The 212802-nt window shown below is 39.1% G+C and overlaps 1 protein-coding gene across 21 annotated transcripts; it reads right to left on the bottom strand.

Moving 5' to 3' along the window:
- Positions 1–9060: 9060 nt before the first annotated feature.
- nrxn1a (neurexin 1a) lies at positions 9061–194647 on the bottom strand. Of its 21 annotated transcripts, XM_057826697.1 has the most exons (28): positions 194618–194647; positions 194131–194272; positions 189464–190557; positions 158551–158568; positions 155349–155378; positions 154675–154686; positions 104373–104674; positions 99383–99406; positions 94676–94837; positions 87528–87599; positions 87113–87337; positions 86892–87039; positions 84858–84988; positions 84503–84755; positions 72104–72307; positions 70622–70648; positions 52516–52638; positions 52059–52440; positions 51798–51988; positions 50163–50336; positions 49963–49989; positions 45566–45685; positions 41199–41380; positions 40957–41128; positions 37069–37158; positions 36146–36468; positions 12980–13058; positions 9061–10818 (listed from the first exon to the last, which is right to left on the bottom strand). In XM_057826697.1, exons 3-28 carry the CDS (start codon positions 190194–190196, stop codon positions 10517–10519), a joined length of 4506 nt encoding a protein of 1501 aa, XP_057682680.1. In that variant the 5' UTR covers positions 190197–190557; positions 194131–194272; positions 194618–194647; the 3' UTR covers positions 9061–10516. The 21 variants fall into 21 exon arrangements, with proteins under 21 accessions (XP_057682680.1, XP_057682679.1, XP_057682693.1 ...); XM_057826696.1 differs by lacking the exons at positions 194131–194272; positions 194618–194647 and adding an exon at positions 191039–191288; XM_057826710.1 differs by lacking the exons at positions 37069–37158; positions 194131–194272; positions 194618–194647 and adding an exon at positions 191039–191289.
- Between the last annotated feature and the right edge of the window lie 18155 nt (positions 194648–212802).

A 212802-nucleotide genomic window follows, 5' to 3' on the forward strand; every position in this document is an offset into this window, starting at 1 on the left:
GCATGCATCACGTGGAAGAACTGGAGAAGTCGCGTTATGGCACCGATTGACAAGCGGGTATGTAGCTGTGCCTTGACTTATGAGTGTGATCTGACTTAAGAGTTTTTTACACTGCTGAGCTGTTGATTTTGCTTGAAATTTGAGCTTCACTTGTCTGTACTTTGCCATTTTTTAAATCCTTCAAATTTAGTTTTTGTGTTACTCACAAATGTCTTTACGTACAAACTTTCCAGGTTACGGCAAGCCTCAACGGGAAAAATATTGTCTCTTATTACGAAAGACATTTCAGGATATGAAAGGCAAAAATAAAGTATAGGCTGCTACTGGCAGAGTTTACTGAACGTAACATACTCATATTAGCAAATTGATTACAGGGTTGTCACAAACGATTTCTTTCACATTCAACTAATTGAATTATGTATGAATCGTGTCTTATTCATCGATTGGGCTTCGCATTTTAGCTGAAAAAACAACTGCACTTAGGAGAGTCAGCCAGCCACATGCTTAAAAATATCGTATTTTGATTAATCACGACGCTAAAGCAATCTGATTTCATGAATAAAAACCTCTCAAAAAAGTAAAAAAATACAAACAAAAGAGTTCACGCTGTAAACTTTCAAAGCAAACTGGAATTCAGTTAAAGTGCCTGCGACACAACAAAGCATGTTTATTTCATATTACACGCAGTATTTTATGCTCCTGAATGAAACGGACCGCTTGGATGTGTGTGGAAGCAATCGATATATAAATTCAATTTTTGAAACCCGTGCCATGAAAATGAGCTACTTCCGGCTCGATTCTTGGGTTGAGGAAGAAGGCGAGTGTGACATCAGCTGAGTAACCATCTCACAATACAGCCACTACTATAGCATGCAGAAGGATTGCGGATTCAGCTGTTTTTGCGGATTAATTCGTTTATTTTTTTGCGTCACGCCATCCCAATGTGCTGCAGGCTTTTGTTGCTACACCAGGGAGAGTGGTGTGAGGCTTTTTAAAAAAATCTTTTTTTTGTTTTTATTTCCTTGTTCACCGTGATGGACAAAAGAAGTCCAACAACTGAGGAACTATTGGACGGCCAAGGAAGTGAGTAAGCTTAATGTTTTATATTATATCAAATACTGGAATTATGGCAAACGTTTTAGTAAGGAGGTGGATTTCATTTTGTGGGTGACAATACTCCCTTTCCACCGAGAAGGACACACGGCCGAAGACCGGTGGCTTGTCGCACACCATGGTCGCTGGCCGATAAAGGCGTGCCTGCCTAGTCTCCGGTTCTCGATTGTGTAGACTTCTACCCCCCTTTGTCCTCTTCGCGTGCCCGCCCTCACAGCGCATGCCCCCCGCTCCGACCTCGGCCGGTTTGTCCACCGAGAATGCGCTATTTTCGGCATTCATTCCCCTCTGTCCCTGGCGACGAGCAGTGCCTGCCTGCTGGGGCCACAGCAGCAGAACGAGCCGTAACTTGCTCGCCGCCGGAGCTGGCCGATCGGTGAAGACAATCGCACCCGCCATCGTGTGTGACATATGTCGGGGTAGTTTTGTGTGATTTTTCTAGAGATGTCCCGATCAATCGGGTCCGATCACTCATTTTCAAAGTATCGGAATCGGCAAAAAAATATCGGCCATGCCTTGTTTTAATATATATATATATATATATATATTTTTTTTTAAAATTAAATCGTTTTGTAATTGTATTTAACGTTACAGACATAATATGTTTCACTCTTCAAGTCTTCAGATTAGGCTTAAGGTAGGGTTATCAAATTTATCCTAATAACAGCGGTAATTAATTTTTTAAAAAATGTATCACGTTAAAATATTTAACGCAATTAATGCATGCGCTGCACGACCCACTCACGCATTGTCGTGTTCAACCTGTAATGGCGCCGTTTTACCTATACAGAGAGATAAAAGGCAACGAAAATGAATAGAGTGAATTTTGGCAGCCTTTGGAGCCTTTTTTTAATTGGCTAAAACCTTACAATCCCTCTCCCTATGATTAGAAATATCATGAGAAGCAATGTGGGGAAGCAAGGTAGCAATTGATCTTTATCTTAACACCTTGTGTTATTTGCCAAAGCAGAGAAGATATATCAATTGGTAGCACTACGCACAGTAACGGTTCCACTTCCCATCATGCATTTGGGCAAGACTACAGTATCATTTACTGAAAGCTCAACAAATACACTAGATGGCAATATTTAGTCACAATATACAAAGTCACAAGTCTTTCTATCCGTGGATCCCTCTCACAGAAAGAATGTTAATAATGTAAATGCCATCTTGAGGATTTATTGTCATAATAAACAAATACAGTACTTGTGTACTGTATGTTGAATGTATATATTCGTCCGAATTTTATTCATTTTTTTCTTAATACATTGCCAAAATGTATATGATCGGGAAAAATTATCGGGAATGATTGGAATTGAATCAGGAGCAAAAAAAAAAGCAATCGGGAAATATCGGGATCGGCAGATACTCAAACTAAAATGATCGGGATCGGATCGGGAGCAAAAAAATGATCGGAAAAACTCTAGATTTTTCATTGTCGAAAGAGCAGCTCGATTCAGGTTAGCATGTCGCCTAGCTCTCACACCTCCTGTTTTGTTTACGCTCTTTCCTCAGTCTCCGAAGCCGGGACAGGGAAATGACAATAGCTGGACTAACTCTAGTGGCATAAAATACCGTACGGGAGGTTTAAAACGTCGGTAGTTTTGACCATTATGCGTTAATTTAGCCCTGTCGTACTGAAAAAAATGCATTTTTAATATTTCATATTCTATTTAGCACAAGACTTATTTGTCATGACCATGTATTTTTTTTTAGCAATTGGGGAAAAATACTTAAAGAGATCAAAACAATTTTGCAGCTCTGTCGCATTTTCCTCATTCTGAATCTTCCCGCTCAATGGGCTGAACTCTAAATCAACTGAAATCGTTACTCTGCCGATGTCATCACCCAGCTTGAGGCGCTAGAGCGGTATAATAACAGGCGTAGCTAAACGGCAGATCAAAAGACTCATTTCTCGTCATCTCTGCTTTGCCAAATTGTTGTATATAATGGAATTGTCTCAAAATATGATTTTCATTCACATAATAATGCTATTTAAGATTTTTTTATGGTGTCACAGGCGTGCCTGTGACACGAAAAAGCATGTTTATTTCATAATACACGCGGTATTTTATGCTCCTGAATGATATGGACCGCTTGGATGTGTGTGGAAGCGATCGCTATATTTTAGTTTTTTGAATCCCGCGCCATGAAAATGAGTGACTTCCGGCTTCGGTCTTGCATTGAGGAGGAGGGCCCTGTGACGTGTACAGGTGAAGGTGTCCTCTTTACTAAACAGCCGTACTGTTGTGTATGAGGACTAAGGATTCAGCTAATTTTGCGGATTAATACATTTATTTTTCGCATCACGCCAGCCAAACGGCTGCAGAAAAATCTTGCTTTATGAGGGAGCGGCATGTGCGCCCTTTTGGAGTTTCAAAAGGTTCCCATTCACTGGGATATTGGCCAAAACAAGCCCTACTACTGTGGGACCATTGGACCTAAGAGGAAGTGAGTAAACATCTTGTATTGTATTATGTCAAATACGAATACAGCGATTACAAAGTAAACACTACAAACTTTCTTTAAATAAAGGACTACTGACGTTTGATCATTGATGGGCATATAAAAAGCTCTCCTCATGCACATTAGCTGCACGTTAGCTGCACAACAACTGCAGCCGCACTCCTCCGGGGAATGAACTGTAAATTGCTCTCCGCCTGGCGATTTGCCGATCCGCGAAGACAATCGACAACCCAGTCGTCATGTCAAATAATCCGGGCTAGTTATGTGCGATTTTCCACTTCGAAGACTTTGAAACATCACTCGGTTCGGGTTAGCATGTCGGCTAGCTGTCACGCCTCTTGGTTTGTTTACATTCTCCGAAGCCGGGGAAGGGAAATGACATATGTCCGATTTAGGTGTCATAAAATATCGTTCGGGAGGTGCGACAGTAAAGGTGAAGTGGACAGTTTTGATCCTTATGGAGTAATTTTGCCATGTCGTCCTGAATAAGTGCATTTTTATTATTTCATATTCCATTTAGCACAAGACTGAATAATTCCCCCTCAATGGGCTGAGTAGTAAAACCGATGAGCCCAGTCTCCCGCTGACGTCATCCACCTGTTGGGGACGCTAGAGCCCTATCATGGTAGGCGTGGCTAACCGGCAGATTAAAAGACTATAATTTGTCGTCATCTGCGCTTTGCTAAATTGTTGTATATAGTCAAATCGTCTCAAAATATGACTCTAATTCACATAATAATTCTATTTAAGACTTTTTTTTTCTCCTGTCGTATGCTCTTTAAGTAAAACCAAAAAAATGTTAACGATGTTTACAATATTAGCTTGATAAAATTAGTTAGGAAAACCCAAAATAAGTTAATTCAGTCTAATTAACTCATTGGCTGCCATTGACGTCCCATCTATTTGAAGTGGGAGGGTGGCAGCGAATGAACTTTCGTTCATTCGCTGCCACCCTCCCACTTCAAATAGATGGGACGTCAACTAGCGATAAAAATTGAAATTCACAGCAGAAGGATGATAACCACTAAACTAATAAGCCAAGGCACTGCCACATATCTCATCCAGGAATGGGGCCTAAAAAAAACCAAATGGCGTCAACCCAAGTTTTCTCCACTCTCTCCGTGGAGGCCATTTTGTCTCTTCAGCGTTTCCGATCTAAGATGGCGTCGTCGTCGGCGTTTCCGCCGTTGTGCGGTACAAATCCAGAATTTCACGTGCAATGACAAACAACTCCCCAAAGAGTCAATCCTTCCTCCAAAAGTGCAGGTCCTCGTATGTTAAGCCTGTAGGTAGCATGGTAAAAGTCTCCCGCACTTTGTTCCCGTCCAAAAAAACAAAACGCCCGACGGCGTTTTCGGCCGCACCCTGATTTCCCGTCCTGTCGCTCGTGTGCTTCTTCCTTCTCTTTGTCGCCGGGAAGATTCTTTAAGGGCTCGGATCATCTTGTTGCTTTTGATTTTTTTTTTTTGGTGCTACACACACGTTTTCTGCAAGTATGTGCTTCACGTCCTTAAAGGGAAAAAATGTCAGTCGTCGACTTGATGTTTGGAGGAGAGTGTTGCTAAAGTAACCCACAGAGAACAGAAAATTGTCAAATCAATTTGTTTTTCCTGCTAGAAAGTGTACATATTTAATTTTTATAACAATATTATTGGGATTGATTTATAGGCGAAACAGCTTGTTTTTGCCAGGGGCGGATCTAGAAAAATATAGATGGGGTGGCGAGAAGGGGGCGGGCGAGTTTTGATTTTACCAAACGTGATGATGTAATACATAATCGATTCTTTGGTCAATTATACGGCCTTCGATCAATTTAATACAAAATCATGAGGACTGTTAGAAATCCGTTCTGATGTGTAAGACAATTTTGTTGTTTTATCAATAAAAAAATATATTAGTGCTGCGACGGTTAATCGATTAACTCGAGTAATTCGATTAGAAAAATGATTAGACTTAACCCTTTAATGCCTGCAATATGAAGCAATTGTCAGAGAATCACAAAATTTGAAAAATAAGGTCTTTTCAAATTTGTAAAAAAGAAAAAAAAATATGTGTAATAAGCGCTAATATCTATAACCCTTGCTAAATCCTGTTTTTTTTTCTCATGGAACATGCAGATGCATGAGTTGACTTGCATCCATTATTTTTTTTTTTTTTTGAGGAAAGATTCTGAAGGTTCTGAATTAGTCTCAAAATCATGAAATTCTAAGTGTATCAAATGTGATACATTTGGCAAGAAAGGGTTAAATTTTGCTGCTTTGAGTATTCGTTTAATTAAAGTGGCGTGTTTGCATTTAGTTTTATTGATTTGGGTGGATACACTGCCCTCTAGTGGCAACAGGAAATATAACTTATTGCACGTGGCTTAATCCAGCTGCTCCCCGTTAAGACCAATTTAAGCGTTATGAAAATTTTTGTTTGAGCTAATGCTTTTTTTAAAAAAAATCAATGTTTTTAACCATTTTGTGACTGCAACATTTCAGCCATTTAACAACAGCATACTGAAATGTGTGTTTCCAACGATTCGAGTGGATCGTTGTTTAAATAAATGTATCCATTACAGACATTGAAATGTCAGTTTTTAAGACTACTTAAGACTAGTGCCTGCAACGATTAACCGATTAACTCGAGTAATTCGATTAGAAAAATGATTACTTAAATTTTGCTGCTTCGAGTATTCGTTTAATTAAAGTACCGTTGTCATGGTTTGTTTTGAAAGTGTTTGCATTTAGTTTTATAGATTTGGGTGGATACACTGTCTTCTAGTGGCAACAGGAAATATGATATAACTTATTAGACGTGGCTTAATCCAGCTGCTCCCTGTTAAGACCAACATAAACTAAGTTTTTGTTTGAGCTAATGCTTTTTAAATGTATTTGTAATTTAGTTTGTTTATTTAGCAGTTTTTTGTGGTAATATGTGTTCAAACGATTTGTTTAAATTGATTTGTTTTCGACAATTTTGTTACTGCAACATTTCAGCCATTTAACAACAGTACATTGAAATGATAACGATGCTGATTCATGTTTTGTGTTTCCAACTATTCGAGTGGATCGTTGTTTAAACAATAAATGTATCCATTACAGACATTGAAATTTCAGTTTTTAAGACTACTTAAGACTAGTGCTGCAACGATTCATCGCTTGAGTAATTCGATTAGAAAAAAACTTTCGACTTAAAATTTTCTGCTTCGAGTATTCGTTTAATTAAAGGGGCATTGTCATGGTTTGTTTTGAAAGTGTTTGCATTCAGTTTTATAGATTTGGGTGGATAGACGGTCCTTTAGTGGCAACAGTGAATATAATTTATTTGACGTGGCTTAATCCAGCTGCTCCCAGTTAAAACCAACATAAGCCAAGTTTTTGTTCGAGCTAATGCTTTTTTTTAAATGCATTTGTAATTTAGTTTACTGGTATATTTAGCCACTTTTTTGTGGTAATATGTGTTTAATTGATTTGTTAAGAGCATTGTAAAAAAAAAAAAAAAGTCGATATTTTTGACCATTTTATTACTGCAACATTTCAGCCATTTAACAACAGCATATTGAAATGATAACAATGATTCATGTTTTGTTTTTCCAACGATTCGATTGGATCGTTGTTCAAATAAATGTATCCATTACAGACATTAAAATTTCAGTGTTCTGCAACGATTAACCGATTAACTCGAGTAATTCGTTTAGAAAAAAAGAATTGACTTGAATGTTGCTGCTTTGAGTATTCGTTTAATTAAAGGGGCGTTGTCATGGTTTGTTTTGAAAGTGTTTGCATTTAGTTTTAGTGATTTGGGTGGATACACTGTCCTCTAGCAACAGTGAATATAATTCATTTCACATGGCTTAATCCAGCTGCTACCTGTTAAGACCAACATAAGATAAGTTTTTGTTTGAGCTAATGCTTTTTTTAAGGTATATTTAGCTGTTTTTTGTAGTCAAGTGTGTTTAAACGATTTGCTAAGAGCATTTAAAAAAAAAAAAAAAAAAAGTTAGCATTTTATAGCATTTAAGCTAGCGGACTTTTGCTATGTAAATTAGCGAATTGTTCTTTTGTTGTCCTTAAATCCTCATTTATTAATTTTTTTTAATACCGTTTGAGGCTCAGCTATTTGAATTTTTTTATGTTCCTTATCCGATTACTCTATTATTCAATCTAACTAGCTCATCGGTTAATCAACTACTAAAACAATCGATAGTTTCAGCCCTACAATATATACTTAACAAAACGGCAGATCGACATTAAGGATGGCTCGATCACATAATTTTGCAACTGAGTAAGAGCCACCCGATACCTATTTAAAAAAATTTTTTTTCAACTTGAACAGAAGTGAACAAAACATGTTACAGTAGTGTACTGTTTACAATGCTTCTTCCGCTTTTTGAGTGTTGCAGAGTATAAAATGTACAGGTACTCCCAGGGTTACGAACGCGTTGTAACGCTGGCGACGTAACCCGAATTTCCGCATAAGTTGAAATTAACCTATTAAAACCATCCAAAAAGTCCAGTAGTCTTGTATTTTAATTGTGGAGGATACACTGCCCTCTGGTGGCAGTGTTGGGTCTGGCTGGACTGTTGTTAAATAATGCTTCCATACAGGAGCACTCCGACGTCTCACATGGATAAAGGAAAGCTGCGCTCTGGTGTGGCGCACATAAGGCTGTAAGTTGCTCCAGCTAATATGTTTGTATATGCATTTTTAATTAAGTTTAGAGCTACAGTTTGTGGAGTTACGTGTGAGCGATTTGCGATGAGAACTGTAAATATGTTAGCATTCGTAGCATTTAAGCTAGCGAACTTTTGTGAGGAAATTTAGCCTAATTTAATGTACAAAATTTACATATTGATCAGACTAGATGGACGTTTCAACACCAATTGCTTCATGTCGAGTGTTTTATTGTTAAAATGTGTGTCGTTTTGAATAGACGTGTACTTATGTGTGTTACAGCTTTACAAATAGTCAAAAGTGAAGTAAAAAGCTTCAAAAAGCACAATTGCTCTGTTTGCTGTATATCATGTTAATAAAGTAAAAAATGAGTTACTGTGAGGTACAATTAGATACTGGAGAAAAAAATGGCGGACAAGACTCCTGCTTCATAAAGTCGAGTACTTCGTAAACCAGGGACTACCTGTATATATTTTTGTTTCTTTTTTGTAATGCCATTGGTATTTCTGAATTATTTTGCGGTCCTTTTCACCCAATTCCGATCCTCTGAAAAATGTCCCGATTTCCGATCATGTGATTGGATCGGGGACATCCCTAATCGAAATTATAATCACTTTGCATTTTGATCGAATTACAGTCAATTGTGTTTAACAGATATATTGAGCCGCAACAATTATTTGTTACACGCCTAGTGTCAACATATGGCAGATGTGTAGACATACTGAATCAGAGTTTGCTAAGAAATCGTATGTAGACACGAGAAAAAGGCACAAGTGACATTTACAAACTGATATTAACTGAGGAGAAACAATTTTTTCCCCCCAATATTATAATAAGGATCATCACTGACACCACTACTTATATCATGGAAGTAAGTGTAAAATTTGGTAGCAAGCCTGTGTTACAGGGTGGCAGTTGCCACCCTGGTGGGTCCGCCCCTGGCTTTTGGGAAACCAACCCATGTTTTACAGCTGATTACCAAAGAACAGAAATGGGTAGTATTATAATTAGAGTTGTCCGATAATTACTTTTTAACCGGTATCACGATGCTGTTCAAACCAAAAATCTGATACCGATAGCGATATATACGGTCGAGGACTTAACATATTATTGATCATTGTATTGTGATGGCCCACTGGATGCTTTAATAATGATCAATGTAACAACTTCAAGGTTTTGCAAACATGTGGAAAATAAGAGGACAACTTTAACTGAAGTTATAGAAAAAGTGCCAAAATAATGATTCATATAAATAAAATAAATTGAAATTAGCCAAAATGTCTATAATTAAATAAAATGTATTTCAAAGAGCACTAGAGGGCGACCAGTGTATTATAAATACAGGTAGTGAATCAAAGGACATGGCAATGCAATGATAATTACCAAAATGCATTTTGCTGGGCTTTTGCACAGATTTTTAATTAAAATTATGTGTTTTATTACTTTTCTACGTGGCTATTTCTTTCTGGTGATTCATTCATATAATTCATTTTTAATTCATTATTGTTCATTTTATTTGTGCACCAGGAGTGATGAGGGTCTTTCCCACAATTAACAAATCCCAAGCCTCTTAATTTGGAGACACCTACAGGTCACAATAACCATATCTGTGCTAAACTGAGACCAGCCCATGTACAAAAGCTGCAGGCTTGTACATTAACTTCTAACCCTGATTACTTACTGGTGCAAAGTTTTTTTCAATATTGGCTGATATTATCAGACAACTATTCATAATTTTACTCCCTGGTGATAGTGGAGAGTCTATTAGTAAATAATTTTAGAACATATTATTTAGGCTCTTGAAAAATCTATTAAAAATGCTTCAAAATGACTGGCAACTCATTAACAACCTTAATGAGGAAAACTGCTAAACTGCTGCTCAAATCAGCAACTGTAATGAAAACAAAAACGTGCATAATTTGTAAATTTAGTCGTAGAAAGTAGACGACTGACATTTTGAATGGACGAATCCCCGACTTGTCACTCTCGCTGCGCTTATGCTTCCGTCTGGATCCTCTGGAATGGTTTGTCTTGTTTCAGAAAAGGAGCCTGCTCTGTCCTGAGGCTCATTTTGGACATGTCCCTCCAAAGCAGTTTATGTGTAGGTATGTTTGTGCTTGAGTGTGTGTGTGTGTGTGCTATTGAGTCAACATGTCCGTGCGTGTTGTGTTGCTGTTGTTGTCGGGGAGAATATACCTATTTATGTACACTGAGCCTTTAAAAGTTTGTTTGGAATATATATATATATGGTATATATATATATATATATATCTAAAGGTTAGACGTAATACTCCTTGTCCTTGTTCTTCTTGTTCTTGGAGATCTTGGTAATGCCGAGCGGCTTGTCCTTGGCGCTGCCGTTGGGCTGCGTGGCCGAGTTGCTGATGTAGTTGCGGCTCTCGTCCACGTGGTACGAGCCTTCGTCGCGGTTGCGGTACTTGTACATGGCGTAGAGCAGGATGAGGATGCACAGGGCCGCCGCCGCCACTATGCCCACCACCATGCCCGTGGTGCTGCTGCTCTCACGCACGACCTCCGACGGACCGGGGAACACCTTCACTTCGGGTAGCGGGGGACGTGCTACGGAAAGGAAAAGATATCTTTAATAAATGTTATTTGGCAATTCTGCAGCACGGTTAAATCTTTGGCTAACATACACGCGATAGATGGAGAATTGCTTTAAATATGAGTTTACATTGACTACACAAGCGGTTTGAGAGCGAGAACCGAAAGTGGTATTTGCAAATACCATGTGGCATTTTTTTTGCCATTTGGCAAAATGGATTTTGCAATGTGGCCTTTTTTTTTTTTGCTGCGTGGCTTTTTTTTTTTTTTTTTGCCATGTAAGGATTTTATCCCCCAAAAAATGCCACATGTAAAAAAAAAAAATGCTACATGGCAAAAAAAACATTGCAAAATCCATTTTGCCACATGGCAAAAAATGGCACATAGCAAAATCCATTTTGCCACATGGCAAAAAAAGGCCACATGGCAAAAAACATGCCACATGGCAAAATCCATTTTGCCACATGTCAAAAAAATATCACGTGGCAAAAAAATGCCATATGGCAAAATGGATTTTGCCAAATGGTAAAAAAAATGTCACGTGGCAAAAAAATGCCATATGCGGGAAAAAAAAGCCACATGGCAAAAAAATGCCACATGGCAAAATCCATTTTGCCACATGGCAAAAAATGCCACATCGCAAAATCAATTTTGCCACATGGCCAAAAAAAAAAAAAAAAGCCACATGGCAAAATCCATTTTGCCACTTGGCAAAAAATGCCCCATGGCAAAAAAAAAAAAAAAAACGCAAAAAAAAAGCCACATGGCAAAATCCATTTGCCACATGGCAAAAAAATGCCACATAGCAAAATCCATTTTGCCAAATGGCAAAAAAAGCCACGTGGCAAAAAAATGCCATATGGGGGAAAAAAACAAGCCACATGGCAAAAAAATGCCACATGGCAAAATCCATTTTGCCACATGGCAAAAAATGCCACATCGCAAAATCAATTTTGCCACAAGGCAAAAAAAAAAAAAAAAAAAAAAAGGCCACGTGGCAAAACAAAAATGCCACATGGCAAAATCTATTTTGCAAAATGGCAAAAAAAAAGCCATATGCGGGAAAAAAAAAAGCCACATGGCAAAAAAATGCCACATGGCAAAATCCATTTTGCCACATGGCAAAAAATGCCACATGGCAAAATCCATTTTGCCACTTGGCAAAAAATGCCCCATGGCAAAAAAAAAAACCGCAAAAAAAAAGCCACATGGCAAAATCCATTTTGCCACATGGCAAAAAAATGCCACATCGCAAAATCCATTTTGCCACATGGCAAAAAATGCCACATAGCAAAATCCATTTTGCCAAATGGCAAAAAAAAAAAAAAAAAGGCCACGTGGCAAAACAAAAATGCCACATGGCAAAATCTATTTTGCAAAATGGCAAAAAAATGTCACATGGCAAAATCCATTTTGCCACATGGCAAAAAAATGCCACATAGCAAAATCCATTTTGCCAAATGGCAAAAAAAGCCACGTGCAAAAAAATGCCACATGGCAAAATCTATTTTAGCACGTGGCAAAATCCATTTTGCCACATGGCAAATTGGCTGCCGTTGGCTGCCACTGACGGCCATAGACGTTCAATCCGTTTGAAGTGGGAGGGATGGCAGCGAATCATTCGCTGCCATCCCTCCCACTTCAAACGGATTGGACGTCTACTAGTGATAAACTCATTCCAATTCACAGCAGAACCTTATTTTTCTGTTTATTAGTCGTTTGTAGAATAACATAGAATGATTTCCTGACCATTGATTGATTGATATTGTATGACCATTCTATTTTGACTAGTAGGGGTCGTTTAATCGCTGCCAGCGCCTTCCCAGTCCAAATGGATTGGGCGTCTAGCTCCATCAATTGCACTGAAACATGATGATTCAAATGGATTTAAAAATCTATCGCTGTCAATGGCAGACAAAAACACGTGCCAGCGCATAGAGCGTGATCTGCGAATTCTCTCGGGCTGAAAATGACAGGAGAGAAAAGAGGAGAAAGGAAAGAAAAGCATAAATGAGGAGGACGAACGAGAGGAAGCGAGGCGAGTGGGCGTTCGAGGCGTTAGGTAACGCTTACAGGCGCAAACCATGAAAAGTAGCCTGTGAATAATTCATTGTAGCGACAGAAAAGAAGGAAAAAGACTGAGGGACGCGTGCCAAATAGCTTAAATGGGTCTCACCTGAGCTGGGATCGCACGGGTCGATGTCTTCGTCGTCGCTCGGACACTCCGCCGACGCCACCAGGATGTCGTCCGCCGACTGTTGAGAAAAGGTTAGCGTTAGTGGGGATGTTTTTTTTTTTTTTTTTAACGGACGCTCGCTGTGACTGCACAGGAAGTCATTACCGGCTCCTGTTGAGACCCTCGGGGGAGTGGGGAGGGGCACGTGCGCATGCATGTTTTTGCCCTCATCATCATATTCCAAATGCTAATGACACTCGTTATTCAAAACTGCTGAACTGTGAGAGATGAACTGAAAAATGTTGAATTACAGCATTTATCTATTGATGTTAGTGACATAATACTGACAAGCAGGAGTATTTAATCTTTGACAGTAGCTTGTTTTTAGGTTCATACAGGTTTGAACTACAGGTGTAAATGATTCAAGGGCTTTTCAAGGATTTAATACGATATTATGTACACATTTAACAGTTACATTTCACTCAAACATTAAATAGAAATTGATGTTTCTGACCATTTTGTTACCGCAACATCTCAGCCATTTAACAACAGCATATTGAAAAAATGATAACGATGTTGATCCATGTTTTTGTGTTTCCAATGATTTGATTGTATCGTTGCTTAAACAATAAATGTATCCATTACAGACATTGACATTTCAGTTTTTATGATTACTTATGACTAGTGCTCCAACGATTACCGTAATTTCCTGAATATAACGCGCACTTTTTCCCCCCCAAAATCAACTTGTAAAATCATGGTGCGCATTATAAACGGGTACATGGATGGAGACAGAAATATATATATTACATATATATATATATATATATGAAACGATTTTTTTTTAATTGACACGGCCACGTTGTGTTGAAGAAACGTATGCGGCGACCCCTTGCCGACCATTACGGTACGTGACGTCATCATTTTGTTTCGGTAATACTTCACTCTAATCGGCCGAATGATTTCGTCTGTGTTAAATTCTGCTCTTTTCACTCTTCGCAAAGCACAGAATTTAGTTTCTTGAACTCATTTGAGTCAACGTTTATTGCAGCTCCGCAAGTCGGACCATAACAAACGTAAGCACAGACTTCCTGTGTCCGTCAACTATATCTGTCCCTCGGGAAACTCAAACCCAAATAACAATAGTTCCTATTGTTACTGTCGTGTCGACAGCGATGAGCTCTCACGGATTTCTGAATTATTTTCTCACTTTCATTTTACCGTATCAATCCATGGAAGAAACATTTACTCATCATGATGAAACGAGCAAGTTATACAGCAGCCTTTAAAAGAAAAGTCACATCTGTTTTGTTTTCTCCTAGATTCTGGTAAGTTGGAGAAGTTGTCAAATCATATTATTACCATAAATATTGTCAGTTTATGGTAATGTTTTGAACTACCAATGTGCTATGCTTGTGGAGTTTTTCACCAGCCAGTAAAATGACATTTCTGTATCTGTACACGAGCTCTGTTTTCTTGTATTCTTCCATTTATTGGTGCTAAAATTAGGGTGCGCGTTATAAACGGGTACAATAATTTCCCCTAGATTTTACAAGTAAATTTGGGGTGCGCATTATACACGGGTGTGCCTTATATTCGGGAAATTACGGTAATTGATTAACTCGAGTAATTCAATTATAATAAAAGCTTCGAATCAAATTTTGACGTTGTAATATTTTGTTTTGAAAGTGTTTGCATTTAGTTTTATTGATTTGGGTGGTTTAATAAAATTTGTAAAAATTTTAATCAAAAAATAAACTTGTAGCCCGGCATTGTTGATGTCAATAATTACTTACTCAATGCTCATAGGTGCTGAAACCTATAAAAGCAGTCGCACCCAAGCGCCAGCAGAGGGCGGCAAAACTCCATGAAACACAATTAACATGTGGGCATTTCACTTTACTGTCATTTAAATCAGTTTGAGCGGCCCATGTGCGTTAATTGCGTCAAATATTTTAACGTGATTAATTAAAAAATTAATTACCGCCCGTTAACGCGATAATTTTGACAGCCCTAATTTTACATTTTTCTTTTTAAACTTGAACAAAAGTGAACTAAACATGTTACAGTACTTTACGGTTTACAGTACTTCTTGTGCTGCGGAATGTAAAATGTACAAGTAGGTTACGAACGAGCTCCGTTCCTACGCTGACGACATAACCCAAATATTTTGTTTAATGGAGGAGGATACACTGCCCTCTGGTGGCTGCGTTTGGTCTGCCTGGACTGTCATTCAATAATGCTTCCATACAGGACCACTCAGACGTCTCACACGGATAAAGGATAGCAGCGCTCTGGTTTGGCCCACATAAGGCTGTAAGTTTTTTCAGCTAATATATGTTAGTGTATGCAGTTATAATTAAGTTTACAGCTACAGTTTGTGGAGTTACGTGTGAGCGATTTCCTATGAGAATTGTAAGCACGTTAGCATCCGTAGCATTTAAGATGGCAAACTTTTAGTTAGGCAAATTAGGCTAATTTAATCTCCTAAATTGACATACTGATCAGACTAGATGGACGTCTGAACACCAATCGTTTTGTGTCGAGTGTTTTATTGTTAAAATGAGTGTCGTTTTGAACAGATGTGTACATATGTGTGTCACAGCTTTACAAATTGTCAAAAGTGAAGGACGTAAAAAGCTTCAAAAAGCACAATTGCTTTGTTTGCTTTCTGTCAAGCTGAACAACTTCACATTTGAATGAAGTAGTGTAATTGTAAATACTTTAGCATCCGTAGCATTTAAGATAGCAAACTTTTGTGAGGAAAATTCGGCTAATTCAATCTACTAAATATTCATACTGATCAGACTAGATGGACGCGTGAACACTAATCGTTTTGTGTCATGTTTTATTGTTAAAATGCGTGTTGTTTTGAACAGACGTGAACACGTGTGTTACAGCTTTACAAATTGTCAAAAGTGAAGTAAAAAGCTTCAAAAAGCACAATTTCTTTGCTATCTGTCAAGCTGAATGACTTCACGTTTAGTGAAGTAGTGTAATTTTAAATACGTTAGACTTCGTAGCATTTGAACTAGCGGACTTTTGTGAGGAAAATTAGGCTAATTTAATCTACTAAATTTACATACTGATCAGACTAGATGGGCGTTTGAACACCAATCGTTTTGTGTCGAGTGTTTTATTGTTAAAATGCGTGTTGTTTTGAACAGACATGTACATACTGTATGTGTGTTACAGCTTTACAAATTGTCAAAAGTGAAGTTAAAAAGCTTCAAAAAGCACAATTTCTGTGTTTGCTCTCTGTCAAGCTGAACAACTTCACATTTAGTGAAGTAGTAATTGTAAATATGTTAGCATTCCTAGCATCTAAGGTAGCGGACTTTTGTGAGGAAAATTAGGCTAATTTAATCTACTAGATGGACGTTTGACATGTGTGTTACAGCTTTACAAATTGTCAAAAGTGAAGTAAAAAGCTTCACAAAGCACAATTTCTTTGCTATCTGTCAAGCTGAACGACTTCACGTTTAGTGAAGTGTAATAATAAATACGTTAGCATTCGTAGCATTTAAACTAGCGGACTTTTGTGAGGAAAATTAGGCTAATTTAATCTACTAAATTTACATACTGATCAGACTTAATGGACGTTTAAACAATCTTTTTGTGTCGAGTGTTTTATTGTTAAAATGCGTGTTGTTTTGAACAGACGTGTACATACTGTATGTGTGTTACAGCTTTACAAATTGTCAAAAGTGAAGTAAAAAGCTTCAAAAAGCACAATTTCTTTGTTTGCTGTCTGTCAAGCTGAACAACCACGTTTAATGAAGTAGTGTAATTGTAAATACGTTAGCATTCGTAGCATTTAAGATAGTGGACTTTTGTGAGGAAAATTAGGCTAATTCAATCTACTAAATATACATACTGATCAGACTAGATGGACGCATGAACACTAATCGTTTTGTGTCATGTTTTATTGTTAAAATGCATGTTGTTTTGAACAGACGTGTACATATGTGTGTTACAGCTTTACAAATTGTCAAAAGTGAAGTAAAAAGCTTCAAAAAGCACAATTTCTTTGTTTGCTGTCTGTCAAGCTGAACAACTTCACGTTTAGTGAAGTTGTTAGCTACGAATGTTAAATACGTTAGCATTCGTAGCATTTAAGCTAGCGGACTTTTGTGAGGAAAATTAGGCTAATTGAATCTGCTAGATGGACGTTTGACACGTGTGTTACAGCTTTACAAATTGTCAAAAGTGAAGGAAGTAAAAAGCTTCAAAATGCACAATTGCTTTGTTTGCTGTCTGTCAAGCTGAACAACTTCACGTTTAGTGAGGACGGAACACGTAATATTGATAAAGTAAAGAAAAACTAAGATACTTTGAGGTACAATAATGTATACTGTTTGTGCGACTAAAAAAAAAAACAAAACAAAACAAAAAAAAAAAACGACTGGCGGATTAGATCCCGGCGTCGTAAAATCGAAATCGCTAAAGTTGAGTATGTCGTAACCTGGACACTACCTGTATTTAACACCGTTAAAACTTTTATGACGCCACACAAACCTCGTTTGAAGTAACTAGCTGCTATTTCACAAGTGAACGTATCTGAGGTGGGAGTTAAAACTCATTGGCTGCTTCCAGACAAAATGGATCGGACGTCTATCACCGTCAACGGCGCTGACACATAATCATTCACCGCCACAACCGTGTTCCACTTTTATCAACCGCCGCCTCGAACCCGCATCGATCCGACCGTCCCCGCCTGCTCCAGTTGCCATGGCGACGCCAACTCCAGTCTGCTGGAAAACATGATGCTCCCATAAAATTAAATGACGGCGGGTGTGGTAGCGTTGCGTTCAATGAGCGTTGAGGGGACGCGGCGCTGAAAAAAACAAGAGTCGCGAGCGTGAGAAATGCGTGCGCTCGTGTCAGCGCTAAATTAAAATTGGATTGTGATGCATTGCAGTAGATGTCGGCCGGGATAAAAAGCGGAAGAGGGGAGTGAGTGGCACGGATGAACAATAGAGGGGCCGCTTTCATCCCGATGCTTTTCTCATTTTTCAAAATCAGCCTTGAAAAACAAGCGCGCAACATTGATTTTGTTTACCGCGCTGCTAAATTGCCTTTAATAACCTTTTTAACGATCAATTTTCTTCCAAACCAAGCTGACATTTTAGGAAAAGGCTTTTTGAAATGAATGTCTGCATGTTTAAACCTTTAATGTGGATGTTTTTGATTTGAGCAGCTTGAACTTTTGACATAACTGAATCAAAATGATTCATCAACAGCATTTAGATGAGAGGTTAGACTTTTCTTTCATTGGGGGAAAAAATGTTTCTGCCTTATTCTGTTCTTTAGTAACTGGCAGTGTAACATGTTGCTATATTTATGCAAATCAGCTATTTTAGATGGAGAAAATGAGAGGCTTTCTGTGCAAAAATTATAACTGACACCTCAAACCCATTCCTATTTTCATTAATGACAAAAGTACTTACTGCCCCATATGTTTTCAATGTTTCGGTAAACATTTAAAACATTTTAAATACTGTTTTACGAACTAATAAATAAATATTAGATGAACTATTTTCAATACGTATATAAATTTGTTTAGCAGTGTTTAATAGTAGCTTAAAAGTCTTTACTTGCTTTCATGTTGGCAATTATTTTACAACATGTTGAGAACTCACCCCTTCAGACCTGAGCATGCTGCTGAAGGACATGACACGTTCGCGTCTCTAAATAAGTAAATACACTGAATTTAGTTGCTCTTGCCACTTCTGGGAGATGACTGGATAAAACTTTACCCACTGAAATCAAATCACGAGGTTTAGCATGCCCTCTTTGCTATTTTTGGCTCTTTGAAAATGGCTCAAAAAGGCAAACGTAAGTGCTCCTTTCTCATTAAAAACAATGTAACCATAAACTTCAAAATGATATTGATGGGACACGGTTTGTAAAATATATAACACACAAAGAGCTTTTTTTGTTGAAAATTCTTGTGAATAAATGCTTAAATCCCTGAATTCTTTATAGATATGGAGGTAAAACAGTTTCGATTCTTTGTTAAAAGAGCAAAGAACCAGGCGGTTAGCATTTATTTTACGTAAATATGTCGAATGTGCTGCTTGTCTTTAAGCCACTGTAGCGCCGCCGTATCATCACAAAGAGCTTTTTCTGTTGAAAATGACTGTGAATAAATGCTTAAATCCTGAATTCTTTTTAGATATTGATGTAAAACAGTCTCGATTACTGGTTAAAAGCAAAAAAAAAAAAAAAACAAAAACGTGCAGTTAGAATTTCACGTAAATATGTCGAAGTACGATGCTAGTCTGTTGGTCAATGCGGCGGTTGCCATATGTAAACAAAGCTTTTCCGGTGAAAATTCTTGTGAATAAATGCTTAAATCCCTGAATACTTTATAGATATGGACGTAAAACAGTCTGAATTCAATCAGTCTCAATTGGTTAAAAGCACAAAAAAACGTGCACTTAGCATTTATTTTATGTAAATATGTCGAAATACAATGCTAGTCTGTTAGTCAATGTGATGGAGCTTTACAACAAAAAGCTTTTTACGTTGAAAATTCTTGTGAATAAATTCTTAAATCCCCGAATTCTTTATGGATATGAACGTGAAACAGTCTCAATTCTTTGTTAAAAGCAAAAAAAAAATAAAAAAATAAATAAAGGCAGTTAGCATGTATTTTAAGTAAATATGTCGAAGAATGATGCTAGTCTGTTAGACAATGTGACGGCAGCCTTCCAACAAGGAGCTTTTTACGTTGAAAATTCTTAGGAAAAAAAACGTAAAATATAATAATTACCTTGAATCCTCGAACAAATCACTCCTGAGACAATCCTTACTGTTTGTATGCGTTACAGCTTTCGTACTTTTTCAACCTAAATCCGGCGTTGGATCGCTGCATATGTCGCTGCGACCGGGGTTAATGTTACGCCTACTGTTTACCAAAAAATGACACAATCTCTACAATTTTAAATAAAACAAAAATAGACATCTTTTTCTATTTGGAACATCTACTAATGCATGCTTTAAATATCTGCATTGGAAATTTAATGGCGAAATGTTTTAATTTTATGCAATTTTATACTTTGCAAAGTTACGTTTCTGCAATTCAGACGCAAGTACAACTGCGCCTTCGTCCATCACATGTAGTATTTAAGTCATCAATCTAGTACATATTTGTATTAAAAATTCTCATTCAAACAATCCTATAACCAACAAGTATTCTTACATATTCTATGCAAACTAGTTCCTAACCTCAAAACCTCTTGTACTATTAACCCTTTATTGGGCAAGTGACCATTTTTGGTGATGATAATGGTTTTTAACTACAGAAATATGAGCGTCACATTTTGGTCATGTATATGTAGGGCTCAGTTATAATTACATTATTTTTTATTATTAATCATTTCATTTCTTTTATACTCCTTATAAGTGTGTTCTATTAATAACATTATGAATGAACAGATATATACTCTCATTACCCCTTCAGACCTGCATTTTTTTTTTTTTTTTGCCCAGCAAAAAAAATAAAAAAAAAATAAAAATCTTCGCTGATTTCGATTCTACTCAAATATCAGAACAAAGTGCAATTTTTTGGGCGGGAATATTTCATGCTTTTATTGGTTGTTTTTACATTGTTCATAGACGTCATAATATATTGACAGGACGCAGGGCCGATTAATAGGGGGCAATCTCCGTCAAAGCTGACCGAGTGGAAACACAGACAAAGCGCTTTTTACTTTGAAAATTCTTGTGAATAAATGTGTAAATCCCTAAATTCTTGATAGATATGGACGTAAAACAGTCTCGTTTATTTGTTTGAAGAGCAAAGAACTGGGCAGTTAGCATTTATTTTACGTAAATATATCAAATGTGCTGCTTGTCTTTAAGTGAATAAATGCATAAATATCTGAATTCTTTATATTGATGTAAAACAGTCTCGATTCTAGGTTAAAAGCAAAAAGCCCAAAAAAAACCCCACAGGCAGTTAGCATTAATTTTACGTAAATATGTTGAATGTGCTGCTAGTCTTTAAGTGCCGCTTTATTACCACAAAGAGCTTTTTACTTTGAAAATTCTTGTGAACAAATGCTTAAATCCCTGAAATGTTTATAGATATGGACGTAAAACTCTCTATATTTGGTTAAAAGCAAAAACCGGGCAGTTAGCATTTACTTTACGTAAATATTGCGAATTACGACGCCAATGACGTAGTGGTTAATTTCTCCCATTGATTTTTTTCATAACATTTCAAAATGCATGCATGGTACGAAAAATATTATAATTACCTTGAATCGTCGAACAAATCCCTCCTGAGACAATCCTTCCTGTTTTTATGCGGTACAGCTTTCGTACTTTTTCAACCTAAATTTGTTGTTGGATCGCTTCATGTGTTTGAGAAGAACTAAGACCGACTTCAACCAACTGAAGCGGAGTGTGGGACGGCCCTATACGTGAAGGTGTGGCGCAGTGTCTGGGGAATGTGTCCCGTCAATATCATTATGAAGTCTATGGTAGCATTTTGTCTCAGCTGTTTTTAAAGAGCCAAAAATAGCAAAGAGAGCGTAGTAAACCTCATGATTTGATTTCGATGAGTAGAGTTTCGTCCAATCCTCTCCCAGAAGTGGCAATAACAACTAAATTCAGTGTATTTATTGATTTAGAGACGCAAACGCGTTATGTCCTTCAGCAGCATGCTCAGAACCCCCAATAACACTTAAACGTTGATTAATTTTTTTCATAGTATTATAGTATTTATCTCATTGCTTACTATTGACAACAAAAGTTTTCCAATTTACTTAAAAGGGGACGGCTGGCTGTAAATTCTCAAGTTTCCGTGCCATTGACGGTGATGGATGTCCAATCCGTTTTGGAAAGGCTGACAGCAATCATTTACTACTAGTCTCCGAGCCAAAATGGATTGGACGTTTTGCACCGTCAATAGCAGTTAAATGAGTGCCATAAACAAAACAATTTAAAACATCAAAAAAATAATACTGCGCGCACCACCATTTTCCACAATCCGCGTCTCCGCCCTCTGAGCATCCTTACTTAAGATTTTTATTTATTAGTTTTTTTTAAAGCAACTTTGTGCCGCGGTCTGGCCTGGAAGAAATACTTTTTCCCCTTGGTTGCTTTTTCCAATCACTTCTGCCCACTGAGTGTGAAAAAGTGGACAACTCGGGCTTCTTCCGAACAGCTGATCACAGCCCAATCGGCAACCGTTTCTATCTAAAATCCAAACATTCTGAAGCAAAGTAAGACATCAACCTCCACGACAAGCCAAGTCAACAAACATCCAGGCTTCAAATTGGAAGTAAATCGCTACCTGAGCGGCTGAACAGTGCCAGCGACCGTCCAATCCTCCCTGACCAAGTTCACACATGATCTCTCCACTTTTTTTTCCTTCTTCCCCCCAGGAGATTGGTCACCACGAAAAATCACGCTGCCGTTTCCATCGCTCCCGTACACGGGCGGCAGGAGGATTAAGAGAAAAGGAGCGCCACTGACGACGGGAGGAGAGCAAAGAAACAAGCTCTACTACTGCAGATGGTGAGATAGAAACACCCAGCCAATCGCGGGGCTCTCTGACACTGAGCGGGAGGGGGAGAGGCAAGAGGAGGGTGATGGATGCTAAGGAAAAAAAAACAACATGGAAAGTGAAAAGTAAGCAAGGCTGTGAAGTAGCTTCAGAAGATGGTGGTGAATTCGAAAAAATGTTAACTCGTTGGCTGCCGTTGACAGCGATGAGCAATATTGCCAGACCTCCGTGAAGTTGGCTCCCCATCAGCAAATTTATATGAAAATAATGTCAATCGTTTGTGCAGTAAAAAGTTTGTTTGTGCTGCTATCATTTTTGAGATGTTTACAATTCATCTATAGGTCGATCTGAGGTCAGCACGCCCCCATTTTGATTATAAATAGCTAAAAATGGTGTCAAACATTTATCTTTTTTAAGATGTTAATTTTATTTCATTTTTTTAACCTTAACCTGTCCTGTACAGCTGCTTGACACAGAGAAGGGGAATATGAATGTCCTATTGATCTGAACAGTTTCAATGGAATTGAACGCCTACACTAACTATGAATATAGTAGCGCTATCGTTAGCAATTGTATTTCCAGTTAAACCATGTAGGCGGCTTGATGACCGAGAAGAAAAAGGAGAGAGGGTAGAGTCAGAAAGAGATGTGGAGTGAAGTGTACAAGAATTGGAAATGTGAGGTGTAGAAGCCAGTATATTGTGTAATTTCTTGTAAGTGTGGATATGTTGACGTCCTATTCTATACTGCCTGATCGCTAGTCGTGGCACTGATAGTTTCTCTCATCATACGTGTGTGATTGTCCTGCAGACAAGTAGAAAGCTGTGCAGGGGCTGCCCCAGCCAGTCGGGGGGGGGGGTGAGCCGGCTCAGCCTGTCCCCCCTCACGTAGTTGTCCCCCCGAGACCTAGGGTGGTCCCCCGGATCATCCGCGACCCCATTAAATGGCCTTCAGGGAAGGGATGAGGGGACGCGCCCTCTCCACTGCAACCCCCCAACGCAACCGACACGGCGCACCATGGAACCCCCACGGTCCACTAGACGCAGGGCAGGACAGTAGAGGTGGGAATCTTTGGGCACCTAACGATTCGATTACGATTCAGAAGCTACGATTCGATTATAAATCGATTATTGATGACAACCCCCCGCTATTGGCTGCTTTTAATGTTTTGTACATTAGTTACAAAAACTGTAAAAAAATTAAAATTTAAAAAAAGCCTCGCAGGCTTAAATAAATAAATAAACATTCCATTTATTTAATGTTGTGAATCAACCGTTAAAGTTGTTAAAATTGCTCCAGTTATTCCATAATTTCCCTTTTGTCTACTTTCGACATGTGAAAGCTTTAAACTATTTTAAAGATAGACTCAAGTCAATATTTTACCGATTTAGGAGTATTTTAGATTAAAAGAATTAGGTTCGCTTGGAAGGTTCGCTACAACAGCCTTGCAGGGAAGTCTACTGCTTTAAGATGGCGGCCGTTTACTAACGCCCGCATCTAGCTTTTTGTACAGATGCTGCTAACGCCACCGAGTCTATTTTGCATCTAGTCCTATATAAATATGATATCTACCGTACCATTATGTGGACGAACTTTGTAGCAGCTGTCTGCAGGAGTCAGGTATGTTGTTGTGTTTTTATCTCGCGGCATGAGTTGAGCTAGAGCCGTGAGTTGAGCATTGGCATTACCCGAGGGGCCGGGTAATGACATGCATGATGTTTAGCTACTCTCGCTCCGTTCCTCATTGCGTCCCGAAGACCGCGCGGCGCCCTGAGTGTGTTTTACTTCCGCTTTACTTGACTATTTCACTAATCGGAATTTGGATGTTTGTGAATTGTTCTCGAATCTTCCACGGCCGAATCGCGAATAATTTAAGAATTGGAAATTTCACACACCCTGTCCTGTAGAGGTTATTGAGAGTTGGATAAGGAAAAGCTGCGAGTGACGTAATCGCTCGAAATATCTGAATCTCTATAAAACGAGAGCAGAATTTTTTTTACAGCACAAACGAAGCATAAACGATTTACACCATTTTTAGCAATTCTTAATAAAATGAGGGGCTGGTTGACCTTAGATTGACCAACTATGAAAGAATTGTAAATATCGAAAAAAAAAATGATAGCAGCACAAACAAGCAAGCACAAACGTAGAACAAACAATTGACATCTTCTGACATAAATTTGAATCTGATGTAGGACCAACGTCACAAAGGTTATTACCGGTGTATTTGTGCATAGGTTGTGATAAAAAGGGGCACAATATGACGTTTATCTTCTAATATATTGTAGAAATATATTTATTTTCTTATCAATATATCTACTTTATTGGTATCTCGACATAGGATCGCTTCGACACACGATCTTTTCGGCATCCGGCGTAAAATTTGACTCGCCATTTGTTTCAACATCTGACGACATGCTGGAAATACGACTGTTTATGACAGCGCGGCAGCTTGTTTTCCCGCAAGACTGACGCAAGGCGGATTTTCCTGTGCGATAAATCAACTTGGGTTCCAAGAAGGTTAGTGCAGGTGGTGAAAAAAGGAAAAAGGTGACGCTTACCATTGATATGAAGATGGAAATGATAGAAAGACGAGAGTGTCTTGTGCGCGTCCCTGAACTGACTCTACAATGAGACCATAGAATGTCTACGATCTCGACGGTCCTCCTCCGACCTCCATTCGCCAGTCTTTATAAGTTAAGTTGACAATTATTATTGTGGTAACATCGCCAAAGAAGCTTCGTCAGGTTTTTAATCATTTATTTCAGAACTTGTGCAACACAACACGCCTACTGTCTGCCGCATTTGATGCTAACAACAGAACATTAAAAGAGAAAGTAAAATCTCTACCGCACTGATCTCACTGTCACGTCAGCCACACGTTGCATTTAGGTACAGCACGCAAAACACGTCCGCCACATTATAACCCAATTCGTCACATTATTACAGGAATTATTATTATTACGATTTTTAATTGTAATTTATTTGGTTATTGCCATTTTTAATAGTACCAGCAATATTTTTCAAGGATTTAGTGTAGGATTTCGGGTTGTGGAACAAATTATTGGAATTATAGTGTATTCTTATGGGAAAATCCTCCTCGATGTACCACCATTTCGACTTACAAACCAGATCCTGTAACGAATTAACTTTGTATGTAGAGGTATCACTGTAGTTGGCAACCTTTATTTATTTATTTATTTATTTTTTGAGTATTTAAAAAAAAAAAAAGACAAAAAAAAAGACAATTAAAAAAAAAATTTTTTTTTAAGCAAACTTCGCCTAGACTAGACCAAATTAGTCTTGAGTTTTCGTCAACAAAAACTAGACGAAGACAAACACATTTTGAAATGACTAAAACGGGGTTCACTAAATCCGGACCTTGGTGCCACTTTTCCTGTCGTGTTTTCCACGTCTCTCTCCCCTAACACACCTGAATCAAATGATTATGTCATCAGCAACCTCTCCAGAAGCCTGATAATGATCCTGATCATTCTGATTCAGGTGTGTTGGAGGAGGGAGACATGGAAAACACGACAGGAAAAGTGGCACCGAGGTCCGGATTTAGTGAACCCTGGACTAAAACATCACTAAGACTAATAAGTATCATAGTCCAAAAGACAAAGACGAAAATTAAAAAAGGGCTGTCAAATTTACATCATTTTTAATGCCTCGAACATTTAGCTTACCGCTTTTTAAGGCCTGAATTTTTACAAAATCCATCTAATGATTTTTAATGCTTTTTAATGACGCGCGTAAACCCAGATTCTTAATCCAGCTCTGATTAGGCCACGCCCCTTAAAGAAATACCATAATTTTCGGACTATAAGCCGCTACTTTTTTACCTCATTTTGAATCATGTGGCTCATAGTCCAGTGCGGCTTATTTGTTAATTTATTTGGGGAATAGGTAACACTTTGACAGTGGCATCATAAGAGCCATAAGACCATCATAATTATGACATGACACTATCACGGGCATTAATGAATACTTATGACAGTTGTCATTACGTGTCACCCGGCAAATTATGTCACGAATGCCATTTATGTCCAGCTCTGATCTTTTAAATCCATTCAAAAGTGAGATGATTTGCCAGATGAAACAACTGGAACAGTAACTGAAGAAATAAGCAGCACAGAACATGAGTTTTGATTGTTATTTACATCTGTAGCGCTGCAATGCATGCTAGGAGGCATGTTGGGCGACAACAGTGTTGACAGTAGGTGGCAGCAGAGGTTGACTGTCTCCCCCAAGGGAGCAGTGATGGCCAAAAAAAGCTTTTTGAAGCATGGTGGTTCATTTGGTCTTATGAGAGTCTTATGATGCCGCTGTAAAATAAAGTGTTACCGGTTAATATCTTTGGGTGTAAATATCCCATAATACAGTGAGGACAGCTGCTGCTTATACTCCGGTGCAGCTTATCTATGAAAAAAATGTTGTTTTTATGTCAAATTTGGTGGGTGGCGGCTTATCGTCAGGTGCGCCTTATAGCCTAAAAATTACGGTACATTAATTCACAGAGTATGTACTGTGGTAGTCAGTAAAATTATTAAAATTTGTCTTGAAAACACCTACTGATGGCGCTAGGCGTCCAATCCATTGTCATTGACAGTCAATGAGTTATCATAATTAGACATCCTACTGTATGCAAATCCGTAGCAATTCTTGGCCCGGGCTAACGTGCGACTGAGCCTCGAGCATCAACACCCCAACGAGCGCCTCCTCCTCTCCCCATGCATTATTAATCCCTTTCTCATCATTCCAGAATTAAAAAAATGTCTAAACGCTCTCACGTCCAATTTTTTTTACATGCAGATGGCTCTCGCCGTGATGCAAGGGCGGCGCAATTGTACTCGCTCCACCTGTGCTCGGTCGCTTAGCAACAAGCGGCGAGAGCTGTCGACAAACGCGAGAGTTTTCGGAGCGAAGTCGCCGCAGTACGGGGAGCATCTGACCCAGTTCTCATGGCGCCTCTCCACCCCACCGAGCCTTCCCGTATTTCACGGCGATGTCGGCGGGGAAAGTCGGGTTCAAAACACGGGGACTGACGGGTGATGGCGCCGTCCATTATTGATGCCCGAGGCCGAGCTCGCGGCACTCATCGTTCTATTATTTATAGGTTAAAAAAAAAAAAAACGAGCGGTGGGTGCACACAGGAGTGGATCCGCCAGAGAGGGGGAAGAGAATGAGCGAGATAGCAGCAGGTAACGAGGCTCACTATCGCCATGGCAACTTGCGAAAAAATTCACTCAGTGCAGCAGTTGGACGGATTCGACAAAGCCGCGGCGCTCGCTGACATGAAAACACTTTGACAGCGGCGGCTGATGCACATTCATGAAGATATTAATATGGCTTGGTCATAAATGCGTGATATCAGGTGGCTGTTTTGAATGCATCTATTCATGAACAGCAAAAGACAACTAAAATGGTATTTGCGGGAGACAGGGATCTCAAAAAAAAAAAAAAAAAAAAAAAAAAAAAAAAAACTTTTCCACAGGTTCATTATGCCCCTCCCGCCAAAAAAATACAAAATAAAACAAAAACATGCAAGTCCTGAACTGCAAATATTTGTGGGTTTACTATACTTTTCTAGACCAACTGGAGTTTAGCGACCTACCTTGCAAAGGTGGGTAGTAACTAGGGGTGTGCCATCTTAGGCACCCCACGATTCGATTACGGTTCAGGGTGCTACGATCAGATTATTGAACGATGATCGCGGTATTGACGCTAATCGCGGTTATCACAATTATCATGATAATCGATGCATCGTGCATTACTACTTAATGTAGTAGCTAGGTTGTTCCGATCATGTTTTTTTGCTCCCGATCCGATCCCGATCGTTTTAGTTTGAGTATCTGCCGATCCTGATATTTCCCGATCCGATTGCTTTTTTCCCACCTCCCGATTCAATTTCGATCATTCCCGATAATTTTTCCCGATCATATACATTTTGGCAATGCATTAAGAAAAAAATGAATAAAACTCGGATGAATATATACATTCAACATACAGTACATAAGTACTGTATTTGTTCATTATGACAATAAATCCTAAAGATGGCATTTACATTATTAACATTCCTTCTGTGAGAGGGATCCACGGATAAAAGACTTGTGACTTTGTATATTGTGACTAAATATTGTCATCTAGTGTATTTTTTGAGCTTTCAGTAAATGATACTGCAGCCATTCAACCCAAATGCATGATGGGAAGTGGAACCATGACTGTGCGTAGTGCTACCAACTGATATATCTTCACCTCAATATAACTCAAAATATAGCCATTAGGGTTGTTCTGATCATGTTTTTTTGCTCCCGATCCGATCCTGATTGTTTTAGTTTGAGTATCTGCCGGTCCTGATATTTCCCAATCCGATTGCTTTTTTTTTGCTCCCGATTCAATTCCAATCATTCCCGATAATTTTTCCCGATCATATACAGTACATTTTGGCAATGCATTAAGAAAAAAATGAATAAAACTCGGACGAATATATGCATTCAACATACAGTACAAAAGTACTGTATTTGTTTATTATGACAATAAATCCTCAAGATGGCATTTAGATTATTAACATTCTTTCTGTGAGAGGGATCAACGGATAGAAAGACTTGTAATTCTTGAGAAATGTGACTTTGTATATTGTGACTAAATATTGCCATCTAGTGTATTTGTTGAGCTTTCAGTAAATGATACTGAAGGCCATGCCCAAATGCATGATGGGAAGTGGAACCATGACTGTGCATAGTGCTACCAATTGATATATCTTCTCTGCGTTGGGAAATAACATAAGGTGTTAAGAAAAAGATCAATTGCTACCTTGCTTCCCCACATTGCTTCCCATGATATTTCAATTCGTACGGAGAGGGATTGTAAGGCTTTAGCCAATTAACAAAAGGCTCCAAAGGCTGCCAAAATTCACTTTACTTATTTTACCCTGCCTTTTATCTCTCTATATAGGTAAAACGGCGCCATTACAGATTGAGTGCGACAATGCGTGAGTGGGTCGTGCAGCGCATGCATTAATTGCGTTAAATATTTTAACGTGATACATTTTTTTAAAAAAATTACCGCTGTTATAGGGATAACATTTAGTTTAGGCTTAAGGTAGGGTTATCAAATTTATCCCAATAACGGCGGTAATAAGTGTTTTTTTTTTTAAATGTATCACGTTAAAAAATTTAACACAATTAATGCATGCGTTGCACGACCCACTCATGCATTATCGCGCTCAATCTGTAATGGCGCCATTTTACCTATAAAGAGAAATAAAAGGCAGCATAAAATAAGTAGAGTGAATTTTGGCAGCCTTTGGATGCTTATTTTAATTAGCTGAAGCTTTACAGTCCCTCTCCCTACAGTTAGAAATATCATGGGAAGCAATGTGGGGCAGCATGGACGCATTTGATCTTTTCTTATCACCTTATTTATTTCCCATCGCAGAGAAGATATATGAATTGCTAGCACTACGCACAGTCATGGTTCCACTTCCCATCATGGTTCCACTTTCCATCATGCATTGGGGCATGGTTGCAGTATCATTTACCGAAAGCTCAACAAATACACTAGATGGCAATATTTAGTCACAGCATACAAAGTCACAAGTTTTTCTATCGGTGGATCCCTCTCACACAAAGAATGCTAATAATGTAAATGCCATCTTGAGGATTTATTGTCATAATAAACAAATACAGTACTTATGTACTGTATGTTGAATGTATATATTCGTCCGAGTTTTATTCATTTTTTTTCTTAATGCATTGCCAAAATGTATATGATCGGGAAAAATTATCGGGAATGATTGGAATTGAATCGGGAGCAAAAAAAAAAAAAAGCAATCGGATCGGGAAATATCGGGATCGGCAGATACTCAAACTAAAACGATCGGGATCGGATCGGGAGCAAAAAAACATGATCGGAACAACCCTACTAATTAGGATTAGGGTTAGCGCTCAACGCTATTAACATGTCAAAAACAACATCAATAAAGGCTAAACGGTACAAGAGGTCGTGTACTCACCTCTTTTAGATGCACACGGGTCTCAGCAACACACTCAACACACATTTTTCAATTGAAATGCCTTAAAACTACTGCTGGACATCAAAAAGACAAGGAGCACCGAACTATCTCTCTTCCCCTCTTGCTCCAAAAAAGTAACTTGCTCACAAAAGCGAGACCACCGGGTCGTGCTTCTGTTCCTTTCTAATACACAATTTTTTTTCCCAGTCTTTTAAAAAGGAGTAAATCTCTTTCTCAGTAAGCGGCAGCATCCATCAAAACATGCGCGCGCCCGTTAACGGTGCCCGGCGGCAGACGCGTCTTGAATTTCGTTAGTTACGAGCGGCTGCCATAAAGTTATGAGGGAAAAACATCGTTTTTGAACCTTTATGAATCGTAATCGAATTGTCACGTGTCGAATCATGATGCATGTAATAATCGATTTTTTGGAACTTCTCTTGTAGTAACGCGTTACATTTGATTCGTTACATTTACTCGAGTAACTTTTTGAGGAAAATGTACTTCTAAGAGTAGATTTACTAAGCCATACTGTACACCTGAGTAGACTTGTGGAGAAGAATCACGACTCTTACTCCACTACTTTGGGTTACACTAGTCGTTAGATTTTCACTCTTTATTCTACATATTAGATTTTCCTTTTTTTTTTTTCTCCCAGCGATACCAACAGTACAGTGTATCACAAAAGTGAGTACACCCCTCGCATTTCTGCAGATATTTAACTTATTTGCTCCCAAAAACGTATGAATACGTTTCATTTTTTTTTTTTTTTTGTAATACAAGAGGCATCTCGAAGTTCTGTTGCACCTAAACTGCAATGCACAATGCTCAAAACTCATTTTAAAGCAATAAAACTGGCCACTGGAGGGCAGTAGCGCATTTTGTAAGAACTCATCTCGGGCAAAAAAAGGAAGTGAAGAAAAATAGTCAGGAAACGGAAGTTGGAGGTATCTTGTGAAGAATTTGAGAAAAATGTGGAGAACGATCGGAAAAAAAGGCAAACGACACTGGAGGAGTGTTTTGAAAAGAAAACGAAACCATCGTCAAAGGAGGATTTAAAAAAAAAATCTATATTTATGAGACAGACGGTGACTGCCACAACAGCGTCAGGTTCCCCACGCGTTCTGCGGAGCTCACATTGCGTTACTCCTCAGCCCAAGGTTGAAACCAACGATACAGATGATGAAAAAAGTGAGACCGATCTTGATTCGATTTTGTGATACACTGTAGCTCTACCAGTTTCACCAATGAGACGTTGCAACAATAATCACATGGTTCCATTCTACCAATCAGATTCAAGCTTGCCGTGCTATGATCACGCCGGCTTGTTCAATCACGTGGAATCTTTTCAGCACCGTAAAAAATGAAGTATTTTACATAGAGCGCTGCCCTCAACATGACTCAAAAGCGCGGATTTTAACCTCTCTCCCAGTTTTTATTTGGCGCTGTTTGAACACAGAAAACCAGAGATATGATCCTTTTAATTTTATAATAGGAACTATGGAGCAACTATTTATCATTCAACTATTCAAACTAGGAACTATTTACTCCACTTGAGGGCACTCATGCTTTTTGGATGAATGATGCTTCAGTTCTGCAGATTTTTTTCTCTCTCGCCGGAATTCAGGGATTTCTTTGATTTAATGCGGTTATGTAATAGGTTATAATACAGTATAACAATAACAGTTCATCTAGATCAGGGGTCCCCAACTTTTTTTGCACCACGGACCGGTATTATTTGGGTCTTTTTTTCACGGACCGGTATTCTGAAAAATTTTGCAACCCATCAAAAATTGCAATGATGCAGTTCTGCGCATGCACGTAACGGTAAACATGGCCGCAAAATGCGCAAATACAGCGATTTCAAAGTAAACACTACAAACTTAACATAAATAATATTAAAATATTAACTTACGTTTGATCATGGAAGGACCTGTAGAAAAGTTCTCCTCAGATACATCCTACCATGTTAGCTGCACACAACAACTGCACACCACTATCTCACCATTAACGACTTTGCCTTGTCGTTAAGCATTAATTAAGAAGCCCACTTCACAAAGATACGATGTTGGAAATTGTAGCACGGTTTTCAATGCTCTCGTAGTGATGTCAGGATATTCCGAGTGACTTTAATCCAGAACCTCGGTAGAGTTGTTGTCTCAAACGTACGTTTAAGGTCGTCGTCATTTGCGATCTCTACAAGCTGATCCCCCTGTTGCACAGACATGCTCGAATCACCCGGTTTATTCACAAACGGGTCACGAACCCACTCCTTCGCAGTTCGTGGGTCTTCGAGGTTGTTCTCGTCAAGTGTCCTTTTCGCCGTAAAAAATATCTCCAAAGACGCCTGTTTTTCAGTCATCTTCGCTCGTGTGGGGGGGCTAATTATTTCCGGGAACAAATGTGCTGCGCCCGCGGCCTAGTAAGACGTTATTATCGAGGACAAGCGCACATAGATATATTATGTACACAAAACAAGATATACTGCTAGCAGTCCAATCAATGGATTTCTATGACAACATTCTTATCTACCCTGTAGTATTATATCTAGAGTAGACAGGGATATTGGTGTGTTAAGCAGGGGCACAGGGTTAATTCGGCCAGAATGCGCTCGTTAATAAATTATTATTTCTGTGCGGCCCGGTACCGATCCGTGGCCCGGCAGATGGGGACCCCTGATCAAGATAACTTTGTGCTGGGAAAAAAAATTCAATCGTTTAAAAAAAATAATAAAATAAAAAAACAAACGTTATAAGCAGTTACTTACAATGTTACTCATAACGAGTATTCTTATAACCAAATACTTTTTTACTTGTACTTGAGTACATTTTTTGGATGACTACTTTTACTCTTACTTGAGTAATATTATTCTGAAGTAACGCTACTCTGACTTGAGTAAAATGCTTGCCTACTCTACCCACCTCTGCTACCTTGGTCCTAATTTTGCAATCAAGAGATATGAACAAGGGCCTATTAGATTTGGTCTCAACAGTGGTAGGGATGATTTAACAGCATAACCTGCATATACACTTTTTGCTGGAGAAGGGACATTAATGAGACCAGAAAGATTATTGAACGGGGGTCAGGGCTACATTTCTCACGGATATAAACCTAATTAATTCATAGGCTAAAAGATGAATGCAAAATAAACCTATGTCGACTTATACCAACTTTCATGTTATTGGTTCAGCTGATTAACCTTTATTTGTGCAAGTCCCTTGATTAAAAAACTGGTAGCTATGCAAGAATGGGGACACTGGAGCACCCCTAGACTCAAACTATTGTAATGTAAAAGTGATGTGGAAAAAATTGAGAATTTTTTTTTTTTAAAAATCTGACATATCCAAGGACCAATCTACATCTGAGGCAGAGACTACCTGAAAACTCGAACCAAAGTACTCTCATGAAATTTTGATGTGTGATTATATTTCACAGATTTTCATGTCAGTTCATGTTCATGTCCATGTCAGTGTCCCCCTGAAGTGGACCCAATCTTGTATAGCTCCCCGTTTTTGTTGTTTTTTTTTTAATAAAGGAACTTGTACTGTGAAGCCACCATGTTACATTACCGTAATGCACATAATAATGCAAACAATGATGAAAAATAACCCTGTTTAACACCCCTCTACACAGCGCAACTGTGGTCAAATTATACCAAAGCAAGCCTTCAGAGACGACAAGTGGCATACAAGGACTCTCTGAGAATCTTGTTAAAAAGGCCCAGATGGAGCAGTGCTTCAGATATGTTTGAAGCAGCTCGGATGAATACCCTCCAGTCTGTTTTAAGGATACTGATGTTTTATTAGTCATTTGAATGGTTCTAAAAATGTGATTGTGTTGGGCCTGACTAACATTTTGCACAGTTTTACACGCTACCTGTCACGGTTTTGAAAGCACTGGTATATGAGACCCAGTGTTGTTTACTGTAGTCCACTTGTTATTATTTTTTAATCTCTTGCTTGTCCTGTGTTGTTGTGATTTGGACATTGAGTCTGTTAATAAATCAAACTATCTATAAAATGAGCAACGGCGAGCTTGACTTCATTGTTCCTTTTGGAGAATGGGCTGACCGCAGTAGTTTTGCAGGTTCACAGTTTAGTGTTATGCTAACTCTGATGCAGGGCGGACTTTCAGTCGCAAAATTAGTGGTGTTTTCCCCACTTCCACTACATTGATGTCTTTTTACTAGTAGTGTCAAACGATTAACATTTTTAATTGAGTTAATCACAGTTAAAAAATTAATTAATCGTAATTAATCGCAATTCAAACCATCTCTAAAATATGCCATATTTTTCTGTAAATTGTTGGAATGGAAAGATAAGACAAGACGGATATATACATTCAACCTACTGTACATAAGTACTGTATTTGTTTATTATAACAATAAATCCACAAGATTAACATTTTTAAAAGATAGAAATACTTGTAATTCTTAAAGGATGAATGTGAGTTTGAAAATTGTGACTAAATATTGCCATGTAGAATATTTGTTGAGCTTTCAGTAAATGATTCTGTAGCGACTTAACTGTTCTGCCCAAATATATGGGAAGTGGTCCAACCATGACTGTGTGTAGTGGCTGCAAGTGCTTTATTTTCTCTGCGTTGGGTTCAATACAGGGTGTTAAGAAAAAGATCAACTGTTGTCATTCTTCCCCACGTTGCTTCCCACAATACTTATAGTTGTTGTGGGAAAGATGTTAGAGCTTTTGCCAATTATAAGCAAAGTCCGAATGAATGCTTGTATCTACTCCATTCACTTGACGCTGCCTCTTAACTCTGTATAAAAGTAAAACGGCACCATTGTAGGCTGTTTGCGGCAATGCGTGAGTGGGTCGTGCCGCGCATGCGTCAATTGCGTTAAATATTTTAACGTGATTAATTAAAAAATTAATTACCGCCCGTTAACGTGATAAATTTGACAGCCCTACTTTTTACATTACTTACAGTGGCTGCTGCTGGCTGAAAAAAAACTTAAAATATCCCTCCTCTTCGAAGGGGACGGCATGTTGTTGACATGAATCTGTCGGGGCTGTGTGAGTCTGCGTGTGTGGCAGGGAGGGTTCAAGTCATCAGCCAATCAAATGGCCGTTTAAAGGGGAAAATATGGACTGGCACATTCAATGTAAGTCTGAACATAATATAATTGATTTCATTTTATATATTTTTTTTCAGTGGAACACACCATTTGAAAATTAGTGGTTTAAACCTGCTCTTTACAATTTTTTTCAATTCTCAAGAAAAAAAGAAATTAAAAATAGTTTTTGTGGTCCCGTCCTCAAATAGTAAAATAAATAAAATAACCCAAAACCTGGTATTTATAGTGGCAGTATTTTTTACTCACTGCAATAATGACGATTGTCAGTGTCATATTTGTGGATTTTTGTTATTCGTAGTCAGTTCATTGTATAATACTAACTTGAAAATATTAATTTTGTCCTGCTCATCAAAAACTAGAAGTATTAAAACGTTTTGAAATATTCATGATCAGAATTTGCATAATATTTTTGATTTGGAGGAAAGTACTGTGGTGGGTACAGTGGTGGGCCAGTGCCCCAGCGCCCTCTAGGGGCCACCGGTGCATTCCCTGCTGTCGAAGGCAAATATTTGAGGCAAATAAATTCCGAAAACCCGACCTGCTGGGTGGCGCCCTGCTTCCTGTTGCTGGCGGTGGTGGTAGTGACGTCCCCGGCGGCGGGCGCCGAGTCAGAGCGGTTGCCACCGCCGGCGGCCGCAGCGCTGGACTGCGGCGTGATGGAAGAGGAGGGCATGTCGCCCACTAGCCGGGCGCTGCCCTCCACGCGGATGTGCGGGTGGCCCTCGGCCGCCATGTTGAGGATGCGCAGCCCGTTGTAGTACAGGCCCGACAGCTGTCCCTGGAACATGCCGGCGCGGCGTTCATTCCCGCCGCCGCCCACGCGCACGGTGGTCTGGCTGTTGAAGATGGTCAGCTGGCGACCTAGCCAAACGCAGACGCGCACAGACACACAAAACAAGCGGACACACGCAAAGGCACAGTCACAACCCGCAGAAAAACAGCCGGTGCGTTACACAATCCGCCGCCCGCCCGAGTCGTGAGTGAGAAGATGGCAAAGATGAAGCGGGCCAGAGGAAGAGGAGGAGATGGAGGAGGAAGATGGTTGTCATGGCGAACGGACGGACGGCCCTGAGAAGCATGCACGACATTGTCAAGTGTTGTTAAAGGGACTAGAGTTTACACGAATACACTAAAAGCTGCGTAGTCTTAACATTTTGTCTTTTACATGACACAATACTCACATGGCAAGAAAAACATTTATTCACCTTGCTTGCTAAAAGCACATTTTATCAGTTTTATCAGCATTTAAATCTCTCCTTCGTCCCTTTAACCTGATATTATCTGATACACACAGGCACTACAGTTATTACACAAGTATTACACACTACAGCTGCCCAACTTTTAAAGACTTAATTATGGATTTAGAGTTTTAGAATGTTAGTTGATGGTGCACAAGATAATATATGTCAATATGTAGAGAGAATTTTAAAGCTTTTAAGGAATTTTAATCAGGGTTTTTACCTTTGTCGAGTAGCCAATCGTCAACTACTCGACCGAGCCGATAGGGGATTCGCTGTCTGGCGATGGCCAGGCGCTCGTTATCAATGTTGCCTTTAATTTAGAGATGAGAACACAGTAGTAAAAGGTGGCACAGGAGCTGGATACAAAAACAAGAGCAATGAAAAGAAAGTAACGGTCCGCTCACGATTTGCACAGGGTTCAAAGGGGGAGGGGGCGGAGCTTAGGCGTCAAATATACACCCAGGGGAAGCGAGCCTACAGTGGGTCGGCAGCCATAATGGATGGAGATCGCATCACTTTTAACTCGTTCGCGAGAGGAAGTGAAAGTTTCCGAGGTGAGAGTTTATTCATATTTTATCGATGGTGATAGAAGTCCAGTCAATTTGAACTGAGAGGCCTGGGAGCGATCATTTGCTGCAAATAGATTGGACATCAGCCAATGTCAACCAAGGAGTTCATGGTTAAGTAAATGTCAGATGTTTGTACTGCTTGACTATAAGTAGCGCTACAAAGTACTCACAATGTGTCATCGGCACAGATGTAACACTGTTACTGTGATGCTAAATATTGAAAATTGAGATAACATATTGCACCGAAATTATATAATAGCTTCATTGTATGGATTTTCTGCATTGACTTCGATGATCAGTTTTAATATTTCACAATTTCTATACAAGTTTTCTTCAGTAGTAGTGATTAGTTTGAGGCTACTGAGTTGAATTAGAAAAATGTTCTAGGACAGTGGTGTCAAACCTAAGGCCCAGGGGCCAGTTCTGGCCTGTCACATTATTTTGCGGCCCTAAAAATCAAAGGTTTCTTACCGAAACACCAAATTTGCAAATTGTCAATTTAAAAACACATTTTTTTCCCGCTACTAATACCTCTAAGAAGAAAAATAAATACAGTGGTAGCTACATAGGAAGTTAATTCGTTCGCCGACCTTGTTTGTAAGTCGAAATGGTCGTATGTCAAGCGGGATTTTCCCATAAGAATACATTATAATTCCATTAATTTGTTCCACAGCCCAAAAACCTACATTAAATCCTTAATAAATACTGCTAGTACTATTACAAATGGCAATTACACGTAGCAAAACAAATAAATTATAAATACAAATCGGAATAACAATACAGTATCAAAAATTATAATTCATGTAATGAATTGGGCTCTAATGTGGCGACTGTGTTTGCGTGGTGTACCTGAACGCATCGTGTGGCTGACTTGACAGAGTGAGATAGAACTTTTTACTTTCACTTTGTTTCCAGTAAAGTCATTTGCTACAGCAAAACAGTTAAATGATTAATTAACTCATTCACTGCCAGTTCCTAGATTACACATTTTTCATCTTGTTTATAATAGCATCAAATAAGGACATGTCAAATACACAAATACAACTGAAATAACTAGGGTTGTTCTGATCATGTTTTTTTTGCTCCCGATCTGATCACGATCGTTTTAGTTTGAGTATCTGCCGATCCCGATATTTCCCGATCCGATTGCTTTTTTTTTTGCTCCCGATTCAATTCCAGTCATTCCCGATAATTTTTCCCGATCATATACATTTTGGCAATGCATTAAGAAAAAAATGAATAAAACTCGGACGAATATATACATTCAACATACAGTACATAAGTACTGTTTTTGTTTATTATGACAATAAATCCTCAAGATGGCATTTACATTATTAACATTCTTTCTGTGAGAGGGATCCACGGATAGAAAGACTTGTGACTTTGTATATCGTGACTAAATATTGCCATCTAGTGTATTTGTTGAGCTTTCAGTAAATGATACTGCAGCCATTCAACCCAAATGCATGATGGGAAGTGGAACCATGACTGTGCTTAGTGCTACCAATTGATACATCTTCTCTGCGTTGGGAAATAACAAGGTGTTAAAAAAATGATCAATTGCTACCTTGCTTCCCCACATTGCTTCCCATGATATTTCAATTCGTACGGAGAGGGATTGTAAGGCTTTAGCCTAATAAAAAAAAGGCTCCAAAAGCTGCCAAAATTCACTCTACTCATTTTACGCTGCCTTTTATCTCTCTATATCGGTAAAACGGCGCCATTACAGATTAAGCGCGACAATGCGTGAGTGGGTCGTGCAACGCATGCATTAGTTGCGTTAAATATTTAACCTGATACATTTAAAAAAAAAAAAATTACCGCTGTTATAGGGATAAATTTGATAACCCTACCTTAAGCCTAAACTAAAGACTCTGGATGAGTGTAACATATGTCATTAACGTTAAATACAATTAGAAAACGATTTAATAAAAAAAAAAAAAAAAAAAAAAAATTAAAAAAAGGCATGGCCGATATTTTTTTGCCGATTCCGATACTTTGAAAATGACGTGATCGGACCCGATCGATCGGCATCACATCTCTAGAAAGTCATGCTCTGGTGTTTATTTTGCTTCTTCAGGTACAGGGAATCTGTGGAATCGCGTGCAAGGTATTCAATTCACTACCAGGAGCTCTTAGATGCAAATGTCATGCAGTCAGTGACAAAGCTGAGGCTTGGGAGAAGTTGGATATTTCAACAGGAAAATGATCCTAAGCATACCTCAACATCTACCACATCTTGGTTGCAAAAGGGCTGGAAGATTCTGGAGTGGCCATCGCAATCACCAGACTTAAATCCTATTGAAAATTTCAGGTGGAACTTGAAGGTAGTTGCAGCACACAAGCCCAAAAATGTTTTTGAACTGGAGGCCTTTGCCTATGAGGGACGGGCAAAGATACCTGTGAATCGTTGCAAAAAAATTGTGTCAAGCTATGCTTCACGTCTAAAGGATGTTATTGTCGCAAAAGGATGTTGTACTAAGTACTGAAGTTATACATACCTAAGAGGTTGAGTAATTTTGTCAATGAAGTAATCACAGAAAGGCCATAAATTGGAATATTCCCCAAAATATTTTTGTTATTTCAGTTGTATTTGTCTATTTGACATGTCATTATTTAATATGAGATGAAAAATAAATGTCAACTTGCAAAACTACATATCTACTGTGGGGGATAAACAATTTTTGAACACAACTGTAACCCTGCCAAACACAGCTAAGTACAGTACAATAATCTCATTGGCAGTTTTACGTGATTCTTTGTCCTACCACAAGAGGGAGCCAATATGTCACCTTGCAAATAACCGTTATTAATTTGTGCATTTATTTATTTATTTATTTTTTTAAACAGAGCTGCCCTGCCACATCCAACATGGCGCCGACCCTTGCTGTTCGATCCAGCACTGGAGGCGTTGCCCGTGCGTATTTGACGCCCGCGTTTACGGAATATGTCGCAGCGTCGTCTGCGGAGTTACCAATGGAGCGGCGGAGGAGTTTCCGGTGAGCGGACTCTTACTCTCTGTTCATTGGTTTTAATCTAAAGAAACATTTCAGGGGTTAACATCTGCAAGAGCACAGGGAAATAACGTTAGAGCTGCCACATTGCTGGCTTTGGTGGTTACATTGTTACATGTACAGGACACACACCTCACAACAACTAGCATTTAGCAGTTTTTTTTTTTTTTTTTTTTTTTTTTAAGACGACTAGCTTAAGATTTAACACTTTAAATAGAATGAAAAAAGAACAAAAAGCTAGAAGAAAACAAAGCACATTTTGTCCTTATTTTTTCTCACTAGTTAAACAATAGGACATGATTTTAAACTATGTTTTAAAAGTGTCTCCAAAAAATGCACCAACTGTTATTATTTTCTTTTAACGGTGGTGAGAAAAAATTAGAGATGACCTTTTAACACTATTTAACAGGCCTAGGGATCAAGCATCAACAGTGACAGTTTTATGGTTTAAAAAGTTTCAAACACAAAAAAAAAAAGAGGCAGATACGGGAGGTGAGGATTTTGCTGCACCGGGCCGGCGCCTACCTGAGGGGTAGCGTTCGATGACGGGCAGGTCGTCCAGCTGCAGCGTGGCGTTGCCGCCGCTGCGCGTGAATCGCACGATGTGGTACTTCCCGTCGTTGACGAACTTGGAGCTCTCCTCGATGTTGATGTCGTCCGTGCCCACGTTGAACACTACGCGGATGTTGCCCTTGTCCTGGATAGAAGCCACAATTCGGTCACGGAAAAGAGACGAGATTTGGTGGCGGAGGACGGGCGCTGCGTACTATCTGCAGCTGGAGGTAATCGCCCAAGCCGGACGCGCTGTCTACGCGGAGCAGGACGGCGTGCTTCTGCTGCGTGCTGAAGCCCAGCGCCAGACGGTCGGCGCGGGTGCTGGGACGTTCGTTGGGGGGCCACGTGTAGATCACCACGCCGCCGTCGCGCCCGAAGATGTACGTGGTGCCGGCTGGTAGCGATGAAAACGAAAAAATAGATTCGGATGTTAGTCAATGTTTGACAAACAGCGCCCTGTAGTTTTGCAGAGATGTTTATTTTGAATTCACATTGTGTTATTGATTATAATTACGGATGTCCCGATCACATATTTTTGCATCCGAATCACCTGATTTGAAGAATTTGCTAATACAGAGTCCCGATCCAATACCGATATACAGTATACATATTATATATTTTAATATGAACAAAAACTTCCAAACATGTTACAGTACTATACTTTTTACAGTGCTTCCACTTACGCTTTTTATGGGAGTGTTGTGGAGTATAAAACGTACCGTAATTTTTGGACAATAAGGCGCACCTGACTAGAAGGTGCCACCCACCAAATTTGACACGAAAACTGCATTTGTCCATTGATAAGCCGCACTGGACTATAAGCCGCAGCTGACCTGTCTCAAGAAGCTTCATTGGCCATCACTGCTCCCTTGGAGGAGACAGTCAACCTCTGCTTCCACCTGCTGTCAACACTGCTGTCGTCCAACATGCCTCCTAGCATGCATTGCAGTGCTACAGATGTAAATTACAATCAAAATTCATGTTCTGTGCTAATTATTTCCTCAGTTACTGTTCTAGTTGTTTCATTAATTGCTAGTTATGGTATTTGGTAACACTTTATTGGACAGTAGCGTCATAAGACTGTCATAAGACCATCATAACTATTAAATTACACTGCCGTGAGCATTAATGAATGCTTATGACAGATGTCATTTTGTGTCATCTGGCAAATTATCTCACTCTTGAATGGATGTAAAAGAACAGAGCTGGACATAAATGATTTTAGTGACATAATTTGCCGGATGACACTAAATGACAACCGTCATAAGCATTCATTAATGCCCGTGATAGTCTCATGTGATAATTATGACAGTCTTATGATGCCGCTGTCAAATAAAGTGTTACCTATTAATCAAAATAAATCAACAAATAAGTCAGACTGGACTATAAGCCACAGGATTCAAAATGAGGGAAAAAAAGTAGCGGCTTATAGACCCTACCCACGTGACGTCACAACTCCACTCTCCTGAATGGTACCGCCCACTTGTCCGTCAAAACATAGTGTTAACCTGTTACGGCTACGTACATTTCTCCTATTTACGGCGTGTTTTTCTGCTCCTTAACATTAATAATCAAAATGGTGAAGGCGTGTGTGGCTGTTGGTTGCACTAACAGAGAAGATGGAAGGAGAGACTTGAAGTTTTACCGTATTCCGAGGGATCCAAAGAGGAGAGCAAAATGGACGGCTGCAATTCGACGTGAAAACTGGGCACCAAAAAATCACCACAGACTATGTAGTAGTCATTTTATATCCGGTAAGATGCATTTAAGATATACTTAGAGGGTTTTGGGCTGACAAATAACCACAATTAAGATCATTGCGAGGCTAATCGCCGACAACATACGACGTAGTACGACATAGTTTCAAATTCAAGATATTTGTGACTTCTCTTTCTTCCACCATCGTTATTTTTTGAATAATATTTAGCTGGTACCAAGTGAAAGAAACTGGCCTCGTCTACGGGGCTGACAAATAACCACAATTAAGATCATTGCGAGGCTAATCGCCGACAACATACGACGTAGTACGACATAGTTTCAAATTCAAGATGTTTGTGACTTCCCTTTCTTCCACCATCGTTATTTTTTGAATAATATTTAGCTGGTACCAAGTGAAAGAAACTGGCCTCGTCTACGGGGCTGACAAATAACCACAATTAAGATCATTGCTAGGCTAATCGCCGACAACATACACGTATGTATGTAGTGAGAGTGCTATCGCTAAACCATATAAACATTAAAAGCCTTAACTCCATTGACAAACGACATGAAATACATTAGACTTGACAGTGGATGTTAGCAATAACAAAAGATTTTGAATTGAAAATTTCGTAACTCACCTTTCCAAGCACAAGATAGATTCCTGCCGAATTTTCGTGGACTAGGACATGTTTCACCCAACCAGCAACGAAGTATTTATAAGCCTCCAAGCTCTTAAAGTGCTTTTCAAATTTTCGTGAGAATAGGCTGATTTTGTGTGGACAAGATAATTGTAAATATCAGCGTAGCAGATGTCAGGCAGACAGGGCGAAGACGGGTCGAAAAACATCGATTTGGGCATCAAATATGGATCTGGCGACTGTATAGAACGAAGCTTTTCCACATAACGCCTTTTATGCAACACATCCAGTGAGTTTACGGCATCAGAAAGCACCGGGTCTTCCATGAAATGCATTTTAAATTCCTCGATCAATTGAAACCAATGCTAATACAGAGACAAAATGACAGACAAGTGGGCGGAACCATACAGCGAGCACGTGGTTTTATGACGTCGGTGGGTAGGGTCTATAGTTCGAAAATTACGGTATAAATTTTTTAAATTGTATTTCTGGATAATTTTGTTACTTTTTAGCCCTAAAAAAGTAAACAATATAAATTAGGCCTGAATAATATTGGAAAATATTAAGATTGTGATATATATTGCCAAGGCTCACAATTACTTTCTGCATTGGTTGCACTGGTGCGCCTCACTTTTTAAAGGTGCACAAGCACAAAATGTAGGCGCGCACACACACATTTTCATTGCATCACCTTTAACGCTGTACTTTTAATCACTTTCCATAACATTCATATTTCCTTCATTCATGTTCTGAACCGCTTATCCTCACGAGGGTCGTGGGGTTGCTGGAGCTCATCACAGTTAACTCCAGCCAGAAGGTGGGCACACCCTGAACAGGTTGCCAGCCAGTCGCAGGGCACATACTAGTATAGTACGGACAATTTGGAGTGTTAAATCAGCATACAATGCACATACTTTTTGAGATGTGGCGGGAACCTGGAGAAAACCCACGCTTATTTTTAAACAAGAATAAAGTAGAAAAATGCTTTCCTTAAATACTTTATTGACCGAGTCCACTCAAATTCACTCACGCTGCAGAGAACATCCTCTCGACGACAAAGACCGACTAAACTATGATTAACACAGTTGTGCCTTTGATCGTAGAGCTATCGAGCCTATCTCTCGCCAGATCAAATCTACAAACCTGTCAATCATCGTTTACTTTAAGTACCAAACGCCAGCTGCACTGTTGAGCAAGAAAAGCAGCAAGAGGGAGGGTGAGAGGCTGTACGAGTATGAAGCAGAAAAACGGATTTTTAAAATTAAAAACACGATCCTTTTCACCCGATTCCGATCCTCTGAAAAATGGCGTGATAGGCCCGATTTCCGTTCACGTGATCGGATGGGGCTATTCCTAAATTAAGATAATTCAATCAGTGATTTAATAAAATTGGAGAATTTCTCATTACACTTGTCAAAACTAAATTTATTATCCAAGTTTGTTAGCTGATTTATGATCATTTTAATGTGCTGAATCTAAAAATCACATTGGCTTTGCTCAATTAGGTCAACTTTCTGAACGGCACTAATGTACTTAGCTCGATTAATGTCTATTATTGGGTTTACAAAATTGCTCTTTTGTAATATATAATCAATGTATACTTTTAGAAAATGACTTTTCTTTTCCAAAACCTGCTTTGAAAGAGAAACATTAATGAAAATCAACTGATGATGTCATCAAAATGTAATCGATTCAGTCAGAAAATCGATTTTATAAAATCAAATTGGTGTAAAAATCTGATCTGATTTAGAAACCCTTCTGATTTTTGGATTCAGCGGTACAAAGTGTCCATAATTCAGTTGAAAATGCACAGACAACTTTCGAAACAATATTTTTTTTGTAGACCAGTGCTATTAATAACAATTGATGCAATTGTATTTTTTTTTTTTAATTCAAAAAGTAAATGCAAATTTTTCATTTAATCTTTAAAAAAAATAATTTAAAGGTACCAGTCAATGTTTATTTTCATATTACTAATTACAATAAATGCAATTGTAATTGTCAATCATTTTTGGGATATTGGATATTGTTCATTTTATGAATATTTTTCTATGGTTTACAAAAACTGCGTACTAAATTGAAGATACCGGTCAGTTTTATTTCACAATATTAACTCATTGCCTACCATTGACAATGATAGACTGGCTATGAGTCTAGCGCTGTCAATGGCAGCTAATTACCAGATACTTAACAATTGACCAGAATTTTGTGAATCATGCAGGAATCGTGTTGTCGCTCACCATCGTTGCAGAGCGGTCCCGCGTACGACGTCATGCTACAGTCGCAGGTGAAGCCCTCCCACTGCTGCAGGCACACGCCCTGATTGGAGCACGAGTCCTCTTGACAAGTGGTGCTGGGACCTGCGGCCGACATTGCACACATGTCATTTCATCATCATCATCCACACTACACATGTGGTACATACAGTCAGGTCAGTTATTGCAGTAGTAGTTAATGATGATGTGAATTGGCATCAAAACGATGTGAACCAAAGTGGATGTGTCAAGTCAAGGGCGTACTCACACTAGGCCATTTCAACGTTCACCAAGTTATGAATAAACTCTCACCTCAGAGACATTCACTGAAACGTGATCATTCGCTGAAGCCTCCCGGTTAAAATAGATTAAAAAAGGCAAGGGTGGTAATAAAAAAATTAGGGCTGCAGCTATCGATTATTTTAGTAGTCAATTAATCGATGAACTAGTTAGTTCGAATAATTGAGTAATCGGATAAGGAACATGAAAAATTAAAATAACCGAGCCTCAAACGGTATAAAAAAATAAATAAATGAGGATCTATGTACAACAAAAGAAAAACTGGGCTAACTTACATAGCAAAAGTCTCCTAGCTTAAGTACTATAAAATGCAATTTTTTTTTATAATGCTCTTAACAAATGATTCACAAATATTCCCACAAAAAAACGGCTAAATATACCTGTAAACTGAATAACGAATGCATTAAAAAACATCTACTCAAACAAAAACTTAGCTAACGTTGGTCTAAACAGGGAGCAGTTGGATTCAGCCATGTAAAATGAGGCGGACCAGAAGGCAGTCTATCCACCAAAATCAATAAAACGAAATACAAACACTTTCAAAATAAACCATGAAAACGCCACTTACTTACAAATACTCAAAGCAACAAAATTTAATTCGAATATATCGAATACTCGAGTTAATCGATTAATCATTGCAGCACAAAAAAATGTGTTTTATAAGTAGGGATAAAGTGCAATTTTGGTATTTTTGTAAAAATTATGAAGTTCATGGACACAAGTTATACTTTTGCGGGCTACACAAAATGATGCCACGGGCCAGATCTGGCCCCCGGGCTCCAGTTTGATAGCCATGTACGTCTAGGCTGACTGTTGGTACTCTAGTCAAGTTTTATGAAAACTGCAAAATATTAAAATCCATACAGAAAACCCAAATAATGACGATATGTAATAATTACTGTGCAGTATGAAATCGCCATTTTCAATATTTAGCATAACAGTGATGCTAATACATACAATTTCAGCTGTAAAACCAGTAACATTATGAATACTTTTGAATGTGACTTATAGTCTATTTACTACTATTCTATCCTTTAAAAACAGCTTAATAATATTAAACCCTTATCTTATTGGCTGCCATCAATGGCAACATATAGCCAATCTCTGTGAGAGCTCATTTTTCAGCGCCATTGTCGACAATAGACGTCCAATCCATTTGAATTGACCGATTGTTTCGATGCTAACCTCAGTTCAGTCAATAAGTTATAAATAAACTCTCACCTCAGAAACTTTCTCGCCCAGCGAAACATGAAAAATCACTGCCAGCCTTTCCCAGTCAAAATCACAGTGAGAGAGGAACTTTGAAGTTTCTGAGGTGAGAGTTTGTTCATGAATGGGGCAGGCCTAGTGTGGGACAGTACCCCCCATAAAGTCTAAAATGGAAAGCATGCAGGTGGTGAAGTCCGGATGAGCACAGCAGGAGGAGTTAAACATAAGAGTTATGTTTAAAGGCCCTTGGCGGCGGTCCGGCTCGCCGTTCTCTTCCTGCTTCATGCCGGCGGCCACAGCTCGCTCCAATGACTGGGAGCAGGGGGCGGGGTTTAGAAGACGGCATGCTGCTTTTGGAGCTGTGCCCGACTGAGTGGCGGTGGTGCGGACGTCACAAGAGGACAGGTCGCCCGGGACCCTTTTGTCGACTCTGGATCGCCAGGATCCGCACAAGACGGCACATCACTGGGAAGTTGGGGCGCGAGCAGACGTACATCCAAGGGCGGGCAAAATGCTGAGCGGCGTTAAAAAAAATATACATATATTTTCATGGAATAATGCATTCTCATTTTAAATATTTTTAAAATTATTTTGAATCAAAACAAGTGCTTTACTTATTGTTGCCATCAAGTGTCTGAAAGTAAAGAAAAAATCAAATAAAACAATTAAACACAAGTAACGTTAAATGTACAGGGGTAAAAGTAGGTTCACACCTGATTTGAAAAGCTACTTTATTAATGGCAAATAGTTAAGTACAAAAAAAGTTCAGGGAAGCATGAGAGATGGAGAAAAAAAGGAATGCAAAATGAAAAGGACGGAAGGGGTTGAAATGAAGGAATGACTGATACACGAAAAAAAGCGGGTCTGAAGAAAGAGAAATTGGTTTAAGTATAGGAATAAATGGAATGTATTAAAAAACTGTTCCAATAGAAAGCAAAGAAAATGGAAAAAAGGAAAATGATAACAAATCAAGATAAAGTCCCTGGGTTACTAAAAGAGTTCCATTCCTAAGGTTGCGACATAACCCGAATTTCAGCGTTAGTCGGAATTAACCCTTTAAGTACTCCTAGATACCCCGTAAATCTAAAAATAACTATCAAAAAACATGCTAAAAAGAAGAAGAAAAAAAAAATATATATATATATATATATCTGTATATGTGTGTTGTAAGACGTTGTAAGCTGTAGTGTGTACATGCGCTCTTACTTATGTGCGGAAGTACTACCTGCTCTATAGAGGTGTGCAAAACAGAATTTTCAGGCTGCAACACACCTCAACGGGAATTTTTTTTTTTTTCACATTATGCACAACTCTCATTTTATGTTTATTGTGCAATAATCTAATTTTAACATGTTTTGATGCATTATCATGCTTTATAAAAGATTTTTGTCTGAATTTTGGTGGGGTTGAAGCGGATTAGGGAATTTACATGGTAAATACGTCTGTACTCATGGAATTCTGGCTTTAAAAGACCACTTCCAGACTGCTATAACGTCTTAAGATTATTAAAAAAAAAAAAAAAAAATCAAATCCTTTTCTCTATCTTATTTTGAGTGTTAACGACAAATTAACAGATTAATGCACCATATTATACCATTTACTTTAAGTAAATATTACTACCGTATTGGCCCGAATATAAGACGGTGTTTGCATTCAAATAACAATGAAAAAGAGGGGGTCGTCTTGTATTCGCGGTCTAGATGTTATACACATTCACGACGCTAGATGGCGCCAGATATCATTGAAGCGATGTTCTGTCATGAGAGATCTCAGCTACTCTCGTTTAACCAGTTTGCATTATTTTATTTCAATGTTTTTCCTTATTCAGATTTGTTTCACAACTACAGTTACAGTTAGACTTCACTTTGATGGTTAATGCATTTATTGCAATTTTGTTGTTTTATCACAATAGATTGGTTTATTTACATTTCAAAAACCAAAAGCCATTCATTTATGACTGTGACTGCACTTGAGTTTACATATTTAAATGTTTAGAAATGAGGCAAAATAACTTGTTTTTTTTCCCCCTCAAATATATTGTTACAATCATTTGATTCTGATGTACTGCAATTATTTTCGGTATAAAAATTAATTAGGTGTTCAAAAAGTCTTTTTTCAAACTTGAGTCTTGAAAAAGAGGGGGGTCATCTTATAATCAGGGCTGTCTTATATTCGAGCCAATACGGTATTTGTTCTTATTAAGCCCATACATCAAAAAGTTGGTCATTTTTCACCTAAATCAAGAATACCTAGCTTTCAAATAATGTTTTGAAAAATATCTATTCTGGGATTCAGAACATTTCGGACAAACAAGCTTTTTTTTTTTCCTTAAAATTTTTTTTAAACTAATTTTAAATCTGAGTAGAGTTTACTTGAAGTACTGGCAGATCATTTCACTTATTTCTAGTAGATTTACACTGAAAACCAGGGATTTTAACTAGTTTGAAGGAAGTGCGTTTTTGCAGGGCAGAACCAATTAACTTTGTAAGTAGAGGTACCACTGCATACAAGAAAAAAGAAACTAAATGATTAAAAAAAAAAAAAAAATTAACAGAGGAATAGAAGAAAGGTAGGATGACCAAACAAAAGTGACAAAGCTTTGTAAGGAATGACTAATGTAAGAATGTACGAAAGAAAAACTAAAATTTTGATGAAATGAAAAGTTTTGCATACCTACTTTTTGTCCGCCTGTATTCCCTATTGCAACATTTTTACTGACAATAAATCAACAAACAAGTAATTGACTGTAATGATCTTAAAAAATGAATATGCGCGCGTAGGGTAGGGAAGCAGGTAGTCCCCGTATATGTCCCGCGGGCCTTGGGTTGCCCGCCCCTGGTATGTAGAGCGCACACACAAAGCCTCAAATATACCTTGCAAGTCAGCTTTCATCAATGTAACTTTTGTGGGCCAAAATGAAACAAAAAGCAAATCAAGTTAGATGGTTAGTCAATGATGCCTGAGAAGTGCAGAAAGATGACGCCACGATCCGTTAGTGGGTTAAATCGAACCGAATGGAGAAAGCAAAAGGCGAGATGGGAGAGCCGATGGGCCGGCGTCGGCGCGGCCTCACCTTCGCATCCGCGCTCCACCTGTCCGACGGTGGCCAGCGCGTCGGCCAGCAGGTCCGGCAGCCGGCCGTTCAGGTCCACCGTGGCCAGGCAGCCCTGGAAGCCCTCGCGCGAATGCACCAGCTTGGGGAGCTCGCGGTACATCTCCTTGGACACGCCCCCGATGTACAGGTCACCTGAGGGAGGGAGCGAGATTACTTTTCCAAACGAGTATTCTTGAACAAACTCTCACCTTGGAAACTTTCACTTTATGTTTAACTCTGGTTGACAATCCATTTCAACCAGGAGGGGCCGGCAGCACCCTCCCAGTATTTAGTAGCTACATGAATCATAAACACTAAGCAAACTGAAAAAAAAAAACATGCCAAGGTAAACTTGACTTTTTTTTTTTTTTTTTTTTCCAACTGAATTACAGATATTTGCTGCTAAATGCAATACCGCAGCTGGCAGGCTAGTGGCGCCATTTTCCCATTAATGATCAAAATAAAGGTAAGATGTTTTTTATTTGAATTAAATGTCAGTTAATCAGAACTTAAAAGCATCAGTTTTTTTTCATTTTCTTACAATCTATAATTTTTATTTTCTCAACTTTTAAGGTATTGCGATGATTTCCCCAATTTGAATCAGAACCCATCAAAGAAAAATAGCATTTTAAAATGGTTTGCTTTTAGTGCAATTGCTCACATCCATAATAATTTACGTTTTTTTGTTTGTTTAAAAATACAGTGGCCTCCCACAAATTTAATTTTTTAAATAAATATTTGATTAAATCTTTCTTTTCCAAAGTCATTTTCAATATTTTAGATTATTTTTTCTAATCACAATTGCATTGTTTTGTAAAAAATACTTTTTTTCTTTTTTTAATTATACTTTAGGAAAAAAAGAGAAAAAACATGTCTTATATGTACACTGAATCTCTTTTTTAATACTGTTAAAGAAACACTAGGTAACTTTTCAACCTTTATAAAATATTTTCCTCACATTTGTGAAAATATGGCGACTGACAACTAGTTGAATGACACCTCTTTTATATCTTGAAGGGGTCTGTATCGCTCTCACCGGCACTAATTAACTTTGAGGAGGGTGGCAGGAACCCTGCCACACACACAAAAAAAAAAAAACTACAAATGTGTTGACTGCTTTACGGCATACGTCACTCCCTCCTTCCCCTATTCATTATGAAGACAGATGTCGATAGGAATTCTGCAAAGATGGCAGAGCAACAAAAGAGACAAAAAGCTTTTTCTGATGAGGAAAAAAAATGCAGGCTACCAGGATATAAAGAATAAACATTGGCCTGGGTTTCACTCGCTGGCGTGACACCACCCCTAACCGAACTCAGCGCTGACGAGTTCGGGTGGGGTAAAGGGTTAGTCACACAAAGCCAAATGGGTCATATGGGTCACCCCCTCCCCCCCAAAAAAGTAAAAAGAACAGTTGTATGGCAGCTGTCCCCATTACCGTCTCCCAAGCCAAGTTTTTAGCTCGTCATCGAGCTAAAAACTTGAAATATTTTCATTGTAGTCATTGTTTACGAAAACAAAACTGCCTCAAAGCAGCTTTGGATTTTCGTTATTCACATTTGGGCATTGTTTCACGCTGTTTTTGTTGTCATTGCTGAAAGGCAGTGTAGTTACCCTTCAAGTCGAGGTTCTTGGCGCCCATGGTGGTCTGTGTGGTGACTTTGGTGTCGATCTTGACCGTGTGGAGGTTGTTGGTGTCTCTGGAGATGTGCACGTTGTGCCAGTGGTTGTCGTTCAGAGGGCTGTTGGAGTTGCCCTTGATCAGGTGGGCGCCGTTGCCCAGGTCGGAAATGTAGTGAAGGTACCTGGAAGTGGAAAAGGAATACATGGAAATGTGGACAAAGACTATTCGGGAAGGGCGGACGGGAAGCTCACCCTTTGACCAGCTCCACAACGATAAAGTCGTTGCCGTCGCCGCGGTTGAAGAGCACGAGCCCGTCGGGCGAGGTGGTCTTGAACTGCATGAACAGGTGCATGGAGTAGTAGGCCTGCAGCGTGGGCAGCGTTACGAAGCTGGATCGCGAGCGGAAGGTGACCGGATCGGCCACAATGCTTTTGTAGCCGATGACGGCGTTGAGCTCGCAGTAGTCGATGTCGCCGTTCTTGCACAGGTCGATGTAGGGCATGCCGTTGAGCGCCAGGCCCTGCAGGTGCCCGATGAAGTTGGACGGAACGGCCGGCATGAAGCGTTTCTCCGTCACGATGCCAGTTTCTACATTGTGGAACTCCAGCTGGGTGTGGTCTCCCGCCATTTGACCTGAGGGGGGTCCACAACGTGTGAGTCCGGCTCATGAAAAGGGTCTTTGCGGCGGCGGAAGGACAGGGCGCTTACCTTCAACGGGCTGCAGATCGTCCACGGTGAGCTTGAGGCCCTTGCCGCGCCGTACCACCCGCACCGTGTGCCATTCATTATCATTGAGACCCGAGCCCGCAAAGATGGTCTCGGGGCCTTTACCTACACATGGCCCACAGCACCGTTACACATATGCGCATGAGGGGGCGCCGAAGAGACAAGATGCAAGAGAGGAAGAGAGATATAGAAGAAGAGGCTGACAGGAAGTTTGGGTTGATGGAGATGGAATTTTTCCGCTCAAAAAGAAAAAGAAAAGTTTAAAAAGTCCTCAATGAAAAATCAATGACGACAGAAATGAAAGAATACTTGCCAATTTTTCCTTGAAAAATAATTTTTAAAAACATAAAGAGAATATTGACAACTTTTCTTTTTACAAATTAAAATAATAATAATTTAAAAAATACCATTTAGTAATTTTCTCTATTTTGGGGGGAAAAATAAGGATATTTACCTTATAATCAAAAAAAAAATAAATATATATATATATATATATTTTTTTTTAAGTATTTCCCCCACTGCCTGCCATTAACGATGACAGACATCCAATAAATTTTAACTCTGAGGCTTTGCTCCCAAACATGCCAGTCAAAATGGATTGGACGTCGAGTGCTGTCAGTGGCAGCCAATGAGTTCGAAAAGTGCTCAACAAAGGGTTAAGAAACAATTTTTATCTCAATCTCATTGTCTAAACGAATAGTCGATTATCAAAATAGTTGACGATCCATTTGCTAGTTGACACTTGACATCATTTGCAGTCATTCGCTCTTAAATCCTTCTTTCGGTGCAGTACTGCAGCATACCACATAGTGGCGCTGATGTCACACGTCTTGTTAATGAGCGGTCATGAAATTCAGACTTCTATAGTATGTATTGACTATAACCGATTATAAATTCGGTGTTATATTCTTCTTTCATTTTATTTTTGTAAACATTCTGATTATTTTCCAGGCGATCATGATAAACTTGTAAATATATTGTAACTTAACAAAACGAAAGTTGCTCTAAAAAAGGAAATTGTTTTAATTTTATGAGGGTAAAAGACTAAAGGTGAAATAATATTAACATGCAAAATTACATACATTTGGTGATTTTTCCATTTTTGAATGTTCTAAATGAGCTTTAAAATTTGTTCAGAATTTTTTTTTCAACCAAAACTTATTGTGAAGTTGTGATTTACCAAGATTTTTAAAAAATATATATTTTACAAGAATGCTTTTATTAATTAAAAAATACAGAATAAATAATGAGGCATTTATAAATAAATTCATCCATTTTTGGGGGGAAATTATTATTTTTTAAATATATATTATTTATTGTTTAAATTGATTTCTTATATGAACTTTTATTTCCACTTATGACCTTTTCATTTTACTTTGGGATTTTATAATCTTTAGCTGTATTTTTCAATGTAATTTTCAATGTTTTACTACCATACATTTCGGACTATAAGCCGCTACTTTTCCCCTTCATTTTGAATCCTGCTGTGTATAGGCCAGGGCTTATTTATTGATTTATTTGGGTGAATAGGTAAGACTTTATTTGGCAGCGGCATCATAAGACTGTCATAATTATGGCACGACATGTGCATTTCATGTGCATTAATGAATTCTTCTGACAGATGTCATTAAGTGTCATCTGGTAAATTTTGTCACTACATTTATGTCCACCTCGGATCTTTGACATCCATTCAAAAGTGGGATAATTTTCCGGATGATACTAAATGACATATGTCATAGGCATTCATTAATACTCATGACAGTGTCATGTCATTATTATGACGGTCTTATGACAGTCTCATGACGCCGCTGTCAAATTTGCCTGTTAATATCTTTTGGTATAAGGACAGTTGCAGGTTATAGTCCAGTGTGGCTATCTATGAACAAATCCCGTTTTCGTGTCCAATTTGGTGGGTGGCGGTTTATAGTCAGGTGCGCCTTACAGTTCGAAAATTACGGCATACCGTATTGGCCCAAATATAAGACAGCCCTGATTATAAGACGACCCCCTCTTTTTCAAGACTCAAGTTTGGAAAAATACTTTTTGAGCACCAAATTAATTTTTATACAGAAAATAATTACAGTACATCTGAAACAAATTATAATATATTTGAGAGAAAAAGCATGTTATTTTGCCTCATTCTAATCTTAATATCTGAACATTTAAATATGTAAACTAAAGTACAATCACATTCGTAAATGAATGGCTTCTGGTTTTTGAAATGTAAATAAACCAATCTATTGTGATAAAACAACAAAATTGCAATAACTGCATTAGTGCTGCAACGATTAATCGAGTAACTCGAGTGTTCGATTAGAAAAAAATATTCGGATTAGATTTTGCTGCTTCGAATGGTAGATTTTGAAAGTGTTTGCTTTTAGTTTTACTGATTTGGGTGGATACACTGCCCTCTAGTCTGCCTCGTTTCACATGGCTGAATCCAGCTGCTCCCTGTTAAGACCCACATAAGCTTGTTGTTTGAGCTTATATATTTTTAATGCAGTTATAATTTAGTTTGTAAGTATATCTAGCCATTTTTTTGTGGTAAAATGTGTCTGAACCATTTGTTAAGAGCGTTCTAAAAAAAGCATTTTATAGCATTTAAGCTAGCAGAATTTTTCTATTTAAGTCAGCTGAAAAAATATTCAAATTAAGTTTTGTTGCTTCGAGTATTCCTTTAATTAAAGTGGTGTTGTAATGATTTATTTGGAAAGTGTTTGAAAAATGTTGGGTCTAAACTTACTATTGTACTAAGAAAATAATAAAGGACCTGAGGGAGGGCGGAGAGAGAATCAGAACCGAGACAGAGATAAGGTTTTACGCTGACGGCCGTCAGGAGGAAGGTTGATGCGGAGCGAGTGGCTCACAACAAGCTTCTCCAACCTCCCCCTGAGGAGCGCAGCCTTTTATTGAAAAGTGGGAGAGCATTCATTGCACATGTGTAAGTTTCGTTTTATCGAGAAATAGCTGTTATTGTATCATTTACTGAGAACAGAAACTAGAATGAAACATTATGGTGACGTTTACTGAAAACAGAAACTTTACTCTTTTCATTGCGTAAGCACTAAAGCACAAGCGAATAGACTGTTACATGAGAAAACAATCATAACACCTAGTTTTAAACACACATAATTGCATGAATTATTGTAAATACTGTTATTGTAAATACTGTTATTGTGCAAAAGCATTAAAGCACATCTTACATTTGCATTTAGTTTTATTGATTAGGGTGGATACACTGCCCTATGGTCTGCCTCTTTTCATATGGCTGAACCCAACTGCTCCATGTTAAGGCCAACGTAAGCTAAGTTTTTGTTAGCGCTAATGTTTATTAATGCATTCATAATTTAGTTCATAAGTATATTTAGCCGTTTTTTTGTGGGAACATGTGTCTGAACCATTTGTTTAGAGCATTTAAAAAAACAAAAAAACTTTAGCATTTTATAGCATTTAAACTAACAGACTTTTTCTATGTAAGTTAGCCAATTGTTCTTTTGTTGTACATAGATTTTTTTTTTTTGAAAAAATTGATACCGTTTGAGGCTCAGCTCAGGTATCATAATTTTTCATGTTCCTTATCCGATTACTCGATTATTCAAACTAACTAGTCTATTGATTAATCGACTACTAAAATATTCGATAGCTGCAGCCCTAAACTGCATTAACCATCAGTGAGGTCTAACTGTAACTGTAGTCTTGAAACACATCTGAATAAGGAAAAACATTGCAATAAAATAATGCAAACTGGTTAAACTTGAGAGTAGCGGAGATCTGTCATGACAGAACATCGCTTCAATGATATCTGGCGCCATCTAGCGTCGTGAATGGGTATTAAGTCTAGACCGTGAATATAAGACGACCCCCACTTTTACAGTCTTATTTCAATGCAAAAAACACCGTCTTATATACGGGCAAATACGGTATATATTTTAAAAATTAATACTATATGTACTTCAATGCTTCAGTCAATAATATTGGAGAACAAGGGCGACATTTTGAATGTGGGAAAAACAAAGAAACATTTGAACAAGTGTGAGCACAACCTTGCCGTTTCGGAGCACATTTTGCACTGCAAAGTTCAAAACTGCGCATTTCCCTCTAATTAGCAGTATTTGCAGTACTGCAACAAGGCTCAAGGTGGCACTAGACACACGTACGCACATGCACCGCATGTACGGACATGCACACGCGCGCGCACGCACACCTCCACCCACGCCATCTCCCAATTTCCCATCGTCCGCTGCGCATTTGACAGCCGCGAGCGGCGGCGTCCCCGCCTGCCAAAGCTTGACGGCGGCGCGCGCCCACATCGACTACCCCCCTTCCCCTGCCAGCCTTGCTGGTTGATGCTGACCTATCGGCGCTAATGACAGGCGAAGCGGGCGGGAAGTAAACTGACCCAATCCCATTTGCTTGCGGAAAATGTCAAGAATCACCCAAACCAAAATTGTCACGCACAAGCTTAATAAGAGCAATGCGCTGAGAACACCAACACACTTTTAAAACATGGGTGTCCAAATCATAGTTACAGTTTCCTTTGGAGGGCCATTATGTCAGGCAAATATTTTACTCATTGGCTGCCAGTGACTGCACTAGATGTCCAATCCGTTTTTGAAAAACGTACAGTCACCCCTCCCAGTCAAAAATGGATCGAACATTATTGGTTTAACTAGTAGGTTGCCATTGTTGTTGACGTCGCAGGGCGGTGACGTCACTGTGTTAAGTTGCTGGGCTTCCAAAGTATGACTCTAGCGACATAAACATGTCATCTGTTCAGCCCTTTCAATTTGAACCCGAGAGGAAAATCAATGAGCATGACAGCACTGTCAATATTTCACAAAACGAGCAGCAAAAGCAAAAGCAAAATGAACAGGAAAGACGGGATGAGATGAGACGAGAGCAGTACAAAACCGGTGTTCTGCCAAAATGTGCTACACCGGCGAAACGTCTACAAGAAGTGAATTTGACACGCAAAGTACTACTGTGCGCTTTCAGCTTGTTTTGTTTAGTTGCATACAGACAGATCATATTAAAGATGCCTTAAGAAAATACTTAAACATAGTAATATCAAATGAGGGTGGTTTAAATACGCTACGTGACTAAAGTGGTCAACAGATCAACAATCTGCTTTAAAGCTACCATCAGAAAACAATGCTTAAAATTGTGAGCAGGAAACACATGGAAAAAGTATTTTGAGGCAATGAAAAGGCAACAAAAGACTCAATAAAAACACAAATACTAAATACTCGCCGCTTTTAACCGATGTGCATATGTCTTGGACGTCTCGCCATGTAAAATTGCAGAACACCGGTTGTGTTCGTCTAGTGACAAACTACATCATCACCCCGAGCGTCCATTGTGCGCATAAAACATGGCGCCCTCCGTAGGTCAAAACATGTACTAAATATTCTATTTTTAAATCAATGGCAATATTGTATGATTATCTAATAACTAGAGATGTCCCGATCGATCGGCATCCGATCACGTCATTTTCAAAGAATCGGAATCGGCAAAAAAATATCGGACGTGCCTTTTTTAATATATATATATATATATATATATATATATATATATATATATATTTTTTTTTTTAAAAAATTAAATCGTTTTGTAATTGTATTTAACGTTACAGACATAATATGTTACACTCATCCAGAGTCTTTAGTTTAGGCTTAAGGTAGGGTTATCAAACTTATCCCGTTAATGGCAGATTAAAAAAAAAATGTATCACGTTAAAATATTTAACGCAATTAACGCATGCGCTGCACGACCCACTCACGTATTGTCGCATTCAATCTGTAATGGCACCGTTTTACCTATATATAGAGCTAAAAGGCAGCGTAAAATGAGTAGAGTGAATTTTGGCAGCCTTTGGAGACTTTTTTTAATTGGCTAAAGCCTTACAATCCCTCTCCCTACGATTAGAAATATCGTGGGAAGCAATGTGGGGAAGAAAGGTAGTAATTGATCTTTTTCTTTTCTCTTAACACCCTATGTTATTTCTCAACGCAGAGAAGATATATCAATTGGTACCACTACGCACAGTCATGGTTGCACTTCCCATCATGCATTTGGGCAGAACAGTTACATGGCTACAGTATCATTTACTGAAAGCTCAACAAATACACTAGATGGCAATATTTAGTCACAATATACAAAGTCCGTGGATCCCTCTCACAGAAAGAATAATGTAAATGCCATCTTGAGGATTTATTGTCATAATAAACAAATACAGTACTTATGTACTGTATGTTCAATGTATATATTCGTCTGAGTTTTATTCATTTTTTTTCATAATGCATTGCCAAAATGTATATGATCGGGAAAAATTATCGGGAATGATTGGAATGAGGCAAAAAAACAATCAGATCGAATCGGCAGATACTCAAACTAAAACGATCGGGAGCAAAAAAACATGATCGGAACAACCCTACTAATAACATATTTGAGTAAAAGAGAACAATTGTGGCTTATAAGAGCCTACAAGTTTTTAAGACCGAGGTTCCTTTTAACATTAACAGCCAGTCCTCCAACTTGAATTGGAAATCTGACATTGTCAATGAGTTAACACCTTTCAGGGAAAGTGGTCACTACACGTCTGGAAATCTATTCAAAAGTTATCATGAGCTGAACTCATTCACTGTTAGCCCAGGTCAGAGAGTATGTGTTATGGTAGTTAGTAAATGAAAGAAGATGATATAAAACACCTATTGATGGCAAAACACATCCAATCCAGATAAAATGGATTGGACATCTATTGCCGCCAGTGACAGGCAAAGAGTCAGGTGATGTGATGTCAAATGAGATTTATAAAACAAAACAGAAATTAAATGCAATTGATGTCTTCATACAAAGATGAGACTGGTTTAATTTCATTTTATTTTAGTTTAATTCTGCAAGTGTTGATGTCATGAGCAACTGAATAAATTCAGCAAACCACACGAACGTCTGACATCGTCATTTCGTAGATTAGCTCACTGTCTGGCTAGGATTTAGCTCCAACATCTTGGCAAGGACAGCACAATGACGTCTAATAGTTTTTGGATATATATATATTTTTTTAATTTAGAGGGTCTTTAGAGGTACTTAAAGTGTTAATTCCAACTGACGCAGAAATCCAGGTTACATTGCCAGCACAGAAACGGAACTTGTTCGTAAACCGGGGAATACCTGGAACATGTAAATATTATTACTTGGGGTACCATGCAAACGAGCTCTGTATTAACACCCATCTCAGTGTAATCTGTGACAGGAGGGCACTGAATTGAAGCATATTATTGCAACGTACATTTGAAGGTCCAACCAAAATATGTGAATGCACCATCAGCTCATCACAGCTCGTTAATGTTAAGCGAGCCGGCCGGTTCCATATTTGAAATCACGAGTTGGCGGAGAGCCAGATGCGCTCATCAAAAGAGCGCGATATGACTCGCGAGACATAGGTTCCCGACTCCTGATTTAAAATTTTGTGTTGGTTACCTCCTAGAGTGTCCCTGTGATTGCCCATTGATTTCACCTGTTGTGACTGCTCCTAGTGTATCCTCCAACTTGCATCCTCCTGTGTCGCTCACCTGTTTCACGTTGTTTCGTTACCCCTTGTCTGTGTGTGTATATAAGCTCCCAGTTTCTAGTCACTCCTTGTTGCGTCATTGTCGGTCTATCCCAGTGTCGATATCTACTTCTGAAGCCCTTGTGTTCCTGCATTTCCCGTTTAAGCGAGTTTTGATGCCTTTTATTTGATCCCCTGGCCTTTTGTTGATACTTTGTGCTTTTGTCAATTATTATTAAACCAATTTTGAGTTCACTGCTACCCGGCTTTGCCTCCTTGCCTTGCCTTGGTTTTGTTTCCGTTTTTGGGCCCACACTGCCCTCGTTCCCTGACAATATATCCTGCTCTTTGCTGTGTGCTTAATTTGTTTAATGCCAAAATACTGCACGCACTGTGAAAATGAGAGCACCACTGCCACTCACTGAGTGGATGTGCAATTACTAAGTCACATGCGCCCCACATTGCGAAGCACTGGGTTAGCCCCAAAAATATTGTCAAACAAAAACACACACAAAATATTGTCCCGTGGGCCACAATTAACCCCCGTGCCGCAGGTTTGTGACCCCTGTTCTATATGTATGTAATAAAAATATTTTTCGTGCATTAAAGGGTTAATGAAATATTTTTCTTCAATTCAATTTCATTAAAATAATATGTTGACCATATTAGAGCTGAAACGATTCCTCGAATAATTCGAGTAACTCGATTTTAAAAATTCATCTAGGAATTTTCTCCGCCTCGAGGAAACTTTTGCCAGCTTTAACAAGACGCTTTGCACGGACTACTTTTAATTCGCCACAACGCGCTGATGTCACGTGCGTACAAGAAGAAGACTGAGGCGGCGGATATATTTGATTTCAACCGTGCATGAACATAGAGGTAACGACGGAGCCGCCGACAAAAGCGAAGAGAAAGGCACCAAGAAAAAGCAGAAAATGTCAAAAGTGTGGGAGCATTTCAAGCTGGAGACAAGGTGAACACTGTTGCATGTATTCACTGTAAGACAGCGCTTGCATAACACTACAGCACGTCTTCAAAACTCAGGACAAGGTAAAATTAAGTTAACGTAGCGCTAATAGCGTATTGGCCCGATTATAAGACGACCCACTTTTTCAAGACTCAAGTTTGAAAAAAAGACTTTTTGAACACCAAATGAATTTTTATACAGAAAATAATTACAGTACATCTGAAACAAATGATTATAACATTATATTTGAGAGAAAAAGCATGTTATTTTGCATCATTCAAATCTTAATATCTGAACATTTAAATATGTAAACTAACGTGCAATCACATTCGTAAATGAATGGCTTCTGGTTTTTGAAATGTAAATAAACCAATCTATTGTGTTAAAACTACAAAATTGCAATAACTGCATTAACCATCTTCACCAAGTGAAGTCTAACTAACTGTAGTCTTGAAACAAATCTGAATATCTGAATAAGGAAAAACATTGCAATAAAATAATGCAAACTGGTTAAACTTGAGAGTAGCTGAGATCTGTCATGACAGAACATCGCTTCAATGATATCTGGCGCCATCTAGCATCGTGAATGGGGAGAGTAGCTGAGATCTGTCATAAGAGAACATCGCTTCAATGATATCTGGCGTCATCTAGCGTCGTGAATGACCGCGAATATAAGACGAGCCCCTCTTTTTCAATCTTATTTCAATGCAATGCAATCTTATTTCAATGCAGAAAACACCGTCTTATATTCGGGCAAATACGGTAAATGCTTTGGGAGTATTAAGTTGCAAGACAATGCAGCAAAAATGCTATTTTCCTGAAACTAAAGGATTTTTCAAGAGCTGCAATTGTATGTGCAGGCTGACACCGAAGACTGCATCTCCCTCACCTCATTTTTTTCCGCAAAGGAAAAAAAAAAGGAAAGACGTACGCGCGTGCCTGCGCCCGCATACGGTGGGTCAGTCGGTATTGAGTGTCTGCCTTGCTCCCGTCTCGTCCCGCCGTACAGCGAGCGCAGTGATCCGTGCTAACAGGATGAGATGCTCATGCCTGCAGCACAGCTGAGTCTCCTCTAGGGAATGCAACGCACAACGCTACACAACACACTCGCCACCTGCGTACGTGTGTGTGTGTGTGTGTTACTTGACATTTTCATGCAGGCAAATGGGTTGGGGTCAGTTGGCGTCTTGGCCGCCGCCCTAATTTTAGGTCAAGGTTAACTAAATATGTCATTCATTTGGGAGGAAAGATTCTTGGAGCATAGCACAAGAAATAAGTTCTCATGTGTAAAATTTTGTCATTTTGTTCAGAAATATTTGGATATTTAAAAAATGTTTGGATTTTCATGATTAATGTACCTCATTTTATAATTAACCAGAAGTGTTTTAAATCCAATCTGGAATAACAAGAATGCGTGAAAATGTGAAACCCCTCAGCAAGTGTTGCGTTTAAGCGCATGCCGTGATTTTGCCGTCGGAGTGTATGCCGTGTTCTTGCCTTTGATTTGACTGCTGAGTGGGCTATTTGCCTGGCGCCCCCTCGCTGTTAAATACATTTTTCAGCCCGGTTGAATGTCAGATGTATAATTTATTGTGTGCATATAGTGCCAAAAGTGGCAGAAACGGACAGTTGAGGGGGGAAAAAAATCAGCAGGCATTCCAAAAGGGCAAAAATAGCTTATGTTTAAAAAAAAAAGTTTCATATATATCACATCCTATTTTTTCTATATATTTGGATTTGTTTCCATGTAAGATGACTTGTTTTCATAAAAAATGTCTTCATCGTAATAGTTCATAAAGGTTTTATGCTCACAAATATTGTATTTTCACCTCACTTTTATTCTCATAATTTGCTGACTTAAATCAGAGAAAACTTATTAATAACATTATTCTTGAGAAAACTTGTTGATATTATTCTTGTAAAAGTACAATTTTAGTCTTAAAATATTTTTTCATTTCAATTTTTTTCCACTAAGAGTTTTTTTTTTACAATGATTTTTATCCCAATTTTAAAATATTACTTTAGTATTAAATATTTTTTAAAAATATATTAAATTAAATTTATTTTTAATTATTATTAATATTTTATCCCATTATTTAGACATATGTTTTGATAGATAATTCACAAATAAATAAAATGTGAAAAAATTTTTTCTTTTTTAATGTATATTGATTTTATTTCTATTTAATATTTTCGAAAGCCATTTTTCAGAAAAAAAGTTTTCGTGGTGACATTTATTTTTTATTTTACATGATAAAAGTCTAAAAGAAGTTTAAAGCCTTAAATATTTTACGATATCCTACCATTTTTTCCATTATCATTCATTATTATTTTCATTATCTATAATTGTTTTATTTCTACTATCTATTTTCTAATGTTTTAAAAATTTTCTCATGATTTTTTCCCAATTTTACATGAAAAGTTGTGAATTGTAAAATATCAAAACAACATTTTTTTTCCCCACCTAAAAATTAACTTTAGGTTTTAAATTTGTTCGACATCAAATGCAGTTTAACAGTCCGGCCATAGACTTCAATAATTATATTGACGGGACAGATTCCCCAGACACTGCGGCACGCCTTTTCGTAAGGGGCAGTCCAACACCCCGCTTCAGTAAGTCGAAGTCGGTCTTAGTTCTTCTCAAACACATGCAGCCACCCAGCGTCGGATTTAGGTTGAAAAAGTATGAAGGCTGCACCTCATAAAAACAGGAAGGATTGTCTCAGGAGTGATTTGTTCGAGGATTCAAGGTATTTATTGAAACGTTGTGAAAAAAATCAATGGGAGAAATTAACTGCTACAGCATTTGCGTTATACTTCACACTATTTACGTAAAATAAACGCTAACTGCCCGTTTTTTTTCTTTTAACCAAGAATTGAGACTGTTTTACGTCCATATCCATAAAGAATTCAGGGATTTAAGCATTTATTCACAAGAACTTTCAACATAAAAAGCTTTTTGTGGTGATAAGGCGGTGCCACAGTGGCTTAATGCCTATCAGCACATTTGACATATTTACGTAAAATAAATGCTAACTGCCCGTTTTTTGTGTTTTTTTGCTCTTAACCAAGAATCGAGACTGTTTTACATCCATATCTATAAAGAATTCAGGGATTGAAGTATTTATTTACAATAAATTTAATGTAAATAGCTCTTTGTGGTGATAAGGCGTTGCCACAGTGGCTTAAAGCCTAGCAGCACATTCGACATACAGTAGTTACGTAAAATAAATGCTAACTGCCCGTTCTTTTGCTTTTAACCAAGAATCGAGACTATTTTACGTCCATATCTATAAAGTATAAAGAATTCAGGGATTTAAGCATTTATTCACAAGAATTTCAACGTAAAAAGCTCTATGTGGTGGTAAGGCGGCGCCACAGTGGCTTAAAGACTAGCAGCACATTCGATGTATTTACGTAAAATAAATGCTAACTGCCAGTTTCTTTTTAACCACGAATCAAGACTGTTTTATGTCCAGAAATAAAGGATTCAGGGATTTAAGCATTTATTCACAAGAATTTCAACGTAAAAACTCTTTGAGGTGATATGGCGGCGCCACAGTGGCTTAAAGACTAGCAGCACATTCGACGCATTTACGTAAAATACATGCTAACTGCCCGTTTTGGTTTTTTTTGTGTTTTTTTTTGCTTTTAACTCATTTGCTCCCCAAAACTTATAAATACGTTCTATTTTTAATTGTTTCAGTGTCCCTAAATATGTCGTTTACGTTTTTTAAAAAAAAATTTTTAATATTTAATTTTTTACAAAAGACATCCCTAGGTTCTGATTCAATTTAGCTCCAAAGCACAAAACTGAAAATCCATTTTAAAGCAATAAAACTGGCAACTGGAGGGCAGTAGGGCATTTGGTAAGACCCGCAACCCGATTCAATGGCAACGAACGGCCGGTCTGCACGGCCGGGGCACCGGCGGAAGACGACTGAATTGAGAACAACCTAGAGGACGCCAGGGATGCGCTGGCCGACCGAGCAGAACGACCAGGACCACCAGTGCAGCGGATGATGCCGTTGAGTCCGTGCTGCTCGCCGACCCCACAGAGACTCAAAAAAATCCATCTTTATGAGACAAGCGGCGATGAGGGAAAAGTTCACCCGGCTGTCGCGGCCAAAAGAGCGTCATCTCTCAGTTAGTTATGTGTGAATAAATTGTTACTTTCCTATTAAAAGCTCTATTTGTCTTGTTGTTTATGTTATTTTGTAAAACGAAAACATTATTCAGATATTGGGATGTAACTAAAGCAAAAAATACCTGTGTTAAAGTCAAAGTTATGTTTGAAATGTATGCTTTCACAAAAAGTTCAATTTCTCTGTTTTTCATCAGAATTTGGAAAATTGCTCAAACTAAGCTATTTTCTAATGCTGATTTCTAAAGAATGGAAAAAGATATGAACTTAATTTTTTTTCCTGCTGAAAGAAAAGAGTCTAATCTTTCTTTTGGTGGGTTCCATGTTTATATAGCAATAGAACAAAATTTTCTGTGGGCCTTGCAAAATCAGTCAAATCCAGTAAAATGGCCCGGAGCGAAGGGCCTTGCTCCGATGAAAATGGCTGGGAGTGAATGAGTTAACCAAGAATCGAGACTGTTTTACGTCCATATCTATGAAGAAGCTCTTTGTGTTTCCACTCGGTCAGCTTTGACGGAGATAGGCCCGCTATGAATCGGTTGCGTGCCCCGTCAATACATTATGAAGTCTATGATCCGTCATTGTCTCGATTCAGTATATGTTAGCGATGGACACAGTACTACTTTAGCTGCCATTGACGGCGATAGACGTCCGATCTATTTGAACTTAGAACGCTCTTTCGATTGCCTATTGCGGTCAACGCTAATTCATCGAACGCTAACTATTCAAAGATCGGACGCGTAGATACAGTATCTTTCTGTGGGCGTTTCTACGGCAACGGTCCACTTCCTAGCCCCCCCTCGCCGTCACGGAGCATTCGTCTCCCGCTTGGTCTCTCTCGCTTTCTTTCTCGTGACAGACAGAAACGCCGCGCCAGGGAATTCAATTTCAGCTGGGATTCGACTGCGCTCGCGGCAGCATGACGGGAAAGACACACACGCGCGTGCACACACACATAAACAGAGTATGTAACCGTTCCCAAGCATCCCTCATGTGCCGGCAAACAAATAAAAGGCCCCCGGGGCGTGAGGCTGCGGCAGATATTTTTAATTAACTCAACATGCCGTGCTAGCGCGTTAGCTCGTAAGCGCGCATTTCATTCCACCAGTGCTATAATGGCCGATGCACATGTGGATTAAGAGGATCATAGGGGAGGAAAATTGGGGGAAGGTCTGTTTGTTTAACTCAATTGCTGCCATTGACGGCAATAGACGTCCAATTTATTTGAACTGGAAAGGCTAGCAGCGAAGGAACCTATGCCAGGCTGTTATGATTTGCGAAAATTCATAAAGAAGTTCACCTGAAAAAAGCTGACGGTAAAATCGGACCTGTGTAATGTGTAATGAGTAAAGATCCATCCTGTTTTTTTCCATCATGAAAATCTGATTTTAACTATTTTTAGCAGAATTTAATTGCAGTTTTATGACATTATGCCTTTTAGTCATAAAATTACAGAGGGGGAAACCCCCCCACCAAAAACAGGATTTTTTTTGGGTGGATGTAAATAACTGAATTAAAAAAAAAAAAGCGAAAAAAATCTTCCAAAAATGAGGAATTAAGGCTACACGACAAGTAAAATTATTACTTCTTTTTCTTTTAAAAATTGTTAGAAGTGTTAAACTGTAATTCAAGTTTTTTTCTCCATAAAAAATCTATTTTAATCATTTAAGGGTTCAAAGATCCGATTCGTAGCTTCAAAATTTTTTTTTTTAAAGTCATTATTTAAAAACATGCCAAACGATTGGGGTTTAAGTCAGGGGATTTCATCATTAACCATCATTCATTCAATAATCATTAATCAATATTAGAGTTGTTGATAATATTGGCTGAGAAAAGCGTTTTAAGTAAGGCTGCAGCTATCGATTATTTGAGTAGTCGATTAATCGATGAACTAGTTAGTTCGAATAATCGAGTAATTGGATAAGGAACATGAAGAATTAAATTACCTGTGATGAGCCTCAAACTGCATAAAAAAAAAAAAAAAAAGAGGATCTATGTACAACAAAAGAACAATTGGCTAACTTACATAGCAAAAGTCCGCTAGCTTAAATGCTATAAAATGCTAACTTTTTTTTTAACAAATAGTCCAGACTCATATTCCCGCAAAAAATGGTTAAATATACCTATAAACTAAATCACGAATGAATCAAAAAACATTAGCCCAAACAAAAACTTAGCTTATGTTGGTCTTAACAGGGAGCTGTTAGATTCAGCCATGTCAAATGAGGCAGACCAGAGGGCAGTGTATCCACCATAATACCCAAATACAACGTAAATACTTTCAAAATAAACCATTACAACGTCACTTTAATTAAACGAATACTCGAAGCAACAAAATTTAATTTGAATATTTTTTTCTAATCGAATACTCAAGTTAATCGATTAATCGTTGCAGCACTAATTTTAATATTATATCGGATAATATCGACATTGGTTTTTCATGATCTGTTTTGGCCCAGTAGTCAAATGGCAGAGCTGTCATGTCCACTTATTACCTGCCTGTGTTTCTGGTGTTTTAACCTCCCTGCTGGCGGTAGGTGTAATTAATTTTGAATCGTTCCAGCCCTTTCTGCTGATGTCATCATTTGTAGACGTGAGCTCATCGTGAATAGAGAGGGTTAAATGGACGAGCTATTGTCTGCACCCAGTGCATCAAATAGTAGTTCTTGCCAGCTCACCGCATTGTTTGTGCCTTATACAAGCATGGCTTGTAAGCTACGTATATTCTTCCTTTGTTTTATATTCATGAGTGTTGTGTATTATATTGGAGATGTGCATATTTCGTTTTGTTTGCATTTGTGGTAAATTGTAATTATATTATTTCATTGCTTGCAAGCTGTACTACCAGTTGCTGTTCAAATTGACACATGGTGTATACTTGGCTTTATTTGTGACTTTATTTCATGTAATATTGACACAATGTTTTGTTGTTTTTAGTTTTACAAAAAACTACCACTACAGGTAGTCCCCGGGTTACGAACGAGTTCCGTTCGTATGCTGGCGATGTAACCCGAATTTCCGCGCAAGTCGGAATTAACCCTTTAAGTACCCCTGAATCTCAAAATAACTATCCAAAAAGTCCAAAAGTATTGTATCTTGTTTAATGATTGAGTATACACTGCCCTCTGGTGCCAGCGTTGGGTCTGGCTAGACTGTCGCCATGTATGACTGAGGAGCAGACTCAGTCGTCCGACATGGATAAAGGATAGCTGCGCTTTGGTTTGGCCCACATCAGGCGGTAAGTGGTTTCAGCTACTATAGGTTTGTGTATGCATTTGTGATTAAGTCTAGAGCTACAGTTTGTGGAGTTACATGTGAGCAATTTGCTATGAGAATTGTAAATGCGTAAGCATTCGTAGCATTTAAGCTAGCGGCAAATTAGGCTAATTTAACCTACTGAATTTACATATTGAACAGACTAGATGGACGTTTGGATTGTTTTGTCAAGTGTTTTATTGTTTAAAATGCGTGTCGTTTTGAACAGACGTGTACACATGTATATTACAGCTTTACAAATTGTCAAAAGTGAAGGAAGTAAAAAACTTCAAAAAGCACAATTGCCTTGTTTGCTGTCTGTAAAGCTGAACAACTCCACGTTTAGTGAAGACAGAATGCGTCAGATTAATAAAGTAAAGTAAATAAATAAGATACTGTGAGGTACAATAAGGTACTGTTTATGCGACTAAAAATAAAAATAAATTAAAAAAAAAAAAAAAGACTGGAGACAAAATGGCGGAAGAGACTCTTGTTAAGAGAAAGATGACCACAGTCAAGCCAAATGAACTTTACTCCATTGTCTGACTTCTCTTTAGAGCCTGATTTATTCGCTATCTGTCCATGTGTGTACCCCCACACACATTGAGGACAGAATAATTGCCTTAATGGCAATTCGCACTTGCATTTGATCCAGAAAACTGATGTTTGCCATATTTTGATTTCAACAGTAAATATAGTGGTTCCATATAGGTATTTTCCATAATTTAAGTTGTTCTCTTATTTTTCACAGAATGTTTATTTTATTTGGAAAACATTGGTGTTACATTGTTAAAGCATCCACTGGGGCATCACAATACAAATTAGCCATAATATGTGAATTCCACGACTGTATATATCGGTATGGGATTTTTGGAGTAGGACAATATCAGGATATCAGGATATATTAAAAAGTCATTATTGGACAAGTTTACTTTTTTTCCTTTTAAAGAAATTATTGTTAGAAGCGTTAGGCTGTAATTTGTTTATTCTATATATTTATATATATATTTATATATATATATATATATATATACACATATATATATATTTGTTTTTTAATCATTTAAGGGTTCAAAGATGGGACGCCTATCTATATCTTTTGTTTTTCACAATCATTATTTTTAAAACAAAAATGTCCAATGATGGGGTTTAGGGTCTGGGGATTTCACCATTAATCAATTTCTTTTTGTACTTATTCATTACCGTGATCAAAATTTTCAAAATGTATTATTTATACACACACAAACACATATATTGTTAATCTTGGATTATTATTTTTAGTCATGTATTTTATATAATATTATTACCAGGGCTGCAGCTATCCATTGTGTTAGTAGTCGATTATTTGATGAACTAGTTAGTTCGAATAAATGAGTAATCGGATCAGATACATAAAAAATTAAAATACCTGAGCTGAGCCTCAAACGGTATAAAATAAATAAATGAATGAAGATCTAAGTACAGCAAAAGAACAATTCGCTAACTTACATTGCAAAAGTCCGCAAGCTAAAATGTTATAAAATGCTAACGTTTCATTTTTTTCCTTACAGGGCTCTTAACAAATGGTTCAAACCGATATTCCCACAAAAAAACTATAAACTAAATTACGAATGCATTAAAAACCATTACCTCAAACAAAAACTTATGTTGGTCTTAACAGGGAGCAGCTGGATTCAGCCATGTGAAATGAGTAATGCCATATTCACCGTTGCCACTAGAGGGCAGTGTATCCACCTAAATTAATAAAACTAAATGCAAACTCTTTCAAAACAAACCATTACAACCCCACTTTCATTAAACGAATACTCAAAGCAGCAAAATTTAATTTTTTTTCCTAATCGAATTACTCGAGTTAATCGTAATTGTTGCAGCACTAATTGTTACTCATTTATTATCTTTTTGTCGCCCAGTAGTTCTAAATCTAAGAAATTACAACCAAATATGTTAAAATTCAAAGTCACTCTCACAGATTCAAACTCTCATCAACTGCCAACTACTCAAGATTTTGAAAATAAGTACAAAAAAAAAACTAGGGGTTGACGGAAAAAACCTTGTTACACACCTGCTTACACACACAGAAACAAGTGTGGAATCACAGATTGTGATCAGATGAGTGAAAAGACAATAGAAGGATGAAAAAGAGGAAGGTGAGGTGAATTGGAGTCTGACTTACTGGCGGTACAGTTTATCCTGATACAGTCTGGAGGGAAAGCAGAGCAGAGGGTTAATGCCGCACACGGGCGCCCGGCCTCCACGTCCTGGGGACGCGCACGTCGACACACCCCCGAGACCTCCAGGCGGCGGCCCAACCAGACGCGCTGTTTCGCGCCACCGTTGGCGCCGCCCGGCCCGGAGTCCGAATTGACTAATTCATGATTAGATTTTTTTGATACTCGATGTGTCGCGTGGCGTCAACCGCAGAAAAGACGTGGCTGCAAACAACCAAAGACCTGCACAAATGGGTTATCTCATTCTGTGGCATTGACGGTGAGGGATGTCCTATCCATTTGGAGTGGGAAATCTGACAGTGATCAATTACTGTTTATATTATGGAAATAAGGGAATATTTAATGCATTTTTTTTCGTTGGGCATTTTTTTTAATTACTCCTTTTTCTTTAATTTTTTATTGTAATTGTAAAAAAAAAAAAAAAAAAGATTTTATAGTATTTTTACAAAATCAATTAAAAAAATAGTATTAAAAAGTATTTTACGTACTTTTGGGAAATCTGGCCGTGATTAATTACTATTTATATTATGGAAATAAAGAAAATTTAATGTATTTTTTCTTTTCGTGTACTTTTTTTTCTTTAAATTTTTTTTTGTAATTGTAAAAAAAATATTTTTTCTTGATTTCATTGTATTTTTACAAAACTTTAAAACTATTAACTTTAAAATACTTTTGTCGGCTTTTTAAATATAGTATAATTTTTACAAAGAATTAAATCAACTTAAAAAAATAGTATTAAAAGTAATATTTAGATACTTTTGGGAAATCTGGCAGTGATCAATTACTGTTTATATAATGGAAATAAGGGAAAACTTAACGTATTTTTTCTTTTTCGTGTAAAAAATTTTTTTTCTTGATTTTATTGTATTTTTACAAAACTTTAAAACTATTAACTTTAAAATACTTTTGTCGGCTTTTTAAATATAGGTAAAATGTAATAAAATTAACATTTCTAAAATGAATAAGAGAACACTGATTTTTTTTCCTTTTATTAAAAAAAATTATTAAAATAAAGAGAAGATAATTTTTTCCATTAAAATTTTTCCAAAGATTATATTTAGGTCTTTTTCGTTTTTCTTAAATTTAATAAAAATTAATAAAAAAGAAAAACAATAATGAGAATATTGACAGTTTTTTGTTTTCAAAAGATTTTTTTAAAAATGAAGAATTTGATCATTCGTTGCCAGCCGTAGTCAAAATGGATTGGACATCTATCTCTGTCAATGGCAATTGTCAAACTTGTTTTGTTGGGTGGGTGAACAGGTCTACTGGCAGTGAGCAGAGAGTGCAGCTTGAAGCTCGACCCTCTGTTCAACGTCATACAAAAAAAAAAACAGCTCAAATTGACATGATTACCTTGAAAGGGCATACAAAAATGGGCGACATGCTTCTAAGGAAGGGAAAAACGAGCGCGTGCGTGACAGTACCGAGGTTGACTGTGAGGCGCACGCGTCCGCCGTCCAGCTCCAGGCGCAGCGTGTCGGCCGAGTTGCGGGACGTGGTAGCCATGAGGACGCCGTACGCCCGCTGGGAGCGGAAGCGTAGCGACACGTCCTCCGCCTCCGTGTGCATGGCCATGGGCAGCTGCACCTTCATGAACTTGCTGCCGTCGTACGACAGGATGGTCGCATCTGAAGAGAGAAAAACAGCCAGTCAGAGGGCGTTCGACAATATTTATAAAGAAAACTAACATAGCTCAAGGTTTCTTTTTTGTTTTGTAGATGTTCTTAATATTTTTTTTCGGGTTTTCCCTCATCTATGGAATAGGGTAGGGGGTTTAGATCAGGGGATGCCACAATTAATCCTAATTTAAATTTATATATACCTCTAGATACAAATTTAATTTGTTCCAGGACCTGGTTTTTAAGTCGAAATGAGTGTATGTTGAGTGGGATTTTCCCATAAGAATACATTTTAATTCGTTCCACAGCCCAAAAGCCTATGCTAAATCCTTTATACAGTAAATACGACAGGTACAATTACAAATAGCAATTACACACAGAGAAAAATTAATTATGATTACAAATCGTAATATTAATACCGTATTGGGCCGAATAGAAGACTGTGTTTTTTGCATTGAAATAACACTGAAAAAGAGGGGGTTGTCTTATATTCGCGGTCTGGATATTATACCCATTCACGACGTTAGATGGCGCCAGATATCATTGAAGCGATGTTCTGTCATGACAGATCTCAGCTACTCTCCCCATTCACGACCAGTGTTGGGCACGTTACTTTAAAAAAGTAATTAGTTATAGTTACTCACTACTTCTTCCAAAAAAGAAGTACAGTATTTACTTTCTCTGATCATTTTCTGTTGTTGTTGGTGTCAGCTACAGTGGAATGTAGCTGTGTTGTGTTGCACAAGTTCTGAAATCTATACAGTAATCCTTTGCTACTGTGCGCTTCACACTTCGCGCCCTCAGTCCATCGCAGATTTGTTTTCAATTAAAAAAAAAAAAAAAAAAAAAATACAGATAAGCTGTCCTAAGCCGATAGCGTAGTCTCACTCTCACTCCCTCCCCCTGCCTGCTCTTTGTTCGTCAGCCAGTGCACTGGAGTTGCTTATTAAAGTTGACTCTGTTGACAAATGTTTGGGTTTGATCTTGCCGGAGCCACGTACTTCAAAGCGCTGCATGTGTCAATCATCATTTCACCTGTTAAACAGTTGCTGTGGCAACTCACTGTGTGTAAGTGGACTGATTCAAGCATTTAATAAAGCCAAGCATTTTTCTACAACAGTACTTTATGCTTAAAAATAATTCGGTGGTACAATAAAATGTTAAAAACTTATCATGATTACGGTATTACATTTGAAGTGCTTAAAAACCAGTTATCAAAATATAAATTTATAAATGTATTATTTTTATTATTATTATACTTGGGGAAAAAAGTGAAAAAACATGTCTTGTAGGTATCTCTTTCCAATGCAAAATCTGAATAAATACATTGAACACAAAAAAAAAAAAAAAAAAAAAAAAAAAATGGGTGTGGGGGGGTGTGGGGGGGTCGCTAAATTTTTTTTTTTTTTTTTAACTGAAGAAAAATCCGCAATGGACTGAGGTCGCGAAGTTTGAAGCGCGGAATAGCAAGGTATTTTCATGATTTCAAAAAAATTAAAAAATACTCATTTATTTGTTATTTTATTTTGAAATTAACATGATATTTTCCCAATTTTTGCCAACGAAGCCCTTTGGGATCTTTTCAAAATCAAGGGCTTTAGAAATAAACTTGACTTGATAGTCAAGATCAGATCCTGTCTTGAGATTTGGGCCTTGTTCAGACTGGCAGTCCAAATCTAATTTTTAGCACATCCAGAGTGAAACTGGATTACTCTTTTGTAGTCTGAACAGTAACAAAGCACTGAAATCTGATTTTTACGAAATGGATTGGAACCACATACAGGAGGTAGTCTTATATCCAATATGGATAAGATGCTTCTCAAGCCCCTTTCACAAACATATCCCGGTATATTCCTGTGTAAGATGACGCAGAATTTACTCGCGTCATTGCTTTCACATATGTAGAGATATCCCGGGAATGACGGGGGTAGGACACTTTCACAGGTTTGTCCCGTGTTGCCCACTGGCGCTCTCTGTGCGGGGAGGGCTGCTGGCGCGATTTTATAACCCGGACATTACGTCATTTTTGGTCGGCATCGGCTGGCACAATGTTGGTCAAATCGTGTTTTTTTAGAGCCGTTTGTGGGAGCGTCGCCGACGTCGTAACTGCAGTATATTCGACTTCAAGCTCATCAAGACTGTATTTAGGCCCAGGCGATCCAAGAGAAGTGTGCCGAGCTATTAACATGCTGGGCGCCATTCGACACCTCTGCCGGCCTTGTTTTGAAATCCCCTACGTTGTGCTGGTATTTGAGTGTATTTGTTTTGTTGCCTTATCTGCTCTCGGCCAACCGTTTATGTTAGTAATATCGATCCCTGTTTACTTACTGTTACCGACCCATTGTGTAATTCCCCCTTTTCCGCGATCGCATGTATTTTTGTTTGTATTTAATAAACCCTTGAACGCGTCCCTCCATTGTTTTCTGCTTTGACGTACAACCTTGTTTCCGCAGTTGCGGACCCTAACATTGGCAACAAAATAAACCACAAAGATCGACGATGGACTCTCTTCCTCGGTTCTACGATCCAGTAGCAATTCAATTTCGTTATGTTTTCAGTTTAGTTTAGCTATTTCCAGCTTGCTATGTTGATAATTGCAAAGTTTGTTTACCGCTTTTCGTCTTACTGCGAAGAAAGAGGAAGTGACGATTGGCCCGCCATGATATTTACATCATCACCCATCGTGCTGTGACCCAGGAATTTAACGACGACTTTCACATACGCCTCATCACGGGACTTTCCCGGGCATTATACCAAGACGCAACCCGTGAAATGTTCGCGTAATGTCCGTGTCAGTCGACCCGGGAAATTGCTTTCACATACAAGGGCTGCCCGTTTAAATCTCAGGTTTTTCATGGTGTTTTGGCGGGAGTGAATGGGGCTTCAGTCTGAATTCCCCCAGCAACCTGTCATGTGTACCGAAAATGTCGCCCAGTTTGAACAGACCCAAATCTCATTTGGACAAAGCCAAAAAAAATCAGATTTGAGGAGGTATCCGATTGGAAGGGTTGGAATATGGTTGCAGTCTGAAGGCATCCTTTGTATCTCATTACATGACATTTTAAAGGCCTCGCAATAGCACATGATCTTATATTTAAAATGACATTGCAGTTGGATCACAGATTTGAACTGACTTTACTTCATTTCCTGAATTTGATGGTTCAATTATATGTTTTGGAACTCAATAAACAGGCAGTTACAGTACATGTGGGCTGACATTGAAACATTTGTCGTCAGAAGCTGAATAAGTCTCCTTACCAAGCTTAATTTGAAGATCTGAGCGCCTTTAAACAATTGTGTGTTCCTGATCAAGCGGCAGTTCCATAAACAGCCTGCCACGTTTGAACAGATAATTAGCCACAAATAATTTAGACTTGGTAAAGATACATGACGCTCATTTCCCAAGGTTACCTTTGATTACATGAATGCTATCACACAACATATTTACCGCTTCTTTTCCACTAAAAACGAGAGGATACGCCCGTTAGCGTTTCTCGATAATACGGAAAACGCTGTCGCAACAGATAGCGCTTTTTAATCGACGTTGCTAAAAATAGCCCCGGCGATCGGGTTGCATCGGAACCGGCTCAGGTGACGGCTCGTTTGCATATCCATCATGTTTTCACTCGGGCTACCTGCTGGGCAGCCGCTAAACTGTTTACCTCCGAGGACGGCGTTCTTTATTGGACAATTACGCGCTCTCTGTTTCTTTCTCGCGCTCTCTCGCCAATCCTACTTTGCTTTCCACCCCCTTCGCTCTTCCTGTTTCCGCGGGAGACGGCGGGAGCCAAGGCAAAAACAACAGAACAGGAAGAGAGGGAGGCTCATGCATACTGATGAGGGGGGAGCCAGTGTGTGTCACAAGAAGTGAGGGAATTTATGTGTGAACAGAGAAGGGTTTAGTTAAGTGAGGGAGGGAGGCGGAAGCTGTTGGTTAAAATGCAAATGAAGCCTCATTAACGGCCACGAGGAGAAGAAAACGCTCCAACGGCGTGAAAATACAGAGCTGCAAAATGGCGGCTTGTTAAAAGGCAATTAACTCACTGGCCGACATTGACGGCGCTAGACGTGCGATACTTTTTGACCGGGAGGGGCGAATGAACGTTTTTTTTTGCTTTATAAAGACTTATTCAACAAATAAATTGGACTTAAAACTGTTGCTGCACTGATACTGATACTAGTATCGGTACCGATATGGTACTAAAAATGACCTAATGTATTTTTCGAACTATAAGTCGCAGTTTTTTTTCATAGTTTGGCTGCGGGTGCGACTTATACTTACCTTATACTTAACACTTTATTATATAATTTCACATGTTATTTTGGTGTTTTGGAGTGACACTGATGGTTTGATAAACTTGTTAGCATGTTCTTTACGCTATAGTTATCTGAATAACACTTAATAGCTATGTTACATTAACATACCAGCCACGTTCGCATTTTGTTGTTCATGCGTCATGTAACCAGTGTTGTTAATCTTACTTTGAAAAAAGTAATTAATTACAGTTACAAATTACTTCTCCCAAATAGTAATTGTGTTGGTAACTAAGTTACCTGAATGTAAGAGTAATCAGTTACTTGGCAAAGTAACTGGTGATAATTTTCACGTTTTGTTTTTTTTTTCCCCCCAAAAAACAAAACAAAAACAAAAAACAGGTGACATTATGTGAAGTTTAAAAGGTTTTTGGGACAATTGGCCCTAGCCCAGTTATTTACTCTAATTCCCTAATTTACCCTTTTTTCCTGAATCAACCGTTAAAAGTTGTTAAAATTGCTCCCATTATTGCATTAGTTCCCTTCTGTCTACTTTTGACACGTGTAAGTTTTAAAACTGTTTCAAGATAGATTCAAGTCAAGATTTTGCCGATTTGGGAGTATTTGAGATAAAAAGTTCTTAGGTTCTCTACAACAGAGCCTTCCTATGAAGTCTACTGCTTTAAGATGGCGGCTGTTTACTAACGCAGCTAGTTCCTACACTGTAAATGTTGCCAACGCCGCCGTGTCTGTCATTTCGCATCTAGTTCTATATACAGTGCCCTCCATAATTATTGGCACCCCTGAAAAAGATGTGTTTTTTTATAGGGCTTTCAAAATTATCGCGTTAACGGGCGTTATTTATTTTTTAAATTAATCACGTTAAAATATTTGACGCAATTAACGCAGATGCCCCGCTGAGACAGATTTAAATGACAGTACAGTGAAACGCTCACTTGTTGTGTTTTATGGAGTTTTGCCGCCCTCTGCTGGCGCTTGGGTGCGACTGATTTTATAGGCTTCAGCACCCATGAGCATTGTGTAAGTAATTACTGACTTCAACAATGGCGGGCTACTAGTTTATTTTTTGATTGAAAATTTTACAAATTTTATTAAAACGAAAGCATTAAGAGGGGTTTTAATATAAAATTTCTATAACTTGTACCAACATTTTTCTTTTAAGAACTACAAGTCTTTCTATCCATGTATCGCTTTAACAGAATGTTAATAATGTTAATGCCATCTTGTTGATTTATTGTTATAATAAACAAATACAGTCCTTATGTACCATATGTTGAATGTATATATCCATCTTGTGTCTTATCTTTCCATTCCAACAATAATTTATAGAAAAATATGGCATATTTTGTAGATGGTTTGAATTGCGATTAATTGCGATTAATTACGATTAATTAATTTTTAAGCTGTAATTAACTCGATTAAAAATTTTAATCGTTTGACAGCCCTAGTTTTTTAGCTTCTAATAATTATTTTTTTAATTCAAATAATATGGGACCTTAATGGAAAAAAAGAAAAATCCAACCTTCAATACAAGTGCATTCATTCAGTGGGGAAAAAAATCCCACATAAAGAAAAAATTATTTGACATCAAATAATGTGTGTCACAATTATTAGCACCCCTGGTGTTAATACTTTGTACAACCCCCTTTTGTCAACAAAACAAGGTCTGAGGACTGAGATGGCCATGGGGGGAGGTTGATTTTGTGTCTGATGAACCATTTCTGTGTAGATTTGGCCATATGTTTAGGGTCATTGTCTTGCTGAAAGACCAAGTGACAACGCATCTTCAGCTTTCGGGCAGAAGGCAACAGATTTTGATTTAAAATGTCCTGGTATTTCAAAGCATTCATGATGCCATGCACCCTAACAAGGTTCCCAGGGCCTTTGGAAGCGAAACAGCATCACTGACCCACTCCCATACTTCACAGTGGGTATGAGGTGCTTTTCAGCATGCGCATCTTTCGTGGCACGCCAGACCCACTTAGAGTGTTTGTTGCCAAAAAGCTCAATCTTGGTCTCACACAAAAATACACACGGTCCCAGGCTTCAATTTTCTGTATAAAAATAATTTGGTGTTCAAAAAGTCTTTTTTCAAACTTGAGTCTTGAAAAAAAGGGGGTCGTCTTATAATCAGGGCCGTCTTATATTCGGGCCAATACGGTATTTCAGTCTTGCTGACATGGCTGAGTCGGAGCAAACTGACGCAAACAAGTAAGGCTTATGTCCGTGTGTGCAAATGTTCTATTAATCCATATAAACTTTGAATATAAGACTAAACAGTGATTATTAATGTCTGTTATTTGTGTCCTCTTTTTGGAAATCAAAATATGATCACCCTGGAATGAACTACAGCTAGCAGGTGTAGTTGTTTGTTTTGCTGCTTCTGCGCATTCGGGTCAGTTTGCTCAGCGCGTGTCGGACTTCGAATTACTGCGCATGCTTAATATTTGAACAAGCTCAATGGAGAAAAGTAGTCTGAACGGGCACGCCCAAAAAACGATATGACAAAAAGTCGGAATTGTTCATTAAGACCTGCAGTATGAACCTAGCAGAAGATAACCTCAATTACGCCTGGTGTAAAATGTGCCACAACATCACAATGACAATCTTTCTTTGACAAAAAAATATGTCTCTTCTTTGGAGAATAAACATCGACGGTTGTTGTGTTGGGTTACGAAGAGAGGAGGCGGAACAAAGAGCGGCAGAGGACGACGACGAGGGAGGGAGGGAGGAAAAAAAAAACACGGGAGGAAGAAACCGCAGGTAGAAGGCGTGAACACAGCCAATCACTCCCTCCATCTGCTCGGCCATCTGCGCTTCCTTTAATCCAGCGACGCTGCAGTTAGTGACCCCTCAACGCGCGCGCACTTCGGAGTCCCGCGACACCCGAGCGACACAATCAACGCCGCTTCTTCTTCTTGTCCGACTCGCTATCAGTCCCGCCGCCGCTGTTCCCTCTCTGAATTCATAGCTCGGTATCTCCGGCCGAGCCTGTCGAGATTCTCCGGCGTCGTCTCGTCACCTGCTGTCACGCCGCGTCGGTTCCGAGCCAGCGCTTCCATCGATTCCCCCGCTCCGGTTTCCTAACCTCTGCCGCGGCCCCTTCTCTCCGCTCCGTTCCGCACCTATGCGCCGCCGAATAGAAATAAGGCTGCAAAGGGCGGCCATTTTGTCATCAATCTTTACGAGGGTGAGTTTTCTTTAAAGCCCACCCGGAGCGCCGTTGTTAAAAGAACATCGTCAACGTTTGGTTCACACTAAAATGATGATAGAAATTGATGGAGAACCACTGTCTGCCAACTAGGGCCGCAACGATTAATTTCCAACTAATTAATTATCAAATGAATAACGATTTTGATAGTCCATTAATCGTATAGAGACGTCGGTGACCAATTTTGTCCTAAGTAGCAAACCTTGTCTTCTTTTTCCTATTTGATTTTTTGATTTTTTCATAAAAATACAGAAGGATCTAAACAGAACCGTTTTCATTTTTGAGTAAATATATGTATAGTTTTTCTTTTATAGGAACGAATTAATTCTTGTAGGTTGTCAGATTATGAAGTACGCTTAAGACTAGTCTTGGTTAGAGACAAATTCTGACGGTCTTGGTCTGGTCGAGGATTCGAGTCCTAAAACACAGTCTTGGTCTCGTTTCAGTCTTGATCTTGAGTCTTGACAACCAACAGTCTTGTTTTGGCTTGATCTTAATGATTCATACTTCCTACAGTAAATCAATGAATTAATTCTTGTAGGTTGTCAGATTATGAAGTATGCTCAAGATTAGTCTTGGTTAGAGACAAATTCTGAAGGTCTTGGTCTGGTCGAGGACTCGATTCCTAAAACACAGTCTTGGTCTCGTTTCAGTCTTGATCTTGAGTCTTGACAACCAAAAGTCTTGTTTTGGCTCGATCTTATTGATTACTACTTGGTTGTCAGTTTCAGGGAAGTGTTGTACACTCAAGATCATTGTTGGTTCATGAAAAAATGTAAAGGTTTTGATCTAGTGAAGGACTCGATTTTTAAAAGACTGTGTTGGTCATGGTCCAAGTCTTGGTCTTGTTTCGGTCATGGTTTTGAGTCTTGACAACCAAAAGTCTTGTTTTGGCTTGACCTTAATGATTTCTACTTCCTATGTTGGTTGTCACTTTCAGAGAAGTGTTCTACACTCAAGATCAGTCTTGGTTCATGAAAAAATCGTAAAGGTGTTGGTCTAGTCAAAGACTCGTTTTTTAAAAGACTCCGTCTTGGTCATTGTCCAAGTCTTGGTCTCGTTTCAGTCTTGATCTTGAGTCTTGACAACCAAAAGTCTTGCTTTGGCTTGATATTAATGATTCCTAAGTTGGTTGTCACTTTCAGAGAAGTGTTCTATCCTCAAGATCAGTCTTGGTTCATGAAAAAATGTAAAGGTGTTGGTGTTATCAAGGACTCAATTTTTAACTCATTTGCTCCCAAAAACGTATAAATACGTTCTATTTTTAATTGTTTCAGTGTCCCAAAGACGTATTTATATGTATTTTACTGGGGTTTTTTCACAAGAGACATCTCTAGGTTCTGATTCAACTTAGCTCCAGAGCACAACAAAAAAATCCATTTTAAAGCAATAAAACTGGCCACTGGAGGGCAGTAGCGCATTTGGTAAGACCCGCAACTGGATTCAATGGAATGAACGGCTGGGCCGCACCGCCGGGGCGCTGGTGGAACACGACCGAATGGACGACCTGGAGGACGTCCAGGACGCCAGGCGCAGGAAGTCTGAGCAGGACGACCGGGACGCCATGCGACGAACGACCAAGTGCGACGACCAGGAGGACGTCCAGGATGCCAGGCGGCGCAAGGGATGCCAGGCGCTGGACGACCGAGCAGAACGACCGGGACCACCAGTGCAGCGGACGATGCCGTTGAGCCCAGGCTGCTGGCCGAGCAGACCCCGTGCTGCCGTGCTCGGCCGCTTGCGTCCCCCGCTACCCTTCAGTGTCCCGCGACTCAGGCAGAAATGCGCACGGCCAAACCAGTCCGCCCCCCCCCCCCCCCCCCCAGGAAGACAACACGCCCCACACAAATCCCCAGGCAAACTCCGCCACGAGGCAGTGGTCACCACAAAAGAAAGACAAAAAAAAATCCATCTTGAAAAGACAGGCGGCAATGAGGGAAAAGTTTACCCTGGCTGTTGCAGCCACAACAGAGTCATCTCTCAGTTCAATAGTTTAGTTACTGTATGTGTAAATAAATTGTTACCTTGCTATCAAAAGCACAATTTGCCTTGTTATTTTGTAGAAGGAAAACATTATTCAGATTTTTGAGATGTCACAAAAGCAAAAAATAGCTGTGTTAAAGTCAATGTTTGAAATGTATGCTTTTACAAAAAGCTCAATTTCTCTGTTTTTTCACCAGAAATTGGAAAATTGCTCAAACTAAGCTATTTTCTAATGCTGATTTCTAAAGAATGGAAAAAGATATGAAATTAATTTTTTTTCCTGCTGAAAGAAAAGAATCATCTTTCTTTTGGTGGGTTCCATGTTTATATAGCAATAGAACAGAATTTTCTGTGGGCCTTGCAAAATCAGTCAAAATCCAGTAAAACGGGAGGGAGCGAAGGGGGTTGCACCGCTCAAAATGGCTGGAGTGAATGAGTTAATTGGAAAAAAACTGAGCTTTGATCTTTTAAGCGCCTGATTAAAGAAGTTATGTCCAATCTAAAACTGGAACACCTAAGATATGTTGTGAACGGCTATCTCCAGACATACACAAAAACATGGCAGCCATTTTTAACCTTTTTTGAGACCCGAACTAAAACATAGCTCCTATTATCTAAGCTGCTACAGCCTCGCCCCCCCCCCCCTTTATTCTTCTTCAATTTAGTCTAATTTCCATATATTGTCTTGTAAACAATGCTGAATTTGTATCCCCCTTGTGAAATACGCTCAGGTGCTGTCCAGCTTTACCTTCCTACAGAGCCTATTTGTCCCCGTTGTGTCTTTGTGACTCTGGATTAGAAATGTCAAACTAAGTAGCCATCTTTTGTATCCCAGACTACTTATTTGTGTTTCGTCTGCCTCTGTTGTTTTTCCATTCTGTTTTTCCCCGTCATTGAATGTATGCACCAACTTTATACTGACAATTTGTGGATGTCGTTCATATTGTTTGTGTGTGTTTGTATATTGTTGTGTGTTGTTTTACTATGATAAAACCAATAAAAAAAAGATTTGAAAAAGGACTCGAATTTTAAGTCTTGGTCTCGTGTCAGTGTCGAGTTTGACAACCAAAAGTCTTGTTTTGGATGGATCTTCAATGATTTGTAATTCCTGTATTGGTTGTCACTTTCAGGAAAGTGTTGTACACTCAAGATCAGTCTTGGTTCATGAAAAAAATAATAGGTCTTGGTCTAGTCAAGGACGCAATTTTTAAAGGTCTTTGTCATGGTCCTTGGTTTCAGTCTTGATTTTGACAATGAAAAGTCTTGTTTTGGCTGGATCTTAATGACTCCTACTTCCTGTATTGGTAGTCACTATCAGGGTAGTGTTGTACACTCAAGATCAGTCGTGTTTCATGAAAAAAATAATGGTCTTGTTCTGGTCAAGGACTCAATTTTTAGTTTACTCAGTCTTGGTAATGATCTGAGTCTTGGTCTCGTTTCGGTCATGGTTTTGACCCTCAAGAAGTCTTGATCATGACTTATCAGTAAATCTAAGTGACTGATTTCGAGAAAGTCTTGGTCAGATCTTGATTACGGTCTTTAGCATAAGTCAGGGTACGATTTTTATTATATTTTGTCCAGCAAGACTTTTAAGCAAAAGGGTATATTATAAAAACTTGTTCTGGGTCGTGTTGTACATTCCAGACATGTCTTGGCTCAACACAAATTTTAAAGCTCTGGGTCTGGTCTAGGACTCTGTCTTGTTTCGGTCCTGGTCTTTACCAAAAGGTTTCATGGTCAGGTGTTTCGTCTTGAGCATAGTAGGATACAATTTTCCTTACATTTTCCCACTGAGGCTTTTTCTTTCATGAACAAGTTATAGGAAGACTTAGGTATGTTTTTAGTGTCAGTATAAGACAGAAATTGGGAGCAACTGTAGGTGAGTTTTTCCTCACTCACCTCTCTCGCAAGAGAGTCCCAGGTACCCGGTGCCCGAACAATCGCAGACGGACAACCAAAAGTTTTGTTTTGGTTTGATCGTAATGATTCTTACTTCCCATATTGGTTGTCACTTCCAGTGTTGTACACTCAAGATCAGTCTTGGTTCATGGAAAAAAATGAAAAGGTTTAGGTCTAGTCAGGGACACGATTTTTAAAAGTCTTTGTAATGGTCCTTGGTTTCAGTCTTGATCTTGACAATGAAAAGTCTTATTTTGGCTGGATCTTAATGATTCATACTTCCTATATTGCTTGTCACTTTCAGGGAAGTGTTGTACACTCAAGATCAGTCTTGTTTCATGAAAAAAATTAATGGTCTTGTGAGACTCAGACTTGTTTCAGTCGTGGTTTTGACCCTCAAAAAGTGTTGATCATGACTTCGCAGTTAATCTTAATTATCCTGATTTCAAGCAAGTCTTATATCTTGGTTATGGTCTTCTGCACAACACTAGATCAGGGTATGATTTTTATTATATTTTGTCTAGCAAGAGTTTAAGCACAAGTGTAAATGATAAAAACTTGATCTGGGTCGTGTTGTACACTTGAGAGCGGTCTTTGGCTCAAGACAAATGTTAAGCTCTGGGTCTGTTCTAGGACTCAGTTTTGACTTGTTTCGGTCTTGGTCTTAACTACCAAAAGGTCTTGGTCTCTTGTCTTGAGCATAAGAGGATATGATTTTCCTTACATTTTCCCACTGAGGCTTTTTCTTTCATGAACAAGTTATAGGAAGACTTAGGTATGTGTTTAGTGTCAGTATAAGACAGAAATTGGGAGCTAGGAGTGTTTTTCCCACTTACCTCTCTCGCAAGAGCGTCCCAGGTACCCGGTGCCCGAACAATCGCAGACGTATCGGTTCCAGCCCTCACGGCAGACGCCGTTGTGCTGGCAAGGGTTGGACAGGCACTGCTTGGGTGGCTCCCTGGAGCAGGAAGGCTTGACGCCCACCGCTCGCTGCGCCTCAGCCAGCCGTCGGATGTCTTTGCTCTGCCCGTCCACGAACAGGTCGCGAATGCAGCCCACATAACCGTAGTTCAACAGCGCCGTCCACACCTGAAAAGTCCAGCTCGGCGTTAAACGACTTTGACATTTGGCAGTTTGTTAAAATCTAACTGCGGGAGTAGCTCGTTAATGAACTTAGCAAGACGCGCACACCTCCGTGGGGAAGATGAGCCCGGCGCGGTCCTCGGGAAGACCGCCAAGGTAAAGCGTCTCGTCCAGGTCTAGGATCTCGCTGTCGCCCGGGGCCGTGTACGCCGTCCTCACGCTGTTCACCGAGATAGTTCCTGAACGTAAAAAAATTGTCACAGTGACCTTCCGCCGTCATCGTCATCCAATTTTTCATTGTCATTCCGCCCCCAATCGCGCGCTCCCCCACATGACGAGCGTGAAGCCTCATCAGTGAGTCATCATCAACGGCGGCGGGAGTGCAACGTCCACCATTTTGTCATCAATAAATCATCGCACGTTTATTTTTAGTCGCAGGCGCCGCTAACAATTGAGAAGTAATGAGGGCGGGATGAGAGAACAGAGTGCGCCGTTTGCAATTACAAAGTCATAAACAATGCGAGTGTATATTGATGTTTCGAGTGTTGGATTCAATAAGCTGCCGTTTGTTTTCTGACTACAGACAGCAGGCAGACAAACAGGATTACAGCCTTTTTCACAGGGGAGCAGGCAAATTTTAGCTTGGGCACCGTCGTGCCAGCAACGCCGGCCAAAAAGTGACGCGGCGGGAGGAAAGGGGCGGGGGGCGCCTCTTCTTCCCTAACGTCCCCCGCTCACGAATCTATTGTCCCTTCTTGTCTCGTTCCGATCATAACACGCATGAGAGTACTTAATAGATACCAGGGGGGGAAATGTGTTGTTTGCGCATTGATTTAGTGCGCAAAGATTAGAGAACGGGAAGAAGAGCAAGAAGTCAAAGAACATTTGGGTAATCTGATCAAATGAAATCACATCAGGAAGAGGAACAAAAAGAGTCCAGTAAAATTAAAGCAAATATCAAGATTTAAAAAAATAGAATCGGGCTGATGAAGCCTGAATTAAAATAACATTAAAACTGTCAAATGGCAAAGGGAAAATAATTTTTAAAATGAATGAAAATTAGTCTGGTCAAAGAAGTTGAATATACAGTGGGGCAAATAAGTATTCAGTCAACCACCAATTGTGCAAGTTCTCCTACTTGAAAATATTAGAGAGGCCTGTAATTGTCAACATGGGTAAAGCTCAACCATGAGAGACAGAATGTGGAAAAAACAAAATCACATTGTTTGATTTTTAAAGAATTTATTTCCAAATTAGAGTGGAAAGTAAGTATTTGGTCACCTACAAACAAGCAAGATTTCTGGCTGTCAAAGAGGTCTAACTTCTTCTAACGAAGCTCCACTCGTTACCTGTATTAATGGCACCTGTTTTAACTCATTATCGGTATAAAAGACACCTGTCCACAACCACAGTCAGTCACACTCCAAACTCCACTATGGCCAAGACCAAATAGCCGTCGAATTACACCAGAGACAAAATTGCAGACCTGCACCAGGCTGGGAAGACTGATTCTGCAATAGATAAAACGCTTGGTGTAAAGAAATCAACTGTGGGAGCAATTCTTAGAAAATGGATGACATACAAGACCACTGATAATCTCCCTCGATATTGAAATACAGTACTGCTAATTTGGCGCACAGAAAGAAAACCGAGCATTCTCAGGCTTATCCCCCCCCAATTTTACTTTTTTTTAATGACTGTTGTCAAGCCAACCTCCTCCCTAAAAACCGAGTTCAAGCTAGGCGCTAACGCTAATGCATGCGGGTCAGTTTTCTCAGTGTATGTCTGACAGCGAGTTATTGCGCATGCGTACTAAATTCACGGGCTCAATGTAAGGCAGTCTGAAGGGGCACGCCCAAAAAACAGATATGAAGTAAAATCAGATTTGAACATCAAGACCTGCGGCATAGACCTACACTCAGAGGCCCGGTCGCAACCCCCTAAGTTCTGCCCCTGCAACTAGTCAAACTGGATTGGACTTCCATGGACGTCATAGACAGTGGAACATGATCACTCAGTGCCAGCAATCCCAGGTGTCTATCACTACTGTCAATGGCAGTGAATGAGTTAAGCGAAAATATGTTTTAAAATTTGGTTAATTCCATAGAAAATTGGGCAACTTCAACACAGACGCGTTCATACCTGAGCGCCCATCCCTCTGAAAGTCCACATGGTACCATTCCCCATCGTTGACCTTCCTGTCGATGGCTTTCGTCTTGGTGGTACCAGAGCCCATGTCCAGCAACAAGTACAAGTGTCCATCCAGCATCTCGATGGCGAAGAAGTCCACCTGAATAAAAACGACCAAAATTTGAGTTAACATTAAAAATAACAAAAACTGAGCGATTCTCTGTGTTGCATACCTTGACAGTGGGCGGCGTGCGGGGGTCCTTTCGCTGCATTTGTCTGGGTTTCCCGTGGCTGAAGAGCATCAAACCGTTGGGCTCTGTGGTGCGAAAGTCGAAGGAGATGGACCCCGCCTTCTTGGCCGTCCATTTGCTGAGCGCCACAAAGGACTCGGGCGTGTCGAAAGTGACGGGATCCAGCGTGGCCACGCTCTCGCACTTGAAGGACACCACGCCGCTCACCTGCGGCGTAATGAGCTATTAGACGGGGCTTATCGTCAACAGAACTCCAGCCTATTGGGATTGAAATGACGCCAGGTCCCGCTCCCGGCTACGTTTTAACAACATAATCCAATTTAGCGTGAGGATAACATCTCGAAAGCTGCTGTGGGACAATAAAAAGATGAGGAGAAAAGAATATGGCCGACTTTACCTTCATCTTGGGGTCTCCCTGTTTAGCTAGTCGAGACAACTCCAGCCGCACGTCGTTATTCTTGTACACCACCTTTGGCGGAAAAAGACATTTAGTGACTTTTTTTTGGGTAACTAAAAAGAACAAAACAAACAAACAAACAAAAAAAAAACACCATAGAGACGCCAGATCCCAATTTTATAGTTTTTTTCATTATTCGTCATTATTTTTTTATGTAATATAAATAATTTTTAAAAAATCATTATTTTTACACGATTATTACTATTTTATGTGTTTTTATGAATGAATTCCATTAAAAGTTAATAAAATGCTAATTAAAAACAAAATATTAAAATTAGAGATGTTATCGGACTCGATCGATCAGGATGCCGATCGATCGGGTCGAATCACGTCATTTTCAAAGTATCGGAATCAGCAAAAAAATATCGGCCATAACTTTTTTTAATATAAATATATATTTTTTAATTAAATCGTTTTCTAATTGTATTTAATGTCACAGACATAATATGTTACACTCATCCAGAGTCTTTAGTTTGGGCTTAAGGTAAGGTTATCAAATTTATCACGATTACGGCGGTAATTAATTTTTTAAAAAATGTATCACGTTAAAATATTTAATGCAATTAATGCATGCACCGCACGACCCCCTCACGCATTGTCGCGCTCAATCTGTAATGGCGCCGTTTTACCTAAATACAGAGCTAAAAGGCAGCGTAAAATGAGTAGAGTGAATTTTGGCAGCCTTTGGAGCCTTTTTTTAATTGGCTAAAGCCTTACAATCCCTCTCCCTACAATTAGAAATATCATGGGAAGCAATGTGGGGAAGCAAGGTAGCAATTGATCTTTGTCTCAACACCTTATGTTATTTCCCAACACAGAGAAGATATATCAATTGGTAGCACTATGCACAGTCATGGTTCCACTTCCCATCATGCATTTGGGCATGGCTTTAGTATCATTTACTGAAAGCTCAACAAATACACTAGATGGCCATATTTAGTCACTATATACACAAAGTCACAAGTCTTTCTATCCGTGGATCCCTCTCACAGAAAGAATGTTAATAATGTAAATTCCATCTTTATTGGCATAATAAATACAGTACTTATGTACAGTATGTTGAATGTATATATTCGTCCGAATTTTATTCATTTTTTTCTTAATGCATTGCCAAAACGTATATGATCGGGAAAAATGATCTGGAATTATTGGAATTGAATCGGGGGTCAAAAAAAAACAGTCGGATCGTGAAATATCGGGATCGGCAGATACTCAAACTAAAACGATCGGGATCGGATCGGGAGCAAAAAAAAAACATGATCCGAACAACCCTAATTAAAATGAATAACAACAGAAATACACTCTGGTTATACGCTTCAACAAAAAGTTCATTTTTCATTTCATTGCATTTAACACATTGCCAGCCAATTGACAACGATAGATGACCAATTAATTTAAACTGGGACGACTGCTTGTGAATGAGGAGGTGAAATTCCTAAACTTTTTCCCCCATCGAAGAAAACGAAATCGCTGGTATGGGAATACTTTGGCTACAGAAAAGTTACAGACGGCCGCGGCTTAGAGGAGGAGGGCCACCCGACATGTAAAACATGTTTGCGAAGGGTGGCTGCCGAGGAGGCAATACCTCCAATATGATATAATATAATATCCACCGGGTTCGAGAGTTAACTCCAGCGCGTTTAATTTTTCTAGCGGAGGCAAAACGTGTTTTTTCTCTCTCTAGCAACTGTCTGTGTTGAGAGAGTGTGTGTGTGTAATGTAAACATGATACGAGTCATACACACATGCTTTTTATGGAAAATAATTATTTTTGTTCTGATGGTAATAATGTTGAGCTGTGGCTGTCGGTTTAGGCTCACCTCAAGGACTGCATTTATTTTAATTTTATTTGGAATATTTCAGTTAGTATTTGTTATTTCCTATTCATTTTAACTCAACATTATACTTATGTTTCAATTTGCTAATATGTTTTGAAAAATGAAAATCCTTTTCAATGGAAAAGTTTTTTTTTTAACCCTGATATCTCAAAGTAACACATTTTAGAGCAGTAATTGCAATACCGTGTTACCATGAAACTGTGATATTTTGGCTGAAGTTCATCATACAGTCAGAATCTCATACCAGCACATGGATAATTATCATCAAAAAGCCTAAGACGAAAATTAAAAGGGCTGCCAAAAACAACACTGTTTAGTAGGGCTGTCAAAATTATCACATTAACGGGCGTAATTAAATTTTTAAAATTAATCACGTTAAAATATTTGATGGATTTAACGCACATGCCCCGCTCAAACAGATTAAAATGACAGCACAGTGTCATGTCCACTTTTTTGGTGTTTTGTCGCCCTCTGATGGCGCTTGGATGCGACTGATTTTATGGGTTTCAGCACCATGAGTATTGTGTAATTATTGACATCAACAATGGCGAGCTACTAGTTTATTTTTTGATTGAAAATTTTACAAATTTTATTAAAACGAAAACATTAAGAGGGGTTTTAATATAAAACTTCTATAACTTATACTAACATTTATCTTTTAAGAACTACAAGTCTTTCTATCCATGGATCGCTTTAACAGAATGTTAATAACGTTAATGCCATCTTGTTGATTTATTGTCTTAATAAACAAATACAGTACTTATGTACAGTATGTTGAATGTATATATCCGTCTTGTGTCTTATCTTTCCATTCCAACAATAATTTACAGAAAAATATGGCATATTTTATAGATGGTTTGAATTACGATTAATTTTTAAGCTGTGATTAACTCAATTAAAAAAATTTATTGTTTCGCAGCCCTACTGTTTGGTACCATTGACGGTGGTAGAGGGCAAATCCATTTTGACCGGGAGGGGTGAATGAACGACCTCCCGGTCAAAATGGATTGGTCGTCTAGCGTCATCAATGGCAGCCTATGAGTTCAATGCGGGCCCCATAATGGATTAAGCAGTGGGAGGACAAGAAAATTAAGGCTTTTATTTTGACGAAATTCAATTCATGCATTCACAACTGGACATATTCTTTGAGTCTCTTCCTGTGTCACAACTGGACATATTCTTTGAGTCTCCTCCTGTGTCAGAAGTAGCTTTTAAAAAAATTAACTCCTAAATTTGAATATATAACTATTTGAAACCGAATAGCTCGTGCTGTTCCTTCTGCGCCGCAAGACAGAACGCTCTCTGACTGAGTAGCAGAAGACGGCATTTGTGACGAGCATTCTGATGCCACCGGCGCAAAAACAGGCTCGGCTTTATCAAACCGGACCGCCAACCCCCCCCCCTCCCGCCTCTACATGTGTTAGCTAAGCAAGCTGTATAGAAAAATTCAATTACATTAAAACAAATATTTCACACGATTTATAAAGATACATTGACAAAAAAAATATAAATTCAGTAAATAAAATGTGAAATATGACAATTATAAGCATAAGTTAGATAGTGATGGATTCCATTTGAGCAAAATGTGCAAAATATTAATCGTTGGCCATTAAATGCAAATCAATACAATCTCTCTGGAATTAAGTGGAATTGAGATAAAACGATTAGATGATTAAATTAAGAAAAAAATGAAATGGCAATGACATTTAAGAAAATCAAATGAAGTAAAATAATAGAACAAATTTTAAAAAATAGCAAACATTGTTAAATGAACAAAACAAATATCGTTTGGCGAAGAGTCAAATATAAGAAAAGTAACATTTCATTTGGGGGGAGAGTTCAATGATAAAATGACTTTAAAAAATACATTTTAAAATGACACAAAATAACTGAAATAAGATTAGTCAAGTGAAACATCAAACATCATAGAATTTTGGAAATAACGTCAGATAAAGATACCCTGAATTCATTTCCATCAACTATGGCCAAGTGCTAATTTGTAATATTAGCATATATATTAGTGGTAAGACGCTGACCCGGCAAACTATACAAGACGTGCTCATACATGAATAGGTGCTCATTCACTCGCACCAATGACGACAGCGTGCATGCCATTATTAAATATGGAAATATGCCTGCTTTAACCACCATCTGTCTTAACTGATACATACAGTACACTGTACTGTACCTACAATGTTTGGCACATCATCTGTCGCATTGTTTGTTCGCTTGCGTGAATGAAAAACACACCCGTTCGGCTTATCTATGTCACGAATTGTGTTTATGAATCACACGACTTGCAACTCGGCTAATTAGCATGTAGCTAGTCCCTCAACGATGCTCCACATTAATAATTCTCTCTGATGTTGGCGAGGCGTCTGGGAATTTTGGTGAGAATCTGCCAGTTGGAGGTAGATTTTTAAGTCATTAATGGCCATTGACAGCGAGAGACGTCCATGTTTAATGAATTTAAATATTTGGATATAAGTTAAGCATTTAAAGTGCCTCACTGTTGCAACTATATTCCAATATGAGTGTTTTTCTTGTCAACAATGATGACAACAAATAATTCGTCAGCGAAAATTTTTCCCATTACGATATCACAACGACGAGTCAAAAACGTGTCTTAGAAGACTAAAACATAACGAGATAGATGCAAGTTGTCATCTGACGAGACAAAAACGAGATGAAAATTCGCCATTTTTCGTCATAAGTTCGCAATGTATATTTTCCTATCGCATGTGTAGTTAGCACGCATCTTATCTGTTTGGTCGTGTCACTCAAAAGAAATGCTGCGCCTCTCCCCGATCCCCACGCGCCACACACAAGGCGTGTGACCATTCCAGGCTCCTTTTGTGAAACACATGTGTAAGGTACTGCTTAAGTTGTGGTGTGTAAGTTTTGTTTTCTTATCTTGGCTACGCCATGTTGCTTTAGCCTTTATAGGTCTGTGCTGAGTGATCATCACACACTAAACTAACTTAACACTAGCATAGCGTTCGCGTTAGCATTAGCATGGTGACTCGGAGCGCGGGGCCGATAAATAGGGGGCCCTGCATTGTTGTCTAGGCCGTCAAAGCTGACCAAGTGGAATCACAAAAAGCTTTTTTTCGTTGAAAATAATTGTGACTAAAAGCTTAAATCCCTGAATTCTTTATAGAAATGGACGTGAAACAGTATAGATTCTTAGTTAAAAGCAAAAAAAAAAAAACAACAAAAAAAAAAAACAAAAACAAAAAACGTGCAGTTAGCGTTTATTTTACGTAAATATTAGGGCTGTCAAACGATTAACATTTTTAATCGAGTTAATTACAGCTTAAAAATTAATTAATTGTAATTAATCGCAATTTAAACCATCTATAAAATATGCCATATTTTTCTGTAAATTATTGTTGGAATGGAAAGACACAAGACGGATATATACATTCAACATACGGTACATAAGTACTGTATTTGTTTATTATAACAATAAATCAACAAGATGGCATTAACATTATTAACCTTCTCTTAAAGTGATCCATGGATAGAAAGACTAGTAGTTCTTAAAAGATAAATGTTAGTACAAGTTATAGAAATTTTATATTAAAACCCCTCTTAATGTTTTCGTTTTATTAAAATTTGTAAAATTTTCAGTCAAAAAATAAACTAGTAGCTCGCCATTGTTGATGTCAATAATTACACCATGCTCACTCATGGTACTAACCCATAAAATGAATTGGACCCAAGCGCCAGCAGAGGGCGCCAAACACCAAAAAACAAGTAACAACCGGATATTACACTGTACTGTCATTTTAATCTGTTTGAGCGGGGCATGTGCGTTAATTGCGTCAAATATTTTAACGTGATTAATTTAAAAAATTAATTACCGCCCGTTAACGCTACAATTTTGACAGCCCTAGTAAATATGTCTAAGTACAATGCTAGTCTGTTAGTGAATGTAGCTAGCAGCCGCCTGAGGTAAACTGAGGTTTTCCGGTGAAAATTCTTGTGAGTAAATGTCTAAATCTCTGAATTCTTTATAAATATGGACGTAAAACAATCTCAATTATTGCTTAAAAGCAAAAAATAATAACTGTGCAGTTAGCGTTTATTTTACGTAAATATGTCGAAGTCAATGCCAGTCTGTTAGTGAAACTAGCAAGTGGCCGCCTGATGTAAACAGAGCTTTTCTGGTGAAAAGTCTTGTGAATAAATGCTTAAATCCCAAAGTTCTTTATAGCTATGGACATGAAACTGTCTAGATTCTTGGTTAAAAGCAGAAAAAACAAACAACAAAAAAAACAAAAAAAACAAAACAAAACAACACAAAAAACGTTCAGTTAGCGTTTATTTGACGTAAATATGTCAAAGTACAATGCTAGTCTGTTAGTGAACATAGCTAGCGGCCGCCTGATGTAAACAGAGCTTTTCCGGTACAGTTTTTGTGAATAAATGTCTAAATCCCTGAATTCTCTATAGATGAGGACGTAAAACAGTCTCGATTCTTGGTTAAAAGGGAAAAAACGTGCAGTTAGCATTTATTTCACGTTAATATTGCGAACTATGATGCCAATGCAGTAGCGGCTAATTTCTCCCATTGATTTTTTTCACGTATCAAAATGCATGCATGGTACGAAAAATATAATAATTACCTTGAATCCTCAAACAAATCACTCCTGAGAAAATCCTTCCTTTTTGTATGCGCTACAGCTTTCGTAATTTTTTCAATAGAAATCTGGCGTTGCTGCGTGTTTGTGAATAGCTCATCTTGATGTGGGCGGCCCCCTACTTGAATGCCAGGCACAGTGCATGACCGATCTGAGCCATCAATACATTATGAAGTCTATGACTCTTGGAAAACTTTTTACATACAGTTGGTGGTGTCCAGGTGAGTTTAATTAATTGCAAATAATGTGCAGTTTTCCTGCTGAGTGTGTATTATCATCATGAAGATGTTGATGTCCTTGTAGACTCTACAATATTGTGCTCTCTGTCAATGTTCATTTGAAATTGTTGCATTAAAAAAAAAATATATATATATTCATGGGCTAAAATGTTTGAAGTTTGTAAACGAAAACATTTTGAGAATTGTTGACCAAAACTAGACGAAATTTGTCTGACTTTTCGTTGACTAAAACTAGATGAAAACAAAAACATTTTGAAATGACTAAAATATGACTAAGACTAATAAATATTTTCGTCCAAAACACTAAGACGAAAATTAAGAGGGCTGCCAAAAACAACATTGTTCCAATATAAACCCCTCCGCACCTCTTTCAAACAGCCCATGAAGTTGTTGCTGACAGGGGAGCCGGGCAGATCGGCAGTGCTGGGGCTCCCTCCCACGTAGAAGAAATCGTCGGACCCGAGCATGGTGTAGTCCTCCTGGGTGTAGCCCGTGGTGGTCAGGATGCCGTCCACCGAAATGGTCACCTACACAACAAAGCACAGGGAAAGGACACGCTATATACTCACACCCAAAGGCGGCGCTAGACCAGCCAAATTAGCCCCCGGTAGGTACGCTGGCAACCACATGTGTACGTGGCAGGGAAAAGGCCTGATTGGTTGAAGGGGACTGTCAGTGGATGTAGTGAGGTGTACTGTGCGATTTTTGAGAAATGGTGGCTGTCCGTAGAATTCCAGGTTGGAAGGAACCTGGTTGAGGACGTCAAATTGGTCCTTGTTGTCAGTTTGGATCCCTTGGTAGGAAAAATGTCAGTTGGAAGAATCTATTGGTAAGGTGGCACCTGTGCATTTGACCCAACACCCAACTGAGTAGATGTTGAGAGTTCAAAGTTTGGGGTCAAATTAAAGCCCAATGACCCAGAATGGAAGCTGGTTTAGGGATCTGGACTTTGGCCTTAGAAGAGGGATGGTAAACCATGATGCAAACAACATAGTCGAAGCTACCATGCCCCAGTCAGGCTGAATCTTGTTGTGGCCGTTGAATAGATTGTAGTCCAATTCAAGGGTTTTCTCTGTCAGAGTTTGCTGGTAAAATTGTCTGAAGCATGATGGTCAAATCATACCCACCACTGAAGGGTGAAGGTAGTGCTACAATGCCAAAGAGTCAGACTTGATTTGGTGGTTGGTGCACAGGGTTTAAACACAGCAGATATAGGACTAGACTGCTGGATCCAGGTTTAGCGGGTTGCCCAAGCAGGATGCTAATTAAGCTGGGTCTTAGTTATCCTGGAAAAAGATTTCCAACACAATAATAAAGCGCTAATTTACATAGCAATTTTCAACAAGATACTATTAGCTATAGCTGCCCTGGGACAAAATGACAACAATCGAGGCAGCCAATTTGCGCCATCAGCCCTTCAGATCACCACCAACCACTTGCTCTCTCACCAGTTTCAGTAAAATTAGGTGAAGTGTCTGACCAAGGACAAAATACCAATATGCACAAACGGGAGCCAGAATGCAACCCCGTATTCTTCGATTATTGGACAACCTGCCTAACCACCTGTGCCACGGTCGCCCCAATAGCCATAGGGTTGTGGGTACTGCTCCTCAAGAGTTTGGAGACGAACACTCTCTGATGTGAGGGTATGTAAAGCAGTAACACTGCAGAAGCAGAAGGGGACTGCTACCATGCCCAAGAGTCAGACTCTTGTTAGGTAGGTAGTTGGTTTTCATGCCAACAGATCAAGGACTAGGCTTCTACTGTTCAGCAACACAGGTTTCCCAAGCTAAAAGATCCGGTTTTAGTCAGTTGTCCAAAGTATCTGAACCCCAATCCTTGCAATCAATGGGTAACTCGGTCAACCAAATGCGCCACAGTCGGCCCGAAAACCATCTGGGTTATTGGTACAACTCATGAGTTTGGTGACGATGGAGGGTTTCTGAAGCAGTGACGCAAACCCTTAGATATCCCAAGTACTCTGTAAATAAAAACAGTCAGAAGTGTGATTCCTGTAATCAATAAAGCCATCTCTGGTCAGCCCAAGAGGGTCAGGCGACCCCTGACAACACTTAATGTTGAAACATGTTCCTCCAGTTCACTTGCAGAAGCTGACTATTCGAGCTTAACGCTCCACCCATTGTACGATTATTGATCTCGAGAATGAGAAACCAGTGAGCGCGCTGGCAGATATTCATGTCGGCTACAAGGGTCACTTTGTCATCTGACTCTTTAACTAACACCGTAATGCAAGATTGCACTCCAAACGCTGACTCCACCGTTGCGTTAAAAGCTCTTTGTCCTGCCAATCCTGTCACTTGAAGGCCATTGTTAGTATTCCAACTCGTAAGTAAGGTATTAGTAGAGTCTCCAAAGGCTTCTTCGTGCCAGTTAGTAGTTTCAGGTTACTGAGGTTAGGGTTGATGATGTTAGTAAGCTGCGATGGTGTTAGTGTATTGTTAGTTGCAATGATTTTGTTAGTGGGGTTTGCCATCTTGTGGGGGTGACATTTTTTTAGGGGGGATGACACCCGGACGACGAACAAACACTTTTTGATTAATACACATACATACACACGTGTTAGAGGGGTTAAAGTTCATTCCGCATGCGGATATATATACAAACATGCGGTGTGGTTGCGTATTCGCATGCACAAAGAGGATGATGGGATGACAGGAAGCGTGCGGCAGGAGCTTGGAAGATCAGAAAATGAAAATTTACGATACGAGTAGCGATGAACGGGCCCTCGCACTTTATGGCCAAACTTTAAAATGATTGCCAGTCTTTAACATGCTAGCTATTTATCTAGCTAGCAGCAAATTATGTTTAGGGTTTGACAATTTTTTGGGCACCCGATACAGATTCCGATATCCAGTTATGCAGTATCAGCAGATGCCGTACTAAATACTACATTGTTTGAAAAAAATATACGAATAGCAGTTTTAGTACTCGTCTAGTACAATGCTAACAATTTAGTGTTGTATAGGGACCCCTTGAGGTACTAGTATTGGTATCAGTACAACACTAGTGACTACTTTGTATCGCTAAGTATAGTCATGTAATACTTCCACATGCTTCCTGGTTCTAAACTTTTAATTCAGTCAATACCATTGACGCTCATTGATATCCAATCTATTAGTGAATGATCATGTTTCAGTGCTACTGTTTAATAAAATGGCGACTACTTATTGTCAAGTACTACTAAACCCAATTTACTGTAACTAAACCCCTAACTTCATAACGCATTGACAAAGATAAATTGTCAAGATGTCTAAAATGGATGACTTAAGAGAAAATGGGCAACTTCCTGTTTAAATTTGAGTGTGTACTCTGACGGTAGGGAAGAGGAATTAAGTTATACAGTATATATATATATATATATATATATATTATATATATATTAATATATATGATAGTTATCCGAAAATATGGGATCGCCGATAATATAACGAATGTAGATGCCTTCCGCCTTTGTACCAAGCTGGTCACAGCTTAGCACAGCAGTTATGCTTATTGACCATTAGATGTCTCCAAACTAAGATGTTGGGATTTGTTGTGTGAGCAGATCATTTGCATTCATGGTGCAAAATTTAAACAAACAATAATTGATTGAAAAATAGTGAATTATGAGCTAAATATAGTGGTGCAAAATAGGCACTTTTTCCGTACCTTCAGTTGAAGTTGTTCTCTTATTTTTCACATAATGTTTATTTGGAAAACCTTGAAGTAGTTACATTTATCATTATTAAAGAATCCAAATATTTTCCTATTTATTTATTTAATTTTAATTTAATACATATTTTTATGCTGCAGTGCCACATCAAATTTTGTTGTTGACAATGTTCTTGCTGACAATGACAATAAAGTTCTATTCTTTTCTAATCTATTCAATTAAGCGGGACATCACAATCCAATTCGCCATATTATGTTAAGTCCACAACCCCATATAACGTTAGCGGTTTGATATCGGTATCGGAGTTGGACAATATTGGGATATGGGTTAAAAAGTCATTATCAGACAACTGTGTATATATATATATATATATATATATATATATATATATATATATGTATGTATATATGTATCAGTGGTTCTTAACCTTGCTAAAGGTACCGAACCCCACAAGTGTCACATGTGGATTCACCGAATTAGATAATAAAGCTTTTTTTTCCCCCAAAACTTCAAAACTGATATATCTAAGCTAGCAAGCTAATAATTTAGCAATTTCCCATTCAAAATTCTTGCCATTTTGACAGCATGTTTTAATAACAGGTCAAAATTTGAGACCATACTGCCCATTGGTCTGTTGTGTTCTCTCATACCAAGTGAAAGTCAACCTTCCACTGAGCAAACCAGTTCCTCCCCTCATTAGATCGAGCACCAGCAGTTGAAAGAAATTGCTTCAGCCTGCAAATTGGAAGCAAAACAGTCCAAAACCCTTTCTAAAAAGCCACTTTGCCTAGATTTATTAAGTGTACGAAAACAGGTTTCTTTTTTTTTTTTTTACCTTCATCGAACCCCTGGGGTTCGATCGAACCAGGTTAAGAACCACACTGCAATATTTTTTTTTTTGGCCGCCATCGCCCAGCACCTAAGTGAAGTTTAGATTTTGTTGTTGTTAAGCTACCAAGCACTATGAAGGGCTAAACTAGTACAACTAATCCTACGAATTCATCAGAAGAATAAAACAAAACCGATTCATCGTAAGCCACTGCACCACCTAGTGCTCGGGCCCTTAATAAAATAAAAGCTGAATAAGGAAGGAAATTAGTTTTTGTGCATGCAAACGAGAAGGCGGGCCATGCAAGTTGAGGCGTGAGCCAATCAGAAGTCATGAGGTGGGAAAAAGGAGGGAAGAGAAAGGAGGAATAAAGAAAAATAGTTTGGCAACAAGAAAGGAAGAGCGAGGGAGAGATCTGGGCTTTTTCAGCTTTCATAGAAAATTACCAACCGCACTTATCCTTTTATTGCTTACGTTTTGGGGTTGTTAAAAGGAAATAAGACACGGGGGGCGAAAGCCAAACTAAGAAACAATTAGAATGGTAACTACCGAACAATGGAGTTTGTTTACCATAGCGTGTCCAATGCCTGAGTGCTTTGTAGGAGAGGGGAGGGGGGAGAAAGCAAATAAAAACTGTCAACATAATGAATTAAAGAAAAAAAGAAAAAAAAAAGAAGGCCCTCTGCTGAGGAGTGCTTTTCACTAGGAGAAGGGCACAGGTTAGGTTAGTAGTATGAATCATTCCATGGATGGTGTTAGTTCGTTCCGCTGGCAGGTTAGTAACAAGTTAGTGGTCACAGGTTAGTAGCAGTAGTCACTCACTCGCTGGGTGGATTGGTGGAGAAGGAGAAGCACTCACCTATGAGAGCCGCCGGGTTGGACGGCTGCAAACTAACACATTGACGGAAAGTGCGGACCAGAAACTACTTGCACGTGAATGTTAGGAGCTCCTCGGTAGGCATCCGAGTCCACAGCAGCGGATGTTAGCAAGCAAGTTAACAGTGGCAATACATAGACTTTAGCTATAAATTAAGGAAGGATTCAAAAACGTAGATTTTGGAAGACAGGACCAGCCTGTACAAACAACATGCGGTTATGATGACGCCATTATATTAGTTCATGCAATCATTATTATGATTATTTATTATATTATTAATTAATTTCGAATTTAGTTTTTTTTACTTGTAGTATTTTTTTGTAAAGCAATTGTGTATTTTATGTATTCATTTTTTAAGAGAGCTGTTTAAAAAAGTAAATTGAAAAAAGAAAAAGGCAACACTAGGTAACTTTTCAGTTTCAGTTGATTTTAGTGACGTCGGTGGACAAAAGCGGTAGTGTTTTGCCTTAAGGAGTTCTGCGTTTCTCATGAGGAGAAACCCGCACAGTGTTGTAAAATCAAAATTTCTCGGTCGCCTGCAGATGGATTAAACGACATTTCTGTTTCCAGCGGCTGTGTGAAGGATGCATAGTAATTAGGGTTGTTCCGATCATGTTTTTTTGCTCCCGATCCGATCCCGATCGTTTTAGTTTGAGTATCTGCCGATCCCGATATTTCCCGATCTGATTGCTTTTTTTTGCTCCCGATTCAATTCCAATCATTCCCAATAAATTTTCCCGATCATATACATTTTGGCAATGCATTAAGAAAAAAAGGAAGACAACTCGGGTGAATATATACATTCAACATACAGTACATAAGTACTGTATTTGTTTATTATGACAATAAATCTTCAATATGGCATTTACATTATTAACATTCTTTCTGTGAGAGGGATCCACGGGAATGTAAAGCTTTAGCCAAATAAAAAAAGGCTCAAAAGGCTGTCAAAATTCTCTCTACTCATTATACGCTGCGTTTAGCTCCATATATTGGTAACACGGCGCCTTTATAGGTTGAACGCGACAACGCGTGAGTGGGTCGTGCAGCGCATGCGTTAATTATTTAACGTGATTAAATTAAGAAAAAAATAATTACCGCCGTTAACGCAATAAATTTGATAGCCCTACTTTAAGCCAAAACTACTCTGGATGAGTGTAAGACATTTGTCTCTAATGTTATATACAATTAGAAAACGATTAAAAAAAAAAAAAAAATATATATATATATATATAGAAAAAAGGCATGTCCGATATTTTTTTGCTGATTCCGATACTTTGAAAATGACGTGATCGGACATCTTAAGGTAATGAATCCAGCTGTGGCTAAACAATAGCATGTGATGGTTAGCAACCATGTCGCTTAGGCTACATCTACACTAGGGTAGATGATTTTGTACAGGGTATTTTGCCGACTATTTTTTATACCTGTCTGTATTACGTTTAAGGTGCGTTTAAGCCCCCTTGTTTCTCCAAGGTACGCCTGCATTTGCGCAAACTACGCATGCATAGAAAGTAGCAGCCTGATGTGTTACGTCAACGCCCGCGCGGTTTACCTCTGAACCGGAAACTTATTACTTGCCGGCGGGAAATTTTGAAATTACTACACTTTCTGGACCAGGGGTTTGGGAACTCAGTTTTGTGATCCCAGTTTTTTTCGGGAACGCAATTGAACGCATCACGTGAGAGTGAAGGGAGAGCACGCTTGGCTTTTATGAGCAGTAGCTGAGTTGTGATTGAACTAAATCTTCATAAAACAACAATGAAAGTCGTTAATTAGGATGTTACAATCGATGTTCAGTTGCGCTCTCACCACTTGGAAGATAACAAATAGAAACATATGGTGTGGTGCTACGTATATTTCCTGGAAGCCGCATCTAGGAGTGCTTGTGCATAACAGTGGCGATCCTGGAAATGGTCGCACTAAAAATGGCGATGGCATGACGTCACTTCTTTAGTATCCGATTGTTGTATGGACACACTAGTCTATGGCTACGTCTACACTAGAACAGATAATTTTCTCCACGGTATTTTACCGACTATTTTTATACCTGTCCACACTTCGTTTAAGGTATGTTTAAGGCCCCGCCGCTTTTGCAAGGTACGCCTGCATTTGCGCAAACTACGCATGCGTAGAAAGGGGAAGCCTAATGTGTTACGTCATTGCCCGCTAGGTTTACCTCTGAACCGGAAACCGATTGCTTGCCCGCGGCAAATTTCGAAATTACTAGACATTCTAGACTGTCATTATTTTGTGATCGCTGTTTTTTTCGTGATCGCAATTGAACGCATCACGCAGGAGCGAGAGTGAAGGGAGACCATTCTTGGCTTTTCGCACTAAAAACAGCGACGGCATGACGTCCCTTCCTGAGTATCGGAATGTTGTACGGAGACAGCAGTCCATATTGGGCGGCGCGTAGGCGGTGAGTAACATTACCCGCCTACATTATCCGTCTAACAACTAATCCGGATAATAGGCTTACTAGTATAGCCGACATGCCGTATCGTCCAACTAACTACACGTTTAAGGCCATTATCCGTCCTAGTGTAGACGTAGCCTATATTAAGCGGCTGGTAATATTAGCCGGCTAACTTATCCGTAAATTTTTGCATGGATAAGAGGCAGATTAGTGTAGCCGACATGCCGTATAGTCTAATTTCACGTTTAAGTTTAGTTAGTGTGGCTAACCCTCCACCCAAACTCGTCAGCGCCGTAGAGTTCGTTTGGAGGAGGGGGGGTTGGCGTCATGCCAGCGAGTGAGAGCCGGGTCAATCTTGAATCTTGAGTATCCGTTTATCCTGGTAGCCTCCCTTTTTATTCCCTCTTCGGACAAAACTTTTGTCTCTTTTGTTGCTCTGCCATCTTTACAGAATTCGCACGAAAGCGTTCGCATCGACAGGGGAAGTGACGTATGCCGTAAAGTGGTCAGCACATTTGTAGTTTTTTTTTTTTTTTGGTGTGGCAGGGTTCCTGCCACCCTCCTCAAAGTTAATTAGTAAAGGTGTGTGAGATTTCCGATTCTTAGATTATTTGCGATTCGGCTGCTGAAGATTTCGAGAACGATTCAAAAAACATCCATATTCTGATTATTTAAATATGCTAACTAACGCAATGAGGAACGGACCGAGAGTAAACATCCACAATTATGCCGCTAGATAAAAAAAAACGCCGACAGCCGCTTCAAACAACGCCCAGTTGCTACAAACTTTGCCCACATAATGCTACGTTAAATATCACATGTATATAGAACTAGATGCGAAATGACAGACTCGGCGGCGTTAGTAAACAGCCGCCATCTTAAAGAAGTAGACTTCTCAGGAAGGCTCCGTTATAGCGAACCTTCCGAGCGAACCTAATTAACTTTTTATCTATAATACTCCTAAATCGGCAAAATATTGACTTGAATCTATCTTTAAATGATGAAACTATTTTAAAACTTTCACATGCCAAAAGTAGAAGGGAAATTATGGAGAACGGGAGCATTTTTAACAACTTTAACAGTTGTTTCACTACATTAAATTAATTGAATGTAGTTTAAAGCTGCTGATACAGAATGGGGACTTTTTTTGAACTGTTCACTTGATCCTAAAATAGTAGTATATTTAAGCCTGAGAGGATTTTTTTAACCATGTTTATAACTAATGTACGAAACATTAAAAGCAGCTAATAGCTGGGGGTGTGGGGTTGTGCATCAATAATCGATTTATAATCGAATCGTAGCCCCTGAATCGTAATCGAATCGTGAGGTGCCCCAAGATTCCCATTTCCATTAATTAGTGGCAGTGAAAGCGATACAGACCCCCTAAAGATATAAAAGAGGTATCATTCAACTAGTTGTCAGTCGACATATGATCACAAATGTTATGAAAATATTTTATAAAAAGTTGAAAAGTTACCTAGTGTTGCTTTGTTGTTATTATTTTTTAAAAATCAAATACAAATTTGCTATTTAAAAAAAAAAAGGAATAAGATATTTTATTAAAAAAGTAACAAAAGACCACAATATTCAAACTTACATGAATATATTTTTAAAAGAAATATTAAAAGCTCTGATTAAAAAAAAATAAAAATACAATTTAAAAAATTGCTGTTTAAAAGAAAGATTTTTTAAAAATCAAAGAAATATAACAAAAATAAGCAAATTTTTAATAAAGTGTGCGGGGAAAAAAAAAAAAAAGACAGAACATGTCTTATTTGATTTTTAATAAAATTTCTTTAAAATTAATCTTAACTTGCAGAGAATATTTACTTAACCATGTTTGCCAAAATTTATGATTTAAATATATAGGCTACAGTATATATTTTTATAGGAAAAATATACCTCTAACAGACAAAAAAATATCTATAATTTTCGAAAAATAAATGCTAAAATTACTCAAATGTGAACGTATAAATTGCTGAGAGGAAATTTTTTTTAGTGGTCCATTTATTCGCAGAGCTGTAAAAATACTCAGTCGTTAGAAAAAAAAAAATTTTTTTTGTGATGATTAACTTAAAGTATTCTAGTACAATACTTTTAATTCAAATGTATTGTAGCTGTATTTAACTTGGTTAAAATAAAGTTGTTAATAATGAATTGCACACAGTTAATGGTACGGTTAGCCGGCGCTAGAAGCCGAAAGCCTCACATTGTCATTAGGCTTTATTAAAAATGGTCAATATGATCAAGAACTCTTCGTTTACCTGTCTGAGGTTGCGCGTGACCTTGACGTCATGCCAGCCGTTGTCGTTGAACTTGCCGTTGACGGGCTCCACCAAGGCCTCGAAGGCGCCCGAGCCCAGGTTGATGACCAGCGAGACGGCGCCGTTCTTCAGTGACAGGTTCACGTAGTCGGCCGACTTGCCCGTGTGCAGCATCAACCCGTTGCGCTGGAGGGTCTTGAACGACAGCGTGATCTCGTCGCTGCTCGACTGGATGGGGTTGGGCGACAAGTCGTAGCAGAGGAACTCGGAGCCCTTGAAGGTGGCAACGTACTCCTCGCGGGCTGCCAAAAAGATTTAAAAAAAAAAAAAAAGATCCAATGTTTTTCTTGTTTTTTTCTAAATGAGGACTTGTGTTTGAATTCATGGTTTGATGATCAAATTAAGAGCGGGACCAGCGTATGATTACTCAGCTTTTAAAATCAGCTCTCAAACTGGTGGGCTGGGGGCTAGTTGCAGCCTGTCAGACAATATTTTGTGGCCTCCATTTGATGTCAAACTGTAGTAGTAGTTTTTTCCACAAATATTCTTACATTGGCTATGAAAACATATAGAAATACAGGTAGTTCCCGGATTACGACATCCCCGATTTACGTCATTTCGACACCGGAGTCTCATCGGCCATTGTGTCTCCAGTCGTTTTTCTTTGTCCTTTTTAAAGTTGCGGAACACTCGCCACTTTCAGACTTATATCCCGCTAAATTCCCAATTAAAATCATAATAAAAAATAGGGGTGCACGATATCCATTTTTTTAAACTGATACCGACAACTTCCTGCTCCTCAAGGCCGATACCGATACGATAACCAATAATATCTATAATTTTTAAATGTATATTCACCCGAGTTTTTGAACACATGTAAGTCAAAAATACTAGTGGTGGATTCAGCCTAGATTTGCCTTTGACCTAACCAGAATTTTCATGATGACATGAAGATTATTATGATGAACTAAAACAAAGACAAGAACAGTTTTGACTTCTAATAAAAAACCCATATTAATTTTTTTCAAATATAATTTGAGTCAATCACAATCAGTCAATATCATTGACTATGTGTTCCCCTGAACAATAAGCACTGAACTAAAACAAATATAAACCAAACAGGTTTTGTGCTCTGTCAGCAGATAAAACTTTTGGTGCAACAGGAGAGGAGACTTTTGTGGTCTTGACCCATGAAACAACTTTCTTAACCTGGCAATTATAGGACAGCAAGCCTATCAATAACCAAAAAACCTCTCAAGAACTTATAACTAACACTGTAAAACGCAAATATTTGCTAATTGCCATAGTAAGGTTTATCACTCAGTGATGATAAAATACGGCCTCTTGAACAGTAAAAAAAACTTTGCATAGTGGCAAAACAGGAGTGGAAACAAACGCACACATTCCAATCCACCGACACCGTGGCAAAAACATTATACAGTATATTATCGGGCCGATAAATAATGTTATTGGATTTATTGGGATGACGTCATAATTCCTATTATTGGACCGATGATTATCGAACCGATAATTATCGTACACCTCTAATAAAAAAATCAGACTTCAAATTTGAAATAAAAAGATGTGATAATTATCAACATCAAAAAAGAATGTATTCATCATGATAACAATTTTTGGCCCACTTTCAGTACCATTGACAACAATAGATGTGATCATGTTGCTCTTTTCATCCTTATGCTGTGAATTTAAATGAGTTTGAACTGTGGTAGTGAAGTCAAAGGTCACTGATGTTAAAATAGGAATTTCACCATAACTTCTTAACAGATTAACCCATTGAACTCAAATTTGGAAGGGAGGCGATAAGGGTTAGAGGTCACAGAGGTCAGATATATATATGTTGACACTTTGAATTTGGCAGCTCTGGCTGAGGGTGTGCTCATCTACTTTTATTGTTTTGTTTTCATTCATCAATCTCTTGTGGCCTTTCATTAGCTTACGCCAGGTTAACATTTGTGAGCCAAAGTGAATTGGTATGGAAGAGGATTAGGGCCACTGAAGGGAGAAAAAAAAGATGGATTCTGACTAGAATCCTGACTTTTAAGTCAGAATCTTGGCCACAGAAGGAAGAAAAAAGATGGCCAAGATTATGATTTTATTCTCAGAATTGTGACTTTAAAGTCAAAATCTTGGCCAGTGTTTTCCCTTTAGTGGCCAGTGAAGAAGGGAAAAGAAGCTGGCCAAGATACTGACTTTAAAGTCACCGATGTGACTTTATTCTCAAAGCTGGCCAATAAAATGACTTTAAAGTCAGAATTCTGACTATTCTCAGAAGGTTTCAAAGAATAAAGTCATGAGTCTGAGTTTAAAGTCCGAATTGAATTGTGACTTGCAACTCAGAATTTTGCCTTTATTCTCAGAATCCTCTTCCGTATGTAGAAGCATTAGTCCTTTTTTGGGGAATCCTTCCGTGTTGTTTTCGTCAACGATGACAATAACGAAAAGCTAAAAACGTGTCTTGGGAGTAGGGGTGTGACAACATATTGAAATGGTGATGTATCGTGATACTTTGTATCCCAAAAGGTTATCGATATGCTGCTGCCAAGAATCGAGATATCGTTTTAAAAAGGTGTCAATGTAGAAAAAACATAATAAAAAGGAACCAACAAGTTGCTAACAAAATCTTCCACCATAATAGCGTCTCAGTTTAACTCTAAGGTTGCATTGACGGTGCTCAACGCTCAATCCATTTAGACTGGGAGCGTTCGTTCATTCGAAACCAGCGCACTCGCAGTCATTCCGTCCTATTTTCAGGGCATTTACGTCACTTGATGTTCATTTAAGGGCATTTACAGGTCATTTTCTGTTGAGATTGAGTCACTGCCTATTTATTTGGGTGATTCCCAGGTCAAATTCCTGTTCTGTAACTTAAAATAAACAGGCAGTGACCCATAAAATACCCCAAAATCAACAGGAAGTAACTGAAAATCAACAGGTAAATGACCTTAAATGGCCCAAAATTACCTCATTGTCTGGCATTGGCTGCCACTGACGGCCATAAACGTTCAATCCATTTGAAAAGGGAGGGATGGCAGCTCCCAGTTCAAATGGATTGGACATCTACTAGTGATAAACTTATTTCAATTCACAGCAGGAGCTTATTTTTCTGTTTATTAGTTGTCTGTAAAAAAATCCTAGAATGATTTCCTGACCAATGTATCGGTAATCGTTGTATCACCATATCGTCAGATCATCGTTATCGTGAGCTTTGTAACGCAAATCGTATCGTATCGTGAGGTACCAAGAGGTTCCCACTCCTACTTGGGAGACTAAAACGTAAGGACATGAATGCCATATTGTCCGACAAAACAAGACAAAAATGTGCCATGGTTTCCGTCACATGTTCACAATGTGTCACATTTTATTTGTAGTAAGCCTGCCTGGTTGTGTCACTCATGTGACGTGCTGCACCCCCCCCCCCCCCCCCCCCACAACTCACCCACTAGTTTACAGTGATGTTGATAACGGCATTAGAATATAACGGCATTACTAACGGCGTTATTTTTTTCAGTAGTGAGTAATCTAATTAATTACATTTCTCATCTTGGCAACGCCGTTACCGTTACTGAGGCGGGAAAGGCGTGCGTTACTAAGTTGGTTGAATGACGTGAGAAAAGTCAGAGATACGGACTCACAAAGACGAGAGCAGAGCGGAAGTGGGGAAGAGGGAAGGGAGTTGTGACGCTGTTGCAAACGCGATGCTCGGTGGCTCCAATAATACCTGAGTTTAGTCGATAGCCTACAAGGTACGCCCACATGATGCTACGGTAGATATCACACATATATAGAACTAGATGCAAATAACAGACACGGCAGCATTAGCAACATGTATAAATCACTAGATGCGTTAGTAAACAGCCGCCATCTTAAAGCAGTAGACGTCTCAGGAAGGCTCTGTTGTAGAGAACCTTCTTAGCGAAACTAAATAACTTTTTATCTAAATCGGCAAAATCTTACACATGTCGAAAGTAGACAGAAGGGAACTAATGCAATAACGGGAGGAATTTTAACAACTTTAACGGCTGATTCACAACATTAAATGACTTCTAAATATAGCAAAGATTACTATCTAGTTATCGCAATATCCGCAATACCTCTGTGTCTAGTTAAGTTTAGGGAAAAGAATTGGGCTATGGCAACTGTCCCAAAAACCCTTTAAACTTCACATTGTGTGACCTGTTTTTTTATTTTTTATTTTTTTTGAGAAAAAAAAAACATGAAAATTATCACCAGTTACATTGCCAAGTAACTATTACTCTTACATTCATGTAACTGAGTTACTAACGCAATTACTTTTTGGGAGAAGTAATTCGTAACTGTAATTAATTACTTTTTTAAATTAAGATTAACAACACTGCTAGTTTAGTCCAGTCTCCCCATAGCTTGTTTTGAGACATACACAATAAGATTTGCCGTCTTATCTCGGCAAGAGAGAATACGCAATGTTGCTTTAGCCTTTACAGGTCTGTGCTTAGTGCTAAATGTGTTTCGTAGCGTTAGCATACCATTCACGTCACCAATAGGCTATTGCTAACGTTGAGCGTCCTCCTAAACTCTCGGACAACTTTTTTTTTTTTTTTTTTTTTTGCATACAGTTAGTGGCGTCCAGCTGGTTATAACTAATCGAAAATAATGTATACGACTTTTTTCCTGCTGAGTGTGTATTATCAAGTGATAAATATGTAGATGCTACAATATGTGCTCGTCTGTCAATGTTCATTGGAAAACTTTTCGTATTTATTTTTAGAGTGAAATTTTCGAATTTTACAGACGAAAATATTGAGTAAACGTCAACAAGAACTATATGAAGACAAACACATTTTGAAATGACTAAGACTAATAAGTATTATCGTCCAAAAGACTGAGACGAAAGTTAAAAGGGCTGCCAAAAACTGCAGCCCAGACCATTTACAGCCACCTCACAATAAATTACATTTGGAGACCCATACTTTAAACAATTTGCGAATCGGACAAAACTTCCAAATTATGGCTAGCGAGGACTGCTGAATTTAAGGAAGCCACCTACTGCAGTATACAGTGGGGCAAATAAGTATTTAGTCAACCACCAATTGTGCAAGTTCTCGTACTTGAAAAGATTAGAGAGGCCTGTAATTGTCAACATGGGTAAACCTCAACCATGAGAGACAGAATGTGGAAAAAAACCTGAAAATCACATTGTTTGATTTTTAAAGAATTTATTTCCAAATTAGAGTGGAAAAAAAGTATTTGGTCACCTACAAACAAGCAAGATTTCTGGCTGTCAATGAGGTCTAACTTGGCACCTGTTTTAACTCACTATCGGTATAAAATACACCTGTCCACAATGTCAGTCAGTCACACTCCAAACTCCACTATGGCCAAGACCAAAGCTAAATTGCTTGATGTAAAGAAATCAAATGTGGGAGCAATTATTAAAAAATGGAAGACATACAAGACCACTGATAATCTCCCTCAATCTGGGGCTCCATGCAAGATCTCCCCCCGTTGTGTCAAAATGATAAGAACGGTGAGCAAAAATCCCAGAACCACACGGGGGGACCTAGTGAATGACCTACAGAGATCTGGGACCACAGTAACAAAGGCTACTATCAGTAACACAATGCGCCGCCAGGGACTCAAATCCTGCACTGCCAAACGTGTCCCCCTGCTGAAGAAAGTACACGTCCAGGCCCGTCTGCGGTTCACTAAAGAGCATTTGGATGATCCAGAAGAGGACTGGGAGAATGTGTTATGGTCAGATGAAAACCAAAATAGAACTTTTAGGTAGAAACACAGGTTCTTGTGTTTGGAGGAGAAAGAATACTGAATTGCATCCGAAGAACACCATACCCACTGTGAAGCATGGGGGTGGAAACATCATGCTTTGGGGCTGTTTTTCTGCAAAGGGACCAGGACGACTGATCTGTGTAAAGGAAAGAATGAATGGGGCCATGTATCAAGAGATTTTGAGTGAAAATCTCCTTCCATCAGCAAGGGCGTTGAAGATGAGACGTGGCTGGGTCTTTCAGCATGACAATGATCCCAAACACACAGCCAGGGCAACAAAGGAGTGGCTTCGTAAGAAGCATTTCAAGGTCCTGGAGTGGTCTAGCCAGTCTCCAGATCTCAACCCCATAGAAAATCTGTGGAGGGAGTTGAAAGTTCGTGTTGCCCAACGACAGCCCCAAAACATCACTGCTCTAGAGGAGATCTGCATGGAGGAATGGGCCAAAATACCAGCAACAGTGTGTGAAAAGCTTGTGAAGAGTTACAGAAAACGTTTGGCCTCTGTTATTGCCAACAAAGGGGACATAACAAAGTATTGAGATGAACTTTTGGTATTGACCAAATACTTATTTTCCACCATGATTTGCAAATAAATTCTTCAAAAACCAAACAACGTCATTTTCTGTTCCCCCCCCCCCACATTCTGTCTCTCATGGTTGAGGTTTACCCATGTTGACAACTACAGGCATCTTTTCAAGTGGGAGAACTTGCACAATTAGTGGTTGACTAAATACTTATTTGCCCCACTGTATGTCAAACAGGCATCACTTCTCTATTGCAAATTAGTTTTAGCGTGACAAATGAAGCAAGCAAGAACCGGCCACAAGCAGCCAAAAACAACACAGTTCAATCGCATCCACCTCTTTCCGAAAGATTTTAGTTCAGACAATCCTTTCTTCCTGTGAAAATGTGTCGGCAAGCAAGAGAATTTCGGTCTCGTCACAGGAGAAGAAAAAAAGAAATTCAAAACCAAAACTGCATTGATTTTTTTTCTTACCTTCGTGATGAGCAAGAAGTTACATATTTGCTCACGGATCATGCTCAATTGGCAACTCTATATAAATGATTTTAAAATACTTTGGTGGAGAAGGAAGAATTGAATAAGACAACGTAATGATAGTGATTAGTACGTTTCCTGCCTTCCCCCCACGCGCTCTGCTCCGGGATGACAAAATGGTGGGTGTTGATCACAACCAAGTCATGGGAAACAAAGCTAGTAAAATATTCCTTAAGATGCTCCCAGTGTTTCTTATTGTCAAGCAAATCCTTACCGACAGGAGGGGGAAAAAAAATACACACTTCCTGCTATGCCGTTAATTGTAGAGTGGCGTGCCGCATAAACAAGCTTTGATCGCACGTGTGACGGCGAACACCACGACCGGGCCAAATGAATCGCAACGACAGCCGCGCCGCCTCTTTGCAGGCACCATCGCAAGTCTGATGCTTACTTTTGATGACACAAATTGGGAAATCTGAAATGTGTCCTAATGTTTCCTTATGTTATGTGTTCGAATATCAAATATTTAAGTAGTCGATTAATTGATGGACTAGTTAGTTCGAATAATCGAGTATTCGGATAAGGAACATGATGAATTATAATACCTGAGCTGAGCCTCAAAGGGTATAATTAAAAAAAAAAAAAATTAAGATCTATGTACAACAACAAAAAAAATAATTGGCTAACTTACATAAAAAAGTCAGCTAGCTTAAATGCTATAAAATGCTTACGTTTTTTTGTTTTTACAATTAAATGGTTCAGACACATTTTCCCACAAAACGGCTAAAAATACCTATAAACTAAATTTTTATTGCATTAGAAATAGGGCTGTCAAAATTATCGCGTTAACGGGCGGTAATTAATTTTTAAAATTAATTATGTTAAAATATTTGACGCAATTAACGCACATGCCCCGCTCAAACAGATTAAAATGACAGCACAGTGTCATGTCCACTTGTTACTTGTGTTTTTTGTCTCCCTCTGTTGGCGCTTTGGTGCGGTTTGTTGGTTTCAGCACCATGAGCATTGTGTAATTATTGACATCAACAATGGCGAGCTACTAGTTTATTTTTTGATTGAAAATTTTACAAATTTTATTAAAACGAAACATTAAGAGGGGTTTTAATATAAAATTTCTATAACTTGTACTAACATTTATCTTTTAAGAACTACAAGTCTTTCTATCTGTGGATCGCTTTAACAGAATGTTAATAATGTTAATGCCATCTTGTTGATTTATCGTTATAATAAACAAATACAGTACTTATGTACAGTATGTTGAATGTATATATCTGTCTTATCTTTCCATTCCAACAATAATTTCCAGAAAAATATGGCATATTTTATAGATGGTCTGAATTGCGATTAATTAAATCTTTAAGCTGTGAATAACTCGATTAAAAATTTTAATCGTTTGACAGCCCTAATTAAAAAACATTAGCTCAAACAAAAACCTAGCTTACTTTTATCCTTTTAATACCTTTTTTATCGTACTGTGATTCCATGTCTCTTGTGAAGCGTCTTTGTGTGGTTTGAAAAGCGCTCTAGAAATAAAATGTATTATTAATTTTATTATTATTACATTGGTCTTAACAGGGAGCAGCTGGATTCAGCCATGTGAAAAGAGGCAGACCAGAGAGCAGTGTATCCACTCTAATCAAGAAATACTTTCAAAATAAACCATTACAACGCTACTTTAATTCAACGAATACTCGAAGCAACAAAATTTAATTTGAATATTTTTTTCTAATCGAATACAGAATTTTCTGTGGGCCTTGCAAAATCAGTCAAAATCCAGTGAAACGGCCGGGAGCGAAGGGGGTTGCACCGGTGAAAAGGGCTGGGAGCGAATGAGTTAAATGTCAATTCCAAAAATAAAGTGAGTGCGGGAAAAGCTGTCATGTTCAGTTAAACTGTTAGTTTTTCACCAAATAATTAAAAATGGATTATATCCTGGCTTATTGATATCGTGACAAACACAGCACTAGCTTGGAATGCTCATCTTTTAGTCCAAATGGATTGTATGTCAAGTGACAAAGATGAGTTTGGCATCTCTGAAACAGATCGCTATTGCTTACGGGAAAAAATGGCTTAATTGTAATCTACTGAAATTTTCTCCCCTCTCATCAAACTCCGCTCGGTCGGCGGGGGACGCCATCCAAGCGCAGCCAATTAGGATTCCCTACCACGAGTAGGCGGCCAATGGCGGCCTGCCTTGCACGCCATTAGTGACCCCCAAGGACATTAGCCCAAGGTTTGGCAATCCATCATCCTTAAGCTCTCGGCTCCCTTATCTGCGTGAAAAGTCCTGGCGACAACCAGCGTTGCATACACAAGCGAGGCCCACGTTCTCCCGCGCCTCTGGCCCGACCGCCATCTTGTGAACCGTTCGGGCCGTATAAGGAGAGGGCTAGACGCGCAATGAATAGAGTCAAGTGTAATAGGTTGTTACGGCTGAGACGGAGAAGAGCGCCCGAATGGAAATGGGGCTGCACTCGAGTGAGTAAAACGGTCAGAATAATGAAAGAGGAGGCAGAAGGGGAGGGGGGACCTGATAATATGTCACAATTCTAAGAGCAATTATGGCAAATTGTCTTCTTTCTGCAAGAAAATGCGAAGACGAAAAGAAAGAAGTAAAAATGTCGACAGATGAGAGGAGAGCAATGCTTAAAAGTGAAGCTGTTAATCAACTATGTACAGTATGTGCACAAGTCCATTGCTAAGCTCAATCGCTGCCATTGACGGCAATGTATGTCAAATCCACTCGCACTAGGAGGGCTAATTAGCACGTTAAAGTCCCACACTTAAAGGGAACCTCGGACTTGAAGACTTGTGGGCGCTAATAAGCCACAATTTTTCTTTTTTATGAAAATATGTTATTAGAAACGTATATTATTGCCATTGATTTAAAAATCTATAATATTTAGTACATGGTTTGATCTACAGCGGTTGCCATGTTTTACGCGCGCAATGCACGCTAGGGGTGATGACGTGGTTGGGCTGGACTGGGAGAATAGCTGTGCGAGTTAGCAAGATAAGCTAGTATGACAACTGACATGATTTTGTCACATTCTGCTGCTGGCCAGATTGTTTTGTTCCAGAGGGAAGAGTTCCCAACTTTGTACTTGCATCCAATTCCAGCTCATCAGTAGTGTCTTTAAACCGATCCTAGGCGGCTTGCCAAGATATTGACTTGCTGCCATTTGACAGTTTGCATATCCCTTTGTTTCTAGTTCCATCACTGCCTTGTTTTTTTTCGTTTGTCTGCCTCTAACCGCGGTATTCCCTCGGGTATTTTTTATTTTTTTGGGATCCCGACCAGACTGTCACCGTCCCTTTTTGTGTCTCCCTCTTCGCGATCGTGTGTTTTTTTTTCAATACATCCTTGTATGATTCAAATTTTTCAGAATTCTTTTCACAGTTTGCGATGCCGCTTGCGTTTCATTCATTCGCGCAGCTTTACAGTCCTCTAACCAGTGTAGACTGCCCTGCGTCTCCAGACTTGAGAGTACATTGTTTCACTGCAGCGAAACGAGACCAGTCATTGGCTAAAGGCTGGGTTTATCCCGCCTATCGGACGCTGTGCGTCTCTGGGGATTTATTGGCAGTGGGCAGGGCTTGGTTGGCCCGTACGCTGGCTTCTTTGCAGGATGATTGGATGATCCGTCTTAGGTGGAATCCTTTTTGATTGACAGAATCAGTGATCTTTGTCGTATTAGCATCCATGGGAGGCATTTTTTCAATTTTGTTCCGTTGTTCCGAGTTGAACCGGAGACTTTCATTAACATCCAAGCGACACTGGCTTCGTTAAAAACGACCAGCGGGAAAAAAAAAAAAAAACATCGAGCTTATTTATGGTGTTTTTCCTATCGTAGCTGCTTGTGTCTGAAGACTTTACTTCTGGCACTCTACTTTCTTTCCCTACTGAGCAGCGGATACCACTGAGCCCCTCACCAGTCACAAAGCACTCACAGGCAGACTTAATTTGAGCTTCCCTACATTGAAAGACCAGCTTCCACTACTGATACAGTGGGGCAAATAAGTATTTAGTCAACCACTAATTGTGCAAGTACTCCCACTTGAAAATTTTAGAGAGGCCTGTAATTCTCAACATGGGTAAAACTCAACCATGAGAGACAGAATGTGTGTGTGTGTGTGTGGGGGGGGGGGGGGGGGGGCAGAAAATCATTGTTTGATTTTTGAAGAATTTGTGGAAAATAGGTATTTGGTCAATACCAAAAGTTAATCTCAATACTTTATGTCCCCTTTGTTGGCAATAACAGAGGCCAAACGTTTTCTGTAACTCTTCACAAGCTTTTCACACACTGTTGCTGGTATTTTGGCCCATTCCTCCATGCAGATCTCCTCTAGAGCAGTGATGTTTTGGGGCTGTCGTTGGGCAACACAGACTTTCAACTCCCTCCACAGATTTTCTATGGGGTTGAGATCTGGAGACTGGCTGGGCCACTCCAGGACCTTGAAATGCTTCTTACGAAGCCACTCCTTTGTTGCCCTGGCTGTGTGTTTGGGATCATGCTGAAAGACCCAGCCACGTCTCAGCTTCAACGCCCTTGCTGATGGAAGGAGATTTTCACTCAAAATCTCTTGATACATGGCCCCATTCATTCTTTCCTTTACACAGATCAGTCGTCCTGGTCCCTTTGCAGAAAAACAGCCCCAAAGCATGATGTTTCCACCCCCATGCTTCACAGTGGGTATGGTGTTCTTCGGATGCAATTCAGTATTCTTTCTCCTCCAAACACAAGAACCTGTGTTTCTACCTAAAAGTTCTATTTTGGTTTTCATCTGACCATAACACATTCTCCCAGTCCTCTTCTGGATCATCCAAATGCTCTCTAGCGAACCACAGACGGGCCTGGACGTGTACTTTCTTCAGCAGGGGGACACGTCTGGCAGTGCAGGATTTGAGTCCCCGGCGGCGCATTGTGTTAGTGATAGTAACCTTTGTTACTGTGGTCCCAGCTCTCTGTAGGTCATTCACTAGGTCCCCCCGTGTGGTTCTGGGATTTTTACTCACCGTTCTTGTTATCATTTTGACACCACGGGGTGAGATCTTGCATGGAGCCCCAGATCGAGGGAGATTATCAGTGGTCTTGTATGTTTTCCATTTTCTAATTGCTCCCACAGTTCATTTCTTTACACCAAGCAATTTACCTATGGTCTTGGCCATAGTGGAGTTTGGAGTGTTACTGACTGAGGTTGTGGACAGGTGTCTTATATACAAATAATGAGTTAAAACAGGTGCCATTAATACAGGTAATGAGTGGAGCCTCGTTAGACCTCTTTAGAAGAAGTTAGACCTCTTTGACAGCCAGAAATCTTGCTTGTTTGTAGGTGACCAAATACTTATTTTCCACTCTAATTTGCAAATAAATTCTTTAAAAATCAAACAATATGATTTTCTGTTTTTTTTTCCACATTCTATCTCTCATGGTTGAGGTTTATCCATGTTGACAATTACAGGCCTCTCTGATCTTTTCAAGCAGGAGAACTTGCACAATTGGTGGTTGACTAAATACTGATTTGCCCCATTGTATGTACATATATACAGTATATACATACTTAGTCTATAAATATTACCATGTTCGTGTCAAACGCCGGGTCACTATCAGGCGTTTGTCTTCACTGACAGTACCACGCAAACACAAAGAGTCGCAAAGGTGCTTCCGTGCCAACGCAGACTGCCTATCTGAGCCGCATTCCTGCTGTAATTTACACAGGTGTCGATAGATTTGCGTGCGTGGCGCGCCTCTCCGGTCTCCTCTCTAATTTACACACACAGACGGTACATAAAGCGTCCCCGTGCTCGCTGACCCCTAAACGCTGGCACTTCCTCTTCCTGTTGCAAATCCTCACAACGGAACGTCTCTGCAGCATATGGAACGCGCAAACACAGATTCGGCACACCTGACGCGCTCACGTCAAGCGGATTTGCTCAGATTAATCAAGTGAGTCAGTATTAGCTCAGCGTGAACAACATTCTGGCGTATAAGGAAGGATAAAGGAATTTTAAACTTAATATTTGCATTCAGTGTAGTGCTGCAACGATTAATCGATTAACTCGAGTATTCGATTAGGAAGAAAAGATTCGAATTAAATGTTGCTGCTTCGAGTTCGTTTAATTGAATTAGGGTTGTAATGGTTTGTTTTGAAACTGTTTGCATTTAGTTTTATTGATTTGGGTGGATACACTGTTCTGGTCTGCCTCATGTCACATGGCTGAATTCAGCTGCTCCCTGTTAAGACCAATATAAGTTTTTGTTTGAGCTGATTTTTTTTAATGCATTCGTAATTTAGTTTATAGGTATAAATAGCCTTTTTTGTGGGAATATGTGTCCGAACCATTTGTTAAGAGCATTGTAAAAAAAAATAATAATAAAGAAATAAATATATAGCATTTTATAGTAAAGATGTCCCGATTGATCGGCATCCGATCACATCATTTTCAAAGTATCGGAATTGGCAAAAAAATATCGGACATGCCTTTTTTTAATATATATATATTTTTTATTTAAATCGTTTTCTAATTGTATTTAACGTTACAGACAAAATGTCTTACACTCTTTCAGAGTAGTTTTGGCTTAAAGTAGGGCTATCAAATTTATTGCGTCAATGGCGGTAATTAATTTTTTAAAATTAATCACATTAAATAATTAACGCATGCGCTGCACGACGCACTCACGCATTGTCGTGTTCAATCTATAAAGACGCCGTTTTACCTATAGATAGCGCTAAAAGGCAGCGTATAATGAGTAGAGAGAATTTTGACAGCCTTTGGGGCCATTTTTTACGTGGCTACAGCCTTACAATACCTCTCTCAGCATTTAAAAATAACGTGGGACGCAATGTGGAGAAGAAAGGTAGTAATTGATCATTTTCTGAACACCCTATTTTATTTCCCAACGCTGAGAAGATATATCAATTGGTGCCCCTACGCACGGTCATGGTTGCATTTCCCATCATGCATTTGGGTAGAAGTTAAATGGTTGCAGTATCATTTACTGAAAGCTCAACAAATACACTAGATGGCAATATTTAGTCACAATATACAAAGTCACATTTATCCTTTAAGAATTACAAGTCTTTCTATCCGTGCATCCCTCTCACAGAAAGAATGTTAATCATGTAAATGCCATCTTGAGGATTTATTGTCATAATAAACAAATACAGTACTTATGTACTGAATGTTGAATGTATATATTCGTCCGAGTTTTATTCATTTTTTCCTTAATGCATTGCCAAAATGTATATGATCGGGAAAAATTATCGGGAATGATTGGAATTGAATCGGGAGCAAAAAAAAAAAAAAAAGCAATCAGATCGGGAAATATTGGGATCGGCAGATACTCAAACTAAAACGATCGGGATCGGAAGCAAAAAAACATGATCAGAACAACCCTATTTTATAGCATTTAAGCTCGGAGATTTTTGCTATGCAAGTTAGTCAATTGTTCTTTTGCTGTACATAGATCCTCGTTTATTCATGTTTTTATAACGTTTGAGGCTCAGCTCAGGTATTTTAATTTTTTTCCTTCATCGAATAATCGACTACTAAAATAATCGATAGCTGCAGCCCTAATTCAGTGCCATTGACCGCGATAGACGTCCAATCCATTTGAACTGGGATCAAATGCGATCATTCCCTGCCATTGATGTTTGACATAAAAAGGTGGAAAGTCCTGCTTAGTTGAAAAACCAATTTCTCCCCATTTCCATGGCAACTGAGTGTCACCTTTTCTTTTTTTCCTTCAGGGCGCGAGAGAGACAATGAGATAGTGATTGATTGAAGTGCACATTATCATGGATAGCTGTACTAAAAATACATAGAAGAGGAGACGAGAAGCGGGACTAAATCAAACATCAATCGCGCCACTATAATTTATCCAATTATTGAAGGGTTTAGTTTTTTTAGCATAGTTCCTTGTACTGTAGGCCCAATTCCTTAGCATGTGGGAAAGGAGAGCCATAGTTTTTGAAGCACTTGTCAAACACAGAAGCTCCCATCAACCACAGCTCAGTCATCATACACCATTGTGAAAATGGTCCCCCATCAGACGCAAAAGTCTATAGAAATTAGGGGTGTGACAAAATATCGAAATGGTGATGTATCGTGATACTTTGTATCCCAAAAGTTTATCGATATGCTCCTGTCAAGAATCGAGATATAGTTTTAAAAAGGTGTTAAAAAAAAAAAAAAAAAAAAAAAAAAAGGCTGCCATTGACAGTGCTTGACGCCCAATCCATTTAGACTGGGAACGTTCGTTCATTCAAAACCAGAGCATTCACAGCAGTGCTGCAACGATTAATCTATTAGCTCGAGTATTCGATTAGAAAAAAAGATTTGAATTACATTTTGCTGCTTCGAGTATTCGTTTAATTAAAGTGGCGTTTTAATGGTTTGTTTTTAAAGTGTTTGCATTTAGTTTTATTGATTTGGGTGGATATACAGCCCTCTAGTCTGCCTCATTTCACATGGCTGAATTCAGCTGCTCCCTGTTAAGACCAACATAAGCTAAGTGTTTGCGCTAATGTGTCTTTTAATGGATTCGTAATGTACAGTAATTTCCCGAATATAAGGCGCACCCGTGTATAAAGCGCACCCCAACTTTACCTGTAAAATCTAGGGAAAATTCTTGTAACCGTGTATAAAGCGCACCCTATTTTTAGCACGAATAAATATGAGTTTCGTGTCTTGAACTTTTATAAAGTATGCGGTTGCAGCATTTTTTAATCCTTTTGTCAATTTTTTTTTTTAAATAGAATATTAATTTTCTGTGGTAAAATTGCTCACAGTATACGATAATAATTTTCACAAAGTAAGGAGTTGTAGCGAGTTTTAACAAAATTCACCAGCGGAATTAATGTTGGCAAGTTGTGTAGTTCCCGGGGGTAAGAGTTTAGTTAAGGGAACAACCGGAAGTAAACAAATGTCCCGCTATTTGCGTGCAAGACGTACGTTGTTACTTTGTGACTTTCAATGTAAATAAAACAACGCGGCTTGGCTCAGTGGTTCGACACTCATCCTCAGACTCCTGTCCTAGCTCGTCACACGGTCAACATTTATACGAAACGTATCGCCGTATACGTTCTCTTCAAGACAACATCGCCGTGTGCCGGCATGTTGCAACGCAAGGGTTAGAAAAATGTACTGGTAAATAATAAACGAATAGTACAAAAAAAAAAAACATTTTATTAATTTTATTAGATGTGAAAAATATCATGAAAACAATTATTTACCACATGAAACTTGATTACTATATCACTGTTGTTCGGATTAGGTAATATTGTGCTGGTCCATGCTTACAATGGAACATGAATCACGATTTTTTTCTGTCTCCGTCCCGGTACCCGTGAATAACGCGCACCCATGATTTTACGAGTAAATTTTGGGGAAAAAAGTGTGCGTTATATTTGGGAAATTACGGTAGTTTAAAGGTATATTTAGCCAAATTTTGTGGTAATATGTGTCTGAACCTTTTGTTAAGAGCATTAAAAAAAAAGTTAATATATCATAGCATTTAAGCTAGCGGACCTTTGCTATGTAAGTTAGCCACTTGTTCTTTTGTTGTACATGGATCCTTATTTATTTATTTTTTTATACCGTCTAAGGCTCAGCTAAGTATTTAAATTTTTATGTTCCTTATCCGATTACTCGATTATTCAAACTAATTAGTTCATCGATTAATCAACTACTAAAATAATCGATAGCTGCAGCCCTAATTCACAGTCATTCGGTCCGATTTTGGGGACATTTACAGGTCACTTTCTGTTCATTTTAGGGCATTTACAGGTCATTTCCTGTTGAGTTTGAGTCACTCCCTATTCATTTGAGTGATTCTCAGGTCACTTAGTGATCTGTAATGCAAAATAAACAGCAAGTGACCCATAAAATACCCCGAAATCAACAGGAAGTAACTGAAAATTAACAGATAAATGGCCCAAAATTACTCATTGCCTGGCATTGGCTGCCACTGACGGCCATAGACGTTCAATCCGTGGGAGGGATGGCAGCGAATTAACATTCGTTCATTCGTACCGAAACTGTTCAATACAAATACATGTACCGTTACACCCTTAACAGTTGCCCACACAGATGCCTGATCAAAATCCTTTTTTATTAGCTTATTTATTCTGTGAATCTGCCAATGACCGATTTTGGGAAAAAAAGTCCATATATCGGTCGACCTCTAAGATCTAAGCATCCTTTGCGATGATTACAAATCATCAACAATGCAGATGTCACACTAATCCAATGTGAAAAGGGTCAATTTTTAGTTATGGTCACTCATAACTACTGCTTTCAGTCTTTGTCGTGCTGGAATTTCTCCCCGTTTCCAAGGCAACATTAGTGTTTTTTTTTTTTTTTTTGGTGGGGGGACAGAACGAGGGCGAGTCTGATTGAGTGAGGCGCACATTATCACGGACAGCTGCACTGAATCAAAATGGCGGACGGAAGGGACCGGGCGTGCGTCAGGGGAATGCACATTACGCCGCACCTGATGGCGGCAAGGAGGGGGTTTAATAAGAGAAAGGGGGGGGCAAGGCGGCAAATAAAATGGAGGAGGGAAATTGACGGAAAGATGGAGGGAAGGAGACCAAAAAAAAAAAAAAAAAAAGCAGTGCTCCATCTACAGTAAATCCCAATGTGGCGAGCTTCAATCAAAGCGCCCCTGTCATTCCGGAGATAGCACGCTGCTGGTTTTTAGCCCACGATGCAGTTCTGCTATCAGCCGCCAACACACAAACACACACAGCATTCCTTCTTTAATAACCGGCAGGTGGATTAACTACGCGCTTAACTAGCGCAAACAGATACACCAGCAAAGGCTTGCAAAATGCATGCAAATATATGCAAACATATGCATTGCAGTTAAACTGTTAAAGAAAAAAATGGAAGAATAAATACAAATTCACACGGGGGGGGGCTGCGCCGAGAAATGCGCGGGAGGATGTTGTTGACTGATTAAATCTTGCAGTGCCATTGACGGCGATAGACGTCAAATTGTTTTTTTTACGATGTTGAGATCAAACGATCCCTGTGGAAATTACCGTATTGGCCCGAATATAAGACTGTGTTTTTTGCATTGAAATAAGATTGAAAAAGAGGGGGTCGTCTTATATTCGCGGTCTAGACATTATACCCATTCACGAACGCTAGATGGCGCCAGATATCATTGAAGCGATGTTCTGTTATGACAGATCTCAGCTACTCTCGCCATTCACGATGCTAGATGGAACCAGATATCATTGAAGCGATGTTCTGTCATGACAGATCTCAGCTACTAGTTTAACCACTTTGCATTATTTTATTGCAATGTTTTTCCTTATTCAGATTTGTGTCAAGACTAGTTAGTTGGACTTTACTTTGATAGTTAATACAGTTATTGCAATTTTGTTGTTTTATCACAATAGATTGGTTTATTTACATTCCAAAAACCAGAAGCCATTCATTTACGAATGTGATTGCGCTTTAGTTTACATGTTTAAACGTTCAGATATTAAGATTTGAATGAGGCAAAATAACATGCTTTTTTCCCTCTAAAATATATTGTTGTTAGGGTTGTTCCGATCATGTTTTTTTGCTGCAGATCTGATCGCGATCGTTTTAGTTTGAGTATCTGCCGATCCCGATATTTCCCAATCCGATTGCTTTTTATTTTTTTGCTCCCAATTTAATTCCAATCATTCCCGATAATTTTTCCCGATCATATATATTTTGGCAATGCATTAAGAAAAAAATGAATAAAACTCGGACGAATATATACATTCAACATACAGTACATAAGTACTGTATTTGTTTATCATGACAATAAATCCTCAAGATGGCATTTACATTATTAACATTCTTTCTGTGGGAGGGATCCACGGATAGAAAGACTTGTAATTCTTAAAGGATAAATGTGACTTTGTATATTCTGACTAAATATTGCCATCTAGTGTATTTGTTGAGCTTTCAGTAAATGATACTGTAGCCATTTAACTTCTGCCCAAATGCATGATGGGAAGTGAAACCATGACTGTGCGTCGTGATACCAATTGATATATCTTCTCTGTGTTGGAAAATAACATAGGGTGTTAAGAAAAGGATCAATTACTACCTTTCTTCCCCACATTGCTTCCCACGATATTTATAATCATAGGGAGAGGGATTGTAAGGCTTTAGCCAATTAAAAAAAGGCTCCAAAGGCTGCCAAAATTCACTCTACTCATTTTACGCTGCCTTTTAGCTCTGTATTTAGGTAAAACGGCGCCATTACAGATTGAATGCGACAATGTGTGAGTGGGTCGTGCAGCGCATCCGTTAAGTGCGTTAAATATTTTAACGTGATAAATTTGATAACCTTAAGCCTAAACTAAAGACTCTGGATGACTGTGTAACATATTATGTCTGTAACATTAAATACAATTAGAAAACGATTTAATTCAAATATATATATTAAAAAAAGGCATGTCCGATATTTTTTTGCCGATTCCAATACTTTGAAAATGACGTGATTGGACCCGATCTCTAATTGTTATAATTATTTGTTTCAAATGTACTGTAATTATTTTCTGTAAAAAACATTATTTGGTGTTCAAAAAGTATTTTTTTTCCCCCAAACTTGAGTCTTGAAAAAGAGGGGGTCGTCTTATAATCAGGGCTGTCTTATATTATGGGCCAATACGGTAATTTGAGTTGTTTTTCCGTCAACGGGACAGAAAGAGTTTAACTTGAAGTGAAAGTTTCTGAGGTGAACGTTTGTTCATAATTCAATGGATTTACTTGTATCACCGTCAATGGCACTGAAGATTGATCATTTACAGCCAGTCCTTCCAGTTCAAATGGCAGTAAATGAATTAATTCAGTAAGTTATATTACAAACGTTCACTTTTAGTACATGACTAAACTGTAGTCAGTATTTTATTTTATGATTCTCAGTGCGTTCAAGGTGACTCGCTTTGTTAGCAGTTGACAGAAGTGACTAACGTTGATTAGCGCTGATTAAAACGTCGCTGTTAAGCGCATCTTATTGAGGCACGAAAAACGACGGGTGCCTGATTGTGGCTTGTGGTGACCAATGAAATTTAAAAATAAAAAATAAAAAAAGGCAGCGAGCTGGTGAGAAATCCGTACAAGGAAGTGAATCGTAGCTACTTGTGCGTTTCAAGGTCGACGTCTTTTCATATGCATTAGGCATCGTATTGACAATTTGAAAAGACATGACATAAGTACTTGAAGGTGGCGATATTAGTCAAAATGTTCCGTGTCATTGGAACGAGAGCAATTGAGAAAAGCAGCTGAATGGCGTGAATTGCCATAGTTTAAGTGTTAAGTGTCAGTCAGAAAAGAGATATGAAGTGAGGTCAACTGCTTGGAAATGAGACTGAATGGTGTTTTACCAAACGTTAAAAAAATAGGGTGACAACTAACAATTATTTTAATAGTAGGGAAAAAAACTTTGAATTTTTGTGTATTGAACAACAACTACACTCACATTCATGAGGCCAGGCTTTAAAAAATACAGTATGATTGTAAGTAAAAATGCATTCAGTCATTATGATTTTTGTCGTTTTGACATATGAAAACAAACGGATGAGTGTTTAAAAGTCCTAAGAAATGGTGACGTCATTTTACACATAGAAAAACGAGTTCAAATCTCTTACCATTACATACAGTGGGGCAAATAAGTATTTAGTCAAACACTAATTGTGCAAGTTCTCCCACTTGAAAATATTAGAGAGGCCTGTAATTGTCAACACGGGTTAACCTCAACCATGAGAGACAGAATGTGGGAAAAAAAAACAGAAAATCACATTGATTGATTTTTAAAGAATTTGTTTGCAAATCATGGTGGAAAATAAGTATTTGGTCAATACCAAAAGTTCATCTCAATACTTCGTTATGTACCCTTTGTTGGCAATAACGGAGGCCAAACGTTTTCTGAAACTTTTCACAAGCTTTTCACACACTGTTGCTAGTATTTTGGCCCATTCCTCCATGCAGATCTCCTCTAGAACAGTGATGTTTTGGGGCTGTCGTTGGGCAACACGAACTTTCAACTCCCTCCACAGATTTTCTATGGGGTTGAGATCCAGGGCTGAAAGTGGCTAGAATTTCTTGCTGGAACTCCTCGACGTGAAGTTCACTACGGAGCCAGAAATTTAATTAATTAATTTATTTTCATTTTTTGGGGTGGGCAAGCCTTCTAAAACTACTGAAATGCAAAGACAAATGTTTTGGCACAGTTATTTCTATAAAACATACAAAAACTGATTTTCATTCAAAATTATAATTTTTTCAATGATTTGCAAAATAAAAAGTAACAAAAACAGCAATAATCCCAACCTCCATCTCCTAATTTTAATTTTTCCTCAGTTCCTCACATACTAAATGCCAAATCTCAATTTTAACTAATTAAGAACATAGGATGTATATTAAAATTGAAGATAATGTAAACATTTACTTTTGCTTTTTTTTTTTTTTAATAAGATAAAAGTAACATATAGTCAGAAAAATAACTACAAATGACTTATTTTATGCAGAGTGAAATGGAATATATTTTGAAGATCGCGCAAACATTGACTTTTTTTTTTAAATCATAAGGAAATGAATAAGTAGCCTAACATATAATAAAATGAACAAATATAAGTCCAAAGTGCACATTGACACTAAGATGCTCTAAACCTCGCCATCAGAGCAAATAAAACTAAATTGGATAAAAAAGCCTCCTCAACTCTTTCCTTGCTCTTAAAGATTTGATCCATTTTCTGTTGCATTGCCCTTTTTTTGTCGCATCAATTCAACATTTTTTTTATTTGCTGTTCCAGAAAACATGCACATTTGAACCAATCAGAGCTAACTATCTCTGCTGATCACATGTCAGTATGTCAGCCAATTGAACGGATAAATGAGTCCATGCGTTTTGCTTTGCATTTGCACATTGACGTGACTCATCATCGTCAGACTCTGATAACTGCAGCAGATGGGGGAACCTCCATGCCGTCCGTGGAATAAAATCAATATTAAATATCGGTGGAAACGGATTACGCTACAAAAGCACTTTATTATGCTAGTTGTAAACATTTGTGTATGTAAATCTGATGTTGGTAGATTGTTTTCTTCTTGGAGATGAAATGCATGTGTGGCAGCTTAGCATTTTTTTTTTTTTTTTACATTTGCCGTCATTTTTTTGGAATCAAAGCACCGTGTACTGGAACAGCATCTTACATGAATCTTATACCCTGAATCTTATACCGGAACTGCGTTCCTGACTGTTCTGGCCCACTTTCACCCCTGTTGAGATCTGGAGACTGGCTAGGCCACTCCAGGACCTTGAAATGCTTCTTACAAAGCCACTCCTTTGTTGCCCTGGCTGTGTGTTTGGGATCAGTGTCATGCTGAAAGAACCAGCCACGGCTCATCTTCAATGCCCTTGCTGATGGAAGGAGATTTCTCTCAAAATCTCTCGATACTAACCCCAATTCATTCTTTCCTTTACACAGATCAGTCGTCCTGGTCCCTTTGCAGAAAAACAGCCCCAAAGCATGATGTTTCTACCCCCATGCTTCACAGTGGGTATGGTGTTCTTCGGATGCAATTCAGTATTATTTCTCCTCCAAACACTAGAACCAGTGTTTCTACCAAAAAGTTGTATTTTGGTTTCATCTGACCATAACACATTCTCCCAGTCCTCTTCTGGATCATCCAAATGCTCTCTAGCGAACTGCAGACGGGCATGGACGTGCACTGGCTTCAGCAGGGGGACTTGTCTGACAGTGCAGGATTTGAATCCCTGGTGGCGCATTGTGTTACTGATAATAGCCTTTGTTAATGTGGTCCCAGCTCTCTAAAGGTCATTCACTAGGTCCCCCAGTGTGGTTCTGGGATTTTTGCTCACTGTTCTTGTCATCATTTTGATGCCACGGCAGATCGAGGGAGATTATCAGTGGTCTTGTATGTCTTCCATTTTCTAATAATTGCTCCCACAGTTGATTTCTTTACACCAAACGTTTTACCTATTGCAGATTCAGTCTTCCCAGCCTGGTGCAGGTCTACAATTTTGTCTCTGGTGTCCTTCGACAGCTCTTAGGTCTTGGCCATAGTGGAGTTTGGAGTGTGATTGACTGAGATTGTGTCTTTTATAGCGATAATGAGTTAAAACAGGTGCCATTAAAACAGGTAACGAGTGGAGCCTCGTTAGACCTCGTTAGAAGTAGTTAGACCTTTTTGACAGCCAGAAATCTTGCTTGTTTGTAGGTGACCAAATACTTATTTTCCACCATGGTTTGCAAAGAAATTCTTTAAAAATCAAACAATGTGATTTTCTGTTCCCCCCCCCCCCCCCCCAATTCTGTCTCTCATGGTTGAGGTTTACCCATGTTGGCAATTACAGACCTCTCTAATCTTTTCAAGTAGGAAAACTTGCACAATTGGTGGTTAACTAAATACTTATTTGCCCCTCTGTATGTAGCGCGCACCAGATTGCTTCAATTTATTTTATTTCTTTCGATGTCCCTTTAGGAGCTGCGTACGTTACCAAGTCGTTTTCGTCATTTAGTCTACGATATCCTTCCTGCCACTTCAGTGAGCAAATGACGAACAAGTCAGTCGTCACACAAATCAAGCGAGAGAACACAAAAAAGCAGTTTAAAGCCTCTTGTGAATTTCAAGGTTGGCTTCTTCTGATACATTTAGCGCCACATTAAATCTTTTAGTGCGTGTCCCATTTTGTCTTTTTTCGGGGTTCTTTATCTGCGTTCATCTTTTGCCCGCTTCCGTCTGTATGTACTGTAGCAGCTTTGGCCTCATCCCTGCCGGTACCCAGGGAAACCGCCTTGTTTCCATGACAATGTCTGCGGGCGGAACAATGTGTTTGTCTTAAAGCGGGATAAGATCACAGCTACTTTCATCCTTTTTAGTCACACACGCGCACAAACCCGGAATCTAGCTCGCTTGATGAAGCCGTCTTGTTCACAAATAATAAGCAACCTCCTTGCGAGCGGGGGGGAAAATGAAATCGCTCTTTAATGGACGCCGAGGCTATTTCAGTTGTTGTGTTAATGCCAGACAAGCACCAAAAATAATTGAGTTTTTCCTCAGTGTGCGCGTAAGCGTGCGTGCTTGGCAAACAGCAAAGAAATGAACTTCAAATGCCAGATGGGGCACCGGAGTGAATCGCCAATTGCAGAAAAAGGCTTAAGCGCGGCATTGTTAGAAGTGTGCGTATGCGGGGAAATTGACAGGAGAAAAAGCGGCGAGGTGACACATGAGTGAGTGGATGTGAAAACAAGTGGAAACCCTGCAATGAGGCTATAAAGAAAATGTGTGAAAGACAATAGGAGTGCGAGTGCGGGTGTGCGTCAGCAGCGCGGGTGAGGTATCTGCATCGCTGATGAATCCCGGGCGCGTCCGAGGAGAATCTCTGCAGTCTTATCTCGCTTCCTGTCTCCCTTTGTGGTTCCGACCTTCTAGCGGCTTTTTTTGGTGGTATCTGCTCTCGCCATCACGTCGCTTTTGTTTTTTTTTTGCAAACCAGAGAGCCGCAAAGACCGGAAACGCGAGGTCTTCACTTGTTAACTTATTCGTTGCCATTAGCGCTCGGTGATATTAGCGGCAATGTTGATTTTGGAGATCATCCGTAAGTCGGGTCAGGCCCGGATCTAGGTTTACCCACCAGAGTGGGCACTAAGAAATCTTGAGGGGGCACCCCCAATGCAGGCTTTTTTTTACCCTCTGCATTCCTCCGGGCTTGGGACCGGCGCAAGTAGGACACTGGCTTGTGTCCCGCTGAGGCTGCATTAATTTTGGGGGGGGGGGGTTATTTTTTTCTATTATTATTTATTTTTTCATTCATCTATCTACTTATTTTCGCAGTCGGCGGTATGTCAGTGTCGCCATTTTGAGATGGGGGCACCCCAGGGCCGGCTCAGGCCATTTGGGGGCCCTAAGCAAAATAATGCAAAGGGGCCCATATTTTTTGCCCACCATTTCGTCACAGTGTACTGTGAAACTCATACATGCAATCCAACCCATACGTCCATATTTTGTATATTAATCAGATTTTGTTGCACTGCATACTTCAAACTTCTCACCCCAAATGATTGTCAGTACTTACAGTAGATAGCGCCAAACCTTTTTCTAAAAGAGGAAAGAAAAGTTAAGGAAGAACTTTTTTTTTTTTTTTAAGCTTGTAATCAGGTATCAAAACTCACAAAAGTCAAAGCAAACTGTGGTAAACAAAATAGAATATAAATTAAACACTTGCCAGATTGGGGGCCCCCTAGTGGTCAGCGGCCCTAAGCAGCTGCATAGTCTGCGTATAGGCTGAGCCAGCCCTGGGGCACGCACAGGTAAACATCTGTAGACAAACGTCTGAAATTCATATATTTCAGCTGTGTTTTGCATCTTTTTACATAAAAACGTCTTAAACATGACATTATTAACACGAGTCACTGCCGACAGACGCGAAGAGGCGACACAACTTAAAATTAGCATGTATTGGCCTGCAAACCTGCCCATACAAAGTCGCAGCTGATAGCTGGATAAACAATCCAAACGAACTGCCTGCAGTGGAGTTCGGAAACATCTACAACTACCTCATAAAGTCACCCAGTAAGTTGACCTTTATCAATTACGTGGAATATGTATTGTGTGGAACTCAGAAAACTGGTAGTATATACGGAGTGATTATTTCTGCCATAACCGGTAATTCGCCTCCAAGCGTAATTTAGCCGTGAACACGTCACGGCAAAATAACCAATTCCCACCAGGTCAATAATATACCGATTGACCGATCGGAGCAGTTCACGGCAAAAGAAAAATAACGCTTTGCAAGTTGTCGGTTACGGTAATAATAACACCTGCCTCGTCTATTGAATCCTAGCAGCTAATTGGGGCAAAAATTAAAGTTTACTCACATATAATAAAATGTCGACTGCAAACGTAAATGTGCCTGGATTTAGGTTCCCACTGGCGAGAATGGTCCACGGAACCGTCTTCTTTTACTGTTCCTCGATTGATTGCTTTCAGCCATTTGCTTGTCCTTTTCTTCTCACGAGGAAGAATGAAGAACTTCAAATGCGGCTCCGAACTCTTCCTTGTGTTACAACCCGCAACTTTTAGTCATTCCGACAGAAAAAAAGACCGCAAATAAGACAAAAGTTCAACACGTTTGTACTACAATGCACGACATAGCAACTGCTGGTGACTCGTGTTTTGCCCCCGTTTCAATATGGCGACGATTTGTTGTGGCTGGTGACGTCATTAATGCCCGGATGTCCAACTGCGAGAATGTGTCTGGAGGAGAAAGAGGATAACAAATGAGGTTGGGAAAAACAGCTTGTTTTGGTGATTGCTTGTTCGGCATGGTTGCGGCCAACAGTAACCGTTAATCCTGCAATACAAAAGTAGGTGAGACCAACTCTCTGTGCATTCTCTATATCCAGTGCGACACTACAATAGATATCCCCGACATTTTGATTGGGTGGGCACGACTCACGTCTGGGTGGGCCATGCCCACCGCGGCCCCCCCATACATCCAGCCCCTAGTCGGGTGGGAACCTCATGATACGATTCACGAAACAAGGCTCGTGATAACGATGATCTCATGATATGACAATGCAACAATGAAAGGAATAGTATCTTTTCTCATATTTACTGTTTGACTGTTTGTATTACTATAACACACTTAACTCATTCACTCCCAGCCATTTTCACCGGAGAAAGGCCCTTCGCTCCTGGCCGTTTTACTGGATTTTGACTGATTTTGCAAGGCCCACAGAAAATTCTGTCCGATTGCTATTAGGGGTGTAACGGTACACATAGATCTCGGTTCGGTACGTACCTCGGTTTTGAGGTCACGGTTCGGTTCATTTTCAGTACAGTAAGAAAACAAAATGCAAAATATAAATGTGCTAGTTGTTTATTACACACCTTTGTGCTTTCAAAAATAGGAACATTAGCCTATACAAAGCTAGAATTCTGCTCAAAAAGTAGCGGGTATTTAAAGATAATCCAACAACAATTTGCCTTTCAGACCCCGTGTATTGGTCAGCTTTCTTTCTGAAAGAAGAAAAAAGAAGTCCTGTGCTAAAGAGAAAAGCAATCCCAATGACAAAGATTTTAACATGTATTTTACAAATGAAATGCCTTAATGAATCTTTTTTTCTCTTAAAAACAGTTTTAAAAAGCTTTATTGATGGATTTTCTCAAGTTAAAGCGCCACACAGAAATTAATAAATTTAATTGTGTAAGCAGGATCTGTGTATTATTCTTATTATTTAATTACAGGTGTTTTAGCGCATTTCAATTTATTTTTTTTAAATGGGCTATTATTTATTTGTCTCTTTGCAAATGAGGCAGACACAGTTGTTGCGTATTTTAGAGAAGAAATAGTCCAATTTCCACCTATCCTTGAAGCGTCGGCCGTCGCAGTCAACTTTTTTGTTGTTGCTGATTGTCGCCATTTTAGAAAATTGGGAGTAAAGGGTCACACGGGGTAATGTTGCTTAGAGTGCTGCTGCCTTTTAGTGGGTAAATGAGGAGCAGCATTTAGTGTGTAAGCTGGTAGCAGTACTTCTGACCAATTTATGAAGTCTGTGTGTGGGCCAGACGTTATTGATTTTATGACAGAGGCTGGGGGCCGGATGAAACTTGACCACGGACCGCATTTGGCCCCCGGGCCGGACTTTGGAGACGCCTGTTCTAGAGGCCTATTATTGGTGCCAATATTTGGAAATTTGACGTATATCGGTATCAGCCTTTTTTAAAATTATTATTAACTCATTCACTCCCAGCCCTTTTCACCGGTGCAACCCCCTTCGCTCCCGGCCGTTTCACTGGATTTTGACTGATTTTGCAAGGCCCACAGAAAATTCTGTATTCGATTAGAAAAAAATATTCAAATTAAATTTTGTTGCTTCGAGTATTCGTTGAATTAAAGTGGCGTTGTAATGGTTTATTTTGAAAGTATTTCTTGATTAGAGTGGATACACTGCTCTCTGGTCTGCCTCTTTTCACATGGCTGAATCCAGCTGCTCCCTGTTAAGACCAATGTAATAATAATAAAATTAATAATACATTTTATTTCTAGAGCGCTTTTCAAACCACACAAAGACGCTTCACAAGAGACATCGAATCACAGTACGATAAAAAAGGTATTAAAAGGATAAAAGTAAGCTAAGTTTTTGTTTGAGCTAATGTTTTTTAATTAGGGCTGTCAAACGATTAAAATTTTTAATCGAGTTATTCACAGTTTAAAGATTTAATTAATATTTTTTTTAATCTGACCGGCTGGTATGAAAAAAATCAGTTTAAAACTGGGTAATTTCAGCTCATATGCAGTCGCGCCTCTCTCTCCTGCACTGGTATTCACCCCGTCCTCTGATTGGTTAAACGGTAATGGTAAGTGGAGTTACACTGGTATTGCACCTTTCCGCCTTTTTAAGCCCTCAAAGCGCTTCACACAATGTCCACATTTACCTACTGGTGACAACACCAGGATCAACGTGGGGTTTAGTATCTTGCTCAAAAATGCTTAGACAAGGTCATCAAGGCAGAGAATCAAGGAAAAAATTCAGGGAGCTATTATCTAAGTTTGTATTTAACTTTACAACAGGTGCTGCTGAGCCTGAGAACTCCCTGCATTTTCGTATTTTCTGTGGAAATTTTTCAGAGAGCTATTTATTTAACCTTTTATTCAACTTTATAAGAGATGTTTCTGAGTCTAAAAAATTCAGGCACTTCTGCACTTCTGGAGGTAATATTTTCTATTTGTGTGATTCAATAAACATGCTTTTGGCATTTCAATGAAGTTAAGTGTTTGCATTTTTCAACTTTTTAACGCCAACTTTTACTGCAAATGAATATGGGCTCCAAATATCTATTATCGGCCCCTCTAACTACTAAATAATCGGTGTCGGTCCTGACATCTTTGTTGTACTTCAATGTACTGTACTTCACTGAACTAATTGGCTACCATTGATGGCACTTGATGTCCAATCCATTTTGAATGGGAGAGTGTAAGAACACTCTTTCAATGGGGGTTTGGAGAATGTTAATGATAGCCATAACCAGAGTGTGTTTTTTATTCTAATAAAGTGATTTTACCATAATTTCCCATATATAAAGCACACCCGTGTATAAGGCGCACCTCAAATTTACTTGTAAAATCTAGGAAAAATTATTGTACCCGTGTATAACGCACACCCTAATTTTAGCACCAATAAATAGAAGAATACAAGAAAACAGAGCTCGCGTAGATACAGAAATGTCATTTTACTGACTGGTGAAACACAGCACAAGCATAGCAAATTGGTAGTTCAAAACATTACCGTAAACTGACAATATGTACAGTAATAATATGATTTGACAACTTCTCCAACTTAACAGAATCCAGGAGAAAACAAAACAGATATGACTTTTCTTTTAAAGGCTGCTGTATAACTTGTTCGTTTCATCATGATGAAGAAATGTTTCTTCCATGGATTGATACGGTAAAATAAAAGTGAGGACTAAAGTCGGATATCGGAAAGAGTGCATCGCTGTACACTAGACTGTAACAAACGAACTATTGTTATTTGGGTTTCAGTTTCCCAAGGGACAGGTATAGTTGACGGACACGGGAAGTCTGTGTTGTGTTACGTTTGTTTTGGTCCGAGTTGCCAAGTTGCAATACACGTTGACTCAAATGAGTTCAAGAAACTAAATTTTGTGCTTTATAAAGAGTGAAAAAAGCATAATTTAACACAGACGAAATCATTCAACCAATAAGAGTGAAGTATTACCAAAACAAAATGGTGACGTCATGTACCGTAATGGTCGGCACCGGATCGCCGCGTACGTTTTCTTCAACCACCATGGTGGTGTCAATAAAAAATTTTTTTAAAAAACTGTCATTGTAAATATATATATATATATATATATATATATACAGTATACATATGGTGGAAAACACAGACAAGACTGAAAAAGAAGTTTCTGCTCTTGCACCCCTCTTGAAAACAAACTGCTGTGTTTTAAGCCAAAAGAACTGTTGTGTTTGAATGAACAAGTCTATATGCTGCCATAGCAGATTTATGGCGCACTAAGCCTCCGAACTATTTTTAATTTGTCCGTTTTACCCTGAAAACTCCCGTTTACAGACGTCACGCAACCGCTTTTGTTTCAATCTAGCCATAAAAAGAAGGTAAGAAATTATATCATCCGAAATGTCTGTCATTTTTAGCTTAGAATCATTAATTGATGTCTAATATTTAGTTTAAAAAAAAAAAAAAAAAAAAAGACTTAAAAAAAATTATTTACTCGCATATTTTGAACTTCTCAATGAATTACGTCGCAATGAAAAATTTGGCGTCTGTAAAAATTCATGGATATCTACCTCATAAATATCGCTTAATTGTATTTTTTTTTTGTTACTGTCGTATTTTCCCCGATATGTTAGATGAAAAATAATTGATCCAAACAAAAAAAATTGAAAAATAACGTTTAAAAGGGTAACTATATGAAAAAGAAAATCTCAACCACTCCTTGTTGTCTGCGATTTCTGCATCGCGACCCTTGTTATACCACCATGTTTCACCCATAAAAAAAAAAAAAATCCAACTGTGGCCATTCACAGCTGTGTCTTGACACTCGGAGTTACATGCTACATGGAGTTTTTGGATCGAAAAAAAAAAGTACGCGATAATACCTCGTTAAAATCGTGGCGTCTTTAATTCTGCTCTCATGTGCTCTTTTTTTTTTTGCTGTTTAAAAAAAAAATAAAAAATTTAAATGCCCTCCTGTTCAAAATTTTTGTTGCCCCAGAAAATTGAGATTTTATGCTTTCCAATGATGTATCACGCATGCATATAGGACAATTTTGAAATTTGGCCAAATTGGGGGTCTCAGAGCGGAACTTCAAGTCACCTGAGTGTTTTCTGCCATATGTATATATATATATATATATATATATATATCTGTCTGTACCCGTGTATAATGCGCACCCATGATTTTACATGTTGATTTTGAGAAAAAAAGTGCGCGTTATATTCGGGAAATTACGGTAATTCTATTAACATTTTTGAAATGTATTAATTGGATTTATTCATAAAATCTGGAAAGTACTAGTATTGTCCAATAGTGACTTTTTAACAAATAACCAATATCCCGATATGGTCTAACAAAAAAAATCCAATACAATATCAATCCGATACCAATATATGTTAGAGGCGTGCGAAATTTCCGATTCTTAGATTATTCGCGATTCGGCCGTGGAAGATTCGAGAACGATTCACAAACATCCAAATTCCGATTATTGAATTATACCAGGTAAAGCAGAACTAAAACACTGTCAGCGCGGTCTTCGGGACGCAATGGGGAACGGACCGAGAGTAAATATCATGTACAACTCATGCCGCTAGATAAAAAAACAATAATACCTGACTGCGGCCGACAGCTGCTTCAAACAATGCCCAGTTGCTAGTTGCTACAAACATACGGACACATACGGCTATAATAGATATCACATATATGTAGAACTAGATGGAAATGACAGACAACGCCGGCAAAAAAACATATAAAGAGAAGTAGATGCGAAATGACAGACTTGCCGTTTAGTAGTTGCCGCGTTGTAAACAGCCGCCATCTTAATGCAGTAGACTTCTCTTCTAGCGAACCTAAATAACGTTTTATCTAAAATACACCTAGATCGGCAAAATCTTGACTTGAATCCATCTTTAAATGAAGAAACAGTTGTAAAACTTTGACATGTCGAAAGTAGACAGAAGGGAAATTATGGGATAACGATAGCAATTATAACAATTTTAACGGTTCATTGACATTAAATTAATTGAATGTAGTTTAAAGCTGTTGATTCAGAATGAGGACTTTATGGGGACAGTATTTAATTTACTGATTTTAACAGTTAACTGATTTTTACTGATTTTAACAGTTAACTTGATAATGAAATATTAGTTTGGTTTAGCCTGAGAGGATTTTTGAACAATTTTGGAACTAATGTACAACACATTGAAAGCCGGGGGGGGTGGGGTGGGTGGTTGAGGGGGGGGGGGGGTCAATAATCGATTTATAATCGAATCGGAGCCTCTGAATCGTAATCGAATCGTTAGGTGCCCAAAGATTCCCACCTCTAATATATGTGGTCGTGGACTTAACATTTCGTGGCTAATTGTATTGTGATCCCCCACTGGATGCTTTACTAATGATAAATGAAACAACTTCAAGGTTTTCCAAATAAACATTTTGCGAGAAATTTATGGAAAAAGTGCCTATATTGCACCACTATATTAATTATTGAAATCAAAATTGTGCGAACATCAAGTGCAAGTGCCAGTAAGGCACTGCCATATCACATATGGCTCACACAGTATGTCATATTGGCCCAAAACTGATAATGAAAAATCAATGTCAATATTCTCTAAGATCACTTTAAATGCTTTTATCGGCCGATATTATCTCCTACCTAATAATATTGGACAACTCTAGAAGTGATTAAAAATCAACAGGAAGTAACCTGTAAATGTACTAAAATGAACAAGGAGTGTTCTGTAAATGCCCACAAAAGTAAAGAAAAATGGAGGCTAGGCGAATTCACGAGTTAATTAATGGAATGAGTTTATCACTAGTAGACGCCCAATCCATTTGAAGTGGGAGGGATGACAGCGAATGAACGTTCGTTGGTTTCGATTGGACGTCTATGGCCGTCAGTGGCAACCAATGCTCGTTAATGAGTTCATTTTGGGGCATTTCATGTCATTTCCTGTTGATTTTCAACCACTTTCTTTTCCTTTGGGCATTTAGGGGCCCCTTCCTGTTGATTTGGGGCCATTAATGAGTCACCTCCTATTGATTTCAGGTTACTGAACAGGAAGTGACTCCAGAATGTCCCCAAATGAATAGGAAGCGACTCAAAATCAACAGGACGCAACCTGTAAATGCCCTAAAATGGACAAGAAGTGATCTGTAAATGCCTACAAAAGACTGGCTGTGAATGCTATGGTTTCAGTGTCATTGACTCTATTCCAGTTTAAAATGAATTAGATGTCTAATGTCGTCAATGGCAGCTAGTGAGCTAATGTAGACACTTTTCTAAAGGAAGATTTTGGTAGAAACTTTTTTTTTTTTAAATAGTGACCCCTTTTTAAAACGATTACATCGATTCTTGGTGGGAGCATATCTATAACCCTTTGGTCTACAAAGTATTGCATTATATCAGCTTTTCAATATATTGTCACACCCCGATCCGTGAGTGTATTTCCTCAGGCAAACATGGCGGGAAAATTCTACAATATGTCCATATTCAACGAAAAACATGTTGAGGATAGGGTCGCAAATTGCAGAAATCCGCAAATAAATGTTATAACTCATACCATACGTCTATCATGTACACAAACCCACGTTACATAAACAGCTGGAATTCAGCCCAATAGTTGCAACGTCCACAGAGGGCATCGTTGCGTCTCCACAGTTTGATTTTCACAGCCTCAAGTTGCAAAAATCACACTAGGCCATCAGTCCACACTCTGCCTTTTAACACTGGGATGCCCTCGCACCTTCGATCTGTTTGAGTGTTCGGGTGTATTTTTAGTGTTGCGGTGGAAGCCTGGAAGTGGATTTATGTTTCAGTGCCATTGACGTTGAGAGACGTCCATTCCATGAGTGTTATCATGTCTTGTGCCGTTGATGGACGATAGATTAACCGTATCTGCTCTAAAAATTGAATGTACACAATAACACCGGAAACATTGAAACATTATGCTAATGTTGATGCTAACTGTTAGTACTAAACCAACAGGGTCGCCATTTGCTGACAATAATTGCTAATGATAATTGCTCATCGTTGTGTGTATTGCTAGCATTGGCTACTCTGTGGAATTTGAAGTCATATGCAGTGATCTCAACCACTCGTTGTCTGCGATTTCTGCATCGCGACCCTTGTTATATCACCATGTTTCACCCATAAAATCAAAAACAAATCTGACTGGGGCCATTCACAGCTGTGTCTTGACACTCAGTGATGCATGCTACCAGGGGTCGCGTTAACTGAATATTTCCGTCGTTGACCGGTTTTTTAAAACGGTGACGGAAAAAACTGAAGTCCGTCCATCATTTTGACAGGTTGCAATTCACACCCCAGACCACAGGGTAGGCGAGTGAGCATAATAATTAGCCATTGTCTCTCTTAATGCACGACGCCGTTGGCTATTCTGTCAGAATATTGTAGCATCACCGGGGTCTGGTGGCGGCAACGTGATTGACACATCAACGCGAGGTTCTTATTGGTGCACCCGGTGTGCCAGCGCGTCATCCAATTGGTGGACTAGATTGCAGCCTGTGTATCGACCCCAATCACATGACGTCACAACTCCGCCCCCCTGACTGGAGCCACCATATTGTGTGTCAGCTCGTCGTGTTTACACATTACCGCTACGTACATGCCTCCTATTACGGCGTGTTTTTCTGCCCGTTAACATTAATAATCAAAACGGTGAAGGCGTGTGTGGCGGCTGGTTGCAGTAACAGAGAAGATAGACGGAGAGACTTGAAGTTCTTCCGTATTCTGAGAGACCTGAAGAGGAGAGCGAGATGGACTGCTGTAATTCGACAAGAAATCTGGGCACCAAACGATCACCACAGACTATGTAGTAGTCATTTTATATCTGGTAAGATGCATTTAATATATATTTAGAAGATTTTGGGCTGACAACCACAATTAAGATCATTGTGTGACGTTGGTGATTGGGGTCTATATAGTTACCTCTTTTTCTTTGGGGGCGGAGTTGTTGTTTTGCTGGTGTTGTTGGCGGTAAGCAGAGTAAAAAGAGGGAGAAAAGTACGACTTCCGTGTCTAATTTTTCGCCGCCAAGCAAGCGTTACAAAATTAAAAATGAATGAAAACTAAATACTAAATACATCATTATCATTTTAAAAATAGATTATGATCGGATTTTTATGACCCTGTCAGTCAAAATGACAGACAACGAAAATGTCTAGCGCAACCTCTGCATGCTACATGGAGTTTTTGGATCGAAACAAGGCAGGTACACAATAATCTCGTGAAAATTGTGGCGTCTTTAATTCTGCTCTTGGCTCCAGTTAGGGTTTTGCTGTTTAAAATTTTTTTTTAAAATGCTCTCTTGTTCAAAAAATTTCTTCCCCCGTAAAATGATATTTTAAGCTTTCCAATGATGTATCACACATGCATATCGGACAATTTTGAAATTTGGCCAAATTGGGGGTCTCAGAGCGGAACTTTGAGTGTTTTCCACCATATATAAATATAAACAAACATAAAAGGTTTTTTTTTTTTAAATTATACCTTGGGGAAAGAAGTACAAGACAAACTAAAGATGCACTTCATCCTTCCTAATGTTGTGATGGCTTTAAAATATTTTTTATAAATTAACATTTTGGCTGCCTTTGCCTCTGCCTTTATTTGCACAGAGAGGGATGGGAGTGATCGTCCCAGTCAAAACTGAATGGACATCTATCACCGTCAATAGAGGCGTGCGAAATTTCCGATTCATAGATTATTCACAATTCGGCCGTGGAAGATTCGAGAACGATTCATAAAAATCCAAATTCCGATTATCGACTTATACCAGGTAAAGCGGAAATAAAACACAGTCAGTGAGGTCTTCGGGACGCCGCGGTCTTCGGGACGCAATGAGGAACTGACCGAGAGTAAATATCTTGTTCAACTCATGCCGCTAGATAAAAAAACAAAAACAATCATACCTGGCTGCGGCCGACAGCCGCTACAAACAGCGACCGGTTGCTAGTTGCTACAAACATAGGGCAACATATGGCTATGGTAGATATCACATATTATAGAACTAGATGTGAAATGACAGTAACGACAGTGTTGGAACATATACAAAGAACTAGATGCGAAATGACAGACTTGCCGCCATCTTAAAGCAGTAGACTTCTCTAGAAGGCTCTGTTGTAGCGAACCTAATTACTTTTTATCTAAAATATCCCTAAATCGGCAAAATCTTGACTTTAAATGATGAAAGAGTTTTAAAACTTTGACATGTCAGAAGTAGATGGATGGGAAATTATGGAATGATGGGAAAAATTTTAACAACTTTAACGGTTGATTCACAACATTAAATTAATTTCACGTAGTTTAAAGCTTTTGATACAGAATGGCGACTTGAGTATTTTATTTACTGTTTTTAACTGTTAACTTGATGCTAAAATAGTTTGGTTTAGCCTGAGAGGATTTTTGAACAATTTTGGAAGTAGTGTACAAAACATTAAAAGTGTGGTGGGGTGCATCAATAATCGATTTATAATCGAATCGGAGCCTCTGAATCGTAATCGAATCGTTAGGTGCTCAAAGATTTCCAGCTCTAACCGTCGATGCACTGAAACACGATCATTCACTGCCATCCCACTGAATTCAAGCATTAGTGCTTTGTAACACTAAATTCTGTTAAAATAGTACATGAATACAAGTAGTCTTACACAGTAGTCACCCCTTTATTTTATAGAGGACTACCATCTATCGGTGTCATTGGCTCCCAGTGAGTTAAACTCCATTATATATATCTGGCCGCTTACTGGTGAAAAGCGACAGTATCTGATGAATCCAATTTTCCCCTATTGAGTCCCAGCAAGGCTGTATTTTATTAAAAATGAATCAGGTCTGTGTGACTTTTATTAGCCCTGTGGGATCAGGATGAGTAAGAGGTACGGGACACGTTGTACCTTACTGGTAGCGACTGGTGCTCTGCGCCTTGGCGTCTGTTACCGTCCTCAAGCGGGCATATGGCAGAGTCAGCAAAGAGCTTTTTCCATGCGTGTGTGCGAGGTAAAGACAAGAGTCGGATTTTGAAAGGCGACGGCGAAGCGACCGTCCATCTGCGCGCTTGTTGGCCATAAGACAAACGTGTTAGGCTCGGCTTGCCGACGCTTTGTGTGTCACAAGCGATGACTCACGATCCGCCTCCCCTGAGCGCAAACGCTCCCACCAGGCGAGCGAACGCAACGCACACACCTCGCCTTTCGTCCGCTGACCGTGAAGAATTTGTGCAGGCAGCCTTACTCATGCATATTTACACTCGCCGCGCCGCGTACACTCTCTCACCTACTCAGCAGCAACTCTTTTAAAGGTTATTGTGTGCGAGCGTCATTCGGGCCCCGGCTTCATGTACATGTTTAAAGGTCACCCAGCTGACCACTTGACGAAGCGGAGGGCGGATTATGGGATTGACGTGGGGAACACTCGGCGGTAGCATGTAAAATTGATAAACAAGCCAATTAGGGTCGAGAATTTGAAATGCTAAAATCGCCGATTGACCCTGCACGCTTTCGTGAGATGATTTCCAACAAGACAGAAGTGCGGGGATGAAATGTTTGAGTATCACGGTTTGATCATATGTGAGAAGTGTTTGTTTTTGCAGTTGCCAGAGCGCAGATGTTTTTTCAAACGATTTTTGCAGGTTTTTTTTTTTTGTTTTTGTTTTTTGAGAATTTTGTAAGTCGCCAATTCTACGACCAGATTTTTCTTTTGAGTACTTGGTTACAGGATGTTTTGCTAAACAAAGGCTACAAAATCATTTATAAGCACGTCGCCCATCACTGTAAATGTGTGGTTCTTAACCTGGGTTCGATCGAACCTTAGGGGTTCGTTCAGTGAGTCAGTCTAAGGCAGTGCTTCTCAATTATTTTCTGTTATGCCCCCCCCCCCCCAAGGAAGACGTAAATGTTTCGTACCCCCCCCAAACTCTCTGCCGCCACTGTAAGCAGTATCATTTGTCTATAAAATTACGTACGCAGCTGCCTATCATTGTGTCCTTTTTTTCGATTAAAGAAAAAAAGTAACATATCGACTTAACATCGTTTTGTTTGTAACAGAAAAGACTTAACGCTAGGGTTGTTCCGATCATGTTTTTTTGCTCCCGATCCGATCCCGATCGTTTTAGTTTGAGTATCTGCCGATCCCGATATTTCCCGATCCGATTGTTTTTTTTGCTCCCGATTCAATTCCAATCATTCCCGATAATTTTTCCCGATCATATACATTTTGGCAATGCATTAAGAAAAAAATGAATAAAACTCGGAAGAATGTATACATTCAACTACTGTGTTTATTATGACAATAAATCCTCAAGATGGCATTTACATTATTAACATTCTTTCTGTGAGAGGGATCCACTGATAGAAAGACTTCTGACTTTGTATATTGTGACTAAATATTGCCATCAAGTGTATTTGTTGAGCTTTCAGTAAATGATACTGAAGGCCATGCCCAATGCATGATGGGAAGTGGAACCATGACAAGCGAAACCACGACTGTTCGTAGTGCTACCAATTGATATATCTTCTCAGCGATGGGATAGAACTTAAGGTGTTTAGTATAAGATCAAATGCTACCTTGCTGCCCCACATTTCTTCCCATGATATTTATAATCGTAGGGAAAGGGATTGTAAGGCTTTAGCCAATTAAAATAAAGTTCCAAAGACTACCAAAATTCACTCTACTCATTATAAGCTGCCTTTTCGCTCTCTGTATAGGCAAAACGGCGCCATTACAGATGGAACGCGACAAAGCGTGAGTGGGTTGTGCAGTGCATGCGTTAATTGCCTTTTAACGTGATACATTTTTAAAAAAATTAAATACCACCGATACTGGGATAAATTTGATAACCCTACCTTAAGCCTAAACTAAAGACTCTGGATAAGTAACATAATATGTCTGTAACGTTAAATACAATTAGAAAACGATTTAATATTTTTTTTTTTTTTTTAAAGTAAAAAAAGGCATGGCCATTTTTTTGCCGATTCCGATACTTTGAAAATGACGTGATCGGACCCGATCGATCGGCACATCTCTACTTAACGCGCATCAATTTGCCTGAATTAAAAAAAAAAAAAAAAGTCACATCCAAACTGTAAAAACACACTCAAGGTACATTTTTGACCATTTGATACAGAAAAATAAAATGCAATAAAATGAGTAAATAATAACAAATTCAAATTGATTAGAAACATTCACTCATGAGGACAATATGCAAAAAAAATAAAAAATTGACCGAAAAAACAAAACTGAATAATAAGAAAAAAAAAAGAGCGTTTTTGGACAGAAGGACAGTTGTTATTTTTGCTGCTCACAGTATCACCTCCTTTGCAATGGTGTGGGGTTATTTTGCATTGAGCATGCTAACAATGCTCACTGGTTTACCGATATAACACTGACAAAGCAGGACGATTGTTGGCAATATTCGGCACGTTTTCGCTGAAAAACAGTCAAGCGGCTTATCAATGAGATTGGGGTCTAATGTCTTTAAGTGGCATCTTAATTGATTTGGCTTCCGGCTGTCCGCTATAATTATTTTTAGACACAGTAAACAGTGGTCTTTCCTCATCACCCACTGTATTAAAAGTAAAAGCTAAAAGGCAAACGGCACGAAAAAAGTGCATTCTCATCGGCCGAAGGAGAACCGTAGGTAAGGGCGGTCGTCTCGGGCGGAGAAGTGAGAACCGGAGAAGACAGTGGGTCACTGCGTGAATGAGTCTGGCCGGAAAACAGCTTTCGAAAACGGCGGCGGCGCACAGCTCTTTATATCTCTTTTCTGAGTGCTGAGTGCTCTTGCTTAGTTCAAAAATACTGCGCGCACTCTGAAAATGAGAGCGCCACTGCCACCCACTGAGTGGATGTGCAAGTACACTTTATTCCAGTACGGCCCCAAAAAAAAAAAAAAATGTTCCCCGAGGAAACATGCATCGCTCTGCGTCCCCCTTTGGGGGGTGTGCCCCACTATTTGAGAAGCACTGGTCTAAGGGGTTTGGTCAAGTTTAAGACAAGTAGGTCCCTATTTTTGGATGCTGACTTAATCCAGGCAAAGTGGCGTTTTAGACCAGGTTATGGGCTAGTTAGTCTCCAATTTACATGTATTTTTTTTCCAATTCTTTCAACTGCAGTCCTCTATCTGATGGGAGGAGAAACTGGTTTGCTCAGTGGAGGGTTGACGCCACGAAAATAGTATGTGAGGCAAGCATGCGATTGAATGATAATGTAGACATGAAAACTAGAAACGGAATGAAATTGAGTTTAATTTAATTGTCCAATGTGAAAAGCAAATCAAAAGGCAAAATTATTTGTTGGAAATTAACACCATTTGATTTGTGAAAAGATTCATGTTTTTTTTTTTGTTATTATGACTGTGTACAAATTTGGCGATCATTTTGTCCAAGGTGTTTCATTAAACTGCTCGGTCAAGGTTAGTGCAACTAAGCAGGTTTAAAGTACCTATGTCAGCAAAAAGCATGTTTATTTCATATTTCACGCGGTATTTAATGCTCCTGAATGAAATGCACCACTTGGATGTGTGTGGAAGTGATCGTTTTATTTATTCAATTTTTTGAGTCCCGCGCCATGAAAATGAGTGACTTCTGGCCAGAGTATGGATTGAGGAAGAAGGCGAATTTGACGTCAGCAGACTAATCATCTTCACAATACAGCCATTATTATATTATGCAGAAGGACTGCGGATTCAGCTGATTTTGCGGATTAATTTGTTTATTTTTCGCATCATACCAGCACAATGCTCTGCAGTCTTTTGTTGCTGCACCAGGGAGAGACGTGTGAGCCTTTTTGGGTTTCAAAAAGATCCTGTTCACCGCGAAGAAGGGGAGAAACAAGTCCAACTATCTAGAGACCATTGGATGGATGACGAAGTGAGTAAGCTACGTGTCTTAGGTATGTCAAGAGACTTGGAAGAGCTTCTCGGTTCAGGTTAGCATGTCGCCTAGCTCTCACGCCTCCTGTTTTGTTTACACTCTTTCCCCAGTCTCCGAAGCTGGGGCAGGGAAATGACAAAAGCCGGACTAACTCCGGTGGCATAAAATACCATTCGGGAAGCTTAAGAAGTCGTCAGTTTTGACCATTATGCAGTAATTTAGACCTGTCGTACTAAATAAATGCATTTTAATATTTCATATTCCATTCAGCACAAGACTGTTATTCGTCATGATCATACAATTTATTTAGCAATTAGGGAAAAATACTTGGATAAAAAGAATATCATGTAAAAAATGTTAGATAAAACCAATGGTGACATTTTGCTGCTCTCCGTTGCATTTTGCTTGTTCTTAATCTTCCTCCTCCATTGGGCGGAATTCTAAATCATCTGGAATCGTTACGCTGCCAGCGTCATCACCCAGATGGCGGCGCCAGAACGCTATAATGACAGGAGTCGCTAAACGCCAGATTGAAAGACTCATTTCTCGTCATCTGCGCTTTGCCAAATTGATATAGTATATAGTATATTGATATAGTCGAATCGTCTCAAAACATGATTTTAATTCACATAATAATGCTATTTAAGATTTTTTTATGGTGTCACAGGCACTTTAATGCACGTGTCAAACTCGTGGGGTTCGGTACCTTTAGCAAGGTTACGAACCACTGCTATAAATATACCTGCATTTTCATTACCTATCATAACTCACAAAATCGAAAATACTGAGGAATATAGGAGTGGGAACCTCTTGGTACCTAACGATACGATAAGATTTGCGATACTAAGCTCACGATAACGATCTGACGATATGGCGATACAACGATTATCGATACATTGGTCAGGAAATCATTCAAGGATATTCTACAAACAACTAATAAACAGAAAGCAAGCTTCTGCTGTGAATTTGAATAAGTTTATCACTAGTTGACGACCAATCCATTTGAAGTGGGAGGATGGCAGCGAATGAACATTCGTTCATTCGCTGCCATCCCTCCCACTTCAAACGGATTGAACGTCTATGGCCGTCAGTGGCAGCCAATGCCAGGCAATGAGGTAATTTTGGGCCATTTAAGATCATTTGCCTGTTGATTTTCAGTTACTTCCTGTTGATTTTGAGGTATTTTATGGGTCACTTCCTGTTTATTTTGCGTTACAGAACAGGAAGTGACCTGGCAATCACCCAAATGAATAGACAGTGACTCAAACTCAATAGGAAATTACCTGTAAATGCCCTGAAATGAACAGCAAGTGACCTATAAATGCCCCGAAAATCGGACCGAATGACTATAAATGCTCTGGTTTTGAATGAACGAAAGTTCCCAGTCTAAATGGATTGGGCGCCAAGCACAGTCAATGGCAGCCTTAGGGGCAGTTTACATGACGACTCTGCGACACAACGGCGCAATGACTGAATAGCGGAATCGCCTCGCGTACATATGGTGTCGGCAAAGACGGAAGGCGAAGGGGAAAAATTCTGAATCTTTCCTCCAAAGTGGAAGAATTTGACTGCGGGGGATTGAGGGGGGGCTTGACCGCGCCGATAACGTCCGCATTCGTACACGCGAAATTTGGCGTGCACAGCGGTGCTACTAAACATTAAAAACAGCAAATAGGGCGGAATGTCGGCTTTAATTTACTGTTTTAATAATATTTTTAAATTAAATATGTTGAATGTTCACATTTTTGTGCCTTTTTGAACAAAAGTAAAATGCCTTTGCTTCGAGTGGCAGGGCATATTTTTTTCCGGGCTGAGGAGCTTGTTGCGGTCAAACAGCATCATTCGCTGTCTCCTTGTACAGTGGGGAGAACAAGTATTTGATACACTGTCAATGGGAAAACCCATTGGCAGTGTATCAAATACTTGTTCTCTCCACTGTATATCTGCACTGCCCCCAAGGGCCTGGCATGAATACGACATCGTTTTCTTGCGGAATTTCGACATTGTTCGAATAGAGACGTGCCCATATAAATGCAAATTTGAAATTTTTCATATTCTCGAAGAGTCACCATGTAAACGGCCCCTTAGAGTTAACTGAGACACTATTAGGGTGGAAGATTTTGGTACCAACTTGTTGGTTCCTTTTTTTTTTCTAAACATTGACACCTTTTTAAAACGATATCTCGATTCTTGACAGGAGCATATCGATAACTTTTGGGGATACAAAGTATCATGATATGTCACTAGGGATGGGAATTGATAGGATTTTTACGATTCCGATTCCATTATTGGTATTGCTTAATGATTCGATTCTTTATCGATTCTCTTATCGATTCTAATTTGGGGAAAAAGAAGAACAAACGTTTTGATTGGCATTGAGTTTGTTTAATCAGAAGTCACAACCTTACAAACTCACAACAAGGTCAAAAGAGGCCCAAAGCTTCAATATTAACTGTGGCAATAAGTGGCAAATGCACAAGAATGTGTAACATTTTAGTAAAACATTTTTCTAATAGAAATAAAAAATATTGGCATATATTGGCATATAGGTCGTTGGTCTGCCGTTGGCAATATGTGTTAAACTTGCAGGGGTCCCCAAACTTTTTCCAGTGAGGGCCACATAACTTTTCCCTTCTCTGATGAGGGGCCGGGGTCAGTTTGTAACAGAAAAATGGTGACGAATGCAGGAGTGCCTAATCTTAAAAAATTGTTTTTCAGTAAGCCACAATCAAATAACCCTTTCTGTATATTTCACGGAACAAAAGTAAATAAAATAAAAATAATAATATAATAATAATTAATAATAATAATAACACTATTAATCAAATAGATAATAACCTAATAACCTTCTCTGACTTCTTCACAGAAAAAGGCCAGAAAATAAATAACACTATTGAGAAAAAAAAAAAAAAAAAAAAAAAATTCAAAATGCTCTCTGGTAATGTTCAGGGGGCCGGACCAAATGTGGGGGCGGGCTGTATCCATAGTTTGGAGACTCCTGTTAAAAGTTATTATTTACCAGTATGTTGAAATGCATGCCTTTTAGTTTTTATGGTGCTTTCACACTCAAGTGGGGGCGCCCCTTGCGCTTCCTCACGCGAAGAAGAGCGCGCTTACATGCGAAGAAGAAGAAATGCCGCATCCAAGCGAGTGAGCAAGTTAGTGAGAGAGGGAAGCACTGCTACGACCCTACGTTCTTTCTTAATGTTTGTAAATTATCTACAGAGGCAACGCCTGTATGTATCATCTTTTGTGTGGTTGTTGTGTGTTTCCACTCGCGATCGGACACTTAAATCCAGTTGTGTAGTGGTTTGAACGATGTGCTAATGCTAGCGAATGCATGCTAATCGTGGCGTTATTACTGAATTAGCAGCTAATCATCGCTGATTTACGTTGATGCAAACCTGTTTGTTCTTGGGGACGAAATTGATTCATTTCCTTTCCATTTTTAGTTTCACTCTTCAAGTGATGGTTGAATAAAGTCAGCAAATTATACCAACGTCTTCTGTATCGTCATTTCGGAGTTTAGCTAGCTGTATAGCTGTCTCGTTGAGGACAGTGCAGTCTATTCCCTACGATGCAGTTATCTCCACCTTTCCTCCCATTGCAGTTATCTCCACCTTGCAAAGATTGCAAGTTGTGTTGTTGTAATTTTTCCTCGTGAAGTGAAGACATACTTTCGAGCGTTTGAACCTACGTGCTGTCATTGTTATGTTTACGCCTGCAATGCTCGTGCTAAACCATCGTAACCTTTCATTTTCACCCTCTTTCCTGGTGAAGTGTAGCCAAACTTTGGAGCGGGTGGTTCTTGGCGCCATGCTAGTTTGATGCGTCTGGACAGCAAGACAGTCATGACGCAATACGCGTCTTCAGGACTCGTTAAAGGGATCGTTGAGGCTTTTTCATTGTGATGTCGAGGCCTCGAAACACTCCGAACCGGTTCGGAATCGGATTTCGATTCCCATCCCTAAATGTCACCATTTCGATATTTTGTCACACTCCTAAAGGAATGCTTCACAAAATCGGCTATTCGCTGCCACCCAATCTAGTTCTTATAGATTAGACGTCTCTCTTCGTCAATGAGTTAAGTTGCATTTTCTTGATTCTGAAATGAAAACGCGATTCTGCATCCTCTCTTCCAGCCCCCTCACTGAAAGCGCGTGTTGTTCCTGAGGAGAAAGATACCAGTGTTTTCAACGTAGGAGGGGTGTGTGTGAAAAAGGTCTGGGGCGCCATCCCTGGGGCCAAAGCGCCGAGGCCCCCAGAGGGCAGACGGGAGCGGCGCTGCGCCTTTGCAGATACGCCGCTCGCACCAACATCACAGGCAGGCGAGACGAGCGGCTTTATCGCCTGAGCTTTAACTCGCTTTTCCCCCTCAATTCCTCCCACGAGCAGACGCACGTGCCGTATATCTTTCAAAGACACTCGGCCCGCCCCCTCAAAGAAACTCATTTCGCCGGCTCCAAAAGCCTCTTTGCTCCTTCGGCGCCATTTGACGACCTCCACGACACGGCTGCTCGTTTGGTCTCAGATAGAGGGGAAGGTTCCGAAACCTTGCAGAAAAAGTTCTACTCTACCAGACAATACGCTTTGATTTAGTTTGCTACAATACGCCCTTATAGCAGTTCAAAAAACTCATCAGCAGAGTTGCACGATTCTCAAGGCGGTACTTCACTAGACTGAAAACGTTCGTTTATCATGCGAGTTTTAACTCAAGTCGGGAAAAACGGGGAAGGTTGTTACATAATTAAATGGAATTTTCCTTCAAAATTACGACAATTTTCTGCGTAAAATTACTATTTTTCCCCCATATTACCTTAACAAATAAGGAACACTAACTAGAATACATTCATATCACGTACCAGGATTTCCCACTCAAACTGGTCTACCATATTTTTTGAAAAACAAGTTAATAAAAACCAATGTTGACAGGAATTTTTAAATTATACAGTGGGGCAAATAAGTATTTAGTCAACCACCAATTGTGCAAGTTCTCCTACTTGAAAAGATTAGAGAGGCCTGTAATTGTCAACATGAGTAAACCTCAACCATGAGAGACAGAATGTGGGAAAAAAACAGAAAATCACATTGATTTTTAAAGAATTTATTTCCTAATTAGAGTGGAAAATAAGTATTTGGTCACCTACAAACAAGCAAGATTTCTGGCTGTCAAAGAGGTCTAACTTCTTCTAAAGAGGTCTAACGAGGCTCCACTCATTACCTGTATTAATGGCACCTGTTTTAACTCATTATCGGTATAAAAGACACTTGTCCACAACCTCAGTCAGTCACACTCCAAACTCCACTATGGCCAAGACCAAAGAGCTGTCGAAGGACACCAGAGACCAAATTGTAGACCTGCACCAGCTGGGAAGATTGAATCTGCAATAGGCAAAACGCTTGGTGTAAAGAAATGAACTGTGGGAGCAGTTATTAGAAAATGGAAGACATAAAAGACCACTGATAATCTCCCTCGATCTGGGGCTCCATGCAAGGTCTCACCCTGTGGCGTCAAAATAATAACAAGAACGGTGAGCAAAAATCCCAGAACCACACAGGGGGACCTAGTGAATGACCTACAGAGAGCTGGGACCACAGTAACAAAGGCTACTATCATTAACACAATGCGCTGTCAGGGACTCAAACCCTGCACTGCCAGACGTGTCCCCCTGCTGAAGCCAGTACATGTCCAGGCCCGCCTGCGGTTCGCTAGAGAGCATTTGGATGATCCAGAAGAAGACTAGGAAAATGTGTTATGGTCAGATGAAACAAAAATAGAACTTTTTGGTAGAAACGCAGGTTCTCGTGTTTGGAGGAGAAAGAATACTGAATTGCATCCGAAGAACACCATACACACTGTGGAGCATGGGGGTGGAAACATCATGCTTTGGGGCGGTTTTTCTGCAAAGGGACCAGGACGACTGAGCTGTGTAAAGGAAAGAATGAATGGGGCCATGTATCAAGAGAATTTGAGTGAAAATCTCCTTCCATCAGCAAGGGCATTAAAGATGAGACGTGGCTGGGTCTTTCAGCATGACAATGATCCCAAACACACAGCCAGGGCAACAAAGGAGTGGCTTCGTAAGACGCATTTCAAAGTCCTGGAGTGGCCTAGCCAGTCTCCAGATCTCAACCCCTTAGAAAATCTGCGGAGAGAGTTGAAAGTCCGTGTTGCCCAACGACAGCCCCAAAACATCACTGCTCTAGAGGAGATCTGCATGGAGGAATGGGCCAAAATACCAGCAACAGTTTGTGAAAAGCTTGTGAAGAGTTACAGAAAACGTTTGGCCTCCGTTATTGCCAACAAAGGGTACATAACAAAGTATTGAGATGAACTTTTGGTATTGACCAAATACTTATTTTCCACCATGATTTGCAAATAATTTCTTTTTCTGCCCCCCCCCTCCACATTCGGTCTCTCATGGTTGAGGTTTACCCATTTTGACAATTACAGGCCTCTGTAATATTTTCAAGTGGGAGAACTTGCACAATTAGTGGTTGACTGGGCCAATGTTTATTCTTTATATCCTGATAGCAACCCTTTCTTTTTCGTCCTGTCTGTTGCTCTACCATGTTTGCAAAATTTGCGCAAAAGCGTTAGCATCGACTTCAGTCTTTATAATGAATGGGGAAAGGGGGAAGTGATGTATGCCGAAAATCTGTCAGCACATTTGTAGTTTTTTTTTTTTGTGTGGCAGAGTTTCTGCTACCCTCCTTAAAGTTAATTAGTGCCGGCGAAAGCGATACAGACCCCCTCAAGAAATAAAAAAGGTGACATTCAACTAGTTGTCAGTCGGCGTAACACAAATGTTATGAAACTATTTCATAAAGGTTGAAAAGTTACCTAGTGTTGCTTTAAATACCAATATAGCCCAAGTGACAACCAACCCCATTCTCCACTAAGCGATCGTGTAAAATGTGGAATAAAGTGTCAGAATTACACGTAGATTTTCAAGGTCTGTCTCCACTCGAGATTCTGTCGACTCAAGCCCTCAAAAAGCACTCCGCCATCCCCAAAAATAGAAAACGCCATTGAAAAGTGATTGGTGTTACGGGCGTCATTTGCAGCGCATTCAAGATATTTCCGTCCGCCAGGTGTTTCATTTTATTCCGCGTCACGTTCTGCCGTCCAATCAAATGTCGCAGTGGGACCTAGTCGTCATGTGGGCCAATCAGTGCTTTCATCAGCGTCATGCGGTGAGGCACCTACCGTTCGGAACGGCGCCTGTTTGGCTGGAGCTTCCAATCATTCGCGCACATGCGGGGTTGAGCAGATTTAAAATCACGCACACACTCGCTCATGCACCAGCAGCTTACCTGAATAAAGGTGTTTGAATTTCAAAGCCACGAGTTGCACATATTCAACCAGGGGTGGGCAAACTTTAGATTTAAGAATTCGATTTTGTTTAACAAAACTGTAAATTGCTGATGTTTTACTATTTTATCATAATTTATCAGTTTAGAATGATTTTGTGAAATACAAAAATGTAAAATTATTTATTTTGTATTCTAGGTTGAAAGTAAAATATTTTTGTGTAACCTGAGTTTTGACTGGTCAGTTCGACCCAAGGACTGTGCAGGTATTTTAAAATTAAGCCCACTCTCAGTTTGAGCTCTATGAATAAATATCCTGATCTAAAATAACCCCACTATTAATTACACTGCAAAATATGTGCTAAAATGTGTTAAAATATAAAATGGGTCAGAAGGGTTAAATATTTTTTAGCCAAAAAACGATGAAAAAGGCACAGAATTACAAAATTTTAACTAAAATGGTTAAAATGTTATTTTAGAGTAGCATAATATGTGGCAAAATAAAGATTCACGAAAAAAAGTGGAGTTAGTGCACATTAATTCACACTAATGAAATAACAAGCACTAATGACTTAACCCACGTGTTATATTTGACTAAAATAATAAATCCTAACTAAAATGCTCATTAAAATTATTTTTAAATAGCCTAATATTTTGAATAATATATGAGGAAAAAAGTGAGTTAATGCACTTTAATTCATACAAATAAAATAACCAGTACTTATGACTTAACCCACAAGTTAACGCATGCTAACTATGTTAACTCATACAACTGAGTTATCAACTCATGCTAATTAATTAAATCATGGATAAAAATCTTATCGAAAAAAGCTCAAGTCATACTAATTTTTTAAAATATATATGGTAATGTACATTTTGTTGTCTATTTCCATTAAAAAGTTAAATAAATCCAACTATTGTAAAAATGAATACAGGTAGTCGCCGGATTACCAGCGAATTCCCCCGCTTCAGTGGCGACGTAACCTGAATTTACGCGTGAATCAGAATTAACCCTCTAAGTACCCCTAAATACCCCCCAAATCTCAAAATAACTATCCAAAAACATGCATTATACGTCATATTAATAAAATAAAGTTAAAAAATAAGACATTGTAAGGTACAAAAAGGGACTGTTTACCTGTTAAAAAAAAAAAAAGAGGACTGGAGACAAAATGGCGGACAAGACTACAACGATGTAAAGTCAAAATCACCTTGTAGCCCAGGGACTACTGGTACTAAAAAGTAGAGATGTCCCCGATCCAATCACTTGATCAGAAATCGAGCCAATCGCGCCTTTTTTTTTCCAGAGGATTGGAATCGGGTGAAAAGGATCGGGTTTTTAATTTAAAAAAATTTTTTTTTAATTTGAAGCGCTAAAAGGTAAGACAATAATCGAGAAATAAACAATTGCAAAAAAACAAACAAACAAAAAAACAAAAAAAACTAAAATATTATTATTAATATTATTATATTATTATTAATAAAATCTTATACTCGGCAACAGTCCGGCAAATATTGGAGGAGGAAATACTGCATGTTAAAGTACTGTCGAGTAGTACTGCAACGATTAATCGATTAACTCGTGTAATTCAATAGAAAAAAAGCTTCGAATCCAATTTTGCTGCTTCCAGTATTCCTTTAATTAGAGTAGCGTTGTAATGGTTTGTTTGAAAGTATTTGCATTTAGTTTTACTGATTTGGGTGAATACACTGCCTTCTAGTGGCAACAGTGAATATGACATAACACATTTAACATGGCTGAATCCAGCTGCTCCCTGTTAGGACCAACATTAGGTAAGTTTTTGTTGAGCTAATATGTTTTTTGTGCATTGGTAGTTTATAGGTATGTTTAGCCGTTTTTGGGAGGGAATATGTTTGTTAAAAAATTTTAAAAATTAGAAAAAAAACCTTAGCAATTTATAACATTTAAGCTAGCGGACTTTTGCTATGCAAGTTAGGAAATGGTTCTTTTGTTCAATTTAGATCCTCATTTTTAATTTAAAAAAAAAAATCCATTTGAGGTTAAACTCAGGTATTTTAATATATTTTTCAATAAAAGTGAAATTCTGCATCGTTTGAAGAAACACTTGGGATGTTCATAATCCGATTACTCGATTATTTGAACTAACTAGTTGCTAGATTAACCGACGACTAAAATAATCAATAGCTGCAGCCCTACTGTAAAGTACAGTATTGTAACATGTTTGGAACTTTTTGTTTTTTTAAACCACACTTTTTTTTTTTTGGTATCGGATCGGGAGTCGATATCGGCAGATTCTCAAAATCAGGTCGACTCTGACTCGGATGTAAAAATATGCCACTGGCACATCTCTACTAAAAAGATTTTTTTTCTATTATTGATGCAACAAAAAGGGCTCTGGATAGTTTAAATGCCCAGTGAGCCAGCTAAAAACAGTATAATGGGCTTTCTGCCCACCCCTGGTATAAACCATCTTGTCAATGCATTGGAAGGCAAAAACCATTCAAGACCATAAAAAGGAAAATCAATCAAGTACCTCTGAGCTTTCCTAAATTGACACAGTGTGCAGTCCAAAGAGGGCACAGAGAAGGAACAAAATTGTAAAGAAAACAAAAAATACATCTACACGTTTTTTTGGACTGCATGTTTCTAAAAAAGGCAAAACATTGCTTTCAGTGTACGAGCAAAATGGAAGTTGATGAAAAGGCGGAGATGAATGCGGACCCCAGGAGAGCTGCCACGCACGCACACCGGCGAGAAAAGCCTAGGCCAAACAAAAGCATGTGATCCGACCCAGCGATGCAAAGCCGTGCGAGAGTGTCACTTAATTAGGCGCGCGGTGACGAGGCCGCCTAATTAAGCCGGCCGGCCGCTCGCTCCTCGGCAGAAGTTGCTCTCTCATCTCAGATCATCTTTAAAAGCCGCATTTCACATTTATTAGTTCCAGCGCAAACGCTGAAGTCATCCATTTTGCCTCAAATGAAAAACCCAATAATCGTTTCCATGGGACCGTTTAAAGAAAAGGAGGAAAAAAAACCTCAATTACAGGAAAGAACTGACCTTGCTTCTGTGCCTAGAGAGACAACTTCCTCCCCGCGCCATGTGGTGATGAAGATGGTGGGGGAGTGTGTGTGCGTGGAGGGTGAGGGGCTTAGGATGGATGATATGTAGCAGAATAACAACAGGAAGTGAGGTAAGAAGTGGCCGTACCTTGGTCGCCAATCATCAGGTGTGCCAGACCTTAAAGGAAGACAAGAGCACAGTCAGCACAGCAAAGGATCATGGGGCGTGTTGTCAGTGTGTTGTGTGATACGCGGACTACACTTGTGTGACCAATCGCCTAAAATCACGGAAACTTACTCATCCTCAGCGGCCGGAATGAGCGGTCATTTATTTTTTTATGGGTGATTATGCACTTACCTGAGAGAAAAATCCCTAGATAAGTTTCGAGCGACCCCAAAAAATATGAAATAGTTAAAAAACAAAAAAATGAAGGTAGAACATGACCAACGGGAAAACGAGATGAATATGTGCCAGCAAGATATAGAAGCATTAATACTGAATTTCCTCAGATAATGGGTATTCGTTTTTTAAAAACTATTTATAAGAGCTTAATTTGCAGAAATGTATCTTATTTGTGTTCATTTACCCAGCAACAGTAAGGCGTTAAATGCACTTGCATGAATTACGTATGTAATTTGCATTTTTATAGCAATATTCAAACTTATTGGTGCTTATTTAATGACATTCACAGAAAATTCTTATTGGTGTGAGGTTTTTACATTGCCCCCCCGAGGGCCGCAATGACCCCCAGGCCGCAATTTGGAGACCCGTCCTCTATGTGTACAAACGCATTTTGTATATAGCATATTGAAAACATCGTGCTTTCTAAAAATCTATTGTCTATTTTTACATAATTGCAGTATTCACATGAGTACAAAAAAACCCATTTCATATTACCGTAATTTTCGGACTATAAGCCGCTACTTTTTTCCCCTCATTTTGAAGCCTGGTGCTTATGGTCCGGTGCGGCTTATTTGTTGATTTATTTGGGTTAATAGGTAACACTTTATTTGACAGCGGCGCATAAAACTGCCATGAAACCGTCAAAATGATTACATTGTCATGGGCATTAATGAATGCAGATGTCATTAAGTCACTCACTGCAGTGACATGATGACAATCGCTCACCAGATATGAATCAAATGATACAAATATATTTTAGGGCTGTCAAAATTATCGCGTTAACGGGCGGTAATTATTTTTTTTAATTAATCATGTCAAAATATTTGACGCAATTAACGCACATGCCCCGCTCAAACAGATTAAAATGACAGCACAGTGTAACGTCCACTTGTTACTTGTGTTTTTTGGTGTTTTTTCGCCCTCTGCTGGCACTTGGGTAAACTGATTTTATGGGTTTCAGCACCATGAATGAGCATTGTGTAATTATTGACATCAACAATGGCGAGCTACTAGTTTAATTTTTGATTAAAAATTTTACAAATTTAATTAAAACGAAAACATTAAGAGGGGTTTTAATATACAATTTCTATAACTTTTACTAACATTTATCTTTTAAGAACTAACAGTCTTTCTGTCCATGGATCGCTTTAACAGAATGTTAATAATGTTAATGCCATCTTGTTGATTCATTGTTATAATAAAGAAATACAGTACTTACAGTACTTACACTATGTTGAATGTTTTTATCCGTCTTGTGTCTTATCTTTCCATTCCAACAATAATTTACAGAAAAAAATGGCATATTTTATAGATGGTTTGAATTGCGATTAATTTTTAAGCTGTGATTAACTCGATTAAAAATTTTAATCGTTTGACAGCCCTAATATATTGACAAACTCTTGTCACGAATGCAATGTAATTCAATATATTTATTCAATGAAATGGTGTAATGCAAAAAAGAATCACAAGTAGTTGCAGATTTTGACTGATTTTACCGTAATTTTCGGATGTCATTAAGTGTCATCCGGCAAATTATGTCTCTAACTCCATTTATGTCCAGCTCGGATCTTTTACATCCGTTCAAAAGTGAGATAATTAGCCGAATGACACAAAATGATGTAGTGCTGCAACGATTAATCGATTAACTCGAGTATTCGATTAGAAAAAAATATTCGAATTAAATTTTGTTGCTTCGGGTATTCGTTTAATTAAATTGGCGTTGTAATGGTTTATTTTGAAAGTGTTTGCATTTAGTTTTTCTGATTAGGGTGGATACACGGCCCTCTGGTCTGCCTCTTTTCACATAGCTGAATCCAACAGCTCCCCGTTAAGAGCAACGTAAGCTAAGTTTTGTTTGAGCTAATGTTTTTTTTTTTTTTTTTTTAATAGATTCATAATTTAGTTAATAGGTATATTTAGCCTTTTTTTTGTGGGAATATGTGTCTGAACCACTAGCATTTCATAGCATTTAAGCGAGCTGACAATTCTATGTAAGTTGGCCAATTGTTCTTTCGTTATACATAGATCCTCATTTAAAAAAAAAAAACGTTTGAGGCTCAGTTCAGGTATTTTAATTTTTTTATGTTCCTTATCCGATTACTCGATAATTCGAACTAACTAGTGCATAGATTAATTGACTACTAAAATATTCGATAGCTGCAGTCCTAAAATGATGTCTGTCATAAGCATTCATTCTTGCTCATGGCACTGTTATGTCATAATTATGATGGTCTGTTAAATAAAATGTTACTAAATTCCATAACTAGCAATTAATGAAACTATAAAGAAATACAAGAAATAATTAGCACAGAATTATGAATTTTGATTGTTAATTACATCTGTAGCGCTGCAATGCATGCTAGGAGGCATGTTGGAAGACAACAGTGTTGACAGCAGGTGGCAGCAGAGGTTGACTGTCTCCCCCAAGGGAGCAGTGATGGCCAAATGAAGCGTCCTGAAGCGATGAAGCTTTGCAGCCAATTGGTTCAAAGCTTAATGGTGGTTCATTTGGTCTTATGACAGTCTTACGATGCCACAGTCAAATAAAGTGTTATTGGTTGATATATTTTGGCTTAAATATCCCATAGTACAGTGAGGACAGCTGCGGCTTATAGTCCAGTGCGCCTTATCTATGAACAAATGCTGTTTTCGTGTCAAATTTGGTGGGTGGCGGCTTATAGTCAGGTGCGCCTTATAGTGCGAAAATTATGGTAACTGCTTGCTCCCATTGACAGCAACAAACATCCTATTCATTTGGACATGGAGTAAGTCAGTCATGGATCATTGTCTTTCCAACTTTCAACTATTTATCTGCCAACCCTTCCCAGTCCAAATGAATTGGACACCTATTACTGTCAATGTCAGGGATGGAGTTACGTAAAGTCACTTTACTCCGCTATTGGAGGAAATCCAGTATTGGCGTAATCGGCGCAATTAGGCGACCTACCTGGGGTGTAGCTGTGCTCTGGGCGGGTGTCACGGCCAGGCGAGGAGAGAGAGAGACAGACATTCATTAACATGCATGCCAAGCCCTCGGGTTACCATGGCTACTACTTACTGTACATGCACACCGCTCCGGGGTTAACGCGCATGCAGACGCCACACGCCCGCTACGTTTGGGTCCACACATACACGTAATGCTGTTCTACACGTTCCTACCTGCGGGTTCGGGTCAAAGGGCCGCTCACCCTCAAAACTTACCTTGAGGCCGCTTCCTCTCCCCTGAGCCCACCCCGATAGAGCATGCACACACACATACACACACCCGCACGCTGACAAATTATGTCATAATGAGACGAAATAGCAGGAGGGGATGGCGTCGCAGTGCGGGAAGGGCATGCGAGGTTTGATATTAGGGGTGTGTGAATATGCGGTGGTGACCGATTCTGACGGGATAAGCTCATTGTCCAGTTTATTTGAACTGGGAGAGGCTGCCAGCGAATGATTGCAGATAGACCTCCCAGTTCAAATGGGATTGGATATCAGTCACTGTCAAACAAGGTATCAAATCACACTTTTTAAAGTTTCTTAGCGCTTGTTCTCGCCGTCATGTGGTTATTTTAAAGGAGTTTGTGATTGTCGCGTTCATACAGTAAATATTTTTTTTGTAGCTTACCAGAATAAATATAAAATATGCTAATAACTCGTTATGAATGAAGTTCATAGCAGAGCTGGGCGATTTTTAGATGAAGATCCACAAAAATGTAGATCAATCTCAGATCAGCAGTCATTTTTATTCGACTCAAGGTGAGGAAAATTGTAAATTCTGAACACACACAAAAAAATTGCAGATCTTATACACTAAAATACAAATTGCATTTCATTTTCGAGCGCCTGCTATCTTAATGCTTATATACAATGGTAGAAAGACACCATTGTATGAAAACTACCAGGTAAAAAAGCAAAAATAGTAAAAAAATAAGTCATTGTGATCTTTTTTGGGGGGCAGATCGCCTAGGCCTATTTGATAGTAGTTGAACGGACGCGTGTTGTGCTTGAGACCACAACAGGCCTGGCCAAGAAACAATAACCCACCCAAAAGTAAAGATTAAGACTTCTGAGAGTCAAGACCAAGGCAGAAACAAGACACAGACAATGTCATTCAGGAACAGAGTCTAAGATCAATTCAAGACCAGTCTTGAGTGTATAACACCAGGAACTTAGAGGTGATTGCTCTAAGAATGCAAGGGAAGCTCAGCTTCCCCCAAAATGTCAAAAATTAAGTGATCAAATGTATACTGTTGTGTGTACATTAGTGGTGTCAACAATAATTGATGCGGCGATGCATCCCGATGCGGGGCATGGACGATTCCCCATTTTTCCCCATTTGTAATACTATTCTCATGTTTCATTTTTTACACACGCATAACTCTGGTCAAGTTTCCCACCAACCTCGTAGAAGCCAAAATGTCTCCAGATGTCTGCTTTCAATGTCTTAGGTGCATCAATAATCTTTCTCGCTCTCTCTTCCTCCGCTTCAGCCATTGTTATGTTATGTCCTATCTCTTAGAGGTTAGATCTTGTGCCCGAACCCGACCCAAAATTCGGGTCGGGTCGGGCCCAAAATGTTAAGCATTTACGTTCGGGTCGGGCTGCCGCGCCGACTAATAAATTATTTAAAAAAAAAAAAAAAAAAAGGGATAAAACCGAGAGCAGGCTCTCTGTATTGTGCATTTGCTTGTGCACGCACAAGAACGCCGTGGCGCCGCCCGCTTTTTCTTCTTCTCCTCCCGATTCGTTAAGACACTTATTTATGCACACAAAGGCAACACAAATGTGATCCTTTTGAATCTTCTCCTCTGTGTGTCTGCAAAACCGCATGTTTTTTTTTTTTTAATATTAAACTTTCCCGGCGTTATTTCATTGTGTAAATGCTTTTATAATGATCATGAAAATATGTAGACTATTTCAACATGAAGAAAACTTGCGTTTTTTTCTGCCAACTGAGAATTCGTTACGAAGGACACTTTTATTTATGCACACAAAGGCAACAGAAATGTGATCCTTTTGAGTCTTCAAAACCGTTTAAATTTTTTTTTTTTTTTTATAGATATTAAACTTTCCCAGCGTTATTTCATTGTGTAAATGCTTTTATAATGATCATAAAAATATGTAGAATATTTAAACATTAAGAAAACTTGCGTTTTTTTCTGCCAACTCGAAGAAATGAAAATAAATTGCTGCTGCTGCGTTTTTGTTTTTTGTTCGCGTCACTCCAACAAATTAAAAACAAAAAAAATCAGGTTTTTCATGCTGGGCCTGCAAATCTAGTTAATTGATCGGGCTCGGGCCGGGCTTCAATACCAGCGGGCCATGTCGGGTCGGGCTGGATTTTTTTTAGGCCCGATCTAACCTCTATTGCACATATATAGTGGGCTAGGCCTACATTTTACTTTTGTTCTACATTGCAATTTAGTTGATGTTTTGTTTGCAACTGAACTGATCCCTGGCTTGATATTGCGATAAAGATGCTGCTGCACTACAATATTTTCTTTCTCGTTTTCTTTAATATTTTTATTGATGGGTCCTTGTGACTAAAATACCGTGCCTGTTATTACTGATTTTGCACAGGAGTTCAGATGTTGCACTGTGTGAAAGGCCGCTACTGTGTGTATAAAAAGAGAAAGCCCTGGTCTCATTGAAAGCACTGATTAAATGCTGTGATCTGTTATTTATATATATATATATATATATATATATATATATATATATATATAAATGAAACTATTTTCATTTGACTTCAACCAGGAGTGACACAAGAGCCAAAAAAAATGTCTTTAATGTCTGACCGCTTGTGTTGCCTCATGATTCACGAAAAATATGCTTTGCTTTAGAATTTTAATGCATCCAAGGCTTTAATGCATCGCGATGCATTGCCGAATCGAACCTAATCGAATCGTGACCCTCTGAATCGAACACCAAATTAATTTTGATACAGAAAATAAATTACAGTGCATCTGAAACAAATGATTCTAACATATTTGAGAGAAAAAGCATGTTATTTTGCCTCATTCAAAACTTAATTTCTGAACATTTCAATATGTAAACTAAAGTGCAGTCACATTCGTAAATGAATGGCTTCTGATTTTTGAAATGTAAATGAACCAATCTATTGTGATAAAACAACAAAATTCCAATAATTGCATTAACCATCAAAGTGAAGTCTAACTAACTGTAGTCTTGAAACAAATCTGAATAAGGAAAAACATTGCAATAAAATAATGCAACCTGGTTAAACTTGAGAGTAGCTGAGATCTGTCATGACAGAACATCGCTTCAGTGATATCTGGCGCCATCTAGCGTCGTGAATGGGTATAATGTCTAGATCGCGAATATAAGACGACCCACTTTTTCAGTCTTATTTCAATGCAAAAAACCCCGACTTATTTTCGGGCCAATACGGTAGCTTCATTACACTTGTTACGATGTGGCTTAACAGTGCAGACTATGCTGCGTCTCTAAAGTCGAGAGTACATCGTTCCACTACAGCAAAACAAGACCAGTCATTGGCTAAAGGCTGGGTTCATCCCACCCATGAGACACTCTGCGTTTCTGGTGGTCTATGGGCGGTGGGCAGGGCTCGACTGACCCTTACGCTCTGATTCTCTGCATGATAATTGGATGATCTGTCTGAGGCGGAATCCCTTTTTGAATGACAGCGAAATGATCGAATCAGTGATCCCTCAACATCTGTGGGAGGCATTTTTCATCCCATTGTTCTGAGTTGAACCGGAAACTTTCATAATCTTTGATTATTTTAGTAGTCGAGTAATCTATCAACTAAGTTAGTTCGAATAATTGAGTAATCAGGTTAGGAACATTTAATGCGTTGCAGAATAAATTTTAGGAGATATAATACAAAGGCTTGCTGAGATTGCACTTTCAAAAGAGCATTAAATGTGAATACAAAATAAAATTCCCGAGTGTATCTTCAAACTATGGAGACTTGGACTTTTTTTGGACTTTCCTAAAACGATATAAAAATAAACAAATAAATAAATAAATGAGGATCTAAGTACAGCAAAAGAACAATTGGCTAACTTGCACAGCAAAAGTCCGCTATCTTAAATGCTATAAAATTTTAACATTTTTTTTTTTTACAATGCTCTTTAATCGTTCAAACAGATATTCGCACAAAAAAACTTCTAAATATACTTATAAACTAAAATCATGAATGCATAAAAACATATTAGCTCAAAACAAAAACTTACTGTACCTTATGTTGTTTAACAGGGAGGAGCTGAATTCAGCCATGTTAAATAAGCTATGCCATATTCAATGTTGCCACTAGAGGGCAGTGTATCCACCCAGATCAATAAAACTAAATACAAACACTGTCAAAACAAACCATTACAAGGCTTCTGTAATTAAACGAATACTGGAAGCAGCAAAATTTGATTCGAAGCTTTTATTTTTTGTAACCAAATTACTCCAGTTTATCGATTAATTGTTGGAGCACTACATCCTAGCGACATTTGATTTGTTTAAAACGACTAGCAGAATAATAAATCGAGCTTATTTTTGGCATTTTTTTCTAATGTAACTGCTTGTGTTTGGAGACTTGACTTCTGGCACTCTAGTTTCTTTCCCTACCGAGCAGCGGATGCCTCTGAGTCTCTCCGCCGTCACAAAGCACTCACAGGCGGACATACTATGCGCTTTCCTTGAAAGACAAGCTTCCGCCACTTCAGGAAGTGCGATATTTTAAATTAGAACTGACTAAATTCTCTAAAAACCCATAAAAATCATTAAAAATTAATGATATTTCGATGCCGTTAACAAATGCTGATCAAATGGATGATCAGCCAACAAACAAACTAAATTTAGTTAGTTTCTTCTTCACATTTTATTTGTTCTACGGTAGTTTCTTCTTCACATTTTATTTGTTCTACTCCTGGTGTCCAAGATATGTATTACAGAAGCAGCAGCATGATGTCCATTGAATTGAAGCACGAAATCACGATGCATGAATCTCACACTCCTTTTCAGGAACTTTATCGCAGAAGTCCAGCGTTTAACTAACGAGCAATAAGAAGGCGCCGCTATCGCGCAGAAATATGCAAATGTGGCCGACAAGTTCTTGACTGGAGACCCACTCGAAAGCGCTACAAGTCATAATTGAGAGCGGAGAACCAGGGAGGCCGAAGGCTGATAATTCCGCTATTTCATTTCCATTTAACTAACAGGAACAGAAAAAAACAGTACGTCGAGGGAATGAGCGGAAGAAGTCGTCTCGGCTCTGTGGCTGGTATCATATTGCTTGGTGTGAAATATTTGAAGACAAAGCACTCTTGCGTAAGGACTTTTCTACGTTTCTAGCCTCGGGACCTTTCCCTTTGCTCCACAACGGTTGTTGAACTGTGCGACGCCAGAAGACAAATGTCTCAGCCAAGATTTCTGAAGAGGAACTACAGCTGGGACAAGCTGACCGGAATTGAACTTCAGGAGAATTTGTCTAGTGAAGCCACATTCTTAAAAAAGATTATTTGTGAAAAACTCAACTTCCAAAAAAAAAAAACACATGTACAAAGTACATGCTTGTTATTCAACATTCCACAACTCGGGACTACAGCCCAGCAGAATGAAAACAGATGTGTACATTATTAGAGGGAACCTCGGACTTAAAAACTTGTAGGCTCCAATAAGCCACAATTGTTCTGTTTTATTAAAATATATTATGAGAAACACATCAAATATTGCCATTGATTTAAAAATTTATAATATTTAGTGCATGTTTTGACCTACGGAGGGCACCATGTTTTATGCGTGCAATGGACGCTCGGGGTGATGACGTATTTGGCCTGGACTAGGAGAATAGCTGTGCTAGCTAGCATGCGAAGCTAGTATGACGACTGGCATGATTTTTTTTCACATTCTGCTGCTGGTCAGATTGTTTTCTTACAGAGCTGTGGGATCAGTTTCCGACATCGTACCTGCATCTAATTCCAGCTCATCAGCAGAGTCTTTAAACTGATCCTAGGCAAGTTGCCGAGATATTGACTTGCTGCCATTCAACAGTTTGTATTCTCAATCCCTTTGTTGCTTGCCTTGGTTTTTTACGCGGCGAGACATCCAACACATCGGTTAAAAGCGGGGAGTACTTACTACTTGTGTTTTTATTAAGTGTATTACCGTATTGGCCCGAATATAAAACTGCTTTTTGCATTGAAATAAGACTGAAAAAGAGGGGGTCGTCTTATATTCGCAGTCTAGACGTTATACCCATTCACGACGCTAGATGGCGCCAGATATCACTGAAGTGATGTTCTGTCATGATAGATCTCAGCTACTCTCAAGTTTAACCAGTTTGCATTATTTTATGGCAATGTTTTTCCTTATTCAGATTCGTTTCAAGACTACAGTTACAGTTAGACTTCACTTTGATGGTTAATGCAGTTATTGCAGTTTTGTTGTTTTATCACAATAGATTGGCTTCTGGTTTTTTAAATGAAATAAACCATTCATTTACGAATGTGATTGCACTTTAGTTTACATATTTAAATGTTCAGATATTAAGATTTGAATGAGGCAAATGAACATGCCTTTTCTCTCAAATATATTGTTATCATTCATTTCGGATGTACTGTAATTATTTTCTGTATAAAAATTAATTTGGTGTTCAAAAAGTCTTTTCAAACCAAAACAGGGGGTCGTCTTATAATCAGCGCCGTCTTATATTCGGGCCAATACGGTATTACCGTTTCATTGCCTCAAAATACTTTTTGCATGCGTTTCCCCTCTCATACTTTTAAAGACTGTTTTCTTGTGGTAGCTTTAAATCAGATTGTTGATCTGTTGACCACATTAGTCATGTTAGTCATGTAGCATATTTAAACCACCCTTATTTGATATTACTAGGTTTAAGTATTTTCTTTAGGCATCTTTAGTATGTTCCGTCTGTATGCATCTAAACAAAACAACACGACAACACACGGTAGTACTTTGGGTGTCAAATTAGTCTCTTGTAGACGTTGCGCCGGCGTAGAACATTATGGCAGAACACAGTTTTTTTTCCTACTCTCGTCTCATCCCGTCTTTCCTGTTCATTTTGCTTTTGCTGCTCGTTTTTGAAATATCGACAGTGCTGTCATGCTCATTAATGGTCCTCTCGGGTTCAAATTGAAACGGCTGAACAGATGACATGTTTATGTCACTAGAGTCATACTCTGGAAGCCCGGCAGCGTAACCAAGTGACGTCACCGCCCTGCAACGTCAACAACAATGGCGACCTAATAGTTAAACAAATTTTACTAATTGTATAAAAACGAAAATATCAAGAGGGGTTTTAATATGAAATTATTTTAACTCATACTAACGTTTATCTTTTAAGAGCTACAAGTCTTTGTACCAGTGGTTCCCTTTAAAATGATCCTTAATATCAGTTTTATCAGGATATTGCAAGTAGGGGTGCAACGGTTCAGTTAGCCCACGGTTCGGTTTGAACCTCGGTTTTGGGATCACAGTTTCGGTTCCGTTTTTTTTTTTTTTTTTTTAACTGCCTTTATTTTGCTTTTTAAAAATGAAATAAACACTTAAAATGTAAACATTTTTTACTGTTAAAATGCCTCTTAGCTCTTTGGCTAGTGTAGTGACTGACTACTGAAATACACACACAGTAGTAAAAAAGTTACTTGGCAAAGTAACAGGTGATACCTTTTATGGTTTTTGTTTTTTTCATTAAAAACAAACAAACAAACAAACAAACCCAAAAACATAGTAACCTTTGCTATGTTTGAAGGTCATTTAATGTTGTGAATCAACTGTTAAAGTTGATAAAATCGCTCCAGTTTTTGCATTAGCTCCCTTCTATCTACTTTCGACATGTGAAATTTTTAAAAACTGTTTCATCCTTTAAAGATTGACTCAAGTCAAAATTTTGCCGATTTATGAGTATTTTAGATGTTGCTTCGGTTCGCTCAGAAGGTTTACTACAACAGAGCCTTTCTGAGAAGTTTACTGCTCTAAAATGGCGGCTGTTTACTTACGCTACCGAGTGTCATTTCGCATGTAGTTCTACATGCATGAGTTATCTAGGCGTAGATTGTATGCTGTCGGCTACAGTCAGGAAATATTGGAGCCACCTAGCCTAGCATCGCGTTTGCTACAGCGTCTCAACAAACACTCTTCCCTCTCCGTGTCTGACTTTTCTCGCGTCATTCAACCAACGTATTAATGAACATTAGCCACGTTTACATGCTGACTTTTATTCTTACCGATTCAAATCATTCCGAATGGAAATTTCAGATCAACTGTTTACATGGCACTTCATCTATTCCGATCCAGCGTTTACATGTGACTGCCTTTATTCCGAAAGGACGTTTGACAACTGCCGTCTGACACGCACAGATTAATCAAAACAAAGCGTCACGTTGCAAAACATGGAGATCGATCGTCGGAGTGCTGCCGTTTTAACTTTAACCCACCTGTTGTGTTAGTGGGGTCGTATCCGCTTCTGCTGTTTTGCTCTTTTGCCTTGTAGTAGCCGGTTTTCCGCCGGTTTCTAATCTGGTCAACGCTCCGGTCTATTCCGGCTTCGTGTAACCTCTCGTGAACTTTTTAAAATAGTTCACTGTTCCTTGTTTTACGCCCGTCTAAGCGAGCAATTATATTCAATTCTTTTAAAGTTTGAATTAAATACAATCTTTCCGCCGGACTCCAATTAGGTGCGCTGTGCCTGGAAGCCATGTTGCAAGTGACGTTACTTACGTCACAAAGTGACGTCACCACGTCAGTACGGAGCATGTGCAGAAAGAATGCAACCAGACACCATTCCGCTTCCCTGTTTACATGATATAATTTTACTTCTAATCGGTTTGGGAAAAGGAATATTCCACCCCTGTGAATCAGAATGAAATTCCATTCGGTTTGGGCCTGTTCATTCCGAATGAGGTGTTTATATGGAACACATTTATTCGGTTTGAACAAATATTCCGATTGTAATTGGAATATTTGGCTCCATGTAAACGTGGCAACTGTCTCGTTGCAGAAACAGTGACCAAATCCGAACGGGTGAAAAAAAAAAAAAAACGAGAAAGATATCTGTGGGTGATGCCGGCTGAGGTGCCGGAGGCATGTCATGAAAGTGTTGCCATTAGCATGGGGAACAAGCGCTGAGCAATGCTTGCAATTTTTTTTTTCCCCCAATATTTTCTCTCCGCATTGTAGTCCACGGGGAAACCAAAATGTTGGCACACCGCAGATTTGAAAGAAGCCGGCGCGTCCTCAAAATTCGGTCTCTCCACTCCTCCGCTCGCCATAGCTATTTGTTTTCTTTCTTGTTTCACTTTCACTTCGCTCATAAGCGAGAGAGGGCGTTACTCGGCTTCTATTCCACAGGTGCTTGACAGCGATCCGACATTTACTTACGGGGCGGGAATTTCTCCACAGCGGTGCTTCACATCAATTCATTCCACAAGCATTCGGAATACATTAATTGCAAAACTGAAAAGGCGTGGTTCATAAAGGTGTATTGAACCGTACAGGGCGAACCGTACGGTTCGGCTTTGAACCGCAAACCGTTGCACCGCTAATTGCAAGGGACATTGACACAGATGTATCGACAGTTATTGTATCGCCATATTGTGAGATCATCGCTATCGCGAGCCTTGTATTGCAAATCGTAGTGGTGCTCCAACAAATTGATTGGACGTCTATCACCGTCAATGTCATTGAAACAATGATTCACTACCATTCAACAAAGAAAACCAGCTATCTAACGGAATGCCCACATCAAGCAATTTTTCGGCCTCCATTTTAAGAAGACAAGTGCTATTAAAGCGACCTGCCGGGAGGATATCGCTTCCCGGCGGCGACATCAATCGCCATAGAAAATGCGAATCCATCTGTATGCAAATAAAAGAGCCCATTAAAAAGTAGCCGTTGTATGTCGTACAGTATATATCAGCCTGGGTGTAAAATGTAAGTCTGGTCGCATTTAGCCACAAGAGCCGCACTGCTGCTGTGACTAATGGCGGAACCTCACGGAAGGCGTTAATGTGTTTCTCCGCGTGTTGTTTGCACACACACGGATGCCGCATGTGTGTGCGTTTGTTTGTTTGTGTGTGTGAAGACCTGCAGCAGTTGCATGTAATTCTCCGGTTCCTGCAAGACCATTGATCAACGCTTGCCTAGTAAACGCGTATGTGGCCAAAACCGTGGCGGTATATTCAGTAGGGGTGTGATAAAGTATCAAAAATGGTGATACCAACAAGTTGCTACCAAAATTTTCCACTAAAATAGCGTCTCTGTTAACTGAATGGCTGCTATTGACGGCGCTAGACGCATTTAGACTGTGAGGGGCGAACTAACGTTCATTCGAAACGAGCATTCGCGGCCAGTATTTATGATTTTTGGGGCATTTACTTTCTGTTCATTTTCCGGGACAGTGGTTTGAAAAAGTATCTGAACCTTTTGAAATTTCTCATATTTCTGTATTAAATCACCATCAAATGTGAGCTGATCTTTGTCAAAATCACACAGATGAAAAAACAGTGTCTGCTTCAACTAAAACCACCCAAACACTTATAGGTTTTCATATTTTAATTAGGACATCATTCAAACAATGACGGGGGAGGGGGGGGGGATAAGTGAACCATCAAATTTAATTTTTTGTGACCCCCCCTTTGGTAGCAATAACTGCAACCAGTGCTTCCTGTAGCTGCAGATTGGTCTGGCACATCGATCAGGACTAATCTTGTCCCATTCTTCTCTACAAAACTGCCTTAGTTCAATCAGAATCCTGGGATGTCTAACATGAATCGCTGTCTCTAGGTCATGCCACAGCATCTCAATGAAGTTCAAGTCCTGACTTGGCTACTCCAGAAAATGTATTTTGTTCTTCTAAAACCATACTCAATTTGATTTACTTCTGTGTTTTGGATCATTGTCTTGTTGCAGCATCCATCCTCTTTTCACCTTCAACTGTCTGACAGACGCCCTCAGGTTTTCCGGCAAAACTTTTGAATTTATTCTTCCATTAATGATTGCAAGTTGTCCAGGCCCTGAGGCACAAAACAGCCCCAAATCATGATGCTCACTCCACCATGCTTCACGGAGGGGATGAAGTGTTGATGTTGGTGAGCTGTTCCATTTTTCCTCCACACATGACGTTGTATGTTCCTCCCAAACAATTCAACTTTGGTTTCATCAGTCCACAAACTAACTTCTGTGGAGTGTCCAAGTGCCTTTTTGCGAACATTAAACAAGCAATTATGTCTTTTTAGACAGCAGTGGCTTCCTCTGTGGAGTCCTCCCATGAACACCCTTCTTGGCCATTGTTTTACATATAGGTGATGTGTGCACAGAGATATTGGACTGTGCCAGTGATTTCTATAAGTCTTTAGCAGACACTCTAGGGTTCTTTTTTACCTCTCTGAGTATTCTGCGCTGAACTCTTGGCATCATCTTTAGTGGACGGCCACTCCTTGGGAGAGAAGCAACAGTGCCAAACTCATGTGAAGACAACTTCTCTGACTGTCGATTGATAAATATCCTGACTTTTAGAGATGGTGTTGTATCCTTTCCCAACTTTATACAAATCAACAATCCGTGATCGCAGGTCTTCAGACAGCTTTTTTGACCGAGCCATGATGCAAATCATACAATGCTTCTCATTAAGACAATTCTTACCCGGTGTGTGTTTTATAGTGGGAAGGGCAGCTTTAAACCACTCATCAGTCATTGGGCATACACCTGACTTAAAATATTTGGTAAAAATTTCAATTGCTCTTTAAGTCTCCTTAGGCAGAGCGTTCACTTACTTATTTTTCCCCTTTCTGTCATTGTTTGCATGCTGTCCTTTTAAAATATGAAAACCAATACGTGTTTGGCTGGTTTTAGTAAAAGCAGGCACTGTTTTTACATCTGTGTGATTTTGACAAAAATCAGATCACATTTGATGGTGATTTTATGCAGAAATGTAAAACATTCCAAAAGGTTCAGATACTTTATCATACCACTATATTTACAAGTCACTTTCCTTTTGAGTTTGAGTCAATGCCGATTCAGTTGGGGCGATTCACGGATCACTTCCTGTTCTATAACCCAAAACCAACAGGAAGTGACCCAGAAATGCCCCAAAATTAACAGGAAGGCTAGGTTCATACCGCAGGTCTTATTGCACGAATCTGATTTTTTCGTGTTTTTCCGACTCGAGTGAGGCACTAGCTTCACGGTCTGAACTGGAAAAGTAGCAAAAAGGTGGACCACTTCAAAACTGATCTAGGTCGCTTTCGTATGTAGTTAAAATCCGATCTGGCCCAAATTTTTCCAGAATGTGGCTGCGGTCTGAACTGTCAAGTCCCCCAAATCGGAATTCACGTAGAAATTACATCGCCTAAGAGCGAGAGAGACAGTGCGCTACGGTAGCAATGCAGCTGTGCTTTAGCGTTAGCGCCAAGCTTTGGGGAAGGGACGGGCTATACAACAGTCATTTAAAAAAAAAAAAAAAAGGTTAAGGATAAGCCTGAAAATGCTCGGTTTTCTCTCTGCTCCAAATGAGCAATATTTCAAGATTGCTTACGCGGCAGAGAATTGAATATCAGACTAAACGGGGATTCTTTATGTCTGTTATTTGTGTCCTTTATTTGGAAATTAAATGTGATCATCCTTGAATGACGTTGAGCCAGAGTGTGTGGTCATTTGTTTTGATGCTCCTGCGCATGCGGGTCAGTTTGCTCAGCGCATCTCAGACCTCGAATTAGTGCGCATGCGTAATACTTGAACGGGCTCAACTGACAAAGGTAGTCTGAACAGACACGCCCAAAAAACAGATTTGACAAAAAAATCGGAATTGTGCTTTAAGACCTGCCACATGAACCTAACCGAAGTGACCCAGAAATGCCCCAAAATCAATAGAAAGTGAATGAAAATCAATAGCAAATGACCTGAAATGCCCCAAATTAAATTCATTAGTTGCCATTGACCGCCATAGTCCCATCCGTTTGAAGTGGGAGGGAAGGCACCCTCACAGTTTAAATGAATTGGACATCTAGTAGGGATAAACTAATCAGTTCACAGCAAAAAGATGAATAGAGCTTCTTTTTCTATTATTACTTAGAATGATTTTCTGACCAATGCATCGATAATTGCTATATCGCCATATTGTGAGATCATCGTTATCGTGAGCCTTGTATAGCAAATCGTATCTTATCGTCAGGTGCCCAGTGGTTCCCACTCCTAATTCCTACCTAACAGCTATTTGGATAGCAATTCATGTTTTAGTCTAGAAAGCAAAGTGGCAATATGAAATATGACATAACTCATTTAATATGGTTGAATCCAGCTGCTCCCTGTTAAGACCCACATAAGGTAAGTTTTTGTATGAGCCAATTGTTTTTTTAAGCATTTGTAATTTAGTTTATAGGTGTATTTAGCAATATTTTTTGGGAATATGTCTTTGAATTATTTTTTAAGAGCATTGTTAAAAGAAAAAAAAAATTAGGATCTTATAGCATTTGAGCTAGCGAACTTTTGCAATGCAAGTTGGCCAACCGTTTGATGCTAAACGGCGGTATTTTAATTTATTTTGAAATGAAAGTGCAATTCTGCATAGTTTGAAGAAACAGGGAATATTAATAATTAATATTTTGTATTTGCATCTTTTGAAAGTGCAATCTTAGCAAGCCTTTTTTTACATCTAAAATTTGCAACGCATCAAATGTTCCTGATCCCATTACTCGATTATTTGAACTAACTAGTTCATAGATTAATCGATTAATGAAATAATTGATAGCTGCAGCCCTTAATAATTACAAAGATGATTAGCCTAAAGAAATTGGATTATATTTACTTTTGAGAGGCTGAAAGACAAATTTGACAATTTTCAGGTAGCAATTACCGTATTGGCCCGTGTTTTTTGCATTGAAATTAAACTGAAAAAGAGGGGGTCATCTTATATTCGCAGTCTAGACATTATACCCATTCACGACGCTAGATGACGCTAGATATCATTGAAGCGATGTTCTGTCATGACAGATCTCAGCTACTCTCCCCATTCACGACGCTAGATGGCGCCAGATATCATTGAAGCGATGTTCTGTCATGACAGATCTAAGCTACTCTCAAGTTTAACCAGTTTGCATTATTTTATTGCAACGTTTTTCCTTATTTAAATTTGTTTTCAGACTACAGTTACAGTTAGACTTCACTTTGATGGTTAATGCAGTTATTGCAATTTTGTTGTTTTATCACAATAGATTGGTTTATTTACATTTCAAAAACCAGAAGCCATTCATTTACTAATGTGATTGCACTTTAGTTTACATATTTAAATGTTCAGATATTAAGATTTGAATTAGGCAAAATAACATGCTTTTTCTCTCAAATGTATTGTTATAGTCATTTGTTTCGGATGTACTTTAATTATTTTCTGTATAAAAATTAACTTGAGTCTTGAAAAAGAGGGAGTCGTCTTATAATCAGGGCCGTCTTATATTCAGGCCAATATGGTATTTGCTGCCTGTCTCTCCCATTCTGAATGGATTGGACGTCTATACCCACCATTGGCAGCCAATGACTTAAAGCAACATGTATTGCAGAAATTCAACTTAAGTAACCTGAATGTTGTGTGGAGGACAAAATAAGGAATCATATCAATAATATTGTACAATCTATATTCATACGCAGAACTGCGAACCGTTGCTGTTTTTTGAGGAGAAACAGCAAAAAGCCTCAGGCAGCAGCAGACTAGTGAGGTGGCGTTGGGGTGCGTGCGGGCTGTGGGCGGCTATGCAAAGGAATGGCGATGGGGACAGGAAGCACAAGGACGGAGATACGCTCCCGGCATGAGGTCTCCCCCATTAGTGCTGTCTCCATGGTAACACTGGCCAGTGTGCGCTTCGGGCTCTAGTTAAGGTAAGAAGACGGAGAAGCGAGGGTGGAAGGGTGCGAAGACCAATTGGTGATTAATGGTGAGGCCGCGTTGATTTTTTTTTCTCTCGCAAGGACGTTAATAAACTGGGAGTTCAGTGCAATTGACAGTGATGGACGTCCATATCATTAACGCTTTGGCTGCCAGTGTTTGCAATAGACATCCAATCTTTTGTGCCGTAATCGGACATCGTAGTAAAGTATATGGAGATTTGATGACACGTCTTATCTCTTATTTGGTGAGGTTTCGGGTAATTATGATGATTAAGAAGAACATGGGTGGCGGCCATTTTAGAATGGCTTACTGTATATCACAAACTTTATGTAATACTTCAAATTGAGTTAATATATTGGCAGATGATGGCAGGAATAAGGAAACTGCCATTGATGCCGTTAGACGTCCAATTCATAATGTTAATAAACGAACATTAAAAAATTTAAAAGATAAATTAAAAAACATGACGATTGTCAATATTTTTGCTTTTAATGTATTTACATAAAAAAGTATTCCAGTGTATATAGTGCCCTCCATAATTATTGGCACCCCTGAAAAAGACGTTTTTTAGCTTCTAATATTTATTTATTTTTTAATTCAAATAATATGGGACCTTAATGGAAAAAAAAAGAGAAAAATCCAACTTTCAATACAAGTGCATTCATTCAGTGGGGAAAAAATCCCACATAAAGAAATAATTTTTTGACATCAAATAACGTGTGTCACAATTATTAGCACCCCTGGTGTTAATACTTTGTACAACCCCCTTTTGCCAACAAAACAAGGTCTGGGGACTGAGATGGCCATGGGAGGAGCTTGATTTTGTGTCTGGTGAACCATTTCTGTGTAGATTTGGCCATATGTTTAGGGTCATTGTCTTGCTGAAAGACCTAGTGACGACCCATCTTCAGCTTTCGGGCAGAAGGCAACAGATTTTGATTTAAAATGTCATGGTATTTCAAAGCATTCATGATGCCATGCACCCTAACAAGGTTCCCAGGGCCTTTGGAAGTGAAATAGCCCCACAGCATCACTGACCCAGCCCCATACTTCACAGTGGGTATGAGGTGCTTTTCAGCATGTGCATCTTTCGTGGCACACCAGACCCACTTAGAGTGTTTGTTGCCAAAAAGCTCAATCTTGGTCTCACACAAAAATACACACGGTCCCAGGCTTCAACTGGGACTGTGTGCTTTGGTCAAATGAGACCAAGATTTCAGGGGTGCCAATAATTATGGAGGGCACTGTATTCTCTTTTATGATGCATTTGTAATTATTAGAATGGTTTCACTAAAAAAATGTCAAAGGGAAGGAAAACAACAGTCAATGTTCTATTTTGAAAAATCAAATCTATTTCAAATATTAAAAAGAGGGTGAAAATAAATATTTGAGTAGTCTCTATCGGCCGAAAAAAAGCCTTTTAAAATGATATCTGATAATATCGACATTGATTTTAGGCCAATATGTATGTTGCCTTCAAAGTGAATGTAGAAGCCTTTGTACAAGGCTGGTCACAGCTTTGCACGGCAGTTATGCTTTTTGGTCATTAGATGTCTCCAAACTAAGATGTTTGGGATTTGTTATGCTAGCAGACCATTTGCATTCATGGTGCAAAAATTAAATGAACAATGAATGATTGAAAAATAATTCATTATAAACATATAACTGCTGTGTTACCAGAAAGAAATAGTCAATAAATAAAAAAAAATACAAAATTACAATAATAATAATGATTATCATTATTATTAGGGCTGTCCCAATGAATTTTTGCATTCGAGTCAGTCACCTGGTTTTGAGAATTTGCCAATACTGAAAAAGTTTTTTTTTTTTTTTTTTTTTTTAATTTATTTGAAAAAAAGTTTTATTTGAAAAAAAAAAAAAAAAAAAACATGTTACAATACTGTCCTTCCTCTTTTTTCAGGATTGTTGTGGAGTATACAGCGTATATATGTTTGTTTCTTTTGGGAATATTATTGTATTTTAATCTATGGGTGAATATATTATTATTTTTTATTTTTTAGCTCTTAAAAAATAGTCTTTAAAAAAATATTTTTAAAAAAATTAAAGGATATTATAATACTAAGGGCCTGTGAGATATCAATAGAACCGTTATGTGGCAAGATAACAAATTTTGATTAAGTTAAAAAAAAAAAAAAAAAAAAGAATTGCTCATGAATGTGATTCTTATCGATAATAGATCGAAAATTACGAACATTTCCAAAAGTATTCCGGAAACAGCAGAATGGGGCGGCGACATCACAACAGGGAAACAAAAGGTCGAGGCAGGTGCCATCGTTGCTTATTGACGAGAGAGTTGCGTTCGTGTTTATCAAAAAAAAAAAAAAAAATCCCTAAAATGGTTCAAACCTGTCATGCTATGGGTGTACAAATAGCCATTTGTCGCAATGTAGTACCCATGAGTTCCCGAACGCGAGAAAAAGAGCTGGACTACGCAGACAATGAGTAATGTTCGTCCGTGCTAAGAGGGCTAATTTTGCAGACCCAGCCTCCGGCACGGTTTTGTGTGGTGCGCATTTTGCACCTGAAAGCTATTCGAAATATGGACAAATGAAATCTGGTTTTGCTAAGAAATTGCTGCTGAAAGCAGATGCGGTGCCCACCATACACGCGCAGCCACCTAAATGTCCCGAGATATCAAAAGGACAATGACTGGCTCTGATGAGACCACCCCACCACCCCAGGCAAAGCAAAGGAGGGAAATGGCCAGAGTGAGTACTCTTTTATAATAAGAAACATATCACGCATTGGATATAGGACTGGACACATGTATAAATTATCGATCGTAAAATATATAGAACAAATCCTCTAATCCCATTCATGTTTGTGTCGGCTGGCAGAGCGAAAACCTATGATAGCACAATAAATTATTCTATACGTTACTTTATTTTGCGGTCACGGTTTATCAGCGTCACAAAAAGAAATGCAAAACAAACCATTCGGTGTTTCCCACACGATCTGTTGCCGGTGTTGTGCCGAAAAATGTCCCCCCTGCTGAAATGTCCCCCCCTGACGGGAACGCTTTTTTAATAACGCTTTATTGAGCATTTATTTTATTTTATTTATTTGTTTATTTATTTTATTATTGCGCGCCCACACGTCATTCGTACAAACAGCTTTTTCTTACCAATCGATGGACATGGATAATATTTTCTTGTACCGTGAATATTGTATTATTTTACTCTGCTTGAACTAATAAATGTCATACCTGTGTGATTGTCATTGGGATATGCTCGTAAAAACCTTTAGACCAGAGGTCACGGAACCGCGGACCTCGGTCCGGTTCCGGACCCCAAAGCCGTCTGGACCGGATCTCAAGCTGTCCGGACTAATACACGTTGCAACAACAAAAATCATTTTATTCTGCGGGTTTGCAGAGCGGAATTGGGCAACAAACAAAAACCTTAGCGGTGACGCGCGTGAGCCAGCCAATGGGAGTGAAGCATTTGTAAGTTATTTTTGGAACAGCATGTCTCACACTCGCTTTCCAGACTCCGCAGAGTGACAGCCAAAAACTGAGCCGAATGAAGTTGGGGGAAGAGGTGAAAAGGTACGGCAAATGGCGTGCTCAAAACTACGCAAGATTGATGCAGAAAACAGTGTTTAAGGAGGAGTAGACCAACACATTTTTGTTCATTTTACCTGGCGGCAACACAAGACCGCTATCATGCCTCATCTGTTCAGAGACTGTGTTCTGCCAAAATCTGCTACATCGGCGAAACGTCCTACAATAGTCAAATTTGACACCCAAAGTCATACCGTGCGCGCTAAACTTGTTTTGTTTGGATGCATACAGGCAGAACGTACTAAAAATGCCTAAAGAAAATACTTAAATGCAGTTATACCAAATAAGGACGGTTTAAATACGCTACGTGACTAATGTGGTCAACTGCTTCAAAGCTCACAGAAAAAACCACAATGGTTAAAAGTATGAGAGGGTAATACATGCAAAAGTATTTTTGAGGCAATGAAAAGGTTCTAAAAAACTAAATAAAAACAAAAATGGTGAGTACTCGCCGCTTCTGACCGATGTGCGCATGCGTGCGTATGCTTGTGCAAGCGCGCTGAGCGTTGTGTAGACGTTTCGCCGTGTAGTAAGGAATGGCCGAACAACGGTAGCGCTTGTAAAAAGCAGCAATTTGAAAAGGCACTATGAGACGAAGCACGCAGCTTTTTCGCAAAGTTTCCCTATGAACTCTGCCATCAGTTCTCAAAAAATAGCGGAATTAAGGGCTCAATATGATCAGTTTATTATTTATTACTAATTAATTATTATTAAATTTTATTTGTTACTTACTATAAATTTATTTTTTTATATTTTATTTACATTTTTGAATGTTGTAATTATCAGCATGGCCACGTAAAGATACGTTTGTATTTTTTGGAAAAAAAGTATTCAAAATATTTCCGGACCCGAGATTGTTGTAATTTTTTTTATTTCGGACCCAGAGGATGTTTAATTCATGACCCCTGCTTTAGACTAATACATTTTTGTTCAAAGATGGTTATGTGGTCCAGTCCACGATTTGTTACTAAAATACAGTACTAGTATTTTGTGTAATTTATTTATTTTAAACTGATTTTACAGTTGTAAATCCATTACTGTAATGAGTCCATGAAAATATTTGATGTTTTTACCTCAATAAAGCGTTATAAACAAGCGTTCCCTTCAGGGGGGACATTTTACGCGGGGCGGCTATTTTTCGGCACAACACCGGTGTTTCATCAGTGTGATTGCTCCCCTCAATGATCCTTTCATTAGGCTGCATTGGCTTTCGTTTGGGCTCAACTTGATAACCCAAAACACCAAAGAAAGGTTCATAACTCTCCTGGTCACCATTAGAAGAAGGTTCGTTACGTCGGATTCGTCACTGCAACTAGAAACAAAATCGTCCGCCATCATCGCCGCCATTCAGTACTAAGCACTGAGCCGGTTGTTTTCTTGTTGTGACGTCACGCACACAGTATGCTAGATTTCCAGGATCTCGGGCGCCGGTCGTTTTAGCTTGACAACTGATCCAAATTTCTATCATTTTCTTGGTGTTGCGATGTGTGTAATTACACGAGGTGGCATGATATGAATCCAAAAAGCATGCGTTTATGGATAAATGATGGAATATTAGCATTTCCCCAGGTGTTGTCATACCCTTTAAAAATCCGACCCATTTCACCCAATTCGGATCCTCTGAAAAATGGCACAATCGGCCCGATTTCTGATCACGTGATCTGATCGGGAACATTCCTAATAACTATATGGTATGTAGAGCTGCAACTAACAATTATTTTCATAATCGATTAATTCAACGATGATTCGGATGAATGTCACTTCTTTCAATTACCTTCACAATTTACCTTGAAGTTCTTTTCAGCAGGTGGTAAGTAGCAATGAAAACAAAATGGATGACTATTTCCTTCAACTGTATCGATTATCATATTCGTTGGCAACTAATTTATTAATCGATTTCATCTATTAGGTTTTGCAGCCTTTTTGTCTGAAAATTTGCAAACAATATGAATTGTTGTTTTCCAAAGTAAAAGCAGATTTTTGTTCATGTTCTAGTTTGACTTAACAAAAATATAATGAGGAAATCTGATAATGTCTACAACTGAGAAGTTATACGTTATAATTTTAAGAATTTAAACAAGGTGAAGGTCCTAAACAATTGGTTATCAAAATATTTGTCGATTAATTTGCTAATCGATTAGCTGTCGATTAATTGTGCACCTCTAATGGTATGTATCGGTTTCATATTGGTTTTTGGAGTTGGACAATATCGGGGTATCGGTTAAAAAGTCATTATGGGACACTACAGAAATTTCATTAGAATTTTATTTTAGCGATAAAGATGACGTTGACGTATAAGCTTTACTTTTGGAGACCACACAAACTGACGGGCCAGATCTCGCCCCCGAGCCTTGAGTTTGACACCTGTCATAAACTATACTCACTGCCAAAAATCACTGTCAATGGTAGCCAGTGAGCTAAGAAATTTTTAAAAACAGAATTTTCCCATTTTCGCTTTTCTTGCCTATGCCACGATCTAATTATGGCGCATATTCTGATGATTTGCCGTAAAAAATGGGGTGCTTGTTTTTCAAATTGCAAGGCGAGTCGGATGAAATGCGCCTGAGGTACTCGGTTGCCGGCTGCTATTTGCAGTACTAGTCGTAAAGTAAGATTCCTTAGAGTGACACTTGTTTTGGCCTTAGGCTGATTTAAGTGTATTAAACAAGCGGCCACTATAAAACATCCAGTGAGGAACATAATATTTACTTCTGTTGTCATTTTCTGTAAGCTTGTTTTTGGTCCGTTAACATTTTCCTTTATTTGCCAGTGAATAATACATGAGTCTCAATGCAATTTGGTGCCGATCCAAATGAGGATGGTTAGGCCTCTCCTAAGCGCTATTCTACTTTTAATGGGAGTCTGCACCGTTTTATGGTATTTAATGACTTGTAACTGGCTCGGTTTAATCTCGCGCAAGAATAGGAAAATGCGCAGAGGCGTCCTAAAACGCCGCAAAGCGTTGAAAATATTGGCAGGCCACGAAACCGTTCAGTCCGTTCAGGGCCTCGTCGAAGGCCGAGCGCAATCGATGGAAATCCATTAGCGCAGGCAGCCAGATGACAAGCACGTAAGCAGCGTTGATTTCCAGCCTCTTAAGCGACTTCCAATTAAAGTCTGGCCCACGAGCGCGTCCGTAGCCGATCCATACGCGAGTCGTTTTCGGACTCGACCGTCACGGAAGATGCAGAAGCTTGTGCTTCATCTTCCATATGGATGCGCTTCACAAAGGGAACGTCGAAATCTGAAATACTTTCAAAGTTATTTAACTTCTTGGCAGTAGAGCTGCAAAAAACAACTACGTTGATAGTCGATTAATCACAGATTATTTTTGCAATGAGTCAACTAATGGTCTTGTCTACAAATTATTTAGAGTTACATTTTCACATTTACTTAAGATCGTTCCACATAGTATTTTACTACTCTGGGCTTTACATTTTGGCTGGTAAAACACATTAGAAAAACTATATGCTGAGAAACGGAGTATAAATCTGATCTACGGATGTCCCGATCGTATATATTTGCACCAGAGTCCGAGTCAACTGATTATAAGAATCTGCCGATACAGAGTCCCGATCAGATACCGGAAAAAAGTTTTTTTGTTTTTTTTGTTTTTTTTAAACAAAAGTTCCAAACATGTTACTGTCCCACGGTGCCGCCTTCATAATGTGAATTATTTTCAAACAAGAATAACGTAGAAGAATGCTTGCCTTTATGAAATGCCTCATTGAGTGAGTCCACTCAAATCCACTCACGCTTTGACGCTCACGCTGCTGAGAACAGCTTCTCACTTACACAGTGAGATGCCATAGCACACTTACGCAAGTTTAACAATGATTGACAAATTTGCGCCTTGTACCAAGTAGGGCAGCAGCTATCGAATATTTTAGTCATCGAGTATTCTACTGAAAATTCCATCGATTAATCAAGTAGTCGGATAAACATTTTTTGGAGGGGGGTAAAGAGCAATTAACTCATTTGCTCCCAATAAACGTATAAATACGTTCTATTTTTAAATGCTTCATTGTCCCAAAAATGTATTTATACGTCTTTTGCATTTTTTTTTTTTTTTACAAGAAGCATCTATAGCTTCCGCTCTATCTGAGAAACAAAAAACAAAGCTCCAAGCTAGAGATGTCGATCGATCGGGATGCCGATCGATCGGGTCCAATCACGTCATTTTCAAAATATCGGAATCGGCAAAAACATATCGGCCATGCCTTTTTTTAATATATATATATATATTTTTTTTTAAATTAAATCGTTTTCTAATTGTATTTAACGTTACAGACATAATATGTTACACTCATCCAGAGTCTTTAGTTTAGGCTTAAGGTAGGGTTATCAAATTTATCCTGATGAGTAGAGTGAATTTTGGCAGCATTTGGAGCCTTTTTTAACAGGCTAAAGCCATACAATCCCTCTCCCTAAGATTAGAAATATCATGGGAAGCAATGTGGGGAAGCAAGGTAGCAATTGATCTTTTTCTTAACAGCTTATGTTATTTCCCAACGCAGAGAAGATATATGAATTAGTAGCACTACGCACAGTCATGGTTCCACTTCCCATCGTGCATTTGGGTTGAATGGCTGCAGTATCATTTACTGAAAGCTCAACAAATACACTAGATGGCAAATTTAGTCACAATACACAAAGTCACAAGTCTTTCTATCCGTGGATCCCTCTCATAGAAAGAATGTTAATAATGTAAATGCCATCTCGAGGATTTATTGTCATAATAAACAAATACATTACTTATGTACTGTAGGCTGAATGTATATATATTCGAGTTTTATTCATTTTTTTCTTAATGCATTGCCAAAATGTATAAGATCGGGAAAAATTATCGGGAATGACTGGAATTGAATCGGGAGAAAACAAAAAAAAGCAATCGGATCGGGATGGGCAGATACTCAAACTAAAACGATTGGGATCGGATCGGGAGCAAAAAAAACTGATCGGAACAACCCAACCCATTTTAAAGCAATAAAACTGGCCACTGGAGGGCAGCATTTGTAAGACCTGCAACCTGATTCAACAGCTATGAAAGGCCGAGCAGCACGGTCGGAGCGCTGGTGGCATGATGCCAGGCGCTGGACGACCGAGCAAAATGACTGGGACCACTGTGTAGCGGGTTCGCCAAGCAGACCCCGCAGAGACTAAAAAAAAAAAAAAAATCCATCTTTGTGAGACAGACAAAGATAAGGGAAAAGTTTACACGGCTGACGCGGCAACAACGGCGTCATCTCGGCGACACCAGCGTCATCTCTCAGTAGTAATGTTTAAATAAATTGTTACTTTGCTATCAAAAGCTCTATTTGTCTTGTTCTTCATGATATTTTATTTTGTGAAAGGAAAACATTCAGATGTTAGGGATGTAACTAATGCAAAAAATAGCTGTGTTAAAGTCAAAGTTATGTTTGAAATGTATGCGTGTACAAAAAGCTAATTTTCTCCGTTTTTTTTCCATCAGAAATTGGAAAATTCTCTAAGCTAATTTCTAATGCGGATTTCTAAAGAATGGAAAAAGATATGAACTTACATTTTTTTCTGTTGAAAGAAGAGAGTCTACTCTTTCTTTTGGTGGGTTCCATGTTTATATAGCAATAGAACCAAATTTTCTGTGGGCCTTGCAAAATCAGTCAAAATTCAGTAAAACGGCTGGGAGCAAAGGGCCGTGCTCTGGTGAAAATGGCTGGGAGTGAATGAGTTAATATAGTACATGCGAAAACAAGACAATTCACCTAATATTGAACCATTTTTAGACAATCAGTGTCTTTATTTTAGAAGTACATTGTTGAAAACAGCCAACAATTGCATCTCAGATGTGACTAAAACAACAACAAATTCACTGCTTTCACTCAAAAAACTTCTTGATCTTATAAAAAAAACAAAAAAATTCATACTTCTTACCTAAAAATATCATTACACTTGATAACACACATTACTTTAAAGTTATGTGCATTTCCCACGTGTTTCAATTGAATTTCCATTCGTGTCAAGCTATTTTTAAGTTTTTTTTAAGTTCTAGTTAAGTTTTAAGTTAGTCTAAACTGTAAGTACTGATAGGATTTTGAGTTTTTGCAGTGTTCAAAATAAATGTATGATACCTGCTGTTTGGAGCACATTAGGCACCAATGCTACTTGGTGTTTTATCCATCAATGACTACTGAGCTAAAATTGACAGTTAGCTTTATTGTTTTTATTTTACACCCTCATCACTCTACCGCGTTGTGTTTTTACAGATTAAATAAAACTTGTATGTAAGACACGTTAGCCACGCATTGACAGTTGTCATAATGAATAGAAACCTAGCCCTCTGCAGGGCTAATGTTACATAAGCAAGGTACAGTAACGTTATTTATTAGCCCTGAGATGTCTACTGCTTTAAGATGGCGGCTGTTTACGAACGCCGGAGAGTGTCATTTCACATCTAGTTTTATATACATGTGATATCTATAATAAGTACATGAAAACATTAATTAAAATATTAAATTTGGGTTTAAGAAAAAGAAAAACAACATTATTTTAAATTATTACATTAAAAAAAAAACATTTAAAAAAAGAATAAGATTTGGAAAAATCTAATACATTACAAAGATAATCGACACAAACCAGAGAACATATAAGGTTTTATTATTATTATTACTTTTAATTACAAATATATATTTTTTAAAATACATTAACTTAAAAACAAAGAAAATAATATATAAACAGGGCTCCAGACTAACATTTTTTACTTGTAGCACAGTGGCCCCCAACTTAAAATTTTAGGGGCGCAAGCAGAATATTCAGAGGAACACACTGTAAATCGATATGCAATGCTTTCCTCTAATTTTCACAGTTTAACTGAGAAATATTTTTATAATAAATGCATAAAACTAGAATATATATTTTATTCTCTACCAGTTTTGACATCAACCAGTAACTTGGAAATTAGATTAACATGGGAATTTTGTTCTGTTTCTGTCGCTGTCACAACAACCAATCAGCAACGGATTTACTGATCGACAAATCACCTGCGAGGACACTGGCCAACCCTGAAATTGACATCCACACCACACACCATACTTTGTCAACATGGAGGAACGTATCATCATTGCAGTGTGCGACCAACACATACATCACATACACATACATCTAAACTTTCACCAATATGCTTGTCAATTAGGCCAGCACATCACAGGTAGTCCCCGGGTTACGACGTACTCAACTTATGCAATCCCGATTTTACAACGCTAGAGTCTCATCCTCCATTTTCTCTGTTTTTTAGTACTTTACAGCATCTTATTTTTTACTTTACTTTATTAACATGACTTGTTCTGTCCTCCATTAGCGTGAAGTTGTTCAGCTTGACAGACAGCAAACAAAGCAATTGTGCCTTTTAAAGCTTTTTACTTCCTTCCCTTTTGAGGATTTGTAAAGCTGCAACACACTTATGTAAACGTCTGTTCAAAATGACACACATTTTAAAAATAACACACTCGACACAAAACGATTGGTGTTTGAACGTCCATCTAGTCTGCTCAATATGTAAATTTAGTAGATTAAATTGAGCTAATTTGCCTCACAAAAGTCCGCTAGCTTAAATGCTAACGTATTTGCAAATCACTCACACATAACTCCATAAACTGTAGCTCTAAACCTTATCAAAATTGCATATGTAGAACATACTAGTATATTATTAGCTGATGCAACTTACAGCCTTATGTGGGCCAAACCAGAGAGCAGCTATTCTTTACTCATGTGAGATGTCTGAATGCTCCTGTATTAAAGCATTATTGAATGACAGTCCAGCCAGAACCAACGCTGCCACCAGAGGGCAGTGTATCCTCCACCATTAAACAAAATCCAATACTTTTGGACTTTTTGGATAATTATTTTGAAATTTCAAAGGGTTTAATTCCGATTTACACGGAAATTCAGGGTTACATTGCCAGCGTAGGAACGGAACTTGTTTGTAACCCGGAGACTACCTGTATATAGTTCGAACATCGCGATGTGCGAATGTGCACAGGACATGCAATCCTGGGGTTTATTTTTAACATGAAAACATTTTTGCTTCATAGAGGCAGCAAGCGTGCAAAGACATCGCCTCCTGGATCCCTTTTATATCCAGCAACCTTCATCAAACAGAGATGAATACCCTTAGCCTGGATTAAACTGTATTATATGAATACAATGTGGTCATGGTGACTCATCCAAAGTCTTCCTAAACAGAGCTAATCGAGTCATCTGGTGAAAATTCTTCTAGTTTTAATATCGCAAACCCCCAAAAAGTTGCAATGTCAGTCTTTTCTAATACCGTTCAGTAGAGATGTCCCGATTTTCAAAGTATCGGAATCGGCAAAAAAGTATTGGACATGCCTTTTTTTTTATTTATTTATTTATTTATTTTTAAATTAAATTGTTTTCTAATTGTATTTAATGTTACAGACATAATATATTACACTCATCCAGAGTCTTTAGTTTGGGCTTAAGGTAGGGTTATCAAATTTATCCCGTTAACGGCGGTAATTAATTTTTTAAAAAATGTATCACATTAAAATATTTAACGCAATTAACGTATGCGCTGTATGACCCACTCACGCATTGTCGCGTTCAATCTGTAATGGCGCCGTTTTACCTATATATAGAGCTAAAAGGCAGCGTAAAATGAGTAGAGTGAATTTTGGCAGCCTTTGGAGCCTTTCTTTAATTGGCTAAAGCCTTACAATCCCTCTCCCTACGAGTAGAAATATCGTGGGAAGCAATGTGGGGAAAAAAGGTAGTAATTGATCTTTTTCTTAACACCCTATGTTATTTCCCAACGCAGAGAAGATATATCAATTGGTACCAGTACGCAGTCATGGTTGCACTTCCCATCATGCATTTGGCCAGAACAGTTAAATGGCTACAGTATAATTTACTGAAAGCTCAACAAATACACTAGATGGCAATATTTAGTCACAATATACAAAGTCACATTTATCCTTTAAGAATTACAAGTCTTTCTATCCGTGGATCCCTCTCGCAGAAAGAATGGTAATAATGTAAATGCCATCTTGAGGATTTATTGTCATAATAAACAAATACAGTACTTATGTACTGTATGTTGAATGTATATATTCATCCGAGTTTCATTCATTTTTTTCTTAATGCATTGCCAAAATGTATATGATCGGGAAAAATTATCGGGAATGATTGGAATTGAATCGGGAGCAAAAAAAAAGCAATCAGATCGGGAAATATAGGGATCGGCAGATACTCAAACTAATACGATCGGGAGTAAAAAAAAAAACATGATCCGAACAACCCTACCGTTCAGCCCTATTGTCAATTATATTTTACCACCGGGAAGGGTGTGGGGCAAAACCTGACAGCTTCAGTGTGAATTTCAACTCTGGGAAACAATTTTATTTTTGTACACCTGCCAGCAGATGGCAGCAATTTTCGTTTTCTAAAATTATAAACTCAGCAAAATTAGTGAGTCTGAACAAGTTGCATTTTTGATGAAAACAATCTCTTTTCTACTGCAGATTTCTCAAGAACAGAAAAAGGTCAAACCAATCTTTTTTTCCTGGTGAAAAAAAGTATTGAGTATATGATTGCACAATAGTCTGTGTCCTGAAAAATCAATCTGTTCTAAAAACTGCTGGCAGTGATCAAGTCTGACAGCACTATTTTTATGTAGGAACTCCAACTAAATTTAGTTAAGGGGAAGGTTACTATGTTATTATTCTGTCATAAACAAAGAAAAGTCATTTCCATTCACTTTTAATGAAATCCCACAAAATTCTTTTTAGTACAGTCTTGGGATTAGACCACGTTTCTTCCAAACTAAGCTTTCTAATTTGATCACTCCCCGCGGCGCCCGAATGTTTCGTGGACTGGGAATCACTGTCATCGAGGGAAGGTTCCACATACTAAATAATTGGCCGGCGTGGGAAGAGGAAATCAATTTCCCGCAGCATTACAATGCGTATCACGTCGTGTTTGTGAAGGCCGCCGGTCCGCAGACGCTGAGAAGCAGAAGCGTTCTGAAAAATGCATGTGTGTGTTTTGAAAGCTCTTGCACAGTCAACACCCGTTTCACCCACGACCCTGACCACAAACATTTAAAAGTGCTTTTCTTTTTTTTTTCCTTTTTTTTTTTTTTTGCCGGGGGGGGGGGGGGGGGGTCTTAACTCATTGAATGTCTGATCAATTTTGCTCGGGAATCCAATCATTCAGACAGTAGATGTACGTATACATCGATTGGTTAAGTATCGATCCAATCAAAATCGATAGAAACCTCAATCAACATGACCAGATTTTTTTGGTATTATTTTTCTATTGCTTTAGGTGAACTGTAACTGTGTGAAATGTCCAGGTCATAGTTGGTTGAAATGAAATCCCATCATGGCAGACTGTATTATTGGCAAATCAGGTTTCCCCTACATATAAAAGATTGTGGTGCACCACCACACCAAAATAAAAGCCGCCACGCCTTGCAAATGAGATTTTTCCTTTAAGGCCGTTTCAAACAATTGGCAGCCTAGTGTGAAGGACTCAGCAGAAACCTATTTATTGCGTATCGAAATGTCCGTAACTATCCGCGGCTCTCTTAAGAGATGATCGGACTGGGGAGCTGTGACGTAGAGGGAAGCGAGGAGGAAAAATGGTAGAGATAGTGGTCGCATGTCGAGGCAGCCCGCTTTTATTTTGTTATTGTTTTTCTGTATTATTGTTGCCACAATAAAGTGGGTAAGCCAATACAGACTCCTCTCCTCTCCTTCCTCCAATCCGGGGCATTACAGTATTTTGGATCGGACTTTTCGGCAAAAGTGAGCGGTGGACGGCCGTCTTGGACGGCAAGTTGGAATGAATTTGCGCCAAGAGGCGGCGCTCAAAATAGAGCCTTGCTCCATTTTCAAATAGCACCGCCGCGCTACCGTCAACAACGCATCCAATAGCAGAGGGCAGGATTACGTATATCTGTGCTATCAGGCTGTTTCGGCAGACAGATATGCAATCACGACTGACAAAACCTTGATAAATGCGCTCTTTTTCCAGGTTTCGCGAAATCTGGGGCACTCGAAAAATGACTGTCATACCTTTCTTTGCTAAGCTAAATAGTGCGTTTGTGTATAAATGTAGTTCACGAAGAAAAAAAAAAAATTCACCTTCCCGCTGAAACTAGTAAAACTCTACACGGCTATTAGAATTTCCCCCTACTCTTTGAAATGGGTCCGTTAACAGAAGGACTATTATTGTTGTGGTAATGTAGTTCCTATTCGGGCCAAATAAAAGGAAAAAGAAGGACTACGAGATGTAAGTCGTACTATTGTTATGAGAAAAAAAGTTGTATTATTACGTAGGATAATGTAACTGTAATCAGGTGCTACACATTTTACGTACATGAACCGTAGCCGAGAGCTATGACATTAGCCTGGCTGATGAAATATTTCGAATAGATCTTTGTTTTTTCTTGGGAAAATAATGTGAAAAAAATCTCATTATGACAATATGACGCAATTTTGCCATGGCATGACATGCTGAGGCTGTCAGACTTCGATGCAGCCCACCAACACAGCTTCAAAAAATCCAAGGGGAAACCCTGCAAATACTGTGTTATTGTCCAAACAATTGATATTTAGGGTTTCCTTTAGTGCTTTATATGCCTGGTGGGCCGCCACTTAACTAAGTTATCAAAAACTTCAAAATTGTTTGGTTTTTTATTGCATTTGCTGAAATGTAACCAATTGTGTTAAACTTGTATGTAATGTATTAAATCCATCGAAGGCCCTTGAATTGAATCGTTGTAATATGGGCACACATGGCATCATCTAAAAAATCAATATCGTATCGTCTCATGACGAAATTGGTCGTATACACCCCTATTTTAAAAAAAGGTTTTTATCCAGACGTTTGAAAGGTTTCAACAATAAAATTGTTTCATATTTTGTTATTGCTTGGAGTGAAATTTAACAGATTGCTGTAGATGTGTACATATTCTATTACATTGGTCACAGGTTGTTGAATTGATTCTTCGTAATATCGGCAGATATCAAGCTGTCGTTCAAAGAATCTATCGCATGTCGTCATGATGAGATTTTCGCTGCTAGCCATCAGCGGCAGTGAATGAGTTGATGAGTTAAGATGTCACAAGATGGCGCCAAAGCCTCGTGAATAAGAAATTAGTAATAATATGTGTTAAAGAAGTATGTTGAAACGATACTTTAGCATGAGCACAAAAACAGTTCGTCATCGGATAACAAAAGTTACGTTTCCGAAAAATCAACACATTTGCGGAAATGAGAAGCCAAACCGATGAATTCGAATTACGAGAAGAACGACTCGCGTCGTGAACCGAAGTTTGACTGTATCCGGAGGTGTGAGCGCGGGTGCGATGAGATGCATGTCAAGGGGTCAGCGGGGTTTTCTGGGCCTTACCTTCACTGCAGTCGTTGCCTTGGTAACCGGTGTCGGAGCAGTCGCATACGGCCCGGTCGTCCACCAGGCTGCACACCCCTCCGTTCTGGCATCGGTGGTCCGGCCCGCAGCCCGCCGTCACCGTCACGCCCTCGGAGCCGTCCAGGGCGGCCGGCGTGCCGTTGATGCTCAGCGCCCCCATCCACCCGCGGAAGGCGGGGCGGTCGCGGACAGAGGGCGAGGTGAGGCGCAGCGGCGATGCGCGGAGCTCGGCCGTCACCCCGCCCACGTAGGTGTGGCTAAAGACCGTCATGTCTCTCCTCTTGCTCTTGACTTCGGCCCAGCCCTCCAGCCGCCCGTCCACCTCCAACGAGGTGTTCTTCCAGTCCCTCTTGACCCGCACGGCGTGCCATCGACCATCGCTGACCGCCACGCCCGACTGCAGCTCGGCCGGCTCGGCGCAGAAGATGGAGAAGCGTAGACGCAGGTGGCCGCGCAGCAGCAGGAGCTCCAGGAAGTCGCAGAAGCCCTCGTCGTCCAGATAGAGCAGGAGGCCCTCCTGGCTGTGCGTCCGCAGGCTGAAACTCAGCACGCTCTCGCAGCAGGCGTTCCACACGGGAAAGCGCCCCCACTGGCTGGACACGCCACCAAACTCCAGCACCTCGCCTTGGGCTTGGCCCCCCACGCTGCACAGGCTCAGGCCCAGGAAGAGCAGAGGGGCGGCCGCCCAGACGCACATGGCCATCACACTCATACACGCACTTGCCGCTCACGCACACACACTTTTTAGGAGGGGGGGGGGGCTGAGGCTAAAGCCAGGCAGATAGCCTCATGGCAGTTTTCCTGGAATTGCACTCCGAGCTCACGCTCTCATCGTTTTGCACGGTCCCCACTCAGTCTTGCGTCAGGTAAGCGTGTTTGCCTGCCAACTCCATCTTTGTGGCCTAGATCGGGCCCTCTCCCCCCCCTGCAGGAAACTCCCCAAGGGGCCTGATGTCTACCACACGCTACTAGAGAGAAATGGCATGGTCATTGCGGGGTTCTCCTCCTTCCTCCTCGTCCTCCTTACTTAGTGGGGGGGAATCAGGTGTGCCTTGTCATCACTCTCCAGCCACCTACAGAGAAAGCAAGATGGCACCATCACGCTATCTTACAGTAGACATTCACATTTGGCCTCAAAGTGTCTCCTTCTGAACATTCCGGAACATTCTCACTAGCAAACTGACCATTTTTTGGTGTGTGCTTGTCGGATCGATACGACGTCTTGCGGCACCGTGAAGCATTTTTTTTTTTCTTTCACAAAAGAGCAAAGCGGCGCTGCGGCTGATGACTCAAACGTCGAATTAACATCTCACGCGACAACGAGGAGAGAAGGCGACATACTGGTTATTGATAGACGGCATGAACGACTGCGGTTGAAATATCGATTGTCGATTTGCGGCCATTGCTTCCATTTTCTCCCGCGGATCACCTTCCTCGCCTTTAATTACTTCTACACTCTCAAATATAGATATTAAAGACTGTTTTTGGTTTGTTTTATTTTCAAACCACCCTTAAAAAACAAAAATAAAAAAACAACAAAAGCAGCCGACCTACCTCGCAAACATCCTGTGGAGCCCACCCCCCACTTCTTCCTCCTTCAAGCCGTCGGAGGTGAGCCTCACCGCGGCCAAGACGCCCGGCGGTGGTCGGTGCCCGGTGGCTGCTCGCTGGGTGGCTAACGCGCCGCTCCGCTCGCAAATGACCACACGTCTTTCCTCATCTGCGAGGTCTTTCTCGGTCTGCTCCCGAGAGGAGGAAAAGGTGCAGTCGGATGATGATGCTCCGAGAGAGGAAAGACGCGCGCGCGCAAGGAGAGCGAGGGGTGGTCACGTGATGGAGAGGAGCGATAGACGCAGAACAGAGGGAGAGAGAGATGCAGAATATAGAGAGAAAGGAGAGACAAAGAGACAAACGGACAGAAGCAGAAATGACTACAGTGTTACCTCTACATACGAAGTTAATCCGTTCCAGGACCTTGTAAGTAGAAATGGTCGTATGTCGAGCAGGATTTCCCATAAGAATACAGTGTATCACAAAAGTGAGTACACCCCTCGCATTTCTGCAGATATTGAAGTATATCTTTTCATGGGACAACACTGACAAAATGACACTTTGACACAATGAAAAGTAGTCTGTGTGCAGTTTATATAATAGAGTTCATTTATTTTCCCCTCAAAATACCGTACTGGCCCGAATATAAGACGGCCCTGATTATAAGACGACCCCCTCTTTTTCAAGACGCAAGTTTGAAAAAAATATTTTTTCAACACCAAATTAATTTTTAAACAGAAAATAATTACAGTACATCCGAAACAAATGATTATAATATATTTGAGAGAAAAAGCATGTTAATTTGCCTCATTCAAATCTTAATATCTATGCCCCTTGCAATATCCTGATAAAACTGATATCAAGGATCATTTAAGGGAACCACAGATAGAAAGACTTGTAGTTCTTAAAAGATAAACGTTAGTATGAGTTAAAATAATTTGATATTAAAACCCCTCTTGATGTTTTCGTTTTTATACAGTTAGTAAAATTTGTTTAACTAGTAGGTCGCCATTGTTGTCGACGTCGCAGGGCGGTGACGTCACTTGGTTACGCTGCCGGGCTTCCAGAGTATGATGACTCTAGTGACATAAACATGTCATCTGTTCTGCCCTTTCAATTTGAACCCAAGAGGAACATTAATGAGCATGACAGCACTGTCGATACTTCACAAAACAAGCAGCAAAAGCAAAATGAACAGGAAAGACGGGACGAGACGAGAGTAGGAAACAAAAACGGTGTTCTGCCATAATGTTCTACGCCTACAAAACGTCCTACAAGAGACGAATTTGACTCCCAAAGTATTACAGTGTGCTTTCAGCTTATCATGTTTAGATGCATACAGATAGAACATACTAAAGATGCCTAAAGAAAATACTTCAATGTAGTAATATCAAATAAGGGTGGTTTGAATACGCTACGTAACTAATGTGGTCAACAGATCAACAATCTGCTTTAAAGCTTCCACGAAAAAAATGCTTAAAAGTATGAGAGGGAAACGCAAAAAGTATTTTGAGGCAATGAAAAGGTAATACCATATTGGCCCAAATATAAGACGGCCCTGATTATAAGACGACCCCCTCTTTTTCAAGACTCAAGTTTGAAAAAAAGATTTTTTCAACACCAAATTCATTTTTATACAGAAAATAATTACAGTACACATCTGAAAAACAAATTAGTACAACAACAAATTTGAGAGAAAAAGCATGTTATTTTGCCTCATTCAAATCTTAGTATCTGAACATTTAAATATGTAAACTAAATTGCAATCACATTCGTAAATGAATTGCTTCTAGTTTTTGAAATGTAAATAAACCAATCTATTGTGATAAAACAACAAAATTGCAATAACTGCATTAACCATCAAAGTGAAGTCTAATTGTAACTGTAGTCTTGAAACAAATCTGAATAAGGAAACACATTGCAATAAAATAATTCAAACTGGTTAAAACTGAGAGTAGCTGAGATCTGTCATGACAGAACATCGCTTCAATGATATCTGGCGCCATATAGCGTCGTGAATGGGTGTAATGTCTAGACTGCGAATATAAGAGGACCCCCACTTTTTCAGTCTTATTTCAATGCAAAAAACACCGTCTTATATTCGGGCCAATACGGTAACTCAAAATACAGTATAACCATCAATATCTAAACCCCTGGCAACAAAAGTGAATACACCCTTTAGAAACTACATACATCCTAAATGTCCAAATTGAGTACTGCTTGTCATTTTCCCTCCAAAATGTCATGTGACTCGTTACAGGAATGCTGTCAGCATTGCTGCAGAGATTGAAGCGGTGGGGGGTCATCCTGTTAGTGCTCAGACCATACGCCGCACTCTACATCAAATTAGTGCGCATGGCTGTCACCCCAGGAGGAAGCCTCTTCTTAAGACGGTACACAAGAAAGCCCGCAAACAGTTTGCTGAAGGCATGTCAACAAAGCACATGGATTACTGGAACCATGTCCTATGGTCTGATGAGACGGGCGGGCTTTTAATTTAAAAATTTATTCTTAGTGTAGAATCTGAAGTATATGCGACTGCCTCCAGAAATCTGTACATGACATGCTTTTGTTTTGAAGTGTTCACCGGAAGTACGTTTGCTACGCCACTAACCGTAAGCTTTACGCTCCGTGAAAAGAAACAAAAACAAAATGCACTTCTCTTTCGTCATGCATGTTATATCAGTAATAGATTTTTTCTTTTGTTCGCATCGCTTGCAAATTCTTGAATCCAGCGAGTTTTCATGTTTGATGTGTCACATTTTAACCGCAATTTTGCGTTGTGGAGAAGACTTTCAATATTTTATAGCAGACTAAAGTGGTTAGTACATTGTCTTTTTTGTATTAACCTCAATGTAGCAATGCTAATGTTTTACAAAGTTTAATATAGAAGTGTTTCCTTATTTTGTATGTCTGAACTTTAATTCCACAGCGTGTTGATGGCTAATAAATATCTGTAAAAGCTACTGGAGTGGATATGTAATCAACACGCACGCGTGCTGAGTGGACTCAGCACACACACGCACATATGTATGCACGCACACACGCGGCGATAAATTGCAGCCGGGAAAATGAACGCCCTCATTTTTATTTACCTTGCGATAATTTGACTTATTGCATATTGCAACAGGCTTAGTTGGAAGACAGGAAAAGGGCAATCGTCAGGCTCCTAGGCTCGATTTCTAGCTCGCCATCCTTTTGTCGGAATAGTCCCAAGGCAGGGCAGGGCCACCTGGCCTGCATGGACCAACAAACCCAGTTACGAAAATGCAATAGCATTAGCATGTTAGCGTTAGCATGCTAATGTTTAGCATGCTAACATGATAAAATACAATAATACAGCACAGACACAGAAAATCAAATGAACACACAAATTACAGTAGTATACGTTAGCATTGTGGCTAATCCGCTAACAACAGATGTAAAAATTCAGACTCAACAGTTCACTTGGATGTAGTCGAGCACACGCACTAACAGGTCCCCAACACAAATAAAAAGGTCTGGTTGTATAAGTTATAAAATAGCTTTTAAACAAGTTTGAAAAATACAATTGGTTGGATATATTAAAAAAAAGTGTTTGACCTGCAGCTGTTGCTCCTTGGCTTCTCTCCCACACGACTGAAGGGAGAGAAGTCAAGGAAGCTTATATAGTGCCTAAATGGGCAGTGATTGGATAATTGGCATAATGTGACTTGTCATGTGACGTGGTGCATTCAGGGAGTGTGGGAAAAACAAACACTGGCTAAAAATAGGATATCTTAACCTTACCAAATGTGATAATTATCGTTAAGCTTGGCATACATTCTGAAGTGTGCTATGGCAACTCATTCATTGTGTAAGTGAGAGGCTGTTCTCGGCAGCGTGAGCGTCAAAGCAAAAAAAAAAAAAAAATTAGGGCTGTCAAAATTATCGCGTTAACGCGCGGTAATTAATTTTTTAAATTAATCACGTTAAAATATTTAACGCAATTAACACACATGTCCCTCTCAGACAGTATTCTGCCTTTTGGTAAGTTTTACAGCAAGTTTTTTTGTGCTAACAATGAACTCTTGTGGTTGCTTTGCGACATGGTTTATTGCTTTCTTGCCAGTTCAATATGGCTGCACGACGTCTCGGGCTGACGCTTACGTTGTAATGTTGTGCTTATATGATCCTTGGACAAGATTTGTCCGTAAGTATGGTTGTTGTAAAGAATGTACATATTATGTTAGTAAGCGAAATGTTATATTTTTTGTATGAGACGCTTTTTGTTTATGTTTAGTGAACCTGTATAGCGTGCTAAGCTAACGTTGTTGCTAATGCAATGCTTGCGTACTTTTTTTTGTAGTTTCACTACGGTCTAAAGAGGACAATGGTTTGAGGCTATTTTATTAATAAATCAGATGAAAAAGGAAGAAGTCTGCTTATTAAGGTGTTGTTCACTAGCTGTCTAGCTTTGGAAAAAGTAGACGCTTCGGAGTGAGGACAGCATAGACAGATTTAAATGACAGTAGAGTGAAATGCCCACTACAGTACTTATGTACCGTATGTTAAATGTATATATCCATCTTGTGTCTTATCTTTCCATTCCAACAAATTATTTTACAGAATATATATATAATTTACAGAAAAATATGGCATATTTTATAGATGGTTTGAATTGCGATTAATTGCGATTAATTACGATTAATTAATTTTTAAGCTGTAATTAACTCGATTAAAAATTTTAACCGTTTGACAGCCCTAAAAAAAATAAAACATTCAGTATTGATCGGGACTCCGTATCGGCAGATTTTCAAAAACAAGTGACTTGAGCTCGGACTTGCGGTCGGGACATCACTAGTATACGTATCATTAAGAGTGGGAACGTCTTGGTACCTCACGATACGATACGTGATACAAAGCTCAAGATATCGATGATCTGACGAAATAGCGATACAACGATTATCGATACATTGGTCAGGAAATCATTCTAGCATATTCTACAAACAACTAATGAACAGAAAAACAAGCTTCTGCTGTGAATTGGAATGAGTTTATTACTTGTAGACGTCCAATCCATTTGAACTGGGAGGGTGGCAGCGAATGAACATTTGTTCATTCGCTGCCAACCCTCCCACTTCAAACGGATTGAACGTCTATGGCCGTCACTGACAGCCAATGCCGGGCAATGGGGTAATTTTGGGCCATTTAAGGTCATTTACCTGTTGATTTTCAGTTACTTCCTGTTGATTTGGGGGTGTTTTCTGGGTCACTTCCTGTTTATTTTGAGTTACAGAACAGTAAGTGACCTAGAAATCACCCAAATGAATAGGCAGTGACACAAACTCAACAGGAAATGACCTGTAAATGCCCTAAAATGAACAGCAAGTGACCTGTAAATGCCCTGAAAATCAGAATAACTGTAAATGCTCTGGTTTCGAATAAACAAACGTTCCCAGTCTAAATGGATTGGGAGTCGAGCACCACCAATATAGCCTTAGAGTTACCTGAGACACTATTATGGTGGAAGATTTTGGTAGCAACTTGTTGGTTCTTTTTTTTTTTTTTTTTTTTTTTTTTTAAGACATTGACACTTTTTCAAAACAAAATTTCCATTTTTGGCAGGAGCATATCGATAACCTTTTGGGATACAAAGTATCACGATATATCACCTATTCGATATTTTGTCACACCCGTACATATCATACACTTACCGTAATCCAGACTAAGGAAGTTTATCTCTGACTGATGAAGATTGGTGTATATAAAAGGGATCCAGAAAGCTGTTTTGCTGCACAATTGCTGCTTTTACGAAGAAAAACAAAAGTTTACAAAAAAAAAAAAAATAATAATAACAATCGCACGTCCTGCGATGGGACTATTGCGCATGCGCAGAGGCGTCGCGTCCCATTAGGCAAACCAGGCAATTGCCTAGGGCCCCCAGACAGGCCAACAGATTTAGCACACGCAGCTTTACTGCACTGTCGCAGCGACAAGTGCGACAGTGCCAGTGAAAGCCTTGTGTCTGAGTTCCCTGATGGGGCCCCTTCACTTGCTCTACACCCCCCCCCCCCCCCCCTCACGTGACTCAGAGTGAGAAGCGATCTGGCTTTTTTTTAATTGGCGTATATCCAAAATGAAGACCAGTTATCCCTCTGGAAGCGACAAAAGAAAGAAAAAAAAAACAGAAGAGGAGAAAAGGAAGCCAGACAGCGGTGAGTGTACTATGTTACTGTAGTTTTATGTCCTAATGTAGTAGAAGCAGGGCACTTTGAGTGTCCTAAAAGGCGCTCTATGAGACCGAGGCGTTATTATACTTTTATTAAATATGCTGTTGCTCAAAGTCCAACTGTGCCCCTTACTTGCACACGCTCGAAGGGCCCCATGTTGCTTGTTGCCTGGGGCCCCCGGGGACCCTTGCTACGCGTCTGCGCACATTGCGATGGCGATGTTCAAACGATATGTTGTGCAGGCCTAATGCACAACATAAAATAAGATTAAATACAAAATTAAATGTTTTTGACCCACTAATAAATAAAATATACTGTTTATACAACCTGCAGTAAATCCAATTCTCTTGAAGTGTCAGTTTTTAATGAAAGTAGCTTTTCTGCTTTACCACACCAATGTCTCTCCCTCCGCTCATCGAGAATATTAGCCGCAGCGCTCTCACTGCTCATGCTTTTTTATTTCCACATCCAAGTGTTGCTCTTTGTAACGGGGTCAAGTCAAATCGCGGCAAAATACACATGCTCCGAATTGACCTCAGTGAATTGTGTGCTGACAGATTCCAATTGTTTTGTTATCACTCAGTAATCTCTAAACTGATTCGATTGGAAGACGACAAGTAAGTTTTATACTGTAAGTAGAGTTGCATTGGGGGTAGTTATCGCTTCAGCTAACTGGTCAAAGGAGGCAAAAAGATATTTTCTCTCGCCAACGCTTCCGAGTTCGGTAATGTTATTTTGGCGAATAAAGCGTGTCGGACCGAAACCAAATTTTTAGTGACACTCATAACTCAAGCAGCCAGGTCTGCCAAAGTGTTTGATGTATTTCGTTATTTATATTAATCTTTTGAGCTTTGTTACCTTGATTAAAGAGTTTAATCTGTTCTGCAACCATTGTTAAATCCTCAAATTGCTCTTAAATTTTTTACCCCAGTTTGCTCAAATCACAGATTTTGTCTTAAGAAATTACATACACTGCTGGCCAAAAGTGTTGGCGCCCCTGCAATTCTGTCGGATAATGCTCAATTTCTCCCAGAAAATGATTGCAATTACAAATGCTTTGGCAGTAATATCTTCATTTTGCTTGCAATGAAAAAACACAAAATGATTTAAGTTTTTTCCCTTTTCCCTTCCTTATCATTTTACACAAAACTCCAAAAATGTGCCAGACAAAAGTATTGGCACCCTTTAAAAAATTATGTGATGCTTCTCTAATTTGTGTAATTAACAGCACCTGTTACCTGTGGCACATAACAGGTGGTGGCAATAACTAAATCGCACTTGCTGCCAGTTAAAATGGATTAAAGTTGACTCAACCTCTGTCTTGCATCCTTGTGTGTACCACATTGCGCATGGAGAAAAGAAAGAACACCAAAGAACTGTCTGAGGACTTGAGAAGCAAAATTGTGAGGAAGCATGGGCAATCTCAAGACTACAAGTCCATCCCCAAAGACCTGAATGTTCCTGTGTCTACCATTCGCAGTGTCAACAATAAGTGTAAAGCCCATGGCACTGTAGCTAACCTCCCTAAATGTGGACTCAAAATAAAAACTAACGAGAGATTTCATCGGAAAATTGTGTCGATGGTGGATAAAGAACCTCGACTAACATCCAAACAAGTTCAAGCTGTCCTGCAGTCCGAGGGTACAACAGTGTCAACCCGTACTATCCCTCGGCGTCTGAATGAAAAGGGACTCTATGGTGGGATCCCCATAAAGACCCCACTTCTGACCCAGAGACATAAAAAAGCCAGGCTGGAGTTTGCCAAAACTTACCTGAGAAAGCCAAAAATGTTTTGGAAGAATGTTCTCTGGTCAGATGAGGCAAAAGTAGAGCTTTTGGGAAAATGCATCAACATAGAGCTTACAGGGGGGAAAAAAAGAGGCCTTCAAAGAAAAGAACACGGTCCCCACAGTCAAACACGGCGGAGGTTCCCTGATGATTTGGGGTTGCTTTGCTGCCTCTGGCACTGGACTGCTTGACCGTGTGCATGGCATTATGAAGTCTGAAGCCTACCAACAAATTTTGCAGCATAATGTAGGGCCCAGTGTAAGAAAGCTGGGTGTCTCTCAGAGCTCATGGGTCTTCCAGCAGGACAATGACCCAAAACATTTCAAAAGCACTAGAAAATGGTTTGAGAGAAAGCACTGGAGATTTATAAAGTGGCCAGCAATGAGTCCAGACCTGAATCCCATAGAACACATGTGGAGAGATCTAAAAATGGCAGTTTGGAGAAGACAAACTGCAAATCTCAGAAACCTGGAGCAGTTGGACAAAGAAGAATGGTCTAAAATTCCAGCAGAGCATTTTAAGAAACTCATTGTTGGATACCGGAAGCGGTTGTTCACAGTTATTTTGTCTTAAGGTTGTGCTACCAAGTATTAGGCTGAGGGTACCAATACATTTGTCCGGCCCATTTTTGGAGTTTTATGTAAAGTGATCATGATCTAAGTTTTGTTTTTTTTCCGTTCTCTTTTGTGTTTTTTTCCTTGCAAACAAAATAAATGAAGATATTACTACCAAAGCATTTGTAATTGCAATCATTTTCTGGGGAAAAAAAATTGGGCATTACCTGACAGAATAGCAGGGGTGGCAATACTTTTGGCCAGCAGTGTAACAGCTCACAATTTCAGTTAAAAAAAAAAAAATCTTAAACCTCGGCGCTCATAACTTATGTTACCAACCGACTTAATAACATCTTTTGCTTGAAAAGGTCAACCCGGCCCCACTTTTTTTCGGCTTAAGCGTTCACCTTAATTTAGCGTGTTGAAGAAAATTTGCAGCGGGCTGCTTTGTCTCCTCTGAAAAATAAGATGATCAAAGACACGTGCACATCTCCGTGTCCTTTTGAGCTAATACGTGCTTATGTGGACGTATTTACTCCGGCGAGGTATTAAAGGCTGATTAACAGCGTCTGTGCGAGCCCGCGAAGCAGATATTAAGGCATATTTAAGAGCACGGAGAGCCGCTTCGATATTAAATGCCAGCCCGAGGAGCGGCGATCTGATGTGTGAAGGAAAACGAGAAATGGGGGGGTTACTATGGTAACAATCTCAGCATCGCCGCCGTCGCCTTCCCAATGGACTGACCACCGCCCCCCTGCCGATACGGCCCTCATCAAACTAACTGCTCAGTTTCCCTCTCTCTCCAAGCTGACCTTTCAGACTAAAAGGCGTTATCAAATAATAATGCTCCTATGTGTTTTCCCGAGAGTGGCATAAAACTGCAAAAAAAAGGCAGTGTGAATCGATTGCGCATTTGGGGCAGTGCCCCAACCGGTCCATCGATGTTTTTCCAAAACTGTACGTCGTTACATTTAATGCCATTGCCATAGACTTCATCATGTGTTGTGACATTCATTGCGTCACACCTTCCCGAAAGGGGCCGTCCAACACTCCGCTTCATTTAGTAGCAGTCGGTCACATGCAGCAATCTAACGCCGGATTTAGGTTGAAAAAGTACGAAAGTTGTACTGCATACCAACAGGAAGGATTGTTTCAGGAGTGATTTGGTCGAGGATTCAAGGTAATTATTATATTTTTCGTACCATGCATGCATTTTGGAAAAAAAACAAAAAAAACCCCAAATCAATGGTAGAAATTAGCCGCTACAGCATTGGCATAATACTTTGCAATATTTATTAAATATAAATGCTACCTGCACATTTTTTTGCTTTTAACCAGGAATCGAGACTGTTTTACGTCCATATCTATAAAGAATTCAGGGATTTAAGCATTTATTCACGAGAATTTTCAACGGAAAAAGCTTTGTTTACATATGGTGGGCCCTAATTACCTGACTCACCTCATAGTTTGCAATATTTACGTAAAATAAATGCTACCTGCATTTTTTTTTTTGTGTTGCTCTTAACCAAGAATCCAGACTGTTTTACATCCATATTTTTATAAAATTCAGGGATTTAAGCATTTATTCATAAGAATTTTCAACGGAAAAAGCTCTTTGTTTACATATGGCGGCCCCTAATTTCCTTACTGACTAGCCTCTTAGTTTGCAATATTTACGTAAAATAAATGCTACCTGCAGGTTTTTTTTTTTGCTTTTAACCAAGAATCGAGACTGCTTTACGTCCTTATCTTTGTAAAATTCAGGGATTTGAGCATTTATTCACAAGAATTTTCAACGGAAAAAGCTCTTTGTTTACATATGGCGGCCCCTAATATCCTTACTGACTAGCCTCATAGTTCGCAATATTTACGTAAAATAAATGCTACCTGTTTTTTTTTTTTTGCTTTTAACCAAGAATCGAAACTGTTTTACGTCCATATTTATAAAGTATTCATGGATTTAAGCATTTATTCACAAGAATTTTCAACGGAAAAAGCTCTGTTTACATATGGCGGCCCCTAATTTCCTTACTGACTAGCCTCATAGTTCGCAATATTTACGTAAAATAAATGCTACCTGTTTTTTTTTTTTTTTTTTTTTTGTTGCTTTTAACCAAGAATCGAGACTGTTTTACGTCCATATCTATAAAGAATTCAGGGATTTAAGCATTTATTCACAAGAATTTTCAACGGAAAAAGCTCTGTTTACATATGGCGGCCACTAATTTCCTGACTGACTAGTGTCATAGGATGCAATATTTACGTAAAATAAATGCTACCTGCACAGTTTTTTTTTTTTTAACCAAGAATCGAAACTGTTTTACGTCCATATTTATAAAGTATTCATGGATTTAAGCATTTATTCACAAGAATTTTCAATGGAAAAAGCTCTTTGTTTACATATGGCGGCCGCTAATTTCCTAACTGACTAGCCTCGTAGTTCGCAATATTTATGGCGGAAAACACAGACAAGACTGAAAAAGGTGTTTCTGCTCTTGCACCCCAATTTAAAATAAACTGTTGTGTTTTAAGGCAAAACAATATTTGTGTTTGATAGAACAATATGTCTATATGCTGCCATAGCAGATTCATGGCGCATTAAGCCCCCGAACTATTTTTAATTTGTCCGTTTTACCCTGGAAACCCCCGTTTACAGACGTCACGCAACCACTTTTGTTTTAACCCAGCCATACAAAGATGGTAAGTAATTATATTTATTATTCAAAATGTCATTTTTAGCTTAGGCTAATTAATTGATGGCTAATATTTCGTAAAAAAAACACTTAAAAAAATTATTCACTCGCATATTTTAAAATTTTAAACAAATTACGTCACAATGAGAAAAATGGTGTCTGTAAATAAGTCACGGATAGTCATGACTATCGCTTAATTGAATTTTTTTCGTGACTGTCGCATTTTCCCCGATGTGTTAGATAAATAATCGATCCAAACAAAGAAAAATGTGTGAAAGGGTAAATATATGAAAAAGAACATCTCGACCACTCCTTGATGTCTGCGATTTCTGCATCGCGACCCTTGTTATATTACCATGTTTCACCCATAAAATCCCCCCAAAATCTGGCTGTGGCCTGTCACAGCTGTGTGTTGACACTCAGTGATACATGCTACATGGAGTTTTTGGAGTGAAACAAGGTAAGTAAGCAATAATATCTCGTTAAAATCATGGCGTCTTTAATTCTGCTCTCGCGGAACCCAGTTTGGGTTTTGCTGTTGATTTTTTTTTTTTTTTTTTAAATGCCCTCCTGTTCAAAAAATTTCTTCCCCCAGAAAATGGAGATTTTAAGCTTTCCAATGATGTATCACACATGCATATAGGACAATTTTGAAATTTGGCCAAATTGGGGGTCTCAGAGCAGAAATTCAAGTCACCTGATTGTTTTTCGACTTCTGTAAAATAAATGCTACCTGTACGTTTTTTTTTTGCTTTTAACCAAGAATCCAGACTGTTTTACGTCCATATCTATAAAGAATTCAGGGATTTAAGCATTTATTCACAAGAATTTTCAACGGAAAAAGCTCTTTGTGTTTCCACTCGGTCAGCTTTGACGGAGATAGGGCCCCTATGAGTCGGCCACGCTTTGGTCTCGTCAATACATTATGAAGTCTATGCCAACGGGTCTCATGTCCAACAAGAGGCAGCTCTGTATTAGGTCCATTGCAGGGCCAGAGTTTAGGGGGGTGCTGGCCAGTGTTGTTTGCGTCAACGATAACAATAACGAAAATATTTCGTCAACGAACAATTTTTTTCATTACGATAACGTCATGATGACGCGCTGAAAACGTGTCTTGGGAGACTAAAACATAAGACGGATGCCAGCTGTCGTCGGACGACGCGAGAATAAGATGAAAATTCGCCATATTTTCCGTCGTAAATTCACAATGTATGATATTTTTGCATTGTATTTGTAGTTAGAACGCATTTAGCAGTGTTTGGTCGTGTCACTCATGTGATGTGCTGCACCTCACTCCTCGTCCCACACACGGGCTTAAGTGTGTGCCCATTAGAAGGTTCATGATAAACAAATACTCTGCTTTTGGCTTTGTTATTTATAATTAGATTTTGTTTCTATTAACATTTTTTTCAGGTTAAGACACGCCTCAATGGGAAAATATTGCCTCTTGCTACTGAAGAAATTTCAGGATACAAAAGGCAAAAATACTGTATTGCTGGGAGTTGCAGCTCCCAAGGTTTACTGAACGTAACATACAGTACTTATAGTTGCTCTGGCATTTGCTATTGCCTAGCATTCCTGGCATCCAGTTGGCTCAGAGGAGCCTCTACTGCATGTGTATGTGTGTATCCCACCATCCTCTTCATTCGCCCCTCATGTTTCGATAGCTTTACATGAGTATTAACTTTTATTGTTTAATCTATTCTTTTTTTTTATACATTATGCACACCTCTGATTTTATGTTTATTGTGCAATAATCTAATTGTGACATGTATTTGTTACATGTTTTGATGCATTTTTATGCATTATAAAAGATTTATGTCTGAATTTTGGGGGGGCTCGGAACAGATTAGGGCATTTACATGGAAAGTGTGTCTCTATTTACAGAATTTTCAAGTTAAGAAATTACTTCCTGAACCAATTAATTTTGTAAGAAGAGGTAGGTAACACTGTGTTACCCAACTCCAAAAATCTGATACCAATATCAATGGTATGGGGTTTTAACGGTGTTCAGGTGTATGTGAAAGGTTCTATAGTCATGATGCCGTTTTCTCCCCAAAAAAAGCAAATTGACTGCATTAGTGGCTGTGGCTTAACATGTTCAGTAGGTTAAAAAAAAAAAATTACATTTCATGTTTCATACAGAGCAGTCACACACAAATTCTGCCCAGCAACAACTTTTTTCTTTTATCTATAGAAGTTCCTGCATGATCCATGAGATGCCACTGAGTAATTTGATTTCCTTTTGTATCATTTAATTGCAGTTTTTTTTTCCATGGCCTGGAAATATTACAGAAAATATGACATATTAGCAGAGTAAGAATAATGGGCGCTTCAGATGCGCTGCTGCTTGATTAAACAGGGAAAAAAAAACTTGCGCAATTAAAATAATGTAAAAGCCTTGCAATTCAATGTTTATATTTCTGCTTGAAATCATCTTTGGAATAGTTCTAGAATTCCTCTTCATAAGGAAATTTACAAGATAATTTCCACTCATTTGGAACTTTCGAATGGATCCATCCGTCCATTAGCCCATCCTTCCTCCTCATCCTCTTTGACAGGCTGACAGCAAGCGCTGACCCTTGACTTTTTTGCCTACTCAGCATTGATAAGGTCACTGTGTGCACATATATAAAGTATTAAGTGCATGAGTATTTTTTATTTATATATAAATTGTGTGTATGGGGGTTGGGTAATGTGTCAGAAAATAAGGCCCAAAATAAAAAGTCATCCGTCAGCATCTCTCAGCATGCGAGCCCGAGTGTGAGCAATCCACACTTTGTATGCGTGTCAGTTTTCAGCACACACACAGTGCTGCTGTGATAGGAAGAAGCAGCTTGGCGTGCATGTGACAAGAAAAAAAGCATGGCGATGAACACACACCTACCGTTAAAGGTGTGTGCGAGTGTTTGACGGGCAGCCACCCCGTCCTAAATGAGATTAAACGGGAGGTTTGCCTCTAATCGCGTTATAATGAGTTTCTGTGTCGCTCGTACATTCACTAATTCCGCTTGCCAATAGTGCAAACAGCCACCAGGGTGTGTGTGAGAAAGGTGAGAGGGGGTCACCTCCAGGCAATCTCGCGCTCGTTTATAACAATAGCGGCTAGCCGTCCTGGTCCGAGGATTGCAAGCGGTGGTGTTAGCACATGGATGCTTATTTGCATACAGAGTCCATCCATGTATGGATCCGCAGGTCGTTAAAAGTCTCAACAGGAATTAGAATTGATCAGCTGACTAGCAGATGGGGAGTGACTGACAAGGAGCCGAAGCTTGACTGTGTATGTGGCCCCGTTTTAGGGGCACTGCCACGCCTGACACAACATTGCATCCATTTTAGTAAATGTTATACTTAACCGATTCACTGCCATTGACAGCGATAAAGATCTAATCCATTTTAACTGACTGAATGACTTGAAATAATCATGTTTCAGTGCCAGTCCGTCATGGTTGTCTTTAAAACTTTTACAGTGAGTCACCACTGCCAGTCCCTGCTAGTCCAGTGGGATTGGACGTCTATCAACGCTAATGGCAGCCAAACAGGGGCAGAACTTGGGGTGGGGTTGAGCGGGCCCTGACCTGTTTGCCGACATAAAGTGGGCGTGGTTGGGCGGGGGCAGGGTCAAACAGAAAGATAAGATGATGCACTGAGCAGTACCATATTTTTGGGATTATAAATTGCAGTTTTTTCATAGTTTGGCTGGGGGTGCGACTTATACTCAGGAGTGACTTTTGTGTAAAATTATTAACATATTATTATATACTTTTACATGTTATTTTAGTGTTTTGGAGAGACAGTGATGGTTTGGTAAACTTGTTAGCATGTTCTTAATGCTATAGTTATCTGAATAACTTAATAGCTATGGCCACGTTCGCCTTCTGCCTTTGGCAATGTGTGTTCAATTGTATTATTGACTTTTTATATTGAAATGCATGCTTTTAGTTTGTGGCGCTTTCACGCCCAAGTGGGGGCGCACTCGCACTTGTTTACGCGAAGAATAGCGCTCACTCGCCAGAAGAAGGTGGACAGCTACGCGGCGTCTGAGCGGGTGGGCGAGAGAGCGAGAAACATGGCCGCGAACCTACGTTCATTGTTTATGCTTGTAAAATAACTCTACAGAGGCAGCGTCTGTGTGTATCATCTTTTCTGTTGTTGTTGTGTTTTCTACCCGCAATCGGACACTTACAGCCAGTTGTGTGGTTGTTTGAACGATGTGCTAATGCTAACTGTTTGTGTCATTGCGGTAATAGCAGCTAATTATTTATTTACGTTGATGCGAACCTGTTTGGTATCGAGGACAAAATGGATTTGTATTATTTCTATTTTTAGTTTCACTCTTCAAATGATGTCATAATGACGGCCAAAATAAAGTCAGCAAATTATACGGAGGTCCAGCATCGTCATTTGGGAGTTCAGCTCTCTGTATAGCCAGGACTGAGCCGTAGCGTCCTGGTGAGGACAGTACATTCGCATTTCGTTGTTCATGCATCATGTAACATTATTATACTTTATACTTATTGAGCATGTTGTTCTCTATTGTATTTTTATTTAAAATTGCCTTTCAAGATGACATATCTGTTCTATGTGCTGGATTTTATCAAGTAAATTTCCCCTAAAAATGCGACTTACACTCCGGTGCGACTTATATGTTTTTTTCCCCTCTTTGTTGGGAATTTTATGGCTGGTGCGACTTATACTCAGATGCGACTTATAGTCCGAAAAATACGGTAATATAGACAGGTTTCCTGAGCGAAACATGGGCGGTGCCATCTTTGACATTTTCTGCTAAGGACTTCCGGAAAAGACAGAACAACATGAAGTGCTGTTCAAGTAAGCGGTGTGTAGACAATCAATCCAGAGGGACCCACGGAAACTAAAAAAAATGGATTCAGCATGACGTAGATGAAGCTCCAGGACTTTTTGTGTTGTGTGCTTGTTCTTATCACTTCATTGATCATTCGTGGACAAAAGGTCTGTGCAGCCTGTGTTAACATGAGGTGTAGATTGATACGCCGGCCACTTGAGTGACCAAAATGAGGCAAAATTACAAGTAATATTACAGTTGCCGAATGCAGAAGGGCCGACACGGATTTATAACACGGAAGTTATATTCATCTGGTTAGATAATAGTTATGGTATTATGAGCTCATCACACATGTACATATAAACACAAATATTACGTCATTCTTTTTATTGCAGATATTGATTACAATAAAACTTTTGTACAACATGATTTGTTTTATTCAAAACGATTGGTGCATGTGCAAAACAGATCAATAAATCACAATTTATAAAATTAGAAAAATATAAAAAGGTGGAACATAAGCCGAGCCTTCCATCATCAAAGTAGAATGCACGTAGTCTCGGTTTTTGTCCATCAACGGACAGTAAGTGCTGTTGTGCCTAACACCGTTTTCCACCTGTAAACAAATTAACAAAAACTTGTAACACTTGCATTTAGGATAAGACGCCCATGTATAACTTGTAGATGAGTGTCTGTTTTCCATTTCTTTATTGTTGTATATCTTTATGTAGCAAAGCCAATGTCTCAGTATCTCAGTTGTGACGCAAAACACTAAACTGTAGTCAAATTGAACATAATTGTGTCATCCTACATGTACTGATTAGCAACAGGCTAGCAGCAGATAATTTTGCAGCCACAGTAGTTCAGTAGCTGTAGTAAAATTAAACATAATTAAAATCATCATCATAATAATATCAAAGACAACAAGTCGTTTCATGCGCAAGATCTTAGCTTAAGTATTTTTGGAGAACTGGACACATGAAAATGCAGGGATAGGAAGAATCTACCTTCCATAACACAGCAGCAACATGGCTACATAAACTAGGGTGACCAAACGTCCTCTTTTGCCCGGACAAGTCCTCTTATTACGTGCCCTCCGGAGCGTCCGGCCGAGTTTCATAAATTCATGAACTAGTCCGGTTTTTATGATTTTTCACGGGACCAATTTGAAGAGAATCCCTCCGGGCGCTAGGGGGCAGCGCCTGCCTGCGTTGACGTGGCTCAGACGAGTAGGGGCGGGAGAAGGAGTAGATCTTTTTTGTTGGCAGTTTACCCTTTGTTTCATGGGGAATTACCACCGTCTACTGACGGTTTGGCGAGAGATCCGACTACAGTAAGGAGTTCTAAAAGACGTGGCTCCATACACCTTTCTGTAAGTTTATCTCCTGTTATTGTCCATCACGTGTCTTCTGTTGTATATAGGGTCATATGTGTACACAGAGATGCAGTATATTGTATGAGTCTTGTAATTGTTCTACGTTAGTTTATTTGGTTGAATGCTAGAATTCTAAATAGGTGTGTTTCTTTTGAATTTTTTTTAACGATAAATACGTATATAATGGCAACTGTTGATTTCAGTGGGAGATTTGTACTGGTGTAATCTGTAAAATCCCGTTTGGTGTCACATCTTTGCGCTGCCGATGATTGCATACTTTTATAGCAAAGTCTGATTTTGCCTCGTGTCCCATACTCGCTAGTAGGGTAGCAATCAGTGAGCTTAGCCGCGCTTGGCATTATGGGCAATGTAGTTTTGAACTGCTGTGTTTGGAAACATGATGGTTGAATAGCTTGTCAGTTTATTTCGGTTATTGTTTGCGTACAATCTAGAACATTGAATGAGAATAAAAATTGAGTGGGAATAACAATTTGTCAATGACAATTGTCGTGATAGTAATTTATAAAAATGTTGAGTTGGCACATAGCCTACTGTGTGTGTGTATTGACTGGACTACATTTCCATTAGTCTGCATTACATTATATTTTTTAATCACTATTCGGGTTTTTTGTTTGTTTGTTTGTTTCTTTACTTTTTTTTTAGGAAGAATAAAGCCTGTTGAGTAACGAGTTGAGTAAAAAAAAAAGTGGGTGATATAGGCAACTTTGAGTGATCCTCGAGTAAAATTCAAGTATCTCGAGGCCGGTCCGAGTGTCCTCTTTTTTGGAAATCAAAATATGGTCACCCTAACATAAACACCTGGTCTTTGTGGTGTCACGGGCTTGGTTCCACATCTGCCTTCATGAACATGTTTTCCTCCCATGTCGTGATGATGGCAGATGGATGCGGTATTTCCAAATTGTCTTTTTTGAGGGATTTTGATGAGCGATGCCACTCCAGCTCTACTGTTGTTTTGGTTAGAGAACGTGGAAAACTGAAGTCGCGAGCAGAAATACGCAAGTATAGCAGAAGTACCTCGGAAACTTGTCGATAGAGTTTAATTGTTAAAATATCTCTGCCAGCCGCTTGGCCGGTTGTCTGAAGGTGCCCGAAAAAAAAATTTCCACTTGCACCCCATACATACACACAACGGGCGATCGTCTTCAGGTGCCTGCAAAAGTGTGGAGTGGCCCGCGAATAACTGTCCACTAGCACCCCCCGTTAGACGGTCCACTCGCGGGGTGGTGTGAGTCACGCTTATGCTCATTGCACCCAGGCCATGTTGACATTTGTTCCGCAAACTGCAGCCAAAGATATGAAGTGATGTTGAAGCCGTTTGAAAACTTGGAAGATTGTTAGTGTGATTCCTTAGTTTAAGTGGTAATATGCCAAAATACTGTGTGGTCAATACAAAAACTGTTAATTTTTTGAGCATCTGCAGTCCGTCCATTTCCCTCAAAGGCAGCCAATGAATTAATAAAGAGCACAAGACAGGGTAAAGGGATTTTATAGTGTTTCTAACTGTTAAACTGGTCCAGGGGGCAGTTATGTTTGTGACCAATATGTATTCTACATAGCATGAAGTGACTGTGAGAATAGTGTCCAAGGGAAAGGCGCTGTCACTGGCCTATAAAATGTAGTGGTGTATTTGTATTTAAAATAGTAAGCAGTCCCTAATTTACTCAATTAACTTTTAATAGGCTGACAAAACCGTTACAATTGTGCACTGTACAAATTCAGCCTCTACAAGACTCTGGGGACCAAACTGATGCTTCTATTTTTCCCCAAAATGTCCTTTTTATATTTTATACAGACACAAACTTACGGCGGTATGAAAAAGTATCTGAACCTTTTGGAATTTGTCACATTCCTGCATAAAATCACCATCAAATGTGACCTGTTCTTTTCCAAAATCACACAGATGAAACAACTGTCTGCTCTAGCTAAATCCACCCAAACATTTATAGGTTTTCATATTTTAATGGGGATAGTATTCAAATAATGACAGAAGGGGAAAATAAGTAAGTGTACCATCACATTTAATATTTTGTGCCCCCCCCCGGCAGCAATAACTTTAACCAGACGCTTCCTGTAGCAGCAGAGCAGTCTGGCACATCGATCAGGTCTAATTTTGGCCCATTTTTCTACAGAACTGCTGTAGTTCAGTCAGATTCCTGGGATGTCTAACATGAATCGCTGTCTTTAGTTCATGGCAAAGCATCTCAATGGGGTTCAAGTCTGGACTTTGACTTGGCCACTCCAGGACATGTATTTTGTTCTTCTGGAACAATTCTGAAGTTGATTTACTTCTGTGTTTTGGATCATTGTCTTGTTGCAGCATCCGTCCTCTTTTTTAGCTTCAACTGTCTGACAGACAGCCTCAGGTTTTCCTGCAGAACATCCTGATAAACTTTTGAATTCATTCTTCCATTAATGATTGCAAGCTGTCCAGGCCCTGAGGCAGCAAAACAGCCCCAAATCATGATACTCCCTCCAACATGCTTCACAGTGGGGATGAGGCGATGTTGGTGAGCTGTTCCATTTTTCCTCCACACATGACATTGTGTGTTATTCCTAAACAATTCAACTTTAGTTGAATCAGTCCACAAAATATTTTGCCAAAACCTCTGTGGAGTGTCCAAGTTCCTTTTTGCGAACATTAAACGAGCAACAATGTTTTTTTTTTTTTTTTGACAGCAGTGGGTTGCTCCGTGTGGTCCTCCTAAGAACACCATTCTTGGCCATAGTTTTACATATAGTTGATATGTGCACATAGATATTGGACTGTGCCAGTGATTTCTGTAGTCTTTAGCAGACACTCTAGGGTTCTTTTTTACCTCTCTGAGTATTCTGCGCTGAACTCTTGGCATCATCTTCAGTGGACAGCCACTCCTTGAAGGAACTGTGCCAAACTCTCTCCATTTATTGACAACTTCTCTGTCCATTGATGAACATCCAGACTTTTAGACATGGTTTTGTATCCTTTCCCAGCTTTATACAAATCAACAAATCCTTGATAAAATGTTTTCAGACAGCTCTTTTGACCGAGCCATGGTCCACATTAGACAATGCTTCTCATCAAGACAATTCTTACCAGGTGTGTGCTTTATAGTGGGCAGGGCAGCTTTAAACCACTCATCAGTTATTGGGCACACACCTGACTTAAATTGTTTAGTAAAAATTGGTTTCAATTGCTCTTTAAGTCTCCTGAGGCAGAGGGTTCACTTACATATTTTTCCCCCCTTCTGTCATTGATGCATGTTATCCACATTAAAATATGAAAACACATAAATGTTTGGGTGGTTTTAGTGAAAGCAGACAGTTTTTTCATCTGTGTGATTTTGACAAAGATCAGATCACATTTGATGATTTTATGTAGAAATGTGAGAATTCCAAAAGGTTCGGATACTTTTTCATGCCACTGTAGATTAGTATTTTCTTTTGCTCCGAATGATTAAAAAAAAAAAAAAAAATTCTTTAAATCAAGCCCTTGCACTCATTGTTTTTTTTTTTATCCTGCCTGGCAACATGAGACAAAACTATAATAATGACAATTGCAAAGTCGAAAGCTATCTTAAGGTTATATAAAGACTAATGGACAACATTTGTTGCCAGTTTTCTCAAGGGACATGGGCTCTCCGACCTTTTAACCCTGACCACAACTGCGAGGAAGGGGCTGTGTCGGCATGGCGACTTGCAGATATTGATGACAAGCTGGAAACCTGAGCTTAAAAGTCAACGGCAAACACTTTCCGAACAAAACAAGAATCTTTGCAGATGATTTAAACTATGATCGGATGGGGCACTGCACTTGCTGCCCCAAATGCAAAATGGAAAGTTTACAAGAGTTTGACCTTGGCACATGTCATGAATTAATGGAAAAACTTAAGGAGATTGTATCGACTCAAACCAAGTGCCTTTGCAGGTGTGGCACGGTAGGGGGTAGTGGGCAGAAGAGGGGGCGGTAGGGGGTCCACAGATAAGGACGAACAGGCAGAGGAGAGTTACTATGACGACCACATAGGAGATGCTAATTGTCCATTCTCTATCCTCCATAAAGTTTAAGAGCCTCGGTGGCTGCTGCTGTTATTCTAACCCAGACACGGAGCACCCCTCTGGGATTCGCATCGCGCCTCCGACCCCCCCGCCTGGTTCGCTGATTCGCTCTATACATTCACTTCATCTTTTCCCTCCATAACAAAACCAACGACTTTATTCCCCCGCTTCCCTTCCCCTCCTTATACTTAACTTCTGTTGCCGCTTCAAGCTAAAGATAATTCGATCATCTCGCTGCGTCGCCATGGCAGCGCCATGTTCTATTTCTGGTGTCATAGTATCAACACAATGACACACGCGCGCTGC

Source organism: Corythoichthys intestinalis, chromosome 21 (genome assembly GCF_030265065.1).
Source record: "Corythoichthys intestinalis isolate RoL2023-P3 chromosome 21, ASM3026506v1, whole genome shotgun sequence".
Lineage (NCBI taxonomy): Eukaryota > Metazoa > Chordata > Actinopteri > Syngnathiformes > Syngnathidae > Corythoichthys > Corythoichthys intestinalis.

What these genes read in the sequence shown, in the direction of transcription:
- nrxn1a (XM_057826697.1), bottom strand. Translation starts at nt 190,196, where the DNA reads ATGAGTGTGATGGCCATGTGCGTCTGGGCGGCCGCCCCTCTGCTCTTC. An exon ending in GGGACGCTCTTGCGAGAGAG is followed by an intron (nt 72,308 to 84,502) that starts GTAAGTGGGAAA and finishes TTCTCTCTTCAG; the next exon opens with ATGCGACCATCCTGTCGTAC. An exon ending in ATTACCTCCAGCTGCAGATA is followed by an intron (nt 41,129 to 41,198) that starts GTACGCAGCGCC and finishes GCTTCTATCCAG; the next exon opens with GACAAGGGCAACATCCGCGT.